At 43.8% G+C, this 245,185-nt stretch overlaps 3 protein-coding genes and 2 long non-coding RNA genes across 13 annotated transcripts; 2 read left to right on the forward strand and 3 right to left on the reverse strand.

Moving 5' to 3' along the window:
- Window positions 1-14,465: 14,465 nt before the first annotated feature.
- Window positions 14,466-77,416, reverse strand: LOC129826697 (PI-PLC X domain-containing protein 3-like). The gene is made up of 6 exons (XM_055887705.1): window positions 77,200-77,416; window positions 35,175-35,431; window positions 34,897-35,070; window positions 34,429-34,604; window positions 34,197-34,298; window positions 14,466-14,823 (listed from the first exon to the last, which is right to left on the reverse strand). Exons 1-6 carry the CDS (start codon window positions 77,300-77,302, stop codon window positions 14,667-14,669), a joined length of 969 nt encoding a protein of 322 aa, XP_055743680.1. The 5' UTR covers window positions 77,303-77,416; the 3' UTR covers window positions 14,466-14,666.
- A 1,382-nt stretch (window positions 77,417-78,798) lies between these two features.
- LOC129826698 (succinyl-CoA:3-ketoacid coenzyme A transferase 1, mitochondrial-like) lies at window positions 78,799-210,258 on the reverse strand. The gene is made up of 17 exons (XM_055887706.1): window positions 210,048-210,258; window positions 207,175-207,283; window positions 203,547-203,637; window positions 195,507-195,642; window positions 195,210-195,359; window positions 192,321-192,427; window positions 189,447-189,507; window positions 151,674-151,781; window positions 151,144-151,258; window positions 150,812-150,906; window positions 150,169-150,217; window positions 150,002-150,074; window positions 140,919-140,994; window positions 111,692-111,781; window positions 103,889-103,969; window positions 80,239-80,340; window positions 78,799-79,896 (listed from the first exon to the last, which is right to left on the reverse strand). The coding sequence occupies exons 1-17, from the start codon at window positions 210,147-210,149 to the stop codon at window positions 79,861-79,863; spliced, it is 1,581 nt and encodes a 526-aa protein (XP_055743681.1). The 5' UTR covers window positions 210,150-210,258; the 3' UTR covers window positions 78,799-79,860.
- A 3,597-nt stretch (window positions 210,259-213,855) lies between these two features.
- Window positions 213,856-218,062, forward strand: LOC129826699 (RAB7A-interacting MON1-CCZ1 complex subunit 1-like). The gene is made up of 6 exons (XM_055887708.1): window positions 213,856-213,974; window positions 214,933-215,042; window positions 216,446-216,592; window positions 216,942-217,073; window positions 217,186-217,300; window positions 217,460-218,062. The coding sequence occupies exons 1-6, from the start codon at window positions 213,881-213,883 to the stop codon at window positions 217,693-217,695; spliced, it is 834 nt and encodes a 277-aa protein (XP_055743683.1). The 5' UTR covers window positions 213,856-213,880; the 3' UTR covers window positions 217,696-218,062.
- On the reverse strand, window positions 216,248-219,315 carry LOC129826701 (uncharacterized). The gene is made up of 3 exons (XR_008755064.1): window positions 219,225-219,315; window positions 217,480-217,649; window positions 216,248-217,294 (listed from the first exon to the last, which is right to left on the reverse strand). It is a non-coding gene; the product is annotated as an uncharacterized LOC129826701 (long non-coding RNA).
- A 49-nt stretch (window positions 219,316-219,364) lies between these two features.
- LOC129826700 (uncharacterized) lies at window positions 219,365-233,560 on the forward strand. 9 transcript variants are annotated; one of them, XR_008755063.1, is made up of 4 exons: window positions 219,365-219,451; window positions 223,234-223,625; window positions 223,891-224,284; window positions 224,887-233,560. It is a non-coding gene; the product is annotated as an uncharacterized LOC129826700 (long non-coding RNA). The 9 variants fall into 9 exon arrangements; XR_008755062.1 differs by lacking the exon at window positions 219,365-219,451 and adding an exon at window positions 220,446-220,540; XR_008755057.1 differs by lacking the exon at window positions 219,365-219,451 and having other exon boundaries at window positions 220,464-223,625; window positions 224,887-231,289; window positions 231,391-233,560.
- Window positions 233,561-245,185: the final 11,625 nt, after the last annotated feature.

Below are 245,185 nucleotides of genomic sequence, written 5' to 3' on the forward strand. Positions count from 1 at the left end.
TATGTAGGCGAACCGGGGAAACCATGCGTAAGGCAGGTGCCATGTATGCCGGCCCGAGGAGACGCACTGGAGACCAGACGCGTTGAGCCGGCCTCATGACACCTGGCTCAATACCCAATCTAGCCCTACCAGTGCGGGGAGGTGGAATAACCCCCACTGGGCTATGCACTCGTACAGGAGACACTGTGCGCTCTACTGCGTAACACGGTGCCTGCCCGTACTCCCGCTCTCCACGGTAAGCCTGGGAAGTGGGCGCAGGTCTCCTACCTGCCCTTGGCCCACTACCTCTTAGCCCCCCCCAAGAAATTTTTGGGTGTTACTCACGGGCTTTTTGGGCTTCCGTGCAAGACGCGTTCCCTCATAACTCCGGTTCCTCTCTCTCTTTTCCTCCACTCTCCGAGCTGCCTCCAGCTGTTCCCATGGACGGTGATTCACTTTAGCCCATGGTCCTTCTCCGTTAAATATTTGCTCCCAACTCCACAAGTCCTGTATACTTCCCCGTTGCTCCAAATTACGCTGCTTGGTTCTGGATTCTTGGTGGGTGATTCTGTAAAGGCATTCCTCCTCCTCTTCATCTTCGGAAGAGGAGGAGTATTGAGGGAACCAAGGCGCAGCGTAGTGAAAAGACATATTTATTTAACGAAAACACGAACTTGATTAAACTAACAAAAACAACAAATGGTGTAGACAGACCTAAACGACGAACTACATAAAACAAGAAGAACGCACGAATAGGGAACAGACTACATAAACCGAACAAACCGTAAACAGTCCCGTATGGTGCAAACATATACACAGACATGGAAGACAATCACCCACAAAGAACACTGTGACAACGCCTACCTAAATATGACTCTTAATTAGAGGAACGCCAAACACCTGCCTCTAATTAAGAGCCATACCAGGCAACCCAAAACCAACACAGAAACAGAAAACATAGAATGCCCACCCAACCTCACGTCCTGACCAACTAACACATACAACAAACTAACAGAAATAGGTCAGGAACGTGACACCTACAATTATTATTCTAAAACAGAAACAGTCAAAAGGGATTTTCTCTCGTCTCCTCTTTTGTTTCCTATCTGCAGCGATCGTCTCCACTTTTGCCCCCTATCTGCAGCGATCGTCTCCTCTTTTGTTCCCTATCTGCAGCGATCGTCTCCTCTTTTGCTCCCTATCTGCAGCGATCGTCTCCTCTTTTGCTCCCTATCTGCAGCGATCGTCTCCTCTTTTGCTCCCTATCTGCAGCGATCGTCTCCTCTTTTGCTCCCTATCTGCAGCGATCGTCTCCTCTTTTGCTCCCTATCTGCAGCGATCGTCTCCTCTTTTGCTCCCTATCTGCAGCGATCGTCTCCTCTTTTGCTCCCTATCTGCAGCGATCGTCTCCTCTTTTGCTCCCTATCTGCAGCGATCGTCTCCTCTTTTGCTCCCTATCTGCAGCGATCGTCTCCTCTTTTGCTCCCTATCTGCAGCGATCGTCTCCTCTTTTGCTCCCTATCTGCAGCGATCGTCTCCTCTTTTGCTCTCTATCTGCAGCGATCGTCTCCTCTTTTGCTCCCTATCTGCAGCGATCGTCTCCTCTTTTGCTCCCTATCTGCAGCGATCGTCTCCTCTTTTGCTCCCTATCTGCAGCGATCGTCTCCTCTTTTGCTCCCTATCTGCAGCGATCGTCTCCTCTTTTGCTCCCTATCTGCAGCGATCGTCTCCTCTTTTGCTCCCTATCTGCAGCGATCGTCTCCTCTTTTGCTCCCTATCTGCAGTGATCGTCTCCTCTTTTGCTCCCTATCAGCAGCGATCCTTTCCTCTTTTGCTTCCTATCAGCAGCGATCGCCTCCTCTTTTGCTCCCTATCAGCAGCGATCCTTTCCTCTTTTGCTCCCTATCTGCAGTGATCGTCTCCTCTTTTGCTTCCTATCTGCACTGATCTGAAAATAGAGAATAAATTCAAGAGTAACTGAAAGGCCTGTGGCATCGATATGAGTCAGAAACAGTTATTTTAGTGTCAAAATATACTACAAAGTGTAAATAGGTTAATTTTGGTCATAATGTCAGTATCGTCCACAACAGAGATTTGTAAGGAATCTAGGGTACATAACAGTTTTCCTGCCCACAGGTCCACAGCTGGCAGCACCCAAGAAATCATCAATTCGGAGCGCAGTTGCACGCAACCTTATTGTAATTACCAACATATGGGTGCGGAACACCTACTGACAGTGGTAAATTTAGTTTGACTTTGGATATCCATGGGGTTAGTTAGACCATCAGTAAAGACTATTAGTAAATTACACAATGTACATGGGACAACATTTGTACATTTCAATAGCTCCCAATTTCAATGACTTAAAACCAAACCAACCAACTATAAATTGTATAAGTTCATGTAAAAATAAGCATATAATGACAAGGTAAAAGTGTTCAACATGAAAATATTGCCCCATTTTCATTGTGTAATTTATTCAGGGTCCCGAACTAGCCCTGGAGATAGGCTATCCAAAGTCAAACCAACTCTGTTTGCCACAGTCGCACACCAGCAGGCTGAAGCTAATTGGTGAAATGATGAGTGACTGTAACAGTGTACTGTTTTGGCAGAGTGAATGTACAAGAGCTTCCCATGTGCGAACAAACACTCAAGAGACACCCACATCAAAGCACGGCTCTAAGACCTAAATCTCATTCTCAGTAGCATTTCTTACTGAAGAGGACTGAAACTTAGACTACATCAGTCAGTTCAGCACCCCTTTAAAGCTGGAATCCATAGCGGTGAAACTGCCACGTCCGTTTGCATTATTACATCAACAAAGACATTACTTCAAAACACAAACTTTGTTTTTTTTCTCTCTGATATAATTGCACATCGTTGGAAGTGCAATAGAACAGCAGAGTATAGAACCCCACAGTGGAGGTGTCATAATACCCATAAAACCTAGCGGTCAAACAGGAAAATGTTTACAATAGTTTTTCCACCATTCATTTTTCCCAAAGGGGATTTTAGAAACACTTAAAATAAAGACTATGTTTCGTGTAGGCTTGCCCTGTCGTGACGTTTTGATAACCATCTAAATCTCTCTCGGACAAGGTGAATTTTATCCATATGTTCGGCTCTATTTACTCTCAGATTAGAAAATGGTCATTACCGTCAAAGTAGATATCATTCAAAGCTACAAATCCCTGGAAGCTCCCGCACGTCGTCTCTAGCTGAAACCTTTCCTAACAGGTATTGTGTCAATTTAAACTTGCACAAGACAGTTCACAGAATTGGCAATTGAAAGAAATGTAGGCAATTAATTAATTACTACATTTTGATAACATTAGTTAGTTAAATAGTTAAATTCTTACCTTTGCCTCAATTCGGCAGTCTCGTCCAGATCATCATGGCATTTGTAGTTCTTTATGATAGCCAAATTTTCAGCTAATTAGCATTTCATTTCACGTTCATGAAAGCTACTTAAATGTCCTAGTTTAACTAGTACACATTAAGGCCTACTCCTGGCTTAATCTAAGCCCCGTCTGTGAAACCGGCCCTAAAAGTATTTGGTTTTAAATATACTTAAGTATCAAACTAGACGGGACAATTTTCTTGTTTTTTTTATTTACAGTTAGCCAGGGGCACACTCCAACAGTCAGACATCATTTACAAATGAGTCCGGAGTTGCCCCCACTGGACTGAGGGGCAACTCAGTCCGGAGTTGCCCCCACTGGACTGAGGGGCAACTCCGGACTGAGGGGCAACTCCGGACTGAGGGGCAACTCCGGCAGCTCCCGACTGGCGGGCGGCTCCGGCGGCTCCCGACTGGCGGGCGACTCCGGCGGCAGATGGCGCTGGGCAGACGGGCGGCTCAGATGGCGCTGGGCAGACGGGCGGCTCAGATGGCGCTGGGTAGACGGGCGGCTCAGATGGCGCTGGGCAAACGGGCAGCTCAGACGGCGCTGGGCAGACGGGCAGCTCAGACGGCGCTGGGCAGACGGGCAGCTCAGACGGCGCTGGGCAGACGGGCAACTCAGACGGCGCTGGGCAGACGGGCAGCTCATGCGGCGCTGGACAAACGGGAGACCCTGGCGGCGCTGGACAGATGGAAGACAGGTGGCGCTGGACAGACGGGAGCACCTGTAGTGAGGAGACAGAGAGACAGGCTGGTGCGTGGGGCTGCCACCGGAGGGATGGTGCGTGGAGGTGGCACCGGATAGACCGGACCATGGAGGCGCACTGCAGGTCTTGAGCACCGAACCTGCCTAACCCTACCTGGCTGAATGCTCCCTATAGCCAAGCCAGTGCGGTGAGGTGGAATAGGCCACACTGGGCTGTGCTGGCGAACCGGGGACACTATGCGTAGGGCCGGTGCCGTGTACCCCGGCCCGAGGAGACGCACTGGAGACCAGATGCGTGGAGCCGGCTTCATGGCACCTGGCTTGATGCCCACTCTAGCCCGGCCGATACTAGGCGCTGCTACTACCGCACCGGGCTATGCCTGCTCTCCGGGGACACCGTGCGCCTCACGGCATAACATGTTGCCTGCCCGGTCCCTCTCTCTCCAAGGTAAGCACGGGGAGTTGGCTCAGGTCTCCTACCTGGCTTAGCCACACTCCCCGTGTCCCCCCCCCAAGAATTTTTTGGGGCTGCCTCTCTGGCTTCCAACCGCGCCTACGCGCAGCCTCCTCATACCACCGCCTCTATGCTTTCGCTGCCTCCAGCTCAGCTTTGGGGCGGCGATATTCACCAACCTGAGTCCAAGGTCCCTTGCCGTCCAGAATCTCCTCCCAGGTCCAGGAGTCCTCTGATCGCTGCCCACCAAAAAAGGGCTCCAGGTCCCTTTTTTGGTGGGTGGTTCTGTAATGGCTTTCTTCTGTGGACGAAGGAGAGGACCAAAGCGTAGCGTGGTTAGTGTTCATCATGTTTAATAAAGACAATAAACATGAACACTACAAAATACAAAACAACAAATGTGAAAAAAATGAAACAGTTCTGTCTGGTGCAGACACACAAGCTCACATTTATTGTCTTTGTTAAACATGATGAACACTAAACTCACTGCGCTTTGGTCCTCTCCTTCGTCCACAGAAGAAAGCCGTTACAGAACCACCCACCAACCCAACACAAAACAGGCTAACTAAATACGGTTCCCAATCAGAGACAATTAACACCTGCCTCTGATTGAGAACCATATCAGGCCAAACATAGAAATGGGAAAACTAGACACACAACATAGAATGCCCACTCAGCTTGCGTCCTGACCAACACCAAAACAAAGAAAACACAAAAAAACTATGGTCAGAACGTGACAGATACCCCAAAAAACAACTTAAGTAGTACTTTAAAGTATTTTTACTTAATGGGTATCATGACTCGTGCTCTGGTACTCTATTCACTAAGAATAGTTTTTACCACGATGCAGGATGCTCCTTTACCCCATTTCATAAACAAAACAAAAACAATAAGAAATTAGCCTGCCTGGGGCAACCAGCTGGATCTCAGCTTTAAAGCAATATGAAGGATGTCTAGTATGTGTTTCACCTTCCCAGTTCTCAGTTGTCAGTGCAGACAGGGAAAGAACAAAGATAGGTAGCAGTTTTACACTTTTACTCGACAATAGTCCAACTGTACGTGCCTGGCTGAATGCATTTGCTGCCTGAGATAAGCAATGCACTCTGCAAAACACTAGGGGGCAACAGAGAACTGTTTCACCCTTACGTGTCTGGCACTACTGGCATCTCCGAAAATTACAGTAAACTGGATCAAGTATGTATGTGACAAAGTAGACTTTGCTGTGTAGACTTTGCTGTGTATGCTGTGTATGATGAAACACCAAGCTCTCTCTGGAGGGCTGTTATTAGTCTGCTGACCAAAAATATAATTTAGCAGATAATGGTGACAAGGTGGTGGCTAAGGAGACATAGACATACACATAGACACACACGTAGGCATGCAGGCACTCACTCACGCACACGCACACACACACATACATAACATAGTTGCCAAATCCTACCCTCTATTTGAAAAACTGATATTTACTCATATTGAAGGAACACATATCCTGACATAGTTTGGATTCACAGAGAAACCCAGGATGGATCCTCTGCTGTTTATGCAGGGAGCGTAATGTTCAAATGTGAGGAAACTACATCCACTTATAATTGTTGACATACATCAGCTGTCAGTGTGTCCCTGGATGCAGAGGGAGCTAACAGGTCTGTATGCATATCTAGCCCCTGCAGGCTGCCAGTGTAATGGATGGTCTGAATAAGCAGGTGGAAACTATGTAACCCTCCACTGGAATATGAAACTCCTCCAGTGAAATATGAAACTCCTCCACTAGAATATGAAAGTCATATTTGTCTGACTAGGGGTGTGAATGTATCCCCTCTGGATGACCCCCTGTCTGTCTGTCTGTCTGTCTGTCTGTCTGTCTGTCTGTCTGTCTGTCTGTCTGTCATTACACTGTAACTGGTTCAGGGTTATTGCTAGGTTAGAGTTAGGGTTGTGGCTAGGGTTAGGATTGAGATGGGGAGTAGACATGAAGCTGTTCGGGTTAGCCCAAAAAATGAACTCTAACTCTCTGAATTCCCAATGCAACCCCAGAAAGTGTTGCGTGTAATGTGACTCAGCAAAGTACTCCAGGACCCATGCCTGAGCTAAGTAGAGAGTTTGCTACGCTGTCAGCCAGCAAACCATGTCTTCCATTAAAGCTGATCTCAGGGTTTGATTGCCCTTTTAAAGAGCAATCTAAGACTGCCATCTGGCCTGCGTAGGCCTGCTGAGGTAGAGGCAATTGCCTTCTGCTTTGAGGATGTGATGAATAAAATGTAAAAGTGTTTCTCAGGCTTGAGCGTTTTTGTGTTTTATTATTTTTATTATATATTATATACAGTGCATTCGGAAACTATTCAGACCCCTTCCATTTTTTCACATGTTGTTACATTACAGACTTATTTAGGCTGTAACGTAATGTATTTTATTTTAAAATCTATCAATTTTTTTCCCCCTCATCAATCTACACGCAATACTCCATAATGACAAAGCATGACAGGTTTTTAGAAAATGTTGCTAATTTATTACAAATAATCAACAGAAATACCTTTTATTTACATAAGTATTCAGATCCTTTGTATGAGACTCTAAATTGAGCTCAGGTGCATCCTGTTTCTATTGATCATCCTTGAGATGCTTCTACAACTTGATTGAAATCCACCTTTGGTGAATTCAATTGGTTGCACATGATTTGGAAAGGCACACACCTGTCTATATAAGGTCCCACAGTTGACAGTGCATGTCAGAACAAAAACCAAGCAATGAAGTCGAAGGAATTGTCCGTAGAGCTCCGAGACAGGATTGTGTCAAGGCACAGATCTGGAGAAGGGTACCAACAAATCTCTGCAGCGTTGAAGGTACCCAAGAACACAATGGCCTCCATCATTCTTAAATGGAAGAAGTTTGGAATCACCAAGACTCTTCCTAGAACTGGCCGCCCGGCCAAACTGAGCAATCGGTGCAGAAGGGCCTTGGTCAGGGAGGTGGCAAAGAACCTGATGGTCACTCTAACAGAACTCCAGAGTGCCTCTGTCGAGATGCAAGTACCTTGCAGAAGGACAACCATCTCTGCAGCACTCCACCAATGAGGCCTTCATGGTAGAGTGGCCAGACTAAAGCCACTCCTCAGTAAAAGGCACATGACAGGCCACTTGGAGTTTGCCAAAAGGAACCTAAAGGGCTCTCAGACCATGAAAAACAAGTTTCTCTGAGAACCAAGATTGAACTCTGTGGCCTGAATTCCAAGCATCATGTCTGGAGGAAACCTGGCACCATCACTACAGTGAAGCATGGAGGTGGCAGCATCATGCTGTTTTTCAGTGGGAGGGACTGGGAGACTAGTCAGGATCGAGGGAAAGATTAACGGAGCAAAGTACAGAGAGATCCTTGATGAAAACCTGCTCCAGAGCACTCAGGACCCCAGACGGGTCGTAGGTTCACCTTCCAACAGGACAACGACCAAAAGCACAAAGCCAAGACAATGCAGGAGTGGCATCAGGGCAAGTCTCCGATTGTCCTTGAGTGGCCCAGCCAGAGCCCGGACTTGAACCCGATCAAACATCTCTGGAAAAACCTGAAAATAGCTGTGCAGCTTCCCATCCAACCTGACAGAGCTTGAGAGGATCTCCCCAGAAGAATGGGTGAAACTCCCCGAATGCAGGTGTGACAACCTTGTAGCGTCATACCCAAGATGACTCAAGGCCGTAATCGCTGCCAAAGGTGCTTCAACAAATTACTGAGTAAAGGGTCTGAATACTTATGTAAATGTGATATTTCAGTGTTATATTTTTAATAAATTAGCAAAAATGTATAAAATCTGTTTTTGCTTTTTTCATTATGGGGTATTGCGTGTAGATTGATGAGGGGAAAAAACAATTTAATCAATTTTAGAATACGGCTGTAATCTAACAAAACGTGGAAAAAGTCAAGGGATCGGAATAATTGCGGTTCTATATTTACATGTATTATTATTATTATTATTAGTTTTATTATATATACAGTACGTGACAAAAGTTTTTGAACACCTACTCATTCAAGGGTTTTTATTTTTACTATTTTCTACATTGTAGAATAATAGTGAAGAAATCAAAACTACGAAAGAACACATATAAAATCATGTAGTAACCAAAAATGTGTTAAACAAATCAAAATATATTTTTGATTTGAGATTCTTCAAATATCCACCCTTTGCCTTGCTGACAGCTTTGCACACTCTTGGCATTCTCTATCCGCAATTTATTTATTTTTTTTACAAATAATAGAGTTGTCTTATTTTTCCAGATTTAGGCCTGGATTCAATTAGATCAGGCGTTATCTGGCGATAGCAGTCAGTTGAATAGCGGATGTTTGGTGGTGTCATGTTGGAGCCATCAAATCGGTGAGCACCTGGGGACTGGGGACTTTACCTAGACCCTGCTAGGTAAAGTCCCCCCTTATCTCAGCTCGCTGGTCACCATAGCAGCACCCACCTGTAGCACGCGCTCCAGCAGGTATATCTCTCTGGTCACCCCCAAAACCAATTCTTCCTTTGGCCGCCACTCCTTCCAGTTCTCTGCTGCCAATGACTGGAATGAACAACAAAAATCTCTGAAACTGGAAACACTTATCTCCCTCACTTGCTTTAAGCAACAGCTGTCAGAGCAGCTCACAGATTACTGCACCTGTACATAGCCCATCTATAATTTAGCCCAAACAACTACCTCTCCCCCTACTGTATTTATTTATTTTGCTCCTTTGCACCCTATTATTTCTATCTCTACTTTGCACATTCTTCCACTGCAAATCTACCATTCCAGTGTTTTACTTGCTATATTGTATTTACTTCGCCACCATGGCCTTTTTTGCCTTTACCTCCCTTATCTCACCTCATTTGCTCACATTGTATATAGACTTATTTTTCTACTGTATTATTGACTGTATGTTTTGTTTATTCCATGTGTAACTCTGTGTTGTTGTATGTGTCGAACTACTTTGCTTTATCTTGGCCAGGTCGCAATTGTAAATGAGAACGTGTTCTCAACTTGCCTACCTGGTTAAATAAAGGTGAAATAAATAAATAAAAGTACACTATTAGAAAAAAGGGTTCCAGAATGTTTTTTTTAGCTGTCCTGTTGAATTCTCTTTGGAAAGGGTTCTACCTGGAACTGAAAAAAGGTTTTCCTATGGGGACAGCCAAAGAACCTTTTAAGGTTATAGATAACCTTTATTTCTAAGAGTGTATGGCTGCTGACAAGTGAAGGGACTGGATTGGTCCTCACTTCTGGTAACCCAGCATAACCCAGCACAGCTTCATTTCTGAGAACAGGCTGTACTGAAAGGGCTATATTTAGAAGTAGAGAGATTAAGAAACACACACACATATACGCACAAACACATACATTTACATGCACACACACACGACCAGTGCGGGTGCAATGGTAAAGAAACAAGACTCTGTCTGCTAGGAGTAAATATTCATTATTGCTTGATAAACAGACCTGGATGCCATCGGATGAGTACGACGGAGTGAAGGTTAGAGGAAACACAACACAATAACAAGGTCACATAATGCACCTCTCCTGGTCACCAGCTAGGATGGTCCCTGGAGGCTCTTTTGAGTAGGTGGAAAGTCAAGGTAAATATGGAGACATGCATATGACGTGAACAATTTAATTGTAAGAAGTCAGAGTCAATCACTCAGGTCAGACGTCCACCACCAATGTGAAGTAGTGAAAATAGCACCATAGAGCAGTGGTAGTCATTGAGTGTCTGGCCGCGATCCCTTAATTTGCCGATCGTGGTAATTTTCCTAATCATAATACATGACAATGATACAATTTCAATTCAATGTTGAATTCAATTCAATGATACAATTTCAATTCAATATATGTATTCATGGAATACATATATTGTTCCCTAGACGGGAGATAGATGGCAGGATAGCGCAGCTGTTGAACAGAAAGGCCGAAATAGAACGTTTGCCAAAATAGAACACAACTGCTCACCTACAGCAACGACACATCAGTTGCTACTAGCTAATTTTGGATCGATTTATTGTAAAAAAGAAACGTATATCTATTGACAATGAAAATGAGGGGGAAGAACTAGAAAACAAAGTGACAGCTATGAACGAACAACCACCTTTGCTCCGGTGGCAAAGAGAAAGATATGGTTGATTCAGGAAGAAGACAAAGTTTCAAGAGAAATGGACAGACAAGTATTTTTTTTGTACTGCATGATGGGACTAGCTCACTTATTTGCCAGAAGGCAGTCAGCTGTTTAAAACAAGCAAGTTTAGATAGACATTTCCAGTCACACTATGCCCACTTTGACAAAACATATCCGCCACAAAGCAACCTCAGAAACAACAAAATAGCGCAACTCAAAGGACAACAAAAAATGGACAGATCTAGCACTGTTGCAGAGAAAACCACAGAAGCAACATATGAGATTGCTTGGATACTCGCAAAAACAAGGCCTCAGCCAAAATATTGTATGCTGATTTCACAAACAAGGAAGATATTTTAAAGCAAATTAAGGGACTGCAACACTCAGACGCAACCGTAAGACGCGTAGAAGACATTGGCGAGGACATCGGTAAGCAACTGATTACTGACATATCCGGGGTGCTGTGTTTTAGTATTGCCTTGACGAAAGCACTGATGTAAGTGACATTGCCCAATTATGTGTTTGGGTCATTCAGAGAGGAACTTTTTGCTGCTCCTTCAGGGATAAACACAAGCAGAGGATATTCTGAAAGTTGTTAGATTTTTTGCTGATAATAATATTGACTGGTAAAATCTGTCATCTGTCTGTACTGATGGTGCCCCAAACACGCGAGGGAAGGAGAAAGGACTAATAGGCCTGATGAGAAAGAGAGAGGATATTCCCGAATGTATTACGTTTCATTGTATCATTCATCAAGAAGCACTTGTGGCTAAACTCAAAGACTGTGACTTACAGAATGTGATGCAGGAAGTCGTGCGCGTGGTGAACATTATTATTGTGAGGTCACTGAATCACCAGCAATTCCGCGAGTTGCTGGAGGAATACCAGACAGAATACCACGACTTGATATTTCATAATGAGATGAGATGGCTGTCTCGTGGCTAAGTTTTGGAAAGATTTCTCTCTCTCCTCCCTCAAATCTGTCAATTTGTTGCAAGCAAGGGGAGAGAGGAGCCAGAGCTGGATGAGCCACAATAGATATTAAAGCTGGCTTTGTTATTAACTGACATCACCTGCCACCTGAACACTGTGAATCTCCAGCTCCAGGGGAAAGCTAAATCTCTGGGCAAAATTCTGCGTGTGGTCACAGCATTTCAAAATAAAATCACCACACTGTTCATACCTGACAGTTTGTTCATTTCCCAAAACTCAGAGCAGTCACCACATCCAACCCAGACATACTGCAACATTTTAGATATGATGTATTTGTGCGTGTGTTGGAAGAGTTGAAGTTGAAGTTTGAGTCAAGGTTCAATGATATCATGGAGTACAAGGAGTTTTTCAACTTCATTGAGAACCCCTTTCATGTGCCAGTGTCATCTCTGACCCCAGTCATCACAGCCCTCTACTGACCGTAATGCAGAGCTGCTGGCAAATCACACCTTGCAAGGTGAACTAAGATCATGTGTTACTCATTTCTGGAGCCTTGTGTCAGACACAGAGTATCCAATTCTGAAGCAGTGTGTGCAATAGGTGACCATTTTTTGTCAGCACTTATGTGAAGCAACATTTTCAACAATGAACATTGTGAAACAAAAACAGAGAAACAGACTGCCCAATGCACACCTGGATTGCCTCACAAGGATAGCAACAACAGACTACACATTTTAGAATGAATTCAGTCAAGGAGCAGAAGGGACATGTTCGCTCATCCAACTACTGAGGTAACCTTTAATATGGGTCTTATACATGTGATGGAGCCTATTTGACATGTGCATGTATACATGTTTGATGTGCTGTACATCAAATCGATTGCATGTGCTCTATTGCTCTGAATGTGTTCTTAATTGCTAATATTGGAAGAAAAAGTACAACAAATTAAAGATCTGTGGGGCCCTCAATGATTGTCTCCAACCAAAATGGTCACCTTACAAAAAATAGTGACTAACACTGCCATAGAGAGTCATATAGACATATAGCTTTATTTGATTGGGCATAACCCACTTAAAACAATCTGTCTCATTGTAACACACAAGGTTTGGTCTTTACAACAATTTTACAGCGATAGACTTATCACAAATAAAAGAACAGAAAGGCAATGACTGCAATATGGATGAAGTAGAATTATGTCAACACTGGATGACTTATAAAGTAAGCTGATTTTTATACTGTGTTTTTCAAGTTTATTACATGGGTATATAATAGTCTCTCAGAGTCGAAGTGAAACATATACTTAGTCCAAAAAAAATAAGTAAAATTGTTTTAGTTATTGAATGTCCTAAGTCTGGTCGTGTTTAACTGTTGCAGTGCAAACAACTCAAGTAGTTAGTCTGGTCATCCAAAATCAATGAATCCACCGAGAGACAAGCAATATATTTACAAATATCTTTTGATTCATGCACAGTTAATTAGTTACAAAAAATATAGTCTTACTGTCAGATCAACAAAGCATGTTTTGGCCATATATTTGTTAAAACTGAGATATTTCTGTCGAAGCATTTCTTGGCATTCATTTTCATTTACAATTAAATGGTGATAAATCCATTGCACTTACACTATATACAAGCTTTTCACATGATATGAAATATAATTTAAGATTAAATCATAATCCAGTCATTGGCACATAGAAATATTATGAAAATGTTCACAACTCATTGAACCATACACATAAAACCCACACACTTAAAGAATCTCTCCCTCAGTCTGTCTGTCTGTCTGTCTGTCTCTCTTTCTCAAACAAAAACAGAACTGAAAAAAAAGTTGGAAATGATCCGTTTACGCACAAGACACACAAATACACATTCAAAAAAAGGTAACATTTCCTTATTTTTTAGTTCACAATAATCTTAATAGTTGTTTTTTGGAGAAATGAGGGAAAGCGTTTGATACATATGCAATTATGTTCTTGCTTGCATAATGTGTAATAGAAATTTAAGCAAAAACAAAGTGATACAGGTTTTATTCTATCATTCTTCACTATGCTGCAAGTGCCACTTCAAATACGATTTGCCTTCCTCGATGAGCATTTACAGTTTGTCCCAATAGGTGCAAAGCATGGGAAACATCTGTCTACTAGATGGAAGGCAAAAAAAGCAGGCAAACAGCTGAATAGAAGTAGAGCAACAGATAGTTAATCTATTCTAATATAATCAATTCTATATAAATGAACACAAGGATGAGATGAGCTCACAGTCTATACATCTTTCAAAACAGAAGAAAAGGTCAATCATTTACAAGAAGATTAACTAATGTGCAGGGAGAAGGCAACAATATATGTACTGTGATGACAGGAACGATTCTGAGACAAAATATTCAGAATATCCTAGTTTTGACTTTCTCAAGAGGTCAAAACCTTTGCTCTGCAAAATTAAATTGTGGCAACCTAAGTGAATTGTGTATGCCAAGCAAGTTTAGTATGCCAAGTACATTTGTATGCCATATGTGAGTAGTTGACATGCGAATCAGGTTGACGACCATAAACTGTATTACTTGCACCAATGAAGATGAGTTTTGATGAAGGTTGACCATCACAGTCACTAAAATACGAACAACATTTATGTTTGTAGAATACTCTAATAAGCTAGTCTTAGCCTCACAAGAAGTGGAAAGGCCAGGAACATTGCTTGTGTGATCAGAGGATAGAAGCAGTTATCGTTACAGCAGATGTGAAGCGAAGTGTCATTAAAAAACAATTGCCCTTTTGACCCCCAGAAAATATAAAAACAAAAGTTTCTCTCACCGAGCAATCAAGTCCATTCTCCCTCTTTCTCCCCCCCCCCCCCCCCTCTACCTACCTTCCTCCACCTCCCACATCTCTCCCTCCCTCCCCGCTCACTCGCTCCCTCCTTCCTCCCTCTCTGTCAACTATCGTAGCCCTAGAAAAGTCAGAGGACCGCCTCTCTTCCTAAAAATGAACACCAAAGAGAAAGGGCGAGAGAGCGAGCGTAGCCTCACATGGCTGAGGATTGAACTCTAAACCACCCCGTCGGTCAGTCTCAGGTGGCGTTTTCTTCCTCGTCTTCCATATGGTAGTTAAGAGTGATGACAGCACTGACGAAGTCTCCCAGCTCTACGAAGTCAGCTGTGATGATGTTGATGCCGCTCTCTCCCGGCCTCTGGGCACGGATCCACAGCATCATACGTGGAAGAGCCCTGCAGGGGAAAACATGCATCACACACCTGCATCACTATCTTTTGTGAATTCTAAGTGTTATACTTAGCCACTGAAAAGGATGGGGGTAAGGAAAGAGAGAGAGACTTTCCTCAGGTGGGTTCAGAGGTGGCTGTTTTGTTTTGAGTGGTTTTGATGTGTCTAATGTCAGAGTGACAGTTTTTTGTTGGGGGGGGGGGGGGGGGGGGGCATTACAGGTGCATTGTCCATACATTATCTACATTTGGACCATTGGGGAGGGATGCAAAAGGCTGCCCTCCAGATCTTTGTTATTGTGAAATATTGGAGTATGCCATTTGGATTTCAAGTAACAGTGCATTTGGAAAGAATTCAGACCCCTTGAGTTTTTCCACATTTTGTTACGTTAGAGAAAACATATTGGGTGAAAAGCCAAAATGTGCAGTTTTGGCAGCCAGATATGTTTCCTCCTGCCACAACCTGAGGGATGGCCATTGAAAAGTGCAATGTAATGTCAATAATATTTATCTTCATAACTTGCCATGTGGCTTCTCAGTCAAGTTGAGACTGGCCTACTACTACTGATTTAATGTATTATTATTCTCATTAATATTGTTGTAGTTGTTGTTAATGGTAATCCCATTTGCATTTCCACTACTACTATTATGATTCTTACAACCAAGAAGTAACAAACCTGGAAAACCAACAACCAGCAGAAGAAGCACAGCAGAAACCTAAACATACCATCCAACCTGGAACTGAGTGAGTAATGTTCAATCTGAAACAATGTTTAGAGACAATAACTAAACTGCATTACAATAACATCTAGATATTTTACTTTAAAGACAATGACTAGCAGTGGTGGGAAAAGTATGCAATAATCATACTTGAGGAAAAGTAAAGATACCTTAAAGAAAATGACTTAAGTAAAAGTGAAAGTAAAATACCACTTGAGTAAAAGTCTAAAAGTATTTGGTTTTAAATATACTTAAGTACCAAAAGTAAATGTACTTGCTAAAATATACTTAAGTATTGAAAGTAAAGGTAAAAGTATAAATAATTTAAAATTCCCTATATTAAAGCATATCACACGGCCACATTTTATTTTTATTTGCGGATAGCCAGGGGCACACTCCAACACTCAGACATAATTTATAAATGATGCATGTGTGTTTAGTGTGTCCACCAGATCAGAGGCAATAGGGATGACCAGGGATGTTCTCTTGATAAGTCCATGAATTTGTCTGCTTCCAACTCACACCCTCAAACAACTAGATCCCCCAAACGCAGCTCACTCTCCAGATCCCAATCACCTGAATTCTAATCATCTTTTCACACACCTGTATGTCATTATCACACAATATTTTAGTTCAGTTCTATGCACCCCATCACTGAGGTATTGTTTGTTTTGTGACCTTTTCCCCGTGATTGTCTCCTCCCGTGTATGATAGTGAGGCAGGCAAAAACTAACGATACCTTTTGCCAATTCCCTGCCTGTACTTTAGCCTGTTGTCTACCTATTGCCTGATCTCCAAGACTATGTTACTAGCCTTTTCCCTGCCTGTACTGTTGCCCTTTTGGACCCCCTGTGTATGACCTTCTGCCTGTCCCTGGACCCAGCTACCTGCCTCCTCCTGTGGTCCTTTGCAATAAACACCTGCTGTGCCCTGCGCTTGAAACCAGCTCTTTGTCTCCCCTTGTGTTTATTACAATTTGACCATTTTCCTGTCCTGCTAGCCATTCAAAATGTAACGAGTACTTTTGGGTGTCAGAGTAAAAAGTACAGAATTTTCTTTAGGAATGTAGTGAAATAAAAGTTACATTTGTCAAAAATGTATATTGTAAAGTACAGATAACCCCAAAAACTACTTAAGTAGTACTTTAAAGTATTTTTACTTAAGTACTTTACACCACTGACAAGTTAGGGCTACAGCTCTTCCAAGCTTGCTAGGACAGATGTCCCAGCTGCAACTCCACTTTTCACTGAGCGGTGTGAGTCCTTGAACCCAACAATGGAAACAGAGAACCATAACCTCCCCCAAATAGTACAAACAGAAGCTCCTCAGGGACAATCCAGAGACACTATTTGCAGACTGCTAAAATACTGGGAAGATTAATCAATACAATTTTCCACACAGACATTCCCCTGGCATGGCACACTGCTATATAAGCACACTACCCCTATTGGCAGGGGGGGGGATTAGAATAACATCACGATGCCCAGACCCACTTGTTCTCACCCTTTCTCTGAGAGAAATGGTGCAATAAGCAGATATGTGGCAGTCACCCATGCGCTTTCCATATTTAGATAATGAAGCGTACGATTTTTCCATTGTCTTAATGATGGAGGATTGTTTGATTTCCAGTTAAGTATACGTTTTTTTCAAGAGAATTAACAAGGAGAGCATTGCCCAACCCATCGGGTATCTCATAGCCCCCTCAGATAACGTCTTGAAATATGCAGACAGATTCAAAGTACATTTACATCGTAATATCACAGACAGCCAACTTTCTAACTCCACCCAGAACTTTTGGGCTTTATAGCATTCCCTGAAGGCATGTCTTATGGAGTCATTGTTAGTTTTATACTTAAGACAGGACTCTGTCATTGTGCTGTATTTGAAAATATCTACATTGGACAGTCCAAAATGTTCTTTTAACTCTGTTATTAAAATAAATGTATGCCTTTATTTTCCCATGTGATCCAATGTATCAGTGCATTCTGAAAAGCTATCCAAGGATTGTTACATAGGGTTGTGTTTTATGGGACTCATATTGGTTGTTGTAGAATCCATTTAATGTTCTTCCATATTGGTATAGTGTTCTTAACTAGGAAGTTGTTCATGTTCTTAACTTGATCCTTTGAAAACAGACACGTGAAAAGATTCTGGGAGGTGAGCATGTGCATCTTCAATATGTACCCATTGTTCCTCTTAAGTGCATTTAACAATGTCTCAAGTAAAAACCTTGGGTGGCAAGTGAAAGTTAAAAGCACCCTCTGACTTAGGAAGAAGTTTTTATTCTGTTTTATTTGCCCATATAAAAGCATGTTATGGCCAAGTATACTTTTTAAAAGAATGTCTTCAGTGGGGTAATTGGTATTACCGAGAATAAATATTTGGAAGAGGTTAACTTTATATGTAGTATGTATGGTATTTGATATTTTATTATGATCCCCATTAGCTGTGAAAACAGCAGCACCTCCGCCTGAGGTCCACACAAAACATAATATATAACATTAAAAATACAACAGCTCAAGGACAGAATTACATAGATTTAAAACCAGCACAACGCCCACATATCAATACATACAATATCTAGGTCAAATAGTGGAGAAGTGTTGTGCCGTGCTGTTTTGTTTTTTAAACCGGGTTTTCGGTTCATATAACATTATGAGATGACAGGGAGTTCCATGCAATAATTCCTCTATATTATACTGTATGCTCACTTTAATTTGTTCTGGTTTGTGAAAAGGACTGTGAAAAGACCCCTGGTGGCATGTCTGGTGGGGTAAGTGTGTCAGAGCTGTGTGTAAATTGACTATGCAAACCATTTGGACATTTCATCTCATTAATCTTTCTTATAAAAAGCAGTAGTGATGCAGTCAGTCTCTCCTCAACTGTTAGCCAAGAGAGACTGGCATGCATAGTATTTATGAACGATTACAATGAAGAGCAAGACGTGCCGCTCTGTTCTGGGCCAGCTGCAGCTTAACTAGGTCTTTCTTTGCAGCACTTGACCACATGACTGGACAATAATCAAGATAAGACTAAACTAGAGCCTGTGGGACTTGCTTTGTGGAGTGTGGTGTCAAAAAAAAGCAGAGAATATTATGAAAAAACCCTCCTCATCTTTACAACTTTTGAATCTATATGTTTTGACCATGACAGTTTACAACCTAAGTAATTTAGTCTCAACGTCATCAGTCACACCACTCATTACCAGATTCATCCTATGTCTAGAGTTTAGGGAATGAGTGGTACGAAATACAATGTTCTTAGTTTTAGAGATGATCAGGACCAGTTTACTGGCCACCCATTCCAAAACTTTCTGCAACTCCTTGTTAAGTGTTTAAGTGACTTCATTAGCTGTGTGTGTGTATGTATGTATGTATGTATGTATGTATGTGTATATATATATATATATACTGCTCAAAAAAATAATGGGAACACTTAAACAACACAATGTAACTCCAAGTCAATCACACTTCTGTGAAATCAAACTGTCCACTTAGGAAGCAACACTGATTGACAATAAATTTCACATGCTGTTGTGCAAATGGAATAGACAAAAGGTGGACATTATAGGCAATTAGCAAGACACCCCCAAAAAAGGAGTGATACTGCAGGTGGTGACCACAGACCATTTCTCAGTTCCTATGCTTCCTGGCTGATGTTTTGGTCACTTTTGAATGCTGGCGGTGCTCTCACTCTAGTGGTAGCATGAGACGGAGTCTACAACCCACACAAGTGGCTCAGGTAGTGCAGTTCATCCAGGATGGCACATCAATGCGAGCTGTGGCAAAAAGGTTTGCTGTGTCTGTCAGCGTAGTGTCCAGAGCATGGAGGCGCTACCAGGAGACAGGCCAGTACATCAGGAGACGTGGAGGAGGCCGTAGGAGGGCAACAACCCAGCAGCAGGACCGCTACCTCCGCCTTTGTGCAAGGAGGTGCACTGCCAGCGCCCTGCAAAATGACCTCCAGCAGGCCACAAATGTGCATGTGTCTGCTCAAACAGTCAGAAACAGACTCCATGAGGGTGGTATGAGGGCCCGACGTCCACAGGTGGGGGTTGTGCTTACAGCCCAACACCGTGCAGGACGTTTGGCATTTGTCAGAGAACACCAAGATTGGCAAATTCGCCACTGGCGCCCTGTGCTCTTCACAGATGAAAGCAGGTTCACACTGAGCACATGAGCACATGTGACAGATGTGACAGAGTCTGGAGACGCCATGGAGAACGTTCTGCTGCCTGCAACATCCCCCAGCATGACCGGTTTGGCGATGAGTCAGTCATGGTGTGGGGTGGCATTTCTTTGTGAGGCCGCACAGCCCTCCATGTGCTCGCCAGAGGTAGCCTGACTGCCATTAGGTACCGAGATGAGATCCTCAGACCCCTTGTGAGACCATATGCTGACACATGCACATTTGTGGCCTGCTGGAGGTCATTTTGCAGGGCGCTGGCAGTGCACCTCCTTGCACAAAGGCGGAGGTAGCGGTGCTGCTGCTGGGTTGTTGCCCTCCTACGGCCTCCTCCACATCTCCTGATGTACTGGCCTGTCTCCTGGTAGCGCCTCCATGCTCTGGACACTACGCTGACAGACACAGCAAACCTTTTTGCCACAGCTCGCATTGATGTGCCATCCTGGATGAACTGCACTACCTGAGCCACTTGTGTGGGTTGTAGACTCCGTCTCATGCTACCACTAGAGTGAGAGCACCGCCAGCATTCAAAAGTGACCAAAACATCAACCAGGAAGCATAGGAACTGAGAAGTGGTCTGTGGTCACCACCTGCAGTATCACTCCTTTTTTGGGGGTGTCTTGCTAATTGCCTATAATTTCCAACTTTTGTCTATTCCATTTGCACAGCAGCATGTGAAATTTATTGTCAATCAGTGTTGCTTCCTAAGTGGACAGTTTGATTTCGCAGAAGTGTGATTGACTTGGAGTTACATTGTGTTGTTTAAGTGTTCCCTTTATTTTTTTGAGCAGTATATACATATACACACATATACACACATATACACACATATACACACATATACACACATATACACACATATACACACATATACACACATACACACACATACACACACATACACATACACACATACACACACATACACACACACACATACACACATACACACATACACACATACACACACACACACACACATACACACACACATACACATACCCCTGTATTTAAAGGCCCCAGAGTCTGCAACACCAAGCAAGCAAGGGGCACCACCAAGCAAGTGACACCATGAAGACCAAGGAACTCTCCAAACAGGTCAGGGACAAAGTTGTGGAGAAGAACAGATCAGGGTTGGGTTATAAGAAAATATCAGAAACTTTGAACATCCCACGGAGCACCATTAAATCCATTATTTAAAAAATGGAAAGAATATGGCACCACAACAAACCTACCAAAAGAGGGCCACCCACCAAAACTCATGGACCAGGCAAGGAGGGCATTAATCAGAGAGGCAACAAAGAGACCAAAGATAACCCTGAAGGAGCTGCAAAGCGCCACAGCAGAGATTGGAGTATTTGTCCAAAGGACCACTTTAAGCCGTACACTCCACAGAGCTGGGCTTTACAGAAGAGTGGCCATAAAAAAGACATTGCTTAAAGAAAAAAAATTGGCAAACACGTTTGGTTTTCACAAAGGCATGTGGGAGACTCCCCAAACATATGGAAGAAGGTACTCTGGTCAGATGAGACTAAAATGTAGCTTTTTGGTCATCAAGGAAAGTGCCATGTCTTTCACAAACCCAACACCTCATCACCCTGAGAACCCTATCCCCACAGTGAAGCATGGTGGTGGCACCATCAAGCTATGGGGATGTTTTTCATCTGCGGGGACTGGGAGACTGGTCAGAATTGAAGGGTGGCGCTAAATACAGGGAAATTCTTGAGGGAAACCTGTTTCAGTCATCCAGAGATTTGAGACTGGGATGGAGGTTCACCTTCCAGCAGGACAATAACCCTAAGCAAACTGCAAAAGCAACACTCAAGTGGTTTAAGAGGAAACATTTAAAATGTCTTGCAATGGCCTAGTCAAAGCCCAGACCTCAATCCAATTGAGAATATGTGGTATGACCCATCCAACTTAAAGGAGCTGAAGCAGTTTGCCTTGAAGAATGGACAAAAATCCCAGTGGCTAGATGTACCAAGCTTATATAGACATACCCCAAGAGACTTGCAGCTGTAATTTCTGCTCTACAAAGTATTGACTTTTTGAGGGGTAAATAGTTATGCACCCTCAAGTTCTGTTTTTTTGTCGTATTTCTTGTTTGTTTCACAAGAAAAAAAGTTGCATCTTCAAAGTGTTAGGCATGTTGTGTAAATCAAATGATACAAACCCCCCCAAAATTAATTTTAATTCCAGGTTGTAAGGCAACAAAACAGGAAAAATGCCAAGGGGGTGAATACTTTCACAAGCCACTGCTTTCATATTGTTGAGTAACTGGATAAAGTTATCATTATACAGTTGAAGTCGGAAGTTTACATACACTAACACGGAACCCAAACCTGCTACGAGCGTGCGCCATCGTGCGCTATCATGCATATATTTATTTTGTCCCCCTACACCAAACGCGATCACGACACGCAGGTTAAAATATCAAAACAAACTCTGAACCAATAACATTAATTTGGGGACAGGTCTAAAAGCATTAAAGATATGGCAATTGAGCTAGTTAGCTTGCACTTGCTAGCTAATTTGTCCTATTTAGCTAGCTTGCTGTTGCTAGCTAATTAGTCCTGGGATATAAACATTGAGTTGTTATTTTACCTGAAATGCACAAGGTCTTCTACGCCGACAATTAATCCACACATAAAACGGCCAACCGAATCATTTCTAGTAATCTCTCTTCCTTCCAGGCTTATTCATCTTTGAAATAATATGGTGATTGGCATCTACACTTTTACCACGACAACCGGCAAAACATTTCATCTTTCAATCACCCACGTGGGTAATTGCTTCTATAAACCAATGAGATGGGAGAGGCAGGACTTTCAGCACGATCTGCGTCAGAAATAGAAAGGAATTCTATTTTAGCCCATGGCATCGCAGACGCTCGTTGGCGCGCACGAGCAGTGTGGGTGCAATAATTCAATCAATCAATCAATTTTATTTTATATAGCCCTTCGTACATCAGCTAATATCTCGAAGTGCTGTACAGAAACCCAGCCTAAAACCCCAAACAGCTAGTAATGCAGGTGTAGAAGCACGGTGGCTAGGAAAAACTCCCTAGAAAGGCCAAAACCTAGGAAGAAACCTAGAGAGGAACCAGGCTATGAGGGGTGGCCAGTCCTCTTCTGGCTGTGCCGGGTGGAGATTATAACAGAACTATGCCAAGATGTTCAAAAATGTTCATAAGTGACAAGCATGGTCAAATAATAATCATGAATAATTTTCAGTTGGCTTTTCATAGCTGATCATTAAGAGTTGAAAAACAACAGGTCTGGGACAGGTGGCGGTTCCATAACCGCAGGCAGAACAGCAGAAACTGGAATAGCAGCAAGGCCAGGCGGACTGGGGACAGCAAGGAGTCACCACGGGCGGCAGTCCCGACGCATGGTCCTAGGGCCCAGGTCCTCCGAGAGAAAGAAAGAGAGAAGGAGAAAATTAGAGAGAGCCAAGATTTTCAAAATGTTCATAAATGACAAGCATGGTCAAATAATAATCAGGAATAAATCTCAGTTGGCTTTTCATAGCCGATCATTAAGAGTTGAAAACAGCAGGTCTGGGACAGGTAGGGGTTCCATAACCGCAGGCAGAAGAGTTGAAACTGGAATAACAGCAAGGCCAGGCGGACTGGGGGCAGCAAGGAGTCACCACGGCCGGTAGTCCCGACGTATGGTCCTAGGGCTCAGGTTCTCAGAGAGAAAGAGAGAACGAGAGAATTAGAGAGAGCATACTTAAATTCACACAGGGCACTGGATAAGACAGGAGAAGTACTCCAGGTATAACCAACTGACCCTAGCCCCCCGACACATAAACTACTGCAGCATAAATACTGGAGGCTGAGACAGTAGCGGTCAGGAGACACTGTGGCCCCATCCGAAGAAACCCCCGGACAGGGCCAAACAGGAAGGATATAACCCCACCCACTCTGCCAAAGCACAGCCCCCACACCACTAGAGGGATATCCTCAACCACCAACTTACAATCCTGAGACAAGGCCGAGTATAGCCCACAAAGGTCTCCACCACAGCACAACCAAGGGGGGGCGCCAACCCAGACAGGAAGTTCACGTCAGTAACTCAACCCACTCAAGTGACGCACCCCTCCTAGGGACGGCATGAAAGAGCACCAGCAAGCCAGTGACTCAGCCCCAGTAACAGGGTTAGAGGCAGAGAATCCCAGTGGAGAGAGGGGAACCGGCCCGGCAGAGACAGCAAGGGCGGTTCGTTGCTCCAGAGCCTTTCCGTTCACCTTCACACTCCTGGGCCAGACTACACTCAATCATATGACCTACTGAAGAGATAAGTCTTCAGTAAAGACTTAAAGGTTGAGACCGAGTCTGCGTCTCTCACATGGGTAGGCAGACTGTTCCATAAAAATGGAGATCTATAGGAGAAAGCCCTGCCTCCCGCTGTTTGCTTAGAAATTTTAGGGACAATTAGGAGGCCTGCGTCTTGTGACCGTAGCGTACGTATTGGTATGTACGGCAGGACCAACTCGGAAAGATAGGTAGGAGCAAGCCCATGTAACGCTTTATAGGTTAACAGTAAAACCTTGAAATCAGCCCTTGCCTTAACAGGAAGCCAGTGTAGGGAAGCTAGCACTGGAGTAATATGATCAAATTTCTTGGTTCTAGTCAGGATTCTAGCAGCCGTATTTAGCACTAACTGAAGTTTATTTAGTGCTTTATCCGGGTAGCCGGAAAGTAGAGCATTGCAGTAGTCTAACCTAGAAGTAACAAATGCATGGATTAATTTTTCTGCATCATTTTTGGACAGAAAATTTCTGATTTTTGCAATGTTACGTAGATGGAAAAAAGCTGTCCTTGAAACAGTCTTGATATGTTCGTCAAAAGAGAGATCAGGGTCAAGAGTAACGCCGAGGTCCTTCACAGTTTTATTTGAGACGACTTTACAACCATCAAGATGAATTGTCAGATTTAACAGAAGATCTCTTTGTTTCTTGGGACCTAGAACAAGCATCTCTGTTTTGTCCGAGTTTAAAAGTAGAAAGTTTTCAGCCATCCACTTCCTTATGTCTGAAACACAGGCTTCTAGCGAGGGCAATTTTGGGGCTTCACCATGTTTCATTGAAATGTACAGCTGTGTGTCATCCGCATAGCAGTGAAAGTTAACATTATGTTTTCGAATAACATCCCCAAGAGGTAAAATATATAGTGAAAACAATAGTGGTCCTAAAACGGAACCTTGAGGAACACCGAAATGTACAGTTGATTTGTCAGAGGACAGACCATTCACAGAGACAAACTGATATCTTTCCGACAGGTAAGATCTAAACCAGGCCAGAACTTGTCCGTGTAGACCAATTTGGGTTTCCAGTCTCTCCAAAAGAATGTGGTGATCGATGGTGTCAAAGGCAGCACTAAGGTCTAGTAGCACGAGGACAGATGCAGAGCCTCGGTCTGACGCCATTAAAAGGTCATTTACCACCTTCACAAGTGCAGTCTCAGTGCTATGATGGGGTCTAAAACCAGACTGAAGCATTTCGTATACATTGTTTGTCTTCAGAAAGGCAGTGAGTTGCTGCGCAACAGCTTTTTCTAAAATTTGAGAGGAATGGAAGATTCGATATAGGCCGATAGTTTTTTATATTTTCCGGGTCAAGGTTTGGCTTTTTCAAGAGAGGCTTTATCACTGCCACTTTTAGTGAGTTTGGTACACATCCGGTGGATAGAGAGCTGTTTATTATGTTCAACATAGGAGGGCCAAGCACAGGAAGCAGCTCCTTCAGCAGTTTAGTAGGAATAGGATCCAGTATGCAGCTTGAAGGTTTAGAGGCCATGATTATTTTCATCATTGTGTCAAGAGATATAGTACTAAAACACTTAAGTGTCTCTCCCGATCCCAGGCCCTCGCAGAGCTGTGCAGATCCAGGACAGCTAAGCCCTGGAGGAATACGCAGATTCAAAGAGGAGTCCGTAATTTGCTTTCTAATGGTCATGATCTTTTCCTCAAAGAAGTTCATGAATTTATTACTGCTGAAGTGAAAGCCATCCTCTCTTGGGGAATGCTGCTTTTTAGTTAGCTTTGCAACAGTATCAAAAAGAAATTTTGGATTGTTCTTATTTTCCTCGATTAAGTTGGAAAAGTAGGATGATCGAGCAGCAGTGAGGGCTCTTCGGTACTGCACGGTACTGTCTTTCCAAGCTAGTCGGAAGACTTCCAGTTTGGTGTGGCGCCATTTCCGTTCCAATTTCCTGGAAGCTTGCTTCAAAGCTCGGGTATTTTCTGTATACCAGGGAGCTAGTTTCATATGACAAATGTTTTTCGTTTTTAGGGGTGCAACTGCATCTAGGGTATTGCGCAAGGTTAAATTGAGTTCCTCAGTTAAGTGGTTAACTGATTTTTGTCCTCTGACGTCCTTGGGTAGGCAGAAGGAGTCTGGAAGGGCATCAAGGAATTTTTTTGTTGTCTGAGAATTTATAGCACGACTTTTGATGCTCCTTGGTTGGGGTCTGAGCAGATTATTTGTTGCGATTGCAAACGTAATAAAATGGTGGTCCGATAGTCCAGGATTATGTGGAAAAACATTAAGAAATACAACATTTATTCCATGGGACAAAACTAGGTCCAGAGTATGAATGTGGCAGTGAGTAGGTCCAGAGACATGTTGGACAAAACCCACTGAGTCGATGATGGCTCCGAAAGACTTTTGGAGTGGGTCTGTGGACTTCTCCATGTGAATATTAAAATCACCAAAAATTAGAATATGATCTGCTATGACTACAAGGTCTGATAGGAATTCAGGAAACTCAGAGAGGAACGCTGTATATGGCCCAGGAGGCCTGTAAACAGTAGGTATAAAAAGTGATTGAGTAGGCTGCATAGATTTCATGACTAGAAGCTCAAAAGACGAAAACGCCATTTTTTCTTTTGTAAATTGAAATTTGCTATCGTAAATGTTAGCAACACCTCCGCCTTTGCGGGATGCACGGGAGATATGGTCACTAGTGTAACCAGGAGGTGAGGCCTCATTTAACACAGTAAATTCATCAGGCTTAAGCCATGTTTCAGTCAGGCCAATCACATCAAGATTATGATCAGTGATTAGTTCATTGACTATGACTGCCTTTGAAGTGAGGGATCTAACATTAAGTAACCCTATTTTGAGATGTGAGGTATCACGATCTCTTTCAATAATGGCAGGAATGGAGGAGGTCTTTATCCTAATAAGATTGCTAAGGCGAACACCGCCATGTTTAGTTTTGCCCAACCTAGGTCGAGGCACAGACACAGTCTCAATGGGTATGGCTGAGCTGACTACACTGACTGTGCTATTGGCAGACTCCACTAAGCTGGCAGGTTGGTTAACAGCCTGCTGCCTGGCCTGCACCCTATTTCATTGTGGGGCTAAAGGAGTTAGAGCCCTATCTATGTTGGTAGATAAGATGAGAGCACCCCTCCAGGTAGGATGGAGTCCGTCACTCCTCAGCAGGTCAGGCTTGGTCCTGTTTGTGGGTGAGTCCCAGAAAGAGGGCCAATTATCTACAAATTCTATCTTTTGGGAGGGGCAGAAAACAGTTTTCAACCAGCGATTGAGTGCTGAGACTCTGCTGTAGAGCTCGTCACTCCCCCTAACTGGGAGGGGGCCAGAGACAATTACTCGATGCCGACACATCTTTCTAGCTGATTTACACGCTGAAGCTATGTTGCACTTGGTGACCTCTGACTGTTTCATCCTAACATTGTTGGTGCCGACGTGGATAACAATATCTCTATACTCTCTACACTCGCCAGATTTAGCTTTAGCCAGCACCATCTTAAGATTAGCCTTAACGTCGGTAGCCCTGCCCCCTGGTAAACAGTGTATGATCGCTGGGTGATTCGTTTTAAGTCTAATACTGCGGGTAATGGAGTCGCCAATGACTAGGGTTTTCAATTTGTCAGAGCTAATGGTGGGAGCCTTCGGCGTCTCAGACCCCGTAACGGGAGGAGTAGAGACAAGAGAAGACTCAGACTCAGACTCCGACTCGCTACATAATGGGGAAAACCGGTTGAAAGTTTCTGTCGGCTGAATGAGCGACACCGGTTGAGCATTCCAACAGCATTTCCCTCCAGAAGCCATGAGAAAGTTGTCCGGCTGCGGGGACTGTGCGGGGGGATTTATACTAACGTTACTATCTGTACTTACTGGTGGCACAGACGCTGTTTCTTCCTTTCCTACACTGAAATTACCCTTGCCTAACAATTGCGTCTGAAGCTGGGCTTGCAGCACAGCTATTTTCGCCGTAAGGCGATCGTTCTCCTGTATATTATGAGTACAGCGACTGCAATTAGAAGACATCATGTTAATGTTACTACTTAGCTTCGGCTGTTGAAGGTGTTGACGAACCATGTCCAGATAAAGCGTCCGGAGTGAAAAAGTTGAATGAGGGAAAAAAGTTGCGATGGAAAAACTAAAAATATAAACGGTAATTAAAAACAGAAACAAAAACAAAAAACGTAAAGTTGTCAGCTAGCAAAGTAAAGTAAAGTTGGCAGCAAAACGCACAGCAACAAAACGCACAGCAACACGTCTGCAGATTCAACAGGAAGTTGTAATTGAATAACATGGATTTCTAAATTTATTTTGCGACTCTCGCGCACGCGACGTGTCCGGTCTGGTCAGCATGTTAGATTGGAGTCATTAAAACTCGTTTTTCAGCCACTCCACAAATTTCTTGTTAACAAACTATAGTTTTGACAACTCGGTTGGGACATCTACTTTGTGCATGACACGTAATTTAAAAAAAAAATGTTTACAGACAAATTATTTCACTGTATCCCAAGTCCAGTGGGTCAGAAGTTTCCATACACTAAGTTGACTGTGCCTTTAAACAGCTTGGAAAATTCCAGAAAATTATGTCATGGCTTTAGAAGCTTCTGATAGGCTAATTGACATCATTTGAGTCAATTTGAGGTTTACCTGTGGATTTCAAGGCCTACCATCAAACTCAATGCCTCTTTGCTTGACATCATGGGAAAATCAAAAGAAATCAGCCAAGACTTCAGAAAAAAAATTGTAGACCACACGTCTGTTTCATCCTTGGGAGCAATTTCCAAATGCCTGAAGGTTCCACGTTCATCTGTACAACCAATAGTACCCAAGTATAAATACCATTGGACCATACAGCCGTCATACCGCTCAGGAAGGAGACGCGTTCTGTCTCCTAGAGTTGAACGTACTTTGGTGCCAAAAGTGCAAATCAATCCCAGAACAACAGCAAAGGACCTTGTGAAGATGCTGGAGGAAACGGGTACAAAAGTATCTATATCCACAGTAAAACGAGTCCTATATCGACATAATCTGGAAGTCCGCTCAGCAAGGAAGAAGCCACGGCTCCAAAACCTCCATAAAAAAGCCATACTACGGTTTGCAACTGCACATGGGGACAAATATTGTACTTTTTGGAGAAATGTCCTCTGGTCTGATGAAACAAAACCAGAATTGTTTGGCCATACTGACCATCGTTATGTTTGGAGGAAAAAGGGGGAAGCTTTCAAGCTGTAGAACACCATCCCAACCATGAAGCACGGTGGCAGCATCATGTTTTGGGGGTGCTTTGCTGCAGGAGGGACTGGTGCACTTCACAAAATAGATGGCATCATGAGGAGGAAAACTTTGTGGATATATTGAAGCAACATCAAGACATCAGTCAGGAAGTTAAAGCTTGGTCGCAAATGGGTCTTCCAAATGGACAATGAACCCAAGCATACTTCCAAATTTGTGGCAAAATGGCTACTCTACTATTATCCTGACATTTCACTTTCTTAAAATAAAACGGTGATCCTAACTGGGTTAATTATATATATCCAAGGTTTAAGAGTATTCCTAAAATATTTTTAGGAACGGAGGCATTGAGTTTTTAATATTGGTCAGGTATAATCAGGAGACCACCAGCAAATAAGTTTAGTTTATATTAAAAGTTTACCAATACTGATATCCGTTACATTTGGGTCCAGTCGAATTCTTTCTGCAAGTGGTTCAAATACCATTGCAAACAAAAGGGTAGAATCCCTGTCTAGTGCCCCTTTCTAAAGCAATTCCATCAGATAATGTATTGTTTATATTTTACTTTAGGATATGTTTTATTATATTTGTATTAAATGTATTTCAGCTGGAAAGTTTTGAAATGAAGAGGCCATTCAAGATGGTCGAAAGACTTTTCGGCATCTACAGCCATTATTGATGAATCTATATCTTGTTTTTTAGCGTATTGTATGATACTGAAACTTGTTTTGTATTTGTCCATTTTTATTTTTAAATTGGTGAGGGCACTAGAACAGTCTGCAGCATCCGGCCTCACCCTACTGGACTGTCTGCTGTTTGCAGATTATCTGGTGCTTCTGTCCCCAACCAAGGAAAGTCAACAGCAGCACCTAGATCTTCTGCACAGATTCGGTCAGACGTGAACCCATTGCCCTCTATGGTTGTGTGGTCTGGGGTCCACTCACCAACCAATAATTCACAAAATGGGACAAACATATTTTCTTCAACGTTTACCAGGCAAGTCAGTAATAAGAATAAATTCTTATTCATAATGATGGCCTACCCTGGCCAAACCCTAACCCAGACGACGCTGGGCGACGCGGGACTCCCAATCAAAGCCGGTGGCGATACAGGATCAAACCAGGGTCTGTAGTGACGCCTCTAGCACTGAGATGAAGTTCCTTAGACCGCTGCGCCACTTGGGAGCCCCAAAATTGAGACTGCATGCAGAATTCTGCAAAAATACTGTGTACAACGCAAAAACCCAAACAATGCATGCAGAGCAGAATTAGGATTATACCTACTAGTTATCAACATCCTGAAAATAGTTGTTCAATTCTACAACCACCTAAAAGGAAGTGATGCCCACACATTCCACCACAAAGCCCTCACCTACAGAGAGATTAACCTAGAGAAGAGTCTCCAGAGCCAGCTGGTTCGGGAGCTCTGAAGGAAACACATTTGGACAAAACCAAATTATGAGAAAGTGAAAATAACTATTTGACATACTAGAAAGAATCAACCCCAACAAAATTGCAAGTTGGAATGCTATCTGGCCCTAAACAGAGAGTACACAGTCGCAGAATACCTGACCACTGTGACTGACCACAAATTACGAAAATCCTTGACTATGTACAGACTGCTATTGAGAGAGGCCACCATAGGCAGACCTGGCTCTTGAGAGAAGACAGGATATGTGCCCACTGCCCACAAAATGAGATGTAAACTGAGCTACACTTCCTATCCTCCTGCCAAATGTATCACAATAGACACATAAGTGACTCGTTTCAGGAAACTAGGTGTATGTCACGCGTCACTACTTCACAGGAGAGCCATTTGAACAAACTTTGTTTCATCAAAATGTTTTTTTATTTTGTCAGAGATGCATTCTGGAACATGTCAACTATCATGGGCTTTAATGACAAACTCGTATGCCATCTGTAAATACAAATAAAATGGTTCAATTATGAGCCTAGTTGGTTTAGCCACGGAGAAAGTCAGCAATCTTCCCGCTAGCCATGATTGGCTGAGATAAAGAGTGGGCTGGACATGCCGAGAGATGAGTTGGGATTGGTCTGCCATGTAGCTAGCATCTGTCTACAATATCAGCGGGTCAGTATGTGTAAGTAATCCTTTCGAACGCTGCTTTTTTTATAGATGTCACGTAGTAGAACTGAATAAGTTTTTCTCTCTTTCAGACCAAGTTCTGAAATCAGTGGAATTAGAGTATGATAGCTAATGAGAAAATGATGGCGTTTGATTGCAAAAATGCAGATGGAGTTGAAAAGGGAACACACAGTAAGCTGTTGTATAAATCCCCTCTCTCCGGATTACATCTTCAAACTAAGGGCAACCATGGCATCTGTGACAGAGAAGGAGAAGCGTTCATCCATGTATACGATTAAGAGTATAACTAGCTACATTTTCAGATACTATAAGTTTCTAATTTTGTCAGAAAGTAATTTTCATTTCAAGTTAGTGTCCTGTTCGCTAGCTACAGTTACATGTATGATCTGTGTAGTAATATTATTCTTATCTCAGAGCCATTTGCATTGCTAATTATAAACTATTGTTAGCTAGCTAACATTGAACCTGGTTGGTTAGCTACCTGCTGATTCATGCAGGGTAGTAAAGTTATGAGTTGGGATTATGGTTAATTGTCAGCTAGCGAGATATCTAAACAAAAGACTCCACTATGCAAGTAACTAATTCAATAGAATGTTTATGATGTCACTGCGACAACTGTGATTAGACGTAGCTCTGGCTATCTACTCTGATTTCCGAGCGCTCTCGTCTGACTGTGCCAGAGCGCAGAATAACTGAGAAATTTATGAACGCTCAAAACCCGTTGAATATGGCGGGTGTCAGTAAATGTTGGTAAAAAAGTGTAATTAAATTATTTACAGTGGCACAGTTGCAGTCACCCAGGCTGTGGATAACATAAAAAAGAGCCTAACCAGCTTTGATAGCGGAAGTAAATGGTCAGAGTGAGCAAGCTAGCCAATGTTAGCCAGTTAGCTTGGGTGCTTGACTGCTGTTGTCTGGTCAGAACGTTCGGTTCAACGCTACACCGCGGCCAGAGCGTCCAGTGTGTGCTCTGAATTTACAGACGGACAATCTGTTTAGGAAATCCCAGAGCACACTGGGACTCCAGATTAAATGTACGAACACACCCGTAGTGTAAGCCAGCCTTTAGTCTTGACATCTTTGGCTGTTCAGTACATACGCTCACATGGGAATCCTTAAAGAGATGGGTGGGGCTAAAGCTTAAGAGGGTGTGAACGATGTTGACAAAGAGCTCTCCAGTAGACACCAAAACATTCAAGAGCCAATTCCTCAAAAGTGAGGCTACAAGTTTATCATCTTTCAAAGAAGAATTACTTTCCCATTGTTCCTCAACTGTAGTACATTATATACCATTCTCTAGCTCTCTACTTTTATCCAATGTAAAACTTTTTTTTTTAACATTTCAAATTTTGCTACATAAGACCGAATCGAGCCTGTCATCATATATACCGCAGTATGCAATCCCAGCAGCAAGATGTATGGCCCGTTGCCATGAGAAAAGGGCAACCAGTGGAGTAAAGACATTGTAAATAGAACATATGTATGTTTATTTTCCCTTTCATACTTCAACTACTTGCACATTGTTACAACACTGTATATACCCAATAACATAACATTTGAAATGTGTATATTTGTTTAAAAACTTTATGTTGTGTTCCCTAATGTTTCACTTGTTTATTTCCCTTTTGTTTATTGTCTATTCCATTTGCTTGGCAATGTAAACATATGTTTCCCATAACAATAACACCCTTTCATTGAATTGAGAGAGATAGAGAGAGAAACCGAGCTAGACAGAGACACGGAGAGACGCACACACACACACAGAGAAAGACGCACACACACAGAGACAGAGAGACGCACAGACAGACACAGAGAGAGAGAGAGAGAGAGACAGAGAGACTGAGAGACGCACAGACAGACACAGAGAGAGAGAGAGAGAGACAGACACACAGAGACACACAGAGACAGACACACACAGAGACAGAGACACACAGAGACAGAGACACAGAGACACACACACACAGAGACAGAGACACACACAGAGACAGAGACACAGACAAAGAGACACACACAGACACAGAGACACACACAGACACAGAGACACACACACACAGACACAGAGACACACACACACAGACAAAGAGACACACACACACAGACAAAGAGACACACACACACAGACAAAGAGACACACACACACAGACAAAGAGACACACACACACAGACAAAGAGACACACACACACAGACAAAGAGACACACACACACACAGACACAGAGACACACACACACACAGACACAGAGACACACACACACACAGACACAGAGACACACACACACACACAGACACAGAGACACACACACACAGACACAGAGACACACACACAGACACAGAGACACACACACAGACACAGAAACACACACACAGACACACAGACACACACAGACACAGAGACACACAGACACACACAGACACAGAGACACACAGACACAGAGACACACAGACACAGAGACACACAGACAGAGACACAGAGACACAGAGACACAGAGACACAGAGACACAGAGACACAGAGACACAGAGACACACAGAGACACACAGACACAGAGACACACAGACACAGAGACACACAGACACAGAGACACAGAGACACACAGACACAGAGACACACAGACACAGAGACACACACAGAGACACACACAGAGACACACACAGAGACACACACAGAGACAGGGACAGAGACAGGGACAGAGACGGAGACACACAGAGACAGGGACACACAGAGACACACATACACAGAGACAGGGACAGAGACACACACAGACAGAGACACACACAGAGACAGGGACAGGGACACACACAGAGACAGGGACAGAGACAGGGACAGGGACAGACAAAGAGACAGGGACACACAGACTCACCTTTCTGTAATGGTCTCCCTCAGTCCGCTAGCGACTCCTTTCATGACAGTACTGGCCTTAGGTGTCAGGACCACTTGGGAGACAAAGAATGTTCCCTTCCTCCTGCAATCACACAAATCACATCAAACCTTACTATACAGCCACAATTAAAGACGCAATAAGTGCTTTTCCCTGTTTAAGTCACCACCCTGACCAGGAAAAGACAGGGTGAAAGATAAAGGAACAGTCAGACCTGCGGTCAGCCACAGAGGCCTGGAGGAACTGGATCAGCTTGTCAGGGTCAGTGGTGTTGGCCCAGGGAGCCGGCATCATCTGACCCGGCCACAGGAAGGGCACCTCCAGGGCCATAGGACTATGATAGAACACCAATACCTGGTACTCATTCTCCCACAGGTACTGGAGACTCACCTAGAGGAAGGGAGAGAAACTTTTGTCTTTAGGAAACTTCCAGAGCCATAGTAGCAGATACGTTCTGCAGAGTGATCGATAGCCAGCACAGCCACAAAGTAACTAACAACCACACTGCTAGCACTAATGCTTCAGCAAATGTTGACTTTGCAGCTGGCTTATCTTAGGCGATTTCGCTCAGTGCCTCCAGGACAAGACTCATGACAATAAACATCAACCTGCATATTGGACAATATTCTCTTGAGGGAGCACAGAGATTGAAAGTGTTTGTTTGTACAGTAGAGCATTTTACCTCCTGAGCGAAGACGACAGGGCAGAGTTTCTCCCCGAACACATCCCTCAGCATTGAGACCAGCTTCTCATGGTGCAGGTTCTGAACCCCGTAGAAGTGGTTAAAGTCCAGGAACACCACCTCTCTGGCATGGGCCGACAGGAAGGAGCTGATCTGCTCCAGGCCTTCTCTCACCTGGAAGGACAACACACACCCCAAAGGAGAGCAGAGAGAGTGTCAGACCAGTCATACTCAGGAACGTCTGGTCAAATAAAGTTACAGGGATGCATTCTATTCACCGTGGCGCTGAAGAGACCGTGAGCGAAGAAGAGCTCGTTGTCTGGGTCTCGGGGCTTGGTGGAGATTCGCAGGTCAAAGAAGCGGACGCCGGCCTCCAGCTGGCTGGAGAAGTTCATGGTCTGAGTGGCGAGCCATTTGCGCATCAGCTTCTTGGCCACCGTGCCGAAGACGGACACAAAGTTCTGGACGGCATCAGTCTGCTCAGGACCAACCGGAGAGGACTCATCTATGTAGAAACTGAAGGAATCATGTGAACCTGGGGGGAATATAGGCTACAGGTTATAGTGGAGACGGGCAGAACAACCCAGTGGGTTGAGAGGACTGAGTGATGTCCTCGCTCTCCTGTCTAAACAGAAAAGCAATCTAACCAGAGAAGTGGTTCTCTGAGTGTAACTGCTCCAACTATAGAGTCAGCCCGAGACTTTTCTCCCCTCTCAACAATACATCCACCCCAGTGTGACCTTTTACCCTGAAAAACAAATAGATGAATAGAGAAACCCACAGTGGACCCCACAGGGTCAGGCTACAGTACACAGTCAGCCCTAGGCAACAGAGACAGTTATCCAAGAGGAGGGCTGGCTACACTTGGCCCAAAGAGTGAACCTTCTCCAGTCACAGCAATCACACAAGAACCCCAGAAACACACAGACCAGAAAGTGACTTAACCCAAAAGCACAGAGAAAACCTGACAGGCAACCACAAAACTAAGAGCGCAATGAGAGCCACCTCACAACTTATGACCCGAAAGTGTGAGCAGAAGCATCACTCAACCAAACAGGACAGAGACATCTGTGGCTGAATTTACAGCAGAGAAAATGCCAGAGCAAATCTACCAATCACAAACACCACGTCTTTAACAGTCACAACAACACGGCAAGCCGTACAATGACCTAAGCGTCACAGTCGAGATAGTGACCGTAACCAGAGCAGACAGCTCTAGGGGTCAACCAACAGCAGTACGGAGTTGTCCACACAGTCTCATAGCCCAGAGAGGAATCTTCAGTAACCTCAACAGAGATGACTGCAGACTCAACCACACTACAGGGCTGACCCGCACTACAGGGCTGACCCGCGCCACAGGGCTGACCCGCGCCACAGGGCTGACCCGCGCCACAGGGCTGACCCGCGCCACAGGGCTGACCCGCGCCACAGGGCTGACCCGCACCACAGGGCTGACCCGCACCACAGGGCTGACCACACGATCACAAAGCCCAAAGTTAACTCAACCACAACAGACGGTCACCGTAGCTCAAACATCAGTCAGTTGACCCTTAAAAAGTCACGAGAGATTACAACAATCAACCTCTCCACAAGCACTGAACACAGAGAGAGACCGTCATCCTACAGACAGACACACACTTGCTTGACTGCACTATCTGTACATCAACCTATACAGTCAGCATCCTTCTATGTTCCCATTTAGCAATGTTCTGCCCAGGATTGTCTGCTCTTACACAAAACCTTGGAGTAGAAAAGAGGCCGTGTTTTGCCTAATGGGTTTAATGGAGTAACTGTTATAGAAATGGTCGGACAATATTCCTCTGTTTCTCCAGTAGATACATGATTGGGTACAATAGAGCCAGCCCAGCTCCATGCCTTGAGACATGAAAGATCCCTGGTGTTTCTATCAAATATACCTATAGCATTTAGAGAGATAATCTAGCAACGTTCCTTTGGGCTTATCAAAGGTGTTTTATGCAGTGAGTCAGTTCACTGATGATGCGTGTAGTTGAAAAGGTGTGCAAAACAAAATGGTAGCTACACATCTTATATATATATACACACACACATAAATTACTGTTCAAACCTCCATCAAGAAAATGTCAGCTATACCTTGTATGACCAATCATTTCATGTTTGTATCATTTGATTTACACAAAATGTCTACCACTTTGAAGATGCAAAATATGTTTTATTGTGAAACAAACAAGATATAAGACAAACTTGAGCGTGCATAACTATTCACCCCCCTAAGTCAATACTTTGTAGAGCCATCTATTTCAGCAATTACAGCTGCAAGTCTCTTGGGGTATGTCTCTAAAAGCTTGGCACATTTAGCCACTGGGATTTTTGTACATTCTTCAAGGAAAAACTGCTCCAGCTCCAAGTTAGATAAAGATTGCTGTACACCAGCAGAACTTAAGTCATACCACAGATTCTCAATTGGAATGAGGTCTGGGCTTTGACTAGGCCATTCCAAGAAAAGTAAATGTTTCCCCTTAAACCACTCGAGTGTTGCTTTAGCAGTATGCTTAGGGTCATTGTCCTGCTGGAAGGTGAAGACTGGGATGGAGGTTCCACTTCCAGCAGGTGTAATTGCTAAAATGGGTGGCTCTACAAAGTATTGAATCTGACAGGTGAATAGTTATGCATGCTCAAATTTGTCTTATTTCTTGGCGGGAAGTTTGCCCCCGGTAATGCGTTGGGCAGACCGCACCACACTCTGGAGAGCTTTGCAGTTGTGGGTGGTGCAGTTGCCATACCAGGCAGTGATAAAGCTTGACAGGATGCTCTCAAATGTGCATTTGTAAAGGTGTGTGAGGGTTTTTGGTGTTAAGGCAAATTTCTTCAGCCTCCTGAGGTTGAAGAGGCGCTGTTGTGCCTTCTTCATCACACTGTCTGTATGGGTGGACCATTTCAGTTTGTCAGTGATGTGTACACCGAATAAATTGAAGCTTTCCACCTTCTCCACTGCAGTTCCATCGATGTGGATAGGGGGGTTGCTCCATCTGCTGTTTCCTGAAGTCCACAATCATCTTAGTTTTGTTGACGTTGGGTGAGAGGTTATTTTCCTGGCACCACACTCCCAGAGCATTCACCTCCTCCTTGTAGGCTGTCTCATCGTTGTTGGTAATCAAGCCTACTACTGTAGTGTCGTCTGCAAACTTGACGATTGTGTTGGAGGCGTGCTTGGCCACGCAGTCATGGGTGAACAGGGAGTACAGGAGGGGCCTGAGAAGGGCCCCACAAGGGTGCCCCAGTGTTGAGTATCAGCAAAGAGATGTTGTTTCCTACCTTCACCACCTGGGGGCGACCCGTCAGGAAGTCCAGGACAGTTGCACAGGGCGGGGTTCAGACCCAGGGCCTCGAACTTGATGAGCTTGGAGGGTACTATGGTGTTGAATGCTGAGCTATAATCAATGAACAGCACACTTGTCCAGATGAGACAGGGCAGTGTGCAGCTTGGCGGCGATTGCATCGTCTGTAGATCTTTTGGGGTGGTAAGCGAATTGGGTCTAGTTTGAGAGGTAAGGTGGAGCTGATATGATCCTTAACTAGTCTCTAAAAGCATTTCATGATGACAGAAGTGAGTGCTACGGGATGATAGCAGAGGTAATTGAACAAAATGACTTTAGGTACAGGGACAATGGTGGCCATCTTGAAGCATGTGGGGACAACAGACAGGGATAGGGAGAGATTGAATATATTTGTGAACACACCAGTCAGCTGGTCTGCGCATGCTCTGAGGACGCGGACAGGGATGCCGGCAACCTTGCGAGGGTTAACACGCTTAAACGTCTTACTCACGTCAGCCACGGAGATGGAGAGCCCACAGTCCTTGGTAGCGGGCCGTGTCAATGGCACTGTATCATCCTCAAAGCAAGCGAAGGTGTTCAGCCTGTTCGGAAGCAAGGCGGTGTCCGCGACGTGGCTGGTTTTCCTTTAATAATCCGTGCTTGTCTATATAGCAGAAGACCGAGGTCATCATGTCCTGTGTATGGCTTCTGGTTGTGCCTTGTTTCACTAGTTCATCTGGAGCACAAATTAATGTTGAGACATAAGTACTTCCTGTAAGCCGTGGGTTAACATGTGATTAGCATATCCTTGAAGCCTTGGACTAATTCCTCTGTGAATTACAGGACGACGCAATTCCAGAAATAAACAAACAAATCCCTCGCTCTCACTACTTTATAGTGGCTTAATGAAGGAGATGAGTAACAGATGTTGTTCTATTAAATGTTTGCCACAAGTTAAGTCAGTAGGTCGACCTGAACAATGTCAAATAAAGTGTCATTAAAGAGTTACATGTTATGGTTTATCTTATTTTTTTTCATGGTTTATGTTAGGTCCTGTGTGGCTCAGTTGGTAGAGCATGGCATTTGCAACACCAGGGTTGTGGGTTCAATTCCCATGGGGGACCAGTACAAAAACATATTAAAATGTATGCACTTATTGCTCTGGGTAAATGACTAAAATGTTATCTTTCCATTTTCTCTGAAAGGTAATATGATATACTGGATATGATACACTCAAACTCCGAGGTTATTCCACACCTACTTACAGATGCAGACGCTTACAAAAACCACAGGAAGTTAAAGACCATTAGAAGGAATGAACAGATGACAGGATTATGTGGGTTAGAGGTACTGTCTCTTTCAGACAGAGAATATAGTGTGTTGAGCAGAGACACCACCATGCAGAAGGCGCACTAACAGCCCTCTCACTAACTCCTAACACCCTTTAGGACACAGGAGAGGAGCAGGAGAGAATTCCCTTCATCTTCTACCCCTTTTCCTCTGCTTCCGTCTGATCCCCTCTGTCCATCTCCTTCCCGTCCCTCTGTCTGTCTCTCTCCCAACCCCCTCTTTTCCTCTTCCCACGGTGGTCCCTCATCAACCCTCTCCATTCGGTCTTCCTATCCATTCCCTCTATCAAATCATCTCTCTCCTCCTATGGTCTCATTCTGTCCTCTGGTATGAGTCATTGAGGACACAGTGTGCAGTTAGACTGGTGAGACCAAATTATTGTTGTTGTTTTTGGAAAAAATATCAACTTCTTCCCGCTGTAAACTCAATTAACTGCCAGTAGTGCAGCAGAGTACTAGCGTGGCTATCGGATTTGTTTTGCATTCAACAATGATGTATCGATATGGCCTTATTCGGTAAGACAATGACAGATGTCAGACTGGCAACCAGGTGTGCAGAGTACACTACTGTCAATTTGAGTGAAATACACATAGATCCATAGCTATAATCAAACTGTCAAGCACTATTTGGATAATCTTAACGTAAATTTAGTTTTCCATATGTCAAATGTTTATTTGCTTCAGCATGGCAGAATTCTCTCTTATGACAGGAGATTATGACATACAGGGAGACCAATCCCAGGTAGAACATAACATTCTGAGAACCACATGTTCCTTAGAACAACCACACTCTCACCAAGCTCTATGGTCATTTTGCATACAACCTTGCCACAACTTTCTGGGAATGGTGCAAGATAGTTGATTGTTCCAAAGCCATTCTCAGCATATAATTAAGAAACACTACTTTCTTGGTATTTTATTACTTTAATATAACTTTTCCTAAATGTTCAAACATGTTTACAATGCCTTAAAAAAAATGTACCGTTCTAGTAACTTTACCCAACTTGTTTGACTTTGGAAACGTTCTCAAATATTTGAAAGGACTCAAGGATAGCCCACTTTTTTTCAATTTTCGCCTAAATGACATACCCAAATCTAACTGCCTGTAGCTCAGACCCTGAAGCAAGGATATGCATATTCTTTGTACCATTTGAAAGGAAACACTTTGAAGTTTGTGGAAATGTGAATTGAATGTAGGAGAATATAGCACAATAGGTCTGGTAGAAGAAAATACAAAGGAAAAAAAGTTTTCTACCACCATCTTTGAAAGGCAAGAGAAAGGTCCCAGTTACAGCCATCACTCTGGTTGTAATTCCGATGGCGTCCACAAGATGGCAGCAGTGTATGTGCAAAGTTTCAGACGGATAACTTGTAGTATGAGCGAGCTACATGGCATTTAGTGTGAAGTCACCCAAATACATTTGGGCAAATCGTGAAGGAGATCCTTGCATTCATATTACATTTTTCTGCAAGAATATCGTCAAATCTGTATACTTGGACTTTGATTTAGCTTTTCCAGTATTAGTAGCCATATTATAAGTTCAAAATTTGCAAAATAACCAGTTTTCATAACTCTCCATATTCTTCATTTTTGTCCAAAATGAAAAAGGTATGCTTTTTCATACAAGAATCACTGGTCTATGCTCTGTTCCTGTGCCAAAGCCTTGTCTAGAACCATACATTTTACAACATATACATGTTTTCCGGATACTCCCGTAAAGCCCAGCTCATTGGCTATCTAGCTAGCTTTGTTTGACCCCGATTGGTGCTTATTTGACAAAGTTAGAGTTGATCAAGTGAAGACTGCCCATGTCATTGGCGTGCCATGAAGGCGTTGCTCTCTGACCAAATATGGTGTCCTATAGGATATACTACACCCCTAATTATATAGTGAAATCTCGTTATGTTCTAGGATCTCTGAGGAATAAATACGAACGTGGTTTGACTCGTTGAAACAACGCTTAGGGTGAGATTTTCACAGATTCCTTTCTTTGCAAATTGAACGAGTGGAAATACAAAATTGATTGTGCATGCTATATGAACCTTTTTAGGATTTGAAAAATGCTTTTGTCTAACAAAACGACACTTCGTGTTATCTCTGGGACCCTTTGGATGATAAATCAGAGCAAGATTTCAGAATATAAGTATACATTTCACCTTCAGAAGTGAATTTATAAAACCTATTGCGGTGGGGAAAAAATGTGTTGTTAGGAGCTCTCAAACAACAGCATGGCATTTCTTCGCATTAATAGCTACTGTAAATTGGACAGTGCAGTTATATTAACAAGAATTTAAGCTTTCAGCTGATATAAGACACTTATATGTTCCGACATTTGTTGTTTCTCTAAAATCTGCGATGGTGACACGTAGCTGCATGATTTACAACTGCCCCTTAGACGGGACACCGATCCCTAAGAGGTTTTTTAAGAAACAACCTTCTCTGTGGGAATTTCAGTGCTTCCGCATAATGTTTCCTATAGGTTAACATCATGGTTCTATTTAAAGTAATGTTCTCATTACTAAACATTACTAAAACTGAACATTACTAAAACTTTCCATGAAAACCTCAAGAAAAATGTACCGTTGAAAGAAGGTTCTAAGAATGATATTTAAAACATATACATTCTGTTCTCATCATCAACAAAACTTTGTCCCAGGAAAACATTAAAAAGGAACCAGAGTAAAACAAAACCTCCCTGCAACTTAAAAATAAGTTCACTTCTGTTCTCAGAAAGTAAAAAATAATAATATTAATCAGTTTTACCGGTCAGGAAATGTATGGCTTCGTTCCCACAACCAAATTCAAACCAAAAACCGACGTTCCCACAAGGAATGAAAAGTGCTAGCTGGGATGTTTTTGCTAATGCCAAGCAAACAGCACATACAGTTTCTATTCAATCCTCACCAACCTAATCTTACCTCAAATCCAACACACCTATGGCTTTCAGTTATACAAGAATCACTGGTCTATGCTCTGTTCCTGTGCCAAAGCCTTGTCTAGGACCATGGATGGACTGCCCACATGAACAAAAAAAATACTGTAGAACTTACAAAAGATTTCTGTAATAAACTGTAGTACATCATACTGTAGAATACTACACACTGTAGTATCCCTTGATCACATGTAGTACATACTACAGAGTGTTGTAGTATACCGTAGAATACTATAGTAAATACTACAGTATTGTCCACAAAAACACTACAGTCTGCCAAAATGCTAGAGTAAATTCTACAGTTTCATTTGCATAAACCCTGCCCAATCCCCTCCCCCATATCCCAATTTGTGCCACCCATAAGTGAGAAGCGTACATGCAAAATATAAACCATAGCGTGTTCCATACAAGCTATGGAGAGAAGCAGAAGCGCTGAACTATCCAGTCACACTCCAGTCTAAGCCAGTTATGAAAAAGGTGCTCTTTTAGAATTTCTCCAGTAGGTTTCCTCAAGGAGAAAATCTCCACTTTATGTCAAAGACAATAATTCACAAACACTACAGTAAAGTCAGCAAATTACTATATTATTTACTACAGTATTACTATAGTTAACTGTAAATACTACAATATAGCCCTGTTTTTGTCAGTGAATACGACAGTAAAGTTTGCAAAAACACTACAGTGAATACTATAGTATTAATGCCATAGTATACTATAGTATTTTTTCCATGAGGGTGGGAGCAGAAATGGGGTGGCAGGGTAGCCTAGTGGTTAGAGCGTTGGACTAGTAACTGAAAGGTTGCACGATCAAATCCCTGAGCTGACAGGGTAAAAATATGTCATTCTGCCCCTGAACAAGGCAGTAAACCCACTATTCCTAGGCAGTCATTGAAAATAAGAATTTGTTCTTTACTGACTTGCCTAGTTAAATAAAGGTAAAAATGTAGAAATCAGCCAAGGCATGACCCCTCAATTTAGACCAGCCCACTATGCTAAAGATGGACAGGCCCACCTGGCATTTGTCCAAACTGCCCTTTGTCTAGTCCCTTTCTGTATAGAACCATAGCAGAGTGGCATCCAGTGTGAATAATGTGCATGTGGTCAGGCACTTCAAGTCATAACTGCACTTAGCAAAGGCTGAGATTGACAGCAAGCTAGTTGGAGATGTGGCAACATGGAGCATGTCCATTATGTGAAAATCACTTCGCTCTCCGCTCCTCTCTTTAAGTTTCTATTTACCGCTTTCTCATTTTCCATTACCTCTCTCCCCCACACTTTCTGTATATTCCCTAGCCCTCTCTCACCCTTTCCTCAGTCCTTACATTTCCTCACCTTTCCAACTTTTCTTAGCTTAACCCCCTCTCTCCACATTTAACTTGAGTGCAATGTCATATCTTGAAATCTCATCCATGCCCACTTTAAAATCCTCTGGGAAAGTTTACCCTCCTCTGGAGCTCAAGTGGTGAATAAGAGATTGGACAAAGGGATGGATGGACAAATACATGGCTGGATGGATAGATTAATCCTGTCCCAAGGCCCATTTGTATTTATTATGGATCCCCATCTACCCACTCTTCCTGGGGTCCAGCAATATTAAGGCAGCTTACATTTTACAATACATTCATAACAGATTTCACAACCTATTGTGTGCTCTCAGGCCTCTACTCTAATACCGCTTATCTATAACACAAAATGAACGTGTACATGTGTGTGTAGTGCGTATGTTCTCATGTGTTTGTATGCATGGGTCTAGGTTTGTGTTGCGTCACAGTCCCGTTGGTCCTGAAGGTGTTTTTTTTATATTCTTTTAAACCTAATTTTACTGCTGGCATGAGTTACTTTATGTGGAATAAAGTTGGCTCCATGTAGTCTTGGCTCTATGTAGTACCGTGCACCTGCCATAGTCTGTTCTGGACTTGGGGACTGTGAAGAGACCTCTGGAGGCATTTCTTGTGGGGTGTGCATGGGTGTCCCAGTTATTGCATGGGTGTCCCAGTTATTGACATATTGAATGCACCGAGCTGTCTGTTTTGAACTACTGGCACACAGCTCGGTGCATTCAATATGTCAATAACTCTCACAAATACAAGTAGTCAATATAGGACAAAACACACATCACAACAAGAGTGACAACACTACATAAAGAGAGACCTAAGACAACAACATAACAGCAAAGCATAACACAGCATGGTAGCAACACAACATGACAACAACATGGTAGCAGCACAAAAACATGGTACAAACATTATTGGGCAAAATCAACAGCAGAGGTCAAGAAGGTAAGAGATAACAATACATCATACAAAGCAGCCACAACTGTCAGTAAGAGTGTTTGAATGAAGAGATTGAGATAACTGTCCAGTTTAAGTGTTTGTTGCAGCTTGTTCATGTCGCTAGCTGCAGCAAACTGAAAAGAGGACCGACTTAGGGATGTGCGTGCTTTGGGGAGCTTTAACAGAATGTGACTGGCAGAACGGGAGTTGTATGTGGAGGATGAGAGGGCTGCAGTAGATATCTCAGATAGGGGGGGGAGTGAGGCCTAAGAGGGTTTTATAAATAAGCATCAACCAGTGGGTCTTGCGACGGGTATACAGAGATGACCAGTTACAGAGGAGTATAGAGTGCAGTGATGTGTCCTTTAAGGAGCATTAGTGGCAAATCTGATGGCCGAATGGTAAAGAACATCTAGCTGCTCGAGAGCACTCTTACCTGCCGATCTATAAATTATGTCTCCGTAATCTAGCATGGGTAGGATGGTCATCTGAATCAGGGTTCATTTAGCAGCTGGGGTGAAAGAGGAGTGATTACGATAGAGGAAACCAAGTCTAGATTTAACTTTAGCCTGCAGCTTTGATATGTGCTGAGAGAAGGACAGTGCACCGTCTAGCCATACTCCCAAGTATTTGTATGAGGTGATGACCTCAAGCTCTAAACCCTCAGAGGTAGTAATAACACCTGTGGGAAGAGGGGCATTCTTCTTACCAAACCACATGACCTTCATTTTGGAGGTGTTCAGAACAAGGTTAAGGGTAGAGAAAGCTTGTTGGACACTAAGAAAGCTTTATTGTAGAGCATTTAGCACAAAATCCGGGGAGGGGCCAGCTGAGTATAAGACTATCTGTATATAAATGGATGAGAGAGCTTCTTACTGCCTGAGCGTGGGGCCTAGAATTGAGCCTTGGGGCACTCCCTTGGTGACAGACAGTGGCTGAGACAGCAGATATTCTGATTTATACACTGCACTCTTTGAGAGAGGTAGTTAGCAAACCAGGCCAAAGACGCCTTAGAGACACCCATACTCCTTAGCCGGCCCACAAGAATGGAATGGCCTACCATAACAAAAACTTTGGCCAAGTCAATAAAAATAGCAGCACAATATTGCTTAGAATCAAGGGCAATGGTGACGACATTGAGGACCTTTAAGGTTTCAGTGACAGATCCATAACCTGAGAAGAAACCAGATTGCATATCCGAGAGAATACTATAGACATCAAGAAAGCCAGTTAGTTGATTATTACGTTTTTCCAACACTTTTGATAAACAGGGCAAAATAGAAATAGGCCTATAACTGTTAGGATCAGGTTGATCTCCCACTTTAACTGAAGGATGAACCGTGGCTGCCTTCCAAGCAATGGGAACCTCTCCAGAAAGGAGAGACAGGTTAAAAAGATCAGAGATAGGCTTGGCGATGATAGGGGCAGCAACCTTAAAGAAGAAAGGGATCTAAACCATGTGACCCAGATGTTTTTTTGGGGTCAAGTTTAAGGAGCTCCTTTAGCACCTGGGACTCAGTGACTGCCTGCAGGGAGAAACGTTGTAGCGGGGCAGGGGAAAAAGAGGAAGAAGCATCAGGGATAGTTAGAAGGGGTGGGAGATGAGGAAATGTTGGATGGGCAAGGAGGCATGGCTGAGTCAAATAGGAATCCTGACTTAATGAAGTGGTGATTAAAGAGCTCAGCCATGTGCTTCTTGTCAGTAACAACCACATCATCAACTTTACAGGACATGGGCAGCTGTGAGGAGGAGGGTTTATTCTCCAGGTCTTTAACCATTTTACAGAACTTCTTGTGGTTAGACCCACAGAGAGAACTGCTCCTTGAAGTTTCTAATGTTGGCTTCCGGATAGCCTGCACTTATTTCTCATTTGCCTGAATGAGAGCCAGTCACCCTGAGTATGCCGAGCCTTTCGCCAAATGCAATTCTTGAGGGTTAGTAACTCTGCAAGATCCCGGTCGAAACGGACTGAACTGGTTTTAATTCTCATTTTCTATATAGGGGCATGTTTGTTAATAATACCACTGAAAATATGAAAAAAAAATGTCCAAATGTCTTCAACAGCGGGGATCAAGCTGATTCAATACCATTTTAGAGGCCAGTTCATGAAGGGAGGCATGCTCATTAAAGTTTTTTAGCACGGTTATGACAAATCAGGACAGGTCGTTTCACTGAGCAGCCATTACGAACACAGAATGTAAAACAGTGATCACTAAGGTCCTAATAGAAAACACCAGACTGATACCTTTCAGGATTATTTGTGAGGATAACGTCAAGAAGAGTAGCCTTTTCTGGGTGTTTGGTGTAATACAAATCAAAATATTATTGGTCACATACACATGGTTAGGAGATGTTAATGCGAGTGTAGCGAAATGCTTGTGCTTATAGTTCCGACCATGCAGTAACATCTAACAAGCAATAACAATTTAACAACTACCTTTTACACATAAGTGTAAAGGAATGAATAAGAATATGTACATATAAAATATATGGATGAGCGATGGCCGAACGGCATAGGCAAGATGCAGTAGATGGTACAGTATAGAGTACAGTATATACATATGAGATGTGTAATGTAAGGTATGTTAACATTATATGAAGTGGCATTGTTTAAAGTGGCTAGTGATACATTTATTACATCCAATTTTTAAAGTGGCTAGAGATTTGAGTCAGTATGTTGGCAGCAGCCACTCAATGTTAGTGATGGCTGTTTAACAATCTGATGGCCTTGAGATAAACAGCTTATTTCAGTCTCTCGGTCCCTGCTTTGATGCACCTGTACTGACCTCGCCTCCTGGATGATAGCAGGGTGAACAGGTAGTTGCTCGGGTGGTTGTTGTCCTTGATGATCTTTTTGGCCTTCCTGTGACATCGTGTGGTGTAGGTGTCCTGGAGGGCAGGTAGTTTGCCCCCGGTAATACTTTGTGCAGACCTCACTACCCTCTGGAGAGCCTTACGGTTGGAGGCGGAGCAGTTGCCGTACCAGGCGGTGATACAGCCCGACAGGATGCTCTCGATTGTAAATCTGTAAAAGTTTTGAGTATTTTTGGTGACAAGCCAAATATCTCCAGCCTCCTGAGGTTGAAGAGGCGCTGTTGCGCCTTCTTCACCACGCTGTCTGTGTGGGTGGACCAATTCAGTTTGTCTATGATGTGTACGCCGAGGAACTTAAGACTTTCCAACTTCTCCACTACTGTCCTGTCGATGTGGATAGGGGGGGGGGGGTGCTCCCTCTGCTGTTTCCTGAAGTCCATCTCCTTTGTTTTGTGGACATTGAGTGTGAGGTTATTTTCCTGACACCACACTCTGAGGGCACTCACCTCCTCCCTGTAGGCCGTCTCTTCGTTGTTGGTAATCAAGCCTACCACTGTAGTGTCGTCTGCAAACTTGATGATTGAGTTGCAGGTGTGCATGGCCACGCAGTCATGGGTGAACAGGGAGTACAGGAGAGGGCTGGGAATGCACCCTTGTGGGGCCCCAGTGTTGAGGATCAGCGGGGTGGAGATGTTGTTTCCTACCCTCACCACCTGGGGGCGTCCCGTCAGAAAGTCCAGGACCCAGTTGCACAGGGCGGGGTCGAGACCCAGGGTAGTTCTTGCTCAGTTTGGCCCGGTAGTTCTTGGTGATCTTCAATGCTGCAGAAATGTTTTGGTACCTTTCCCCAGATCTGCTCCTCAACACAATCCTGTCTCAGAGCTCTACGGACAATTCCTTCAACCTCATGGCTTGGTTTTTGATCTGACATGCACTGTCAACTGTGGGACCTTATATAGACAGGACTGTCCACAGGTGGACTCCAATCATGTTGAAGAAACATCAAGGTTGAACATGCTTCTACATCTGCATTGCTTGCTGTTCTGGGTTTTAGGATGGGTTTCTGTATAGCACTGCATGACATCTGCTGATGTAAAAAGGGCTTTATAAAATACATTTGATTGATTGCTCAATGGAAACAGGATGCACCTGAGCCTCTCAGCACAAGGTCTGAATACTTATGTAAATGAGATATCTGTATTTTTATACATTTGCAAAAGATCCATTAAAAAAATATGTTTTTGCTTTGTCATTATGGAGTATTGTGTGTAGATTGAGGATTATTATAATTTTTTATACATTTAGGCTGTAACGTAAAAAAATGTGGAAAAGGGAAGAGGTCTGAATACTTTACAAATGTACTGTACATATAGCGGTTTGAGCAGGGGACTGTTCGATACATATGTATGCAGGGGTTGCCACACTGGGTGCCCGTGGAATGAAGGAACCCACTGGCCACCGACATCAATTCAATGTCTATTCCACGTTGGTTCAACGTAATGTCATTGAAATGATAAGGAAACAACGTTGATTCAACCACTGTCCCCCCAGTTGGAATGATCTGAAGTGAGTGAATAAGTAGATGGCATAGTCATTTCTTTCTCAAACATCATAGGTTTGCTTTAAAATAACATAAATACATCCTGTAAATCTATCTAAATTAGACCAAATCATCCACTTTGGACAACATCACTATCGGAAAAGATGGAGATATGGACTATCCCGCCCACTTCACTAAGAGTAGATTTAGCAGGCGGTAACTTGTGGAACAGACACCGGCTGGAATGTGGTTTTAACCAATCAGCATTAGAACCACCCGTTGTATAATACCACTCATTGGCTGCATCAAATACAAAAGCTCTCTGTGTGGCAGAGCTAATAGTGACATAATTTGTATGTTCATTATATATGCATTAGGTCAATATTGTGTCTTCCTTCCTGCAAAAGTTGTGGGTCCTGAATAATGCAAACATGATCATAATGATGTTAGCTACAGACTCAGACAAGTGTCAACTCATTTCAGGCTTGTTTGCCCTTAAGACACACACACACACTGTCTCAGTGATACACAGAAAGACTGTTTTACGCTGATAAAACTGTCCACTCTTTTCTTCTAAAAACCCCTCTCCCGCTGTACTATAAGCCCCTCTCCCGCTGTACTATAAACCCCTCTCCCGCTGTACTATAAACCCCTTTCCCGTACTATAAACCTCTCAATCACTTTTCTTTTTCCTCATCTGTTTTATTTGTTGCTTTTGTTCATGACCATGTCCTCTGTCGGTCAGAGGCTCGGGAGGTTAGAACAGAGCCAGAGCAGGGGGAAGCCAGTGTCACCTGCAGGGCAAACACCTGCAGGGCAAACAGACGGCCTCACTAAGTCAGAAGTTATAGGCAAGGGTTGAAGTCATTGGAGAGCAGCTTTGCCAAGGTGAGGAGATGAGAGGGCAACACTGGGAAAGAGTACACAACCTTGTGTACAGGTTGTATTTAGGCTGTTCGAGTGAGAGTGAGTGAGCGAGAGTGAGCGAGAGTGAGCGAGAGTGAGAGTGAGTGAGCGAGAGTGAGCGAGAGTGAGCGAGAGTGAGAGTGAGTGAGCGAGAGTGAGCGAGAGTGAGCGAGAGTGAGCGAGAGTGAGCGAGAGTGAGCGAGAGTGAGCGAGAGTGAGCGAGAGTGAGCGAGAGTGAGCGAGAGTGAGCGAGAGTGAGCGAGAGTGAGCGAGGTGTTCACATTAAGGAGAAAGGGAGAGTGCGCGCACGTCGTCGCAGAGATATGGAAACATATATATATATATCTCTCTTCAGCCAGAGATATTGGCAGCCCCTACATACCCTGATCTGATAAGCCAGGCTACGTTGGACAGATTTCAGAGTCTTGTCTCAAGATAGATAGATGCTATTAAAACGTCATTTCCAAGACATTAAACATGAATTGAAAACGGGGTTGGTCTGCGCTACAGACACAGTAAAAAAGATCATTATGCCATGTTAACTTTTTTTGAAGAAGAGGATCAACTAGCACTCCGTGTGATATCCATTCCCAGTAACGCTTACATAAACCTGCACTAACAGATAATACACCATACAGAAATGCAAATCAGGCCACTGTTGAACAGTGTCTACAAAAATGTGAATAGCAAAACGTCTACATCCTAGGCTGGGTTCCAGTCTGTGCTGTAGCCAAGTACTTTGGCTGTGTTTTGGGGTAGGTAACTATGTAATGCTTCTGTTGAATGCAGAAACACCGAGTTGGACCCCCAGGCATTATAAAATGTAGAATCAAGGATAATTCTCTGGCTGGGAGGACTGATATGATCGGCACTCATCCTCCCATTCGTTCCTCTTTCACTGGTTCAGTGCTTCTCTCACTTTCACTGGGAACAGAAGCTCTAACCCTGCAGCAGTAACACATAGCTGCTGCCTCTGCAAAACATCCTCAACCAGATCAGCAGCCGCCAGGTTTGGCAGCTGAAACTGTAAGGGGAAATTGGCTTCTGGCAAGGAAAACACACGCACACACACACAAACATGTAAAAAAAATGTTTTGTTGGTCTGATGTGAATGAGGAAGTGAATCCAGATGCAGCACTGGAAGTATTTGTAAAAGTACTGATGCCAATTGTTGACAAGCGTGTACCTGTTCAGAAAGGAACTGGGAGAACTGTTCCAGCCCTCTGGATTGATGATCAATTGAAAAATTGTATGGTTCAAATAAATTATGCAAAATATGTGTCAGGCTGCTAAGCTGATTGGTTGACATACTGTACATTGAGAAATATTGTAATTAAACTTATAATTTGTTATTTTTATAACCAAAATAAATTACATAAAAACACAATGGAAAAAGACTTGAGTACCTTATATGATATCATGGCCAAAAAAAACTATTCATCTCCCTTGTTCATTGAAGTTGATGGGTCATTTATAACAAAACCTTGCAATGTTGCCAATTGGTTAAATGATTATTTCACTAGTAGAGTGGAAAAACTCAGAAGTGAAATGACAACAGTGCCATTATATTTTTCTATTAAAGATCTAATAATGAAAGATAAGGATTGCTGCTTTGAATTTGGTCAAGTTAGTGTGGGAGAGGTAGAATAACTATTGTTATCCATCAATAAGCCACCAGCTATAGACAACCTTGATGGGAAACTATTGAGAATGGTAGCAGACTGTATTGCCACCCGTATTTCTTATATCTTTAACCAAAGTCTAAATGAGTGTGTCCACGGGCGTGGAAGGAAGTTAAAGTCATTCCACTGCCTAAAAATAGTCAAGCATCCATTTCTGGCTGTAACAGCCACCCAGTCACTTCGCTGCCTGTTCTTGGTAAACTGATGTAGAGAATTGTGTTTGACCAAATGTAATGCTATTTTTTCAGAGAGAAAGTAAACGACTGACTTTCAGTATGTACACATTCAAAAGTTTGGGGTCACTTAGAAATTCCCTTGTTTTTGAAAGAAAAATGTTTTTGTCCATTAAAATAACATCCAATTGATCGCAAATATAGTGTAGACATTGTTAATGTTGTAAATTACTATTGTAGCTGTAAACGGCTATCTACATAGGCGTACAAAGGCCCATTATCAGCAACTATCACTCCTGTGTTCCAATGGCACGTCGTGTTAGCTAATCCAAGTTTAGAATTTTAAAAGGCTAATTGATCATTAGAAAACCCTTTTGCAATTATGTTAGCAAAGCTGAAAACTGATGTTCTGATTAAAGAAGCAATAAAACGGACCTTCTTTAGACTAGTTGAGTCTCTGGAGCATCATCATTTGTGGGTTCGATTTACAGGCTTAAAAGGGCCAGGAACAAAGCACTTTCTTCTGAAACTCGTCAGTCTATTCTTGTTCTGAGAAATGAAGTCTATTCCATGCGAGAAATTGCCAAGAAACTGAAGATCTCGTACAACACTGTGTACTACTCCCTTCACAGAACAGCGCAAACTGTCTCTAACCAGAATAGAAAGAGTGGGAGGCCCTGGTGCACAACTGAGCAAGAGGACAACTACATTAGTGTCTATTTTGAGAAACAGACCTCTCACAAGTGGCACCTTCAACTGGCACCGTCATTAAATAGTACCTCAACGCCAGTCTCAATGTCAACATCGACGAGGTGGCTCCGGGATGCTGGCCTTCTAGGCAGAGTTGCAAAGAAAAAGCCATAGAGTGGCTTGCGAAAGTATTCACGCCCCATGGCATTTTTCCTATTGTGTTGCCTTACAACCTGGAATTAAAACATATTTTTGGGGGGGGGGGTTGGTATCATTTGATTTACTTAACCTGCTTACCAATTTGAAGATGCAAAACACTTGTTCTGACACAAACAAGAAATAAAGACAAAACAGAAACCTGAACATGCATAAGTATTTAACCCCCCCCCCCTCCCAAGAGTTAATACTTTGCAGAGCCACCTACTGCAGCAATTTCAGCTGCAAGTCTCTTGGGGTATGTCTCTATAAGCTTGACACATCTAGCCACTGGCATTTTTGACGATTCAAGGTAAGTTGAATGGCTTCCACTGGTGTACCGCAATCGTTAAGTCATACCACAGATTCTCAATTGGATTGAGGTCTGGGCTTTGACTAGGCCATTCCAGTACATTTAAATGTTTCCCCTTAAACCACTCGAGTGTTGCTTTAGCCGTATGCTTAGAGTCATTGTCCTGCTGGAAGTGGAACCTCCATCCCAGTCTCAAATCTCTGGAAGACCGAAACAGGTTTCCCTCAAGATTTCCCTGTATTTAGCACCATCCATCACTCCTTCAATTCTGACCAGTTTGCCAGTCCGCTCCGATGAAAAACATCCCCTTCACTGTGGGGATGGTGTTCTCGGGGTGATGGGAGGTGTTGGGTTTGTGCCAGACAGCGTTTTTCCTTGATGGCCAAAAAGTTTGACTTTAGTCTCATCTGACCAGAGTACCTTCTTCCATATGTTCTTCCATATGTCTCCCATGCGCATTTTGGCGAACACCAAATGTGTTTGCTTATTTTTTTCTTGCCACTCTTCCGTAAAGCCCAGCTCTGTGGAGTGTACGGCTTAAAGTGGTCCTATCGACAGATACTCTAATCTCCACTGTGGAGTTCTGCAGCTCCTTCAGGGTCAGCTTTGTTGCCTCTGATTAATGCCCTCCTGGCCGTGAGTTTTGGTGGGAGGCCCTCTTTTGGCAGGTTTGTTGTGGTGCCATATTATTTAAATGTTTTAATAATGGATTTAAAATGGTGCTTCATGGGATGTTCAAAGTTTCGGATATTTTCTTATAACCCAACCCTAATCTGTACTTCTCCACAACTTTGTCCCTGACCTGTTTGGAGAGCTCCTTGGTCTTCATGGTGCCACTTGCTTGGTGGTGCTTGGTTGGTGTTGCAGACTCTGGGGCATCTCAGAGCAGGTGTATATATATGTGTGACACTTAGTTCATTAAAACTTCTTCAGGATCAGTGTCCCTTCCATGGGACAGTTGAGCTAATGTAGGCTAATGCGATTAGCATGAGGTTGTAAGTAACAAGAACATTTCCCCTGACAGACATATCTGATATTGGCAAAAAGCTTAAATTATTGTTTATCTAACTGCACTGTTAACGAAGCTTCCAGTTGAGGACTTGTGAGGCGTCTGTATCTCAAACTAGACACCAATGTACTTGTCCTCTTGCTAAGTTGTGCACCAGGGCCTCCCACTATTTCTATTCTGGTTAGAGACAGTTTGCTCTGTTCTGTGAAGGAAGTAGTACACAGGGTTGTACGAGATCTTCAGTTTCTTGGCAATTTCTCACATGGAATAGCCTTCATTTCTCTAAACAACTATAAACACTGACGAGTTTCAGAAGAAAGTGCTTTGTTTCTGGCCATTTTGAGCCTGTAATCGAACCCACAAATGCTTATGCTCCAGATACTCAACTAGTCTAAAAGCTGCCAGTTTTATTGCTTCTTTAAATCAGAACAACAGTTTTCAGCTGTGCTAACATAATTGCAAAAGGGTTTTCTAATGATCAATTAGCCTTTTAAAATGACGTGCCATTAGAACACAGGAGTGATGGTTAATGATAAATGTAGATATTGCATTAATAAAATAAAAAAGAATCTGCCGTTTCCAGCTACAATAGTCATTTACAACATTAACAATGTCTACACTGTATTTCTAATCATTTTGATGTTATTTTAAAATGGAAAGAAATATTTAAAAAGTGTTTTTCTATCAAAAACAAGGGAATTTCTAAGTGACCCCAAACTTCTGAACGGTAGTTTATATGGACAAGGCCGCTCAACTTGTACTGCACTGATTCAGATGACAGATTATTGGTTAAAATTAATGGATAATAAGACGATAGTTGGAGCTGTATGGTTAGATTTCAGTGCAGCCTTGAGGTAATTGATCATAAATTGATATATAAAAAAAATTGCTAGGGCTTTACATCGCTTGCCATCACATGGTTGGAGAGCGATTTATCCAATATAACCCAGAGAGTGTTAGTCAATGGAAGCTTTAACATCAGATAGTGGTTGCTCCTTTAAAATGTGAGTCAGTCTGCAGCACACTTTACGGGCTGCTGCAACATTTTGTGGCACGTCATCTAATTGTCAGCCATTTTTTCTGTTAGTTGTAGTTTGACCACCAGAGGGCATCTATGAGAAGCATTTGAGAGTCTACCATATTGCAGTCACACGTGAGACCGGGGTTCATTTCCCCGACGGGGAGGAAGGAGTTGGCTGTCTTTGTAAATAAGAATTTGTTTTTAACTGATTCCATGTCTTATTTCATAGTTGTGATGTCTTCATTATTATTCTACAATGTAGAAAATAGTACAAATAAATACAAATCCTGGAATGAGTAGGTGTGTGTCCAAACTTTTGACTGGTACTTGCTTAATAATTTGATGAATATTATGGTGTTTCTATTCCATAGGCTCTGGGTTTCCGTTAGGATGGAACAGAAATTATGGCACAGTACAACGTGACGCTCATAAATTCAGACAGTTTTGCTCTCGGAGCGCACACTGGACGTTCGGGCCAAGGAGTAGGGTTGATTTGAGCGTTCTGGCCTTACGTCAGTCAAGCACCCAAGCTACCTCCAGACACAAAATGTGACCACTGACCATTTTACTCGCCCTAGCAAAGCTGGTTAGGCAGGTTGTGTTATCCAGAGCGTTGGTGACTAACTGTGTTGCTGGAAACAATTTAAATACGCTTTTCCCGAAGTTTACTGACACCGGCCATATTCAACTGAAGTTGAGCGCTAGTAAATTCATTATTCTGCGCTCTGGTACACTCAGACGAGAGTGCACTGAAATCGCAGTAGATAGCCAGAGGGAATTTACGAAAGCACCCGAATGTCCATTGAGAACGCACAACGACTATACCATTTAGCTAAGCTAAGAATGACAGGAATAATCAAGTCAATGAATGTTGGGTAGTTAGATAGCCTATAGTTAATATACTGGCAAGTTTGATGTATAACTACTAACATTCGGTAGATAGCTAACATACCGGTACATACTGCTGTAATGATATGCTATGTGTTTCGTAAGGACAGCGTAGCTAACAAATTGTCAGCTAACAAAACGTGTAAGGCAGGGGTGTCAAAGTCAAATGGACGGAGGGCCAAATAAAAAATTTAGCTACAAGCCGAGGGCCGGACTGTTCGAATGTTCATTGAAAAATTTTTAAATGACGCATATAGTCTAGTGAACCTAATTGAACCTACTGAAAACCTAACAAATATATTCCAATATGATCAGATAAATAAAGCAATATTTTCTTATGGCTCTGTCAGTAATCTTTAATTTTCAACAGACACAAAAGACAAATTTCCTTTATATAAAAATCCCCATAACATGAACATTAAATGAAAGAAACCGGTATTCAAGGCACCATCAGTAGCCTATATTTTCTATTTTAGCAAAAGTGGGCTAAATTTACTTCAAAGAAAAAAACAATAATAGCAATTTTCTATCATCCACTCAACTGAAATATTTTTAAAATATAATTGGATTGAAATACAATAAAATAAAGTGCAAAAATCTATTAATCAAAAACAACACTTTGTTTAAGGAGAAGTAACATGCAGTGAAAACAAATATTAAACTTTAACTTTTAAACTTGAACTGAGTAAAAACTCTAAATATGTGATTGCACAGTAATGTTCACTTGTTTGAGGTTGAGGGTGATACTTGGTGGTGTCCCATCTTTTCCACAAGTTCATCAATGTTCGGGGTAAGGCTCTGAGCTGAGGAAATCCTCAGAATTGAGTGGAGGTGTTCAGCAGTAAGTCGACTTCTGTGTGATGTTTTGTTCAGGTTCATCAAAGAAAACAGTTGTTCACACAGGTATGTGCTGCCAAACATAGACAACGTTTGAGCAGCCTGGATGCGCAGCTGGGGCATTGTGTCGGGGAGGAAACGGGCGAACTCCGCAGCACCCACTGCCGCATATTTTGCCCTCAGTGCATCATTGCATTGGAGGTCAATCAACTCCATTTGGAGGTTTGGTGGTGAGCTTTCCACGTCAACAGCAAATGGGTTACCGAGCAGTTCCAACCTGCTTTTTTGTGCTTCAAAGTCAGCAAATCGGCGTCGAAAGTCAGCGGCAAGCATACCTATTTTATCAGCCAACTGTGCGCTCGGGAACGCACTGGTAGAGAGCTTCTCTTTCATGGTCTGGCAGCTGGGAAAGTGGCTCAAATTTTCTTTCCGCATCTGCGTCTCCCACAGAGTCAGTTTGGTTTTAAATGCCTTCACTGTACTGTACATATCAGAGATGACATGATCCCGACCCTGCAGCTGCAAGTTCATTGCATTCAGATGACTCGTAATGTCACACAGAAAAGCCATTTCACACAGAAACATTTCGTCTCGGAGTTGTGTTGTGTCTTTCCCTTTGCTGTCCAAGAACAGACAAATCTCCTCACGAAGCTCGAAACATCTTTGAAGCACCTTTCCCTGGCTTAGCCATCGCACCTCTGTGTGATAAGGCAAATCACCATGCTCCGTTTCTAACTCCGTCAGAAATGCCTTGAACTGGCGGTGATTCAAACCTTTGGCTCTGATAAAGTTAACTGTGCGCGTGATGATGCTCATTACATGCTCCATTTTCAAGGCTTTACCGCACAACGCTTCCTGGTGTATGATACAATGATAAGCTGTCAGCTCACCTGTCGCGTTTTCCTCTTGCATCTTTTCCCGTATCTTCGCCACCAGTCCGCTCCTGTGTCCACACATCGCAGGTGCTCCGTCGGTTGTCAAACCCACGAGTTTTTCCCAAGGCAGCTCCATCTCATTTACACATCTTGACACCTCTTCATACAAATCATGCCCCGTAGTTGTGCCATGCATAGGACGTAAAGCCAAAAACTCCTGTCACGCTTAGGCTGGAGTCCACTCCGCGGATGAAAATTGACAACTGGGCAATGTCAGAAATGTCGGTGCTCTCATCCACAGCCAAGGAATATGCAATGAAATCTTTTCCCTTTTTCACAAGCTGCTCTTTTAGATTGATGGACAACTGGTCTACTCTCTCGGCAATGGTGTTTCTGCTCAGACTCACATTTAAAAAGAGTTGCCTTTTTTCTGGGCAAACTTCGTCACAAACTTTAATCATGCAGTTTTTGATGAAATCCCCCTCCGTAAATGGCCGGGCTGATTTAGCGATCTCTTCTGCCAAAATAAAACTGGCCTTGACAGCAGCCTGGCCTTGTGATTTGGCTTTTTTGAACAGAGCCTGTCGAGATTTGAGGCCTCGTTTTAATTCCTCTGCCTTTTGTAGCCTTTGTTCCATGTCCATATTCTTGTTTTTGTCCGCGTGTTTCGTTTCATAATGTCGTCTCAGATTATACTCTTTCAGTACCGCCACACTTTCTCCACACAGAAGACACACAGGTTTTCCAGCTACCTCCGTGAACATATACTCCGACTCCCACCTTGTTTGAAACCCCCGGTTCTCAGTGTCCACCTTCCGTTTTGCCATTGTTGATGGGTATCTGAAAGTTAATTTTACTGTGATGCTGACGACTGCTGTGCCAATAAATATTGAAATGAAGCAGCCTACTGCTCGGTGCGTCACCGTTGCATTGTGGGAAATGTAGTATTGGTGCGTGTAAAAGATCTGCGGGCTGCCGGCTTGCTGCGGTCTGCGGGCCGGTTCTAATAATAAATCAAGATCATCCCAGGGGCCGTAAAAAACCTTCTCGCGGGCCGGATGTGGCCCGCGGGCCTTGACTCTGACATATGTGGTGTAAGGTAACTTATTTGAAAAGGCATTACTTTATTACATTGAGTAGCAAGCTACCACGTGGACGCGCTCTAGTGACTCAGCGGCTTGAGCTTTTGGTGCAGTCGACAGCACGCTGGATTTAGGGCATGAAGTTTGAGGGTTCGAAACCTGCTCCCTGCATTTGAAGTCGTGCACAATTATCAGTTTATTATTTGGTTTATATTGCCCATTCATTGTCAGTTAGAGACACAGTAGTGCATTGGGACCGTAAAACATAAATCAGTGCTCTAACTCCCCCTTGGTCGTTAGTCAAATCTGGTCTGTGGTAGGACAGGGTTTTCCCCACACCTTTCTTTGCAAAAACGAGGCTTCAAAAGTAAAAACACCGTAACAATCAAATAATTTGTAATAGAGCGCAACACTTTATGCATTTTATTCCAAAGATATATTTTGAGAACAAAAGAGTATGACAATAAAACTAATTTAGGCCATTTTTTGAGTGTCAGTTTGGCTACAACCAATACTGTTCACCCTTTCTTTCCGACAAAGTTATAGTGGACACCTACGAAGGACTGTGTGATGATGGCATCTCAAGTAAGCAGCACAAGGCGTTCTTCCGTCAAACTTCTTGTAGGAGATAACTACTAGCTATGTATTCAGTGTCGGTTCATAACCTTCTGCTGTATTACATACATACCATAGAATCATAAATCGTGCAGTTATTTTTCTCAAGCTAACCAAAAACATTTAGCTACAAACGCCTGTTCTTGCCATTTTCAGTTGAATTCATCTAACTTTCTTTCATGGCAACTCATAAGCAGGCCATGTCCTATTTGTTTCATAGTTAATATATAATCATATTTCATGAGTGTAACGGTTAGCTTTTTTACAGAAGGATGAAAGAACACAATATGTCTGTCAGGGAACACTATTCTGATATGTCAGATTAAGAGTTAGACCAGAAACTCAGGGCAATTAAGGCAAAGATGCCCCATGCGGGATTCAGAATGGTCAAAGGAAGTCTCCAAGCAATGGGCCATCGTGTACAATGGCGAAGAGTTAGGGAGTCTTTGCAGCGTGTAGATGTTGCAGGTATCATTGCCTGAATGATCCAGCTTCGTTGCATTGCTCTGCAAAAACACTCTTCCTGCTCCCCCGTCGCTCAACCACATCGATACATATCATAAATTGATGAGGTACTAAGATGGATAATGTCTCCATCAAATCTAAGAAATTACCTTTTTATTCATAGACACATTTTCAATGATGTATGAGAGAGGAAGCCAGTCCCGTCATCGCCACCTCACCTGCTCTTTAGATAACCATCCTTGGCTCCCAGTCAGCCCGAAGGTTAGGAGACACTGCTAGAGACACTCTGCAATTGTGATGAACTGAGAGAATATTAGGGTAGCACTGTAATCCATTAATCATATGCTGTCTTCCATGCTCCTCTGTTTTACCTCTTTCCTTTTCTGTCTTCTACTCCTCTCTCCCCACCTCCTCTTTCTTCCTCTTTTTTTTTATAATGCACACCATATGTGCATTGAAGCACAGATTGGACTTTCCAATACCAGATTGGACTTTCCAATACCAAGTACAGATTGGTATTCATAATATATTACAATTATAATGCATGTATTTATAACACCTGGATAATGGACTTTCAATAAAGTGTTACACATTCTCTACTGGTTGAAATGAAGTATCTCACTGAAATACTACACCTATCCTGTGTTCTCAGATTAATGCAGATGAAGGGAGTTAGATATGCATAGGTGTATTTCTGTATGAATGAATTACAAATCAGTCTTTACTTAAATCCTGTTTCTAGTCTATTGCATAGTTACAATGTGTAATCATTGATGTCCCAGGTGCAGGAGTGGTAAACACTGTTGAAGTGTATAATTGTAATACATACATGCAGACACAGCGTCATTCAAATGGAGTTTGATACACCTGGTATTGGATATGACTGAAAAAGAACGTCACAGAGATTCATCGTTGGGCTGCGGGTGTGAAATAATCAGCAGACTTCTGGCATTACACATCTGGCTAAAAGACTACCGTAGCTCTGCTGGAGTCACTTTTATTGATAACTTTGACACCTTCTGGAAACAGAAGATACTCGCATGGAATGACAGAGTGCATCCAAATCATCTTGGCTCCTGGACTCTGTCCACACATTTCAAGGCTGCGTTGAAACAATGAGTGGTAAATGATCCAAGACCAGCTCAGTTAAACCCTACCATTGTGACAAAGTCGTCATAACGCTGCACCAAATGTACATCATCTTATTGGAAAACAATGTCAGTAATTTAATTTATGTACCTCTAATTGCACCGAATAATGTACATCTGTTTATCCTACAGCTTTTGTATACAGTATTCATGAGCCTATAAACCAGAGCTACACTGTTAGCACTGAGGCGGTGTGCAATAGTAGGAAGACCACTTTATGCAGCTCACCCTGCACTATCAGCTCCAATGTAAATAACATGAGTAAGTCTACCTCTGATTTTAATGCTTTACTGTGAACCTTATCAATCAAGCAAACCATAAAAGTGCTAAAAATAGGCCATATTAACTTATGTAGCCTAAGAAACAAGGTCCATGAAGTCAATAATTTGCTTGTAACAGATGACATTCATATTCTGACTATCTCTGAAACTCATTTAGATAATATCTTTGATGATACAGTGGTAGCAATATATATATATTTTGTACCTTTAACTAGGCAAGTCAGTTAAGAAAATTCTTATTTTCAATGACGACCTAAGAACAGTGGGTTAACCACCTTGTTCAAGGGCAGAACAACAGGTTTTTACCTTGTTAGCTCAGGGACTTGATCCTACAAGCTTCCGCTTACTAATCCAACGCTCTAACCACTAAGCTACCTGCCGCCCATGGTTATAACATCTACCGAAAAGACAGAAATGCCAACGGGGACGGTGTTACGGTCTATATTCAGAACCACATTCCTGTAAAGCTTAGAGACGATCCAATGTTAAATACTGTTGAAGCAATACAGCTACAGGTTCATCTGCCTCATCTAAAGCCCATTCTAGTGAGAAGCTGCTATAGACCACCATGTGCTAACAGTCAGTATCTGGATAACATGTGTGAAATGCTTGATAAATGTATGTGATATACACAGAGAAGTATATTTTCTGGGTGATTTAAAACTGACTGGCTATCATCATGCTGCCCACTCAGGAAAAAAACTTCAAACTGTAACCAGTTATCAATTAACCTTCCAGGGTAGTTACAAACAGCACAGGAATGAAGTCATCAACATGTATTGATCATGCAGATATTTGCTTTAAAGCAGTATCCAAATCCATAGGATGTAGTGATCACGATAGAATAGCCATATCTAGGAAAACCAAAAGGCTGGGCCAAATATAGTGTGTAACAGGTCATACAATGAGTTTTGTAGTGATTCATGTGTTGATGATGTAAAGAAGATTTGCTGGTCTGGTGTGTAATGAAGAGCAACCAGTTATTTACTATCCCTATGAGAAGGACTGTCACCAGGAAGGTATACATTTCACTAAATTGTGGTTGTACCCTCTCTAAAATTATCCGGTGTCATTGCTGCAACCCCTTTTACAAGTCTGTTCAACCTCTTTCGTATCGTCCGAGATTCCTAAAGATTGGAAAGCTGCTGCGGTGATCCCCCTCTTCAAAGGGGGTGACACTCTAGACCCAAACTGTTACAGACCTAAATCCATCCTGCCCTGCCTTTCGAAAGCCAAGTTAACAAACAGATCACCGACCATTTCAAATCCCACCGTACCTTCTCCACTATGCAATCCGATTTCCGAGGTCGTCACGGGCGCACCTCAGCCACGCTCAAGGTCCTAAACGATATCATAACCACCATCGATAATAGACAATACTATGCTGCCGTATTCATCGACCTGGCCAAGGCTTTCGACTCTGTCAATCACTGCATTCTTATCTGCTGACTCAAAAGCCTTGATTTCTCTAATGACTGCCTCGCCTGGTTCACCAACTACTTCTCTGATAGAGTTCAGTGTGTCAAATAGGAGGGCCTGTTGTCCGGACCTCTGGCAGTCTATGGGGGTGCCACAGGGTTCAACTCTCGGGCTGACTCTTTTCTCTGTATACATCAATGATGTTGCTCTTGCTGCTGGTGATTCTCTGATCCACCTCTACGCAGACGACACCATTCTGTTTGCATCTGGCCCTTCTTTGGACACTGTGTTAACTAACCTCCAGACGAGCTTCAGTGCCATACAACTCTCCTTCCGTGGCCTACAACTGCTCTTAAATGCTAGTAAAACTAAATGCATGCTCTTCAACCGATCGCTGGCCGCACCCGCCCGCCTGTCATCACTACTCTGGATGGTTTGGACTTGGTTTGGTTTGGAATACCTAGGTGTCTGGCTAGACTAAACGCTCCTTCCAGACTCATATTAAGCATCTCCAATCCAAAATTACATCTATAACTGGCTTGCTATTTCGCAACAAAGCCTCCACTCACGCTGCCAAACATACCTTCGTAAAACTGACTATCCTACCGATCATCGACTTCGGCGATGTCATTTACAAAATAACCTCCAACACGCTACTCAGGAAACTGGATGCAGTCTATCACAGTGCCATCCGCTTTGTCACCAAAGCACCATATACCACCCACCACTGCGCCCTGTATGCTCTTTTCGGCTGGCCCTCGCTACATATCCGTTGCCAGACTCACTGGCTCCAGGTCATCTATAAGTCCTTGCTAGGTAAAGCTTCGCCTTATCTCAGCTCACTGGTCACCATAACACCCACCCCTGGCACGCGCTCCAGCAGGTATATCTCACTGGTCATCCCCAAAGCCAACACATCCTTTGGCCGCCTTTCCATATCTCTGCTGCCAATGACTAGAACGAATTGCAAGAAATTAAATTAAAATGTAAAAAATAATTAATAAATTGCTGAAGTTGGTTGACTTATCTCCCTCACTAACTTTAAACATCAGCTATCGGAGCTGCTTACCAATCGCTGCAGCTGTACACAGCCCATCTGTAAATAGACCATACAAATTAAATTTATAAATTTAAGTCATTTAGCAGACGCTCTTATCCAGAGCGAATTACAAGTACATACATCCATATTTTTTTTTTGTACTGGCCCCCCGTGGGAATTGAACCCACAACCCTGTCGTTGCAAGCACCATGCTCTACCAACTGAGCCACACAGGGCTACAACTACCTACCTCATCCCCATATTGTTTTCATTTACTTTTTTTTGCACACCAGTATTTCTACTTGCACATCATCATCTGCACATCTATCACTCCAGTGTTAATTTGCTAAATTGTAATTACTTTGCTACTATGTTCTATTTATTGCCTTACAGCATTTGCACACTGTATATAGATTTTTCTAATATTTTATTGACTGTACTTTTGTTTATCCCACGTGTAACTCTGTTGTTGTTTGTGTCCCACTGCTTTGCTTTATCTTGGCCAGGTCACAGTTTTAAATGAGAACTTGTTCTCAACTAGCCTAACTGGTTAAATAAAGGTTAAATTTTAAAAAAAATATGATGAGCTAAGCTAATTCCAGATGTGTGAAGCCATGTTTGTTGACATACAATGCATTCTGTGTTCCACGTAATCGTCTGTCGGACCAAAGATGCTATAACAAAATGAGGTGAGTTAGGGTTCACAGATTTTTTTGAGAACTTCAGGAAGTGAATGGTGGAATGTGAACGATGGTAGACAACACACCCCATAACATGCATACTATAAACAGACCAAACGCATCTTGTCTTCTCTTAGGTTTCTGTGAGGAAAGAAAGCATGTCTGCGCACTGAAACTAATCGGATTACTTTCGATTTCTAGAAAGTGTTTTACTCAATTATTTCGATCAACACCCGTGATGTGATTAATTATAAATATGAATTGCTCTTAATTAATTCATATTGTATTTTATGTCAGCCGAGAGTTAGAAAATATGACCGCTTGTGTTGCGTCAATCTTTCCTCAGTTAGCGCTAGGACAAATGTAGCCTACATTTTTCCAGTTTGGATGATTGTGTTATGCTGTAGATACTTCTGTGAATATCTGAACATTGCATCCAAAAATAAACTGCTCACATTCTGGACATAACTTTGTAAGGACAGTTTGTGTAAATAGTTTCTGAAAAAAGTGGTGCCAGCTCAAATGCTGATTGTTGCCTCATTCAAAACTGTCCGTTCTAAACGAGCGTTCTAAATCACACGGGTGTGATCGTACGCTTCAGGGACCACTGTAGAACGATCCCACCCTTGTGATGGTACGTGTGAAAGGGTTAACAACCGTTCCACAGGTACATGTTCATTAATTATTTATGGTTAATTGAACAAGCATGGGAAACAGTGTTTAAACCCTTTACAATGAAGATCTGTGAAGTTAATTCGTAAAAATCCAAATATCTTTGAAAGACAGGGTCCTGTAACAGGACCATTTCTTTTTTTGCTGAGTTTAGTATGGCAACTTGGTATGAACTTTGAACTTATTCACTAAAGAAGTGATACATCCTAGACGTCGAGTTATCAGCAGCAGCTGTAAACGTGCGTGGTCTAGGCAAGGACAGACAATCTCTTTAGAACGACAGGGTACTACAACGTATCCGTTCTACCACACGACGACAGGGTACTACAACGTATTCGTCTACCACATGACGACAGGGTACTACAACGTATTCGCCCAGAAATATTATTCAAAGGACAAGGGAGATCTCTGCTGGGCAACCCAGCCTTCCATCTTCGACTAATCTATCAAAACGCAGCTCAGAGTCAATATATTTCTTGCATTTTCCTTTTCCGAATGAGCGGTTATTTAGAAGGCATAAGATTCTATTTTTGATGGCATAGCTTCATGAGGTCCGATTGAGACCCAATCATCTTGTTCCTCAGTCTTCTTTGTGTAACCAGCAATCATATCAGTTTTGTCCGCTAGGGAAGTTTCCTTGTATGACATAAGTAATCAATGTATGATCCATCCTGTGTATATAAAATTCTGTGTGATTATTTAGGTATTTAGTAAATAGATAAACCAAATTAGTGTATTGCTGACTTGTTAGCCAGGGTTCGTGAAGATATCTGAATGTTGTAAAATTCTTGGTTGAGACTGATTAAGGTGATGATTAATAATTGACTGCTTTTGATATAAAATATTAGCAGGTCTTTAAGAGTTTATTCGGAAGACAACAGCTCTATAAACATTATTCCGTTGTGCCCTGACTTCCTAGTTAATTACATTTACATGATTAGTTTAATCAGGTAATATTAATTACAGAGAATTGATTTGATAAAATAGCACGCATTATCATTTAATTCATAGTAAAGACACGACACACGTCAGCTACTGCAGCAACACTCAACAAAGAGCAGCAGTTAGGTTCAGAGTGGGTGGCAAGGAATAATTCATCCCTGAATATTTCTAAAACTAAAAGCATTGTATTTGGAAAAAAACACTCACTAAACCCTAAACCTCAACTAAGTCTTGTAATAAATCATGTGGAAATTGAGCAAGTTGAGATGATTAAACTGCTCTGAGTAACCATAGATTGTAATCTGTCATGGTCAAAATATATTGATGCAGTCGTAGCTAAGATGGGGAGAAGAAGTATGTATAAAATAAAGCAATGCTCTGCACTATCAACAAGGCAGGTCCTACAGGCCCTAGTTTTGATGCACCTGGACTATTTTTCAGTCGTGTGTTCAGGTGCCACAAAGAGGGACTTAGGAAAATTGCAATTGGCTCATAATATGGCAGCACGGCTGGCCTTTGGATGTACACAGAGAGCTAATATTAATAATATGCATGTCAATCTCTCCTGGCTGAAAGTGGAGGAGAGATTGACTTCATCTCTACTTTTATTAGTGAGAGGTATTGAGATGTTGAATGCACTGAGCTGTCTGTCTAAACTACTGGCACACAGCTCAGACACCCATTCATACCCCACAAGAGGTCTCTTCACAGTCCCCAAGTCCAGAACAGACTATGGGAGGCACACTGTACTACATAGATCCATGACTACAAGAAACTATATTCCACATCAAGTGACTGATGCAAGCAGTGAAATTAGATTTTAAATTAGATTTTTTAAAGATAACACATTTTTGAAAACACCTTATGGAACAGCGGGGACTGTGAAGCAATGCAAACATTGGCACAGACACATGCATACACATGGATTTAGTACTGCAGATATGTGGTAGTGGTGGAGTAGGGGCCTGAAGGCACACAGTGTGTTGAGTAATCTGTGAATGTATTGTAATGTTCTTTAAATTGTATAACTGCCTGAATTTTGCAGGACCCCAGGAAGAGTAGCTGCTGCTGCTGCTTTGGCAGCATGATTTATGATTTATGATTTATCCATGATAAATACAAATACCTGAACCACACCTTTATTTGCCAAGGAAGAGTACATGATCAGTGAATATATTCAATGTACAGGCTACAATGTGGGGATCTCATGTACTGTAGTTATTATCACACATGTATGTAGGACTTGCAACCTTGGCACAATAAAGTTATTATACTCAATACATAGGCTTTATTAATGCCATTCAGACTTGTAGTCAATACAACAACTACGATAGCTGAGGTTCATAGGTTCTGAACTAACATTCATAACAGACGTTTTAGGGTTCATACACAGATCGGCTACATACTGTAGCCAGCTACACATCCATAGGCATACAGTTATTTTTATCCTCCACTACACAATAAGCAAATAAATAGTTAGCTAGCTATGTTACTTCAGATGTATTGCATGGCAAATATAAGCAAGGCAAGCTAACACAATTGTACATTAACTTTGCAGTAAATGCTTTAGCTGGCTAGATTCTTTACATCCACTGTTTCACAAGACGACAGCCTGGTTTGCTGGTTCTAAGGAATTCCTAAAACATTAAACACGAATGACAGTCACTCATGTCATAACACCAGCTAGTTAGCTGGCTAATGTTAGCTAGTCAACTAACTTGCTAAATAGCGATTTTCATAAATATGCACAATCATTCATCTCTACATTAACTAACATATTCCTCTCAATTGTAAATGTTTTGCTTGACTCGTTATGACATTATAATTACTTACATTTGCCTCCACCGTAATGTTTTGTCAGCCATCTTTGCTGAAGAAAGTCACCAGGGACGGGTGGCTCGCATTAAATTCATCATCGGAACCACTTGATATGATTGGTCATATAGGAATCTTGGGACCCAAATGTATAATGAGTGCTCTAACTTCCCCTTGCGGTGGTCTGGAGCAATGAAGCCGTGACGCTGGGTACCTCTAAGTCCCGCGGTGTTAGCGCACAACTTTTAAAAGAGGAACCACTACGTACAGTGCGGTGTTCCTCAGGGCAGTTGCCTTGGACCGTTGCTCTTCTCTATTTTTACAAATGATTTGCAACTGGTCTTACACAAAGCTAGAATGACTATGTATGTGGATGATTCGACACTACATGTCAACACCCAAAGCCAGTGAGATCATTGAAATTCTTAATAAGGAGTTAGTCAGTATCAGAGTGGGTGATTCGTAATAAAAACTGGTCTTACATAAATCTAAAAGCATTGTATTTGGTTAAAAATGCTAAGATCTACACCTCAACTGGTGTTGTGTGTAAAGGGTGACCATTGAGCAAGCTAAACGTCTAGATATAATATTGGATGATCAGTTATCATGGTCAAGTCTTTGACAAAGTTGTTTTTATTTTGTTGTATATCGTTTTATAAAAAAAATTGTGGAATTGTTCTTGTCTAGCAGTGTTTTGTTATGCTTAGTGTTTTTTGTGGAGTACAGGAAGAATAGCTGCTGTCTCTGCAAAAACTCATGGGGATCCAAATAAACAAATAACACAACAGCACTAGGAGAAATCATTAAGTGAATGGCTTATGGGGCGATTTCTGCTTTCAGGGATATTGATACATAAGCAGGTGGAATTGCAGTTGTGTTACATGATTTAACAAGACCTCTTGGCTGCAGGGCTATCTCTGGCAGTTAATTTCCCAGTCTTTTATGTTACGCAGTGATGCTCAATTGCAAATCACATCGCAAAATACCCTGAAGATTTATGAAGTGTGTGTGTCCTCCATTGGGAGGAGTGGAGTATGTCATGCCACTCCTCTTTAGTCTCTGAGGATAGATCAGAGAAACAGAGATTTGCATCGTGTTCCCCTGCTCAAACGTTGCATGTATCAAACAATGGTTGCGTGCCACGTCATCGACTGTGCCGTCAGGCACCTGATTGCTATAGCAAATGATGTGGATAGGTGATACATAAACTTATGGTCATTTCCATGTAAAAGGCCCCATGAGCACCAACATGTTAAGTTCATAGGAGCATGTCAAATTGGGTATCCAACAAAAAAATAAAAAATAAATATATATATATATATAATATGCCTTAATTTAAAAAATATATATAATATCTTATTTTGTATACACAAACACATTTTTCAACCATTTTCTATCCTAAAAATTAGGAAAAGGAAAGGCTTTGATTTCTGGTCAGACAGATGAACTTAGAAAACATCAACTAGAAAAAAAAGTCTCAAAAGTGATTAGAAATCAAAACATATTTATTCTGTATTAAAGACCCCTGCCAACTAACATCACTTATATTTCGTTTTGGATACATAGTAAAATTGTCAGAAAGTATATAGCTAGATATAGGGTAACATTTTATCAGAAATAGCTGAATTATTTCATTGTGGTAGTTAGCCACCTTTTGGTTTGGTAATTAGCTTGCTGACTGCAGCACCAATGACTGTAGCCAGCTAGAAAGTTTACTTATTGGGAAACAATATTTCATTAACTAGGTAATTAGCTAGCTAATATTCAATATACAGTGCTTTCGGAAAGTATTCAGACCCTTGAATCTACACACAAAACCCCATAATGATGAAGCGAAAACATGTTTAGAAAATGTGACTAATTTATAGAAAATAAAACAGATACCTGATTTATATGTATCCAGACTCTTTGCTATGAGTCTCGAAATGTATCTAAGGTGCATCCTGTTTCCATTGATCATGCTTGAGAAGTTTTAATAACTTGGAGTCCACCTTTGGTAAATTCAATTGATTGGACATGATTTGGAAATGCACACACCTGTCTTTATAAGGTCCCACAGTTGACAGTGCATGTCAGAGCACAATCCAAGCCAGGTCGAAGGAATTGTCCGTAGACCTCCGAGACAGGATTGTGTCAAGGCACAGATCTGGGGAAGGGTACAAAAACCTTTCTGCAGCATTGAAGGGTTGCAAGAACAGTCACCTCAAATCATACTTAAATGGAAAAAGTTAGGAACCATCAAGACTCTTCCTAGAGCTGTCCGCCCGGTCAAACTGAGCAATCGGGGGAGAAGGGACTTGGTCAGGGATGTGACCAACAACCTGATGGGCAATCTGACAGAACGGCAGAGCTCCGCTGTCGAGATGGGAGAACCTTCAAGAAGAACAACCATCTCTGCAGCACTCCACCAATGAGGCCTTTATGGTAGAGTGTCCAGACAGAAGCTGTCCTCAGTAAAAGGCACATGACAGCCCGCTTGGAGTTTGACAAAAGGCACCCGAAGGACTCTGACCAGGAGAAACAAGATTCTCTGGTCTGATGAAACCAAAATTGAACACTTTGGCCTGAAAGCCAAACGTGACGTCTGGAGGAAACCTGGCACTATCCCTACGGTGAAACATGGTGGTGGCAGTATCATGCTGTGGGAATGTTTTAAGTGGCAGGGACTGGGAGACTAGTCAGGATCGAGGCAAAGATGAACAGAGCAAAGTAAAGAGAGATCCTTGATGAAATCCTGAGCGCTGTGGAGCAGGTTCTCAGACTGTGGCGAAGGTTCACTGTACTCTGTACACTTCACTGTGCTGTACTCACTGCCAAAGGTGCTTCAACAAAGTACTGAGTGAAGGGTCTGAATACTTATGTAATTGTGATCTTTTTCTGCAAAAATGTATAAAAACCTGTTTTTACTGTGTCATTACGAGGTGTTTTGGGTAGATTTATGAGGGCTAAAAAACCACTATAATAAAATATTAGAAAAAGGCTGTAACGTAACAAAATGTGGAAAAAGGGGTCGGAAAACTTTCCGTAGGTACTGCGTTGTGTCATCCAAGAAGTCCTCTATAGGATCCGCACGTTTTTTTCCATTTTCACCTAAATGCAATTCCCAAATCTAACTGCCTGTAGCTCAGGCCCTGAAGGAAGGATATGCATATTCTTGGTACCATTGAAAGGAAGCTCTTTGAAGTTTGTGATAATGTGAATTGAATGTAGGAGAATAACACAATAGATCTGGTAAAAGACAAACAAACCGTTATTTTGTATTTTTTGTACCATCATCTTTGAAATGCAAGAGAAAGGCCATAATGTATTATTCCAGCCAAGGTGCAATTTATATTTTGGCCATTAGATGGCAGCAGTGTATGTACAAGGTTTTAGACTGATCCAATGAACCATTGCATTTCTGTTCAAACTTTTGTATCAAGAATGCCCAAATATGCCTAATTTGTTTAATAGTAATTTTTCATGTTGGACAGTGCAGTTATATTAACAATAATTTAAGCAGGTTCAAGGTTCATCCTTGGCAGCAATTTCCAAACACCTGAAGGTACCATCTGTACGCACGTATAAACACCATGGGACCACGCAGCCGTCATGCTGCTCAGGAAGGAGACACGGTCTGTCTCCTAGAGATCAACATACTTTGGTGCAAAAAGTGCAAATCAAATCCCAGAACACCAGCAAAGGACCTTGTGAAGATGCTGGAGGAAACATGTACAAAAGTATCTATATCCACAGTAAAACGAGTCCTATATCAACGTAACCTTAAAGGCAAAACCTCCATAAAAAAGCCAGACTACGGTTTGCAACAGCACATGTGGACAAAGATCGTATTTTTTGGAGAAATGTCCTCTGTTCTGATGAAACAAAAATAGAACTGTTTGGCAATAATGACCATCGTTATGTTTGGAGGGAAAAGGGGGAGGCTTGCAAGCCAAAGAACACCATCCCAACCGTGAAGCACAGGGGTGGCAGCATCATGTTGTGGGGGTGCTTTGCTGCAGGAGGGACTTGTGCACTTCACAAAATAGATGGCATCGTAAGGCAGCAAAATTATGTGGATATATTGAAGCAACATCTAAAGACAGTCCGAAAGAAAAAGCTTGTTCGCAAATGGGTCTTCCAAATGGACAATGACCCCAAGCATACTTTCAAAGTTGTGGAAAAATGGCTTAAGGACAACAAAGTCAAGGTATTGGTGTGGCCATTACAACGCCCTGACCTCAATCCTATAGAAAATGTGTGGGCTGAACTGAAAAAGCGTGTGCGAGCAAGGAGGCCTACAAACCTGACTCAGTTACAGCAGCTCTGTCAGGAGGAATGGGCCAAAATTCACCCAACTTATTGTGGGAAGCTTGTGGAAGGCTACCCAAAACGTTTGACCCAAGTTAAACAATTTAAAGGCAATGCTACTAAATACTAATTGAGTGCATGTAAACAGATCTAAATGTGTTATATTCTCCTACAATAATTTCACATTTCCACAAACTTCAAAGTGTCTCCTTTCAAATGGTATCAAGAATATACATATCCCTGCTTCAGGTCCTGAGCTACAAGCTGTTGGATTTGGGTATTTCATTTTAGGCGAAAATTGAAAAAAAGGGTACAATTCTTAAGAGGTTTTAACGGGTGTAAATCTACTTCACATTTTTGTATGTCAATGTGTCATATCATAGTTGACAACCCATTCTTTCTGCGGTCATCGTTGACTCTTCATTCGGAGCAGATATTTATATTTCATTTTTGTAAAATGACAAAACTGAGCGAGATTTTCCAGAAATTCCAAACTTTGCATCTGCACACTTATTCCAGTAAATGTGTTTTTTTTCTACGTTCAGTGTACATTGTTAAAAGTAGTCCTTGTGCATAGAGTTTGTTAAACTTTGAAATCAATAGTTATTGTTTGGTATACATTTTAAGTGAGCACCAATACTCTCCGCCTGCCTGCATGTGTGTGTGCCAGTGTATGATAAGTGAAGCTAATCACTAGAATTTTCAGGATGTTAATTGGCCATTCCACAAAAGGAGTGTAATCAGTGACTGGGTCTTAATCTAGACAGCCAATCAGAGCTGCAGTCTCAGGAGACCTGCCGCATGATTGGTCGAAACCTCTAAACAGCTGGCAGCACTTTTGGATGCTAATGCCAAGACAATGGCCCATTACAACATACTTCTTTCCTTCCATCTTGTTTCTATCATGTCTTCCTAGAAGGGATCGCAGAGGAGCTGAGATACACTATATAAAACAAAAGTATGTGGACACCCTTCAAATTAGTGGATTCGTCCATTTCAGCCACACCCGTTACTGACAGATGTATAAAATCGAGCACACAGCCATGCAATCTCCATAGACAAACATTGGCAGTAGAATGGCCTTACTGAAGAGCTCAGTGACTTTCAACGTGGCACTTTCATAGGATGCCACCTTTCCAACAAGTCAGTTTGTCAAATTTCTGCCCTGCTAGAACTGCCCCGGTCTGTTATTGTGCTGTTATTGTGAAGTAGAAACGTCTAGGAGCAACAACGGCTCAGCCGCAAAGTGGTAGGCCACACAAGCTCACAGAACAGGACCTCCTAGTGCTGAAGCGCTTAACGTGTAAAAATAGTCTGTCCTCGGTTGCAACACTCAATACAGAGTGCATACGCATAGATAGTGATATTGAACATTTTGTATTGTAGATATGTAGTGGTGTAATAATGTATGATGTACTGTTTAATCATTTGTTTTATATGTAATGTAAGTGCTTTAATATGTTTGGACACCAGGACACCTTGGCAGCAGCCAATAGGGATCCTAATAAATACAAATACAGAGTTCAAAACTGCCTCGAAGCAACATCAGCACAACAACTGTTCATCGGGAGCTTCATGAAATGGTTTACCATGGCCGAGTAGCCGCACACAAGCTGAGGGTAACTGAGCTAAACGACTACCGCCCCGTAGCACTCACTTCCGTCATCATGAAGTGCTTTGAGAGACTAGTCAAGGACCATATCACCTCCACCCTACCGGACACCCTAGACCCACTCCAATTTGCTTACCGACCCAATAGGTCCACAGACGACGCAATCGCAACCACACTGTACACTGCCCTAACCCATCTGGACAAGAGGAATACCTATGTGAGAATGCTGTTCATCGACTACAGCTCAGCATTTAACACCATAGTACCCTCCAAACTCGTCATCAAGCTCGAGACCCTGGGCCTCGACCCCGCCCTGTGCAACTGGGTCCTGGACTTCCTGACGGGCCGCCCCCAGGTGGTGAGGGTAGGTAACAACATCTCCACCCCGCTGATCCTCAACACTGGGGCCCCACAAGGGTGCGTTCTGAGCCCTCTCCTGTACTCCCTGTTCACCCACGACTGCGTGGCCATGCACGCCTCCAACTCAATCATCAAGTTTGCGGACGACACTACAGTGGTAGGCTTGATTACCAACAACGACGAGACGGCCTACAGGGAGGAGGTGAGGGCCCTCGGAGTGTGGTGTCAGGAAAATAACCTCACACTCAACGTCAACAAAACAAAGGAGATGATTGTGGACTTCAGGAAACAGCAGAGGGAGCTCCCCCCTATCCACATCGACGGGTCAGTAGTGGAGAAGGTGGAAAGTTTTAAGTTCCTCGGTGTACACATCACGGACAAATTGAATTGGTCCACCCACACAGACAGCGTTGTGAAGAAGGCGCAGCAGCGCCTCTTCAACCTCAGGAGGCTGAAGAAATTCGGCTTGTCACCAAAAGCACTCACAAACTTCTACAGATGCACAATCGAGAGCATCCTGTCGGGCTGTATCACCGCCTGGTACGGCAACTGCTCCGCACACAACCGTAAGGCTCTCCAGAGGGTAGTGAGGTCGGCAGAACGCATCACCCGGGGCAAACTACCTGCCCTCCAGGACACCTACACCACCCGATGTCACAGGAAGGCCATAAAGATCATCAAGGACAACAACCACCCAAGCCACTACCTGTTCACCCCGCTATCATCCAGAAGGCGAGGTCAGTACAGGTGCATCCAAGCAGGGACCGAGAGACTGAAAAACAGCTTCTATCTCAAGGCCATCAGACTGTTAAACAGCCACCACTAACATTTAGCGGCCGCTGCCAACAAACTGACTCAGCTCCAGCCACCTTAAAAATGGGAATTGATGGAAATTATGTAAAAATGTACCACCAGCCACTTTAAACAATGCCACCTAATATAATGTTTACATACCCTACATTACACATCTCTTATGTATATGTATATACTGTACTCTATATCATCTACTGCATCTTGCCATCTTATGTAATACATGGACCACTAGCCACTTTAAACTATGCCACTTTATGTTTACATACCCTACAGTACTCATCTCATAGGTATATACCGTACTCTATACCATCTACTGCACCTTGCCTATGCCGTCTGTACCATCACTCATTCATATATCTTTATGTACATATTCTTTATCCCTTTACACTTGCGTGTATAAGGTAGTAGTTGCGGAATTGTTAGGTTAGATTACTTGTTGTTATTACTGCATTGTCGGAACTAGAAGCACAAGCATTTCGCTACACTCGCATTAACATCTGCTAACCATGTGTATGTGACTAATAAATTTGATTTGATTTGATTTGAAGCCTAAGATCACCATGCGCAATGCCAAGCGTTGGCTGGACTGGTGTAAAGCTTGCTGCCATTGGAGTCAGGAGCAGTGAAAATGTGTTCTCTGGAGCCGTTTGGGGCCGTTTTTCATGGTTCGGGCTAGGCCCCTTAGTTCAATAGAAGAGAAATCTTAATGCTACAGCATAAAATGACATTCTAGACAATTATGTGGTTCCAACTTTGTGGCAACAGTTTGGGAAAGGCCCTTCCCTGTTTCAGCATGTCAATGCCCCCGTGCACAAAGCAAGGTGCAAACAGAAATGGTTTGTCGAGATCATGTGGAAGAACTTGACTGGCCTGCAAAGAGCCCTGACTTTAACGCCATCAAACACCTTAGGGATGAATTGGATCGCCGACCTCACTAATGATCTTTTGACTGAATGGAAGCAAGTCCCTGCTGCAATGTTCCAACATCTAGTGGAAAGCCTTCACAGATTAGTGAGCTGTTATAGCAGCGTAAGTGGGGAGCAACTCCATATTAATGCCCATGATTTTGGAATGAGATGTTTTTGACAAGCAGGTGTCCACATACTTTTGGTAATGTAGTCCATGAACTAGGCAGGGTGCAGGCATATGCAAGGTTTGCTTTTAACGTTTGACCATATGCAGTCTGATTATGTCAGATCACTGGTTTCCTCAAGGAAGGAAAGGACGAAGGTCTTTGAATGGGTCAAGGATGTTTACAGTCTGCAAAGACAGGAGATTGACCCGGCTACAAACCTTTTGAATGGGGATTTAGAGATCCCTACAAATCAATAAACCCACAAATTCAACACTTAAATAACACTATAACGTAATATGTGACGGTAGGCTACTCATGAGTAGCGCATAGGCTATCATGGTTGCAATGCAATGAACCCTGTTATGCCCCGTTTAGGCTAACAGCCTACGCACCGCCAAAGATCACATAATTAGCACATAACCTGCTATATCCTACAAAAAAGGGACAATTTCAGTTATACATTAAAACATATCTAAAAGGAGCACAACGGGCCACTAGTTGAAATGACATTTTAATGTATTAATTTGAGTTAGCAAGCTTTTAGTAAGATCATTCATACCCCTCCCTCAAGGACACATTTGATTTTAATCAAGCCGATAGACCTCGACACACGTCTCAGCCTTTGGCATAGCATATCGAGCCCTAGCAGCTCAACCTGTATCCTATTCGTTTGAAGATAGTGTTGCACTTACACATAACTCTCGCCTTAACGCAACAAGTGCCATCTCTCCAGCGTGTTCTTGAGAGACTACTGTAGCCTATAGCCTACGACTTTAGTGAGAACGAAACAACCTTTTGCATGGAATTTGACAATTCTGTCTCGGTTATTCGTCTGAAGAGGTCATCGGCTAGGTCACTGACTTCACCGTCAGTTCTACAACTCAATATTTCTGTCGTAGATAGACACATAACACAACAAGAAATATCTGGACGGGGGCGGCAGCGTTAACCGAACCAGTAACCGAAAGGTCGCTGGTTCGAATCCCGAGCGGACTAGGTGAAAACTCGGATGTGCCCTGAGCAAGGCACTTAACCTAATTGCTCCTGTAAAGCCGGTTTGGCTAAGAGCGTCTGCTAAATGACTAAAACGTAAAATGTCTATAATCTATGGAAGAAGCCTAAATGACTTCACTGCAAGATCAGCAATACATATTTCCAACACTTCAATGCGCACCTTTACGCAGCCGTGAAAGCGCTTACCAGGAATGGCCAGGTTGGTGAGCGGGATGCTGTGCATGCTCTCCGGTAAATTTGCCATCCAGTCGGCGAACCTGGGTTCGCTTTTCCCGTGAGAGGAAGCCATGCCACCGCGCACTATATTCCCACTCTCTGCCTGCGCGAGCGTTGAGTGCTCTTTCTCTATGCAGCGCTCGCTCCCCTTACTACTCACCCACACGTACGCAACACACACACACACACCAGCGCGCCTGTGAGCGAGTTCACGCCACACCCCCTGAATGGCGCGAACATGTGGATATCGAACACGTTTCATAGGATATGTCGATAAAGAGTTGTGTTTTTGATAATTGTAATTTTAGGGTGATCTCATTGCGGGCGAGTGATGTATTCCTGTGAAGTCATTGAATTGATGGTGGGCCCAGCCATCGTCAGTTGACTTAATTCAATAATCAGTTCTATGTCCCATTCTGGTTGAAACCGCGAATGGCTCACCTGCTCTCCACTACAAGTACTGCATCCATGGCTTTGTGTTTGCCCGTCGGTGTATAGCGCCGCTGTCCACTCCTGTGGTGCTGAATTGATCAAATCTGCTTTCCGGCGCTTTCTGGAGAAGCGTCTTGGGAATAAGACACGTTAACCGATTAATGTTATCTTCTCGCTTGTCTGGATTTGTAGTTTTACTTGAATGAATGCAGTTTTTGACTTGGGGATGAGCTCACCTGAGCGGAGTACCGGCACCTCAACATGTCTACTGTTTTAGAATATCAGCTCAAAAGTATTGTGGAGCTCCTGCACCTAAATGTAAACAGGACCGGTACCTAGAATGATACATATTTCAGCCCAAGTCAAGCACTGAATAAATTCATAACATTGGACATATTTTGACACCAGGCCAGAGTTTAAAAGAAACCTCACTCAAAAACATGTTTTGTCTAAATAGGCAAAATTATACATCTACTTCGCCTTATATTTAGAAATGTGTACCCCTGATGTGCTACCAACATATTCGCAACAATTTGACATCTTTTCCGGTTGCTGATACAACATCTATATTCTCTTTGAACCCCAGGAGTGAAGAAGAACCTCTGGTTGCAATCTACAATTATGTAAAATCCCTCAGGTAACTGGACCGCTCGCTCTTCTCAAGTGGACAAATCGATTCAAAAATGTCATTGCATGCCAATCATCCAAATAGCGACCGGGAACCTGCTGTGTTGACAAAGAAAGGAACGACTTAATTCCCTCTAGTTGTTCGGAGCTAAATGATGTGAAACGTGGCTAATGAAGGAGGAACTTTAGGGCAGAACATACAGTGCAGCGATATGATAGGATTGAGTCAGCCTTGCAGCTTCTCAGAGGAGAGATGGAGCATTCATTCAGTTTGTTCAATGAATTGTTGACAATGATACAGCGCTCAACTCACCAAGAGATCACCCCACGTGTTCAATACTCTCTACATGCTTCATTCCTTCCTTCACTGTCACACAGAAATTATGAAGAAATATTTGAGGAGTCATAAATCAACAAAATTATTCAGGAAGTAGTGCTAAAGAATTTTGAGACTTATGTGCAACACGCAAAAGATGGGACAGTGAAAAGCAATACAACAGAAAATGGACATCAAGGTAACATACCTAGTTTAATATAATATACACATACAGGGCAGGGAAACGTGTGGGTAGAAAATGTAAGGCCTCACATTGTAGTAGCTAAAATACCTGCAACCATGTAGCCTGTATTATTCAGTGTTTGTTTCCATGAGGCTGATCCTTCAACTGAAGTACCAAACCAGGATGAAGTGGAGAGGCTCAAACGCAAATAAAAGTCTAGATAATATCAGTTTTGATGTCAGACCAGAGCTGTGCTTCCTCCCTTCTCCAATTCATTCCCATTTCACTGCATCAGTGAACACAGTGTCTGAAACTAGTTGGAGCTATTACTTACAGGGTATACCTATGAACACAGTATGTCTGAAACTAGTTGGAGCTGTTAATTACAGGGTATACCTATGAACACAGTATGTCTGAAACTAGTTGGAGCTATTACTTTCAGGGTATACCTATGAACACAGTATGTCTGAAACTAGTTGGAGCTGTTAATTACAGGGTATACCTATGAACACAGTATGTCTGAAACTAGTTGGAGCTATTACTTACAGGGTATACCTATCTACCGGAGTACCTGGCTGATGCACGTCTAAGGAGGGGAGTGAACAAGTGCAGAAGGGAGGGGACAACTGACTGGAATGAAGTCCATCATTGTTTGTGTTATACATTTTGGAGAGAATAGCCTCTGTGTTGATGTAGCATAAAACATCTAATTAAAACATGACATTATTACTAAATAAATATTACACAGTTCCTCTTCAGTTATGTCAGGGACAACAATTATTTTCAATTCAATTCATATAATATCTTCAACATCATCACGCTGTTGGTTTCTTAACAACCACAACCAAACTAAGCATGGCTTATTTATGCATCTCACATATTACTGTACATCAATGGATATTACAGTAATGTTTCAGTGACGTTATGATTTACTAGACGGAAGCCGTGTTCAGTAACATTAGGATGAACTTTGTTGATTAGTTCATATTTTGTGTTCCTTCCTTCACACATACAGAGAGATTAACACAGCCTTCAAGCCATAGTTCCTCTCCTCAGACACTTCCCCCGCCTTCTAGACCTGCTGCATGGACCTCAAGTTTGGAGACACCTGTTGGACATCAGAGAGGGTGAGAGCGAGAGTGAGTGAGAGAGAGAGAGAGAGTTTTGAAAGGAGAGAAACCATCTGTTACTATTGATAGTATTTCACTGAGCAGGATCAATAATTTAGTCTGCTACCTTTCATAAACACACTTTCTGGGTTACGGAGACAATTCAAGTCAAATATGGATTTACTGAGGGTATCATGTAATTCTATTCCTGTTTCAAGTTTATTTTGTAACTAGTAAATATGCAACTTTCCTATGTGGAAAGTTGGCTGGCTAAAGCATTGTTCTTGCTTTGGACAACACAACCCTGGAGTGACCAGACCGGCTGTCCCTGTATGACTCACCTCAAAGTGTGCTCCTGTGCATGCCTTAATGTCCTCTGGGGTCAGCCCCTCCCACACCTCAATCAGAGTCAGACCTTTCGTCTTGTCCACATCAAACACAGCCTGAGTGAGCACGAGAGAGAGAGACAGAGACACACAGACACAGAGAGCGAGAGAGAGAGAGAGAGAGAGAGAGAGAGAGAGAGAGAGAGAGAGAGAGAGAGAGAGAGAGAGAGAGAGAGAGAGAGAGAGAGAGAAAGACAGACAAAGAGAGACACACACAGAGACAGAGTGAGAGAGACACACACAGAGAGACAGAAACAGAGAGCCAGAGGGAGACAGAGAGAGAGACACAAAGAGAGAGAGAGACAGAGAGAGAGACACAAAGAGAGAGAGAGACAGACAGACAGACAGACAGACAGACAGAGACAGAGACACACAAAGAGATAGAGACACACAAAGAGAGAGAGACACACAAAGAGAGAGAGAGACACACAAAGAGAGAGAGAGAGAGAGACAGAGACAGACAAATAGAGAGAGACACACAAAGAGAGAGAGACACACAAAGAGAGAGACACACAAAGAGAGAGAGAGACACACAAAGAGAGAGAGAGAGAGAGAGACAGAGACAGACAGAGAGAGATGCATTTATTCAATAAGACAACATCTGAAATGCTGGGTGTCGGGCTAGAGGGTTGGACCGCTGCCTGTTGTTCTCTGACAGAGATCCACTTTACTTCAAACAAAACTCAAGGTCTGGCAATGCACTCTGCAGGGTCCTGCATTTCAGCTCAATAGGTTAATGTCTACAGACAAGAGAAAAGTGCTTATTTGTTCAAATCATCAGAAAATTAAGATTGAAATGTAATGTCACTATTCCCTCTAAAGAGAGGGAGAAATATGTATATATATAGAAAGAGAGAGATAGAGAGAGAGAGAGGGAAGAGAGAAAGGAAGAGATGGAGAGTGAGATAGAAAGAGCTACACTATCACTCTAAGGAAAGCTGTCAAAACCTACAGCTAACTGGTAGGATGGAGTGATAGGGAGAGGGAGAAGTATAAAAGAGTGAGGGAGAGCAGAAGGCAACGGAAGGAGAAAACAAGAAAAGAACAACACAAAGTCAGAGTAAGAGGGGAGGGCAAAGGGAGGGAGAGACTTGTCTAGGACTTTCTGTGATGTTAGTGACTGGACCACAGCTTAAAGCCATCATCACACTAACATCGATTAGTGTCTGAGCCGAGGCCAGTCCTGCTATTCACTAGGGATGTCTTGTGGAATTAGCTGGTCTTCTGTGGTTTATTAATAGAAGGCAACATAAGAGGGGAATAACCAGAGGACATTACGTACAACTCTGAGAATAGACTGCCAACTGTTGCCAGTATAGTGGTTACTGCCAAAACCACAGGGAGCAGTTTACTGCTGCAGTTATCTAGAACCAGTGGAATGTCTGTTTCCACTGTGAATAAATAGGTCATTATTATGGGCTGTTTTCCTTTCCAAAGGGGAATGCTGTTTTAAAATGTACTGTTCACCAAACCAACCACATTCCACATGGTTACTGTGGGGACCGCTGCTGCCATAGTGGCTAACTACATTCCACATGGTAACAGAGAGGACTGCTGCTGCCATGGTGACTAACCACATTCCACATGGTTACTGTGGAGACCGCTGCTGCCATGGTGACTAGCCACATTCCACATGGTTACTGTGGAGACTGTTGCTGCCATGGTGACGAACCATATTCCACAGGGTTACTGTGGGGAACGCTGCTGCCACGGTGGCTAACCACATTCCACATGGTTACTGTAGGAACCGCTGCTGCCATAGTGGCTAACCACATTCCACAGGGTTACTCTGGGAACCGCTGCTGCAATAGTGGCTAACCACATTCCACATGGTTACTCTGGGGACCGCTGCTGCCATGGTGGCTAACAACATTCCACATGGTTACTGTGGAGACCGCTGCTGCCATGGTGACTAACCACATTCCACATGGTAACAGAGGGGACCGCTGCTGCCATGGTGGCTAACCCATTCCACATGGCTACTGTGGGGACCGCTGCTGCCATTGTGGCTAACTACATTCCACATGGTTACTGTGGAGACCGCTGCTGCCATGGTGACTAACCACATTGCACGTGGTTACTGTTTGGACCGCTGCTGCCATGGTGACTAACCACATTCCACATGGTTACTCTGGGGACCGTTGCTGCCATAGTAGCTAACCACATTTCACATGGTTACTGTGGAGACCGTTGCTGCCATAGTAGCTAACCACATTCCACATGGTTACTCTGGGGACCGCTGCTGCCATGGTGACTAACCACATGGTTACTGTGGGGACCGCTGCTGCCATGGTGACTAACCACATTCCACATGGTTACTGTCGGGACCGCTGCTGCCATGGTGGCTAACCACATTCCACATGGTTACTGTGGGGACCGCTGCTGCCATGGTGACTAACCACATTCACCATGGTTACTGTGGGAACCGCTGCGACCATGGTGACTAACCACATTCCACATGGTTACTGTGGGGACCGCTGCTGCCATGGTGACTAACCACATTCCATACGGTTACTGTGGGGACCGCTGCTACCATGGTGACTAACCACATTCCACATGGTTACTGTGGGGACCGCTGCTGCCATGGTGACTAACCACATTCCACATGGTTACTGTGGGAACTGTTACTACCATGGTGACTAACCACATTCCACATGGTTACTGTGGTGACCGCTGCTGCCATGGTGACTAACCACATTCCATACGGTTACTGTGGGGACCGCTGCTACCATGGTGACTAACCACATTCCACATGGTTACTGTGGGGACCGCTGATGCCATGGTGACTAACCACATTCCACATGGTTACTGTGGGAACCGCTGCTACCATGGTGACTAACCACATTCCACATGGTTACTGTAGGGACCGCTGCTGCCATGGTGACTAACCACATTCCATACGGTTACTGTGGGGACCACTGCTACCATGGTGACTAACCACATTCTACATGGTTAGTGTGGGGACCGCTGCTGCCATGGTGACTAAGCACATTCCACATGGTTACAGTGGGGACCGCTGCTGCCATGGTGACTAACCACATTCCACATGGTTACTCTGGGGACCGCTGCTGCAATGGTGGCTAACCACATTCCACATGGCTACTGTGGGGACCGCTGCTGCCATGTTGAATAACCACATTCCACATGGTTACTGTGGATACTGCTGCTGCCATGGTGAATAACCACATTCCACATGGTTGCTCTGGGGACCGCTGCTGCCATGGTGGCTAACTACATTCCACATGGTAACAGAGAGGACTGCTGCTGCCATGGTGACTAACCACATTCCACATGGTTAATGTGGAGACCGCTGCTGCCATGGTGACTAGCCACATTCCACATGGTTACTGTGGAGACTGTTGCTGCCATGGTGACGAACCATATTCCACAGGGTTACTGTGGGGAACGCTGCTGCCACGGTGGCTAACCACATTCCACATGGTTACTGTAGGAACCGCTGCTGCCATGGTGACTAACCACATGGTTACTGTGGGGACCGCTGCTGCCATGGTGACTAACCACATTCCACATGGTTACTGTCGGGACCGCTGCTGCCATGGTGGCTAACCACATTCCACATGGTTACTGTGGGGACCGCTGCTGCCATGGTGACTAACCACATTCCACATGGTTACTGTGGGAACCGCTGCGACCATGGTGACTAACCACATTCCACATGGTTACTGTGGGGACCGCTGCTGCCATGGTGACTAACCACATTCCACATGGTTGCTCTGGGGACCGCTGCTGCCATGGTGGCTAACTACATTCCACATGGTAACAGAGAGGACTGCTGCTGCCATGGTGACTAACCACATTCCACATGGTTAATGTGGAGACCGCTGCTGCCATGGAGACTAGCCACATTCCACATGGTTACTGTGGAGACTGTTGCTGCCATGGTGACGAACCATATTCCACAGGGTTACTGTGGGGAACGCTGCTGCCACGGTGGCTAACCACATTCCACATGGTTACTGTAGGAACCGCTGCTGCCATAGTGGCTAACCACATTCCACAGGGTTACTCTGGGAACCGCTGCTGCAATAGTGGCTAACCACATTCCACATGGTTACTCTGGGGACCGCTGCTGCCATGGTGGCTAACCCATTCCACATGGTTACTGTGGAGACCGCTGCTGCCATGGTGACTAACTACATTCCACATGGCTACTGTGGGGACCGCTGCTGCCATTGTGGCTAACTACATTCCACATGGTTACTGTGGAGACCGCTGCTGCAATGGTGGCTAACCACATTCCACATGGCTACTGTGGATACTGCTGCTGCCATGGTGAATAACCACATTCCACATGGTTGCTCTGGGGACCGCTGCTGCCATGGTGGCTAACCACATTCCACATGGTTGCTCTGGGGACCGCTGCTGCCATGGTGGCTAACCACATTCCACATGGCTACTGTGGATACTGCTGCTGCCATGGTGAATAACCACATTCCACATGGTTGCTCTGGGGACCGCTGCTGCCATGTTGAATAACCACATTCCACATGGTTACTGTGGATACTGCTGCTGCCATGGTGAATAACCACATTCCACATGGTTGCTCTGGGGACCGCTGCTGCCATGGTGGCTAACTACATTCCACATGGTAACAGAGAGGACTGCTGCTGCCATGGTGACTAACCACATTCCACATGGTTAATGTGGAGACCGCTGCTGCCATGGTGACTAGCCACATTCCACATGGTTACTGTGGAGACTGTTGCTGCCATGGTGACGAACCATATTCCACAGGGTTACTGTGGGGAACGCTGCTGCCACGGTGGCTAACCACATTCCACATGGTTACTGTAGGAACCGCTGCTGCCATGGTGACTAACCACATGGTTACTGTGGGGACCGCTGCTGCCATGGTGACTAACCACATTCCACATGGTTACTGTCGGGACCGCTGCTGCCATGGTGGCTAACCACATTCCACATGGTTACTGTGGGGACCGCTGCTGCCATGGTGACTAACCACATTCCACATGGTTACTGTGGGAACCGCTGCGACCATGGTGACTAACCACATTCCACATGGTTACTGTGGGGACCGCTGCTGCCATGGTGACTAACCACATTCCACATGGTTGCTCTGGGGACCGCTGCTGCCATGGTGGCTAACTACATTCCACATGGTAACAGAGAGGACTGCTGCTGCCATGGTGACTAACCACATTCCACATGGTTAATGTGGAGACCGCTGCTGCCATGGAGACTAGCCACATTCCACATGGTTACTGTGGAGACTGTTGCTGCCATGGTGACGAACCATATTCCACAGGGTTACTGTGGGGAACGCTGCTGCCACGGTGGCTAACCACATTCCACATGGTTACTGTAGGAACCGCTGCTGCCATAGTGGCTAACCACATTCCACAGGGTTACTCTGGGAACCGCTGCTGCAATAGTGGCTAACCACATTCCACATGGTTACTCTGGGAACCGCTGCTGCAATAGTGGCTAACCACATTCCACATGGTTACTCTGGGGACCGCTGCTGCCATTGTGGCTAACTACATTCCACATGGTTACTGTGGAGACCGCTGCTGCCATGGTGACTAACCACATTCCACGTGGTTACTGTTTGGACCGCTGCTGCCATGGTGACTAACCACATTCCACATGGTTACTCTGGGGACCGTTGCTGCCATAGTAGCTAACCACATTTCACATGGTTACTGTGGAGACCGTTGCTGCCATAGTAGCTAACCACATTCCACATGGTTACTCTGGGGACCGCTGCTGCCATGGTGACTAACCACATGGTTACTGTGGGGACCGCTGCTGCCATGGTGACTAACCACATTCCACATGGTTACTGTCGGGACCGCTGCTGCCATGGTGGCTAACCACATTCCACATGGTTACTGTGGGGACCGCTGCTGCCATGGTGACTAACCACATTCCACATGGTTACTGTGGGAACCGCTGCTACCATGGTGACTAACCACATTCCACATGGTTACTGTGGGGACCGCTGCTGCCATGGTGACTAACCACATTCCATACGGTTACTGTGGGGACCGCTGCTACCATGGTGACTAACCACATTCCACATGGTTACTGTGGGGACCGCTGCTGCCATGGTGACTAACCACATTCCACATGGTTACTGTGGGAACCGTTACTACCATGGTGACTAACCACATTCCACATGGTTACTGTGGTGACCGCTGCTGCCATGGTGACTAACCACATTCCATACGGTTACTGTGGGGACCGCTGCTACCATGGTGACTAACCACATTCCACATGGTTACTGTGGGGACCGCTGATGCCATGGTGACTAACCACATTCCACATGGTTACTGTGGGAACCGCTGCTACCATGGTGACTAACCACATTCCACATGGTTACTGTAGGGACCGCTGCTGCCATGGTGACTAACCACATTCCATACGGTTACTGTGGGGACCACTGCTACCATGGTGACTAACCACATTCTACATGGTTAGTGTGGGGACCGCTGCTGCCATGGTGACTAAGCACATTCCACATGGTTACAGTGGGGACCGCTGCTGCCATGGTGACTAACCACATTCCACATGGTTACTGTGGATACTGCTGCTGCCATGGTGAATAACCACATTCCACATGGTTGCTCTGGGGACCGCTGCTGCCATGGTGGCTAACTACATTCCACATGGTAACAGAGAGGACTGCTGCTGCCATGGTGACTAACCACATTCCACATGGTTAATGTGGAGACCGCTGCTGCCATGGTGACTAGCCACATTCCACATGGTTACTGTGGAGACTGTTGCTGCCATGGTGACGAACCATATTCCACAGGGTTACTGTGGGGAACGCTGCTGCCACGGTGGCTAACCACATTCCACATGGTTACTGTAGGAACCGCTGCTGCCATGGTGACTAACCACATGGTTACTGTGGGGACCGCTGCTGCCATGGTGACTAACCACATTCCACATGGTTACTGTCGGGACCGCTGCTGCCATGGTGGCTAACCACATTCCACATGGTTACTGTGGGGACCGCTGCTGCCATGGTGACTAACCACATTCCACATGGTTACTGTGGGAACCGCTGCGACCATGGTGACTAACCACATTCCACATGGTTACTGTGGGGACCGCTGCTGCCATGGTGACTAACCACATTCCACATGGTTGCTCTGGGGACCGCTGCTGCCATGGTGGCTAACTACATTCCACATGGTAACAGAGAGGACTGCTGCTGCCATGGTGACTAACCACATTCCACATGGTTAATGTGGAGACCGCTGCTGCCATGGTGACTAGCCACATTCCACATGGTTACTGTGGAGACTGTTGCTGCCATGGTGACGAACCATATTCCACAGGGTTACTGTGGGGAACGCTGCTGCCACGGTGGCTAACCACATTCCACATGGTTACTGTAGGAACCGCTGCTGCCATAGTGGCTAACCACATTCCACAGGGTTACTCTGGGAACCGCTGCTGCAATAGTGGCTAACCACATTCCACATGGTTACTCTGGGAACCGCTGCTGCAATAGTGGCTAACCACATTCCACATGGTTACTCTGGGGACCGCTGCTGCCATTGTGGCTAACTACATTCCACATGGTTACTGTGGAGACCGCTGCTGCCATGGTGACTAACCACATTCCACGTGGTTACTGTTTGGACCTCTGATGCCATGGTGACTAACCACATTCCACATGGTTACTCTGGGGACCGTTGCTGCCATAGTAGCTAACCACATTTCACATGGTTACTGTGGAGACCGCTGCTGCCATGGTGGCTAACCACATTCCACATGGTTACTGTGGAGACCGCTGCTGCCATGGTGGCTAACTACATTCCACATGGTTACTCTGGGGACCGCTGCTGCCATGGTGACTAACCACATGGTTACTGTGGGGACCGCTGCTGCCATGGTGACTAACCACATTCCACATGGTTACTGTCGGGACCGCTGCTGCCATGGTGGCTAACCACATTCCACATGGTTACTGTGGGGACCGCTGCTGCCATGGTGACTAACCACATTCCACATGGTTACTGTGGGAACCGCTGCGACCATGGTGACTAACCACATTCCACATGGTTACTGTGGGGACCGCTGCTGCCATTGTGGCTAACTACATTCCACATGGTTACTGTGGAGACCGCTGCTGCCATGGTGACTAACCACATTCCACGTGGTTACTGTTTGGACCGCTGCTGCCATGGTGACTAACCACATTCCACATGGTTACTCTGGGGACCGTTGCTGCCATAGTAGCTAACCACATTTCACATGGTTACTGTGGAGACCGCTGCTGCCATGGTGGCTAACCACATTCCACATGGTTACTGTGGAGACCGCTGCTGCCATGGTGGCTAACTACATTCCACATGGTTACTCTGGGGACCGCTGCTGCCATGGTGACTAACCACATGGTTACTGTGGGGACCGCTGCTGCCATGGTGACTAACCACATTCCACATGGTTACTGTCGGGAACGCTGCTGCCATGGTGGCTAACCACATTCCACATGGTTACTGTGGGGACCGATGCTGCCATGGTGACTAACCACATTCCACATGGTTACTGTGGGAACCGCTGCGACCATGGTGACTAACCACATTCCACATGGTTACTGTGGGGACCGCTGCTGCCATGGTGACTAACCACATTCCATACGGTTACTGTGGGGACCGCTGCTACCATGGTGACTAACCACATTCCACATGGTTACTGTGGGGACCGCTGCTGCCATGGTGACTAACCACATTCCACATGGTTACTGTGGGAACCGTTACTACCATGGTGACTAACCACATTCCACATGGTTACTGTGGGGACCGCTGCTGCCATGGTGACTAACCACATTCCATACGGTTACTGTGTGGACCGTTACTACCATGGTGACTAACCACATTCCACATGGTTACTGTGGGAACCGTTACTACCATGGTGACTAACCACATTCCACATGGTTACTGTAGGGACCGCTGCTGCCATGGTGACTAACCACATTCCATACGGTTACTGTGGGGACCACTGCTACCATTGGGACTAACCACATTCTACATGGTTAATGTGGGGACCGCTGCTGCCATGGTGGCTAACCACATTCCACATGGTTACTGTGGAGACCGCTGCTGCCATGGTGACTAACTACATTCCACATGGCTACTGTGGGGACCGCTGCTGCCATGGTGACTAACCACATTCCACATGGTTACTGTGGATACTGCTGCTGCCATGGTGAATAACCACATTCCACATGGTTGCTCTGGGGACCGCTGCTGCCATGGTGGCTAACCACATTCCACATAGTTACTGTGGGGACCGCTGCTGCCATGGTGACTCACCACATTCCACATGGTTACTCCGGGGACCGCTGCTGCCATGGTGACTCACCACATTCCACATGGTTACTCTGGGGACCGCTGCTGCCATGGTGACTAAACAAATGGTTACTGTGGGAACCGCTGCTGCCATGGTGACTAAACACATGGTTACTGTGGGGACCGCTGCTGCCATGTTGACTAACCACATTCCACAGGGTTACTCTGGGGACCGCTCCTGCCATGGTGACTAACCACATTCCACATGGTTACTCTGGGGACCGCTGCTGCCATGGAGACTAACAACATTCCACATGGTTGCTCTGGGGACCGCTGCTGCCATGGTGACTAACCACATTCCACATGGTTACTCTGGGGACCGCTGCTGCCATGGTGGCTAACCACATTCCACATGGTTACTCTGGGGACCGCTGCTGCCATGGTGACTAACCACATTCCACATGGTTACTCTGGGGACCGCTGCTGCCATGGTGACTAACCACATTCCACATGGTTACTCTGGGGACCGCTGTTGCCATGGTGACCAACCACATTCTACATAGTTACTCTAGGGACCGCTGTTGCCATGGTGACTAACCACGTTCCACATGGTTACTGTGGGGACCGCTGCTGCCGTAGAGGCTAACCACATTCCACATGGTTACTGTGGGGACTGCTGCTGCCATGGTGGCTAACCACATTCCACAGGGTTACTCTGGGGACCACTGCTGCCATAGTGGCTAACAACATTCCACATGGTTACTTTGGGGACCGCTGCTTCCATGGTGGCTAACCACATTCCACAGGGTTACAGTGGGGACCGCTGCTGCCATGGTGGCTAACCACATTCCACATGGTTACTGTGGGGACCGCTGCTGCCATGGTGGCTAACCACGTTCCACAGGGTTACTCTGGGGACCACTGCTGCCATGGTGGCTAACCACATTCCACATGGTTACTGTGGGGACCGCTGCTGCCATGGTGGCTAAACAAATTCCACATGGCTACTGTGGGGACCGCTGCTGCCATGGTGGCTAACCACATTCCACAGGGTTACTCTGGGGACCACTGCTGCCATAGTGGCTAACCACATTCCACATGGTTACTGTGGGGGCCGCTGCTGCCATGGTGGCAAACCACATCCCACATGGTTACTGTGGGGACCACTACTGCCATGGTGACTAACCACATTCAACAAGGTTACTGTGGGGACCGCTGCTGCCATTGTGGCTAACCACATTCCACATGGTTCATGTGGGGACCGCTGCTGCCATAGTGGCTAACTACGTTCCACAGGGTTACTCTGGGGACCGCTGCTGCCATGGTAACTAACAACATTCCACATGGTTACACTTGGGACCGCTGCTGCTAAGGTGGCTAACCACATTCAACAGGGTTACTGTGGGGACTGCTGCTGCTATAGTGGCTAACCACATTCCACATGGTTACTGTGGGGACCGCTGCTTCCATGGTGACTAACCACATTCCACATGGTTACTGTGGGGACCACTGCTGCCATAGTGGCTAACTACATTCCACAGGGTTACTGTGGGGACCGCTGCTGCCATGGTGGCTAACCACATTCCACATGGTTACTCTGGGGACCGCTGCTGCCATGGTGGCTAACCACATTCCACATGGTTACTGTCGGGACCACTGCTGCCATGGTGGCTAACCACATTCCACATGGTTACTCTGGGGACCGCTGCTGCCATAGTGGCTAACCACATGGTTACTGTGGGGACCGCTGCTGCCATGGTGACTAAACACATGGTTACTGTGGGGACCGCTGCTGCCATGGTGACTAACCACATTCCACATGGTTACTGTGGGAACCGCTGCTACCATGGTGACTAACCACATTCCACATGGTTACTGTAGGGACCGCTGCTGCCATGGTGACTAACCACATTCCATACGGTTACTGTGGGGACCACTGCTACCATGGTGACTAACCACATTCTACATGGTTAGTGTGGGGACCGCTGCTGCCATGGTGACTAAGCACATTCCACATGGTTACAGTGGGGACCGCTGCTGCCATGGTGACTAACCACATTCCACATGGTTACTGTGGATACTGCTGCTGCCATGGTGAATAACCACATTCCACATGGTTGCTCTGGGGACCGCTGCTGCCATGGTGGCTAACTACATTCCACATGGTAACAGAGAGGACTGCTGCTGCCATGGTGACTAACCACATTCCACATGGTTAATGTGGAGACCGCTGCTGCCATGGTGACTAGCCACATTCCACATGGTTACTGTGGAGACTGTTGCTGCCATGGTGACGAACCATATTCCACAGGGTTACTGTGGGGAACGCTGCTGCCACGGTGGCTAACCACATTCCACATGGTTACTGTAGGAACCGCTGCTGCCATGGTGACTAACCACATGGTTACTGTGGGGACCGCTGCTGCCATGGTGACTAACCACATTCCACATGGTTACTGTCGGGACCGCTGCTGCCATGGTGGCTAACCACATTCCACATGGTTACTGTGGGGACCGCTGCTGCCATGGTGACTAACCACATTCCACATGGTTACTGTGGGAACCGCTGCGACCATGGTGACTAACCACATTCCACATGGTTACTGTGGGGACCGCTGCTGCCATGGTGACTAACCACATTCCACATGGTTGCTCTGGGGACCGCTGCTGCCATGGTGGCTAACTACATTCCACATGGTAACAGAGAGGACTGCTGCTGCCATGGTGACTAACCACATTCCACATGGTTAATGTGGAGACCGCTGCTGCCATGGTGACTAGCCACATTCCACATGGTTACTGTGGAGACTGTTGCTGCCATGGTGACGAACCATATTCCACAGGGTTACTGTGGGGAACGCTGCTGCCACGGTGGCTAACCACATTCCACATGGTTACTGTAGGAACCGCTGCTGCCATAGTGGCTAACCACATTCCACAGGGTTACTCTGGGAACCGCTGCTGCAATAGTGGCTAACCACATTCCACATGGTTACTCTGGGAACCGCTGCTGCAATAGTGGCTAACCACATTCCACATGGTTACTCTGGGGACCGCTGCTGCCATTGTGGCTAACTACATTCCACATGGTTACTGTGGAGACCGCTGCTGCCATGGTGACTAACCACATTCCACGTGGTTACTGTTTGGACCGCTGATGCCATGGTGACTAACCACATTCCACATGGTTACTCTGGGGACCGTTGCTGCCATAGTAGCTAACCACATTTCACATGGTTACTGTGGAGACCGCTGCTGCCATGGTGGCTAACCACATTCCACATGGTTACTGTGGAGACCGCTGCTGCCATGGTGGCTAACTACATTCCACATGGTTACTCTGGGGACCGCTGCTGCCATGGTGACTAACCACATGGTTACTGTGGGGACCGCTGCTGCCATGGTGACTAACCACATTCCACATGGTTACTGTCGGGACCGCTGCTGCCATGGTGGCTAACCACATTCCACATGGTTACTGTGGGGACCGCTGCTGCCATGGTGACTAACCACATTCCACATGGTTACTGTGGGAACCGCTGCGACCATGGTGACTAACCACATTCCACATGGTTACTGTGGGGACCGCTGCTGCCATTGTGGCTAACTACATTCCACATGGTTACTGTGGAGACCGCTGCTGCCATGGTGACTAACCACATTCCACGTGGTTACTGTTTGGACCGCTGCTGCCATGGTGACTAACCACATTCCACATGGTTACTCTGGGGACCGTTGCTGCCATAGTAGCTAACCACATTTCACATGGTTACTGTGGAGACCGCTGCTGCCATGGTGGCTAACCACATTCCACATGGTTACTGTGGAGACCGCTGCTGCCATGGTGGCTAACTACATTCCACATGGTTACTCTGGGGACCGCTGCTGCCATGGTGACTAACCACATGGTTACTGTGGGGACCGCTGCTGCCATGGTGACTAACCACATTCCACATGGTTACTGTCGGGAACGCTGCTGCCATGGTGGCTAACCACATTCCACATGGTTACTGTGGGGACCGATGCTGCCATGGTGACTAACCACATTCCACATGGTTACTGTGGGAACCGCTGCGACCATGGTGACTAACCACATTCCACATGGTTACTGTGGGGACCGCTGCTGCCATGGTGACTAACCACATTCCATACGGTTACTGTGGGGACCGCTGCTACCATGGTGACTAACCACATTCCACATGGTTACTGTGGGGACCGCTGCTGCCATGGTGACTAACCACATTCCACATGGTTACTGTGGGAACCGTTACTACCATGGTGACTAACCACATTCCACATGGTTACTGTGGGGACCGCTGCTGCCATGGTGACTAACCACATTCCATACGGTTACTGTGTGGACCGTTACTACCATGGTGACTAACCACATTCCACATGGTTACTGTGGGAACCGTTACTACCATGGTGACTAACCACATTCCACATGGTTACTGTAGGGACCGCTGCTGCCATGGTGACTAACCACATTCCATACGGTTACTGTGGGGACCACTGCTACCATTGGGACTAACCACATTCTACATGGTTAATGTGGGGACCGCTGCTGCCATGGTGGCTAACCACATTCCACATGGTTACTGTGGAGACCGCTGCTGCCATGGTGACTAACTACATTCCACATGGCTACTGTGGGGACCGCTGCTGCCATGGTGACTAACCACATTCCACATGGTTACTGTGGATACTGCTGCTGCCATGGTGAATAACCACATTCCACATGGTTGCTCTGGGGACCGCTGCTGCCATGGTGGCTAACCACATTCCACATAGTTACTGTGGGGACCGCTGCTGCCATGGTGACTCACCACATTCCACATGGTTACTCCGGGGACCGCTGCTGCCATGGTGACTCACCACATTCCACATGGTTACTCTGGGGACCGCTGCTGCCATGGTGACTAAACAAATGGTTACTGTGGGAACCGCTGCTGCCATGGTGACTAAACACATGGTTACTGTGGGGACCGCTGCTGCCATGTTGACTAACCACATTCCACAGGGTTACTCTGGGGACCGCTCCTGCCATGGTGACTAACCACATTCCACATGGTTACTCTGGGGACCGCTGCTGCCATGGAGACTAACAACATTCCACATGGTTGCTCTGGGGACCGCTGCTGCCATGGTGACTAACCACATTCCACATGGTTACTCTGGGGACCGCTGCTGCCATGGTGGCTAACCACATTCCACATGGTTACTCTGGGGACCGCTGCTGCCATGGTGACTAACCACATTCCACATGGTTACTCTGGGGACCGCTGCTGCCATGGTGACTAACCACATTCCACATGGTTACTCTGGGGACCGCTGTTGCCATGGTGACCAACCACATTCTACATAGTTACTCTAGGGACCGCTGTTGCCATGGTGACTAACCACGTTCCACATGGTTACTGTGGGGACCGCTGCTGCCGTAGAGGCTAACCACATTCCACATGGTTACTGTGGGGACTGCTGCTGCCATGGTGGCTAACCACATTCCACAGGGTTACTCTGGGGACCACTGCTGCCATAGTGGCTAACAACATTCCACATGGTTACTTTGGGGACCGCTGCTTCCATGGTGGCTAACCACATTCCACAGGGTTACAGTGGGGACCGCTGCTGCCATGGTGGCTAACCACATTCCACATGGTTACTGTGGGGACCGCTGCTGCCATGGTGGCTAACCACGTTCCACAGGGTTACTCTGGGGACCACTGCTGCCATGGTGGCTAACCACATTCCACATGGTTACTGTGGGGACCGCTGCTGCCATGGTGGCTAAACAAATTCCACATGGCTACTGTGGGGACCGCTGCTGCCATGGTGGCTAACCACATTCCACAGGGTTACTCTGGGGACCACTGCTGCCATAGTGGCTAACCACATTCCACATGGTTACTGTGGGGGCCGCTGCTGCCATGGTGGCAAACCACATCCCACATGGTTACTGTGGGGACCACTACTGCCATGGTGACTAACCACATTCAACAAGGTTACTGTGGGGACCGCTGCTGCCATTGTGGCTAACCACATTCCACATGGTTCATGTGGGGACCGCTGCTGCCATAGTGGCTAACTACGTTCCACAGGGTTACTCTGGGGACCGCTGCTGCCATGGTAACTAACAACATTCCACATGGTTACACTTGGGACCGCTGCTGCTAAGGTGGCTAACCACATTCAACAGGGTTACTGTGGGGACTGCTGCTGCTATAGTGGCTAACCACATTCCACATGGTTACTGTGGGGACCGCTGCTTCCATGGTGACTAACCACATTCCACATGGTTACTGTGGGGACCACTGCTGCCATAGTGGCTAACTACATTCCACAGGGTTACTGTGGGGACCGCTGCTGCCATGGTGGCTAACCACATTCCACATGGTTACTCTGGGGACCGCTGCTGCCATGGTGGCTAACCACATTCCACATGGTTACTGTCGGGACCACTGCTGCCATGGTGGCTAACCACATTCCACATGGTTACTCTGGGGACCGCTGCTGCCATAGTGGCTAACCACATGGTTACTGTGGGGACCGCTGCTGCCATGGTGACTAAACACATGGTTACTGTGGGGACCGCTGCTGCCATGGTGACTAACCACATTCCACATGGTTACTGCCGGGACCGCTGCTGCCATGGTGGCTAACCACATTCCACATGGTTACTGTGGGGACTGCTGCTGCCATGGTGACTAACCACATTCCACATGGTAACAGAGGGGACTGCTGCTGCCAAGGTGGCTAACCACATTCCACATGGTTACTGTGGGGACTGCTGCTGCCATGGTGACTAACCACATTCCACATGGTTACTGTGGAGACAGCTGCTGCCATGGTGACTAACCACATGGTTACTGTGGGGACCGCTGCTGCAATGGTGACTAACCACATTCCACTTGGTTACTCTGGGGACCGCTGCTGCCATGGTGACTAACCACTTTCCACATGGTTACTGTGGGGACCGCTGCTGCCATGGTGACTAACCACATTCCACAGGGTTACTCTGGGGACCGCTGCTGCCATGGTGACTAACCACATTCCACATGGTTACTCTGGGGACCGCTGCTGCCATAGTGACTAACCACATGGTTACTGTGGAGACCGCTGCTGCAATGGTGACTAACCACATTCCACGTGGTTACTGTGGGGACCGCTGCTGCCATGGGGGCCCTCCAACTGTGCGCTGGGGGCCATAGCGATAAGATACACAGGAAATGTACCTTTACACACACATCTGCATGCCGCACACACAACTATTTCACTATTGCAAAAAGGGCCTCACACGTGTTAAAAAACTTCTGAGGTTAGAAGTGAAAATGGCTGAGACGAGATGCACCCTAGGGCTGCAGGTCCCTACCACCACCAGTCTCAACCCATATCAGCACCAGCATCATATGAAAAAATATACTTCAATTAATCTCTCTGTTATCAGAGGGCTGAATGTGTGTTGTTTATGTTCAAGGGCAAACGGGTGTATGTGTGTGTGTATGCATGTGTGTGAATTGTGGAGAGGAGGGGAAATTGTTTTTGGCAGGTTTTAGGCTCCCCGTTTCCTCACTCATTTTGAAAACACAATGAGGCAAGATTTTAATTATCCCGAGGACTCAGAACAGAACCTGTAACCAGGAGGGCCATCCTCATCCAACAGGCTTAAGCTGTAGGGAAACACAATACGAGACTAGACAGCCTGACCCTATTGCATTTAAGGTAGTGTAGTGGAAGGATTTAAAATGGTTAGGAGATATAGGGCTATATTTTAACAAACCTAAAACAATGGTGAATCTAAGGGCTGTATTTTAACAAACCTAAAACAATGGTAAATCTAAGCCTCTATTTTAACAAACCTAACGCAATGGTAAATCTAAGCCTCTATTTTAACAAACCTAAAACAATGGTAAATCTAAGCCTCTATTTTAACAAACCTAAAACAATGGTAAATCTAAGGGCTGTATTTTAACAAACCTAAAACAATGGTAAATCTAAGGGCTGTATTTTAACAAACCTAAAACAGTGGTAAATCTAAGGGCTGTATTTTAACAAACCTAAAACAATGGTAAATCTAAGGGCTGTATTTTAACAAACCTAAAACAATGGTAAATCTAAGCGCAGGCGGTAGCGAAATATTTTTTGATATTTTCACTAATCACAATTATCGGCACACTTGCTGGCGTTGCCGCGAAAGAGGTTGGGTTTTGATGAATAAACAAGTTGTGGCTCGGCCAATCAGAACGTGCTCCATGGCGAAACATGTTTAAATTGTGTATTTACGGAATTAACTCCAATTCCAATGTTAGTCCATTAAAGTTTGTTAACTGGCTTACGGAAACTAAATAACAAAATGTTGACCTATCTTTGCTAAATACGTTAACTTGAACCCATCTGCAGTCCACATTGTTCTAAGCAATTGAATGTCTTCAATAGCATTCACACTGATATCAGGGCTAAGCCTAATTACATTATGACTGAGCATGGACATTCCAAACATAGTCAGTAAGCAAGTTAATATTAATTATTGATAAGGCCTAAAAAGAGAACGAATACATCTTTATAATAAAAAATAAAAAAATGTACATTTTCGATCTTATCTCATCGCTGCAACTCCCCAATGGGCTCGGGAGAGGTAGAGTCATGCATCCTCCAAAACATGACCCGCCAAACCACGGTTCTTAACACCCGCCCGCTTAACCCGGAAGCCAGCCGCACCAATGTGTCGGCGGAAACACCGTTCAACTGACAACCGAGGTCATCCTGCAGGCACCCGGCCCGCCACAAGGAGTCACTAGAGCACGATGAGCCAAGAAAAGCCTCCCCCGGCCAAACCCTCCCCTTACCCGGACGACGCTGGGCCAATTGTGCACCACCCTATGGGACTCCCGATCACGGCCGGTTGTGACACAGACTGGGATCGAACCCGGGTCTGTAGTGACGCCTCTAGCACTGTGATGCAGTGTCTTAGACCGCTGCGCCCCTCGGGAGGCCCTGAGAACTAATAATTGTAATCAAATTCTAACAACTTATTTTAAATAGGCTATGTCACTCTTACAGGTAACATAACTGGAAAAATATCCAATATAAAGAGAAAGGGAGAATGTCCACTCACCGTTATACAGCTCCAAAATATAACGTTTAATATCCATATTGGAACCAATTTACAGATCAGATCACATTCACAGACCTCATGGAAGTTCTATTGCAAGCACACCACGGACATTGTTACCATAATACCAGAAAGGTGAATCATTCTAATACGTTTGGTTGTAATAAAATTATACAAAAAACAAGCTTTTTTTAAAAACAACAACAATAAATAAATGTAATGATATCATAAAATCGTCAGGATAAAAAATAAACAAATTGATGTTGAACCAGCCTTTGTTATAGTAGGCCTAAGGGAGTGCTGGGTTTTGAACATATGAAACGAAAAACAAGCAATTTTTACAGGTTACAGATTCATTCTAAATACAAGGTTCACTGTATTCAAAGAGGATCTCATATCTCATTTCATGATGGGCATGGTGGTGGATTTACAGGGCTTGTATTGCTAAAATAATGTGTCAGCTCAATGTTTTACTCCTCTCAGACTTTGTATTTTAATAAAGCTTTGGTGATTAAGATTGATTTCCAAGCGGTCTCAGGAACCAAACCCTTTATCGACAGTCTTGACTACTTTTCGATTGCATTGACAGACAAAAAAAAGCCTTCATTGAGCAGAGGGGAGGATATGCTTGCTTTTTAATCAAATAAAACTAAATGGGAAAGAACATTAGTTTTTTATGTTTCTAAACAGGAAGTGTACAGGCACCAAAAGCACATTATGCTACTCTTGTTCCATGTTCATATGGGCAGTGCGCATCACGGGTGGATAGGCTGCATCTAGAAATTAGTACTTTAAATCAAGTTAAGGACACACCTAAAATATTTCCACCCCGCTCAACTGAGCGCAAGTGAGCTGAGGTAAATTGCAGAACCTGGCGTTTGCGCTGGAAAATGCCAGTGCACCAGTTTTTAAATTACAAAATTGCAAACTAGCGCGCGTTTGACACTAGCGCCGCCTGGGCACCAGCTGAACATAGAACCCATACTGTTAATGCAGGCAGCACTGATGGTGGTCAAACACTATGTACGCGCAGTCCAAGTCTCTCTGCTGGTCTCCATATCATCCAACTGTCCTGCCCCTTCAACACAAACACTATGTACACGCAGTCCAAGTCTCTCTGCTGGTCTTCATATCATCCAACTGTCCTGTCCCTTCAACACAAACACTATGTACGCGCAGTCCAAGTCTCTCTGCTGGTCTTCATATCATCCAACTGTCCTGTCCCTTCAACACAAACACTATGTACGCGCAGTCCAAGTCTCTCTGCTGGTCTCCATATCATCCAACTGTCCTGCCCCTTCAACACAAACACTATGTACACGCAGTCCAAGTCTCTCTGCTGGTGTCCATATCATCCAACTGTCCTGTCCCTTCAACACAAACACTATGTACACGCAGTCCAAGTCTCTCTGCTGGTCTCCATATCATCCAACTGTCCCTGCTCCTTCAACACAAACACCTCATTTATAGTAATGTGAATTCATACAAAGGCAATAATACAATAGACAGCTGTCGGGGAGAGGAGTGGGTAACGGGGGAGCTATTATACTGTAGGTGGAGAGACCGAGAGCACAGTCAAGGCTTTCTTGAAAAGCTTGTCTGCTCTATATGTCTGTTGTCACCTGCTCTGAAGCACTAGGCTGAGAGTGCTGCTCCTGGGGTGGGCAGCGGGCACAGTACCATCCAGCTCCCCACCTCATCCGATGAATGTCTAGTTAACACACATTGGCAGGCAATTGGGGGGAGGAAGGAGACGGGGGAGGTAGAAAATAGGGAAAAGTAACCAGAGAAGAGGCCAGGTAGAGAAGAGAGTGGTGGTGGATGAGAGGAGAAAGAGAGAGAAAAGAGAGAAAGAAGAGGAAAGCGGTAATAAGAGAAGGGAGGGAAAGATGAGGATAGAGGGAGGAGAGCAGAAAAGAAGGATGAAGAAGGAGAGGGAGGGGCTCACGGCGGTGGATAGGAGACACATTAACCTTTATAAATGTTGACAGAAATCATCTAGCTGGGAATCATGTTGTGCATTTGCTCTAAAATACACCCGAGCAGAAAAGAGTGGATAGAAGAAACCCTGACTGGTCATAATTCTATAGCCACCTATAGCGAGACTAAAAGAGCGAGAGAGCGAGAGACGAACAGACATTCAGAAAGAAGAAAGGAAGAGACAGAGAAAAGGAACATGCAGAGTCTGGCGAAATCGGACACGGAGAGAAACACGACTACAGGACCCACATAAAGCTCCCACATTGATCTGCCTCTCTACCCCCTGCAATACTGAACACACAAAGACATAGAATCAATGAGCCTATGCAGACCTCCATTACACCACTGTGACCCCTCTGTTCTGGCCAGCCAAGCTGACAATGGAGCCAGTGATGTCTGCAGGCAGCCTTTTGTCCTGGTCAGCACAGCAGACATCAACAGGCATTATTCAGGGCCACAGGATGTCTGCTCTGGTCTGCTCTGAGAGGTTTGAGTATAATAAGGGTCCAAATTTTAACAATTAAATAATATCCAGGGTATTGATGAGAAAAAACATGTACCTGCTAGCTATGTGATATTCAGACTGAAACATGTACCTGCTAGCTATGTGATATTCAGACTGAAACATGTACCAACTAGCTATGTGATATTCAGACTGAAACATGTACCTGCTAGCTATGTGATATTCAGACAAACATGTACCTGCTAGCTATGTGATATTCAGACTGAAACATGTACCTGCTAGCTATGTGATATTCAGACAAACATGTACCTGCTAGCTATGTGATATTCAGACTGAAACATGTACCTGCTAGCTATGTGATATTCAGACAAACATGTACCTGCTAGCTATGTGATATTCAGACTGAAACATGTACCTGCTAGCTATGTGATATTCAGACTGAAACATGTACCAACTAGCTATGTGATATTCAGACAAACTTGTACCTGCTAGCTATGTGATATTCAGACTGAAACATATACCTGCTAGCTATGTGATATTCAGACAAACTTGTACCTGCTAGCTATGAGATATTCAGACTGAAACATGTACCTGCTAGCTATGTGATATTCAGACTGAAACATGTACCTGCTAGCTATGTGATATTCAGACTGAAACATGTACCTGCTAGCTATGTGATATTCAGACAAACATGTACCTGCTAGCTATGTGATATTCAGACTGAAACATGTACCAACTAGCTATGTGATATTCAGACAAACTTGTACCTGCTAGCTATGTGATATTCAGACTGAAACATGTACCTGCTAGCTATGTGATATTCAGACTGAAACATGTACCTGCTAGCTATGTGATATTCAGACTGAAACTTGTACCTGCTAGCTATGTGATATTCAGACAAACTTGTACCAGCTAGCTAGATGATATTCAGACTGAAACAGGTACCAGCTAGCTAGATGATATTCAGACTGAAACAGGTACCAGCTAGCTAGATGATATTCAGACTGAAACAGGTACCTGCTAGCTAGATGATATTCAGACTGAAACAGGTATCTGCTAGCTAGATGATATTCAGACTGAAACAGGTACCTGCTAGCTAGGTGATATTCAGACTGAAACAGGTACCAGCTAGCTATGTGTGATAGGCATCCTCTGAGTCTGTCATTTAGAACAAAAATATTGTCTGCAGCAATCACGTTGCTAGAACATTTTACAATCCTACCATAATAAATAACTGTGGTTTCTCAAACATTACGAAAACATTATATTCTTTGATTGACTAATTTACAAAAAGTACCAATGATTACTGAAATGTTAGAAATCCTAATGCTTTTTTTATACTGTAATGGTAATTATTTCTGCAGCGTTGCAAACGTAAGAACGTTACAGCTCTTTAGGGATTTCCAGATGAAGCATTACTAGCGGTACGTTGGGCCATGTGGTGGAGCTGTTAACATCATAAAATTCGCCATCGTAGAAGACAGCCCTACATTCTGGGATGTCAAATCAAGATTGGGCATCATAGCAGAAATCTGCTGATTGGATTATGGTTAACCAAATAAAAGTAATTTCCATCTCCCAACGTCTCTCTGTAGCATCAATACTATCTATCAGTCCTTGATGTGAGTGTGTGTGTGTTGTTTGATGTGGGTGTGAGTGTGTGTTTCCATCTCTCTTTCAGTGTGTGTCTTTTGTCTATATAATACCAGGTAAAAAGATTGGGTGTATTGTTTAGAATACTGAAACAAGCCCAGTGGCTTCCAACCGCCAAGGCCAAGCAATTCTGTTTGTGCTCTTTCAACCTTTTCCAATGCTATAAACCCTCATGATTCTTTGAGCTGGAGAGGAGCGTGTCAGCTCTAGGACTACAGTGAGCTGGAGAGGAGCGTGTCAGCTCTAGGACTACAGCGAGCTGGAGAGGAGCGTGTCAGCTCTAGGACTACAGCGAGCTGGAGAGGAGCGTGTCAGCTCTAGGACTACAGCGAGCTGGAGAGGAGCGTGTCAGCTCTAGGACTACAGCGAGCTGGAGAGGAGCGTGTCAGCTCTAGGACTACAGTGAGCTGGAGAGGAGCGTGTCAGCTCTAGGACTACAGCGAGCTGGAGAGGAGCGTGTCAGCTCTAGGACTACAGCGAGCTGGAGAGGAGCATGTCAGCTCTAGGACTACAGCGAGCTGGAGAGGAGCGTGTCAGCTCTAGGACTACAGTGAGCTGGAGAGGAGCGTGTCAGCTCTAGGACTACAGCGAGCTGGAGAGGAGCGTGTCAGCTCTAGGACTACAGTGAGTCAGTAGTACTGTATAGTCATCAGAGCAAAGTGTTTCCCATAAAGCCTGACATTATGACTCATATTCAGTTTAGGTATAATATAACCCAGGCGTCTAAATAGCCCCAGTTGGACTCCAAAATACCTGGATTATACAGAGTTGTTTTGAAGAGTCATTTCAATCTTTCTGTGTGGAAGAGATTCACATGAGGGCTGTGTTGTGAGGAGTTTGATTTGTATAGCAAAACCAGTAAATTTAATCTAGACAACAAAGATATGGAGGACACCTTGGCAAACAGAAAACACGTAAGAGAAACACACAGAATTCACACACACACACACACACACACACACACACACACACACACACACACACACACACACACACACACACACACACACACACACACACACACACACACACACACACACACACACACACACACACACACACACACACACACACACACACACACACACACACACACACACACACACACACCTTTTCAGTGATGATCCGATCCACACACTGTTTTCCTGTCAGTGGCAGGTTGCATGTGTCCAGAATCTTGAATTTTCCTCCCTGACAAAGAACAAAGGAAAGAGAGAGAAAGAGCAAAGGTTATGTTAAAGGTCATACACAACGACCCAGTTGAACTGGTATGGTGGAGAAATTACAAGAGATTGTTATAATGCCATTATTGCATCAAATGGTTGTTTTATGCAACAGAATAAGGGGTTGTTAGAAGGGTAATCTGTGTGTGTTCTGCTGAGGATGGGCCTCTGGAAGATTTATGATGTCTTTGGGTGATACCGCATTCCAGAGCATGAGTTAATGTTTCTCTTCTATAAGGTACCTCTGTCCTAGGGGTGTGTGATTCCGCCCCACCCACACACTCCCAGCTTGCTCATGATGAGCAGTGTGAAGGGAGAGGAGAACTACTGATAGATAAATAAGATTGGAGCAGCAGTCAACAGGTATCAATAAACATCCTCTATTACATCCACCCGCTCCACCACCTGGACAGCGACAAATACTGCCCTTACAGGTCATAGGACTGGACAGCCACAACTACTCCCATTACAGGTCATATGACTGGACAACCACAGCCACAAATACTGCCCTTACAGGTCATAGGACTGGACAGCCACAACTACTCCCATTACAGGTCATATGACTGGACAGCCACAACTACTCCCATTACAGGTCATAGGACTGGACAACCACAGCCACAACTACTCCCATTACAGGTCATAGGACTGGACAGCCACAGCCACAAATAGTCCCATTACAGGTCATAGGACTGGACAGCCACAACTACTCCCATTACAGGTCATAGGCCTGGACAACCACAGCCACAAATACTCCCATTACAGGTCATAGGACTGGACAGCCACAGCCACAGATACTCCCATTACAGGTCATAGGACTGGACAGCCACAAATAGTCCCATTACAGGTCATAGGACTGGACAACCACAGATACTCCCATTACAGGTCATAGGACTGGACAGCCACAACTACTCCCATTACAGGTCATATGACTGGACAACCACAGCCACAAATACTGCCCTTACAGGTCATAGGACTGGACAACCACAACTACTCCCATTACAGGTCATATGACTGGACAACCACAGCCACTCCCATTACAGGTCATAGGACTGGACAGCCACAAATAGTCCCATTACAGGTCATAGGACTGGACAGCCACAGCCACAAATAGTCCCATTACAGGTCATAGGACTGGACAGCCACAGCCACAAATAGTCCCATTACAGGTCATAGGACTGGACAGCCACAACTACTCCCATTACAGGTCATAGGACTGGACAACCACAGCCACAAATACTCCCATTACAGGTCATAGGACTGGACAGCCACAACTACTCCCATTACAGGTCATATGACTGGACAGCCACAGCCACTCCCATTACAGGTCATAGGGCTGGACAGCCACAGCCACTCCCATTACAGGTCATAGGGCTGGACAGCCACAGCCACAAACACTCCCATTACAGGTCATAGGACTGGACAGCCACAGCCACTCCCATTACAGGTCATAGGACTGGACAGCCACAGCCACAAACACTCCCATTAAAGGTCATAGGACTGGACAACCACAACCACAAATACTCCCATTACAGGTCATAGGGCTGGACCTGCGGGCCTGCGGCGCAGGTCCTAATCCAGGCACTTGTCATCTCCCGTCTGGATTACTGCAACTCGCTGTTGGCTGGGCTCCCTGCCTGTGCCATTAAACCCCTACAACTCATCCAGAACGCCGCAGCCCGTCTGGTGTTCAACCTGCCCAAGTTCTCTCACGTCACCCCGCTCCTCCGCTCTCTCCACTGGCTTCCAGTTGAAGCTCGCATCCGCTACAAGACCATGGTGCTTGCCTACGGAGCTGTGAGGGGAACGGCACCTCAGTACCTCCAGGCTCTGATCAGGCCCTACACCCAAACAAGGGCACTGCGTTCATCCACCTCTGGCCTGCTCGCCTCCCTACCACTGAGGAAGTACAGTTCCCGCTCAGCCCAGTCAAAACTGTTCGCTGCTCTGGCCCCCCAATGGTGGAACAAACTCCCTCACGACGCCAGGACAGCGGAGTCAATCACCACCTTCCGGAGACACCTGAAACCCCACCTCTTTAAGGAATACCTAGGTTAGGATAAAGTAATCCTTCTGACCCCCCCCCCCCCCCCTTAAAAGATTTAGATGCACTGTTTGTAAAGTGGCTGTTCCACTGGATGTCATAAGGTGAACGCACCAATTTGTAAGTCGCTCTGGATAAGAGCGTCTGCTAAATGACTTAAATGTAAAATGTAAATGTAGGTCATAGGACTGGACAGCCACAGCCACTCCCATTACAGGTCATAGGACTGGACAGCCACAGCCACAAACACTCCCATTACAGGTCAAAGGGCTGGACAGACAAAGCCACATATACTCCCATTACAGGTCATAGGGCTGGACAGACAAAGCCACATATACTCCCATTACAGGTCATAGGGCTGGACAAACAAAGCCACATATACTCCCATTACAGGTCATAGGGCTGGACAACCACAGCCACTCCCATTACAGGTCATAGGACTGGACAGACAAACACACATATACTCCGATTACAGATCATATGCCTGGACAGCCACAAATATTCCCATTACAGATCATAGACCTAGACAGCCAAAAATACTCTAATTATAGGGCAAAAATACTCTAAAAATAAAATAGCCAAAACCGTTTACATAGGCCTACATTGATATTAGGATTTTTCTTAACTTTATTTTCATGTAGATCAGGTATTCCCAAACTGGGGAATTAAAAAATATATATATATACTTTTTTTTAAATCACATTTTCAAATAGTCCATTTAGTAAGGCCCACATCCATAGAGACACATACCATCTCTACTGGTAGTACTGCTACCACCAGCTGTACTACACCTGCACCTGTCGACAACAAAAGTTGTTCTGCTTCAACGAGCACATCCAATGCTAGCATCAGTAATTCTACATTTTGTTGTTAGCCCAGCTAGAATGGACACTGACAATTGTGAATCTGATGCAGCTGAAGAGCTACTGGCCCCCTTACCCGGGAAAGCACCGAACAGACAAGGACGTTGTATCATCAAAGAGGCACAAATATGATGAGAACTACATTGATTTGGGGTTCACTTATATTTGGAGTAGTGCCTTTCCTCAGCCATAGTGTTTTTTATGTGGAAAAGTACTATCTCACAACTCGATGAAAGCTTCACTCTTGCGCAGACATTTAGAAACAAAATATGACAATTTGAAAAATAAGCCACAGGAGTTTTTTGAGTGAGAATTAAGACAACTTTTGAGTAGTAAGACATGTATAAAAGCAACAGATACCATTAATAAGAAGGGGCTAGAAGCGTCTTATATGGTGAGCTACCGAGTGGCTAGGACAGGCAAGCCCCATACTATTGCGGAGGACTTAATTCTTCCAGTTGCCACGGATATGGCTGGGACAATTTGGGGGAAAAGGCCAAAAAACTATACAGACAATTACGTCATCAAACAACACTGTTTCACGACACATCAGTGACATGGCAGGACATGTTTTGAAACAAGTACTGATTCACATACAAGCCAGTGAATTCTATGTGTTACAGCTAGATGAGTCAACAGATGTAGCGGGCCTGGCACAGCTCCTGGTATATGTCCGTTATATTTATGGGGGTCAAGTAAGGAAGACATCCTCTTCTGCAAACCACTGGAAACCAGGAGAGGATATTTTTAAAGTACTGGACAGCTTTGTGACATCAAATGGACTTTGGTGGTCAAGATGTGTATGTATCTGTACTAATGGCGCAAACGCCATGACAGGGAGACATAGTGGAGTGGTAACGCGAGTGCAAGCTGTTGCTCCCGAGGCCACTTGGGTACACTGCAGCATCCACTGAGAGGCTCTTCCTGCGAAGGGAATGCCTGATGGCTTGAAAAATGTTTTCTTGACACTACAGTGAAAATGGTTAACTTTGCTAAAGCAAGGCCCCTGAACTCTCGTGTATTTTCTGCACTATGCAATGATATCGGCAGCGACCATGTAACTCTTTTTCAAAATACAGAAGTTAAAGGGAAAAATTATTGAAATGTTTTTTGAATTGAGAGACGAGCTTAAAGTTTTCTTTACTGGCCACAATTTTCACTTGTCTGAATGCTTGCATGATGATGAGTTTCTCACACGACTGGCCTACCTGGGTGATATTTTTTCTCGCCTGAATGATCTGAATCTAGGATTACAGGGACTCTCCGCAACTATGTCCAATGTGCGGGACAAAATTGAGGCTATGATTATGAAGTTGGAGCACTTCCTGTCTGCATTAACAAGGACAACACACAGGTCTTTCCATCATTGTAGGATTTTTTGTTTGCAAACGAACTCAAGCTTACGGACAATGTCAAAAGTGGTATACTGAAGCACCTGAGTGAGTTGGGTGCGCAATTACGTAGGTACAATCCAGAAACGGATGGACACAAACAACTGGATTCGTTATCCCTTTCATGCCCTGCCTCCAGTCCACTTACCGATATCAGAACAAGAGAGTCTCATCGAAATTGTAACAAGCGGTTCTGTGAAAATTGAATTTAATCAGAAGCCGCTGAGTATCCTGCCTTGGCAAATCTCACTGTTAAGACACTGATGCCCTTTGCAACCACGTACCTATGTGAGAGTGGATTCTCGGCCCTCACTAGCATGAAAACTAAATACAGGCACAGACTGTGTGTGGAGAATTATTTAAGACTGGGACTCTCTCCAATACAACATCGCAGATTTAAGAGCATCCTTTCAAGCACAAACTTCTCATTTTGCAGGGCTCTGGCAGTGCTCCTCCTGATCCTCCTTGCACAAAGGCGGAGGTAGCGGTCCTGCTGCTGGGTTGTTGCCCTCCTACGGCCTCCTCCACGTCTCCTGATGTACTGGCCTGTCTCCTGGTAGCGCCTCCATGCTCTGGACACTACGCTGACAGACACAGCAAACCTTTTTGCCACAGCTCGCATTGATGTGCCATCCTGGATGAACTGCACTACCTGAGCCACTTGTGTGGGTTGTAGACTCCGTCTCATGCTACCACTAGAGTGAGAGCACCGCCAGCATTCAAAAGTGACCAAAACATCAGCCAGGAAGCATAGGAACTGAGAAGTGGTCTGTGGTCACCACCTGCAGAATCACTCCTTTTTTGGGGGTGTCTTGCTAATTGCCTATAATTTCCACCTTTTGTCTATTCCATTTGCACAACAGCATGTGAAATTTATTGTCAATCAGTGTTGCTTCCTAAGTGGACAGTTTGATTTCACAGAAGTGGGATTGACTTGGAGTTACATTGTGTTGTTTAAGTGTTCCCTTTATTTTTTTGAGCAGTGTGTGTATATATATATATATATATATATATATATATATATATATATATACATACACACACACACACACACAAACACACACACACACAAAGGACATACAGTTGAAGTTGGAAGTTTACATACACTTAGGTGGGAGTCATTAAAACTCGTTTTCAACCACTCCACAAATGTCTTGTTAACAAGTTTTGGCAAGTCGGTTAAGACATCTACTTTGTGCATGACACAAGTCATTTTTCCAACAATTGTTCACAGACAGATTATTTAACTTATAATTCACTGTATCACAATTCCAGTGGGTCAGAAGTTTACATACACTAAGTTGACTGCCTTTAAACAGCTTGTAAAATGGCAGAAAATTATGTCATGGCTTTAGAAGCCTCTGATAGGCAATTTGACATAATTAGAGTCAATTGGAGGTGTACCTGTAGGTGTATTTCAAGGCCTACCTTCAAACTCAGTACCTCTTTGCTTGACATCATGGGAAAATCAAAAGAAATCAGCCAAGATCTCAGAAAAAAAATTGTAGACCTCCACAAGTCTGGTTCATCCTTGGGAGCAATTACCAAACGCCTGAAGGTACCACGTTCATCTGTACAAACAATAGTGCGCAGGTATAAACACCATGGGACCACTCAGCCGTCATACCTGTCATGACGCTGGCCTGGGGGTAGGTTTATGACAGTCATAAATACCTCTCCCCTCTTTTTTCCTCTCTCTACCCTACTGATGGGACTATTGAAAATCCCTTGGTTAACATAGAGATTCTGGGAACATCAGAAGGTGGGGGGAAATTAAGCATATTTTGGTAATCCAACCAGTTGAACATATGCGTTGGTACTTAATGAATATGATGTCAGTTCGGTTGTCATCTGAGACATTCTCATCAATGATAGGATGACGTAAACTGTACAGTGGAAAGTCTACACATTATAGTTATCAGATTCACATGGAATTGTTGTGCAATTTAAATGTTTGAATATGAAATTATTTGTGAGGGGATGAAATGTGATTTTACCTTCTAAAATGTGAGAATTGGGTTTTCATGAGTGAATTAGGCCTGACTCAGTGGCCCGCCCACGTGAAGAGACATTGGTTATAAACTATGAAACACACCCTCCTCTCCCTTCCTATATAAAGCCTTTACGACAATATAACTTCCCTTTCCGGGGACATTAGGATGACGATCCGATGTCAGAAGGGTTCAGATAATAACTACAGAACGAAGCCAACCTCAGCGTGAGCTTTGGTTGCGAATTGTATGAACTTATGAACGCTGATTCACTCCAGCCACCAAGCGTGGACTGGGAAAGTACAGACAGAGTATACCGCCTACCACACAACGACGTTTCCCGTTCACCACCAGAGACACTCTTCAAAAGGACAAAGGACTCTGTTGGGCAACACGGCCATCCATCTACCACCAACCTATTGAAGCGCAGCTCAGAGTAAATATGTATTGCATTTTCCTTTTCTAAATGGGCGGTAATTTAGAATGCATAAGATTCTGTATTTACGATAGAGTAGCTGCCTACGGCCCGATAGAGACATTGCTTCTCCCTTTGTTCTTCAGTCTTCCCGCTCTTTTACTCAAACCCAACCACCTGTTCTTTGGGTAACCAGCTGTCATATCTGTTTCCGTCCGCTAGGGACGTTTTCCTTTATGACATAATTTTTAATCAATGTATGGTTCATTCTGTGTATATGTAATTCTGTTTGATTAGTTAGGTATTTAGTAAATAAATAATTAAACCCAATTTTGTATTGCTGATTCAACTTGTTAGCCAGGGTTCGTGAAGATAACCAAGAATTTACAACTTTCAGATGAGACTGAAATAAGGTGACAATTAATATTGACTGCTATTGATGTAAAATATTACTAGGTCTTTAAGAGTTTATTCGGAAGATAACTGCTCTATAAATATTATTTCGTGGTGCCCCGACTTTCTAGTTAATTACAGTTACATGATTAGCTCAATCAGGTAATATGAATTACAGAGAAAGGATTTTATAGAATAGCATGTCATATCACTTAATTCGGAATAGTTAACAACACGACATACTGCTGTCATGACGTTGCCCTCTTTGGGTACATGAACCACACATTCCCACTGAAAAAAAATAAAAGCTGAAATAAATCATTCTCTCTACTATTATTCTGACATTTCACATTCTTAAAATAAAGTGGTGATCCTAACAGACCTAAGATGGGGAATTTTTACTAGGATTAAATGTCAGGAATTGTGAAACTGAATTTAAATGTATTTGGCAAAGATGTATGTAAACTTTCGACTTCAAAAGTATATGATGTCCTAAATATAGCTTATCTGGAGTCACTCATATACACAACACTGGAACAAGATGGCCTTGGGATTGCTTTGGATGCATGCACGTGCACACAGGCACATACTCTTACCTTAGCGGAGTGCTCCATGGTGACGACCACCTTGGTTCCAGCGCTGGCCACCAGATCCATGGCTCCACCCATCCCCTTCACCATCTTACCCTGAAGGACAAACAAAGCATTACAGTAAACAATAGAGCCCAGGGGTCAAAGTAACACATCTTCCACACACACCAACAGCAACAGCCAAAAGAGTAAGCAAAGTTACGTATTTTCCACACATGCCACCAGTAACAGCTGAAAGAGCAAGCCAAGGTACGTATCTTCCACACATGCCACCAGTAACAGCCAATACAGAATGTAAAGTAACGCATCTTCCACACATGCCACCAGTAACAGCCGATACAGAATGTAAAGTAACGCATCTTCCACACATGCCACCAGTAACAACCGAATCAGAACATGAAGTAATGCATCTTCCACACATGTCACCAGTAACAACCGAATCAGAACATAAAGTAATGCATCTTCCACACATGTCACCAGTAACAACCGAAACAGAGTATTTTGCCAGTTGTTTGCTTTTCTCTTACGTAGGCCTGAGCATAGCACTCTTTCCAATCCAGAGGCTAAACCAAACTGGCACTGTATACAGTAATCCACTGTAGAGAGAGGCATATTAACAGTCTGCCCAGTGGGGAATACAACTGAATAAACACTGTATTACTTCAGAGTCCAGCCCCAGCCAGCGTATTTCTTGTTAATGGACACAGCGAAAACACACACACACACACACACACACACACACACAAGGTTTGCATTCAATACAGACTAGAGAAAATATTTGTTTCCAAAAGCAGTGAAGAAAAATCTAATTAGAACATCAAAATTGGATTGCCAAGTGGGAGACAAATTATACGCAGGTCTCTCATTTCTCTTTGTCCAATGAGCTTTCCTGGCATGCACATGCCCAGGGGGTGAGATGACTGAAAAACCCATTTCAAAGCTGCTTCGCTCATCAATCACAACTGCCTGCACGGCACTCTGTTGAATATCCAGGGAATATATGGTTGGTATGTGCGTATACAGTCTGTTAGTATTCCTTACAGTATACGAATACAGTATGCATTAAAGTTTGGGTGAGGTAGAGAGTGAGAGAGGATGGGAGGGAGGGAATGAATTTCACCCAATAAAGTTGTTCCCGCTCCAGATCTCTTCTTCATTCCTTGTCACACTGAATAGATTAAATACATAGGAAAATACAGTAGGTTGAGCAAACTTTCTGAAGCAGGCGTGTTGTACTCAGTTTTAAACAATTGCTGACATTTAATCCTAGTAGAAATTCCCTGTTTTAGGTCAATTAGGATCACCACTTTATTTTAAGAGTGTGAAAGTCAGAATAATAGTAGAGAAAATTATTTATTTTAGCTTTTATTTATTTCATTACATTCCCAGTGGGTCAGAAGTTTACATACACTCAATTAGTATTTGGTAGCATTGCCTTTAAATTGTTTAACTTGGGTCAAACTTTTCGGGTAGCCTTCCACAAGCTTCCCACAATAAGTTGGGTGAATTTTGGCCCATTACTCCTGACAGAGCTGGTGTAACTGAGTCAGGTTTGTTGGCCTCCTTGCTCACACACGCTTTTTCAGTTCTGAGCACAAATTGTCTATAGAATTGAGGTCAGGGCTTTGTGATGGCCACTGCAATACCTCGACTTTGTTGTCCTTAAGCCATTTTGCCACAACTTTGTAAGTATGCTTGGAGTCATTGTCCATTTGGAAGACCCATTTGCGAGCAAGCTTTAATTTCCTGACTGATGTCTTGTGATGTTGCTTCAATATATCCACATAATTTTCCTACCTCATGATGCCATCTATTTTGTGAAGTGCACCAGTGCCTCCTGCAGTAAAGCACCCCCACAACATGATGCTGCCACCCCCGTGCTTCCCGGTTGGGATGGTGTTCTTCAGCTTGCAAGCCTCCCCCTTTTTCCTCCAAACATAACGATGGTCATTATGGCAAAACAGTTCTATTTTTGTTTCATCAGACTATAGGACATTTCTCCAAATTACTGGTTGTTCAAAGATGTCTAGAAATGTACATGTTTTGTGCTCTTGTAGTAAGCAATCACTCCGCCATTGCTGACTACATATGATCTATAACTGGGCTAATAGCTCACTAACTAGTAAAGGATTTGAACAAAATGTGCACGTGGCTACATGCAGCTCTCGCTTTGATCTCAAAACAAGCGCATCTCCTCACGACTGCTCATGCTGTAAACACAGTTCAAAGTAAATGGCACAGAGCCATATATGGCAATGAGTACTGCGTGTCAATATAATAGAATCCTACTCCTTTGCGTTCTGCCTCTAAAAAATCTCTTGCATAGCTTGTTTTGTTTCGGTATGTTTCAATAAAAAGTGGCTAATAGTGCGTTGATTCGAGCACAATTGCCACAGTCAAGGGAAACATTGATAGTGTTAATAGGGAAAACTCTAGAACAGTGGTCACCAACCTTTTCTGAGTCAAGATCACGGAGTCAAAATGCCGAGATCTACCACTCAGATATTTTATTAACATGACTTAAAAAACGTAAGTCTATGCAACATTAACCTATTAAAAACAGTTCTGTAGCAATGAGGTTTGTGCAGTAAACTATAGGCCCAATACATTATCACTGCATATTGGCTTTGCTTGAATTTCCCTGCCAATGAATGCATTGTAGTTCAGGCCATTTAAAAATATATATATTTAAATATCACACTGGTAATAGATCCGTTGTTGTATTACTTGTGAAGCACAGCTGAGTAAGCATACATTTAAATCATTTTACTTTACTAGGCTCATGAAGCCTGCATCTGATGGTCAGTCTCAGCGGAGGGAGAGAGCAGCAGACTGAGGGTCCACCTCTCAACATTCCTCCTCTCTCCCTTTCCTCCACTAACACTGACCAAACCAAAAAGGGACACTGTCTTCCAGATGATGGTGAAACTTGAATCGCACCGCATTATTTCTGCCTCATGCAATAATTCATGTTGTTACCCATATGAACAGAGAAAGTTAAATATTGTTTGAAAAAAAAAAAAAAAAACAAGCCCCCAATAATAAAAACAATGCAAGCCTACAGATACACTTTCCTACTCATTCATTACTGCTGCAGTGCTTGTTGTAGTGCTGAGTGGAAATAGGAAGAACATGCATTTTATGGTTTATAAGTGTTGAATACAAAGTGTTGACATGGCTGAGTAAGAATTTAAACATGAACTCACTCATAAAAACAGCATCTCTTTGCTGTATTCGTTGTATTCGTATTCGTCTCTCTCTAGTCGTGGTTTTAAACGTTTTGAAATCTCACAATATCAACTTTGCTGTAAACTTTCTTTTATCCCTGCTACGTTACTGCAGACACGGTCATCTGAGCAATTCGATTGCCAAGCGGTAGGCCTATAGTGCACATGATTTGCTCTCTGGACCCGCCAGGAAGGTAGTGTTTGCATCTTCAGAGACATAAAATGGTTCAAAATGGCAACAGTTCGCCTACCCGGCGCGCAGGGCAGCTGAATTTATCATTGGGTTTTTTACAGAAATGTTTGGCGATCGACTAAGAATGCCGGTTGGATCTTGATCGACCGGTTGGAGACCACTGCTCTAGAAAGTTGAGTGATGTTCAATCTCGTGCTTCTCTCTGTGGGCTGATATTTCTGCACGGCAGTCCCATTAAATAAACCCCCAAAACACCAGTCTCAACGTCAACAGTAAAGAGTCGACTCCGGGAGGCTGGCCTTCTAGGCAGAGTTGCAAAGAAAAAGCCATATCTCAGACTGGCCAATAAAAAGAAAAGATTAAGATGGGCAAAAGAACACAGACACTGGACAGAGGAACTCTGCCTAGAAGGCCAGCATCCCGGAGTCACCTCTTCACTGTTGACGTTGAGACAAGTGTTTTGCGGGTACTATTTAATGAAGGTGCCAGTTAAGGACTTGTGAGGCGTCTGTATCTCAAACTAGACACTCTAATGTACTTGTACTCTTGCTCAGTTGTGCACCGGGGCCTTTCACTCCTCTTTCTATTCTGGTTAGAGACAGTTTGCGCTGTTCTGTGAAGGGAGTAGTACACAACGTTGTACGAGATCTTCAGTTTCTTGGCAATTTCTCGCATGGAATAGCCTTCATTTCTCAGAACAAGAATAGACTGACGAGTTTCAGAAGAAAGTTGTTTGTTTCTGGCCATTTTGAGGCTGTAAATGAACCCACAAATGCTGATGCTCCAGATACTCAACTAGTCTAAAGAAGGCCAGTTGTATTGCTTCTTTAATAAGCACAACAGTTTTGAACCGTGCTAACATAATTGCAAAAGGGTTTCCTAATGATTTCTGTTCAATTTGATGTTATTTTAAAATGGACAAAAAAGATGCTTCTCTTTCAAAAACAAGGACATTTCTAATGTGACCCCAAAATTTTGAACGGTAGTATATATATATTTTTTTTCTTTTCACTTTTATTTAACTAGGCAAGTCAGTTAAAAACACATTTTTATTTACAATGACGGCCTACCGGGGAACAGCGGGTTAACTGCCTTTATAAGGGAAAGAATGACAGATTTTTACCTTGTCAGCTCTGCGATTCGGTTACTGGCCCAACGCTCTAACCACTAGGCTACCTGCATTTTGATTTAAACATTGGGAGACAACAGCACCGTAACAACATAAGAACGGTTGATTGAGGAGAGTAGGCTGCTCTGCCGTGTCTACACCAGGGTTAGACTGCATTTGCTCTCCGTCAGATATATAAGCTTTCAATGTGATTATCTGAAAACACTTTGATCCCAATGCCACTCGATCCGGAGGGAAAAACAGAACCTTATCTGGTGTGTGTGTGTGTGTGTGTGTGTGTGTGTGTGTGTGTGTGTGTGTGTGTGTGTGTGTGTGTGTGTGTGTGTGTGTGTGTGTGTGTGTGTGTGTGTGAGTGAGAGCGTGCGTGCGTGCGTGCGTTTCCTTGGTTTAAATAGATAAAGAACGAGAGAGAGCTTTCATTCTTAATTATAATGTAATCTCACATATTTAATCAAAATTTGGACAGTCACCAATCAGGTAGATTTTTGTCCGATGGAGCTTCATTGCTTGGCAACAGTAAATCTGACCACCGCGTTAACTATAGTCCGGTCCTCTCACATGAATCACTCCATTGTTGTTCTATTGATATGTATTCAACAGCCATTGGAAACAGTTCGCAGAGCAGTCCCCCCCCCTTTCCACTGGAGTTATTTCAAACAAACAGCAGCTGCATATAACAATACGGCTTCCTGCAGACTTTTAGAGGTAGGAGGGTTAAATTAAATTGATCGATATCACCACTTATTATCTTGTGTTTTTGGTATTTTTTGGTGGAATTGTTTATCTTCAGAATAGTGATGGTGGGGGGAGAAAAAAAATCAACAATTACATATTGCAATATTATTTTTGGACGATATTATATCAATATTTGACACCAAGTATCGATTTGTAAAAACAAGTACAATATACAGTGGGGAGAACAAGTATTTGATACACTGCCGATTTTTCAGGTTTTCCTACTTACAAAGCATGTAGAGGTCTGTCATTTTTATCATAGGTACACTTCAACTGTGAGAGACGGAATCTAAAACAAAAATCCAGAAAATCACTTTGTATGATTTTGAAGTAATTAATATGCATTTTATTGGTTGGATGGTTGGAGACAGGCTCGTGGTCAAGGCAGAATGGTCAGGCAGGCGGGTAGAAAGTACATAAAACAGGCAAGGGTCAAACCCGGGAGGACTAGAGGAAGGAGAATGCAAAAAGCATGAGAACGGGAAAAACGCTGGTTGACTTGGAAACATACAAGACAAACTGTCACAGAGAGACAGGAAACACAGGGATAAATACACTGGGAAAAACAAGAGACATCTGGAGGGGGTGGAGACAATAACGAGGACAGGTGAAACTGATCGGGTGTGACAGAAAGAGCCGTTTGGGACCCAGCCTAGCACATAGGCAGGTAGCCTAGTGGTTAGAGCGTTAGACTAGTAACCGAAAGGTTGCAAGATCGAATCCCTGAGCTGACAAGGTAAAAATCTGTCATTCTGCCCCCGTTTGGCCGTCATTGAAAATAAGAATTTGTTCTTAACTGACTTATCAGAACTAGTTAAATAAATGTAAAGCATTTTTTATTTAAATTAGAAAACATGCAATAAAAATGAAAAATATAGGCTTTCCAAAAAGTTTAAAGCCTATGTATTTATCTGAACTGAAAGAGGGAACTTGTAAGGGTAAGGTTCTCCATAAGGTCAAGTTGAAGTGGAGAAGAGGCTATTGTCTTTACTTACTCAGACATATCAGGGGAAGACCTTATCAGGTTCAATTAAAACAACTGTAAATAGGCTACTTCAGATGTAGCTTGGCCTGTGGTGTTACCATGACAACCAGTCAAATATGTTTCCCCTTGTTCAGTTTATTGTGTTACCCTCACTTATCCTGCCAGCCGAAGGATGCCAAAGAAAATGTTGCCTTCACTTCCACCGGTTTCTACTTATCAATTGTCTCTTTCTTGCTCTCATTCTCCCTCGTTCACATGCCGACATTCCTTTTCGTCCTCTACAAATGCCCCTCTCTGTTTTATAACATAGCGACAGAATAGTAAAGGCCATGGTTTCCCAGACAACTAATGACAAGCACCACAGACAGACAATCGGACAGACAGACAGACATGAAAACAAAGAGGGCTGCTTGTGCAATAGGGTTGTTCAGAATTGTGTCCCCAAAAACCAGCCTTGTATAAAGTGGAATGGACTATAAGCTAATTTAAAACGTTCTGAGTAACACCACAAACACATACAGACTGAAAACGGCAGCCATTTCTTTAATTGACTGATGATTGCTCATAGCAGTCCTTTGTCTCTCTTTTCATTAGAGTTATTGATCAACTCTTTGAAAAGACAATGTTGAGAAAAACATACTATACAAACCACTGCCATTGTAAAGTACTTTTTACTTTTCAGAGTGGAGTCAGATAATTTACTGTGTTTCCCCCATTGTTTCAATAGGCAGGTGTGTGTGTGTGTGTGTGTTCAACACGTAGTGCTCATCGCTCCCAATCTCAGTGGACATTACCCCTTGTTAACAAGAATAGCATCAGAAGTGCACTACATGTAGTTCCCTGTAGCCTACCTGCTAATGTCTCTGTCAAAGTAAAGTAGTCTATTAACAAACCATGGAGGAAAACACCATTTCCCTTCAAAGTTAAGTCTGACACGGCTATAAAACAAATGTTCTCTGCTAAATTACGTTTAAAATAATTTCCATATGTGAGACAATAGCTCTGTTATCAACAAGTAGCGTAAAAGATTCACTGTGTTTTGCAATCTTCATAGTAAGAACAAGTACTACCAGTACTAATAGCCGACACCAGATTATAACTAGACTAATCAGAAGCACCTTGCCTTATATTATATGTATCCAAGCATCTCAGATCTGAGAGTCAGGAAGTACAGAGCAAAGGGTTTGAAATGCATCCTGATCAATTTCAGAACAACATATACCTTCTTTGCAAGACATTATCTTCTCCAATGAAATATGAAAAACCTCAATGTGCAAAACACAACATGACAATGGAGACCTACAGTGTTGGTACATACAGAGAGACACACATACACACCATTGTAAAGGGATAACATTGAGCTAAATTAAAGAGCAGAACACACACACACACTGGCAGGCAAGGAGCAACAGGGGAGACACAACACTGAGCTTGAAAAAAGTGAGTATCCTTGAGCAGAATGACTGATCATTCAGGCAGAGTGCACGAACACACACACACACACACACACACACACACACACACACACACACACACACACACACACACACACACACACACACACACACACACACAGCATAAGTGAGCGTGAGGCGGAGGGCAGGAGGCACCGTCAGCGCCACAGGGAGCCTGTAGGACTAGAAATATCCCAGAATGCTGTCTGAGCCACAGGGGCCACAGGCTCAGCATCTTTAAGGCTGAGCTCCAGTCAGAACAATCCTGTCCATTAAGATCTCAAATGATGGGATAGGTGTAGGGCCAGTATTCCCAAGGGGTACGGGCAAAGCCAACAGGGGTACGCCAATTAAAAATGTGATTTATTATTTATTTTTTTTATAATAAAAAATGATAATCACATTTTCATACAGTACATTTATATTTTCCAACGGGGATATACATTTGGGTGAGGTTTTTTCTCGCCTGAGTAGCCTCGTTTCACTGCCAAAAATAAAATTAAACCATTTAGTGTTCAGCGAAATAACAACACAATGTCAATTATTTGTATTATTTTTAATTTCACCTTTATTTAACCAGGTAGGCCAGTTGAGAACAAAGTACTCATTTACAACTGCGACCTGGCCAAGATAAAGCAAAGCAGTGCGACACAAACAACAACACAGAGTTACACATGGAATAAACAAACGTACTTTCAATAACACAATAGAAAAAAGTCTTTATACAGTGTGTTCAAATGGCATGAGGAGTTAAAACCTCTTTAGGCTAGGGGGTGCTGTTGTCACTATTTCTGGAAATCGTGTAATTTTTAAACGGCTTCCTACTAAATTCTTGCTCGTACAATATGAATATTATTATTATTATTGGATAGAAAACAGTCTCTAGTTTCTATAGCCGTTGAAATTTTGTCTCTGAATGGAACAGAACTCATTCTACAGCAATTTCCCTGACATGGAGTCAGATTTCACACATTTTGGCCCCTGATCTGGAGTCAGTTTAAAGGCCACTGTGAATGCTATGAGGATACAGACACTGCTTACGTCTTCCCCTGGATGCCTTTACGTGATGACGCTTTGAATGGTGTCGATTGCGCAATCACAGCCACTATAAAACAAAAAAATGTGTAGGTAGGAACTCTTTTCCAGCTGCGCCGGACGCGCGGTGAACACCCGACCTGCTCTTTTTCCAAGCATTAGTGTAGCCAGTAATATTTCTCCGGTCATGTTTTTACTCGTTATAGGAGTTAAAAACATCATGAGGTAGTTCATTTAAACCGTTTTATAGCAATTTATATCCGTTTAGTGCGATTTTGGGACATTTATTTCTGAGACACTGTGAATCTCTGGGCACGTTTCCAATTCATGCCGAACGCAATGGGCATTTCCACATGGCAAGAGTACAGCTTTCGACCAAAAGACGATTAGACCCAAGAAAGGATTCTTTGCCCAAGATTCTGATGGAAGAACAGCTCAAAGTAGGAACAATTTATTATGATAAATCGTGTTTCTGTCGAGAAATGTTAATCGCTTATGACGCCATCTTTTTAGACGTAGCTTCGCTTGGCGCAAACTGTATTGAAAAGTAAGGATAATTTAAAAAATGTAAATCAGCGATTGTATTAAGAATTAAATTGTCTATCAATCGCTGTCCACCCTATATTTTTTAGTCACGTTTATGAGTATTTATGTATACGACTAGATCACTGTCTAATATGGCGCACGACATTGTCTGACCAGCTGGGCAACTTTTGTCATTGTCTAACCATGATTTTGGTGGCTAAATATGCACATTTTCGAACAAACTGTATATGTATGTTGTAATATGATGTTATATGATGTTACAGGAGTGTCATCTGAAGAATTCTGAGAAGGTTAGTGAAAAAATTAATATATTTTGGCGATGTTTACGTTATCGCTCTCTTTGGCTAGAATCAATGCTCTGGTAATGTTTGCACATGTGGTATGCTAATATAACGATTTATTGTGTTTTTGCTGTAAGACACTTAGAAAATTTGAAATATTGTCTGTATTCACAGGATCTGTGTCTTTCGATTAGTGTATGCTGTGTATTTTTACGAAATGTTTGATGATTAGTAATTAGGTAATACACGTTGCTCTATGTATTTATTCTAGTCCATTTGTGACGGTGGGTGCAATTGTAAACTATGACATCTACCTGAAATATGCACATTTTTCTAACAAAACCTATCCTATACCATAAATATGTTATCAGACTGTCATCTGATGAGGTTTTTTCTTGGTTAGTGGCTATCAATATCTTAGTTTAGCCGAATTGGTGATAGCTACTGGTGTTGGTGGACAAAGAAAAGATGGTGTCTTGTGCTAAGGTGTTTAGCTAATAGATTTACATATTTACATATTGTGTCTTCCCTGTAAAACATTTAAAAAATCGGACATGTTGGCTGGATTCACACGATCTGTGTCTTTCATTAGCTGTATTGAACTTGTTAATGTGTGAAAGTTAAATATTTAAAAAAAATATTTTTGGGGAATTTCGCGCTCTGCCTTTTCAGTGGGATGTGGGAGGAGTGCCGCTAGCGGCACCCCAGTCCTAGACAGGTTAAGGCAATAAATGGGCCATAGTAGCAAAGTAGTTATAATTTAGCAAAGTAACACTGGTGGTAGATGTGCAGATGATGATGTGCAAGTAGAAATACTAGTGTGCAAAACACACAGGTAGCCTAGTCAAATAATTAACATCCAATCACATTAGCCGTTACTCTCTCAAGGGAAACGTTCACTCGTACGCAGACATTTAGAAACAAAACATGACAATTTGAAAAATAAATAAGTTCTTTGAGTGAGAATAAAAACGACTTTTGAGTAGTAAGACATACTACATACTGTATAAAAGCAACAGATACCATTAATAAGAAGGGGCTAGAAGCGTCTTATATGGTGAGCTACCGAGTGGCTAGGACAGGCAAGCCCCATACTATATTGGAGGACTTAATTCTTCCAGCTGCCGCAGATATGGCTGGTACAATGCTGGGGGAAAAGGCCAAAAACACTATACAGACAATGTAGTCATCAAACAACACTGTTTCACGACACATCAGTGACATGGCAGGACATGTTTCGAAACAATTACTGCGTCGCATACAACCCAGTGAATCATACCCGTTACAGCTGGATGAGTCAACAGACGTGGCGGGCCTGGCACAGCTCCTGGTATATGTCCGTTACGTTTATGGGGGTTTAATTAAGAAAGACATCCTCTTCTGCAAACCACTGGAAACCAGGACAACATGAGGATATTTTTAAAGTACTGGACAGATTTGTGACATCAAATGGACTTTGGTGGTCAAGATGTGTATGTATCTGTACTGATGGCGCAAACGCCATGACAGGGAGACATAGTGGAGTGGTAACGCGAGTGCAAGCTGTTGCTCCCGAGGCCACTTGGGTACACTGCAGCATCCACTGAGAGGCTCTTCCTGCCAAGGGAATGCCTGACGGCTTGAAAGACATTTTGGATACCACAATGAAAATGGTTAACTTTGTTAAAGCAAGGCCCCTGAACTCTCGTGTATTTTCTGCAATAAGCAATGATATGGGCAGCAACCATGTATCGCTTTTACAACATACTGTGCTGGTTATCAAGGGCCAAAGTATTGACACATTTTTTTTTTTTTAATTGAGAGACACGCTTAAAGTTATCTTTACTGACCATAATTTTCACTTGTCTGACAGCTTGCATGATGACGAGTTTCTCACACGACTGCCCTATCTGGGTGGTGTTTTTTTCTCGCCTGAATGATCTGTAATTGAGGCTATGATTAAGAAGTTGGAGCTCTATCCTATCTGCATTAACAAGGAAAACACAGAGGTGTTTCATCATTGCAGGAGTTTTTTGTGTGCAAATGAGCTCAAGCTGACGGACAATGTGGCGTTCTGCATTAGCATCGAACTGCCCCCGTGATATGCAACTTTTCAGGGAAGTTAGGAACAAATATACACAGGCAGATAGGAAAGCTAAGGCTAGCTTTTTCAAGCAGAAATTTGCATTATGTAGCACAAACTCAAAAAGGTTCTGGGACAATGTAAAGTCCATGGAGAACAAGAGCACCTTCTCCCAGCTGCCCACTGCACTGAGGCTAGGAAACAATGTCACCACCGATAAATCCACTATAATTGAGAATTTCAATAAAGCATTTTTCTACGGCTGGCCATGCTTTCCACCTGGCTACCCCTACCCCGATCAACAGCCCTCCACCCCCCACAGCAACTCGCCCAAAACCTCCCCCACTTCTCCTTCTCCCAAATCCAGATAGCTGATGTTCTGAAAGAGCTGCAAAATCTGGACCCCTACAAATCAGCCGGGCGAGACAATCTGGACCCTCTCTTTCTAAAATGATCTACCGAAATTGTTGCAACCCCTATTACTAGCCTGTTCAACCTATCTTTCGAATCGTCTGAGATTCCCATAGATTGGAAAGCTGCCGCGGTCATTCCCCTCTTCAAAGGGGGAGACACTCTAGACCCAAACTGCTACAGACCTATATCTATTCTACCCTGCCTTTCTAAGATCTTCGAAAGCCAAGTTAACAAACAGATTACCGACCATTTTGAATCCCACCGTACCTTCTCCGCTATGCAATCGGGTTTCAGAGCTGGTCATGGGTGCACCTCAGCCACGCTCAAGGTCCTAAACGATATCGTAACCGCCATCGATAAGAGACGTTACTGTGCAGCCGAATTCATCAACCTGGCCAAGGTTTTCGACTCTGTCAATCACAACATTCTTATTGGCAGACTCAACAGCCTTGGTTTCTGAAATTATTGCCTCGTCTGGTTCACCAACTACTTCTCAGATAGAGTTCAGTGTTTCAAATCAGAGGGCCTGTTGTCAGGACCTCTGGCAGTCTCTATGGGGGTGCCACAGGGTTAAATTCTCAGGCAGACTCTTCTCTGTATACATCAATGACGTCGCTCTTGCTGCTGGTGATTCTTTGATCCACCTCTACGCAGATGGCACCATTCTGTATACCTCTGGCCCTTCTTTGGACACTGTTTTAACTAATCTCCAGACGAGATTCAATGCCATTGAACAACTCTCCTTCCGTGGCCTCCAACTGCCCTTAAATGCAAGTAAAACTAAATGCATGCTCTTCAACTGATCGCTGCCTGCACCTGCCCGCCCGTCCAGCATCACTACTCTGGACGGTTCTGACTTAGAATATGTGGACAACTACAAAACCTAGGTGTCTGGTTAGACTGTAAACTCTCCTTCCAGACTCACATTAAACATCTCCAATCCAAAATTAAATCTAGAATCGGCTTCCTATTTCGCAACAAAGCACCCTTTACTCATACTGCCAAACATACCCTCGTAAAACTGACCATCCATCCTAATATTCTCCAACACTCTACTCAACTAATTGGTTGCAGTCTATCACAGTGCCATCCGTTTTGTCACCAAAGCCCCATATACTACCCACCAATGCGACCTGTATGCTCTCGTTGGCTTGTCCTCGCTTCATACTCGTCGCCAAACCCACTGGCTCCAGGTCATCTACAAGTCTCTGCGAGGTAAAGCCCCGCCTTATCTCAGCTCACTGGTCACCATAGCAGCACCCACCCGTAGGACGCGCTCCAGCAGGTATATCTCCCCGGTCACCCTTCCTTTGGCCGCCTCTCCTTCCAGTTCTCTGCTGCCAATGACTGGAACGAACTGCAAAAATCACTGAAGCTGGAGACTCATATCTCCCTCGCTAGCTTTAAGCAAGAGCTGTCAGAGCAGCTCATAGATCACGGCATCTGTACGTAGCTCATCTGTAAATAGCCCATCCAATCTACCTCATCCCCATACTATATTTATTTATTTATTTATTTATCTTGCTCCCTTGCACCCCAGTATCTCTACTGGCACATTCATCTTCTGCACATTCTACCATTCCAGTGTTTAATTGCTATATTGTAATTACTTCGCCACCATGGCCTATTTATTGCCTTACCTTTCTTATCATCTTCTTATCTCATTTGCACTCACTGTATATAGACTTTTCTACTGTATTATTGATTGTATGTTTGTTTATTCCATGTGTAACTCTGTGTTGTTGTATGTGTCAAACTGCTTTGCTTTATCTTGGCCAGGTCGCAGTTGCAAATGAGAACTTGTTCTCAACTAGCCTACCTGGTTAAATAAAGGTGAAATAAAATAAAAAATTAAAATTAAAAAATTAAAATGTCAAATGTGATATAGCGAAGCACCGGAGTGAGTTGGGTGAGCAATTACGCAGGTACTTTCCTGCAACGGACAACACAAACAACTGGATTTGTTATCCCTTTCATGCCCTGCCTCCAGTCCACTTACCTATATCGGAACAAGAGGGTCTCATCGAAATTGCAACATGCGGTTCTGTGGAAATTGAATTTAATCAGAAGCCACTGCCAGATTTCTGGATAGGGCTGCGCTCAGAGTTTCTTGCCTTGGGAAATCGTGCTGTTAAGACACTGATGCTCTTTGCAACCACGCACCTATGTGAGAGTGGATTCTCGGCCCTCACTAATATGAAAACTAAATACAGACTGTGTGGAAAATTATTTAAGACTCTCTCCAATACAAACCAACATTGCAGAGTTATGTGCATCCTTTCAAGCACACTCTTCTCATTAACCTGTGATGAGTTATTCACAATTTTTGATGAACAAATAAGGTTTTATATGTAAGATGGCTAAATAAAGAGCAAAATATTGATTATTATTATTTGTGGCAAATTATGGCAAAAAGCAACATTTGCGAGCGCGCTGACCCTGGTGCTAGAGGGGGTACGCAGCTGGAGGTTGAATATTTGAAGGAGTACGAGACTGTAAAAAGTTTGGGAACCACTGGTGTAGGGTAATAAGCCATATGGTGTAAACTACACAGCTTACACATCCAGTGGTGACCAGTTCATGTCTTGGAAACCTACAGGTTGAGCAGGTTTTTAATAATAATAATTAGATGGTTGCATATATTTGTCCTATTTCACACATGTACAGTACATGTTTGTATTATACACGTGTGAATAGGAAATGTGCATTTTGCATATCCAACTCTCCGTGAGACACCCTTGGACAGTGTGGTCGCTCACAGCCAGGGTCAGCCATTATAAACGGCAACCCTGGAGCAATTAGGGTTAAGTGCTTTGCTCAAGGGCACAGCGATTCAAACTAGCGACCTTTCGGTTACTGGCTTAACGCTCTAACCGCTAGGCTACCTGAAGCCTTCATTTTTTACTATCTGAGTACTAATAGCCAACACCTGATTGTAACTAGACCAATCAGAAGCACCTTGCCTTATATTATACGTATCCAAGCCTCTCAGGTCTGAGAGAGTCAGTAAGTGCAGAAGAAAGGGTTTGGAATGCATCCTGATACCCAATTTCAGAACATGACGCAGGCTAGGAGGCAGCCTAGGAAGCAGGCTAGGAGACAGGCTAGGCACCACTGGGAGTTAAACAGCACCTTGGCTGTAGACACACTCTGCTCCCTCAGCCTCACACATCACATCACACTAGGCCCTATCATGAAAACACTTAGAGAGAAAGGAACAACAGATTCATCATAAACTACCTACACTTGGTGGCTGCTCTATTCTGGTCGGCTGTGAGGCGTTTCCACTTCAGAAAGGAGGAAATATAGTTAAATTGCACACATTCTTTTCACCTGGTGACATATACAGTGCCTTCAGGAAGTATTCACACCCATTTACCTTTTCCACATTTTGTTACAAAGTGGGTTAAATGGATTTAATAGTCATTTTATTGTCAATTATCTACACAAAATACTCTGTCAGTGGAAGAAAAAAATGTCATTATATTTCTTGATTAGATAAGTATTCAACCCATTGAGTTAATACAGGTTAGAATCACCTTTGGCAGCAATTACAGCTGTGAGTCTTTCAGTGCAAGACTACGAGCTTTGCACACCTGGATTGTACAATATTTGCCCATTATTCTTTTTTAAATTCTTCAAGCTCTGTCATGGCATATATTTTCAAGCTGATTTAAGTCAAAACAGTGACGAGGAAACTCAGGAACATTCAATATCATCTTGGTAAGTAACTCCAGTGTATATTTGGCCTTGCGTTTTAGGTTATTGTCCTGCTGAAAGGTGGATTTGTCTCCCAGTGTGTGTTGGAAGGCAGACTGAACCAGGTTTTCCTCTAGGACTTTGCCTGTGCTTAGCTCTATTCCTTTTTCTTCTTGAAAATATGAGGAGTGGTACTCAGTGATGTGTTGTGTTGATTTTGTTGCCACATTCTTTGCACTAATACTTTAGTGCATTATTGCAAACGGGATGCATGTTTTGGAATAATACCATTCCTTCTTTTCAATCTGTTATTTGTCATAGTATTGTGGATTAACTACAATGTTGTTGATCCATCCTCAGTTTTCTCCTGTCACAGCCATTTAACTCTGTAACTGATTTAAAATCACCTTTGGCCTCATGGTGAAATCCCTGAGCAGTTCCCTTCCTGAATAGTATCTTTGTAATGATGGTGTATTGACACACCATCCAATGTGCAATTAATAACTTCACCATGCTCAAAGGGATATTCAATGTATGTCTTCTTTGAGAGGCATTGGATAACCTCCCTGGTCTTTGTCATTGAATCTGTCCTTTAAATTCCCTGCTCGACCTTACAGATAACTCTATGTGTGGGATACAGAGATGAGGTAGTCATTTAAAAATCATGTTGAACACTATTATTGAACATGGAATGAGTTCATGCAACGTATTTACGATTTGTTAAGCACATTCTGTACTCCTAAAGTTATTTAAATGTGCCTTAAGTAAGGGGTTGAATACGCAAAAGATTTCACATGTTCATTTTCATATATACAGTACCAGTCAAAAGTTTGGACACACCTACTCACTGAAGGGCTTTTCTTTATTTGATCTTTGTCTTTTTTAGGTCACTCTTTTCAATGGGTTTTCATTCGGAATCCAGATTTCTAAGGGACCTTCTTGCAGTTCCTACCGCTTCCACTGGATGTCAACAGTCTTTAGAAATTGGTTGAGGTTTTTTCCTTTTTGTAATGAAGAAGTACAGCCATCTTGAACAAGGGTCACTTGAAGTGTCCTGTTTGTTAGAGGCGCGTGATCAGAAAGCTAGCTACAGTTTGTTTTAATCCTGTATTGAACACAGATCATTCCGTCTTCAATTTGATCAATTATTTACGTTAAAATAATATAAGTAGTTTGAAATGTTTTGGCAAAGTTTACAGGTAACCTTCGAGATATTTTGTAGTCACGTTTCACAAGTTGGAACCGGTGTTTTTCTGGATCAAACGCGCAAAATAAATGGACATTTTGGATATATATCGACGGAATTAATCGAACAAAAGGACCATTTGTGATGTTTATGGGACATATTGGAGTGCCAACAACAGAAGCTCGCCAAAGGTAAGGCATGAATTATATTTTTATTTCTGCGTTTTGTGTCGCGCCTGCAGGGTTGAAATATGCTTCTTTCTCTTTGTTTACTATGGTGCTATCCTCAGATAATAGCATCGTTTGCTTTTGCAGAAACGCCTATTTTGAATTCTGACATGTTGGCTGGATTCACAACCAGTGTAGCTTTAATTTGATATCTTTCATGTGTGATTTAATGAAAGTTTGATTTTTATAGTAATTTATTTGAATTTGGCGCTCTGCATTTTCTCTGGCTTTTGGCCAAGTGAGACAGTAGCGTCCCGCCTAAACTCAGATTTCTGGATATAAATATGAACTTTACCGAACAAAACATACATGTATTGTGTAACATGAAGTCCTATGAGTGTCATCTGATGAAGATCAAAGGTTAGTGATTCATTTTATCTCTATTTCTACTTTTTGTTACTCCTCTCTTTGGCTGGAAAAATGGCTGTCTTTTTCTGTGACTTGGCTCTGACCTAACATAATCGTTTGGTGTGCTTTCGTCGTAAAACCTTTTTGAAATCGGACACTGTGGCTGGATTTACAACAAGTGTATCTTTAAAATGGTGTAAAATACTTGTATGTTTGAGGAATTTAAATTATGGGATTTCTGTTGTTTTGAATTTGGCGCCCTGCAGTTTCACTGGCAGTTGACGAGGTGAGACGCTACCGTCCCACATACCCTAGAGAAGTTAATTGAAATGCATTCCTGGTAACTACCTCATGAAGCTGGTTGAGAGAATGCCAAGAGTGTGCAAAGCAAAGCTGTCATCAAGGCAAAGGGTGGCTATTGAAGAATCTAAAATTTAAAATATATTTTGATTTGTTAAACACTTTTTTGGTTACTACATGATTCCATATGTGTTATTTCATAGTTGTGATGTCTTCACGATTATTATACAAAGTAGAAAATAGTAAAAAATAAAGATAATCCTGGAATGAGTAAGTATGTCCAAACTTTGACTGGTACTGTATCTATATATACACATATAAAAAGAATGTATTACATAATTCCAATTTGACATTATGGGGCATGTGTAGATCAATGACAGAAAAAAATCATTGACCACTCTAACAAATGGATCACTAGTCACAGTATTAATGGCACTTTAATAATGAGGTTTACATATCTTGCACTACTCATCCCAGATACTGTATTTTATACCATCTATTGCATCTCGTCTATGCAGGTCTGTCATTGCTCATCCATATATTGATATGTAGATATTCTTATTCCATCCCTTTACTTAGATGTGTGTGTATTAGGTCGTTTTTGTGGAATTGTTAGATTACTTGTTTGCTGCACTGTCAGAAGCACAAGCATTTTGCTACACTCGCAATAACATCTGCTAACCATGTGTATGTGACCAATACAATTTGATTTGATTTTAAAATCTTAATCCAACACATTTTAAAATCAGGCTGTAACAACAAAATATGGAAAAAGGAGTGCGAATACTTTCTGAAGGCACTTTTACTGTTTTTCTCCTTCAGCTCAGATAGGCAAATTCATAATACAATATTGAAGCGTCTCCCAATCCCAATCTTATAATCATGTTAGAAACACATAAATTACATCAACATATGCACAAAAACATGTCTAGCTACAACCTAACGTCCAGAATGTGATGATCTGTGTTATCTCTACATGGGTTGTTACTCCTCCAGCCTCTGGCTCAGCAGGAGATTGACAGTAATCACTTGTAAGAGCTTTCGAAAGCCCTGGACAGTAAAATGTTCATCTGCATTTCGGTTATAAAAAGCATCCATAATCAACATTATCGCAGCAATGCGGCTCATCCGCGACTCCTACGTAAACCGTTTTCAATTTCATGCTTTGCACCCATCTTTAGATATTGAATAATTGTAATAATTGCAGGGGGAAAACATAATTCTCCCCTCGATCCTCTCAGGGTTCCACATAATGAAGAATAAAACGAGATGAAGGCATACACTACCGGTCAAAAGTTTTAGAACACCTCCTCATTCAAGTGTTTTTCTTAATTTTTAGTATTCCCTACATTGTAGAATAAGAGTGAAGACATCAAAACTATGAAATAACAGATATGGAATCATGTAGTAACTAAAAAAGTGTTACCAAATCAAAATATATTTTATATTTGAAAGTCTTCAAATAGCCACCCTTTGCCTTGGTGACAGCTTTGCACACCTGGAATACATTTCAATTAACAGGTGTGCCTAGATAAAGGTTAATTTGTGGAGTTCTTTCCTTCTCAATGCGTTTGAGCCAATCAGTTGTCTTGTGACAAGGAAGGGGGGTATACAGAAGATAGCCCTATTTGGTAAAATACCAAGTCCATATTAATGGCAAGAACAGCTCAAATAAGCAAAGAGAAATGACAGTTCATCAATGCACAAAGTTTCAAAAACTTAGAATGTTTCATCAAGTACAGTCGCAAAAACCATCAAGCGCTATGATGAAACTAGCTCTCATGAGGACCGCCACAGGAAAGGAAGACCTAAAGTTACCTCTGCTGCAGAGTATATGTTCATTTACCCTCAGAAAATGCAGCCCAAATAAATCCTTCACAGAGTTCAAGTAACAGGCACATCTCAACATCAACTGTTCAGAGGATACTGCGTGAATCAGGCCTTCAGGGTTGAATTGCTGAAAAGAAACCACTACTAAAGGACACCAATAAGAAGAATATTCTTGCTTGGGCCAAGAAACATGAGCAACGGACATTAGACTTGTGGAAATCTGTCCTTTGGTCTGGAGTCCAAATTGGAGATTTTTGGTTCCAACCGCCGTGTCTTTATGAGACGCGTTGTGGGTGAACGGATGATCTCCAAATGTGCATTTCCTACCGTGAAGCATGGAGGAGGAGGTATTATGGTGTGGGTGTGCTTTGCTGGTTACACTGTCTGTGATTTATTTAGAATTCAAGGTACACTTAACCAGCATGTCTACCACAGCGTTCTGCAGAGATACGCCATCCCATCTGGTTTGGGCTTAGCGGGACTGTCATTTGTTTTTCAACAGGACAATGACCCACCACGCCTCCAGGCTGTGTAAGGGCTATTTTACCAAGAAGGAGAATGATGGAGTGCTGCATCAGATGACCTGACCTCCACAATCACCCGACCTCAACAAAATTGAGATGGTTTGAGATGAGTTAAACCCCAGAGTGAAGGAAACACAGCCAACATGTGCTCAGCATAGGTGGGAACTCCTTCAAGACTGTTGGATAAGCATTCCAGGTGAAGCTGGTTGAGAAAATGCCCAGAGTGTGCAAAGCTGTCATCCAGGCAAAGGGTGGCTATTTGAAGAAACTCAAATATAAAATATTTGTTGATTTGTTCAACACTTTATTGGTTACTACATGATTCTATATGTGTTATTTCATAGTTCGGATGTCTTCACTATTACTCTACAATGTAGAAAAGATAAAAAATTAAGAAAAACCCTTGAATGAGTAGGTGTTCTAAAACGTTTGACCGGTAGTGTATGTAGCTCTGTTGTGTTACTGTCAGACAGAGTCCTTACTGAGCAAGCTCATCCAGTGCCTTTTGTATCAATACCATTAAGACAAATAAGTCAAACAACACAGTTAATCAAGTTAGCAGCTAATTATCAATTACCAAAGACAAAAAGGGCTAATGGAAAGCTAAGAGAGCTGATGAATAATGGTATAATACACTCAGGTCCAGTTTCCAGGACACAGATTAACAGGATACTTCAGGAATTTAGCAATGAGGGCCTTTATCTACTTCCCCAGAGTCAGATGAACTCATGGATACCACTTTTCTCTCTGTGTGCAGTTTAAAGGAAGTTGCGAACTAGTGCAAGCGCAATTGCTAACTAGCGTTAGCATAATGACTGGAAGTGTATAGGCTCTGCTGGTATTCCATAGACTTCCAATCATTGCGTTACATAGATAAAGGTCCTCATTGACAAAATCCCAAAGTATCCCTTTAAGCCTGGTCCTGGACAAAAAAGCATGTTACTAAAATGTTGCGTTTTAGTCCAGGATTGGGCTTAATCTGTGTCATTTGACCATTCTACACCCAAATCTGGTATTTTGCCAAGGGCTTATAGTTCCCAGCCCTCTATCTGTCTGCATGCCTGTCTATCTGCCTATCCCCTCTACCTCTCTTATTATTAAGACAAGAACATACTCAACAGTTGAACATAAACAAAAGCAAACCATGCCCAATGTGCATTTTGTGTTGAGCGTGTTCCTGCCGTCAGCCTCTCCAGCTTCCGGTAGCTCTGTGGATGGTGTTGCTAGGCCTCCCTGCATCAGGCGCAGTGAGTCTAATGGCTAACCGCCATCATACCTGTCTGCTTGTCTGTGCTCTGCTGCTTGACCTTGTTGGCTGAGGGTCTGGAAGTGGGTACAGCCCGTTGACCTGCTGAGGCCTCAGGTAATAACTGTAACCTAGTGAGCAATCACTACATTACAGCTCCCCATTGCTATAATACAGGTCATAACTACAGACCAAGGGGCAAGAGACAGGGTAAGGACCAGTGTAAGAGACAGGGTAAGGACCAGTGTAAGAGACTGGGGTAAGGGGCAAGGGGAAGGGTAAGGGACAGGTTAAGGAGCAAGGGACAAGGTGAGGGGCAGGGTAAGGAGCAAGGGACAGGGTAACACGCAAGGGACAAGGTGAGGGGCAGGGTAAGGAGCAAGGGACAGAGTAAGGGACAGAGTAAGGAGCAAGGGACAGGGTAAGGGGCAGGGTAAGGAGCAAGGGACAGGGTAAGGGGCAGGGTAAGGGGCAGGGTAAGGAGCAAGGGACAGGGTAAGGGGCAGGGTAAGGAGCAAGGGACAGGGTAAGGGGCAGGGTAAGGAGCAAGGGACAGGGTAAGGGAGAGGATAAGGGACAGGTTAAGGAGCAAGGGACAGGGTAAGGGACAGGGTAAGGAGCAAGGGACAGGGTAAGGGACAGGGTAAGGAGCAAGGGACAGGGTAAGGGACAGGGTAAGGAGCAAGGGACAGAGTAAGGAGCAAGGGACAGAGTAAGGGACAGGGTAAGGAGCAAGGGACAGGGTAAGGAGCAAGGGACAGGGTAAGGAGCAAGGGACAGGGTAAGGAGCAAGGGACAGAGTAAGGAGCAAGGGACAGAGTAAGGAGCAAGGGACAGAGTAAGGGACAGAGTAAGGAGCAAGGGACAGAGTAAGGAGCAAGGGACAGAGTAAGGAGCAAGGGACAGAGTAAGGAGCAAGGGACAGAGTAAGGGACAGAGTAAGGAGCAAGGGACAGAGTAAGGGACAGAGTAAGGAGCAAGGGACAGAGTAAGGGACAGAGTAAGGAGCAAGGGACAGAGTAAGGGACAGGGTAAGGGAGAGGATAAGGGACAGGTTAAGGAGCAAGGGACAGTGTAAGGGACAGGTTAAGGAGCAAGGGACAGGGTAAGGGACAGGGTAAGGAGCAAGGGACAGGGTAAGGAGCAAGGGACAGGGTAAGGGACAGGGTAAGGGACAGGGTAAGGAGCAAGGGACAGGGTAAGGGACAGGGTAAGGAGCAAGGGACAGGGTAAGGGACAGGGTAAGGGACAGAGTAAGGAGCAAGGGACAGGGTAAGGGACAGGGTAAGGAGCAAGGGACAGGGTAAGGGACAGGGTAAGGAGCAAGGGACAGGGTAAGGGACAGGGTAAGGAGCAAGGGACAGGGTAAGGGACAGTGTAAGGGACAGGGTAAGGAGCAAGGGACAGGGTAAGGAGCAAGGGACAGTGTAAGGAGCAAGGGACAGTGTAAGGAGCAAGGGACAGAGTAAGGAGCAAGGGACAGAGTAAGGAGCAAGGGACAGAGTAAGGAGCAAGGGACAGGGTAAGGGACAGGTTAAGGAGCAAGGGACAGGGTAAGGGACAGGGTAAGGAGCAAGGGACAGGGTAAGGGACAGGGTAAGGGACAGGGTAAGGAGCAAGGGACAGTGTAAGGAGCAAGGGACAGAGTAAGGAGCAAGGGACAGAGTAAGGGACAGGGTAAGGAGCAAGGGACAGAGTAAGGAGCAAGGGACAGGGTAAGGGACAGGGTAAGGAGCAAGGGACAGAGTAAGGAGCAAGGGACAGGGTAAGGAGCAAGGGACAGAGTAAGGAGCAAGGGACAGAGTAAGGGGCAGGGTAAGGAGCAAGGGACAGGGTAAGGAGCAAGGGACAGGGTAAGGGGCAGGGTAAGGAGCAAGGGACAGGGTAAGGGGCAGGGTAAGGAGCAAGGGACAGGGTAAGGGGCAGGGTAAGGAGCAAGGGACAGGGTAAGGGGCAGGGTAAGGAGCAAGGGACAGGGTAAGGGAGAGGATAAGGGACAGGTTAAGGAGCAAGGGACAGGGTAAGGGACAGGGTAAGGAGCAAGGGACAGGGTAAGGAGCAAGGGACAGGGTAAGGGACAGGGTAAGGAGCAAGGGACAGAGTAAGGAGCAAGAGACAGAGTAAGGGACAGGGTAAGGAGCAAGGGACAGGGTAAGGAGCAAGGGACAGGGTAAGGAGCAAGGGACAGGGTAAGGAGCAAGGGACAGGGTAAGGAGCAAGGGACAGGGTAAGGGACAGGGTAAGGAGCAAGGGACAGGTTAAGGAGCAAGGGACAGGGTAAGGAGCAAGGGACAGGGTAAGGAGCAAGGGACAGAGTAAGGAGCAAGGGACAGAGTAAGGAGCAAGGGACAGAGTAAGGGACAGAGTAAGGAGCAAGGGACAGAGTAAGGGACAGAGTAAGGAGCAAGGGACAGAGTAAGGGACAGAGTAAGGAGCAAGGGACAGAGTAAGGGACAGGGTAAGGGAGAGGATAAGGGACAGGTTAAGGAGCAAGGGACAGGGTAAGGGAGAGGATAAGGGACAGGTTAAGGAGCAAGGGACAGGGTAAGGGACAGGGTAAGGAGCAAGGGACAGGGTAAGGGACAGGGTAAGGAGCAAGGGACAGGGTAAGGGACAGGGTAAGGAGCAAGGGACAGGGTAAGGGACAGGGTAAGGGACAGAGTAAGGAGCAAGGGACAGGGTAAGGGACAGGGTAAGGAGTAAGGGACAGGGTAAGGGACAGGGTAAGGAGCAAGGGACAGGGTAAGGGACAGGGTAAGGGACAGGGTAAGGAGCAAGGGACAGGGTAAGGAGCAAGGGAGAGTGTAAGGAGCAAGGGACAGAGTAAGGAGCAAGGGACAGAGTAAGGAGCAAGGGACAGGGTAGGGGACAGGGTAAGGAGCAAGGGACAGGGTAAGGGACAGGGTAAGGAGCAAGGGACAGGGTAAGGAGCAAGGGACAGAGTAAGGAGCAAGGGACAGGGTAAGGAGCAAGGGACAGAGTAAGGAGCAAGGGACAGAGTAAGGAGCAAGGGACAGAGTAAGGAGCAAGGGACAGAGTAAGGAGCAAGGGACAGAGTAAGGAGCAAGGGACAGAGTAAGGAGCAAGGGACAGGGTAAGGGACAGGTTAAGGAGCAAGGGACAGGGTAAGGGACAGGGTAAGGAGCAAGGGACAGGGTAAGGGACAGGGTAAGGGACAGGGTAAGGAGCAAGGGACAGTGTAAGGAGCAAGGGACAGAGTAAGGAGCAAGGGACAGAGTAAGGGACAGGGTAAGGAGCAAGGGACAGTGTAAGGAGCAAGGGACAGAGTAAGGAGCAAGGGACAGAGTAAGGGACAGGGTAAGGAGCAAGGGACAGAGTAAGGAGCAAGGGACAGGGTAAGGAGCAAGGGACAGAGTAAGGAGCAAGGGACAGGGTAAGGAGCAAGGGACAGAGTAAGGAGCAAGGGACAGAGTAAGGGGCAGGGTAAGGAGCAAGGGACAGGGTAAGGAGCAAGGGACAGGGTAAGGGGCAGGGTAAGAAGCAAGGGACAGGGTAAGGGAGAGGATAAGGGACAGGTTAAGGAGCAAGGGACAGGGTAAGGGACAGGGTAAGGAGCAAGGGACAGGGTAAGGGACAGGGTAAGGAGCAAGGGACAGAGTAAGGAGCAAGGGACAGAGTAAGGAGCAAGGGACAGAGTAAGGGACAGGGTAAGGAGCAAGGGACAGGGTAAGGAGCAAGGGACAGGGTAAGGAGCAAGGGACAGGGTAAGGAGCAAGGGACAGAGTAAGGAGCAAGGGACAGGGTAAGGGACAGGGTAAGGAGCAAGGGACAGGTTAAGGAGCAAGGGACAGGGTAAGGAGCAAGGGACAGAGTAAGGAGCAAGGGACAGAGTAAGGGACAGGGTAAGGAGCAAGGGACAGGGTAAGGAGCAAGGGACAGGGTAAGGAGCAAGGGACAGGGTAAGGAGCAAGGGACAGAGTAAGGAGCAAGGGACAGGGTAAGGGACAGGGTAAGGAGCAAGGGACAGGTTAAGGAGCAAGGGACAGGGTAAGGAGCAAGGGACAGAGTAAGGAGCAAGGGACAGAGTAATGAGCAAGGGACAGAGTAAGGGACAGAGTAAGGAGCAAGGGACAGAGTAAGGGACAGAGTAAGGAGCAAGGGACAGAGTAAGGGACAGAGTAAGGAGCAAGGGACAGAGTAAGGGACAGGGTAAGGGAGAGGATAAGGGACAGGTTAAGGAGCAAGGGACAGTGTAAGGGACAAGGTAAGGGAGAGGATAAGGGACAGGTTAAGGAGCAAGGGACAGGGTAAGGGACAGGGTAAGGAGCAAGGGACAGGGTAAGGAGCAAGGGACAGGGTAAGGGACAGGGTAAGGAGCAAGGGACAGGGTAAGGGACAGGGTAAGGGACAGAGCAAGGGACAGGGTAAGGGACAGAGCAAGGGACAGAGCAAGGGACAGGGCAAGGGACAGGGTAAGGAGCAAGGGACAGGGTAAGGGACAGGGTAAGGAGCAAGGGACAGGGTAAGGAGCAAGGGACAGAGTAAGGAGCAAGGGACAGAGTAAGGAGCAAGGGACAGAGTAAGGAGCAAGGGACAGAGTAAGGAGCAAGGGACAGAGTAAGGAGCAAGGGACAGAGTAAGGAGCAAGGGACAGAGTAAGGAGCAAGGGACAGAGTAAGGAGCAAGGGACAGGGTAGGGGACAGGGTAAGGAGCAAGGGACAGGGTAAGGAGCAAGGGACAGAGTAAGGAGCAAGGGGCAGAGTAAGGAGCAAGGGACAGAGTAAGGAGCAAGGGACAGAGTAAGGAGCAAGGGACAGAGTAAGGAGCAAGGGACAGAGTAAGGAGCAAGGGACAGAGTAAGGAGCAAGGGACAGGGTAAGGGACAGGTTAAGGAGCAAGGGACAGGGTAATGGACAGGGTAGGGAGCAAGGGACAGGGTAAGGGACAGGGTAAGGGACAGGGTAAGGGACAGGGTAAGGAGCAAGGGACAGTGTAAGGAGCAAGGGACAGAGTAAGGAGCAAGGGACAGAGTAAGGGACAGGGTAAGGAGCAAGGGACAGAGTAAGGAGCAAGGGACAGGGTAAGGGACAGGGTAAGGAGCAAGGGACAGAGTAAGGAGCAAGGGACAGGGTAAGGAGCAAGGGACAGAGTAAGGAGCAAGGGACAGAGTAAGGAGCAAGGGACAGAGTAAGGGACAGGGTAAGGGACAGGGTAAGGAGCAAGGGACAGGGTAAGGGACAGGGTAAGGAGCAAGGGACAGAGTAAGGAGCAAGGGACAGAGTAAGGAGCAAGGGACAGAGTAAGGAGCAAGGGACAGAGTAAGGAGCAAGGGACAGAGTAAGGAGCAAGGGACAGAGTAAGGAGCAAGGGACAGAGTAAGGAGCAAGGGACAGAGTAAAAAGCAAGGGACAGAGTAAAAAGCAAGGGACAGAGTAAGCAGCAAGGGACAGAGTAAGCAGCAAGGGACAGAGTAAGGAGCAAGGGACAGAGTAAGGAGCAAGGGACAGGGTAAGGAGCAAGGGACAGGGTAAGGAGCAAGGGACAGAGTAAGGAGCAAGGGACAGGGTAAGGGGCAAGGGACAGAGTAAGGAGCAAGGGACAGAGTAAGGAGCAAGGGACAGAGTAAGGAGCAAGGGGCAGAGTAAGGAGCAAGGGACAGAGTAAGGAGCAAGGGACAGAGTAAGGAGCAAGGGACAGAGTAAGGAGCAAGGGACAGAGTAAGGAGCAAGGGACAGAGTAAGGAGCAAGGGACAGGGTAAGGGGCAAGGGACAGAGTAAGGAGCAAGGGACAAGGTGAGGGGCAAGGGACAGAGTAAGGGGCAAGGGACAAGGTGAGGGGCAAGGGACAGGGTAAGGGGCAAGGGACAGAGTAAGGAGCAAGGGACAGAGTAAGGAGCAAGGGACAAGGTGAGGGGCAGGGTAAGGAGCAAGGGACAGGGTAAGGAGTGTCGTGTCTTTGCTATCATTAAATTGAAGACCTATAGTTTTTATCAAAGATTCCTGTAATTAGGGATTACGCGATCAACTGGTTAATAATGTAACTAATTAACTATGAATTCGAGGGCACCAGGGAAAGTAGTCAGATTACAAAGTTATAATTTCCCAATTTAACCTTTCAGATATTTTCATATCTGATCAATAGTCTTCTGATTAATGATTTATTTATTTTACCTCACGTTAGTCTCATTCCAAACGTCGTAAATTGTTGGTTATCTGCACGAACCGAGTCTTCACTATGAGTCATCCATATATCAATTGTCTTAAACCATTTATTTATTACTAACTAAGTAATTCACAGAAATGCACAAACAAACAAACTTAAAATGGTTACATGAAAATGATGGGAGAAATATGCCATAGTGGGATGAACCGGCACGGCGGCTTGTTAGACAAAGGGAAAATGGGGGGTCGACTCAGAAGTCACTACAGACTCCATAATTATAACAATTGACGTGCTAATCCTTACACATGAACGCTCACTCATTCGGGAACAATTGCGATCAATATATATATATTTACGCTCGGTGTGTCGTCTTGATCGTTGGAGAAAGTTAGTTTCTGTTGGAGATTCGTCTGTCTCTGTCGTGGTTATTGGGGATAGTTCAGAGTGACATTCGTTATAGAATGGATGTTTCGGCGGTTGTCTTTCTTCGCGTTCAATGATACTGAATTCCTAGCTGCAGACTAGTCGTCAATATCAAAGACTTGTTCTTATTCGTCTAAGAGTTTAACCACGTGGTATGGTTAAAGATTCAGCAATGGTACTTAACCTTCGTTCTCCTCCTCTGGAGAAAAACATGGTCTATTGATAATTTCTCAGAGTTGGGCTTTTATTCAGATAGCAGAAAGGGGCTGTCCCAGGATGTCTGACCGTAACTGGGCTCAGGGGCGGTCCTTGGATTTAGTTCAAATCAAAAGGGATTTGTATTTTTCTTCATTAAACAGTCCAAAATCATATTACACAATTATACAAACAGTATCATACTCACTCATTCATTTTGTACAACAAACAGATGTAAACCTCATATCTGAGGTTATTATACAAACAGCGGTATGGTAATGTAGCCACACCGTCTCCCATGAGTTTCCCACATTGGGACAAACGGACATGTTAATAGCTGGACTCTTCACCGATCTTTTATACTTTTTCCGGAACATGAAATCTGTTCGTACCTCAAGTTCTGTGAGGTGGAAGAAACCTCTTTGTCCTGAAAGTTTACCCTCTCTCTAATACTGTTTGGCCATGAGGAGATTCTCAGGAATTTACGACGTCTCTCTGTGATCACAGCATGGGTTGAAGGAGGAAAGGGGGAGGCAGGGAGTGGCAGGGAGAGGGGAATGGGCTTTATGTACCTAAACAGGCAACGTCATGACAGTAGCAAGGGACAGAGTAAGGAGCAAGAGACAAGGTGAGGGGCAGGGTAAGGAGCAAGGGACAAGGTGAGGGGCAGGGTAAGGAGCAAGGGACAGCGTAACCCCTCAGAGCCTGGTTCCCCTTACCCAGCACAGCCAGAAGAGGACTGGCCACCCCTCAGAGCCTGGTTCCTCTCTAGGTTTCTTCCTAGGTTCCAGCCTTTCTATGGAGTTTTTCCTAGCCACCGTGCTTCTACATCTGCATTGCTTGCTCTTTGGGGTTTTAGGCTGGGTATCTGTATAAGCACTTTGTGGCAACTGCTGATGTAAAAAAAGCTTTATGAAATACATCTGATTGATTGAGCAAACAACCATGTTCTATTGAGACCAATAGAGGGCAACATTTGCAGGCAGGGGTAACAGAGATACCCAGCGGGGCCCGTCCTGCTAATGCTAGGGGAAACACTGACAGAGAGTAACTATGGTGATGCTCGTACCGGGATCATCCAGTTGGCCAGGTCTCCCGTCTTAGACACCTGCATGGCTCCCAGCATCGTCAGGTTGATGTGACCACTGCAGAGAGACGACAAACAATCACCTTATCAATCAATCTACTGTACACAGAGTACAAACATTAATAGCTGCTCTTTCCATGACAGACTGACCAGGTGAATCCAGGTGAAAGATATGATCCCTTATTGATGTCACTTGTTAAATCCAATTCAATCAATCGGTGTAGGTGAAGGGGAGGAAACAGGTTAAAGGATTTTTAGGCCTTGAGACATGGATTGTGTATGTGTGCCATTCAGAGGATGAATGGGCAAGACAAAAGATTTCAGTGCCTTTGAACGGGGTATGGTAGTAGATGCCAGGCGCACCGGTTTGAGTGTGTCAAGAACAGCAACAATGCACACAGTTTCCTGTGTGTATCAAGAATGGTCCACCACCCAAAGGACATCCAGCCAACTTGACAATTGTTAGAAGCACTGGAGTCAACATGGGCCAGCATCCCTGTGGAACGTTTTGGACAAGTTATAGAGTCCATGCCCTGGCGAATTGAGGCTGTTCTGAGGACAAGGGGGGATGCAACTCAATATTAGGAAAGTGTTCCTAATGTTTTGTACACTGTGTATACAGTGCATTCGGAAAGTATTCAGACCCCTTCCTTTTTTTCCACATTTAGTTTTTCCCTCATCAATCTACACAGGATACCCCATAATGACAAAGCGGAAAAAATGTTTTTTTTAAATGTTTGCAAATATATAAAAAATAAACAGAAATACCTTATTTACATAAGTATTCAGACCCTTTGCTATGAGACGCAAAATTTAGCTCCAGTGCATCCTGTTTTCATTGATTACATTTTTTATTTAACGTTTATTTAACTAGGCAAGTCAGTTAAGAACAAATTCTTATTTACAATGACGGCCTACCCCTGCCAAACCCTCCCCTAATCCGGACGACACTGGGCCAATTGTGCGCCGCCCTATGGGACTCCCAATCACGTCCAGTTGTGATACAGCCCGGGAACTAACCAGGGTCTGTAGTGACGCCACTAGCATTGAGATGCAGTGCCTTGTTTCTATAACTTGATTGGAATCCACCCATTTCCTTCATCACTGTTCTTTTCATTCCTATTCTGTAAAATGTGAGCGCAGAAGAGCCAGTTCCAACTGAAAGCACCGGATCATCAATAGAAAAAGCCTGTTGTTTTTTAACACAGTGGCCACAGCTTATCAACTAGGTAGGTCCTGGTTCAGTAGCCTACGACATGTTGTTGAAATGTTGAAGCTTCTTACGATAGCCTGCTTCAAAACGGTACATAGTCACAAAAGTAGATGGGGTGTTTGTTAATTTATCTTTACAAACAAATAAAAACATGAATGGAGCGAATTTGGAGCAACAGTTTTATTCACTGTGAGCACAGAGCAATTTTTATTGGGGGAAAGAATGTTGACTGCTGGAGCGATGTGCAAAGACCGCTCAGTGAGCGATGAGTGGGATTTCCAACTGCTCAACTCCGCTCATATACGCTGGTGTGTGTGTGTGTACCTGCATCGGTCAGTGGAAGGGGAGGACACACGCACACCTAAAGACCTTGTTAGATCAGAGTATACACTACATTGCAATTAATCCCTATGAGGTGTGTGAGTGTACAGGGAGATCTACCTCTACAGGGTGACCTATCTACAGGGTGACGTTGTAACACCCCTAGCCCCCTAGAGTTCTGTTATAACACCCCTAGCCCCCTAGAGTTCTGTTATAACACCCCTAGCCCCCTAGAGTTCTGTTATAACACCCCTACCCTAGAGTTCTGTTATAACTCCCCTACCCTAGAGTTCTGTTATAACTCCCCTACCCTAGAGTTCTGTTATAACTCCCCTACCCTAGAGTTCTGTTATAACTCCCCTACCCTAGAGTTCTGTTATAACTCCCCTACCCTAGAGTTCTGTTATAACTCCCCTACCCTAGAGTTCTGTTATAACTCCCCTACCCTAGAGTTCTGTTATAACACCCCTACCCTGGAGTTCTGTTATAACACCCCTACCCTAGAGTTCTGTTATAACACCCCTACCCTAGAGTGCTGTTATAACACCCTAGCGCCCTAGAGTTCTGTTATAACACCCTAGCCCCCTAGAGTTCTGTTATAACACCCTAGCCCCCTAGAGTTCTGTTATAACACCAGAGCCCCCTAGAGTTATGTTATAACACCAGAGCCCCCTAGAGTTATGTTATAACACCCCTAGCCCCCTAGAGTTCTGTTATAACACCCCTAGCCCCCTAGAGTTCTGTTATAACACCCCTAGCCCCCTAGAGTTCTGTTATAACACCCCTAGCCCCCTAGAGTTCTGTTATAACACCCCTACCCTAGAGTTCTGTTATAAGACCCCTACCCTAGAGTTCTGTTATAAGACCCCTACCCTAGAGTTCTGTTATAACACCCTAGCCCCCTAGAGTTCTGTTATAACACCCCTAGCCCCGTAGAGTTCTGTTATAACACCCCTACCCTAGAGTTCTGTTATAACACTCTAGCCCCCTAGAGTTCTGTTATTTTTTTTATTTATTTTTTATTTAACCTTTATTTAACCAGGTAGGCAAATTGAGAACACGTTCTCATTTACAATTGCGACCTGGCCAAGATAAAGCAAAGCAGTTCGACACATACAACAACACATAGTTACACATGGAGTAAAAACAAACATATAGTCAATAATACAGTGAAAAAAATAAGTCTACAGTATATACAATGTGAGCAAGTGAGGTGAGATAAGGGGGGTGAAGGCAAACAGATATATGTATAAATAAATAAAAATATAAAAAGGCCATGGAGGCGAAGTGAGTACAACACAGCAAGTAAAATAAAAACTAAAAAAAACACTGGAATGGTTGGTTTGCATTGGAAGAAAGTGCAAAGTAGAGACAGAAATAATGGGGTGCAAAGGAGCAAAATAAATTAATAAATAAATACAGTAGGTAAAGAGGTAGTTGTTTGGGCTAAATTGTAGATGGGTTATGTACAGGTGCAGTAATCTATGAGCTGCTCTGACAGCTGGTGCTTAAAGCTAGTGAGGGAGATAGGTGTTTCCAGTTTCAGAGATTTTGTAGTTCGTTCCAGTCATTGGCAGCAGAGAACTGGAAGGAGAGGCGTCCAAAAGAAGAATTGGTTTTGGGGGTGACTAGAGAGATATACCTGCTGGAGCGCGTGCTACGGGTAGGTGCTGCTATGGTGACCAGCGAGCTGAGATAAGGGGGGACTTTACCTAGCAGGGTCTTGTAGATGACCTGGAACCAATGGGTTTGGCGACGAGTATGAAGCGAGGGCCAGCCAACGAGAGTGTACAGGTCGCAGTGGTGGGTAGTATATGGGGCTTTGGTGACAAAACGGATGGCACTGTGATAGACTGCATCCAATTTATTGAGTAGGGTTTTGGAGGCTATTTTGTAAATGACATCACCGAAGTCGAGGATTGGTAGGATGGTCAGTTTTACAAGGGTATGTTTGGCAGCATGAGTAAAGGATGCTTTGTTGCGGAATAGGAAGCCAATTCTAGATTTGACTTTGGATTGGAGATGTTTGATGTGGGTCTGGAAGGAGAGTTTACAGTCTAACCAGACACCTAGGTATTTGTAGTTGTCCACATATTCTAAGTCAGAGCCGTCCAAAGTAGTGATGTTGGACAGGCGGGCCGGAGCAGGCAGCGATCGGTTGAAGAGCATGCATTTGGTTTTACTTGTATTTAAGAGCAGTTGGAGGCCACGGAAGGAGAGTTGTATGGCATTGAAGCTCGCCTGGAGGGTTGTTAACACAGTGTCAAAAGAAGGGCCAGAAGTATACAGAATAGTGTCGTCTGCGTAGAGGTGGATCAGAGAATCACCAGCAGCAAGAGCGACATCATTGATGTAAACAGAGAAGAGAGTCGGTCCAAGAATTGAACCCTGTGGCACCCCCATAGAGACTGCCAGAGGCCCGGACAACAGACCCTCCGATTTGACACACTGAACTCTATCAGAGAAGTAGTTGGTGAACCAGGCGAGGCAATCATTAGAGAAACCAAGGCTGTCGAGTCTGCCAATGAGGATGTGGTGATTGACAGAGTCAAAAGCCTTGGCCAGGTCAATGAATACGGCTGCACAGTATTGTTTCCTATCGATGGCGGTTACGATATCGTTTATGACCTTGAGCGTGGCTGAGGTGCACCCATGACCAGCTCTGAAACCAGATTGCATAGCGGAGAAGGTGTGGTGTGATTCGAAATGGTCGGTAATCTGTTTGTTGACTTGGCTTTCGAAGACCTTAGAAAGGCAGGGTAGGATAGATATAGGTCTGTAGCAGTTAGGGTCAAGGGTGTCCCCCCCTTTGAAGAGGGGGATAACCGCAGCTGCTTTCCAATCTTTGGGTATCTCAGACGACACGAAAGAGAGGTTGAAGAGGCTAGTAATAGGGGTGGCAACAATTTCAGCAGATAGTTTTAGAAAGAAAGGGTCCAGATTATCTAGCCCGGCTGATTTGTAAGGGTCCAGATTTTGCAGCTCATTAAGAACATCAGCTGACTGTATTTGGGAGAAAGAGAAATGGGGAAGGCTTGGGCGAGTAGCAGAGGGGAGGGCAGTGCTGTTGTCCCGGGTAGGGGTAGCCAGGTGGAAAGCATGGCCAGCCGTAGAAAAATGCTTATTGAAATTCTCAATTATAGTGGATTTGTCGGTGGTGACAGTGTTTCCTATCTTCAGGGCGGTTGGAAGCTGGGAGGAGGTGTTCTTATTCTCCATGGACTTTACGGTGTCCCAGAACTTTTTTGAATTTGTGTTGCAGGAAGCAAATTTCTGCTTGAAAAAGCTAGCCTTGGCTGTTCTAACTGCCTGTGTATATTGGTTTCTGGCTTCCCTGAAAAGTTGCATATCACGGGGGCTGTTCGATGCTAATGCAGAACGCCATAGGATGTTTTTCTGTTGGTTAAGGGCAGTCAGGTCAGGAGAGAACCAAGGGCTATATCTGTTCCTGGTTCTAAATTTCTTGAATGGGGCATGCTTATTCAAGATGGTGAGGAAGGCATTTTTAAAAAATGACCAGGCATCCTCTACTGACGGGATGAGATCAATATCCTTCCAGGATACCCCGGCCAGGTCAATTAGGAAGGCCTGCTCGCTGAAGTGTTTCAGGGAGCGTTTGACAGTGATGAGTGGAGGTCGTTTGACCGCTGACCCATTACGGATGCAGGCAATGAGGCAGTGATCGCTGAGATCTTGGTTAAAAACAGCAGAGGTGTATTTGGAGGGCAAGTTTGTTAGGATGATATCTATGAGGGTACCCGTGTTTACGGAATTAGGGTGGTACCTGGTAGGTTCATTAATAATTTGTGTGAGATTGAGGGCATCAAGCTTAGATTGTAGGGTGGCTGGGGTGTTGAGCATGTTCAAATTTAGGTCACCTAGCAGCACGAGCTCTGAAGATAGATGGGGGGCAATCAGTTCACATATAGTGTCCAGAGCACAGCTGGGGGCAGAGGGTGGTCTATAGCAGGCGGCAACGGTGAGAGACTTGTTTTTAGAGAGGTGGATTTTTAAAAGTAGAAGTTCAAATTGTTTGGGAACAGACCTGGATAGTATAACAGAACTCTGCAGGCAGTCTTTGCAGTAGATTGCAACACCGCCCCCTTTGGCCGTTCTATCTTGTCTGAAAATATTGTAATTGGGGATAAAAATGTCTGAATTTTTGGTGGTCTTTCTAAGCCAGGATTCAGACACGGCTAAAACATCCGGGTTGGTAGAGTGTGCTAAAGCAGTGAACAGAACAAACTTAGGGAGGAGGCTCCTAATGTTAACATGCATGAAGCCAAGGCTATTACGGTTACAGAAGTCATCAAAAGAGAGCGCCTGGGGAATAGGAGTGGAGCCAGGTACTGCAGGGCCTGGATTCACCTCTACATCACCAGAGGAACAGAGGAGAAGTAGGATAATGGTACGGCTAAAAGCTATGAGAATTGGTCGCCTAGAGCTACCAGAGCAGAGAGTAAAAGGAAGTTTCTGGGGGCGATAAAATAGTTTAAAGGAATAATGTACAGACAAAGGTATGGTAGGATGTGAATACAGTGGAGGTAAACCTAGGTATTGAGTGATGATGAGAGAGATCTTGTCTCTAGAAACATCATTGAAACCAGGTGATGTCATCGCATATGTGGGTGGTGGAACTGCAGGGTTGGATATGGTATAGAGAGCAGGGCTAGAATCTCTACAGTGAAATAAGCCAATAAACACTAACCAGAACAGCAATGGACAAGGCATATTTACATTAAGGAGAGGCAAGCTTAATCGAGTGATAAATAAGGGTCCAGTGAGTAGAGGTTGGTTGGGGTCGTGGCGATCCAGACAGCTGGCCGGGTATATGGCTATCGGTAGCAGCATAGGATGGAGGTCTGTTTGTAGATACCTCGTGCGTTTCCGTCGGTAGGTTCCGTGTAGTGGGGTTTTGTTCAGATAGCAGCCGATAAGACAGCTAACGATTAGCGGGCCTCAGATGAGCGTTCAGGTAACGCCGGGACGGAGGTGCCGGTTGGATAAATCCCTCGGGCAGATAACGTCGGCAGTCAGTCGTGAAGGCCCGGTGGGGTTCCGTATCTGCAGCAGCAACAAAGAAGCGGGTCCGGATGGTGATGGAACTCCTCAGCTGGCTAGCTCCAGCATGATTTGAGTTAGCTCCGGGGTCGACGTAAGCCAATAGTCACACGGTATGCAGCTAGCTAGCTGCGAAATCAAGGTGCAAGTGTCCAGAGGCTGCGGTTGGAATCCGGGGAAACTGAGAGAAAAAAAGTCCCGGAATGCTCCGGTCCGAGTCGCGTTGCACAAAAGTGCCGGTAGATTATCGAGCTAGAGGAATAGCTGATGACCGCAAAAACGTGGGCAGCTGAAACACCAACGCTAGCCAGCAAACCGGCTAATTTCGGGGCAGCTACAGATTAGCTTCTGGCTAGCTATCGGAGTAGCTTCTGGATTAGCTTTCAGGCTAGCTTCTGAATTAGCCCCTGGCTATCTTCCACGATGGATTTTCAGATTGAGGTAAATAGTACTTATTGTAATTGGTGAAGCGGGTTGCAGGAAAGCTTTTGCAGGAAAGCTTTTGTAGTTGAGTTCTTGGATAATAAAATAAATAAAAGATATGTGAAGAAAAGGTGTAAATATATATATATACAGGACACGACACGACAACACGGAAAAATACGTCTGAACTGCTAAGCCACCTTGGTCCACCCTAGCCCCCTAGAGTTGTTATAAGACCCCTACCCTAGAGTTCTGTTATAACACCCTAGCCCCCTGGAGTTCTGTTATAACACCCCTAGCCCCCTAGAGTTCTGTTATAACACCCCTAGCCCCCTAGAGTTCTGTTATAACACCCCTAGCCCCTAGAGTTCTGTTATAACACCCCTACCCTAGTTCTGTTATAACACCCCTACCCTAGTTCTGTTATAACACCCCTAGCCCCCTAGAGTTCTGTTATAACACCCTAGCCCCCTAGAGTTCTGTTATAACACCCTGCCCCCTAGAGTTCTGTTATAACACCCCTAGCCCCCTAGAGTTCTGTTATAACACCCTTAGCCCCCTAGAGTTCTGTTATAACACCCTGCCCCCTAGAGTCCTGTTATAACACCCCTAGCCCCCTAGAGTTCTGTTATAACACCCCTAGCCCCCTAGAGTTCTGTTATAACACCCCTAGCCCCCTAGAGTTCTGTTATAACACCCTGCCCCCTAGAGTTCTGTTATAACACCCCTAGCCCCCTAGAGTTCTGTTATAACACCCTGCCCCCTAGAGTTCTGTTATAACACCCTGCCCCCTAGAGTTCTGTTATAACACCCCTAGCCCACTAGAGTTCTGTTATAACACCCCTAGCCCCTAGAGTTCTGTTATAACACCCCTAGCCCCTAGAGTTCTGTTATAACACCCCTACCCTAGTTCTGTTATAACACCCCTAGCCCCCTAGAGTTCTGTTATAACACCCCTAGCCCCCTAGAGTTCTGTTATAACACCCCTAGCCCCCTAGAGTTCTGTTATAACACCCTGCCCCCTAGAGTTATGTTATAACACCCTGCCCCCTAGAGTTATGTTATAACACCCCTACCCTAGAGTTCTGTTATAAGACCCCTACCCTAGAGTTCTGTTATAACACCCTAGCCCCTAGAGTTCTGTTATAACACCCTAGCCCCCTAGAGTTCTGTTATAAGACCCCTACCCTAGAGTTCTGTTATAACACCCTGCCCCCTAGAGTTGTTATAAGACCCCTACCCTAGAGTTCTGTTATAAGACCCCTACCCTAGAGTTCTGTTATAACACCCTAGCCCCCTAGAGTTCTGTTATAACACCCTAGCCCCCTAGAGTTCTGTTATAACACCCTAGCCCCCTAGAGTTCTGTTATAACACCCTAGCCCCCTAGAGTTCTGTTATAACACCCTAGCCCCCTAGAGTTCTGTTATAACACCCTAGCCCCCTAGAGTTCTGTTATAACACCCTAGCCCCCTAGAGTTCTGTTAACACCCTAGCCCCCTAGAGTTCTGTTATAACACCCTAGCCCCCTAGAGTTCTGTTATAACACCCTAGCCCCCTAGAGTTCTGTTATAACACCCTAGCCCCCTAGAGTTCTGTTATAACACCCTAGCCCCCTAGAGTTCTGTTATAACACCCTTGCCCCCTAGAGTTCTGTTATAACACCCTAGCCCCCTAGAGTTCTGTTATAACACCCTAGCCCCCTAGAGTTCTGTTATAACACCCTAGCCCCCTAGAGTTCTGTTATAACACCCTAGCCCCCTAGAGTTCTGTTATAACACCCTAGCCCCCTAGAGTTCTGTTATAACACCCTAGCCCCCTAGAGTTCTGTTATAACACCCTAGCCCCCTAGAGTTCTGTTATAACACCCTAGCCCCCTAGAGTTCTGTTATAACACCCCTACCCTAGAGTTCTGTTATAACACCCTAGCCCCTTAGAGTTCTGGTCTAACGCCCAAATAGGGTTGCAAAATTCTGTGAACTCACTTCAAACTGCATGATGAGTGAGATCACAAATAGAATAGATAATAGACGGTTACAATGTCCTTACCCTCTGATCATGGCAAACGACTCGTCACTGGAGAAGTAGGAAGCCCCTGGAAGCACAGTCACCGTTTCTTTACCTGCACACACACAGGAAATGTCCCCACATATCGTAAACATAGGAGAGAGTGTGTGTGTGTGTGTGTGTGTGTGTACATATATATCTTCACTTACCGGCGTTGATGAGGTCAGCATCCACTTCGTCTTCTGTGGGGTAGGGGCCCTACACAAAACACACACATTCATCACACAATGATGTCACACACACATTCATCACGCAAAGATGTTACACACACACGTTCATCACACTAGTTTTGGATTCTGGTGGTCACTCAGCCCCAGCATGATCTCACAACCTTTATTTTGACAGGGAGCCATGCTGAGACCAAGGTCTCTTTCACAGATGAGCCCTGTATAGACAAAAACACACATCACTATACACATCAAACCTGGCCAACAGACACAATCAAAGGACACTTATTAGATGAGACATTTATTTTATATCTCTCTTCAACAAAGGAACCGGCCCTGTTTCTCTATAGCCTGAGGGAGCTTTTGACACCACATCTCCCAACCTGACACTCATAATTGAGGGGAACATTTTCACAAATGAGCATTAGCATATTTCTGCTTTAATTTCTCTGACAACAGAATTGATGAGAAGAAAAAAAATGAATGGGAGAAAAAACGTCAGATGGTTGTAATCTCCACAATGATTTGTTAGGAACCCGGCACGTTTCAAACGTGAGTCCCAACACCTGTTGTCAACCATGTTACTATGGTGTTACTATGACATAGATTCAAATGAGGGTTTTACCAATCCCAGAATGCCGTTCTCACTCTGCAGGTGGACAGTGATGTCTGGTTGGATGAAGTTGCTGGCCAGCATGGGGATGCCGATACCCAGGTTAGCTGACAGTGGTTGATGTTAAAGAACATACACTTAGAATACATTACAGACATACAGTACCCTGATCTCATTCTAATTCTGCACTACAAATGCCAAAGCCTGGGTAAGCTGAAAGGTTTGGTTTTTCAAAGATATTCATAGCGGTAAGTTTGTTTCAACTATTAAGCTGTCTTTTGGTCAGATATCACAAGATCAATGACGACTGGTTCCATGGAGTCCCATTTCATGTTCAAGGATACCATACATCCCATCCTCAAACTCCAGGGCTGCTCTGCGAATGATCCGCTCTCGTACGATGTCGGAGTCCTTCTTTGGTTTGGGCTTCTCTGCTAGGGACTTCTGCACTGTGCGCCTCTGGAGAGTGTAGAGAGAGACAGTCAATTAATTATTCTCTGCTTAGTACCAATTGATTACACAGACATCCCTATTGGACTCTGATGGGTCTGGAAGGGATGAACTATAGATGACTTCCTGTAATATTTGGACAAAGTTGATGATGTCATCAGCACTCTCTCTATCCCCCTCTAGTACCATTATGACTCAAACTAGTGACTGTATTACTGTATAAGTAGGGTTGCAGGAAGTCCAGTAACTTTAAATTCCCATGTTTTCCAGAAATCCTGGGTGGAGAATTCCAGAATTCCTGCTTATTCTGTCCTAGTTCCGGGAATCTTTCAACCAGGATTTCTGGAAAACCTTGGAATTTTGGGAAAGTTAGCAGAACTTTGCAACTTTAAGTATGAATCCATTGTGGTGTTTGGAAGCCCACCTCTATCCTCTTCTCGTAGCAGTCTCCCTTGATGATCCTGTGGATGTAGATACTGGGGATGTGGATATCCTCCTCAGAAAACGTCCCCACGTCCACCACCTCCTCCACCTACACAGAAGGAGAGTGGGATGAAGCAAGAACAGTGTTGGTCAGTCCAAACACTGATCCTCCGGGGTTACTCCTCAATCTCTGTACCCACCCACTTTGATCCGTTCACATTTATAAAATACAACCTTCACCATTTTTTTTTTTTAAAACCTCGCTCCTCCCATCTGTCAACAGGGAGCAGGAACCACACTGTATTCATTTCCCTATAGATTTGACAACCACCAGGCCTGGTGTAAGCTGCCTCCATGCCTCAGCTGGGCGTATGGTTCTTTAGAGAAGTCGAGACCAGGGGAGAGGGCCTGATCCTGGGATCAGAGGGGATGGAAGGTGGGGAGGAGGTTCTGTCCATCACAAGGAGAAAACTGGTATTACATTACAAGCTCTGTCCCAATGTCCCCTGTGTTCTCAGAAGGACTTGGAATCTTCCAAGTGTGGCCTAAGGAAGGGGCGTTACAAGAATCATCTCAATCGTCCTCATCACCATCATCAGTAATCCATTAGTGTCAACCATCAGTGAATGACACTATGTGGAGCAAAACACACAGATAGACACACCATTACTTCCTGTGTCACTTAGCAAGAAATCTAAACCCCACATAAGAGACGCTATTACAACTACCAAAGATAATAGCCAAAGTTCATTAAAAAGCTTCCAAATTAAGCTGATTACTAAGCAACATTTTCAGAAAGCTTCCTGCTAAATCAATTCCTCCCAGAGTGAGTTCTGCCTGAGATACAGTCCCCTGTGTTCTTTAATGATACAGTGAGTTCTGCCTGAGATACAGTCCCCTGTGTTATTTAATGAGACAGTGAGTTCTGCCTGAGATGCAGTCCCCTGTGCTATTTAATGAGAGTGAGTTCTGCCTGAGATACAGTCCCCTGTGTTATTTGATGAGACAGTGAGTTCTGCCTGAGATACAGTCCCCTGTGTTATTTAATGAGACAGTGAGTTCTGCCTGAGATACAGTCCCCTGCGTTATTTAATGAGACAGTGAGTTCTGCCTGAGATGCAGTCCCCTGTGTTATTTAATGAGATATTCCTCCCAGATTGAGTTCTGTCTGAGATACAGTCCCCTGTGTTATTTAATGAGATAGTGAGTTCTGCCTGAGATACAGTCCCCTGTGTTATTTAATGAGATGGTGAGTTCTGCCTGAGATACAGTACCCTGTGTTATTTAATGAGACAGTGAGTTCTGCCTGAGATACAGTCCCCTGTGTTATTTAATGAGATATTCCTCCCAGAGTGAGTTCTGCCTGAGATACAGTCCCCTGTGTTATTTAATGAGACAGTGAGTTCTGACTGAGATGCAGTCCCCTGTGTTATTTAATGAGATATTCCTCCCAGATTGAGTTCTGTCTGAGATGCAGTCCCATGTGTTATTGAATGAGACAGTGAGTTCTGCCTGAGATACAGTCCCCTGTGTTATTTAATGAGACAGTGAGTTCTGCCTGAGATACAGTCCCCTGTGTTATTTCATGAGACGGTGAGTTCTGTCTGAGATTTGTACCTTATATGATTTAATAAGACATTCATTGTAATAACTATTGATCACAGGAAGAGAGTGAAGTCAACGTAAGATAATGTTCTCTTCCTTTAAAGAACCCGGTGACTAGAGATGATAAGGACTAGGGCCTAAAATGAACAATGGTGGGCAAGATTGGCAATGGTGGGCAAGAGGTCTATTTCACAGTGCAAGCATTTCAATCGCATTTGTGAATAAAAATAGTCAAGTATGTTCACATTAATAGTAAAATAAATGCTGCAGTAGCTGTTTCAAAGTATTTCTGCCGTTTTGTTTCTTAGCTGGTAAATTAATCGCACAAAGTCAAAGAACTACAAATCCTATATAGCCCATTCCACCTTGTGCTGCAACACTGTGCGCACGTGAAGAGCTGAGTGAAAGATTCCTTTTTAGAAGCGCTGCACACAGGAATAAAAGTTGGTCTAATTGACTTGAAACGAAAGTCTATTGAAGTGAGATTTGTCTCTGGCTATTTACATTGTTTTGTTCACAAGCTAGGTTCTTTTTCTATGTTGGAGTTAGAGAAGACAATTCTATTAGTCAGACTATATCCCCCACTAGAATATCCATACTTTAATGAAGACAGCTTCTCCATCCTGGAGGAGGAAATCATCAATTTCCAGGCCCAGGGACATGTACTACTCTGTGGTGACCTAAATGCCAGAACTGGACAAGAACCTGACACCCTCAGCACACAGTGGGACAAACACCTGCCTGGAGGTGATAGCATTCCCTCCCCCATATGCCCCCCTAGTCACAACTATGACAACATAAACAACAAAAACGGGTCACAACTCCTGCAGCTCTGTTACATGTTGGGTATGTACATAGTCAATGGTAGGCTTCGAGGGGACTCCTATGGTAGGTACACCTATTGCTCATCTCTTGTCAGTAGTACTGTAGACTACTTTATCACGGACCTCAACCCAGAGTCTCTCAGAGTGTTCAAAGTCAGCCCACTGACACACCTATCAGACCACAGCAAAATCACAGTCTACTTAAACTGAGCAATACTCAATCATGAGGCATCAAAGCCAAAGGAACTGAGTAATATTAAGAAATGCTATAGATGGAAGGAATGTAGTTTGGAAACCTACCAAAAAACAATTAGGCAACAACAAATTAAATCCCTTTTAGACAACTTCCTGGACAAAACATTCCACTGTAATAGTGAAGACTTGGCAGTAGAAAATATTAACAGTATATTTGACCTCTCAGCTTCCCTATTATATCTAAAAAATCTCAAATAGAAAACCAAAGAAAATGAACAATGACAAATGGTTTGATGACGAATGCAAAAATCTAAGAAACCTGTCCAACCAAAATCAAAGAGACCCGGAAAACCTGAGTCTACGCCTTCACTATGGTGAATCACTAACACAATACAGGAATATACTATGGAAAAAGAAGGAACAGCACGTCAGAAATCAGCTCAATGTAATTGAAGAATCCATAGACTAAGCACTTCTGGGGAAATTGGAAAACACTAAACAAACAACAACACAAAGAATTATCTATCCAAAATGGAGATGTATGGGTAAACCACTTCTCCAATCTTTTTGGCTCTATAACAAAGAACAGAAAAAACATATACAGTGGGGAGAACAAGTATTTGATACACTGCCGATTTTTCAGGTTTTCCTACTTACAAAGCATGTAGAGGTCTGTCATTTTTATCATAGGTACACTTCAACTGTGAGAGACGGAATCTAAAACAAAAATCCAGAAAATCATATTGTATGATTTTTAAGTAATTAATTTGCATTTTATAATGTCAAACTGGCATTTTACCAAATTATCGTACGAAAGACCACGTATTCACCCTGCACACCCTAATTGACAAACAAACAAACCAAAACAAAGGCAAAGTGATTTGTTGATTTCAAAAAAGCCTTTGACTCAATTTGGCATGAGGGTCTGCTATACAAATTGATGGAAAGTGGTGTTGGTGGAAAAACATACAACATTATCAAATCCATGTACACAAACAACAAGTGTGAGGTTAAAATTGGGGGGGAAAAACACACAATTTTCTTCCCACAGTGCTCTGGGGTGAGACAGGGATGCAGCTTAAGCACCACCCGCTTTAACATATATATCAACGAATATATGATGGTGATGGTACAGCACCCGGACTCACCCTACTAGAATCTGAAGTCAAATGTCTACTGTTTGCTGATGATCTGGTGCTTCTGTCACCAACCAAGGAGGGCCTACAGCAGCACCTACAGTTGAAGTTGGAAGTTTACATACACCTTTGCCAAATACATTTAAACTCAGTTTTTCACAATTCCTGACATTTAATCCTAGTAAAAATTCCCTGCCTTAGGTCAGTTAGGATCACCACTTCATTTTAAGAATGTGAAATGTCAGAATAATAGTAGAGAGAATGATTATTTCAGCTTTTATTTCTTTCATCACATTCCCAGTGGGTCAGAAGGTTACATACACTCAATTAGTATTCGGTAGCATTGCCTTCAAATTGTTGAACTTGGGTCAAACGTTCAGGGTAGCCCTCCACAAGCTTCCCACAAGCTTCCCACAATAATTTGGGTGAATTTTGGCCCATTCCTCCTGACAGAGCTGCTGTAACTGAGTCAGGTTTGTAGGCCTTCTTGTTCGCACACGCTTTTTCAGTTCTGCCCACAAATGTCCTATAGGATTGAGGTCAGGCCTTTGTGATGGCCACTCCAATACCTTGACTTTGTTGTTCTTAAGCCATTTTGCCACAACGTTGGAGTATGCTTGGGGTCATTGTCCATTTGGAAGACCCATTTGCAACCAAGCTTTAACTTCCTGACTGATGTCTTGAGATGTTGCCTCAATATATCCACACAATTTTCCTTCCTCATGAAGCCATCTATTTTATGAAGTGCACCAGCCCCTCCTGCAGCAAAGCACACCCACAACATGATGCTGCCACCCTGTGCTTCACGGTTGGGATGGTGTTCTTCAGCTTGCAAGCCTCCCCCTTTTTCCTCCAAACATAACGATGGTCATTACAGCCAAACAGTTCTATATTGTTTCATCAGACCAGAGGACATTTCTCCAAAAAGTATGATCTTTGTTCCCGTGTGCAGTTGCAAACCATAGTCTGGCTTTCTTATGGCTGTTTTGGAGTAGTGGCTTCTTCCTTGCTGAGCGGCCTTTCAGGTTATGTCGATATAGGACTCGTTTTACTGTGGATATAGATACTTTTGTACAGGTTTACTCCATCATCTTCACAAGGTCCTTTGCTGTTGTTCTGGGATTGATTTGCACTTTTCGCACCAAAGTACGTTCATCTCTAGGAGACAGAACGGGTCTCCTTCCTGTGCGGTATGACAGCTGCGTGGTCCCATCATGTTTATACTTGCGTACTATTGTTTATACAGATGAACATGGTACCTTCAGGCGTTTGGAAATTACTCCCAAGGATGAACCAGACTTGTGGAGGTCTACAATTTGTTTTCTGAGGTCTTGGCTGATTTCTTTTGATTTTCCCATGATGTCAAGCAAAGAGGCACTGAGTTTGAAGGTAGTCCTTGAAATACATCCACAGGTACCACTCCAATTGACTAAAGCCATGACATCATTTTCTGGAATTTTCCAAGCTGTTTAAAGGCACTGTGAACTTAGTGTATGTAAACTTCTGACCCACGGGAATTGTGATACAGTGAATGATGCGTGAAATAATCTGTCTGTGAACAATTGTTGGAAAAATGACTTGTGTCATTCACAAAGTGGATGTCCTAACCGACTTGCCAAAATTATAGTTTGTTAACAATACATTTATGGAGTGGTTAAAAAATGAGTTTTAATGACTCCAACCTAAGTGTATGTAAACTTCTGACTTCAACTGTATATCTTCTGCACAGATTCTGCCAGACCTGGGCCCTGACAGACCTGGGCCCTGACAGACCTGGGCCCTGACAGACCTGGGCCCTGACAGACCTGGGCCCTGACAGACCTGGGCCCTGACAGACCTGGGCCCTGACAGACCTGGGCCCTGACAGTAAATCTCAGTAAGACCAAAAGAATGATGTTCCAAAAAAGGTTCAGTCGCCAGGACCACAAATACTAATTCCATCTAGACAGTGTTGCTCTAGAGCACACAAAAAAACTATACATACCTCGGCCTAAACATCAGCGCCACAGGTAACTTCCACAAAGCTGTGAACCATCTGAGAGACAAGGCAAGAAGGGCATTCTATGTCATCAAAAGGAACATCAAATTTGACATACCAATTAGGATCTGGCTAAAAAATACTGGAATCAGTTATAGAACCCATTGCCCTTCATGGTTGGGAGGTCTGGGGTCCGCTCACCATCCAAGAATTCAAAAATATCCTCCGTGTACAATGTAGAACACCAAATAACGCATACAGAGTGGAATTAGGCCGATACCCGCTGATTATCAAAATCCAGAAAAGAGCCATTAAATTCTAAAACCACCTAAAAGGAAGCGATTCCCAAACCTTCCATAACAAAGCCATCACCTACAGTAAGATCAATCTGGAGATGTTGCGTTATTGTATTGGGAGGAAGGTGAAGGAGTCAAGCGCAGGAGAGCAGAGATGTCCAAGTAGCGTCTTTTAATAGGCTAGTCCACAACAATAGGGTCAGGTACAATACCAAATAAACGCCCACGACAAAAGAGAACACAGTTACTCACGGAAGGAGGAAAAAACAACGCTCCTTAAACCTATACACAATCAATATATACGTGAAAATAACTCAGGCACAACCTCAACGAGCAACATGAAACGAATAATCCCGCACAAACCTAAGCAGGCAACAGGGGTAATTATACACACAGAAATTAAAGCAAATGAAACCAGGTGAGAAAGAACGAAAGACAAAACAAACGGAAAAGGAAAAATAGATCGGTGATGGCTAGTAGGCCGGCAACGCCGACCGCCGAGCACCGCCTCAACAGGGAGAGGAACCACCTTTGGTGGAAGTCGTGACAGGAGAAGAGTCCCCTAAGCAAGCTGGTCCTGGGGCTCTGTTCACAAACACACCCCACAGAGCCCCAGGACAGCAACACAATTAGACACAACCAAATAATGAGAAAACAAAAAGATAATTACTTGACACATTGGAAAGAATTAACAAAAAAAACAGAGCAGACTAGAATGCTATTTGGCCCTAAACAGAGAGTACACAGTGGCAGAATAGCTGACCACTGTGACTGACCCAAACTTAAGGAAAGCTTTGACTATGTACAGACACAGTGAGCAAGCCTTGCTATTGAGAAAAGCCGCCGTAGGCAGACCTGACTCTCAAGAGACAGGCCATGTGCACACTGCCCACAAAATATTGTGGAAACTGAGCTGCACTTCCTAACATCCTGCCCAATGTATGACCATATTAGAGACTCATATTTCCCCCAGATTACACAGATCCACAAAGAAATTGAAAACAAACCCGATTTTGATAAACTCCCATATCTATTGGGTGAAATACCACAGTGTGCCATCACAGCAGCAAGATTTGTGACCTGTTTGCCAGAAGAACAGGTCAACCAGTATATTTCACTTTTGTATATTATCTACTTCACTTGCTTTGGCAATGTTAACATATATTCCCCATGCCAATAAAGCCCCCTTGAATTGAATGGAATTGAGAGAGAGAAAGAGAGAGAGAGACATCAACAGAACGCTAGAGAGAGGAAGAAGCGCTCAGGGACTCTTCCAGGAGCAATAAGCTTTTATAATACGATACTGAAATCCTTCCTCCTCAGACTCAGAAGGGAGACACATGAGACAGAGAGAGAGAGAGAGGGAGCAGAAAGGGAGATGAAGAGAGAGAGTGAGGCCAAATTGTCTTGCCGCGTCTTAAATCCAAAGCTCAGAGGACGAGGGGAACGATAAGAGATCTACAAATCCAAACAGGAAGGGTTACTACGTGTGACAACATAATTCCTGACCCTCTACATTGTCCACTCCAGTGTAACAGAGTGAGTGTACAAAACATTACAGCCACCTTCCTAATATTGAGTTCAGCCGCCCCCTTTTGCCCTCAGAACAGCCTAAAAGCAAAGCATTCCACAGGGATGCTGGCCCATGACTCCAATGTTTCCCACAGTTGTGTGAAGTTGGCTGAATGTTCTTTGGGTGGTGGACCATTCTTGATACACATAGGAAACTGTTGAGTTCTTTACAGAAACTGGTGCACCTGGGCCTGGCACCTACTACCATAACTTAGGCACTTACATCTTGTGTCTTGCCCATTCACCCTCATACTACAGTGGCAAGAAAAAGTATGTGAACCCTTTGGAATTACCTGGATTTCTGCACAAAATTGGTCATAAAATTTTATTTGATCTTCATCTAGGTCACAACAATCGACACAGTCTGCTTAAACTAATAACACACAAACAATTATAGCTTTTCATGTCTCTATTCAACACACCGCGTAAACATTCACAGTGTTGGGTGGGAAAAGTATGTGAACCCTTGGATTAAATAACTGGTTGACACTCCTATGGCAGAAATAACCTCAACCAAACGTTTTCTGTAGTTGCGGATCAGACCTGCACAACAGTCAGGAGGAATTTTGAACCATACATCTTTCCAAAACTGTTTCAGTTCAGCAATATTCTTAGGATGTCTGGTGTGAACCGCACTCGAGGTCATGGCACAGCATTTTAAAATTGGTTTGAGGTCAGGACGCTGACTGGGCCACTCCAGAAGGTTGAGGTCAGGACTCTGACTGGGCCACTCCAGAAGGTTGAGGTCAGGACTCTGACTGGGCCACTCCAGAAGGTTGAGGTCAGGACTCCGACTGGGCCACTCCAGAAGGTTGAGGTCAGGACTCTGACTGGGCCACTCCAGAAGGCGTATTTTCTTCTGTTCAAGCTATTCTGTTGTTGATTTACTTCTGTGTTTTGAGTCGTTGTCCTGTTATATCACCCAACATCTGTTGAGCTTCAATTGGCAGGCAGATAGCCTTACATTCTCCTGTAAAATGTCTTGATAAACTTGGGAATTCATTTTTCTGTCAATGATAGCAAGCTGTCCAGGCCCTGAGGCAGCAAAGCAGCTTCAAACCATGATGCTCCCTTCACCATACTTTACAGTTGGGATGAGGTTTTGATGTTGGTGTGCTGTGCCATTCTTTTTCTCGCCACATAGTGTTGTGTGTTCATTCCAAAACAACTCAACTTTAGTTTAATCTGTCCACAGAATATGTTGCCAGGAGCGCTGTGGAACATCCAGGTGTTTTTTTCCAAACTTCAGATGTGCAGCAATGGGGTTTTTTGGACAACAGTGGCTTCTTCTGTGGTGTCCTCCCATGAACACCATTCTTGTTTAGTGTTTTACGTATTGTAGACTCGTCAATAGAGATGTTCGCATGTTCCAGAGATTTCTGTAAGTCTTTAGCTGACACTCTGGGATTCTTATTAACCTCATTAACCCTGAACAAGGCAGTTAACACACTGTTCCTAGGCCATCATTGAAAATAAGAATTTGTTCTTAACTTCTCTGCGCTGTCTTGCCTAGTTAAATAAAAGGTCAAATAAAATAATTAAAGAAATTGAGCATTCACTGCTCTTGCGGTCATCTTTGCAGGACGGCCACTCCTAGAGAGAGTAGCAACAGTGTTGAACTGTCTCCATTTATGGACAATTTGTCTTACTGTGGACTGATGAACATCAAGGCTTTTAGAGATACTTTTGTAACCCTTTCCAGCTTTATGCAAGTCAACAATTCTTAATCTTAGGTCTTCTGAGATCTCTTTTGTTCAAGGTAAGGTTCACATCAGGCAATGCTTCTTGTGAATAGCAAATTATAGACAATATAGACAAGAAAAATACAATAATTAGTGTGTTATTAGTTTAAGCACACTGTGTTAGGATATTGTTGTGACTATTCACTTATGACTAATTTACGCAGAAATCCAGGTAATTCTAAAGGGTTCACATACTTTTTCTTGCCACTGTATATCCATGTCTCAGGGCTTAAAAATCCTTCTTTAATCTGTCTCCTCCCCTTGATTGACACTGATTGAAGTGGAGTCAACAAGTGACATCAATAAGGGATCATAGCTTTCACCGGGATTCACCTGGTCAGTCTATATCATGGAAAGAGAAGGTGTCCTTAATGTTTTGTACAGTCAGTGTATATTTATTCCATCCACACTAGGGGGATAGGTGGGCATTTACAGACACATTGAGTCCCTCCTCTCTCGGCTTCGTATCCCTCAGCACACTACAATGACAGACAGACGAGCCAATAGGTGAGAGCCAAATGGATCCCATCTTAGCGTTGTCATGGATACAGGAGCTTTGGTGGAGAGCCGTGGGCGGTTTAGGGCTGTAAAGTGAGGCACTCGCTCTCTCTCCCTCTCTCTGGGTTAAATCTCTGAATGTGCGCAGCAAAAGGGGAGCCAGGGGCTTTGGGTGGGGGGAAGGGGCGTGACAGTTTGACGCACACACACACACACACTTCAGTAGCTTTGTCTCTGGGTGCTCTCTCACTGAGTGTCATTAGCAGCAGCTAAGGGACTGACATCTCCAGCTCTCAACGGTTATCAGTAGCACTGAGACTAGTGATGGAGCTAAGGATGGCTAGGGCTGACTACTACACTGCTGACACTAACACACATTGTTTCAGCGACTGAATATAGCAGAATTGAATCAACAAGAAACCGACAGAAGGTGTCATCTGGCCCTACTGATGAGGAAATGGGTCCTCTGAATCAGGGAAGCAGTTCATTGGCTGAGTGACTTAGCACAATCCAGTCCCAATAATCTCTAAAGCTCTCTTATCTCTTTCACTTCACCAGCACCGATTCCACCATACATGTACTAAATGTATTAAATAGACAATAGCTTAGAGCTATCAGGAAAGGAGGATTATTGGAGGATTAGTCAATGTGAAATACACTTCTTCAGATGGGTTGCAGCGGTGCCAATGAGTGACTGACAAGCCGTGCTAGTGGTTCAGAGTCCTTATGGCTTGTTGTCTAATTGTCACTAGTGCTCTGATCAACTGTGGATTTAGGGGTGGGACTCAACTTCTGTAAGACTGCTTTAATAGCCTACATCTTAGATACTCAATTCAAATCAACAGTCCTGCATCTATGCTTTCTCGAAGGGTTATAAAATAATGATGACGATGATACTGTAAGGCGGATCCCCACCCCATCCACTGCCAATGAGAAGATGAGCAGTGAATTACGCCCAGTTCCTACCACCATCCTGTCTCTCTACCATGCCTCTCTGCACACAGTCTTCAGCTCAGTGTTTTTTTGCCTATGCTAAACCCGGCCGGGGCCAGTCCAGCACAATAAACAAACTAACCCAGTCCAGCACAATAAACAAACTAAACCCGGCCGGGGCCAGGCGAGCACAATAAAGAAACTAACCCAGGCCAGCACAATAAACAAACTAACCCAGTCCAGCACAATAAAGAAACTAACCCAGGCCCGGGCCCAGTCCAGCACAATAAACAAACTAACCCAGTCCAGCACAATAAACAAACTAACCCAGTCCATCACAATAAACAAACTAACCCAGTCCATCACAATAAACAAACTAACCCAGTCCAGCGCAATAAAGAAACTAACCCAGGCCCGGGCCCAGTCCAGCACAATAAACAAACTAACCCAGTCCAGCACAATAAACAAACTAACCCAGTCCAGCACAATAAACAAACTAACCCAGTCCAGCACAATAAACAAACTAACCCAGTCCAGCACAATAAACAAACTAACCCAGTCCAGCACAATAAACAAACTAACCCAGTCCAGCATAATAAACAAACTAACCCAGTCCAGCACAATAAACAAACTAACCCAGGCCAGCACAATAAACAAACTAACCCAGTCCAGCACAATAAACAAACTAACCCAGTCCAGCACAATAAACAAACTAACCCAGTCCAGCACAATAAACAAACTAACCCAGTCCAGCACAATAAACAAACTAACCCAGGCCCGGGCCCAGTCCAGCACAATAAACAAACTAACCCAGTCCAGCACAATAAACAAACTAACCCAGTCCAGCACAATAAACAAACTAACCCAGGCCAGCACAATAAACAAACTAACCCAGTCCAGCACAATAAAGAAACTAACCCAGGCCCGGGCCCAGTCCAGCACAATAAACAAACTAACCCAGTCCAGCACAATAAACAAACTAACCCAGTCCAGCACAATAAACAAACTAACCCAGTACATCACAATAAACAAACTAACCCAGTCCAGCACAATAAACAAACTAACCCAGTCCAGCACAATAAACAAACTAAACCAGGCCCGGGCCCAGTCCAGCACAATAAACAAACTAACCCAGTCCAGCACAATAAACAAACTAACCCAGTCCAGCACAATAAACAAACTAACCCAGTCCAGCACAATAAACAAACTAACCCAGTCCAGCACAATAAACAAACTAAACCAGGCCCGGGCCCAGTCCAGCACAATAAACAAACTAACCCAGTCCAGCACAATAAACAAACTAACCCAGCACAAACAAACTAACCCAGCAAACAAACAAACTAACCCAGTCCAGCACAATAAACAAACTAACCCAGTCCAGCGCAATAAACAAACTAACCCAGTCCAGCGCAATAAACAAACTAACCCAGTCCAGCACAATAAACAAACTAACCCAGTCCAGCACAATAAACAAACTAACCCAGTCCAGCACAATAAACAAACTAACCCAGTCCAGCACAATAAACAAACTCAACATATTTAAATATTCTGTGTGTATGAAGGGCCCAGTGTGGCTTTGAGCTGTGCATGTGTGTGAGAAGGCAGCAGGACGCAGGAGATACAGCAGTAGAGAACAGAGCTGGAATGATTCAGACCAACAAACACACAGGCGTGGCACATAGCGCACATTCATATGTGCCAGTGTAACACATGCACAGTACACACACAGTACACACACACATTGATATTCCCCTGTATGTAGTAGCATTTTCACATCAATGAGAGCGGAGAGAGGCTTGAAGTGTGCTGGCAGGGAGACACAGGGAATGAAAGGCCCCAGGGACACATGCACCTTATTCTTGTCAGTTTGTTGTCTTTTAGGGCTCTGAGCCCTGTCAGGGCTTATTAATGTCAAACGGATGGCCAGCCACCGTTAGGAAACACTGTGTGTGTTCCTGTGCCCTGCCCTTGTCTGTGTTGTGGCAATCTATCCCCATATTCACCACCTTCAGCCACAGACGTATTATTAGATCAAAACGTCATGGCACAGCTCGCTGATCTGATCAATGGAAATGTATAAACCAGGAGTACAGGGGACACATGTTCATCCACCCCTTACACACAAACTCACACAACACACAGTGGTGTAGTGGAGGGTAAACGCAAGTTAACGTACTTCACTCACTCTTTTGTGGGAAAAGTATTGAAAGGATAGGGAGCGTCCCTTTTTTCACTGTGACTGACGATCAGAGTTTACACACCACTATATCAATGCACACACAGAAGCACACATACAGTCAACGCTGCTGTTCTATTTATGTACTATTTATTCAACTGCGTGACCAAGACACTATCCACATTATACATAGCACATCATTTATACTGTATATCCTATTGTGTACATCCCAGTTTCATTACTATGCATACTACTTGTTTATTTTATTGATTTTTGTACTGCACTGTTGAGGGAGCTTGCAAGTAAGCATTTGGCTGCACCATTTATACCTGCTGTAACCTGTGTACATGACGAATAACCTTTGATTTGATACGCACATGAACCTGTTGATCTGGCCCTGTGAAAGATCCACTGATGTGAATGAACGGTTGTGACCCAGGCCTGACCCACCTTCAACCGTGTGTGTTAACAGTGTTTGAGTGAAGTTCAGACACATTGCTCTGATCAGCAGACATGAAGGGCATCCATGTCTCCTTGAGCTGTGGCTTAGCTTTACCTAAACCTTCATTATATACCAATCTAAAGCCATGATCCAGTCAAACCTTGCAATGCCAGATTCTAAATCTGCATATTCAGAAAGAGAGGAGAGAGAGAGTGAGTGTGTGTGTGTGTGTGTGTGTGTGTGTGTGTTGAGGCGTTTCGGCTAGGGGAAGTTGGGGACAGTCTGGCTGCAGGCAACGGAGCATGAGGACAGTGACTCTCATTATGCAACTTATTTATAGCCATCTCCCTCTTTGTCTGTGTCTCTTTGTCTGTGAGTGTGAGTGTGAGTGTGAGTGTGAGTGTGAGAGTGAGAGAGAGAGGAAATGTCATGGTTGGCTGGTGTGTTGTGTTGTCTTAGTTGGTGCACTGGGAAGTGAAATAAGGAAGTAGGCACAAATAGGGGTGCAGAAACCAACACAACACCAGCCCATAAGACTTGACTCTGTGACAGTAATGAACTCAATTACCTCTGGTCTAATTTGAACAAATCAGTTTTTAATTCAAATCTGGACTTCTAACCTCTTTTAAACATTGTGTGTTTGAGCTACAGGCTTCTTGGTTGTACCATTGGATTAGTCTGGGATTGGATTTCTTCTGCATCCTTTGGCTTCAACTATTAGTCTGTGAGATTAACGAGGGACTGAGCTAGAGCGGTGTTCGTGAGACAAGGGTGGATCCCAAAGGTGTCTGGGACATGGTCTTTTTACAAAAACTTCTGTGGAGTCAGAACAGTTTGAGCTACAAACTATTAAAATCTATCTATCTATGAAAAGCTGAGACTCTACAACACTCACAAGCTACACAAGAGTTGTTAGAAGGTAAGGGGTTATTCTACACAGAAGATCATAGGAAACACAAGGACATAGTGTCTATAATAACCTCACAGTTGCTGTCACAAACTCAGGTTGTGTCACTAACTCGTTGGATATTCATTTCCAACGAGTTAGTGACATTTCTGTACTTACAGCACACATATACATTCATTTATAACAGGTTTTTGCTTTGGCAAACCTTTTTTTTCATTGACATTTGTCAATAAAACTCACTAATGCAACTGTTTATGTCAAATAGTTTTGTGTTCTACTTGTAGCCCTGGTTGTCCTGAAAAGAAAAGCGTAAGGATAGTGAGTGACTAGTGAGTGACTAGTGAGGATAAATATAAGGGCTGGACATATTTTTGGGGATCCCCATTAGCTGACGCCAATGCTGACACCTAGTCTTCCTGCAGTTCGACACAAAGAAAAAGACAGCACAGACAGAAATACTTAACAATTTACATACATTTTAAAACATTAATATGGACATTATCGACTTTTACACACACTAGGAATACATTTTACTAGGAATATGGTTGAATACAAACAGTGTAGTTATTCCCTCTGTAAGGCAATTAAACAAGCAAAATGTCAGTACAGAGACAAAGTGGAGTCGCTATTCAACAGCTCAGACAAGACGTATGTGGCAGGGTGTACAGACAATCAGGGATTACAGAGAGAAAACGAGCCACATCGCAGACACCAACGTCTTGCACCCAGACAAGCTAAACACCTTCTTCGCCCGTTTCGAGGATAAGACAGTGCCATCGACCCAGCCCACTCCAAAGGACTGTGGGCTCTCGTTCTCCGTGGCTGACATGAGTAAGACATTTAAGCGGCCCAGAGCAACCCTAGCCGCGTCCTCAGAGCATGCGCAGACCAGCTAGCTGGAGTGTTTACGGACATATTCAATTTCTCCCTCTCCCAGTCTGCTGTCCCCACTTGCTTCAAGATGTCCACCATTGTTCCTGTACCCAAGAAAGCAAAAGTAACTGAACTAAATGACTATCGCACCGTAGCACTCACTTCTGTCATCATGAAGTGCTTTGAGAGGCTAGTTAAGCGTCATATCACCTCCACCTTACACCCTAGACCCACTTCAATTTGCTTAACGCCCCAATAGATGCACAGACGATGCAATCGCCATCGCACTGCCCTGTCCCATCTGGACAAGAGGATTACATATGTAAGAATGCTGTTCATTGACTATAGCTCAGTCTTCAACACCATTGTACCCTCCAAGCTCGTCATTAAGCTCGGGGCCCTAGGTCTGAACCACGGCCTGAGCAACTGGATCCTGGACTTCCTGACGGGCCGCCCCCAAGTGGTGAAGCTAGGAAACAACACCTTCACTTCGCTGATCTTCAACACAGGGGCCCCGCAAGGGTGCAAGCTCAGCCCCCTCTTGTACTCCCTGTTCACCCATGACTGCTTGACCATGTACGCCTCCAGCTCAATAATCAAGTTTGCAGACGACACAACAGTAGCAGGCCTGATTACCAACAACTAAAGAGGAAAATGAAAGTCGGATAAATGAAAAGCCAATTTTTTTTATGGGGTCTCAGGATTGGTAGTGGTAAGTAGCAAATGTCTCAACCCAACCCCTAATCTAGTGAAACCATATGTTCTAACCCTTCTTCCAAATGTTTGGGGAGTCTCCCACGTGCCTTTTGGGCAAACACCAAATGTGTTTGCTTATTTTTTTTCTTTAAGCAATGGCTTTTTTCTGGCCACACTTCTGTAAAGCCCAGCTCTGTGGAGTGTACGGCTTATAGTGGTCCTATGGACAGATACTCAAATATCCGCTTTGGTGCTTTGCAGCTCCTTCAGGGTTATCTTTGGTCTCTTTGATACCTCTCTGATTAATGCCCTCCTTGCCAGGTCCGTGATTTTGTGGGTGGCCCTCTCTTGGCAGGTTTGTTGTGGTGCCATATTCTTTCCATTTTTTTATAATGGATTTAATGGTGCTCCGTGGGATGTTCAATGTTTTGGATATTTTGTTATAACCCAACCCTGATCTATACTTCTCCACAACCTTGTCCCTGACATGTTTGGAGAGCTCCTTGGTCTTCATGGTGCCGCTTGCTTGGTGGTGCCCCTTGCTTACTGGTGTTGCAGACTCTGGGGCCTTTCAGAACAGGTGTATATATACTGAGATCATGTGACACTTAGTTAAATAAAGTCCACCTGTGAGCAATCTAAGTATGTGACTTCTGAAGGTAATTGGTTGCACCATATCTTATTTAGGGGCTTCATGGCAAAGGGGGTGAATACATATGCACACACCAATTTCCCATTTAGAATTTTTTGAAACAAGTTATTTTTTTCATTTCACCAATTTGGACTATTTTGTGTATGTCCATTACATGAAATCCAAATAAAAATCTATTTAAATTACAGATTGTAATGCAACAAAATAGGAAAATCGCCAAGGGGGATGAATACTTTTGCAAGGCACTGTAAATCTTGAGTCTTCCCCATTCACCCTCTGAACAGCACAAATACACAATCCATATCTCAATTGTCTCGCGGCTTAAATATCCTTCTTTAACCTGTCACCTCCCCTTCATCTACACTGATTAAAGTGGATTTACCAACTGACATCAATAAGGGATCATAGCTTTCACCTGGATTAATCTGGTCAGTCTGTCATGGAAAAGTGTTCCTAATGGTTTGTCCACTCAGTGTATATTCCATAATTAAAACAGCTCTTGGTATTTTATTAAGATCCCCATTAGCTGTTGCAAAAGCAGCAGGTACTCATCCTGGGGTCCACACAAAACATGAAACATAATACAGAATGACATAATACAGAACATCAATAGACAAGAACAGCTCAAGGACAGAACTACATAAATTTTTTAAAAGGCACACGTAGCCTATATCTCAATTCATACACACAAACTATCTAGGTCCATAAGGGGAGAGGCGTTGTGCCGCGAGGTGTTGCTTTATCTGTTTTTTGAAACCAGGTTTGCTGTTTATTTGAGCAATATGAGATGGAAGGAAGTTCCATGCAATAAGGGCTCTATATAATACTGTATGTTTTCTAGAATTTGTTCTGGATTTTGGGACTATGAAAAGACCCCTGGTGGCATGTCTGGTGGGATAAGTGTGTATGGCAGAGCTGTATGTAAGTTGACTATGCAAACAATTTGGTATTTTCAACACATTAATGTTTCTTATAAAAAATAATAAGTGATGCAGTCAGTCTCCCCTCCCCTCTTAGCCAAGAGAGACTGGCATGCATAGTATTTATATCAGCCCTCTGATTGCAATTAAGAGCAAAATGTGCCGCTCTGTTCTGGGCCAGCTGCAGCTTACCTAGGTCTTTCCTTGCAGCACACGACTGGACAAATCAAATCAAATTTTATTTGTTACATTCACATGGTTAGCAGATGTTAATGCGAGTGTAGCGAAATGTCTGGTGGGATAATCAAGATTAGACAAAACTAAAGCCTGCAGAACTTGCTTTTTGGAGTGTGGTGTCAAAAAAGCAGAGAATCTTTTTATTTCGGCTAGACCGCTCCCCAACTTTGCAACCATTGAATCTATGTTTTCACCATGACAGTTCACAATCTAAGGTAACGCCAAGTAATTTAGTCTCCTCAACTTGTTCAACATCCACACCATTCATTACCAGATTCAGCTAAGGTCTAGCACTTAAGGAATGATTTGTACCAAATACAATGCTCTTAGTTTTAGAGATGTTCAGGACCAGTTTATTACTGATCACTCATTCCAAAACAGACTGCAACTCCTTGTTAAGGGTTTCAGTGACTTCATTAACTGTGGTTGCTGATGCGTATATGGTTGAATCATCAGCATACATATGGACACACATGGTTTGTTTAATGCCAGTGGCAGGTCATTGGTAAAAATAGAAAAGAGTAGAGGGCCTAGAGAGCTGCACTGCGATACACCACACTTTATATGTTTGAGACGCTTCCATTAAAGAAAACCCTTTGAGTTCTATTAGATAGATAGCTCTGAATCCTCGACATGGCAGCAGTTGAAAAGCCATAATAAATAAGTTTTTTCAACAACAGGTTATGAGCAATAATATCAAAGGCTGCACTGAAATCTAACAGTACAGCCCCCAAAATCTTCTTAGCAATTTCTTTCAACCAATCATAAGTCATTTGTGTCAGTGCAGTACATGTTGAGTGCCCTTCTCTATAATCATGCTGTCTGTTGTTATTTTGTTTACAGAGAAATAGCATTGTATTTGGTCAAACACATTTTTTTCTAACAGTTTGCTAAGAGCTGGAAGCAAGCTTATATGTCTGCTGTTAGAACCAGTAAAGGCCACTTTACCACTCTTGGGTAGCGGAATTACTTTGGCTTCCCTCCAGGCCTGAGGACAAAGACTTTCCTTTAGGCTCAGATTAAATATATGACAGATAGGAGTGGCTATAGAGTCAGCTACTATCCTCAGTAGTTTTCCATCTAAGTTGTAATTGCCAGGAGGTTTGTAATTATTGATCATTAACAATAAATGTTCCACCTCTCCCACACTTACTTTACAAAATTCAAAGTTGCACTGCTTTTCTTTCATTATTTTGTATTTTTTAATGCATGAATATAATTGCTCACTGTTTGTCGTGGGCATTTAATGCCTTAGATTTCCTACTTTGCCAATGAAATAATCATAAAAATAATTGGCAACATCAAATGGTTGTGTGATGAATAAGCCATCTGATTCGATGAAAGATGGAGTTGAATTTGTCTTTCTGCCCAAAATGTCATTTAAAGTACTCCAAAGTTTTTTCCATCATTCTTTATATCATTGATCTTGGCTTCATAATAAAGTGTCTTCTTTTTGTTGAGTTTAGTCACATCATTTCTCAATTTGCAGTAAGTCAGATGTGCAGCCAGACATATTAGCCACTCCTTTTGCCCCATCTCTTTCAACCATACAGTTTTTAATTTCCTCATCAATCCATGGAGCCTTAACAGTTCTAACAGTCCGTTTCTTAACACGTGCATGTGTATCAATAATTGGAAGAAAAAATTTCATAAATTCATCAAGTATTGTATGATACCTCTTTGAATAGAATACATGCATAACATTCTAGAAGTCATGTTCAGTATGTTCCAGAGGATCTGAATGACCCAGTGGGGATTCCCACCCATAGAGATTCTACTAAATTACTACTAGTTATTATTAGTATTCTAATTCCTAATTATATGGTCCCGCCTGTCTGTCTGACATGACTATCAGCTCCATTAGGACCCTACACTACAGCCAGCCATTAACATGTGTGTAGGGAAGCAGATGAGCTGTGCCACGGACGCTGGTGAGTAATAGTTCAGACGCACGCATGCACGCTGTGACTAGAAGCCTGTTGTCTCTCGGAGAGTTTATGTAAATGTAACCACCCTTTATTACTGCAATTTACCATGATTCTTGCCAAACGTAGAGTTACCTTCGATTACTATGGAGAAAATATACCAGGGGAAAGAGAGAGGTGTGAAGTCACCCCAAGGTGATCTTTCTCTTCAGCTCTTGGCTAACTTTGTTGTCCCACTCCCCCCAGAAGGAGCAGGGTACAGGTTCTCAATATGAATGTTAGCTTAGCTACCAGTGTGCTCTCAATGGATACTTTGCATCGCAGTCAATGTAAATAATATACAAGATTGGTAGCAGTGAAATGAAAGCCTACTCTATATAAAAGGGGGGATATTGGAAAGTGATGAATATGTCCTGGGTTTTATGAAGTTGAACAGCTTTACTCTGTCATTCACACTACCCACAATGGTGTTACAGTAAAGCTGTGAGTCTCACACAGACACACTCTATTCATCCATGCACAGAAGACTGGCCAGGAAAAATAATCCACAACATTCCCGAAGCAAGTCGGTGGGTCTCTTCTCCACTTACAGTAGGAAAATCAATTAAATCTAACAATTAGCTGAATAGGCTTCAAGTCCGCACTCAAAGCTCAATAGAGAAACTACATCTAAGGGCTCCTCTTTGTTAGCGTCCAACATCTCCTCTCTCCCTTGTCAACCTGTGGAGCTTTTGGCAGGTAATGAGAGTCCTTTCAATCCCCACGCCACAGTCTCCTCATCATGAAGCCCACCGAGAGCGGTGTATAGGACCAGATGGACAGACAGTGGGAGGGAGATGACACCTTGGAGGATGGATGCCGTCAATATCAAAATACACCCTAGGCTGACATGAAAAAAGGCACACAGACGCATGCTCACACACACACTCAAAGAAGAGGGGAGGGGAGGCAAAGAAGGTTGTGATAATGCAAAAATAATGATAATAATGATAAATGATAATGCGATATGCGGTTCATCACATCCTAAAATGCATTAGACATGATTGTATCTGTGATAAGGGGATAACAGATCGAGAGATGGGTGCTACAGAACATTCCAAAATGGAGCCGAGCCGAGTCTCGTTGGCCAGCAACCTGGTGCAGACTGCCAAAATGCTATTCTATATCGTTGTCCTATGATGTAAAGCATATCAATGAGTTGTCTTTTTTTACCAGGAAAACCATTAGCTAGTTCTACTTCACGTTTGGAAGATTGAGGGTGAAGTCAAGCTCAGTTGACTATAGCACAGTAGCCTGTATCTGATGTTGAGTTGAGAACAGAATTGATCTGGTAACTTTCCCAAAACTCCCAGGCTTCCCAGGAATTCTGGTTGGAGGATGACTGGATTTTCTGCATATTCCCTCCCTCCTGATTCACCGAATATTCCAAACGAGATTTCTGGAAAACCTGGGAATTTTGGGATAATCTCTGGAAATGTGCAACCCTAGTTGAGGATGAGTGAGACCAATGTCATTCAATTATTTTTTCATTGAAGTGTGACAGGATAAGTGAGGAACACGGTGGTAGGCTACATCTTCAACAACATTGTCAGAAACAGCTCAGCCATGCTGGGAAAATGACTAATTTTATTCTCTGCACATCACAACCACTACCAACCATCCAGTGTAGGAGCTTGACCTCTATGTATACTGTAGACCAGGGGTGTCAAACATACGGCCCGCGGGCCGGAACCGGCCCCCAAGGAGGTTCGATCAGGCCCGCAGGATAATTTGAAAGTGGAAAAAATGCATAAAAGACATGGAATTAATATTTTTAATTCGCTGTAATTCATGGATTATCCGCTAAGGGGCGCACTCTTTCCATCAGAGTAGAAGACAAGCCGCATCACTGAGACAGACTGAAAACAGCAGACGGTATCAATGCGCCATCTGCTGCTTGTTACGACGTTGTTAATACCTTGGTCTCTACCTCTCCGCTACACCCTCATTAGCCAAAATGTCGTTATCCAAACGGAGAAAAGTAGATAAGGAGTGTAGAATTTTCAAAGAAAAATGGACCACGTCCTATTTATTTACAGAGATGCACGGAAAACCTTCGTGCTTGGTGTGTTTGCAACAAGGTTCGGTATTGAAGGAAAATAATATTCGACGCCACTACGAGACTCATCACAGCGAAAAATATGACGGCTTGCAAGGACAACTGAGAAGAGATAAGATTAACGAATTGCTGGCGGGTCTGAGGAAACAGCAGTCAACTTTCATCCAGAGCCGAGAAGTCAGTGAAGCAGCGGTAAAAGCCAGCTACCAGTGTGATGCAGATTTGAAGGGCAAATTTGCCTCTGTAGGTCTGGACAGATTTTATCAGTATCTACTACCAGGGTACCCCAAATTAACAGCCCTGGCTGCTAAAATTTTGTGCATGTTTGGGACAACCTACCTTTGTGAACAAATTCTCAGTGATGAATATCAATAAAACAAAAATGCGTTCAAGGCTCACAAACAAGCACTTAAATGACATTCTGAAAGTGACAGCTAGTCAGGACATGACACCTGGTGTTGATGCACTTGTACAGGCCAAAAGATGCCAAGTTTCAGGAACAAATACAAGTCCAGACTAGACTAACACCTTTAAAATGCTGCCTTAGATACTGTTTGCATTGAAAGAATACAGCTCTGTGAAGATGAATCCTTACTGTGGTGATTTAAAAAATGTGCACTTTAATGTTAGTCAGCAGCTTCAAAACAAAAGTTGTGTGATGGAATTCTACTGTTCATACAACTCCATAAATTTTCAGTATGTATTGTATGTGTATGTATGTTTCATGTATGAAGTTTACAGATTTACAGGACAGGCGAACACTTTCTTCATTACACATTTAAAATCACTCTCCTTAGTTTGTAAGGTGTACGCAGGGATTACATTTAGATTTTATATGCGTATGTGTAAGTGGTTTAAAAATTCCTTTCTTTAAAAGTCTCATTTAATCTTAAAGTGCATTACTATATTTTTCAGTACCAATTAAAGTTTTGTGCCTTTGTACAATCAGTGGGATCAGTTGCAATGCATATTTGTGAATGATAAAAGTAAATTGCACATTTGTCTAAGGAAATATGAGGTGTTTCATGAAATGTTTTGTAAAAGGATAGTTCATTAAATTTCAATATTTTCCTAATGTTCTTGTGCTTCTTTACACCAAAACAAAGGAAAGACATGATATTTTGGTTATTTATAGCAGAGTATGGTATAATTTTAATGGTCCGGCCCACTTGACATCTCCCTAGGCCGTATGTGGCCCACGATGCGAAATGAGTTTGACACCCCTGCTGTAGACTCTTGCCGGTGTCAAAATCCCAGAGTTAAACTAAGGATTTGGGAGGAATTGTCTGTAAGTAAACACTACAGCTTTGTACCCGAGGGCATTTCCATCTGAAAGCCCATGAGCACCAGCATGAAGTTCATATGAACATATCAAATGTGGTGTCAAATGAAAGCTAACATGCTGACCACACCTCCCGCATTGCAAAATAAATGTACACATACATTATATTCAATCATTGCACCTGCACCGCTCATGCGTCTGCGTAGCCAGGCGCTAAAATAGAACTTGGTTCTATTTGTGACGCTTGACGCGCTACAAGTCCCGCCTCTCCCATCTCCTCATTCGTTTTTAGGAGCATATACGCACGTGGGGGATTAAAAGATGAACTGAGATCCACACTCGAGTCCAGTTGGTGGTGGTAGTGCACCTTAAAGTTGGTTGCCGACCCCCATATGAAGTCCAAAGAAGGAGAAGCCTGAAGGAGGAGAGATTACTAGAAACTAACTCAGTTTACCCTTTTATCTGTGGATTAACTGTCGGAGTAGAGGACCTTGTGCATTTTAGGGTAAAATAACATCCCAATGTTTATATCCCAGGACAAATTAGCTAGCAACAGCAAGCTAGATAATTGCCATAAATTATGAATGCTTTTCAACCTGTCCCCAAATTAATATACACTGCTCAAAAAAATAATGGGAACACTTAAACAACACAATGTAACTCCAAGTCAATCACACTTCTGTGAAATCAAACTGTCCACTTAGGAAGCAACACTGATTGACAATAAATTTCACATGCTCTGGTGCAAATGGAATAGACAAAAGGTGGAAATTATAGGCAATTAGCAAGACACCCCCAATAAAGGAGAATTTCTGCAGGTGGTGACCACAGACCACTTCTCAGTTCCTATGCTTCCTGGCTGATGTTTTGGTCACTTTTGAATGCTGGCGGTGCGCTCACTCTAGTGGTAGCATGAGACGGAGTCTACAACCCACACAAGTGGCTCAGGTAGTGCAGCTCATCCAGGATGGCACATCAATGTGAGCTGTGGCAAGAAGGTTTGCTGTGTCTGTCAGCGTAGTGTCCAGAGCATGGAGGCGCTACCAGGAGACAGGCCAGTACATCAGGAGATGTGGAGGAGGCCGTAGGAGGGCAACAACCCAGCAGCAGGACCGCTACCTCCACTTTTGTGCAAGGAGGAGCACTACCAGAGCCCTGCAAAATGACCTCCAGCAGGCCACAAATGTACATGTGTCTGCTCAAATGGTCAGAAACAGACTCCATGAGGGTGGTATGAGGGCCCGACGTCCACAGGTGGGGGTTGTGCTTACAGCCCAACACCGTGCAGGACGTTTGGCATTTGCCAGAGAACACCAATATTGGCAAATTCGCCTTTGGCGCCCTGTGCTCTTCACAGATGAGAGCAGGTTCACACTGAGCACATGAGCACATGTGCTCGACTTGACAGAGTCTGGAGACGCCGTGGAGAACATTCTGCTGCCTGCACCATCCTCCAGCATGACCGGTTTGGCGGTGGGTCAGTCATGGTGTGGGGTGGCATTTCTTTGTGGGGCCGCACAGGCCTCCATGTGCTCGCCAGAGGTAGCCTGACTGCCATTAGGTACCGAGATGAGATCCTCAGAGCCCTTGTGAGACCATATGCTGACACATGCACATTTGTGGCCTGCCTGAGGTCCTTTTGCAGGGCTCTGGTAGTGCTCCTCGTTGCACAAAGGTGGAGGTAGCGGTCCTGCTGCTGGGTTGTTGCCCTCCTACGGCCTCCTCCACGTCTCCTGATGTACTGGCCTGTCTCCTGGTAGCGCCTCCATGCTCTGGACACTACGCTGACAGACACAGCAAACCTTCTTGCCACAGCTCACATTGATGTGCCATCCTGGATGAACTGCACTACCTGAGCCACTTGTTTGGGTTGTAAACTCCGTCTCATGCTACCACTAGAGTGAGAGCACCGCCAGCATTCAAAAGTGACCAAAACATCAGCCAGGAAGCATAGGAACTGAGAAGTGGTCTGTGGTCACCACCTGCAGAAATTCTCCTTTATTGGGGGTGTCTTGCTAATTGCCTATAATTTCCACCTTTTGTCTATTCCATTAGCACCAGAGCATGTGAAATTTATTGTCAATCAGTGTTGCTTCCTAAGTGGACAGTTTGATTTCACAGAAGTGTGATTGACTTGGAGTTACATTGTGTTGTTTAAGTGTTCCCTTTATTTTTTTGAGCAGTGTAGTTAGTTCAGAGTTTGTTTTGATATTTCAACCTGAGGCTCCTGATCGCATCTGGTGTGGGTGGAAAAAAATCAACATGCGAGTGAGCGGTCTGGTCAGCATGTAAGAGTGTATATTTTGGGTAAATTAAGCAATATATACATTTTTCAACCATCTCCATTTAAAAAAATTAGGCATAAGTAAAAGCTTTGATTTCTGGAAAACAGATGGAAAGATGAGTCTTAGAAAACATCTACCAGAAAGTCTTAAAAAAGGTATTAGAAATACATAAAAACACAATCATGTTGACGCAAAGACCTCTGCTAACGAATATCAAAACTTACATTATTTTGAAAAATTGTATACCTTCTGTAAGATATTTTCTATTTTCTTTCTCTCTCATGAGGGAGGATAATGAAAGTCCACAGAGCTAACAAGTAATGGTTGGTAGACCTACCAATTAGTTATAGTGATTTTACTGATATCAATTTTGTGATTAAAACTCACAATACTGTTACCGAATTGTTAACAGAATTATCCAAAAACTGTAATAGAATTACTGCAACTGAATTGACTACAATGGGAAATCATAATAGTCACAAACCACAGTTGGGTCACCTGATACTGTCCTCCCTGATTAGCTCATAACTGTTTTATTACTCTTTCTGACGTCTGGTGGTCAAACCAAGAGTGTTAAAACAGTCCGTCTGGACAACCCCTCCCCTCTCTCCCTCTCTATTTCTCACTATCCAGATAATGTCACCTCTCCCAGCACTTACTGACTCCTACGCATGAGTAACCTCTCTTTCCATTTACTGTAAATAGCATCCTCACCCACTGAGCACCGACCAACAGTCCACCCTGGCCTTGACGGTAACATCCACAGACGGACCGGACCAAATCTGAACCTATCATAGATGTACAATGTCTTCAGAAAGTATTCAAACCCCTAGAATTTTTTCAACGTTTTGTTGTGTTACAGCCTGAATTATAAATTGATTGAAATGAGATTGTAACTGTCCAACTACACAAAATATCCCATAATATCAAAGTGGAATTGTTTTTAAAAGTTTTTCAAATTAATAAAAAATGAAAAGCTAAAATGTTTTGAGTCAATAAGTATTCAAGCCCTTTGTTATGAGAAGCCTAGATAAGTTAAGGAGTAAACATTTGCTTAACATGCCACATAAGTTCCATAGACTCACAATGTGTGCAATAATAGCATTTAACAAGAATTTTGAATGATTACCTCATCTCTGTACCCCACACAAAGAATTATTTCTAAGGTCCCTCAGTCAAGCAGTTTTTCAATGTTCCTGAGTGGCCAAGTTACAGTTTTGACTTAAATCTACCTGAAAATCTATGGCAAGAACTGAAAATTGTTGTCTAGCAATGATCAACAAAAATATTTGATAGAGCTTTAAGAATTTAGAAAAGAATAAAGGGAAAATGTTTCACATTCCAAATGTGGAAACCTCTTAAAGACTTACCCAGAAAGACTCAGATCTGAAATTGCTGCCAAAAGGTACATCTACAAAGTACTGACTCGGGGGTGTGATATCTCATTTACAGAAGTTTTCTGTATTTCATTTTCAATTAATTAGCTAACATTTCTCAAACATGTTTTCACTTTGTCAATATGTTTTTAGTTTTTATTAATTGCATTTATGAAAAGCTGAAATGTCTTGAGTCAATAAATATGCAACCCCTTGTTGAATGGCAAGCCTAAATAAGTTCAGGGGTAAAATTGTGCTAGTCACATAATAGGTTGCACGGATTCACTCTGTGTGCAATTAGTGTTTAATATGATTTTTGAATGACTACCTCATCTCTGTTCCCCACACATACAGTTATCTGTAAGGTCTCTCAGTCAATCAGTGAATTTCAAACACAGACTCAACAACAAAGACCAGGGAGGTTTTCCATTGACTCGCAAAGAAAGGCACCTATTGGTAGATAAAACTTTTTTTTTTTTAAACATCTGCCTCAGTGTCTTTTCCAACAGCCAAATCTACACTGGAGTTGCTGACCAAAATGACATTGATTGTTCCTGAGTGGCCTAATTACACTTTTGACTTAAAATCGGCTTGACAGATCTTGAAGAATTAAAAAAATAATAATGTGCAAATATTGTACAATCCAGGTGTGCAAAGTTCTTAAGAGACTTACACAGAAAGACTTACAGCTGTAATTGCTGCCAAAGGTGATTCTAATATCTATCGACTCAGGGGGTTGAATACCTATCTAATCAAAATATATTAGTGTTTCATTTTCTTATTTTTTTTTATTTTATCCCACAGAGTATTTTGTGTAGATCGTTGATCTACAACTACTTTTACTTCACTACATTCCTTACAAAAAAATGATATACTTTTTACTCCATACATTTTCCCTGACACCCAAAAGTACTCATTACATTTTGAATGCTTAGCAGGACAGGAAAATGGTCCAATTCACACACTTATCAACACAACCTCTCTGGTCTTCCCTACTGCCTCTGATCTGGCAGCCTCTTGTAAATTATGTCTGAATGTTGGAGTGTGCCCCTGGCTATCCGTAAATAAAAAATAAAAACAAATATGGTGCCGTCTGGTTTGCTTAATATAAGGAATTTGAAATGATTTATACTTTTGATACTTAAGTGTATTTTAAACCAAATACTTTTAGACTTTCTTGAATTTTACTGGGTGACTTTTACTTGAGTAAAAGTAAAGATGCCTTCATAGAAAATGACTTAAGTATGACAATTGAGTATTTTTTCCACCACTGCCCATTTCAGGAAGCGTGGTGTAGGTCACACTTCACAGTAGAGGCATTTGAACACAAAAATTATACATTTCTTATGTGATTTTTGACAGAAATGCCTTATGGAACATGTTAAATTTCATGTGCCTTAATAACAAACGTGTATGCCATCTGTAAATACGAATAACATTGTTAAATGTTTGGTCTGCCATGTAGCATGCTTATGTCTATAACATGAGCTGCTCAGTACGTGTAGATAATCCTTGCTACTGCAGCTTTTTTGAAAAATATCATGGAGAACTGCAAAAGTGTTGATACGGCTCTCAACATCGCTGCCCTGAATTTAACAGGCGCTATCGACAAAGATCGCCAAAAAAACATTCATTGAACCAGACATTGTAGAGTCTTCTGATGACAGTGATGGTGTTGTTGTCACGGAAGAAGTTGAACGAGTTTTGAAAGCAGTGGAATCCCCAGTGGAAGCAGAGTATGATTGCAAATGTGGAGGGAGACAAAAAGAGATCACAGAAGGCTGTTGTATAACATTTTCCGACAAGATAGAACTGCCAAAGGGGGCAGAGTTGCAATCTACTGTAGAGATAGCCTGCAGAGTTCTGTCATACTGTCCAGGTCTGTACCCAAAGAATTCGAGAATCTACTTTTAAAAATACACCTTTCCAGAAACAAGTCTCTCACCGCTGCCGCTTGTTATAGACCCCCTTCAGCTCCCAGCTGTGCCCTGGACACCATGTGAATTGATTGCCCCCCATCTATCTTCACAGTTCGTACTGTTAGGTGATCTAAACTGGGACATGCCCGCCCCCCGCTTCTCATTCACCCAAATCCAGACAGCTGATGTTCTAAAAGAGCTGCAAAATCTGGATCCCTACATATCAGCAGGGATAGACAATCTGGACCCTCTCTTTCTAAAATTATCAGCTGAAAATTGTTGCAGGTATATTTCACTGGTCATCCCCAAAGCCAACACTTACTTTGGTCACCTTTCCTTCCAGTTCTCTGCTGCCAATGACTGGAACAAATTGTAAAAAGAAAGTCTTATATCTCCCTCTCTAACTTTAAGCATCAGCTGTCAGAGCAGCTTACGATCACTGTACCTGTACACAGCCAAACTACCTCATCCCCATATTGTTACTTATCCTCTTGCTCTTTTTCACCCCAGCATCTCTACTTGCACATCTACCACTCCAGTGTTAATCCTAAATTGTAATTATTTCACCACTTTGGCCTATTTATTGCCTTACCTCCCTACTCTTCTACATTTGCACACACGGTACATAGATTTTTCCACTGTGTTATTGACTGTACGTTTATGTGTAACTCTGTGTTGTTGTTTTTGTCGCACTGCTTTGCTTTTTTTTGGCCAGGCCGCAAATGTAAATGAGAACTTGTACTCAACTGGCCTACCTGGTTAAATAAAGGTGAAATTAAAAAAAGTATTAAAAAAAAAAGGTACCCATGACGTAATTCCGCTACCGTAATTCCTTTACAGGTGTACATCCACTGTACTGTAGTTCAATAACCAAAATAGATTTTTTTTCAAACTCAAGGTGTTATGTCATAGCTGACACACCATTCTTGGAAAATGTGGTTGCATAAAAACCTGAGGGAGATTTTACCTTTACCGGCTTTAATGGCTCCAGGTCATCTACAAGTCTCTACTAGGTAAAGCCCTGCCTTATCTCAGCTCACTGGTCACCATAGCAGCACCCACCCGTAGCACTCGCTCCAGCAGGTATATCTCACTAGTCACCCCAAGGCCAATTCTTCCTTTGGCCGCCTTTCCTTCCAGTTCTCTGCTGCCAATGACTGTAACGAACTGCAAAAATCACTGAAGCTGGAGACTCATATCTCCCTCACTAGCTTTAAGCACCAGCTGTCAGAGCAGCTCACAGATCACTGCACCTGTGCATAGCCCATCTGGAAATAGCCCATCCAACTACCTCATCCCCATACTGTATTTATTTATTTTGCACCCCAGTATCTCTACTGGCACATTCATCTTCTGCACATTAATCACTCCAGTGTCTAATTGGTATATTGTAATTACTTCGCCACCATGGCCTATTTATTGCTTTACCTCCCTTATCTTACGTCATTTGCACACACTGTATATAGATTTTCTTCAACTGTATTATTGACTGTATGTTTTGTTTATTCCATGTGTAACTCTGTGTTGTTGTGTCGAACTGCTTTGCTTTATTATTGGTCAGGTCGCAGTTGTAAATGAGAAATTGTTCTCAACTAGCCTACCTGGTTAAATAAAGGTGAAGTATATTTAAAAAAAATCTAAATACCAAAGTTTGCATCTGCACAGTTCTTCCACTAAATTAGTTTTTGTACATTTTTCTGTGGAAATTGTTTGTTAAAACAAAATGTATGCCATCTAATATCTGTTTTTTGTTGGCATACATTTTAAAGTGAAAAAACGGAGTCAAGTAGTAATTCCGTTAACGTGGAATTGCCACCAACCGAACTCTGTACAGCCTTAACTAAAGGGATAAGGCCAGAAGATGACCAGACAGTTTCATATCCTGGTCTCAGATCTTGTATGTGTTTTAGTCAACTACTCTGACCATCGTTGTGATGAATGTCATTGTCAACTACTATGTCATACATGGCAGTATCGTGCTCCTATAGCGTACGTGTTTGGTGTTTTATTCACAATGAAACTAACAGTTGTAAACTCATGTAAACATTATATGATATTCTAATATATTTCTACTCAGCATCCCTGTCCAATATATCAACAGCACCCTGCTGCTGCTGTAGATAACCAACTGCCACTTGTGTGATAATGAATGAAAAAATATTTTATAATTCAGCTCACTTTTCACTTTCTATGTTTCTGCAATTAAAGGACATTTGCTGCAATCCTTCCCCTGTCCATCTCAATACCTAAATCTGTTGTCTACAAATACTTACCAATAAATAACTCAACATTCTCTCCACAGATGTCAATGTCTTCAGTATGACCATCACACTATTTGTCCAGTTATGCTATACACTGCATAGAGGTACTTAATTTAAAACCAGACAAATCACTGTCTGCATGCACGCAGACAGAGAAACTCAGAGAGACACACAGACAACCTTAGACCTTGAGGCTGGAGGTGCAGGGGTGAATGTAGAGAGGGTCCTCCACTTAGGCCCACCTGTCTGTCTGCGGTCAATCCCTCTGGGTCTGAGTCAGAGTGGACAGAAGGCGTAGACCATTACCTAACCTATTCCCTCTCACTGCTAAACTCAGGCCCCATGCAGCAGAAAACCCACAACATCACCGCCAGGATCAACACCTGCAACATCAGCGCCAGGATCAATACCCGCATCATCACCCACATCATCACCTCCAGATCAACACCCACAGATCGACAGCCACATCAACACCCACAGATCGACAGCCACATCATCACCTCCAGATCGACAGCCACATCAACACCTCCAGATCGACAGCCACATCATCACCTCCAGATCGACAGCCACATCATCACCTCCAGATCGACAGCCACATCATCACCTCCAGATCGACAGCCACATCATCACCTCCAGATCGACAGCCACATCATCACCTCCAGATCGACAGCCACATCATCACCTCCAGATCGACAGCCACATCATCACCTCCAGATCGACAGCCACATCATCACCTCCAGATCGACAGCCACATCATCACCTCCAGATCGACAGCCACATCATCACCTCCAGATCGACAGCCACATCATCACCTCCAGATCGACAGCCACATCATCACCTCCAGATCGACAGCCACATCATCACCTCCAGATCGACAGCCACATCATCACCTCCAGATCGACAGCCACATCATCACCTCCAGATCGACAGCCACATCATCACCTCCAGATCGACAGCCACATCATCACCTCCAGATCGACAGCCACATCATCACCTCCAGATCGACAGCCACATCATCACCTCCAGATCGACAGCCACATCATCACCTCCAGATCGACAGCCACATCATCACCTCCAGATCGACAGCCACATCATCACCTCCAGATCGACAGCCACATCATCACCTCCAGATCGACAGCCACATCATCACCTCCAGATCGACAGCCACATCATCACCTCCAGATCGACAGCCACATCATCACCTCCAGATCGACAGCCACATCATCAACTCCAGATCAACAGCCACATCATCACCTCCAGATCAACAGCCACATCATCACCTCCAGATCGACAGCCACATCATCACCTCCAGATCATCACCTCCAGATCGACAGCCACATCATCACCTCCAGATCGACACCTCCAGATCATCACCTCCAGATCATCACCTCCAGATCATCACCTCCAGATCAACACCCACAGATCAACACCCACAGATCAACACCTCCAGATCAACACCCACAGATCAACACCCACAGATCAACACCCACAACATCACAGATTGAAATTCTGAACTTGCTCTGCCAGCAAAGATTCACTTATCTTCAGTGAGATCGTAATTGTTTCACTATCAGAGATAAAAGTGGCTTAATGATTATATCAATACAGGGATATATTGCCTACATTTCATAGATAATGTTCATGTGCATTGGTGCCATGAAAAGGAGTCGCCACGAAAAGAGGTAAATGAGGATATGTCTGTTTTCAGGTCACAAAATGAATACAGGGCGAACGTGTTAAGGCTAAATTGTAATTATTTTGCCTATATGGCCTATTTATTGCCTTACCTCCCTACTCATCTACATTTGCACACACTGTATTCAGATTTTTCTATTGTGTTATTAACTGTATGTTTGTTTTACTCCATGTGTTTACTCCATTTGTTTTACTCCATGTGTTTACTCCATTTGTTTTACTCCATGTGTTTACTCCATTTGTTTTACTCCATGTGTTTACTCCATTTGTTTTACTCCATGTGTTTACTCCATTTGTTTTACTCCATGTGTTTACTCCATGTGTTTACTCCATGTGTTTACTCCATTTGTTTTACTCCATGTGTTTACTCCATTTGTTTTACTCCATGTGTTTACTCCATTTGTTTTACTCCATGTGTTTACTCCATTTGTTTTACTCCATGTGTCGAACTGCTTTGCTTTATCTTGGCCAGGACGCAGTTGTAAATGAGAACTTGTTCTCAACTGGCCTACCTGGTTAAATAAAGGTGAATTAAAAATAAAATAATTAAATTGTGCATCTAAGGATTCTCAGCTCTTGCTGATCCAAAAAGTGATAGTGTGATTGTTAATGCAAACATTATGACAGAGCATGGTTGTGTTACCTTCTAAAGAGACAATAGAGTCTAAATCCCATAGACATATTCTAATGACAAATCCTTATAGGGTGCACCCAGATGCAGGATTTGCTTTGAATGGGAATATCACTTCCACTTATTCTATGGCTGTGTGTGCAAGAGTATTCTAGAGTGTTCAAGAACTCTGCTGGTGATTCTCTCAGCGGAGTAACTGTTTGATAACTTTGGGTTTTGTGTGAGGAAGACAGTTTGGATTAGAAGAGCTACTCCCATCACATCTTAGAATGCTGTTGGTTATGTCTGCTGTTGGCTTCACTGCAATTTAGACAATAGGGGGATAAAAGCATTTGTGATATGCAGACGGCTGTTTGAAAGGAAATGAAAAGGAGCCTACAACAAAAAACTTCAAAGATTAGCCTCCTGCTGAAATTGACAGTTTCTTTTGTGTAGCCTACCTGGGCGTCGAGAAAAATGCCATGCTTGATGTTCTAAGGCGATGAATTAAGAAGTTGGATGCAATTTTTCATACTCCGCTCTTTTCAGCGTCTGTTCATAATCTGATTTCAAAGGATGTTTGGGAAGTGTGTTAAGTAGACGTGAAGTCCATTAATTGAGACGTGACACCAACTGAAAATTGGGTACCTAAAGTAACATTTATTTAGGCTACCTAAAATATATATATCTCTCCTTTTTAAAAACAATGTCATTATTTTTACTGACCTTGTTTTAATTGCAATTTCCTTCCCTCTTTTCCTCTCTCTGGGGAGACATCTCTGCCACTGTTGTTCTGTGTTAAATTACACTAGTTAGTATAAAACATGACATCAATACCATTTAGGTGGTTGATTTGTTATGAATTTAGACCATTTGGTCTGTACTCCATAAAATATGTCATGTGCAATAATGTTTTACAACCAAGCTTGAAGTCCCCTGAACAACAGTTGCCATCAAGCTTGACTCATTAGACTATGAAAAATTATTGCACAGACCACACTTTACTATCAGTTTGAAGTCCAAATAAACCACTTCATCCATCAAGTTGTTGGACTGTTTGTTCAGCACTTTCTGAGTGAGTGAGTGAGTGAGTGAGTGAGTGAGTGAGTGAGTGACAGAGACAGCTAAATACCTGCCACACCATGGGGTCGAGAGTAGCTGTTTGAGTTGGACCGCAGCGTGAAGGAAAAGCAGCCTACAAGTGCTCAGCATATGTGGGAACTCCTTCAAGACTGTTGGAAAAGCATTCCAGGTGAAGCCGGTTGAGAGAATGCCAAGCGTGTGCAACGCTGTCATCAAGGCAAAGGGTGGCTACTTTGAAGAATCTCGAATATAAAATATATTTTGATATGTTTAACACTTTTGTGTTACTACCTGATTCCATATGTGTCTTCACTATTATACTACAATGTAGAAAATAGTAAAAATAAAGAAAAACCCTTGAATGAGTAGCTGTGTCCAAACAGTTGACTGATACTGTATATATATATATATATATATATATATATATATATATATATATATATATATATATATATATATATATATATATATATACACTGCTCAAAAAAATAAAGGGAACACTTAAACAACACAATGTAACTCCAAGTCAATCACACTTCTGTGAAATCAAACTGTCCACTTAGGAAGCAACACTGATTGACAATAAATTTCACATGCTGTTGTGCAAATGGAATAGACAAAAGGTGGAAATTATAGGCAATTAGCAAGACACCCCCCAAAACAGGAGTGATTCTGCAGGTGGTGACCACAGACCACTTCTCAGTTCCTATGCTTCCTGGCTGATGTTTTGGTCACGTTTGAATGCTGGCGGTGCTCTCACTCTAGTGGTAGCATGAGACGAAGTCAACAGCATGTGAAATTTATTGTCAATCAGTGTTGCTTCCTAAGTGGACAGTTTGATTTCACAGAAGTGTGATTGACTTGGAGTTACATTGTGTTGTTTAAGTGTTCCCTTTATTTTTTTGAGCAGTGTATATATAGTACTGCTCTAGGAATATAATTATTGTTTGTATAACCTTATATACTATTATGTATTGATAGTAATGTGCACTGCAGAGAACACCAGAAGAAGAATTATCATAGTGAATTAATGTAATATTTGTTTCAATTAATCCCATAAGGGATGGGTTGCCAACTGGCGATTTGACACGAAAATAAAATGTAATTCATTCATTCATTAAAATTTCATTCAGACACTCTAGACAGATGGTTGAGAATCCTAAAGGTTGAAGCCGACAGTTTATGATTAAACACAAACAATTACATCCCCAGCAGCCTGGATCTCTCCTCTCCTCCCACTCAACTCAACTGGTTTATTATTCACGGACCTCAAGAGAACTCACAACACACACTCGGTCAGGCACGCACCTACACACACAGCATCAACAACTTCAACATACGTATAAGCCAAGTGGGTGCTACACATTTGTCGAGAATAAATGTAGTTTTCCCCAATATAATGTAGTCTAAAGTGCTTTGAGTACCTGGAGGAATAAGCCAATGTAAATGTCCTTGTAAAAGACTGTTGTTCCAGAGTTACACTGGACTCACATATTCGACCCCGCTGATACCCCTTCAACCGCTTAACTTAGAAAATATGCTTCTTGCATTGAAAACAGAAAGCTCTCCAGCTAGTTCTCCTCTGCACTACATAGCATGAAAAATCAACGGCTGCCTTGGATTCATTGAAAAGATAAGTACTGTACATTCAAAGTGTCTAATGGAATATAGGAAAGCGCTTCTCTCTCCCAGCACATGAATCTCTCCCAGCCTGAGCACCCAGCTACTGAGTCAGACTTTCCATTCCTTCTTATGACTAAGAGGGTTTATATCTCCACACAGACGACAGGGGGGGGGGGGGGTGGGCTGGTGTATTATATCTCCACAGAGCAGAGGGTGGGAGGGTGGTGGTTTATATCTCCACACACACAGACAGGGGGGGGGGGGGGGGGGGCTGGTGTATTATATCTCCACAGAGCAGAGGGTGGGAGGGTGGTGGTTTATATCTCCACACACACAGACAGGGGGGGGGGGGGGGGGCTGGTGTATTATATCTCCACAGAGCAGAGGGTGGGAGGGTGGTGGTTTATATCTCCACACACACAGACAGGGGGGGGGGGGGGGGGGCTGGTGCATTATATCTCCACAGAGCAGAGGGTGGGGGGGTAGTGGTTTATATCTCCACAGAGCAGAGGGTGGGGGGGTAGTGGTTTATATCTCCACAGAGCAGAAGGTGGGGGTGTAGTGGTTTATATCTCCACAGAGCAGAGGGTGTGGGGGGGGGGGGGTTATATATCCACAGAGCAGAGGGGGGGGGGGGGGGGGGGTTATATCTCCACAGAGCAGTGGGTGGCGGGGTAGTGGTTAATATCTACACAGAGCAGAGGGTGGGGGGGTAGTGGTTTATATCTCCACAGAGCAGAAGGTGGGGGGGTAGTGGTTTATATCTCCACAGAGCAGAGGGTGTGGGGGGGGGGGGGGGGGTTATATCTCCACAGAGCAGAGGGGGGGGGGGGGGGGGGGTTATATCTCCACAGAGCAGTGGGTGGCGGGGTAGTGGTTAATATCTACACAGAGCAGAGGGTGGGGGGGTGTTTTTTTTTTATCTAAACAGAACAGAGGGTGGGGGGTAGTGGTTTACATCTCTACAGAGCATAGCATGGGGGGGGGGGGGTAATATCTCAAAAGGCTAAAATGCTGAGTCTCTGTGGATTCATGTCAGCCATCGTAAGTTTGGTGATGGGGTGACAGCCAGTTTATAGCCAGTCTGGGGCTGGAGGATGATCAATGTGCTCAGGGCATGCTGCCATAAATGACCCAGAGAGCAGTAATGTCACCACACAAAGCCCCAACCCAGTCTGTATCACACTGATGGAGAGAGAGGCCAGATAACAGAAACAGTACACAAACGCTTTTGCACAGTGCCCCCCTCCATTAAGGTCTCTCGAGTGGCGCAGCAGTCTAAGGCATTGCATCTCAGTGCAAGAGGCATCAATACAGTCCCTTGTTCGATTCCAAGCTGTAACTGACTTGCCTAGTTAAATAAAGGTTCAATTAAAACATTTACAAAATAAATACATCACCTTTTATCTTTTTACAAAAATTATGTTTTTTTAAATAATTGTCTTGTGACCAGCAATGTTTCTAAGGACAACCCAGTCTTAAGCCACAACCCCAGAAGGACTGGCTGAGAGCCACCATGTGGTAATCACTGGAGTGGACCACATAACATTGTGACCCCCAACAGTGGATATAATACCATCAGAGTGAGCCAACTTGTATCATCTAGACTTTCAAATCAGGCCATCCAAATGAGGCTGTAGTTAGATTACTGGTTTCTCATTGTCTATCACAAATCTTTGTCCCTCTATTCAATTCAGCCGACTTTGTTGACATGGCCAGTTAAATTACTTACATTGTCAAAATACACTTATAACAACAGTAGTGGGACTAACAGCAATAAGACATCAATAATAATAATAATAGTAGCAGTAGTGGAAATGGTATTAATATTATCAGCAACAACAATACCTCTCCCTCTGTGCTGTTAAGACAACACAGCAGTACCATAGACAAGAGAGGGGAAAGGGGGCTGGAGTGCAGGGACATGGCACATACCTCTACGATGGTGACTTTGGCTGCCTTGCACATGGGCTGATTGAAGTTCCTAGCTGTTTTCCTAGACACACACACAGAGAGACAGAGAGATGACGTTAGCTCACAATAGTGTTGCACGGTATACAAAACTGCTGTACTTTATCAATACTAGAACATGAAAAACTTTTCAGCACTATAATTTTTGATACTTTCGATACTTCTGTCAAATGTGTCACGTCATATAAGGATTTAGAGGAAGGAGTCTGTCTAGTAACTTGTCTGAATCTCCTCAAGGGGGCAGTAATAAACTAGCCAAATTACTAGCGCTTGCAGCTGACACCGCAAGCCACTTTTGAGAAGCAAGCGGAAACATCATACCTCCACACCAGCAACTTGTTGATAAAACTGGCTGTAGAAGCGAACAATGGGAATACTTTGATTACAGAGCAGACGAGGACCAGCCCAACAAAACCAATTAAGCAAAATGTGTTACAAAATAGTGCAGAGCAAGCGATGCTTAGTTCCAAAATAACACAAAGAAGCTATTTTATGACATTTGCATTGTAACATTGTCATTATTCTACTAAATTTGAAAAAAAAAAATATTGTAACAATGACAAACATACACTGAGTGTAGAAAACATTAGGAACACCTGCTCTTTCCATGACAGGCTGACCAGGTGAATCCAGGTGAAAGCTATGATCCCTCATTGATGTCACTTGTTAAATCCACTTCAATCAGTGTTGATGAAGGGGAGGAGACAGGTTAAAGAAGGATGTTTAAGCCTTGAGACATGGATTGTGTATGTGTGCCATTTAGAGGGTGAATGGGCAACATAAAAAATGTAAGTGCCTTTGAACGGGGTATAGTAGTAGGTGCAACGCTGCTGGGCTTTTTTTTTATTTTATTTTTTTATCCCCTTTTCTCCCCAATTTTCGTGGTATCCAATCGCTAGTAATTACTATCTTGTCTCATCGCTACAACTCCCGTACGGGCTCGGGAGAGACGAAGGTCGAAAGCTATGCGTCCTACGAAGCACAACCCAACCAAGCCTCAATGCTTCTTTAACACAGCACGCCTCCAACCCGGAAGCCAGCCGCACCAATGTGTCGGAGGAAACCGCGTGCACCTGGCCCCCTTGGTTAGCGCACACTGCGCCCAGCCCGCCACAGGAGTCGCTGGAGCGCGATGAGACAAGGAAATCCCTACCGGCCAAACCCTCCCTAACCCGGACGACGCTGGCCCAATTGTGCGTCGCCCCACGGACCTCCCGGTCGCGGCCGGCTGCGACAGAGCCTGGGGGCGAACCCAGAGACTCTGGTGGCGCAGTTAGCACTGCGATGCAGTGCCCTAGACCACTGCGCCACCCGGGAGGCCCGGGGTTTTACACACTCAACAGTATCCCGTGTGTATCAAGAATGGTCCACCACTCAAAGAACCTCCAGCCACTTGACACAACTGTGGGAAACATAGAATGCTTTTGCATCCCTGTGGAATGCTTGACACCTTGTAGAGTCCATGCCCTGTCGCATTGAGGCTGTTCTGAGGGGAAAAGTGAGGGTGCAGCTCAATATAAGGAAGGTGCTCCTAATGTTTTGTACACTCAGTGTAGAAACTTCAGACAGGCGCTTCAAAGTGTTTGTGTCGTTTTGGAACTAAACTATTCATGTATCACATTAAAATGATTTAGCTGTAATAAATCCTAGGTCTAACGAATGCCATTTGACCCAATATTATGACCATAGATGAGCAAATTAACCCCGATATGTATCAAATAACATTTTAAAAACAGTTCTGTCTGCTCAGTCTCTGATATGGTTTTGCATAAGGAACATTTGAGGTATTCTTCTACTATTTAATATGGTGTTTTATTTTTACATTAAATTGAATATAGAATATAATATATTTTATTTGTTTTACCAGTTAACAACATGTTTAAAAAAATAAAGCTCAATGGTTATTCTGTGATTTAGCTAATCCGCATTTTTTTTGTTGCTGTGGTATCGTTTCAGTATCGACTAACCATTGTTTCAACACTGACAGTCTTTGCCTGTGAAGTTAGTTGGAAAGCAAATACTGCACCCCTGTGGTGAACAAATTGAATTGCATTTACTAGGACATTTTCAGTGTACAGGAGTGTAATCATTCACAAGTTTGAATGCAAGGTTGTAAACAAAACAACAACAAAAAAAAAAAAACAATATGGGTCCGTTTTGATATGTGGACAGAGTGAATGTTCTTCTAACATCCTGAAAGACAAGCGAACTCAGAAGAAAAGCCATTTCAGTCAGACCTAATTCTGATTTGTTTTTTAATTTCTGGAGAATGTTTAATCTCTTTAAGCTGTCTATTGTCAATATCTTAATTCAGTCACTGAGCTTAAAGGCTTGTATCTCCTACCATCAATTAATATGGCACTGAGCCAAGCGACCTACGGTCAAATGTGTGTTATAGTAGCCATATCTAGGAAATGTTCCAAAGGCTGGGCCTAATATAGTGTGTAAGAGGTAATACAATACGTTTTGTAGTGATTCCTATGTTACTGATGTAAAGAATATCTGTTGGTCTGCTTATTGTGGTAGCATCAAAGTGATGAGGAAGGGTTAAACCTGACCTGGCGAAAGCAGTGGTCTAAATCACAGTGGCTTGGGTAAATGTGTGTTAAATGTTTATTCCCATAATACTATTATCATGACTGTTAAGCCGTAATGTGGCACCCTGTCTCTTCGGCAGCATTACAGTCTTAGTGGCCACAGATTTTCTAAGGGGTACATAAGCTCCTACGGTCATAATAACTGGCACCCTATGCTTTGTGCAGGGATTCAAGGATATCAGGTCATTTTTGGACCCAAAACGAATGATTGACAGACACAGGTGAATGTAATGGTAGCTACCTGAAGACGATGTTCCCGGCCTTGTCAGCCTTCCAGGCCTTGACCAGAGCAAAGTCTCCAGTGATGGCCTTCTCCATGATATAATGCCTGCCATTAAACTCCCGCACCTGCCGAACAATGACATAGCAAGCCATTCAAGAGACAGGACCAGAAGACAGCTGGAGATGACAGCATGTTGGGGGTGGTTATAAAGCTAACGGTGTGCCATTTCAGTATGTGTTAATAATAGCAGTCAGAGATGGAGATGTGTCTTTGTGTCACACGGTGGTGAATGTCAACAATCCCAGAGAAGTGTTACAAATAGCCCACATTAACATATGTAGCTTAAGAAACAAGGTTCATTAAATCAATAATTTGCTAGTAACAGATGACATTCATATTCTGACTATCTCTGAAACTCACTTAGATAATACCTTTGAAGATACAGTGGTAGCAATACATGGTTATAAGACCTACAGAAAAGCCAACGGGGGAGGTGTGGCTGTTTATATTCAGCACCACATTCTTGTAAAGCTTAAAGAGGATCTCATGTTAAATACTGTTGAAGTAATTTGGCTACAGGTTCATCTGCCTCACCTAAAGCCCAGTCTGGTGGGACGCTGCTATAGACCACCAAGTGCTAACAGTCAGTATCTGGATAACATGTGTGAAATGCTTGATATTGTACGTGATATCAATAAAGAGGTATATTTTCTTTGTGAAATAAATATTGACTGGCTTTCATCAGGCTGCTCATTCAAGAGAAAGTTTCAAACTGTAACTAGTGCATGCAACCTGGTTCAGGTTATCATTCAACCTACCAGAGTAGTTACAAACAGCACAGGAATTAAATCATCAACATGTATTGATCACATCTTTACTAACGCTGAAAAAATTAGCTTGAAAGCAGTTTCCAAATCCTTCAGATGTAGTGATCACAATATAGTAGCCATATCTAGGAAATGTTCCAAAGGCTGGGCCTAATATAGTGTGTAAGAGGTAATACAATACGTTTTGTAGTGATTCCTATGTTACTGATGTAAAGAATATCTGTTGGTCTGTGGTGTGTAATGAGGTGCAACCAGATGCTGCACTTGACACATTTGTGAAATTGCTTATCCCAGTTACTAATAATCATGAGCCCATTAGGAAAATTACTGTAAAAACTTAAATCCCCATGGATGGATGAGGAATTGAAAAATTGTATGTTTGAGAGGGATGAGGTAAAATAAATGGCAAATAAGTCTGGCTGCACAACCGATTGGCAAACGTACTGCAAATTAAGAAATCATGTGACTAAACTAAATAAAAATAAACTACACTATGAAACAAAGATAAATTACATAAAGAATGATAGTAAAAAAGCTTTGGAGCACCCTATAATACATTTTAGGCAAAAAGGCAAACTCCCTCCATCATTCATTGAATCAGATGGCTTATTCATCACAAAACCCACTGATATTGCCAACTAATTTAAGGATTTTTTTAATTGGTAAAATTAGCAAATGCAGGCATGACAAAACCCATCCAAGAATATCTGACCAAATTATGAAAGACAAGCACTGTAATTTTGAATTCCGTAAAGTGTGGAAGAGGAGAAAAAAGTGTTGTCTATTAACAACTGACAAGCACCCAGGGTCTGACAAATAGGATGGAAAATTACTGAGGAAAATAGCAGATGATATTGCCACTTCTATTTGCCATATATTCAATTTAATCCTACTAGAAAGCGTGTGCCCTCGGGCCTGGAGGGAAGCAAAAGTTATTTCCCTATCCAAAGATAGTAAGGCCCCCTTTACTGGCTCAAATGGCCGACCAATCCGCCTGTTACCGACCCTTTGTAAACTTTTTGAAAAAAGTGTGTTTGACCAGATACAATGCTATTTTACAGTAAACAAATTGACAACCGACTTTCAGCATGCTTATACGGAAGGACATTCAACAAGCACTGAAGGTACACAAATGACTGATGATTGCCTGAGAGAAATTGATGATAAAAAGATAGTGGGCTGTTTGGTTAGACGAAAAAACGTATGTGTTATGGATTTACAACCGCTGCTATATTGTGGATAAAGAGTTACCTGTCTAACAGAACACAGATCGCTTTCTTTAATGGACGCATCTCCAACATAATCGAGGTAGAATCAGGAATTCCCCAGGACAGCTGTCTAGGCCCAAAACTTTTTCAATCTTTACTAATGACATGCCACTGGCTTTGAGTAAAGCCAGCATGTCTATGTATTCGAATGACTCAACACTATACAGGTCACTACTACAGCGACTGAAATTACTAACACTTATCAAAGAGCTGAACCTATACTATTGTTCAGTCAGACACCCATGCATACCCCGCAAGACATGCCACCAGAGGTCTCTTCACAGTCCCCAAGTCCAGAACAGACTATGGGAGGCGCACAGTACTACATAAAGCAATGACTACATAGAACTCTATTCCACATTGAGTAACTCCTGACAGCAGTAAAATTTGATTGAAAAAAACTAATAAAAATACACCTTATGGAACAGCGGGGACTGTGAAGCAACACAAACATAACCACAGACATGCATACAAACGCACAATAACATACGCACTATACACATGGATTTTGTGTTGTGGATATGTGGTAGTAGAGTAGGGGCCAAAGGGCACACACTTAATGTTTTAAAAAATGTATAACTGCCTTAACTTTGCTGGATCCCAGGAAGAGTAGCTGCTGCCTTGGCAGGAACTAAATGGGGATCCATAATAAACCCCAGGAAGAGTAGCTGCTACCTTGGCAGGAACTAAATGGGGATCCATAATAAACCCCAGGAAGAGTAGCTGCTGCCTTGGCAGGAACTAAATGGGGATGCCTAATAAATACAAATGTGGTGCTAGAAACAACATGGTGGAAGAGGCTGGGGTCTGACCTCTCTCTGTTCGCTGGCGATGGCGATAGTTCCGTCTTTGTTGTATTTGATGGGGGAGCCACCCTCCTGGATGAGGGTACCGTAGCCTGTAGCTGTGAAGAAGGCAGGAACACCCGCACCTCCTGCTCTGATCCTCTCTGCTAGGGTACCCTGGAGGACCGAGGTCATCAATGACATCATTACTCAAAATCACTGAACCTGGACATTCAAAACCTCCACCACTAATGCATCTCACTCCCAATAAGTAGAATGGGAAAACTAGTAAAGCAATGAAGTGTGTGTTCGCGTGCGTGTTACCTGTGGCGTTAGCTCCACCTCCAGCTCCCCAGACAGGTACTGCTTCTCAAACTCAACGTTCTCTCCCACATAGGAGGAGATCATCCTCTTGATCTGTTTGGTCTGTAGGAGCAGACCAAGCCCAAAGTTATCCACCCTGCAGGGAGACAAGACAAGTTACAACACACAGGTCACTATGCACAGTTTACTAAGCACTCACAGTTTTGCAACACCTTTTTTTTTTAAATAAAGGTTTGTTGTGTTATTCATGGTCTAGCTACTGTGGCGGTGTTGTTTCCAGCTCAGTGAATAAGCTACTGTGGCGGTGTTGTTTCCAGCTCAGTGAATAAGCTACTGTGGCGGTGTTGTTTCCAGCTCAGTGAATAAGCTACTGTGGCGGTGTCGTTTCCAGCTCAGCGAATAAGCTACTGTGGCGGTGTCGTTTCCGGCTCAGCGAATAAGCTACTGTGGCGGTGTCGTTTCCGCCTCAGCGAATAAGCTACTGTGGCGGTGTCGTTTCCGCCTCAGCGAATAAGCTACTGTGGCGGTGTCGTTTCCGGCTCAGCGAATAAGCTACTGTGGCGGTGTCGTTTCCGGCTCAGTGAATAAGCTACTGTGTCGGTGTCGTATCCGGCTCAGCGAATAAGCTACTGTGGCGGTGTTGTTTCCGGCTTAGTGAATAAGCTACTGTAGCGGTGTTGTTTCCGGCTCAGTGAATAAGCTACTGTGGCGGTGTTGTTTCCAGCTCAGTGAATAAGCTACTGTGGCGGTGTTGTTTCCAGCTCAGTGAATAAGCTACTGTGGCGGTGTTGTTTCCAGCTCAGTGAATAAGCTACTGTGGCGGTGTTGTTTCCAGCTCAGTGAATAAGCTACTGTGGCGGTGTTTCCAGCTCAGTGAATAAGCTACTGTGGCGGTGTTGTTTCCAGCTCAGTGAATAAGCTACTGTGGCGGTGTTGTTTCCAGCTCAGTGAATAAGCTACTGTGTCGGTGTTGTTTCCAGCTCAGTGAATAAGCTACTGTGGCGGTGTTGTTTCCAGCTCAGCGAATAAGCTACTGTGGCGGTGTCGTTTCCGGCTCAGCGAATAAGCTACTGTGGCGGTGTCGTTTCCGGCTCAGCGAATAAGCTACTGTAGCGGTATTTCCAGCTCAGTGAATAAGCTACTGTGTCGGTGTTGTTTCCAGCTCAGTGAATAAGCTACTGTGTCGGTGTTGTTTCCAGCTCAGTGAATAAGCTACTGTGGCGGTGTCGTTTCCGGCTCAGCGAATAAGCTACTGTAGCGGTATTTCCAGCTCAGTGAATAAGCTACTGTGGCGGTGTTGTTTCCAGCTCAGTGAATAAGCTACTGTGTCGGTGTTGTTTCCAGCTCAGTGAATAAGCTACTGTGGCGGTGTTGTTTCCAGCTCAGCGAATAAGCTACTGTGGCGGTGTCGTTTCCGGCTCAGCGAATAAGCTACTGTGGCGGTGTCGTTTCCGGCTCAGCGAATAAGCTACTGTAGCGGTATTTCCAGCTCAGTGAATAAGCTACTGTGTCGGTGTCGTTTCCGGCTCAGCGAACAAGCTACTGTGGCGGTGTTGTATCCGGCTCAGCGAACAAGCTACTGTGGCGGTGTTGTATCCGGCTCAGTGAATAAGCTACTGTGGCGGTGTTGTTTCCAGCTCAGTGAATAAGCTACTGTGGCGGTGTTGTTTCCAGCTCAGTGAATAAGCTACTGTGGCGGTGTTGTTTCCAGCTCAGTGAATAAGCTACTGTGGCGGTGTTGTTTCCAGCTCAGTGAATAAGCTACTGTGGCGGTGTCGTTTCCGGCTCAGCGAATAAGCTACTGTGGCGGTGTCGTTTCCGGCTCAGCGAATAAGCTACTGTGGCGGTGTCGTTTCCGGCTCAGCGAATAAGCTACTGTGGCGGTGTCGTTTCCGGCTCAGCGAATAAGCTACTGTGGCGGTGTCGTTTCCGGCTCAGCGAATAAGCTACTGTGGCGGTGTCGTATCCGGCTCAGTGAATAAGCTACTGTGGCGGTGTCGTATCCGGCTCAGTGAATAAGCTACTGTGTCAGTGTCGTATCCGGCTCAGTGAATAAGCTACTGTGGTGGTGTCGTATCCGGCTCAGCGAATAAGCTACTGTAGCGGTGTTTCCAGCTCAGTGAATAAGCTACTGTGGCGGTGTCGTTTCCGGCTCAGCGAACAAGCTACTGTGGCGGTGTTGTATCCGGCTCAGTGAATAAGCTACTGTGTCAGTGTCGTATCCGGCTCAGTGAATAAGCTACTGTGTCAGTGTCGTATCTGGCTCAGTGAATAAGCTACTGTGGCGGTGTCGTTTCCGCCTCAGCGAATAAGCTACTGTGGCGGTGTCGTATCCGGCTCAGTGAATAAGCTACTGTGTCAGTGTCGTATCCGGCTCAGCGAATAAGCTACTGTGGCGGTGTCGTTTCCGCCTCAGCGAATAAGCTACTGTGGCGGTGTCGTTTCCGGCTCAGCGAATAAGCTACTGTGGCGGTGTCGTTTCCGGCTCAGTGAATAAGCTACTGTGTCGGTGTCGTATCCGGCTCAGCGAATAAGCTACTGTGGCGGTGTTGTTTCCGGCTTAGTGAATAAGCTACTGTAGCGGTGTTGTTTCCGGCTCAGTGAATAAGCTACTGTGGCGGTGTTGTTTCCAGCTCAGTGAATAAGCTACTGTGGCGGTGTTGTTTCCAGCTCAGTGAATAAGCTACTGTGGCGGTGTTGTTTCCAGCTCAGTGAATAAGCTACTGTAGCGGTGTTTCCAGCTCAGTGAATAAGCTACTGTGGCGGTGTTGTTTCCAGCTCAGTGAATAAGCTACTGTGGCGGTGTCGTTTCCAGCTCAGCGAATAAGCTACTGTGGCGGTGTCGTTTCCAGCTCAGCGAATAAGCTACTGTGGCGGTGTCGTTTCCGGCTCAGCGAATAAGCTACTGTGGCGGTGTCGTTTCCGGCTCAGCGAATAAGCTACTGTGGCGGTGTCGTTTCCGGCTCAGCGAATAAGCTACTGTGGCGGTGTCGTTTCCGGCTCAGCGAATAAGCTACTGTGGCGGTGTCGTATCCGGCTCAGTGAATAAGCTACTGTGGCGGTGTCGTATCCGGCTCAGTGAATAAGCTACTGTGTCAGTGTCGTATCCGGCTCAGTGAATAAGCTACTGTGGTGGTGTCGTATCCGGCTCAGCGAATAAGCTACTGTAGCGGTGTTTCCAGCTCAGTGAATAAGCTACTGTGGCGGTGTCGTTTCCGGCTCAGCGAACAAGCTACTGTGGCGGTGTTGTATCCGGCTCAGTGAATAAGCTACTGTGTCAGTGTCGTATCCGGCTCAGTGAATAAGCTACTGTGTCAGTGTCGTATCTGGCTCAGTGAATAAGCTACTGTGGCGGTGTCGTTTCCGCCTCAGCGAATAAGCTACTGTGGCGGTGTCGTATCCGGCTCAGTGAATAAGCTACTGTGTCAGTGTCGTATCCGGCTCAGTGAATAAGCTACTGTGGCGGTGTCGTTTCCGGCTCAGCGAATAAGCTACTGTGGCGGTGTCGTTTCCGCCTCAGCGAATAAGCTACTGTGGCGGTGTCGTATCCGGCTCAGTGAATAAGCTACTGTGTCAGTGTCGTATCCGGCTCAGCGAATAAGCTACTGTGTCAGTGTCGTATCCGGCTCAGCGAATAAGCTACTGTGGCGGTGTTGTATCCGGCTCAGTGAATAAGCTACTGTGGCGGTGTTGTATCCGGCTCAGTGAATAAGCTACTGTGGCGGTGTTGTATCCGGCTCAGTGAATAAGCTACTGTGTCGGTGTTGTATCCGGCTCAGTGAGTAAGCTACTGTGGCGGTGTTGTATCCGGCTCAGTGAATAAGCTACTGTGAATGTTAACCAAGTGCAACGATCTAGTAAAACAGCCTGAAATTAGATTTCAGTTATGAAACTTTCTGCAAAGTGAAAAAGCAGAGCAATGGAGAAGGAATGAATACAATGAAGCTACTGTACGCATTCCCTCTCTCCCTCCCACTGTAGAGTTGATTCCCTTCTCATCTTTCTTCAACTCTCTCCTTCCTCCTCTTTTTATCCCTTCCTTTACTCCATTATGTCTTGTACAGGGCTCACATTACTCCAAAATGGTTACTTAAGGCCACAGGAAGAGGAGGAGCACCAGACCTCTTCCTGACAGGCAGCCAAGCCACAACCATACACAGATACAGAGACACACAGAAACAGCTTGACTTCTGCAGGCAAGGCATAACCAAGGTCACTTGAGTTTATACTAGGATTGCTTCTTCCATTCTAAGATATAACGAAACATGACTCATCATAAGTGGTTTGGTTGTTGGACTACTTCAGATAGTTACATCTTCCCCACTTCAATGGTCTTTGGGAGTTGAAAGACTGGCGTGAGCTACTGCTGTGAAGAGAGCAGTCTCAATGGTTAACAAGGCTGCCTCAAGAGGGTATAGAAACTACCCAATTGCCAAGACGAAGAAAGGCTGGGGCTGCCACAATAGCCTCAGTGTCAGTCATTAACTAATGGAAGTGATCTGGGGTAAATAAAACAATGATGTTTAACTCCAGGTAGCAATGTGTCACCTGCCTTTCTTGTGCCGGAGTGGTGAAACTATAGCTGGTCTAATCTCAACTGTTTCTCTACCCATATAGGCAGTTCACTAAAGACAATTAACAAGTGCAAGACCGAAGTGCATATATTGGCTTCATGAAACTCAGACTACACTAAATACTTCATTTAGGGATAAATAAGAAATATTCGTAATGAATGTGAAACCTTGTGCAAAATCATAGTTTACTAATCACTTCTCTTTATTCTTGCAATCAAATCTAGTAGGATAAAATAGTCTGTGTGAGTTAAAGAAAGATCTCCCAGTCACGCTGCTAATGTTGCGGAAGGTTTGGGACTGGAAAGAACAGGCTTTGTCCTTCACACAACTTCTAGGTCAGCTTACTCACACCATCTAGGCCAAGAATGCTCAGAACACCAACAACACAGTTATCAAGTCCTGTGATACACACACACACGTCCAATCAGCTTCACTAGGAGATATTGGACAATCATGTCCACTTTAGTTCAGCTAACATAGACGAGTCAGCAGTATACTGCATGTCATTGAGAGAGAGAGAGACAGAGAGACAGAGAGAGCTTTCTGCTCTTATCTTATTATAATTTCCATATCAAACTGTGCAGAACAGATGTACTCCTGTTTCTGAAACAAGGGGGATTGAATGTGCAGCCCACAGCACACACTTCCAAATGAATCTTTATCTCTAAATGTGGAGGAGCAATTTTCAAGAATAATTTATATTGGAGAAATGATAACCCCCACGCACAATGGTCTATGCAATCTTACATTTTCTGTACCTCCAATACAAGTCTGTTGACTGAGAGCTCAACAAACTAAACACAGTTTTTAAGAACTTGGTGTGCAGATGTTTAGACTACTGTGTTTCATGCGGTACTGAGTATTTCACAGTATTCCGCAAGCAGCTCACAAGCAGTTCAAACCCCTCTAGCTGAAGAAATTAGGTCAAAATGGACAGTGTTTTCAATCAAGGGCAGATGCTTCTGACTGCTCCTTCTTCAACACCTGGGCTGAACTCAAACCTTTCCTACAAAATAAAACCCACTGTTTGAACAGTGCTGGCATGAATGTTTAGTGCTTACAACATCTTATGTCATTAAAAGTGTGATGTGTCTGTTGTACAGTAAGTCCATCAGAAGGTTATGGAATTAGAGTAAAACAAAGTTCCCTCCAGTGGGTAAAGTGTCCTCCTATGAAAGCTCAGTGGGTCGCCCTACTGCACCCGTGAGGTTCCCGTCTCATATAACACCTTACATAAAGGACCCACTGTATCTGAGAAGGAGAGGGAGGGCGAGGGAGACACAGAGAGAAACAGAGAAACAAAGAGAGCAAGTGAAACAGAGAGACTCCACAGAGTTCAGAGAAAAGAAAAGCAGCAGTTCTCATGGTTCTATCATTTCTCTTGCTTCTCCTGAAGTTTCAGTGTTGAGATAACTCTGGAAATTGTTATTATCTTTTCTATTATGTCTATAGCCTAAAAACCATTCCCTCTCAGATTCCGGACAATTGTCTGACTAGTAGAAATGTCAAATGGCTAATCTGGGTCGAGTATAGGCATGTACACTGACCGTAATAAATCAAAAGGATTTGAACTCTAAAATGACTGGTTCTTCAGGTTTCTGTCAAAGAGATTAGGCATAGATGGATAGATGCAAAGAAAGAGCTGCAGGGGAACGGTCAGTGGATGTCTGCACTCTAAAATTAAACTGACAGCCAGGAAATTATACCAAATACAAGCCAATGAAATCAGAGAACGGACTCAAACAAACCAAATGAAATCACTTTACGGCCAAAGGACACACTGGGAGTTTACTTTCTTTTCATTTTCAATATTGTTTCTTGGACATTCACTTTCTTTTTGTTGCTATATTATTTTATCCAGCTCCTGTGGCATGTCTGAGATGTGCTAAATTCATCTCTTTATAAACTAACACACTGAATACCGCTATTATTAGATTCACTGTCCCACAACTGTACATTACAGGTTGCCAATCCCAGGGTTAACAAGATTCACTGGACAAATACCTGAAACATTGACATTAGGCCTACATGTGCAATTTTAATTCGTAGGGCTAACATGAATTATGTACTGTAACTGGTTGCTTTCTGAAGACAGACACTTTGTTACAGTCTGTGCACCATCCTTAGAGCGTTGGTCCTACAGCATAGCACACGTCTAGCAGGATTAGTTCATCCTCACTGATAGCTTGGGGTGAACTAGCCAACCAGTCAGCACAGTGGTCAATCTCTCCCACTGGTCACTGGTGCAGTTCCTGTAACCCTATGAGTCCAGCTATCGATGATGACATTGGAAACACATCTCTTCCTCCTCTTTTTTAATACAACACATTGAAACACACAATTTTATGTTGACGTTGGGGTGGTGCAAGAGATGATGAATATGAAGTTAACATACGGAATAATTTTAAGATGATCATTTAGCTATTTTATTTTAAGACACCTTAAGGTATAAAAAAATTATTACAAAATGATTTGATGAAACATTGAATTTGGCTTTACTGCTATTAGCACATAGAAACGTATTGAATAACACATTCACTAAATGGAACAACAGATGGTCAAAAAAACTTTGTAAAAGGAAGTTTGTTGTGAAGTGTCTGTCCTATATCTGAGAGAAAGATCACGACACCTTGTTATACACCTTTATTTTAGGCACTAAACTATTTTCATACATACTTCCATTATTCTTATTTTTTACTTGTACAGGGGTATGTTCAGACAAGTCTTGTGTGGCTTGTGTTCGTCCTAGAGCAACATGTACATGTTTGAGAGAGACTCACCTTTCCATAGAAGGGTCATATCAGTGTGTAGCCCAAACTGTTCGGACGCTACAGACAGAAGTTGGCAGATCTGCAGTACCGGCCTCAGACGAGTCCCGTGACGCTTTTGGAAGTCGTAGAACAAAATGGAGAATAATATTTTGTAGGCCAAACCGATCAGACGTTTCATGAGAAGACCAATTTTAGGGACTAGTCTCATGGTCTGACGAACACCACTGTGGCTCTGCCAGCTTTCACGGAGGATGCGGTGGGTTGAGACCCATCCAATGCCACGGACATCAACTCTAGGGGGTTAACCATTAGGGGGGTAAAGCATAAAACGGACTTTAGATCAGCAGGGCATCCCCCATGATCCCACGCAGGGCATCCCCCATGATCCCACGCAGGGCATCCCCCATGATCCCACGCAGGGCATCCCCCATGATCCCACGCAGGGCATCTTCTCGAAAAACAGTTTAAAATGTTTGATACTATCATGGTTGGAGGCCTGTAATTTAAAACTGATTCTAACTAGCATTAGGAAACACAGGCATTTTCTTAACAGCAGTAAACGAGGGTCGAGATGGAAAATCAATCCATGGTTTTGGGTTACACACAGGCACCTGCATGTGTATGTGCAAACATACGCACACAGACACACACAGAGACAGACAGACACACACACACAGACACACACGCGCACTTACCCAGCATTGTTGCTGACGGCTGTAAGGTTCTTCACACCAGTCTTTAATAAACTGTTGATAAGGTTCTCTGGAATTCCACACAAACCAAACCCTGGAGAGAGAAACATCAATGTTAACAGTCATTTATATTAATGACTTATTTTCCTTGGAAGACAGAGTGACCCTGTGTAGTTAGGCCTTCCTTACACACAGTGGAAACAAACAAAAGCCCAATTCTATTATTATGACCTATGGAATCTGTCGTAGCAGCCCAGTGTGTCTCTGTATGTGTGTGTATGTGTGTGTGTGTGTGTGTTGGGGGCAATGACGCAGAATGATTCAGACAGGGCAGCTAAAATTGAGAGCATGGTCCATTATCTATGAACAGCAAACAAGGCAATGTGTGAATGAACATTTCTCCTGTTAAAAAAAACAGTTTTTACAGAAAAACTAGACTTGGATCATATAACACAAGTGTCTCCCTAGCCTACCTGTAGGAGATACACTACATGACCAAAGGTATGTGGACACCTGCTCGTTGAACATCTCATTCCAAAATCATGGACATTAATATGGAGTTGGTCCCCCCTTTGCTGCTGTAACAGCCTTCACTCTTCTGGGAAGGCTTTCCATTACATGTTAGAACAGTGCTGAGGGGACTTGCTTCCATTCAGCCACAAGAGCATTAGTGAGGTCGGGCACTGATGTTGGGCCATTAGGCCTGGCTCACTGTCGGTGTTCTAAATGAATCCCAAAGGTGTTCGATGGGGTTGAGGTCAGGGCTCTGTGCAGGCCAGTCAAGTTCTTCTAAAGCGATCTCGACAAACCCTTTCTGTATGGACCTCGCTTTGTGCACGGGGCCATTGTTATGCTGAAACAGGAAAGGGCCTTCCCCAAACTGTTGCCGCAAAGTTGGAAGCACATAATCGCCTAGAATGTAATTTTATGCTGTACAACTAAGAAGCCTAGCCCGAACCATGAAAAACAGCCCCAGACCATTATTCCTCCTCCACCAAACTTTACCGTTGGCACTATGCATTGGGGCAGGTAGCGTTCTCCTGGCATCCGCCAAACCCAGATTCATCCGTTAGACTGCCAGATGGTGAAGCGTGATTCATTACTCAAGACAACGCGTGTTCACTGCTCCAGAGTCCAAAGGCAGCGAGCTTTACACCACTCCAACCGATGCTTAGCAGTGTGCATGTTAATCTTAGGCTTGTGAGCGGCTGCTTGGTCATGGACACCTATTTCATGAAGGTCCCGATGAACAGTTCTTGTGCTGACGTTGCTTTCAGACGCAGTTTGAAACTCAGTAGTGAGTGTTGCAACCGAGAACAGGCGATTTTTACGCGCTACGCACTTCAGCACTAGGCGGTCCCGTTCTGTGAACTTGTGTGGCCTACCACTTTGCGGCTGAGCCGCTGTTGCACTGAGTCGTTTCCACTTCACAATAACAGCACTTAAAGTTGATGGGCAGCTCTAGCAGGGCAGAAATTTGACGAACTGACTTGTTGGAAAGATGGCATCCTATGACGGTGCCACGTTAAAGTCACTGAGCTCTTCAGTAAGGCCATTCTACTACCAATGTTTGTCTATGGAGATTGCATGCCTGTATGCTCGATTGTATACAGCTGTCAGCAACGGGTGTGGTTGAAATAGCCAAATCCACTAATTTTAAGGGATGTCCACATATTTTTGTATATACAGTACCAGTCAAAAGTTTGGACACACCTACTCATTCAAGGGTTTTTCTTTATTTGTACTATTTTCTACATTGTAAAATAATAGTAAAGACATCAAAACTATACATATGGAATCATATGGAATCATGGAATAAACAAAAGTGCTAAATCAAAATATATAGTGCTAAATCAATAGTGCTAAATCAAAATATATTTTATGTTTTAGATTCTTCAAAGTAGCCACCCTTTGCATTGATGACAGCTTTGCACACTCTTGGCATTCTCTCTACTAGCTTCATGAGATAGTCACCAGGAACGCATTTCAATTAACAGATGTGCTTTGTTAAAAGTTAATTTATGGAATTTCTTAATGCGTTTGAGCCAATCAGTTGTGTTGTGACAAGGTAGGGTTGGGTATACAGAAGATAGCCTTACTTGGTAAAAGACCAAGTCCATATTATGGCAAGAACAGCTAAAATAAGCAAAGAGAAATGACAGTCCATCATTACTTTAAGACACGAAAGTCAGTCAATACGGAAAATTTCAAGAACTTTTGCAGTCGCAAAAACCTTGAAGCGCTATAATGAAACTGGCTCTCATGACCGCCACAGGAAAGGAAGACCCAAAGTTACCTGTTGCAAAGGATAAGTTCATTAGAGTTACCGGCCTCAGAAATTGCAGCCCAAATAAATGCTTCACAGAGTTCAAGTAACAGACACATCTCAACATCAACTGTTCAGAGGATACTGCGTGAATCAGGCCTTCATGGTTGAATTGCTGCAAAGAAACCACTACTAAAGGACACCAAAAAGAAGAAGAGACTTGCTTGGGCCAAGAAACAATAGCAATGGACATTAGACCGTTGGAAATATGTCCGCTGTGCCTTTGTGAGACACTGCATATGTGGTTCCCACTGTGAAGCATGGAGGAGGAGGTGTGATGGTGCTTTGCTGGTGACACTGTCTGTGATTTATTTACAATTCAAGGCACACTTAACCAGCATGTCTACCACAGCATTCTGCAGCGATACGCCATCCCATCTGGTTTGCGCTTAGTGGGACTATCATTTGTTTTTAAACAGGTCAATGACCCAACACACATCCAGGCTGTGTACGGGCTATTTGACCAAGAAAGAGATGGTGCTGTATCAGATGACCTGGCCTCCATAATCACCCGACCTCAACTCAATTGAGATGGTTTGGAATGAGTTGGAACGCAGCCAACAAGCGCTCAGGATATGTAGGAACTCCTTCAAGACTGTTGAAAACACATTCCAGGTGAAGCTGGTCGAGAGAATGCCAAGCGTGTGCAAAGCTGTTATCAAGGCAAAGGGTGGCTACTTTGAAGAACCTAAAATATATTTTGATTTATTTTACACTTCTTTGGTTACTAGATGATTCCATATGTGTTATTTCATAGTTTTTATGTCCTCACTATTATTCTACAATGAAGAAAATAGTGCAAATAAATAAAAACGCTTGAATGAATAGGTGTGTCCAAACTTTTGACTGGTACTGTATATGTGTGTGTTGATTGTGATCAGGTAGGTGTGTCCTAACTTTTGACTGGTACAGTCCTGTATAGTGCACGTATTATAAATAACATAATAGCCCCACTTTGGTCTCTGATAGGAGAGGTGAAATTCCCATCATTTTGCTTACACTCCTATCCAATTCTTATAAATCTTAGCATAGCGGTTAAGAGCGTTTGTCCAGTAATCGGAAGGTCGCTGGTTCGAATCCCTGAGCCGACTAGGTGAAAAATCTGTTGACGAGCCCTTGGCAAAGACACTTAACCCTAATTGCTTCTGTAAGTCGCTCTGGATAAGAGAATCTGCTAAATAACTAACATGTACATGTAAATGTCCAGGCGTAAACAGTCTTCAGTGACAGCTGCAATTGCAAGGCATCCCAGCAAAAAGCCCTTTCAGGGCCCAGAGTGAAGTCTTCACTGTCTCCTGATCTTACCTCCCACTAGGATGGTGGCTCCACTGGGGATGTCCTTCACAGCGTCTGTGGGGTCTGTGTAGAACTGTGACTTTCTCTGACTGGAGGTGGAGAAGGAGCAGCCACACATCTGGGGAACACAGAGGAACAGTCCCACAGTTAGACAGTGTGAGAAACTCTGGCAGCATTCAATAATACTTTGCCATATTCAGTACTCTTCTCACAGGTAGATTCACCTACTCTCAGAATAAGATGTGTGCTGGGGTGTAGTGACAAACTAAGATCCAGGAAAAAACAGTGGGAAACTCCACTCTGATCTTTCCACGGTAACGTAATGCCAAACAAAAAAATATTGATTTCAAAGTTTAACAAATCATACAACTCAGTGTACAAGCACTACTTATTACAATTTACACGGAACATTTAACAAAAACACATTTACTTGAAGAACAGTACAGATGCTAAGTATGGTAACAGCCGGACGGCACAAACAGCACAATCCGATATTCTGTTACAAAACTTTGCATCTGCACTGTTCTTCAAGTAAATGTGTTTTCATTAAATGTTGTGTGGGAATTGTTAAAATTAGTCCTTGTGCATAGAGTTCTATGGTTTGTTAAACTTTGCGATCATTGGATTTTGTTTGGCATACATTTCATTTCATACAGTTTTTTAATCTTAGTTTCAGCATCACTCTGTTAACGTGGAATTTCCTCAGTGCTAGCATTCCATCACAGATAAGGCTGTCGGGTCAAAATCAGCACTTCACATTAAGGGCAGTGAGATAAAAAACCAACACCAATAGTATAGAATGTATTCAGTTACAGCACAGAAAAGTTGGACCAGGCAGGCACAACAAATAAAGGGGATATGTACAGTTCACAACAGTTTTTCAGCTAGAGTAAGAGTGGCAAGCAGACAGTCTTGAACTGGTTGGATTTTTGGAACTCTGCCAGGAAGCAAATTCCTTCAGCTGAGACCTGGAGAGCAGACGGAGACCCTTTAACCTCATCAAGCCTTTAATTTTCTGCCATTAACCCACCATTCGCTCATCCTTTAACTCCTCTGCTGTAACTAATTATATCCACCGTACTGCACTAGCATAGATGGAAGGTTCACTGGGGGAATGAGGCAGTCTGGTGGATCTGAGAATGTCCCTGACAAAACAACACCGTGTGTGTAGGCTAGTTCTTATAAGCTCTGACATTAGTGACGTGAAATCAACCTCTTGTTATAAATAGAATGAATAGGTCTGCAATCCCCCCCTGATGTAGTTAACGCATTAGTCTGTATTAACCTATGACCAGCTTTAGTTTTCACCCATTATCACACCTTTCACTCGATTATGATCCACCAAAATACTGGGGAGGAACTGTATTCTGGGTGGATTTGTGTCCAAATAGAAGATAGTTCATAATAGTTATGTGACATAAGTGGCTTGATTTTGACCTCAGCTCATATAAAAATTAATTGTCAATAGTGAATCAGCAATTATGACCAATCAAGCCGAGGAAAATGCTCCCAGAAGGAAAAGGAAAACATTTCACAAAATAAGCTTGACTGTTAACCTCGGACCAGCATCTTTTGTTTAGACTGTATAGCCTTGACCTAGACGGAACCTTAACGACCATTAGCTCTGTTTACGGTTATAACCTCCAACAACTTATCTGAGGTCTAACTACAAACTGTACTGTGGCAGCAAAGCCAAACAAAAGCAACTGCATAACATGTGACAAAAGGAGGCCAAAACATAATATAACAGGATTACTGCACACTGAGGCCAACTTCTATAGGTGAAACAATGCACAAAAAAATGTATTGAACAACACTAGCATGACGTCAGACCGTAATTCTCTAAACATTGGGGTGTGTACTGTGTATACTCTCCAATTCACTACTTCTAAAACTGAAATGCAAACACATGATTAAACAATACCCTTATCAGAGAGCTGTATACATTAAATATGCTTTATTTTCTATTTTACCACCTGTAGACTATACTTTACAGAGACTGTTCCGCACTGCATTTTTACATGCCTCTACTTCTGGCTGTCCTTAGTGCGCGTGACACGCAAAGGGTCCGGGGGAACTGGGCTGCAACCTGCAGCGCAATGTCAATGACAAACATTCTTAGGCTTATTTGTGTTGCTATGTTGGTAGGGTGAATTCTTTACAGTTTAAAGGAGCATTACGGAGAAAAAAATATATCGGTAGTCAACATCAATAACTTCCAAATATATTCACTATATATGTTCCCCAATCGATCGCAATATAGTTGGACCTTGTGTAACGGATGTGAAATGGCTAGTTAGGGGACGTACTAAAGTTATACTGTTACACTTGTATCACAGGGACTGGAGGGGGGGGGGGGGGTGAGTGTGAGTGTCTTCAATGGGAACTATCTACTGTAAACATAAAACACATGATACTGGCAAAACAAACAAATGGACACATTAAATTGAAATCCAAGGTCCCTTTCTCGGCCAAGGTCATTTGAGTTTTTATGGGTGACAGAGTAGTGCCTACTGCTAACCACCATATAGGCTACTAAGATACCAGGACGGGAAATAACTCACATGGATCAGGGAATGGAAGCATCAGACATCACGAACATTTATGAAAGGGGTCAGTAGTGCTGAGGTATAACATAACGGATCAGTAGCCAAGTATACGCTGATAGTAGCCAACAGTAAATGCAAATAATGAATTTTGATTTCAATTGCATTCCAGAGAACAATTTATGGGTTAAAATAGAACGTGCCATATGACACATTCGCACTAACCTGACGTAGCAGGCTTAAAATAAACACTCGCACACAAAAAAAGCAACGCTTCCCAATGTATCTAACTGGTTGCATGTTTGTATTTGGTCATTGACGCATGTCGATACTAACCTTGATCAAGGAATGGGTGAAGTTCAAATTGGATCTGCAGGTGGCAGATAGGTTTTTGAAGAATACATTATCCGCTCGTGATAATACTTTAAGGGCCGCCATGTTTTTGAAGCTAACCAACAGGCTTTTCTAAATGATGAGCAATGTGAGGCGGTTGAGTTATGGCGTGCATGTGTGATCAACCTTTGCAGGAACTCACAGTCCCAGCTGGTAAAATGACACTAAAGCTAGGAGGGGCGGGGCTAGCGGAGAAGGATCAACGCTAGCAAAAGAGGCTCGGCTAGCTCATTATAATTTAACTGTTTCGCGGCCAGAGGCGAGTCCGTAATATAAATACATACATGTCCCCTTTTTTTATATATATGCCTCTCTCTTCCTCTCGATATTTACTTGTTAATAGATTTTTTCGGCTGGACCTAGTTGACTAAATTTCACTTCATGGTGAAGGAAGTTTCTGATGAACTCCACCAATGGAGTGGAGCAGAGACCAGGCTTTGTGGAATTCAGCTCCAACTACATAGATTCGCCCAAGATCAATACCTTAAAATTAAAAAAATAAACATTCTCTCACTGTCAACTGCGTTTATTTTCAGAAAACTTAACATGTGTAAATATTTGTATTAACATAAGATTAAAACAACATACATAAACTGAACAAGTTCCACAGACATGTGACTAGCAGAAATTGAATAATGTGTCCCTGAACAAAAAAGGGGGGTCAAAACCCAAAGTAACAGTCAGTATCTGGTGTGGCCACCAGCTGCATTAAGTACTGCAGTGCATCTTCTCCTCATGGACTGCACCAGAATTGCCAGTACTTGCTGTGAGATGTTACCCCACTCTTCCACCAAGGCACCTGCAATTTCACAGACATTTCTGGGGGGAATGGCCCTAGCCCTCACCCTCCAATCCAACAGGTCCCAGTCGTGCTCAATGGGATTGAGATCCGGGCTCGTCGCTGGCCATGGCAGAACACTGACATTCCGGTCTTGCAGGAAATCACGCACAGAACGAGCAGTATGGCTGGTGGCATTGTCATGCTGGAGGGTCATGTCAGGATGAGCCTGCAGGAAGGGTACCACATGAGGGAGGAGGATGTCTTTCCTGTAACTCACAGCATTGCGAAAGCCTGCAATGACAAAAAGCTCAGTCCGATGTTGCTGTGACACACCGCCCCAGACCATGACTGACTCTCCACCTCCAAATCGATCCCGCTCCAGAGTACAGAACTAGGTGTAACGCTCATTCCTTCTAAGATAAACGTTAATCCGACCATCAACCCTGGTGAGACATAGGCTACGTTGTTGCCGGTGATGTCTGGTGAGGACCTGCCTTACAACAGGCCTACAAGCACTCAGTCCAGCCTCTCTCAGCCTATTGCAGACAGTCTGATCACTGATAGAGGTATTGTGCGTTCCTGGTGTAACTCGGGCAGTTGTTGTTGCCTTCCTGTACCTGTCCCACAGGTGTGATGTTCGGATGTACCGATCCTGTGCAGGTGTTTTACATGTGGACTTCCACTGCGAGGACAACCAGCTGTCCATCCTGTCTCCCTGTAGCGCTGTCTTAGGCGTCTCACAGTACAGACATTGCAATTTATTGTCCTGGCCACATCTGCAGTCCTCATGCCTCTTTGCAGCATGCCTAATGTAACGGATGTGAAATGGCTAGCTAGTTAGCGGGTACGCGCTAGTAGCATTTCAATCAGTTACGTCACTTGCTCTGAGACTTAAGTAGTGTTGCCCCTTGCTCTGCAAGGGCCGCGGCCTTTGTGGAGCGATGGGTAACGATGCTTCGTGGGAGACCGTTGTTGATGTGTGCAGAGGGTCCCTGGTTTGCGCCCGTGTCGGGGCGAGGGGACGCCGTAAAGTTACATATGTTACATTGGTGCCGTGACCAGGATCACTGGTTGCTGCGGAAAAAGGAGGAGGTTGAAAGGGGGCTAAGTGTAACGGATGTGAAATGGCTAGCTAGTTAGCGGGTACGCGCTAGTAGCATTTCAATCAGTTACGTCACTTGCTCTGAGACTTAAGTAGTGTTGCCCCTTGCTCTGCAAGGGCCGCCGCTTTTGTGGAGCGATGGGTAACGACGCTTCGTGGGTGTCAGTTGTTGATGTGTGCAGAGGGTCCCTGGTTCGCGCCCGTGTCGGGGCGAGGGGACGGTTTAAAGTTATACTGTTACATTGATGCTGTTGAACCGGATCACTGGTTGCTGCGGAAAAGGAGGAGGTTGAAAGGGGGGTGAGTGTAACGGATGTGAAATGGCTAGCTAGTTAGCGGGTACGCGCTAGTAGCATTTCAATCAGTTACGTCACTTGCTCTGAGACTTAAGTAGTGTTGCCCCTTGCTCTGCAAGGGGCCGCGGCCTGTGGAGCGATGGGTAACGATGCTTCGTGGGCAACGATGCTTCGTGGGCAACCGTTGTTGATGTGTGCAGAGGTTCCCTGGTTTGCGCCCGTGTCGGGGCGAGGGGACGACGTAAAGTTATACTGTTACACTAAGACACGTTCACACAGATGAGTAGGGACCCTGGGCATCTTTCTTTTTGTGTTATTCAGAGTCAGTTGAAAGGCCTCTTTAGGTCCTAAGTTTTCATAACTGTGACCTTAATTGCCTACCGTCTGTAAGCTGTTAGTGTCTTAACGACCGTTCCACAGGTGTATGTTCATTAATTGTTCATGGTTCATTGGGAAACAGTGTTTAAACTCTACAATGAAGATCTGTGAAGTTATTTGGATTTTTACTAATTATCTTTGAAAGACAGGGTGCTGAAAAAGGGACGTTTCTTTTTTTGCTGAGTTTATATGAAACGCTAACCTTGTACCTATGTTTCTTCTCTGTCTTTGCGTGCCTTTGTTTGCTGAAATCCAATCAAATACAGTTTGTTTCCTTGTTGAGATTCAATTGGCACACGCTAACAGTCGGCGGGTGTATTTGATTAGGGTTTATTGAAAAAGTATGGATTTGCTATTGACAAGAGGGCACAAATAAATTGATATATTTGGAGCGAACATGTATTGGATCACTAACCAGGTTTCCATCAAACCTTTTTATGCGATTAAAGTACATTTCGGTTAACTTTACAAATGTCGTCAAAATAAAAATTGATGCTAGAAAATGAGGTGATTACGACATTATGCACAAATATTTATATAATAACCATCATATCGAAGTAAATTTGGAGACACGATGATAGTCCTCACATTACGATTTGGGTAACCATACAGTTTATTAGGCAACAGATTACATAAATTATGATGAACGTGTGTTTGCAGACAGCCATAATATTATAGAATAATAAATTATGATGAACTGCACATGGTGGTGAAAGTGCATGGTGATGAGTTTGATGCTGCTTTCAAATAAATATCGATGGTTTTATTCTGGTGACATGATGATCGATGTTGGACGAATACAAATATTCTCGCTCTTATCCATAATAATCTCATAATGTAGAGTAGCCTACCAACACAGCCTAGCCGCACTGTAGGCTATCTGCAAACTTGGCTAGAGCACATGTAGGCACCTTTGCTATTTAACGCAACAGTGTGTGTACCAAAACTATAGGTAGGGTCGAAAATGCAATGGAAAAGCATCTAATTTTAGATTTTTATTCGGTTCAAGAAAACGTAATTGAAAAAGTACTTTTCGTGTTTATACGTCACAACGCACAAATTCGTTTGATGGAAACAACACTTCTGGGAAAACGCTCATATTTTCTTAATGCGGATTTTATAATAGTGGCATGAAACCTGTCCCAGATAATAAAATAAACACGTTCACCATGTGAATGGTGAATGGATAATCATAGCGTCACGTGACAGTGTTTTAGTCATGGCCGACGACTGCAGAAGACAGGCGTTCGAACTGGAGAGAAGGATTTTTGAGTTGGACAATAAGTGCGCCAGCCTCAGAACCGAGAAACAAGGTAGGTGTACACTGTTAAAACAATAATTTGTAATGAAAGGTAGCTGATGTCACGTCGATGTACCTTCAGTTTAATCAGTTGAAAGTTCTTCTCATCTGGCTTAGTTAGTTAGCTACGTTAGCTAACGTTACCATATCACCAGAAATACAGTATGATAACACACAGACCAAATTAGATAAACTAGCTAGTCAAAGTTGAAACAAAAACAGTAAACAATATGACTCGTCGCATACATTCGCTAGCTAGCTAGCTATGTTTGCTGGGTAACGTATTTGACGTTAATGTTATTAGCCACGTTAGCTAGTTAGCAAGCTAACATGGTACCTAACTAGTTAGCTAATTGTTTTACATTTTGTTTGTTGCCAAAGGAAGTGAAGTAAATGTAAGCATGTTAACCATGCCAATAAAACCGATTTGAATTAAACTGAATTCGTTATGTGGAACTGTAACGTTAGCTAGGTAACGTTAGCGATAGCTGGCTAACTGGTGTTAATGTGTCGACAAAGATGCTGAGCTAGGGTATTGATCCATTACTTTTCCAAACATTCAATGCATAATGTTATTGCAGATTGCTTGACCAATGTCTCTAGGCTATTCTGGGTTCTTGGATTTATTAGCTAGGTATCTAAATGTATTCCACTTTGTACGTTCTTGGCTTACTGGCCAACTATTTTCCAATTAACTTGATTTTGTCAACTCTAGTCTAGACTGTCATAATACTGTGTACAAAGGTGGACGGATGGACATAGTCAATAAAGAAGATAATCTAGCTAACTCAAAGGGCAGCTCCATACATTTTGCGCCATTATCATGGCACTGTAAAATACATTGTCATAGAAATTATCAGTGTGTAAACTAACACGTTAAATGATACATTAAACTCTGTAAGCATGAGATGAAATGTTTGGACATAAAGTTAGACCTGTAATACATATTAAACAATTTTATTTTCTCCTAGATGATGACTATTTACAGAATGCTTCTTCAATACTAGACAAGTTGAAAAGCTTTTACAGACAAGGGGGGGAGAGTAACAGTCTGCCTAAACTGCTTCAGGATTACACTCAGGTATTGCAGTTCATTGCATGTTAATGTTCTAGCTAGATTCTAGACTAAATGTTTTAGGCTAGGTGTGAATTCAAATTTGTTACCATACCACCCAAGTTCCCTTCATCTCTGATAATCCTGTTCAGGTAGGTAGGTAGGCAGGCAAGTGGCCTCCTGAATGTAAGACTTCATGTGTTCAGGCCTTGTTAGTTGCAAATAGGTAGCCTCGTAGAACCAAACAGATTGTTGTTTTGGTGATATATGGCAGGCCAAGGCTGGTTCACGAGGCAAGCAAAATGTCCTTTTGTGTTCTAGTAGTTATTCCACCTGCTGTTTGAAATAGGATAACCGTATTCTATTTTGTTAAGTCGTTCATGTCATCCAATGATGTGAGCCTGAAGGCGTGAGAGAGCCGACACACTTATTGTCCTTCCTTGACGCGGGAACTTTTAACTGACCACTATCCTCTTTGTGACAGGCTCAGTTCACAAATTAAATGCACCCTTCCTCGTGTCCTTGAAGTAGCCCAGTCACTGCTCTGTTCGTGAATGGAATGTTTTTTCATCCTTTCACCTGTCAGAGCATAGAAAATCAGTGACTACTTTCAAAAGAAGAAATGACACAATGATGCACTTTAAAAAGAAGTGGGATTAGTCCACAAATGTGGAAATCTAGAAGAGTTCAAAAGATTAGAATTCCAACTTCAAAGTGCAGTGCTGATGATGAACCCAGTGACTTGTTGACTGTTGATGACATTGACATAACTCCCAACCCACGGTCTGTCTGAGTTCTCCGCATCATCCCCACCCACCATAGCAGAGTTGTAGACAGCCTGTTGGAGAGACAGAGACATTTGTCTTATTGAAGGTTGTTGGCCCACAGCTTGTGGAAGAAGTCTGCAATTCACCTGCGTTAGAGTTGAAGGCCGGCCGACCATGTTACTCTTGTCATAAATGTTAGCGAAAGAGCATGGCTGAATAGATTAATTGCAAAACTATTACTGTTTAATCATATTTGTGTTAAATGTAGCCGTTTCTTTTTTTAATCTCCATATCAATTAATTTCTCTAACATTAAAGTACCTTACTGTGAATGTTTTTATTTTTACTAAAATGGTAAAAAAATAAACATAGCTTCTTAGCCAAGAGTAATTTCTCAAGCAATAATTGTTCTAAGACTGTCTGAGTGGTAAGGGGAAAACTAGCTGTTGGCAGAGAGGTTTGGAACTTTTTTTTTTTTTTTTTGTCTATTAACTAATTTACTGCATGGGATGTCACCAGAGTTCTTACACTTAAAGGGAATTATCATTTTCACATTATTATTCCAACCTCATAGTGTGGAAATGTATATAAGACACAGGAAATCACATTTGACTGCACTGGGCCTTTTAAAAGTAAAGAATGACACTAGTGTGTGTGTGTGTAGGTGATCCTGGACATCACGTTCTATGAGGAAAACAAGCTGGTGGACCAGGAGTTCCCGGAGGACTGCTCACCCTTTAAGATCCAACAGCTGCTGCAGGACCTCACAGAGCCAGAGGTGCTGGCGGGTAGACTGGTCCCGGCCCAAGAGGTGTGTGTGCCTTTGCAAAAGATATTCAGCCTGCTCTTAAAGGGCAATGCATGTGCATAGGACCTTATACCCTATGCATTGAGTATTTTGTTCACTACAAGAAAAAAACAGCAGATTTACACACCACACACACACCAGTGGAGGCTGCTGAGGGGAGGATGGCTCATAATGGCTGGAACGGAGTGGATGGAATGGTATCAAACACATGGAAACCATGTGTATGATGTATTTGATACCGTTCCACATATTTAGCTCTAACCATTACCACGAGCCAGTCCTCCCCAATTAAGGTGCCACCATCCTCCGGTGACACACACACACTGTTTAGTGACACCTGTCCCTGTTCTAGGTGCAGTCAGTGCTGGGGCTAGAGGTGTTAGAGTGCCTCTACTGGAGACGTGGAGCACTGCTTTACATGTACTGCCACACACTCCACCAACGCAAGCAGTGGATCAAGAAGAACAAAGCCACTTTCCTCAAGGTGTGGCCATTTAACTTTACATAGAAGTCCTAACTTGAATTGCAGTGCAACTGCTACTATTAGAGTTGGATTTCTTACGCCTGTTCATGCTGTGTTGTCTGTCTTGTTTCAGTGTCTTCAGGAGGGCGTACGTTACCTGATGAGGATGTTGCAGGTGAGGAACTCTGTGAAGCTCAACGATGGGGTGGTGTTTCACGACTCTGCTACCGCCAACTTCCTGGCTGAAGGTAAACATCATAGAACCGCTATATGTTATACATGTGTTGTGGCCTGTTTATTTTGTCAATGTTACATGTTTGTTTTGACGTCAAGACAAACTTTCTTAATTTCTCATAAAGGGATGAAAAAACCTGGTTATTTATCTGTTTTTATTTATTTTCCAATAGGCATCTTCTCAGACACCCACCTGCTGACGATGATGTACATAGGGGAGATGTGTTTCTGGGCAGTGAAGTATGAGGACTGCAGCGTGGATTCCATGGAACGCAAAGAGGACCGGCTTCACTTCCGGGACATTGGGACGCAGATCCTGCACAAATACGTGCTTGTCTGTGACGGCCCTCTTCAGGGCCAGGGCTGGAACACAGAGAATGCCAAGGAAATCCTAAGTATCTTACAGTGAACCAGGGAGGGCTATGGGTACAAGTTTCCCTTAGGTACTGATCTAGGATCAGGTTATCAAACCCCAAATTGTAATGCTAAGCATTAAGGGAGAAGGAATCTGATGGATCAGTTTCTAGGGTCAACTTCTTTTTGTTCTGAAAGGCTCCGGCTGACTGAGGGGGTGAAGTTTGGGGCAAGGGTAGGTGAAGAATGAAGGGCTAGGGTAGGGAGAGGTGTTAATGAAATGTGAGTCTCCCCATCTCCTGCAAGAAGCACTTCCAGATTTCAGACTGTTGGTTGGGCATGTGTTTTGCTCTGAGAATGTGGTAGAATAATAATTATATTAAAATAAGATTATTAACAAAATAAATTGTTAAAAAATTAAAGTATTGTTTGAAGATTAATCATAATCTCGCTTGTAATGAAACATTGCACAGCAACTGTTTTTATTTATTGTTTTAATTATTATTTTGTTATGTTTTAAATTAATTGCATTTGTACATATGGGGTGGGGGGTAAGATGGGGAATACACAGAGTTGGTGACTGAAGTATTCATGACCATTTGAGTATGTACAGGTTTTTTTTTTTTTTTTTTAAAGCATCAGCTTTGTAATATGCCACCTTTTATATATATAAAAAAATTGACCTCACTTGGACAAGTAGAAATGTGACAGGAACTTTGATATTTTGATAGAATCTGCATTTAAATGCATACTGTGTTCTTTTTGGAAGAAAAAAACATTTCCTTTTTTTTTTTGTCATTGAAAATAAATATGTTGGTTTAAAATGTGTAGTAAAACAACTACAATGCACCTCTTCCACAAGGTAGTGGGTGGGGAACTCTTGTAAACTCAGTCAGAATGATCGAGGCCTCTAGTGGTCAAAAGGCAGATTTAGCATGGGCGACGCCAATGAGGGCTTCTGCCGTTTTAAAGTAGTCAACTGGGTGGGGATTCCTATGGGTTGTAGCCATAATGGTGCTGCCCATTCTGTCACAGACACTATAATAGCACAGATATAAACATGTGTATTCTCTATGGTGGTAACAAGAAATGTCAGATTTGCTTTCAGCTTCTCTTTCACAGTACTGATTTGAGCTTTGATAAGTAATGTTTAGCACATTGAGGATAGCTTGGACGCCTTATTGTTGCGACATGGAAAGCAGGTGGAAGGAGTCTAGTTATACGAAGTCTCAGACAGTTCAGAGACAGGTACATCAGTGGAAGGAAAAACATCAATGATCAAGCGCATGCATACACCAGTGAAAATGCACTGGCAGGCTTTTGGGTCTGTTTACCTGGTTAGGTTCTTAACAAATAGTAATAACTCAAATGGATGACTACAAAAAGCTCAAGCCAAGTTTATTTATCCCATTGGGTCATACAGCTGCAAAGACAACATACAAGTTACACAAGTGTATATACTGAACAAAAACATAAATAATTTTAATCAGTTCATATAAGGAAATCAGTCAATTGAAATGAATTAATTCCTAATCTATTGGTTTCACATGACTGAGAATACAGAGATGCGTCTTTGTCACATACCTTAAAAAAAGGAGTGGTGTGGATCAGAAAATCAGTCAGTATCTGGTGTGACCATTTTCCTCATGCAGCGCAACACATCTCCTTTGCATAGAGGTGATCAGGTTTTTGATTGTGGAATGTGCCACTCCTCTTTAATGGCTGTGCGAAGTTGCTGTATATTGGTGGGAACTGGAACACACTGTCGTACACGTCAATTCAGAGCATCCCGAACATGGGTGGCATGTCTGGTGAGTATGCAAGCCATGGAAGAACTGGGAAATGTTCAGCTTCGAAGAATTGTGTGTACAGACCCTTGCGACATGGGGCCGTGCATTATCAAGCTGAAACATGAGGTGATGAACGGCACGACAATGGGCCTCAGGTTCTCATCACGGTCTCTACATTCAAATTACCATCGATAAAATGCAATTGTGTTCGTTGTCCGTAGCTTATGCCTGCAAATAGCATAACCCAAATGCCACTATGGGGCACTCTGTTCTCAACACTTTACATGTTGCTTTGATATTTTTTTTCGGTATATTTATACTTTACGACTAGGCGGAGTCACCTCCTTATATTACTAAGATAAACAATCCATCTATGTTGCTTGGCAAGAACTCAGTCTTCCCCTCATTGGTATTATCATGGCCCTGCCTACGTCTAGAACCTTCATGGGTGTGGAAGTGTGTGTGTGTGAGACACAGCTGTTGTGGCGGACCCTCTGGCCTCCCTCCCAGAGGTTTCTTCTCTCTTCAACTGTTGACCTTATCTCGAGTTGACTTCCACATCCCTCCTGGTACCCACTTCACCGAAACTGGCCTGCCTTATCAGGAATTTACTAGATTGTTGCTGTTTACCTCCTTCCGGGTAACCCTCAATGGTTACTGCAGTTTAAATAATGCCCTGCCCAGAAAGCTCATTTCCATAGAGCTCGTCTTCAAGGAGCGAATTGTCAAGGAGTCAATTGGGCGCCAGCTCAAAAACCAAACATAAGCATGAATTTCCTCAACAAGAAATACAACGTTACAAATATTTTCCGAGATGTGAGACAATTACCTTTTTGTCTGTATAGCTTTGGAATCGTGACATTACGTACTTTCGAGGGAAATAAGCAGGTTTCTTGACTCATACCCTGACTCTGATTGCTTGACAATTAGCTTAGCAACCGCGTGATGCAGCATGACAACATGAAGCGATTGGTCGAGAGTCTGCTGGGCGAGGCGTTATACGTTCCTCATTTCAGCGCCCAAGGATATTCCTATCTCCTCCTTTCTCTAATATATCTGTATGAACCGGATATAGAAGGTCCATGAATCTGCGTATGCGAACTAGTAGCGGTGCGTGGGTAAAATCACTGGTGAAGCCAGGGGGAAAAAAGCCTTATTACAACCTATTTGTTGAGATAAGTGTTGTTTGCTCTATATTATTATGTTAGTTAACATGCCTTGCCACCGTCACATATTAGGCCGTCATTGTAAATAATAATTTGTTCTTTAAATGGCTTGCCTAGTTAAATAAAATGTTAAATTAAAAAATGTAATACAAATAAACAACGTTACCGGGAGCGCGGCGCAGAGGGAATGTCAACCTACACAAAGAAGGACGAGATTGAACTTCATAGAATTTCTCCCCTTAAACCATATTCGGAAGGGACTAGTATTGCTATAGAACGTCGGTTATGTAATTATTACTCCAGCATGTCTGTTTTTCAAAAAGACGATTCCGACGGGATTAGTTTTACCAAACTGCCCGTCATTCTTTTTTTCCGCATTCACAATTGACCATTATGACGGAAGCTTGGAGGCTCTTCTAGGTGTGAAGATATTTAATATGTCTAGGGACATCCTAATATTGGCCTAATGGCCTTCAGTTCGGAGAAAGTCCAAATAATAATGCATATCAATAAGAACCATAAACTGTAACCTACGCAGACATTTAATTAACTGACATATTTGTCAATGTATCAATTTATTGACACGATATCGTCCACTTCATCTTTTAAAAGAGAAGAATGGCACTAGGAAGGTTGATATATTACAGATCATTCATCTGTAGGCTATGTGCATAGCACTTTGTTTTAAGCATCAATTTGTTCTTACCCAAACTGAGTGCAGCACCTGTTCAACTGTAATATCTCTCAAAACACGGTGATGATGATTTGCACGGGATAAGTATTATCAGAGGACCTTGCAGTTTGTAAAAAAAAAAATGTTTTTTTAGGGCTGAGATTATAACCTTCCGGCCAAGTAAAAATTACTGACGTGGCAGATTCGGACGGGACTAAAATTACAAATGTGGTGATTTATGCTCGTGCACATAATTATATTAACTGAGCTCCCCCAGTAAAACTCTTCCAGTTAACACTATCAATATTTCCCTTTACTGTGGGAATTGTGATCGAATCAATGCAAAATTAGCCACTTTCAATGCAACATACCGAAACATAACAAGCTATGCAAGCAATTTTGTTGTAGGCAGAACGCATCGGAATATGATTCTATTGCATCTATTTAAAAAAAAAAAAACGGTGTGGCAGAACCAATCAGAGCTGCAAACGGCCTATATGCAAATAGACCATTGCCATATATGGATCTGTGCCATTTTCTTTGAACTGGACTGTGTAAACAGCATGATAGGTCATGAGTAAATGTGCTTGTTTTGAGATCATCAAACAAACATGCATCAAACAACACAATATTTTGAGTCACCTCCTTATCTGAAGGACAAGTGGATAAACAGGTTCATATCAATCCCTGCATGTTTTTTTCAAAAGTCTCATGGAATGTAGGCCTACGTTGAACACAACACAATGGCTGCTACTGTAGGCTGAATGATAGAACAGCTATTTCCATGTTAAAATGTTATGGGATGCATCTTCAAAAAATAGTTTGTGGGAGGCCACTCTGGTAGGCTTACATTATTATCAAATATCCATAGTAGCCGACTTGACCACTGTCTGAAACTGTAATTAAAAGTGGGTACAGCCTCAGTGTTCACAGTAAACGGGCGCTGGAAGTTGCACAGAATGTTCACAATGTTCAAGTTTGAGCTCAGCAGACTTGAAATTTGCTCAGTGCCAGGAAAACTATTAAGGGAACATTGCATTTATCCCTAAGGCTGTGACAATAAGAAGACACAGTGGCAGAATAAATTCAACCACACCTTTTTTTCATTACAAAACTGGAGAGCAACATCTGTCCGGTGGAGTCCACAAAGCATATTGCATGTAACAAACAGTTACATGACCTACATCATGGTCAATCAAGTTCATGTTGCCGACACTTAACACTTTTTTCGTTACTACATGATTCCACATATGTTATTTCATTGTTTTGATGTCTTCACTACTATTCTACAATGTAGAAAATACAAAAAAATAAAGAAAAACCCTTGAATGAGTAGGTGTGTCCAAACTTTTGACTGGTACTGTATGTGATAAGCAAAATTGACACAGTTACAATAGACATCCACCAAATTGATGTTACCTGAATTTTGTTAGCTCACAATAAACACAACAGCTCAATGCTGAGTAAAGAAGGTTAGTACTGTACAGGGATGGTGAAGAGTATTTAAACCATCCTGCAGAAGTAATTGGCAACCAGAAGGGGGCTCTCGTGTCACACTAGTGGTTGCCAAACACGTCCATGCTGTGGTGGCCCACCTAAAGCCTTTGAATATATCTTTCTGCGGTTTACTAACTAAACAAAAGCAATGTTGTTCAGCACAAATACAACAGTCTCACTCTACTCCACCAACAGGTTAGTGCAGTGTTTCTTCATCCTGATCCTGGGGAATCAAAGGGGTACACTTTGTATTGTTTCCCCTAGCACTACACACCTGATTCCACTAATCAAAGGTTTGATAATGAGTTGATTAAGAAACATTAGGTTACTATTTTCACTATAGTCCTCCTTTGATTGATTTGAAATGTACTGTCTGTTACCATTTGAGGTAATGTACACCTTGCGTTCATATGGTTACGTGTGTGTGTGTATATGTCTATCATAACCTGTTGTGGTTGTGTGTGTAGGGCGGAGAGGAAGAGAGCCAGTGTGAAGCAGCAGAGTCTCAGCAGCAACCTTTTCATCCTGGAAAGAACGGACCAATCAGGACAGACATATTTCAGTCCCGCCCCTCAGGTCCAGGAAGTATGTCAGGAGGTGGATGAGTTCATCTATGTGGCCAATGCAGAGACAGGAAGAGGTAACACCAAGACTCCAAAACATTCCTCATACTTGCTCCTATTCCTAGGCCCTTGTTGCCAGGCAGATAATCTTGTCAAGCTAACTGACTGCTGCGCTCACAGAATATGAGCTATCGCAACATCAGGCTGGTTCCACCAGGCTACCTTCCAGGACCAGATCCAGGGAAAGATCAGGCTGGTTCCACCAGGCTACCGTCCAGGACCAGAGCCAGTGAAAGGTGAGACCAAGGCCCCATTCCATAATATCGCCTGCATCTGCAACCCTAGAGCCTCATTGCCTCTTTCCTGCAGGAGTTATGGTCATTTAGCATATGCTCACTTTGCATTTGTGACACACGATGTAATCGTGATATGCTGTATTCCAATCTCATTTTGTATTGCTGGATGTGTCTGTATGTGTCAAGCCACATATGAAAAGTGATGCATTTGTTTATGGCAACATCTCTACAAATGTACCCTGTCACCCTATTCTGTCTCTATTAGGTGGTGAGTGGGAGGCGTCTCAGATCCAAGCATTGGTGAACCCTGCCTAGTATTCGTCCTCCAGAACCCTCCTGGTCCTGACTTTTGTGTCCAGAGAGGAACCAGACCCAATCAGAACCACTAGTCGCAATACTGCTAGATTAAAGACCAGGACCCCCAGTGTGGATATTGCACAGAGGCTCTGCCTGTCCCTGCTGCCCAACCCCTGGATGGTCTGTCTTTCTGTCTATGTAGTCTGTCTGTCTGTGTCTGTCTGTCTGTCTGCTGGGGTGCTCTGGTCTCAGGCTGTAGCTAGCTGTCAAGGAACTACCTTCAGCACAAATGCTTCTGAAGGAATGTTCTACCTCTGATGTGCCTTGTTTCAATGAATCGCAAAAGAAAAAGTCATTATTGGGTAAATATTATTTAATAACCCTGTTGTAATTTTTTTGTGAATAAATAGGGGGTTGTGAAACAGAACAGAAGTGAAGAGAAGAACTGTTTAACTGTAGCTATGGTACTTTAATGAAGATAATGAAGGGTTTTGGTTATGATGTTCTTTCTTCTACGACTACTGCGTAGTTTAGAAGCATTTAGAATGATATTGATGTGACAAGGAATTATGGGTAATTTTATTTTTGTATACCTTTATTTCACAAATCATGCAATTTCTCTTTAATTTTTTTCATATAAGTTATAATTTTTTTATACTCCAAAATATTATGCTTTTATTTTCTTTCATTGTTTAAATTCATGTTCTAAATTACCACTGCACAAGTTGTTAAAAAGCAACTGAAAGCCTTCGGTGGGTCACAGCACAGAAACGTTGGTGAGCTCTGCATCTGGAACAGTGAAAGGCGTTTGCTTCATAGTTCATCAGTAGTTCATAGGCCAACCCTTTCATATCTTCCTTAATCTGCACCATGAAAAAAAACATAAGAAAAGAAGAAGAAATGGACAGGTGAAACATCTCTCCACTAGGCACATGTATTCCTTCTACTTCTGCTGTGTTTTCAGATGAGCGCAGACTGGAAGGAGAGGAGACAAAGAGAGGAAGTCATTCAAAGTATTGAGATCCACCCCTCTTGCTCAGGCAATGGTACAACATGCTACTCCAAGTTCTCTGTGGTTATTTTCCTCTGAGGTCAGCATTGGCACACTAAACTGAATTCACATCTGTCTGATGGGGGGGAGGACAATGTTCCTATTTACACCACAACGGGGCAGGCCTGCTCCGGCTTCTCAGGGCCAGGGGAAGCTGTAGAATGTAGACTAGTTGCAGCTTGGTTTACTACGCTTTGGGCGTGGGGGTTGCGCTGTGACCCCCCGAAAACAACTAAAAATGAAAACTCAAACCACAAATTTCTAAACACAATCAAGAATGTACTGTAGCAACCCTGTGTTTATAAGCACCAATATCAACTCTACCACATGAGCACGCTGGGCTATGGCCGGAAGGTTGGCGGTTTGAATACCACCGCGGACAAGCTCACTTTCCCTGCCTGTTAACTGTTGATAAAGTATGGATGTTGTTGTCTGATACAATACATTAGAGCTGGAATCCTTAATAGTGAAAGTGCCACATCCGTTTCGGATATTACAACAGCAAAGAAGTTACTGCAAACAACAAACACCCCCCCCCCTTGGACATTTTTGCAGAATATGTGCTGCAGGTATAGCATGCTGCTCAACACTCCTCACCTTCATTTCGTCTACAAACCAAAACAATAACAAAGGCCCTGGGACAGCCGCGGCACTGTTTCCCCTAATGTGGGACCGTGACCAAATAACTAAACCCTGTTCAATTACAGTACTTGAAAATTGCACCAGTCTTTTCTATTACTTGTAAGTTCTCACCGACCAACCAATGCTTTGGTAGGTGACCGTGAAACAGTAGACGTTCTGCTCTGAACTATCCTTTTTTATTTTTTTACTTCACCTTTATTTAACCAGGTAGGCCAGTTGAAAGAAGTTCTCATTTACAACTGCGACCTGGCCAAGATAAAGCAAAGCAGTGTGACAAAAACAACAACACAGAGTTACACATGGGATAAACAAACGTACAGTCAATAACACAATAGAAAAATCTGAATACAGTGTGTGCAAATTAAATAAGGAGCTAAGGCAATAAATAGGCCATAGTGGCGAAGTAATTACAATTTAGCAATTAACACTGGAGTGATAGATGTGCAGATGAGGATGTGCCATTAGTACTACTGGTGTGCAAAAGAGCAGAAATACAAAAACAAATATGGGGATGAGGTAGGTAGTTGGTTGGATGGGCTATTTACAGATGGGCTGTGTGCAGCTGCAGTGATTGGTAAGCTGCTCTGACAGCTGATGCTTAAATTTAGTGAGGGCGATATGAATCTCCAGCTTCAGTGATTTTTGCAATTCGTTCCAGCCATTGGCAGCAGAGAACTGGAAGAAAAGGTGGCCAAAGGGGGTGTTGTCTTTGGGATGACAGTGAAATATACCTGCTGGAGCGCGTGCTACGAGTGGGTGTTGTTATGGTGACAAGTGAGCTGAGATAAGGCGGAACTTTACCTAGCAAAGACTTATAGATGCAGCAATTTGTTGAAGAGCATGCATTTCCTTTTACTAGCATGTAAGAGCAGTTGGAGGCCACGGAAGGAGTGTTGTATGGCATTGAAGCTAGTTTGGAGGTTTGTTAACACAGTGTCCAAAGAAGGGCCAGATGTATACAGAATGGTGTCGTCTGTGTAGAGGTGGATCAAAGAATCACCAGCAGCAAGAGCGACATCATTGATGTATACAGAGAAAAGAGTCGTCCCGGGAATTGAACCCTGTAGCACCCCTAAACAGACTGCCAGAGGTCCAGACAACAGGCTCTCCGATTTGACACACTGAACTCTATCTGAGAAGTAGTTAGTGAACCAGACGAGGCAGTCATTAGAGAAACCAAGGCTGTTGAGTCTGCCGATAAGAATACGGTGATTGACAGATTCGAAAGCCTTGACCAGGTCGATGAAGACGGCTGCACAGTACTGTCTTTTATTGATGGCGGTTATGATATAGTTTAGGACCTTGAGCGTGGCTGAGGTGCACCCGTGACCAGCTCGAAAACCGGATTGCATAGTGGAGAAGGTACGGTGGGATTCGAAATGGTCGGTGATCTGTTTGTTAACTTGGCTTTCAAAGACTTTAGAAAGGCAGGGCAGGATGGATATAGATCTGTAACAGTTTGGGTCTAGAGTGTCTCCCCCTTTGAAGAGGGGGATGACCGCGGCCACATTCCAATCTTTAGGAATCTCAGACGATACGAAAGAGAGGTTGAATAGACTAGTAATAGGTCTTGCAACAATGGTGGCGGATAATTTTAGAAAGAGAGGGTCCAGATTGTGGAGAGACAGTGGGTTTGGCGACGAATGTGTAGCGAGGACCAGCCAACGAGAGCATACAGGTCACAGTGGTGGGTATATGGGGCTTTGGTGACAAAACGGATGGCACTGTGATAGACTGCATCCAATTTGCTGAGTAGAGTGTTGGAGGCTATTTTGTAAATGTGTGACGATGTGCGCAACTGGTTAAAGGTGAGTCAGGTTCAGGAGAGCAGAGATGGGCGCACTTTATTCGTGCCCAAGGAAAACAGCGATAACTCCCAATGTACACAAACAGTACAATAAACAAAACACACGGGTCAAACACACACCCGGCGCAAACCAGCCAAATGCGAACCACACGTAACAAACAAACAATTCCACACACGGACATTGGGGGAACAGAGGGTAATATACATTTAGTCGGATGAGGGGATGTGAACCAGGTGTGCGGAAAAGCAAGAAAAAACAAATGGAAAATGAAAGGTGGAGCGGCGATGGCTAGAAGACCGGTGACGTCGAACGCCGCCCGAACAAGGAGAGGGACCGACTTCGGTGGAAGTCGTGACAAAATGTCATCGCCAAAGTCAAGGATCGGTAGGATAGTCAGTTTTACGAGGGTATGTTTGGCAGCATGAGTGAAGGAGGCTTTGTTGGGAAGTAGGAAGCCGACTCTAGATTTAATTTTGGATTGGTGATGCTTAATATGAGCCTGGAAGGAGAGTTTACAGTCTAGACAGACACAGGTATTTATAGTTGTCCACATTAGTCAGAACCATCCAGAGTAGGGATGCTAGTCGGGTGCGGGCAGCAATTTGTTGAAGAGCATGCATTTCCTTTTACTAGCACGTAAGAGCAGTTGGAGGCCACGGAAGGAGTGTTGTATGGCATTGAAGCTAGTTTGGAGGTTTGTTAACACAGTGTCCAAAGAAGGGCCAGATGTATACAGAATGGTGTCGTCTGTGTAGAGGTGGATCAAAGAATCACCAGCAGCAAGAGCGACATCATTGATGTATACAGAGAAAAGAGTCGTCCCGGGAATTGAACCCTGTAGCACCCCTAAACAGACTGCCAGAGGTCCAGACAACAGGCTCTCCGATTTGACACACTGAACTCTATCTGAGAAGTAGTTAGTGAACCAGACGAGGCAGTCATTAGAGAAACCAAGGCTGTTGAGTCTGCCGATAAGAATACGGTGATTGACAGATTCGAAAGCCTTGACCAGGTCGATGAAGACGGCTGCACAGTACTGTCTTTTATTGATGGCGGTTATGATATAGTTTAGGACCTTGAGCGTGGCTGAGGTGCACCCGTGACCAGCTCGAAAACCGGATTGCATAGCGGAGAAGGTACGGTGGGATTCGAAATGGTCGGTGATCTGTTTGTTAACTTGGCTTTCAAAGACTTTAGAAAGGCAGGGCAGGATGGATATAGATCTGTAACAGTTTGGGTCTAGAGTGTCTCCCCCTTTGAAGAGGGGGATGACCGCGGCCACATTCCAATCTTTAGGAATCTCAGACGATACGAAAGAGAGGTTGAATAGACTAGTAATAGGTCTTGCAACAATGGTGGCGGATAATTTTAGAAAGAGAGGGTCCAGATTGTCTAGCCCAGCTGATTTGTAGGGATCCAGATTTTGCAGCTCTTTCAGAACATCAGTTGTCTGGATTTTGGTGAAGGAGAAGCGGAGGGGGGGCTTGGGCCAGTTGCTGCGGGGGGTGCAGAGCTGTTGGCCGGGGTTGGAGTAGCCAGGTGGAAAGCGTGGCCAGCTGTAGAGAAATGCTTATTGAAATTCTCGGATTTATCAGTGGTGACAGTGTTTCCTAGCCTCAGTGCAGTGGGCAGCTGGGAGAAGGTGCTCTTATTCTCCATGGACTTTACAGTCCTACAATTTTTTGTAATTAGTGCTGCAGGATGCAAATTTCTGTTTGAAAAAGGTAGCCTTTGCTTTCCTAACTGGCTGTGTATATTGGTTCCTGACTTCCCTGAAAAGTTGCATATCGCGGGGACTATTCGATGCTAGTGCAGTACGCCACAGGGTGTTTTTGTGCTGGTCAAGGGAGTCAAGTCTGGAGTGAACCAAGGGCTATATCTGTTCTTAGTTCTACATTTTTTGAAAGGGGCATGCTTATTTAAGATTGTGAGGAAAGCACTTTTAAAGAACAACCAGGCATCCTCTACTGGCGGGATGAGGTCAATGTCCTTCCAGGATACCCGGGCCAGGTCGATTAGAAAGGCCTGTTCGCCTAAGTGTTTTAGGGTGCATTTTACAGTGATGAGGGGTGGTCGTTTGACCGCGGACCCATAGCGGACGCAGGCAATGATGAACAGCAGAGGTGTATTTAGAGGGCAAGTTGGTCAGGATGATATCTATGAGGGTGCCCATGTGTACAGATTTGTGGTTGTACTTGGTAGGTTCCTTGATAATTTGTGTGAAATTGATGGCATCTAGCTTAGATTGTAGGACGGCCGGGGTGTTAAGCATATCCCAGTTTAGGTCACTTAACAGTACGAACTCTGCAGATAGATGGGGGACAATCAATTCACATATGGTGTCCAGGGCACAGCTGGGGGCTGAGGGGGCTCTATAACAAGCAGCAACAGTGAGACTTATTTCGGGAGAGATGGATTTTTAAAAGTAGAAGCTTGAACTGTTTGGGCATAGAGATAGTATAACAGAACTTTGCAGGCTATCTCTACAGTAGATTGCAACTCTGCCCACTTTAGCAGTTCTATCTTGACAGAAAATGTTGTAAATGGGGATGGACATTTCAAAACTTTTGGTGGCTATCCTAAGCCAGGATTCATACACGGCTAGGACATCAGGGTTGATGGAGTGTGCTAAAGCAGTGAATAAAGCAAACTTAGGGAGGAGGCTTCTGATGTTAACGTCACATATTCACATCAGATACAGTATGTGCAGACAGGAAACGGAGGGCCACGTATCCCATTTTCTATCCATGCCCATTGTTAAAATAAGCAACTGATCTGTGCTTTACTCAAAGTTGGTCCCTCCCTCACTCTTATACTGTCAACTGTAATAGGATAATGTGCTTTAATGCCTGTCTTTTCTTCTAGTCTCCTAGGCAACAAAATTGAGAATATTCTCCCTAACCACCTCTTTTCTGAAAACCCCGCCTCAAAAGGTTCCTGAATGGTAATAATCATCGTCACGGAAATATATATTTAGAATGCAGTCATGATTGGTGCCATTTGGGTGCATTACGTCCTGTGTGAATAGTGGAGAGAGATGGGAGCAGTGTTCTCTTGTCTACATGGTGTTATCAGACTGGGCTTAATGGAGGAAGAGTGAGGGCTTTGCTGTGACACAGCCGCCCCTTTCATCCAACAGGCTGCTCTAAACAGGATGTACCTCCCTGCTTCTCCCTCTACTCAGCCACACACCCACCCAGTCAGCTGGCTGTTTTTGGGATGTGGATGTTTGTGATTCTTTGATGATTAAGTTAAACCAAACGAACACAAAATACTACCATATTTGCATTCCAAATAATATAGAACATTTTACTAATCGCCCACTCAGTCTTTTCTTTAGTTTCAGTTCATCTCCAATTATATATTTACAACCTCTGTAGGAGGTTGATTTCACACTGGCAAACTCATTAGTGATCCCTGATGTGAAAGCGTGTGTGTGCAAACTCCTCCTGCGTGTGTGTTCCCTTTAGCGTGGGAACCTACCATCAGAGCAGGTATGCAGGGAATAACAATGACAAATCCCTACTATGTATTACTCGCTGACTGTCTGCCGCGGCCCAGTAGGAGAGGAACGTCTGCTCTGCCTCTACCCACAGAGAGGGAACTGTAGATGGGGTGGGGCTGCATGGGGGATTTAGTTAGACTGCTTTGATGAAACTAGGGCTGGGCCTGGAGCAGCGTGAGACTGTACACTTGGGGGGTGGAGCTGGAGCAGCGTGAGACTGTACACGTGGGGGGTGGAGCTGGAGCAGCGTGAGACTGTACACTTGGGGGGTGGGGCTCGTTCAAGGGACATGTTCTGGAGGGGGGATGGGCTCCAGATCATCTTATTCTGGCGTCCTTCCCAGTGGAAAAGGGCCTCAAGGGTGAGTGACTTCTTGTGGAGTGGAGTGTTTGTGTGTGTGTGAGAGTGTATACGTGAGTATGCTGATATGCTGATTCATTGATTTATTATGTTTCTCTCCAGGGTTTGGTTTGTGTGGCATCCCAGAGAATCTTGTCCACTGTTTATTAAAGACTGGCGTGATGAGCCTCACAACCGTCAGCAACTATACATGAAATGGTCCCTTCAAACAGACAGCGTGGTGAAGAAGGAGCAACAGCGCCTCTTCAACCTCAGGAGGCTAAAGACATTTGTATTGGCCCCTAAGACCCTCACAAACTTCTACAGATGCACCATTAAGAGCATCCTGTCGGGCTGTATCACAGCCTGGCTCGGCAATTGCACCGTTCACAACCGCAGGTCTCTCTATTGTGTGGTGCAGTCAGCCCAACGCATCACCGGGGGCACACTGCCTGCCCTCCAAGACATCTACAGCACCCGGTGTCACAGGAAGGTCAAGAAGCTCATCAAGGACCTCAGCCACCCGAGCCATGGCCTGTTCATCTGAAGGTGTAGACAGTACAGGTGCATCAAATCTGGGACCAAGAGACTGAGAAACAGCTTCTATCTCCTGGCCATTAGACTGTTAAACTGTTACCACTAGCCGGCCTCCTCCCAGTACTCTGCCATGAACTTAGTCACTGTTACAAGCCAGCTACCACCCGGTACTCTACCCTGCACCTTAGAGACTGATGCCCTATGTACTCAGTCATCGAACACTGGTCACTTTAATAATGTTTACATACTGTTTTACCCACTTTGTATGTATATACTGTATTCTAGTCATGGCTCATCCTATAATAACCTAGTTTTTTATTTTTCTGGATTGTGTGTGTATTTGTCTTATTTTCATTGCTGGGTGTTACTGCACTGTTGTAGCTATAAACACAAGCATTTCGATGCACCTGCGATAACATCTGCAAATCTGTGTACTTGACCAATAAACTTTGATTTGATTTTACTTGAGTTGAAGTTCCGTGCTAGGCCGGAATCACCGGGTGGAACATTTGGGCTGTATTTGGAGGTGACACAATCTGAGCAGTGTTGCACAGCTTAACCAAACACAGCCAGGGATCCCTCGGTCAGTTCCAGGAGAGTGGGATGAGTAAAATACAGAAAAAAGAGAGAGTGCGAATGAAAGGGAGGGAACGGGGACCGTGAAAGAGCAAAGCACAATGAAGGAAAGAACAGAGAGACAGAAAGATACCATTGAGAGAAAGATGCCATTGAGACAGAAAGATGATATTGAGATAGAAAGATGCCATTGAGAGAAAGATGCCATTGAGACAGAAAGATGATATTGAGACAGAAAGATGCCATTGAGACAGAAAGATGCCATTGAGACAGAAAGATGCCATTGAGACAGAAAGATGCCATTGAAAGATGCCATTGAGACAGAAAGATGATATTGAGATAGAAAGATGCCATTGAGACAGAAAGATGCCATTGAGACAGAAAGATGCCATTGAGACAGAAAGATGCCATTGAGACAGAAAGATGCCATTGAGCCAGAAAGATGCCATTGAGATAGAAAGATGCCATTGAAAGATGCCATTGAGACAGAAAGATGCCATTGAGACAGAAAGATGCCATTGAGACAGAAAGATGCCATTGAGACAGAAAGATGCCATTGAAAGATGCCATTGAGACAGAAAGATGCCATTGAGACAGAAAGATGATATTGAAAGATGCCACTGAGACAGAAAGATGCCATCGAGACAGAAAGATGCCATTGAGACAGAAAGATGCCATCGAGACAGAAAGATGCCATCGAGACAGAAAGATGCCATCGAGACAGAAAGATGCCATTAAGACAGAAAGATGACATTGAGACAGAAAGATGCCACTGAGACAGAAAGATGCCATTGAGACAGAAAGATGATATTGAGACAGAAAGATGATATTGAAATAGAAAGATGCCATTTCCATGATTGCAACAGACAGTTCAAAATGGTGACTATACAGTATAAGACGTTAACCACTCTTGCCTCGTCTCTCTGTCTCTTTTCCCTGAGTCAATGGGGCCAGACCAGGTGTGTTATGTCAAGTAGGAAATGTATTGGACAGTGAAGTATTTCCTGTACATTCTCAATAGTCATATTTGACCCCTTGCCTATTTTAGCTGGCTTTCTCTGAGTATGTTTTCTCAATGTTGAATGAAGATACTGTAGTACATAGTGATATGTTAACAATGGTTTGATGAGAGTTTGTTTAAAATGAAATGGAATAAATATAAATATAAGTACAAGTCAAACGTTAGTGGTTTAAAACACAAAATTGGCAAAACACAGCATTTGAAGCTCAAGGTTGCGTTTGGCATGAGCTGCTTTTTAAACAAGTGTCTTTCACCTTGGCTAACACTCATACACAACTCATACATGCACGTTGAAATAAGTGTCTTTCACATTGGCTAACACTCATACACAGCTCATACATGCACGTTGAAATAAGTGTCTTTCACATTGGCTAACACTCATACACAGCTCATACATGCACGTTGAAATAAGTGTCTTTCACCTTGGCTAACACTCATACACAACTCATACATGCACGTTGAAATAAGTGTCTTTCACCTTGGCTAACACTCATACACAACTCATACATGCACGTTGAGACACACGCACACACGCACGCGCACACACACATTTCCCAAAGGCACTTGTCTAAGCCTCTAGAGTAAGGCTCACGTTTCAACACTGCTAACTGACAAACAGAATAAATCATTCTAACCATGGTAAATGTTTGAATATTTTGTTTGTTGTTGCGTCACTATTTATCCCACACAGACGGCAGACATGGTTTCATTGATTTAATTGAATCCAAAGGTCAAACATATTTACCTTATAAATATGCACATTGAGAGTAGGAAATGCACTCCACAACTTACCATTATTATTATTAAAACGTGAGGTGCACGTTGTCCAGTTTTGATTTAATAGCACCCAAGTTCTCTTTTATACCATGCATCTATTTTCTGATTTGACAGATCTAAAACCACTATATGTGAAAAACATAAACAGATGCCCAATCTTCCCTCCCTCTTTCTCCCTTCCACATGCATTCAGTTCCCTCCAAATCCCATCCCTGCATCGCTGACATGAAAACAGGCAGATTATGTCAAGCTCTATTCAAGATTATAAACTGGGTGGTTCGACCCCTGAATGCTGATTGGCTGAAAGCCGAGGTATATAAGACCGTATACCACGGGTATGACACAACATTTATTTTTACTGCTCTAATTACATTGGTAACCAGTTTATAATAGCAATAAGGCACCTCGGTGTGTGTGGTATATTGCCAATATCCAGGCACTCCACGTTGCGTTGTGCCAAACCAACAGCCCTTAGCCATGGTATAATGGCCATATACCCCAGCCCCTCGGGCCTTATTGCTTAATAATAATAATGATGATGGTTATTCATGTAGCAATAGAATAGTATAAATAACAAGAATGTAAATGCAATTAGATTTTGTTTTCAGAATGTTTCACTCTGTTGAAACCTCTTGAACCTGTTGATGTAGATTGTGGAGTCGCTCCTTCTTTGTTCTCTATTTTTCTTTCTCTCTTTCTGTCTGAGTGGGTTCCTTCCTACGCTCACTTTCCACCCCATCCCCCCTCCCTCTTTTCATCAGTGTTAAGTCCCTGATTTGTATTCTGTGATAACAGCCGGTATTAAGACACAAGCAGCCTCTTATAAAACAACATTTGCATGATGCATTCAGTGATTAGGGTGGGCGTCTGTTTTAATTGTCTTGTTTTGCCCCTGACTGGGGCTCTCACGCTGCTCCTCTGTGGACCCTTCTCATCCAATCACAAGTAGCACCCATTCACTCCAATTTCCCTCTCCATCCCTCCATCCGTCCATCCCTCCATCCCTCCAACGTCTGTTTTTTATGTGTTTGACTAGGTAGTCATGATGCTTTGAATGGTGCTTTGCGTAAATGAAGGGTGAGAGCCAGCGTCAGACCGGTGTGAGGCTGTTAGTGGTAATCAGAAATAGACATGTGTTCTCAGATCTTCTCTGTCCCAGTTCAGTAAATTAGATTAAATTGACTTGTGTATAGGGGTCACTTCTTTATGATTTACTTCATTTCTAAACCCTATACAGTCAGTGGCCATTTTATTAGGTACACCATCCCGTTCACGAAAATGGTTCGCTCCTACAGATAGTGAGTCAACTTGTTTGCTATATAAAGGAGACAGAAAGGCATCTAAGCATTCAGTTACTGTTCGATTGAACATTAGAATGGGCTAAACGAGTGACCTAAACAACTTTGAGCGTGGTATGATCCCTGGCGCCAGTTTCAGTATCTCAGAAACAGACTGCCTCCTGGGCTTTTCATTGCACAACAGTGTCTAGGGTTTACAGAGAATGATGTGACAAACAAAAAACATCCAGTCAGCAGCACACCTGTGGGCAAAAATAGCTATTTGATGAGAGGTCAAAAGAGAATGGCAAGAATCGTGCAAGCTAACAGGCGGCCCACAAACAGACAAACAACGGCACAGTACAACAGTGGTGTGCAGAACGGCATCTCTGAACGCTCAACTCGTCGGTCCTTGTCACGGATGGGCTATTGCAGCAGATGACCACACCAGGTTCCACTCCTATCAGCTAAAAACAAGAAGAAGTGGCTCAAGGGGGCACACAATCACCAACACTGGACAATTGAGGAGAGGAAAAGCACTGCCACGGTTCTTATTGCATCATGCTGATGGCAGAGACAGGATTTGTTGTAAGCAGCGTGAGTTTATGGCATGAGTTTATCTGCTTGGTGCCAACGGAACAATGCAAATAGTCTGGGTAGCCATTTGATAAGATGTTCAGGAGTCTTCTGGCTTTGGGGTAGAAGCTGTTTAGAAGCCTCTTGGACCTAGACTTGGCGGTCCGGTACTGCTTGCCATGCGGTAGCAGAGAGAACAGTCTATGACTAGGGCGGCTGGAGTCTTGACAATTTTTAGGGCCTTCCTCTGACACCGCCTGGTATAGAGGTCCTGGATGGCAGGAAGCTTGGCCCCAGGGATGTACTGGGCCGTACGCACTACCCTCTGTAGTGCCTTGCGGTTGGAAGCCAAGCAGTTGCCATACCAGGAAGTGATGCAACCAGTCAGGATGCTCTCAAAGGTGCAGCTATAGAACCTTTTGAGAAACTGAGAAACCATGTCAAATCTTTTCAGTCTCCTGAGGGGGAATAGGTTTTGTCACAGCTGTCTTGGTGTGCTTGGACCATGTTAGTTTGTTGATGATGTGGACACCAAGGAGCTTGAAGCTCTCAACCTGCTCCACTACAGCCCTGTCGATGAGAATGGGGGTGTGCTCTGTCCTCTTTTTCCTGTAGTCCACAATCATCTTCTTAGTCTTGATCACGTTGAGGGAGAGGTTGTTGTTCTGGCACCATTTGACCAGGTCTCTGACCTCCTCCCTATAGACTGTCTCGTCATTCATCAGGCCTACCACTGTTGTGTCATCGGCAAACTTAATGATGGTGTTGGAGTCGTACCTGGCCGTGCAGTCATGAGTGAACAGGGAATACAGGAGGGGACTGAGCACTCACCCCTGAGGGCCCCCTGTGTTGAGGATAAGCATGGCGGATGTGTTGTTGCCTTCCTTTACCACCTGGGGCGGACTGTCAGGAAGTCCAGGATTCAGTTGCAGAGGGAGGTGTTTAGTCCCAGGGTCCTTAACTTATTGATGAGTTTTGAGGGCACTATGGTGTTAAACGCTGAGCTATAGTCAATGAATAGCATTCTCACATAGCATTCTCACATTTGTCCAAGTGGGAAAGGGCAGTGTGGAGTGCAATAGAGATTGCATCATCTGTGGATCTGTTAGGGCAGTATGTAAATTGGAGTGGGTCTAGGGTTTCTGGGATAATGGTGTTGATGTGCGCCATGACCAGCCTTTCAAAGCACTTCATGACTACAGACGTGAGTGCTACTGGTCAGTAGTCATTGAGGCAGGTAACCTTAGTGTTATTGGGCACAGAGACTAAGGGGGTCTGCTTAAAACATGTTGGTATTACAGACTCGGACAGGGAGAGGTTTAAAATGTCAGTGAAGACACTTGCCAGTTGGTTAGCGCATGCTGGCAGTACACGTTCTGGTAATCCGTCTGGCCCTGCGGCCTTGTGAATGTTGACCTGTTTAAAGGTCTTACTCACATCGGCTGCAGAGAGCGTGATCACACAGTCTTCCGGAACAGCTGGTGATCTCATGCATGTTTCCGTGTTATTTGCCTCGAAGCGAGCCTAGAAGTGATTTAGCTCATCTGGTATGCTAGTGTCACAGGGCAGCTCTCAGATGTGCCTCCCTTTGTAGTCTGTAATGGTTTGCATGCCCTGCCACATCCGTCAAGCGTCAGAGGTGGTGTAGTACGATTGTACTTAGTCCTGTTTTGACGCTTTGCCTGTTTGATGATTAATCGGAGAGTATAGCGGGATTTCTTATAAGCTTCCGAGTTAGAGTCCCGTTCCTTGAAAGCGGCAGCTCTAGCCTTTAGCTCAGTGCGGATGTTGCCTGTAATCCATGGCTTCTGTTTGGGGTATGTACGTATGGTCACTGTGGGGATGACGTCATCGATGCATTTATTGCATTTATTGATGTGGTGTACTCCTCAATGCCATCGGAGGAACATATTCCAGTCTGTGCTAGCAAAACAGTCCTGTAGCTTAGCATCTGCTTCATCTGACCACTTTTTTATTGATAGAGTCACTGGTGCGTCCTGCTTTCATTTTTGCTTGTAAGCGGGAATCAGGAGGATAGAATTATGGTCAGATTTGCCAAATGGAGGGCATGGGAGAGCTTTGTATGTGTGTCTGTGTGTGGCGTAAATGTGGTCCAGAGTTTTTTTCCTCTGGTTGCACATTTAACATGTTGATAGAAGTTTGGTAAAACGGATTTAAGTTTCCCTGCATTAAAGTCCCTGGCCACCAGGAGCGCCGCCTCTGGGTGAACGTTTTCCAGTTTGCTTATGGCGGAATACAGCTCATTGAGTGCGGTCTTAGTGCCAGCATTAGTCTGTGGTGGTATGTAGACAGCTATGAAAAATACAGATGAAAACTCTCTAGGTAGATAGTGGGGTCTACAGTTTATCATGAGATACTCTACCTCAGGCGGGCAAAACCTTGAGACTTCCTTAGATATCGTGCACCAGCTGTTATTTACAAAAATACATAGTCCGCCACCCCTTGTCTTACCAGACGCTGCTGTTCTATCCTGCCGATACAGCGTATAACCAGCGTATGTTGATAATGTCGTTGTTCAGCCACAACTCTGTGAAGCATAAGATATTACAGTTTTGAATGTCCCGTTGGTAGTTTAATCTTTTGCGTAGGTCATCGATTTAATTTTCCAAAGATTGCTTGTTTGCTAGCAGAATGGAAGGATGTGGGGGTTTATTCGATCGCCTACGAATTCTCAGAAGGCAGAAGGCCTTCCCTTCACGCAAATGAGGGGGATCCGGGCCTGTTCCCGGGAAAGCAGTATGTCATTCACGTCGGGCTCATCGGACTCGTTAAAAGGGAAAAAAGGACTTGCATTTCTGTAATCGCATTTCTGATGTCCAGAAGTTATTTTCGGTCATAAGAGACGGTAGCAGCAACATTACGTACAAAATAAGTAAAAAAATAAGTTTCAAACAAAAAACACAATTGGTTAGGAATACGTAAAACGTCAGTCTTCTTCTCCGGCGCCATCTTGTACTTACGAACCAGTACAAGATGAACTGGCCACAGTGTATATGATTTGTTATGCATTGATTATTGTCATTTTCAAACACACACACACACACACACACACACACACACACACACACACACACACACACACACACACACACACACACACACACACACACACACACACACACACACACACACACACACACACACACACACACACACACACACACACACACACACACCAATGAAACCATTAATGCCACTATCTTCTGGCAGTAGTGTGAGTTTGTGCCCACCTGCATACGTGTGTGTAAAGCCTGCGGCGCTCTCAGCTCCTGCCGTCCTAATTCAATAGAGAAAGCTGCTGACAGCGTTGGTGAATGGCCACTCTCTCGGTGTGAACCCTTACTAAATGCATTATGGGTGACAAGGCAGGGTACATCACAAAGGCCACTCTTCCATTAAGTGAAGAGTAGGAGGAACAAATTAACTAAATTAACTAAATTAAACATAGCCTTTGTGGTACAGTCCATTTCAGTAGGAGGAGATAGTGGCAGAAAATGTCCCATTTGACATGAGTATCGCCACAAAGCCTTCAGTTAAAAACGTATCGTTTTCTATATAATTTTTAGACATCATGCAATGTTGTGGGAAGTCAATCAAATGGAATTATTAGCACAGATACACCACTGAGAGAAGACAAAGAATAGATTGACCGCATCAAAGAATCCTAGGCATTCCAAACCTCCAGGCTGTGATCCATTTGATCTTCTGATGGTAAAGAAGTGCCGCTAGGTTCAACCTCCCCACGTAAATAGATATCGTATATGGCTCTGGTGATGATTAGTAAACGCTCTTCTGAGTCTCCGCTGTCCAAGCCTTCATTAGATATGTGTACCCAGAGGCTTCACAATCAATAGTCCCTGGCTGCTCTGGGAGGACAGCAACAGCACCTCAACACTGGGCCTTTAGGACATTCATCTTCTGGACAGCTGGACAGCTGGACAGCTGGACAGCTGGACAGCAATACAGACAGGCATTTTTTATTTGAATTTACAGTAATCCGTAGACTTGATCAGCTACAGGTTATGTAGTGAAAGATGGCACCAGAGACAGGTAGGTTCAAGTATTTGTATTTGTATTTATTAAGGATCCCCAAGGCAGCAGCTACTCTTCCTGGGGACCAGCAACATTAAGGCAGTTATATACAATTTAAAATATTACATGACATTATATTTCAAAACAATTTTCACAGCACATGAAGTGTTTGCCCTCAGGCCATTACTCTACTACCAAATATCTACAATACTAAATCCGTGTGTACGTGTGTGTGGAGTGCGTGTCTTATCATGTGTATGTGTAAGTGTGTGTCTGTTCCATAATGTGTATTTTTATTTGTTTTTTTATCTGAATCCACTGCTTGCATCAGTTACCTGATGTGGAATAGAGTTCCATGTAGTCATGGCTCTATGTAGTACTGTGCGCCTCCCATAGTCTGTTCTGGACTTTGCGATTGTGAAGAGACAAATGGTGGAATGTCTTGTGGGGTATATTGTGGTTCATCATCACATGAAGTAGGTCTATGCACTAGTTAGTTGATGGTTGTACTATGATAAAGCCTGATTAAAAATCTATTTTTTTTATGTGTCTCTGTGCTATATTTGGTTGCCCACTGTAGCATATGAGACATCCAACAAGGCCAACAACAGTCGTTGTGTTGCGTAACATAATTACGTTTTTCACAGTCATGTTAATTACCAACACAAAAATGTTGGCCAAACATCCCATAAATTATTGTAGCAGGACTCAGAGGACAGCCTGGCTCCAGACTGGCTCTTCAGAAGGAGAGCAATATGGTTGTATTGTTCTCATGTCATATCCAATTTACTCTGAGGTTTTTTTCTTCACGTGATCATTTAGAGAAGAACCAGAAGGGAACAAAACAACAAACCAATGTATCCTTTCTTCTTTTTTACTCCTTATTAAGTGTATAAAATGGAGAGGGCCTCCACCCAGACAAAGCTCTGTTTTACTGTGTGTTTGCCAAATAACCAATCAGTGGTGTAGTGGGTGGAGGCCCTCTTTTTCCACCTTAGGTGGAAAAAATGTATTGAACGATTAGGAAGTGTAATACCAGTGTAAGAGTCCAAAAATTCCCCAAATTCTCAGATTTTCCAGAAATCCTGATTGAAGGATTCTGGAGTTCCTGCTTATTCCCTCCTGATTCTGGGAATTCCAACAGGGTTTCCTGGAAAACCTGGGAATTGTCTTTGCCAAATAACACACTGTCCTGAACTCAAAGCAATAGTGTCACATGTAGCCCCAATCTCTTAGCCTGGGGGCCAGTCTGTTTCTGCTCTCTAGCCAACACCTGATGGAATCGTCCTTGACAATGACAATGAAGTAGGCAAAAGCACAAACAGATCTGAGACCAGGCTACCAATCTCTGATCTCAAAGCAAAATTGATAAAGAATACTCCATATATAGCTCATTTTGAATCACAAACAGAAATATGCATCTCTCTAAAACACATTTATAGATGAGCTGGGGAGTCCTTCCCCTTTAATTCTCTTCCCTCCAGACCGGAGTTATAGTTTGTTCACAACAGGATCCATCCCGCTCGTCTGCACAGCGTTTTATTCATGACGCAGAGAGAGGAGCAGGGAAAGCCATAACTTCTGAGTCCTATAAATGGACAAGGTAAGGGGTATAAATACAGGAGTCGGTAACTCAACACAGACAGGGCAATTCCATCTATCCTTCTGCAGCACAATTTATATCAGCAGAGCATTCTGGAGGCGAGCATAGAAATGGCACATGGCCAGAAACACTGAGCTGCTGCCCTCGGCTGCTGAGCACCTTGGATATTACAGAAACACTGAGCTGCTGCCCTCTGGTGCTGAGCACCTTGGATAGTACAGAAATACTGAGCTGCTGCCCTCTGCTGCTGGTCACCTTGGATATTACAGAAACACTGAGCTGCTGCCCTCTGCTGCTGAGCACCTTGGACATTACAGAAACACTGAGCTGCTGCCCTCTGCTGCTGGTCACCTTGGATAGTACAGAAACACTGAGCTGCTGCCCTCTGCTGCTGAGCACCTTGGATAGTACAGAAACACTGAGCTGCTGCCCTCTGGTGCTGAGCACCTTGGATATTACAGAAACACTGAGCTGCTGCCCTCTGCTGCTGATCACCTTGGATATTACAGAAACACTGAGCTGCTGCCCTCGGCTGCTGAGCACCTTGGATATTACAGAAACACTGAGCTGCTGCCCTCGGCTGCTGATCACCTTGGATAGTACAGAAACAGTGAGCTGCTGCCCTCTGCTGCTGAGCACCTTGGATATTACAGAAACACTGAGCTGCTGCCTTCTGGTGCTGAGCACCTTGGATATTACAGAAACACTGAGCTGCTGCCCTCGGCTGTTGAGCACCTTGGATATTACAGAAACACTGAGCTGCTGCCCTCTGCTGCTGATCACCTTGGATATTACAGAAACACTGAGCTGCTGCCCTCTGCTGCTGAGCACCTTGGATATTACAGAAACACTGAGCTGCTGCCCTCTGCTGCTGATCACCTTGGATATTACAGAAACACTGAGCTGCTGCCCTCTGCTGCTGATCACCTTGGATATTACAGAAACACTGAGCTGCTGCCCTCTGGTGCTGAGCACCTTGGATATTACAGAAACACTGAGCTGCTGCCCTCTGCTGCTGGTCACCTTGGATAGTACAGAAACACTGAGCTGCTGCCCTCTGCTGCTGAGCACCTTGGACATTACAGAAACACTGAGCTGCTGCCCTCTGCTGCTGATCACCTTGGATATTACAGAAACACTGAGCTGCTGCCCTCTGGTGCTGAGCACCTTGGATATTACAGAAACACTGAGCTGCTGCCCTCGGCTGCTGATCACCTTGGATAGTACAGAAACACTGAGCTGCTGCCCTCTGCTGCTGATCACCTTGGATACTACAGAAACACTGAGCTGCTGCCCTCTGCTGCTGAGCACCTTGGATATTACAGAAACACTGAGCTGCTGCCCTCTGCTGCTGAGCACCTTGGATAGTACAGAAACACTGAGCTGCTGCCCTCGGCTGCTGATCACCTTGGACATTACAGAAACACTGAGCTGCTGCCCTCTGCTGTTACATTTTACTCTATACGATTCATACAGTACATCTATTCAAAATGTAACTGCTGGTCACCTTGGATATTACAGAAACACTGAGCTGCTGCCCTCTGCTGCTGAGCACCTTTGATATTACAGAAACACTGAGCTGCTGCCCTCTGCTGCTGAGCACCTTGGATATTACAGAAACACTGAGCTGCTGCCCTCTGCTGCTGAGCACCTTGGATATTACAGAAACACTGAGCTGCTGCCCTCTGCTGCTGATCACCTTGGACATTACAGAAACACTGAGCTGCTGCCCTCGGCTGCTGAGCACCTTTGATATTACAGAAACACTGAGCTGCTGCCCTCTGCTGCTGATCACCTTGGACATTACAGAAACACTGAGCTGCTTCCCTCGGCTGCTGATCACCTTGGATATTACAGAAACACTGAGCTGCTGCCCTCGGCTGCTGATCACCTTGGACATTACAGAAACACTGAGCTGCTGCCCTCTGCTGCTGAGCACCTTGGATATTACAGAAACACTGAGCTGCTGCCCTCGGCTGCTGAGCACCTTGGATATTACAGAAACTGGTTACCAGACAGACTTATGCAGACCGATGAATGCAGGCAAAATGCAGCAGGGCAGAATCCAAACAGACAAGCAAATGCCTAGATTGTTAAATGAATAGGAACATGTATTTGAATGCATTGCTATATCAGAATTAAATGTTATGTGGGCATTGGGGGGGGGGGGGGGGGGGGGCGTTCCATTAAAGACTGCAGTATCATTTGTAGTTTCCATAAAATGTAACTATATGACTGAATTGGCACATTTCACTGTTTTGCATGGTATAGATATATAGGCCAATGCAGTAGATAGGCCTAATTTATACGGCTCATAATAATGGCCGGGCCGGAGCAAATGTAATGGCATCAAACACCTGGAAACCACGTATTTGATATATTTGATACCATTCCACCTATTCCGCTCCAGTCATTACCACATCCCATTCTCCACAATTAAGGTGAGACCGATCTACAGTGATGTGCAGGGTTAAAAAACATCAGTTCTTCAATGGGGTCTATGTGCAAAGAAGTGAAGAGGCGTGGCGTACGCACATGGGACCGCGCGGCTGGGCCCCTACTTGATGGCTGTTAGGTCAGAGGTCACCTTCACTGACAGCTGAAATTCAGGGACCACAAACAGCTCAGACGTCAGCCCTCCAGTGGGACCTCCACGTGAGCCTGAACAACCGTTTTGACAACTTTTAATTCAATTCTGCAATCGTACAGATCAGGCTACAAATCAGACAACTTTTTTTATTTCAACCACACCTGAAACAGAAATACAGAATTTGTCAGTGCTTCCTCTGGAATTCGTTCAAACCTCTAACTCACACATATTATTCATCATAGGCGATCTATGTCATCATTCATCTGCAATTTCGAGATGATCTATGATTTTTACCTTCTTATTTAGTTCAGCAGATATCTTTCTGAAGGACGATTTCTACCAACAGACCATGCAAAGATGACATACACCAAAGCATTACACTCCAGTGGTAATTGGTTGTTAGATTTAGGCAAATTGGAGATTGATTCATGGTTTAGACTCAGAAGTAAGAAATTAAAACTGCCTAGTTACTAAACATGTCCATCACACTCTTGCAAATATCAATCACCTAAAAGAGGCAATCTGTAGTTCAACCAACAACAAAGCGGCCCACCCCACCACTGTTTTGGTAAACAGCTGAGGGATGTGGCTGGAGAAATGTAACCAATCTCAAACTCATAGACAGAGCTTCAAAATGACCGTTTTAACCATGTTTTGAGACTGTACAGTGTTTGTTGTTTGCTATTACATTGTTTACAAACAATGGAGTAAAACAAGCTTATTGCCCCTTTAATTAGGCCTATCATGACAGACAGCCTACATCATACCCTCCTGAGTGGCGCAGCGTCTAAGGCACTGCATCTCAGTACTAGAGGTGTCACTACAGACCCTGGTTCGATTCCAGGCTGCATCACAACCGGCTGTGGTTGGGAGTCTCATTGCGTCATCCGGGTCAGGGTTTGGCCGGG

Source organism: Salvelinus fontinalis, chromosome 28 (genome assembly GCF_029448725.1).
Source record: "Salvelinus fontinalis isolate EN_2023a chromosome 28, ASM2944872v1, whole genome shotgun sequence".
In the NCBI taxonomy this organism is placed as follows: domain Eukaryota; kingdom Metazoa; phylum Chordata; class Actinopteri; order Salmoniformes; family Salmonidae; genus Salvelinus; species Salvelinus fontinalis.

What these genes read in the sequence shown, in the direction of transcription:
- LOC129826698 (XM_055887706.1), bottom strand. Translation starts at nt 210,149, where the DNA reads ATGGCGGCCCTTAAAGTATTATCACGAGCGGATAATGTATTCTTCAAA. An exon ending in GCCGTCAGCAACAATGCTGG is followed by an intron (nt 195,643 to 203,546) that starts GTAAGTGCGCGT and finishes GTCTCCCTGCAG; the next exon opens with GGTGGATAACTTTGGGCTTG. An exon ending in GTTTGAGGATGGGATGTATG is followed by an intron (nt 150,907 to 151,143) that starts GTATCCTTGAAC and finishes AACCACTGTCAG; the next exon opens with CTAACCTGGGTATCGGCATC.
- LOC129826697 (XM_055887705.1), bottom strand. Translation starts at nt 77,302, where the DNA reads ATGGCTTCCTCTCACGGGAAAAGCGAACCCAGGTTCGCCGACTGGATG. An exon ending in CACCAACCTGGCCATTCCTG is followed by an intron (nt 35,432 to 77,199) that starts GTAAGCGCTTTC and finishes TATTCCCCCCAG; the next exon opens with GTTCACATGATTCCTTCAGT. An exon ending in ACGGTCTCTTCAGCGCCACG is followed by an intron (nt 35,071 to 35,174) that starts GTGAATAGAATG and finishes TTGTCCTTCCAG; the next exon opens with GTGAGAGAAGGCCTGGAGCA.
- LOC129826699 (XM_055887708.1), top strand. Translation starts at nt 213,881, where the DNA reads ATGGCCGACGACTGCAGAAGACAGGCGTTCGAACTGGAGAGAAGGATT. An exon ending in CCTCAGAACCGAGAAACAAG is followed by an intron (nt 213,975 to 214,932) that starts GTAGGTGTACAC and finishes ATTTTCTCCTAG; the next exon opens with ATGATGACTATTTACAGAAT. An exon ending in ACAAAGCCACTTTCCTCAAG is followed by an intron (nt 217,074 to 217,185) that starts GTGTGGCCATTT and finishes GTCTTGTTTCAG; the next exon opens with TGTCTTCAGGAGGGCGTACG.